Below are 215,700 nucleotides of genomic sequence, written 5' to 3' on the forward strand. Positions count from 1 at the left end.
GACGGCACCAGAAACCCACTTGAGCCCTGTGGGTCAACCCACTCAACCCAGGGACTTCCCTGGTGGTCCAGTGGTTAAGACTCCACGCATCCCTGGTGGGGGAACTAAGACCCCACATCCCACATACCGCGCAGCGCGGCCAAAAAAAAAAAAAAAGAACTCAACCCACCCTCCGGCCCACCATGTAATGTGCAAATGAGGTGAGCAACAGAGGAGCTCAAAAAATGTTGAAGGGTAACAGAAAGGGCGGGCTCGTATAAGAGGAGAATTCCCAGGCTTGTGGCCTTAAGTGGTGGCTTCTCTCAGCGCGCGCGCGTTGGAAACAGCAGCGGCCTAAACAGATAGATTAGGGGGTCCCCTGAGAAAGAGAACAAAGAATGACCTTCTTGAGAACCCATTTTGGCCTAACCCATTTTGTGATCTAAGCCTGGCTACAACGCTTGCCCTTTAACAGGTCTCAGTAATTAATGATCTTAAAGGAAGGAATGCAGAAACACGGGAGGAGCAGTCAAGAAACCGTAGTGCAGGGCTTCCCTGGTGGCGCAGTGGTTGAGAATCTGCCTGCCAATGCAGGGGACACGGGTTCGAGCCCTGGTCTGGGAAGATCCCACATGCCGCGGAGCAACTGGGCCCGTGAGCCACAACTACTGATCCTGAGCGTCTGGAGCCTCTGCTCTGCAACAAGAGAGGCCGCGATAGTGAGAGGCCCGCGCACCGCGATGAAGAGTGGCCCCCACTTGCCGCAACTGGAGAAAGCCCTCGCACAGAAACGAAGACCCAACACAGCCAAAAATAAAAATAATAAATAAATAATAAATTTTTTTTTAAATTAAAAAAAAAAAAAAAGAAACCATAGTGCAGCCTTGGGGCAGGGTCCTGGTTCCTCAAGGGATATACATAATAACATATCTTTGAGTTCTGCAGGAACTAAGGCCCCCCCACCCACCCAGGTGGAGGATGGAATTAAGATGTCAACCCTCCTGAGTTCAATCAACTAAAGCTTGGACTCTGTCAACCTTTGCCCCGATTCTGTGTTAAATTCTGCTCCCCTCAAGCCCCCCTCATGAATATGCATGAAATATGCATGTATCATTAGCTTAAACCTTCCCCAACTTTGCTGTTCAGGGTGACACTGCTTTGGGAAAGAGCTCTGGTGTTCTCCTTACTTGCTGCAAGTAATAATAAAGCCTTCCTTCTCCCGATCACAGTGGGCGGGAAGGAGTCAGCCCTCTCCGACAAGTCGTCGTCGCCCCCCGCAGCCCCACTCCCTTACTGATTGCTCCGCAGACGAAATGAGAGACACACAGCCCTCTGCGCAAAGTTCCGCCAACTTACGGACAGAGGGCGCCTCCGGACCAAGAACTGCCTGCGGCGCCAACCTAAAGACGCCTTTATGGAGGGGGCGGGGGCCGGAAGTACGTCACCGCCTTTCCGGTCCTCAGGCCCCCAAGGCCGCTCTAGCAGGCCCGGAGGTCGCCTATGCTTATCGTTGATCCTCCTCGACTGCCCCGCCCACCATGGTGACTCCGCCCCCACCCTCACCCGGAGGTGCGGCTGGAGCGGGGAAGGCTGAGACTAGCTGCAGGCTTGCGGTGCTTGCTCTGCACCGCTGGGCCCCGGCCACTCCGGAGGACTGGGAAGGCAGCCGCGTGGGCCGATTTCCCAGGGGCAGGCCAGCCTCCACCTGCTGGTCCATCTGGCCACCCTTCAGTGGCCCGGACCCAGACGAACGGGTGGCTGGACCTGCTGGCGTGGGAAGGGCTCAGTGCAGCGTGATGGGTCAAAGCCGGAGACTCTTCCCCCTCCTCTGAGCACTCCGGCCACATAGGCTCCCTTGGGACGACCCTGCCACATGCTTTAGAAGCACGTCCCCTACACCCTTACACACAGCACACATTGACCTGGCCTTGTCCTCCGGGTCTCCACTTAATTACCACCTGACCAGTGTGGCCTCCCTGACTCCCCACCCTCCTTCCCGCTCTGCCCTTTTTTTTTTTTTTTTAAATTTATTTATTTATTTTTGGCTGCGTTGGGTCTTTGTTGCTGTGCGCAGGCTTTCTCTAGTTGCCGCGAGCGGGGGCTACTCTTCATTGCGGTGCACAGGCTTCTCATTGCGGTGGCTTCTCTTGTTAAGAAGCACGGGCTCTAGGCGCCCGGGCTTCAGGAGTTGTGGTTCGCGGGCTCTGGAGCGCAGGCTCAGTAGTTGTGGTGCATGGGCTTGGTTGCTCCACGGCATGCGGGATCTTCCCGGACCAGGGCTCGAACCTGTGTGCCCTGCGTTGGCAGGCGGATTCTTAACCACTGCGCCACCAGGGAAGCCTCCTATTCTGCCCTTCTTTGCAGCACTTAACACAATTGTAATTATATGCTTCTTCAGTCAAGGCCATAAACTCCAAGAGGGCAGGGACAGGGTCTATCTCATTTAGGGTTGTAGCAAAATTTCTGGCAATTGAGTGCACATTAAATATCTGTTGAATAGATAGAAGGTGCTGTTCCAAGAAAGGGGGGAATGAATGGATGAGTGGGTGTGAGTGAATGAATGAATAAATGAAGGTGAGAATGAATGTAAGATGGTGCTGCCATCCATTAAAAACTGAGGGACAAAGTTCAGCTTTTTGGAGTTGACCCGCAGTTTCTGATCATATATATATATATATATATATATATATATATTTTTTTTTTTTTGGCCGCACATCTTGCAGAATCTTAGTTCCCTGACCAGGGATTGAACCCGGGACACCACAGTGAAAGCACCAAGTCCTAACAACTGTATCACCAAAGAATTCCCTTTCTTTTTTTATGTTTTTAAAAACTTATCTATTTATTTATTTTTATTTTTGGCTCTGTTGGGTCTTCGTTGCTGCACGCGGGCTTTCTCTAGTTGGAGCTACTCTTCGTTGCGGTGCGCGGGCTTCTCATTGAGGTGGCTTCTCTTGTTGCAGAGCACAGGCTCTAGGCGCGCGGGCTTCAGTAGTTGTGGCTCGCGGGCTCTAGAGTGCAGGCTCAGTAGTTGTGGTGCACGGGCTTATTTGCTCCGCAGCATGTGGGAATCTTCCCAGACCAGGGATAGAAGCCGTGTCCCCTGCATTGGCAGGCGGATTCTTAACCACTGCGCCAGCAGGGAAGTCCCGGGAATTCCCTTTCTGACTGTATTCTAAGGCTAAGGAGAGTTGGTGGAGCTGAGTACTTGCTGTGGTTGCCATGAGCAATCAGAGAGGACTTCGTGGAGGCAGAGTGTGGATGCTTTCAGCTCCCTGCTGGGAGGAGCTGCACAAGGCAAAGGGAGCTCCCTCAAGAGGGGGTGTAGGAATCTTATGGTCGTCTGAGGAGACAAAGTCCCTGTTTGCAGGTCATTTAGGAAGTTAAAGAGTAACTTGGGGGTTATCAGAACTGGTTGAATCGAGTCTGAACCTCATCACCTATTGCAACAATGAGCTAGGTTGCTTTACTAAACCCTGAGAGTCAACGGCACAGCTTTCTCCTTCTTGGGCCTGCTGGCAGGGACCTGGCCTAACATCTCACAGAAGGTCCCCGGTAAACTGTCAACTCACCTCACCCAAGCTAGAGCAGGTGTCAGAAAAAGTCTCCACTACACTCTGAACCTAGATCCTCATTGTAAAATAAAGCAGTTTGTTTGAAGTCCCTATCATCTCTGACATTTCATAATTCCAAGATTCCCAGTCTGTATTTCTTGCTAGAGAAGTATGCAAGCCAATTGGTGAGAGGCTTGGAGACTGAAGTCTGAGCCTGTGCTTGAAGGGTCCTCTGTCTGGGAGGTTCTGTGTGTCTTTTAAAGATAAGGAAGGGGTGGATGTGAAACTTAGTAAGTGCTCGGTGCATTTCTGCTAAATGAACTAGCAAATTAATGAATACATGAATTCATGAGTAAATAAAGGAGTGAATAATCAGTAAGTCACGGGAGTGAGGATGGAGTCAAGGAAGGCTTGGCAGAGAAGATGCTGGAGCTGGGTCTGAAAAGGTCAGAACAAAGCCTGAAGCTGGTGAGGGGGCTGTGACCATAGCTAGAGGTTTCCTTCCGGGCTTTTTCCTAGTCCCGCCTCCTCCTCCCACATGACAAGGTCCTAACAAAATCCAGGGTAACGTTTTGCTCCCAGGTACTGTCTCGCCAGGGTTATTTACTGTAACTTGCAGTAGTCACCAGGCAAGGTCCAGGTGGACAGATTTTTCTACCCTCAACTTGTCAAGACCTCCCAAACTCTCTGGCACCCAGAGAACAACGTGTCCAGAGCTCAACCTGGAAGAGCACAGCCATGGTGCTCTGGGGTCTGGTGCTGGGAGCTCTGATGGTGGCCACTGTGGGGTATCTGTGCCTGCAGGAGCTGCTCCGGCAACAAAGACCCAAGGAGCCCCCTCTGGATAAGGGCTCCGTGCCCTGGCTGGGCCATGCTATGGCTTTCCGGAAGAATATGTTTGAATTTCTGAAGCACATGCGGGCTAAACACGGGGAAATATTCACGGTGCAGCTAGGGGGCCAGTACTTCACCTTTGTCATGGACCCTCTCTCCTTTGGCCCCATCCTCAAGGATACGCAGAGAAAACTAGACTTTGTGGAGTATGCGGAAAACCTGGTGCTAAAGGTATTTGGATACCGCTCCGTACCGGGAGACTACCAGATGATACACTCAGCCAGCACCAAGCACCTCATGGGGGATGGCTTGGAGGAGCTCAACAAAGCCATGCTGGACAGCTTGTCCTTGGTTATGCTGGGACCCACAGGCCCCGGTCTGGATGCCAGTAGCTGGCGTGAGGATGGCCTCTTTCACTTCTGCTACAACATCTTGTTCAAGGCCGGCTACCTGAGCTTGTTCGGCTACACAAAGGACGAGGAGCAGGACCTGCTACAGGCAGAGGAATTATTCGTGCAGTTCCGCAAGTTCGACCGCCTGTTCCCCAGGTTTGTCTACTCCCTGCTGGGGCCCCGGGAGTGGCTGGAAGTGGGCCGGCTCCAGCGTCTCTTCCACAAGACGCTCTCTGTGGAACACAACATGGAGAAGTACGGCATAAGCAACTGGATCACCTATATGCTTCAGTATCTGAGGGAGCAGGGAGTCGCCCCAGCCATGCAGGACAAGTTCAACTTCATGATGCTCTGGGCCTCCCAGGGTAACACAGGGCCTACCTCCTTCTGGGCCCTCTTGTTCCTCCTGAAGCATCCAGAAGCCATGCGGGCTGTGAGGGAAGAGGCCACCCAGGTACTGGGAGAGGCCAGGCTGGAGGCCAAGCAGTCCTTTAACTTTAAGGTCGGTGCCCTGCACCGCATGCCGGTGCTGGACAGCGTGATGGAAGAGACACTGCGGCTGGGGGCCGCGCCGACCCTCCTCAGGGTGGTGAACGATGACCACAGCCTGAAGATGGCCAGTGGGCAGGAGTACCTGCTCCGCAGTGGAGACATCCTGGCCCTCTTCCCTTATCTCTCAGTGCACATGGACCCCGACATCCACTCCGAGCCCACCACCTTCAAGTACGATCGCTTCCTCACCCCCAGCGGCAGCCGAAAAGTGGACTTCTACAAGGCAGGCAAGAAGATCCACCACTACACCATGCCATGGGGCTCGGGTGTCTCCATCTGCCCTGGGAGGTTCTTGGCCCTCAGCGAGATGAAGCTCTTTGTCCTGCTCATGGTCACACACTTTGACCTGGAGCTGGTGGACCCTGACACACCTGTGCCACCCGTGGACCCCCAGCGCTGGGGCTTTGGCACCACACAGCCCAGCCACGACGTGCGATTCCGCTACCGCCTGCGCCTGTGGAGTGAGCTCTGCCCAGGTGGCCGCAAGCCTGGCTAGGGGGTTCCCTTGGGGTCTCCACCTCCTCTCACCCCTCTGAAGCCCCAGACCACCCCTTCCTCTGACCTGCTTGCCCTCTCTGCTCTTCGGCCTCCTTCTAGTCACCTCACAGGCTTATTCTTCTCTCTTTAAAACACTGTCTCTCACAGTGGATTCTGCAGAAACTGCGTCTCACAGGAAGTCCAGGGAAGGGGCAGTATCTGTGGGCAACTCAGTTTGGGGGCTAATACATGCCTTGACAAGTCCTGCAGTGTAGACACTGGTTACGGTGGGCAATGCAGCATCTTGCAAACGTTTAGTCTCCACCCTCCCACTCTGCTTTGTTTTTTTTCCCTCAACACTTATTCCACATCCTGTGGAATTCAGGGTTTAGGACAGTGTCATCCAATAGCAGTATGAGGCAAGCCACACGCATAATTCTTAATTTCCTAGTTGACACATTTTTTAAAAAGTAAAAAGAAAGAGGTGAAATTCATTTTTATATTATATTTTACTTGACCTGATATATCTAAAATATTAGCATTTCAACAGGGAGTCAATATAAAGGTATTAATGAAATACTTTTACATTTCTTTTTCCCTTCAAAATCTGGTATGTACTTTTTAACGCTTGATACTGAGCATATCTCAGTTCAGACTAGCCCCATCCTAAGTGCTCAATAGCCACGTGGGGCTAGTGGCTTCTGTATTGGATAGAGCAGCTCTAGAGAAGGGCTGCCTTTCATGTAGGAGTTGTTCAAGGTCCCTCCTCTGTGCCCTCCTCTCCCCTCTGCACGCCTACCTTGGGGTGATCTCAACCCCTCACTTGGTTTCCACAACCATCGCTGAGCTCAGAGCTCTCTGCTAACTCCAGACCCCCAATCTCCCCACAGGGGTCTCACAGCACCTCTGACTCAGTTCGGCCCATGCAGAACTCAGCATCTGTCCCCCAAACCTCTGCCCTGAACCACCTGCTTCTCCTGATTTCCCTGCCTCTCTTTACTTGGGACACCACCATCCACCCCCTCCCCCAAGGCAGATACAGAGGAGACACACTGGCTCCTCCCTTTCTCTCCCCCATAGGGAGAGAGTTCTGTCAGCCCGACCCCCTGTGGTGCCACTGAACCTTGTCCCCCCCCTTCCCCCCCCACCCCCCACTGCCTTTCTCATAGCTCAGAACTCGACATTTCTCTCCACGTGGGGCCTGTGGGCCCTCTGTTTACCCTGCTGCCAGAGACTTTTTTTTTCCAAAAGCACCTCTGGGTGTCCCCCTTTTACTTTTCTGGCTCCCCATCACCTCCACACACCTGACATTTAAGTTTTGCCACAGTTGGTCCCCAAATTTTCAATCCAGTGCAATTCAACTTTGGCAACTTTCTCCGGTGGCACTGTCTGTAAAGTACAGGGCTCGCTTTCACTGTTAACCCTGGTGCGAGCTACTCCCAGAAGCCTTCTTTTTTTTTTTTAAGTTGGGTGATTTTCTTTTTATTTTTTAAAAGTTGTATGAAATTGTTCCAGATACATTTTCTGGGAATGAGTTTTCCCGGAAGCCTTCTTGAACCTCGCCCATCCCATCCTCTGGCCAGAAATGGCCTCCATCCCCTGGATCTGATCTCCCCTACCACCGAGTGTATCACAGCACATCTGTTATGTCATTGCTTTCTGTGTCCTGGTTTCTGCCTCCTGCCCCCTGCTCCAGACTGGAGCCCATAGGGCTTGGTATCTTATCCCTTCATCTCTGACCCCAATTCCCTAAATGTAGATTAAATTACAGAAACATGACTTCCAGACTCGGCTAATTTACTTCATGTCCTCAAATAATTTCCTTCCCCTCCCACCTTCACTCAGCTTTCCGGCCTGTGAAATGGAGACAATCCCTGTTGCCAGGCGTGCTTACCGGGGCTGGGAGAGAGCGAGAGGGTGCTACTGCCAGAGCTGCAGCGGGCTGACGGCAGGGCCCTGGCTGGGGCTGGGATAGGAAGGGTAGTGACCGTGGAAGCTGATAGAGCGTCCTGGAGAAGGGAGGCCCAGGCAGCATGGATCCCTGTGGGAAGCATGCAGTCTTAGCTGGAGGTAACTCCTGGAGGAGACAGTATGTCTCTCACAAAAAGCAAAGCCCTTACCTTGGAACGCACTCTTTTTCCCAGGCCTGAGGAATGTAAAAGAGATTAACAAAGCTATCTCAAGCCAGGAGACCTCAGGGAACTGAGAGTCCTGGTTGTTCGTTATGGCTGGGGGCTGTGTGCGAGCCTGGTTAAGGGAAGATAATGTTCAAGGATAGTTGTTGTAAACTTGTTGACGTCCGTGGTGACGTCAGTGGTGGTGACTGAACTGAGATAAGCAATAAGCAATTCTATGGGTTCATTGTCTAATAATGAGTTCCTCTTCTGTCTATATAAGATTCAGTAAATTCTAAATAAAGTGCCTTGCAACCATCAGTTGTCTTGGTCCTTCTGACCCCATACTCACGGTGTTATTCAGTCCCTTACCCCTCTCCAGGACCTGGAAGACCCCCTGCGGTGGCTGGACCGTCGCAGATCCCCTGCAGGGACCACCCAGGGGGGCTTCTCTCTGCTACCCCAACCCTACACCTCTGACTGGCCTCTTCCTTTGTCTTAAGGTTGCCTGTTTTGCCCCGAGTTTGGCCAGGATAACAGGCTGTTAGACTGGGCAGGGGCCGGGCCGGGGACAGGAGTCTGTCCTCACTAGCTGTGTGACTCTGGGCTGGGGCCTGCCTCTTTCTGGGTCTAGCTGCCCCAAAATGGTGACATCTGCCCAGAGCCTGATAGGGTTCTGACTGGCTAGGAGAAGCCAGACATCTGACCCCCTTCCACAAGGGCCAGGGGCGCAAGGAGAAGAGCCCCGTGGGGAGCACAGGAGAGGGAGAAGGGGGCTTGGAGGCCAGGACGTGTCTCTGGGCAGCTTACCAGCAACCTCCTCCACACAGCCAGGCCCTGTGCCAGAGCAGGTGTGGGAACAGGGATAAAGACACAGGGCTTCCCCACACCTCCTTGGCCCTGCCCGGACATGGGTGCTGCATCCCTTCATTTTCCACACACCCAGAGGACTGTGGACCGGGAGCCGGGCCTGTGGACAGGCTGGGACGGGGCTGCGGGCCCGAGCCCACTAAGTCGGGACAAAGAGGCCTCAGCTGAGAGTGACCACGTGCAGATGTCCCAGGAACTGCATGGATCCTGTGATCGGTTTGAGGGTCTACCTGGGACCGAGGGAAGCCTCAGGGGAGTCAGGTGTGAGGTGAAGACGAGCGTACCATCCCACAGTCAGGGATGTCCACCATAACAACAGGCCCCCCCCTGCAAGAAAGTGGCGAGCAGCCAGGATTAGCCTGTGCACGTGGAGGCCCATGCCCACCTGCTGGCAGGAGAGGGGCCCGTGGCACCTGTAGTTGTATTCCCCCTGGCCTGGGGACTGCTGGACACACCCTCCACAAGGGCACCCTTCCTGCCCCGGCAGAGGCCTCGGGGCAGCGAAAAGACTGAGACCCACAAGGACGCATCTAGGCGCTGCCTGTCCTCACCCAGCAGTTCTGTCTGCGAACCCCTCATTTCTGCACCAAATTTTTTCTCCCTCTGTGTATCCTCTCTGAGGATAGCTTATAACAAAGCAAGATCAGGAATGATGTGCCTGTGGTGGAATTGCAGGCCTCTAGGAAAATAAAGAGATATGTTTCTATAGGCAGTAACTGCTGTGAACGCTCACACCACACTTCACAAGGTGGAGGGTGGGCAGCTCTGTTCCCAAGCAGAGCCATGCCCGCCCTTCTCCCTGGCTCAGCCGGGCGGGACAGTCTCCCTTGCCTCAGAGCCTGAGAGCCAAGAGAATCCTGGGGGATTTCCTCAGACCTCAGGTAGGAAATACAGGTATGTTAGGCAGTGCAGACGGGAAGCCAAGCCTCGGGGTGGGCAGAGAGTGGAAGGAGGAACCAAGGTCCAGGCTGGGAAGTCAGGTCAGGATGGAGAGGGCACTGTCCTGGCTCTCTCCATCCTGACCTGTGTATGAGAGCCAACCCCCAATTCACTCCCTGACCAGTGCCAGCGAACCTTCTCGCAAACTGTGCCACACTCAGAGCCCTCACTGTGGTCAGCTGTGGTGTATGGCAACTAGACAGTGAGAGGGACCAATGGGCCACCTGCAGCCAGGCCTTCTCCTCCCCTTTAGGCACAGGCTTCAGGGCATTACGTCTTATACACCTGTTATTTACAGAGAGCACACACCCACACTTAACACAGCCGGAGAAAGGCACATAGGAACACACGGAAAACCCACGGGCACATACTCAGACCCACATGGACACAGAGACACATTCATGCTAGATCCATATACACAGCCATATGTGCTCCACACAGCCCCAACAGCAACACAGACACACGCACACAGACCACCCCCCCGCACACACGCAAATCCACCAATGCTGGTGACAAGCCCTGCTGGGTGTCCCTTGCCTGGCATACCTTGTCCCATCCCATCTGTGTATCATGGGCACCAAGTCAGAGACTCTGGGAACCTAGATCCTACCAGGACGGCTCAGGCTGTAACTCACCAGTCAGGCTGCCATGCGGGCAGGACTGAGGTCCCCGGTTGGGCAAGATTTCAAGAGCTCTAAAATAGAACGTCACCACCACATCCTCAGACAAACCACCACCTTCACATCCAGAGGATCTTCATTTCCCAGGGGACTGAGTGGGCGCACAGTCCTTCCTGACAGCGGGGAATCTGGGGCCTTGGGGAGAGAGAACCAGAGGCACTAGAGCTGACACAGTGGGAAAAGTCAGCCAGGTCAACTCAGGTAACATCCAGGGACAGCCCTGCTCATGACACATGTGCTGTGACCAGACCATCCAAGCTCAGGGGAAGAGAAGAAAGAGTGGGCAGGATACCGACCACCTGCTCAATTCTCTATCCATCCAGCTATTCATTCAAAAAAAAAAAAAAAACGTAGTGAGCACCTACTACATTCCCAGCACTGACTGAAGCATGGGGGATGCAGATTTTACACCAGGCAGAGTCCCTACTCCCCTAGAGCTTACGTTCACCCAGCCACATGTCCTCCTGGTCTCCAGTCTATCCATCTAAAGGTTTCCTTCTGAGCACTACTGTCTGCCAGGCTCTGGGCTGGGTTTTGCAGGACAGACATGGCAGGACATGGCAGGTTGTGCCAGGTGGCTCTGGGGGGTAGGAGAAAGCAGTGATGCTTTAGAAGCTCAGGAAAGAGAGATGGCACTGTAGGCCAGGGGCTCCCCGGGGAAAGGCTTCTCAGTGGACGTGTCAGTGGGCAGGAAGGATGCCGACCGTGGGAGACATGAGGCACCCAGGCAGGGCATATCCGTCAGGAGTCCTTAGATCGCAAGTAACAAAACACCACCACCCCAAACTGGAAAGGAATTTATTGGTTCGTGTCACCGTCAAGTCCAGGCTTGGGATGAGCTTCAGCCGTGCCTTGATTCTAGGGCTCGAGCGCCGCCCCCAGGATCTGCTCACTCACTGCTGTCACCTCACCTTCTGAAGTTCGAACCAATGAAGGAGCAGCTCCAGACCTCACATCCCCTTGGCTTCAGTTTCATGCCTCTGTTCTAGCATGCTCTAGTCAAGTTACGTTTCACAAGCTCTGCCTGGGTCATGTGCCCATCCATAAATGAATCACTGTGCCAGGGAAACATAAGGTCGTCACTGGTCAAAGACCCATGCTCTACCCAACCTCTACCCAAAGCACAGGGCAGAGTGACCCCGGAGTGGTTTCCCAGAGCAAGTAGGATTCAGTTACACAACAAGGGTGAGGGGATACCTGGCTGGAAAATGATCCCTGTTCCATAAGGGAGCCGGAAAGCGTAAAAGCAAAGACGGGAACGTGCAGGAAAGAACAATGGGTGTGGCAACCAGGAAATGAAAAGGGAGGTGAAGGAGTACAAGGGTGAAATGGTGTATGGGATTCTAATTGTGAAAGCTCCAGCCTTAAATTGGACAAAGGTTCTGGACTTGGTAGTGCAGGGTCTAGGGAGCCCTGAAGGCTCCTGAGAGGGGGCGTGGGAGGCAGAGGGAGGCAGATGCTCCTGGACCACCAGGAACACGTGCTCACTCTGCCTCCCACCCGCAGACTCCCATGTGTGGAGCACCTCCAGCCCCTCCTGACTGCCAGACCCCGGAGCCACCATCAAGGCTGTGATAGTAAACAATCTTGCAATAATATCTCCCCAGCTGAGCCACAGGGAAGGCGGCAGTCTGGTGGGTGGCAGGCCTCGGGCTGCTCTGAGGGGGATGGGAGAGACGGCTGAGGGTGTTGTGGTTACTCTGGCTGCTGGTGTAGGTTAGATGACAGGAGAGCACGAGGATAGGAAGCCCAGGGGTCAGCTGGGAGCCATTCAGGCCAGCGAGTGTGGCGTCCTGGCAGGCAGTGGAGAAAGAGGAGGGAGAAGACAGGAGAGAGCGAACGCTGCTGATGGCTGAGGACCAAGAACTGACTGGTTACCAGCACCGTCACTGAGACCTCTGAAGGGAGGGCTTTGGTGGATGCGCAGCTGAGCTGGGTCCCATCTGCTCTCGTGGACGGCGGTGTGGCCACTCAGGCTGAATTCTTCCCCGCGTCCCCCTTGTCGGGGGAGCCCTCAGCCTGCCTCTCCCCGAGGTCATTCATGCCAGTTATATCTTCTTGGCCACTGAGCCTACTACTCTCAGAATAGCTGGACGGTGGGGCCTGGGCAAGGTAAGGAGCCTGGTGTCGTCGGAGCACAGTGGCCAGGAGAGCCTTGAGGTACTGGCGGAAGCGGCGGCTGGAAAACGCATAGAGGACGGGGGTGAAGCAGCAGTGGAGGAAGGCGATGCTCTCTGTCACCTGCAGCGCGTAGTCCAGGCGCTGGCTGACCGTGCAGTCCCCAAAGACTTGCAGGTCCAGCAGCGAGTGCAGAAACAAGGTGACGTTGTACGGGAACCACAGCACAAAGAAGGCCACCACCAGGCCTATGGCCATCCTCAGAGCCCGGCTCTGGCCTGGGGGCCTCAGCCTGGCCAGGACAGAGCCAATGCGGGAATAGAAGAAGATCATGGTAAGGAGGGGGAGGAGAAACCCCAGGAGGTTCTGCTGGAAGCGGAGGAAGAGCTTCCAGATGGTCCCATGCCCCCCAAAATCCGCAAAGCAGTCCCACACGCCTGGGGCGTTCTCATGCGTCCTCACAAAGACCATGTCGGGGACGGAGGCAGCCAGGGCCACAGCCCACACGGCAGCTGCGAGGAGCAGGCTCTTGGCCCGGGTCCTCAGCCGGTGGTGAGGCTGAGCGCAAGCAATCTCCAGGTACTTGTCCAGGCTCATGCAGCTGATGAAGAAGATGCCACTGTAGAAGTTAACGGTGTAGAGGGTGCTTACCACCTTGCACAAGAAGCTCCCAAAGACCCAATGCCAGGCCACAGAGATGCCCCAAAAGGGCAGCGTCACCACAAACAGGAGGTTGGAGATGGCCAGGTTCAGCAGATAGATCTCGGTCATCCGCCTTCGAGGCACATACCGGAGCAAGACCACTAGGAGAAGGAGGTTCCCGCCCAGGCCCAGCACAAAGATCAGGCCATAGAAGAGGGGCAGAAAGACTCTGCCGAACGACAGCACCTCGTCCTTCCTGCAGAGCATGAAGGCCACGTCGTGCAGGTAGTACTCATAGTCATAGAAGGAGCTGCTGTTCTCAGAACTGGCCACCTTGGCGGTGGGTGTCAGAGGAGAGGCGGTGGCGGCCATGGTGGGAGGACACATCCAGGGCTGGAGCTCTGTGGGCCAGAGAGCAGTGTGAACAACAGGAGACGAATCCACCCTCTCTCCAAACCCACTTTAGCCACTGCTCTGGGGTGTCCAATAGGCTCTTCGCATTTACGCCAGTAACCCATAGGCTAGCAAGCACGAGAACAAGCATGAGGAGCCCAAGGCTACCACTTAATAGTTATGTCACCTTGGGTAGCTGACTTAACCTCAGGTGTTCTCACAGTACTCACTTCTTTCATGATGGTTTCTCTTCTTTATTTTCCCCCTCATCATTTATAAAGACTGATAACGTCTTTCATGTTTTTCTTTATTATTTAGGGATACCAATTCACTTATTTATTGTGTACATACTCTTCCTCATGCGTGGCTTGGAATTATTCTTCTTTGTGTGGCTTATAATTTTTTTTTTTTTAATGAGAGCTTCTCTTCAGTGGGGCTTGTTTTTTCTATAAATACCTAGTGTGTCTACTCTGGCTTTGAGCTCTTTTTACTTCTCTCACTTGAGGATTTCCCTTCCTTTGGTTATTTTAAAAATATTTTATTTATACATTTAGTTTTATGTCAATATCTTCATTTATAAATATTTAATATTTTAAAAATATTTCATCCACTATTTCTAGGTTTTCAGCAGAAAGGTGTGAACCATCATGTCGATAGACTCAGAACTAAACCTAATCCCTCAGTTTCCCCATCTTTAATATGATATTAATTATAGTGCCTTTTCGTGGGGTTCTTGTGAGGCTTAAATGTTATAATGCAGGCAGAGCATTTCGAGCTCTATGAAGAATGCCCAGAACATAGGAGGCACTCAATAAACATTTGCTTAAATTATTGCTTTGCCCAGAGCTGAGTTCATCATCTTCCAAACCAGCCTCTTCTCCTCTCCTTTGTCTATCTAACTGAACAGCACCACCAGCTACTTGGTCACCTAAGACTGAAACGTGGGAGACATCACAGACCCCTTCCTCACACCCCTCACCATCACCCTGTGTGTCTCTACCTCTTTACTGCTATCTCCAGGTTCCATAAAAATACATACATGATAAAAATACTTACATGATACTCTTTTAATAAAATTAAGACAAGTGAAACATATATATATAACCACCACCACCTCAGGAAGGATATAAATATATGCTGTGAAGGAGCTCAAAGAGATGAAAGACAGGGGAAAGACAGGCACCAGACTGAAGATGGTGGCTGCCTGGGCAGGAGAAGCCAGAGACATGGGATGGGGCAGGTGACTGTCCATGGTCAAGTTCTCTCTGGGCAGCAGTTTCCCAGGTTTTAATTGTACTATTAAACATAATTTTAAAAAGAGAGCCTCACGTGAACCAGTGAAAAACGTGTCATGAACCAAGGATTATGCTCAATCCTGTTCTGTGTTCTAAAAGGAGAGAGACTTCATGTTCAGCACGTTAGATTGTTCACCAATGGGGAAGAGGGTTTGGGGAGGAGAGAGGAAGGAAATAAAAAAGAATCTGTGGCCCAAGCAGGCAATCATGCACAGGCACCAGAATAAGACCTGTAGGCCGGTGATGATAATGGGCCACAAACCCAGAAATACAAATCAACTCCACCTTGTACCTCTGTATTTTAGTTTTTATTCCTTGATTCAAATGAGGCTGAACGTTTAATACACCTAATGTATTATTTTGTATGTATGTCTTCTGTGCATGATTTATTGTTTTAATGGGTGGGATTCTCATTTTATAAGAGGTTTTATATAGTAAGGATTTTAGCTTTTTCCATATATATTGCAAACATTTTCCCCAGTCCTTCCCGGTAGAAGTTTTGCCTGGTTTTTTTTCCAGGTAGAATTTTGAAAGAAATGTTGACTCAGGTCCTCAGCTGACCCTTCTAGTATCCATGACACCGTGACCCTGTGATGGAAATATGCAATTCTGCTGAGGCAGAACCTCTCTCAGGAGAGCCCTGGAGTCCTCCTACTCCTTGAGCCTCTGCCCCACCCTTGGGCTCCTGTCAACTGGTTTCTGTGCCAGATGTTGGGGAAACACAGACGTCCTATCCCCACCCCAAGACCTCGGCCTGGGAGGCTTTAACTAGGGCTGGGCTCTGCTCCTGACTGGCCTCGAGAACTTGGCCCTGTGCCTTCCTTCCCCCGTCCTTCACTCCCTTCCTGTGCATCTGGGCTCTCCTGTCCCTGAGCCCCTCTTTCCTGGGCACCAGTATGGGCACCCCCCACCCCCAGCACATGGCTGGTTTGGGAGCCCGTGAGCTGCTGGCGTTGGGAGGAGGGAGTGCCCTTCTGCACTTGGGCCTGACTAGGGCTTATTAGTCAGGAGTTACCACTAATTAAATACCAGCTCTTCTAGTCTGTTAGCACTGACCTTGATCCTGACCTGGCTTCTGAAAGTCTCTGACTTTTGCTTTAACAAACAACCAAGTCTGATAATTGCTTTAATCAAAGCCAGAAGTCAGGGTCAGCAGGCCCCAGGCTGGACCAGGTCACCTTTACAAGGCTCCCTTCACCTGGAACACTCCGTTCTTCTCCCTCTCGGGGCCTCTGGCCTCCTGATCGTTCACCTTGGGAATCTTTCCACATTCTCTGGACCTCTGGGGCCACCAGCCCTCCCATCACTTTCATCAATAATACCAACAAGGATGACAACAGCAACCAGCATGTGTCATATGCACATGACAACTGGCCAGGCACCTTCATATCAACTCTGGTAGTCCTGGAAGGCAAACCAGGAAGGAACTGTCAGCCCCACTTAACCCAGGAGCAAAGTAACTTCTCCACAATCACGCAGGAAGTCACTGGCTGAGCTGCATCTGAGCCCCAGGTCTTCAGACTCAGAAACAGTGCCTTGTCCCTGGTCCCATCTCATTCTCGGCCTCTGTTCTGCCCTGTCTAGAAGTTATCAAAAGGGGCCACCTGAGAGAGGTGTGATTTGAGCTCAGGAAGTCTTGGTTGCCCAGGTGTCGCCCTCATTGGCTGGTCCAGCCTCGGTAGATTCCACCATTAATGCCCCCAAGGCTTTATGGAGCCTCCTTGAGAAACGTAGTCTCCCTACGGTCAACAGAGTAGCCTCCCAAAAACATCCACATCCTAACCCCTGAAGTCTGTGGATATGTTACCTTACATATCAAAAGGGACTTGACAGAAGTAATTAAGGACCCTGAGCTAGGGAGAGTACCCTGGATTATCCCGGTGGGGCCACTGTACTCACAAGGTCCTTTACAAGGGAGGCAGGAGTATCCGAATCAGAGAAGGAAATGTGACGATGGAAACAGAGGTCAGAGGGATGCGGTTACAAGACAATGGATGCAGGCAGCCTCTAAAGGCTAGAAGAGGCAAGGAACTAATCCTCCCCTGAGCCTCGGGAAGGAATGCAGCTGGGCTGACCCATTTTAGACTTTTGATCTCTAGAATTTTAAGATAATAAATTTGTGTTGCTTTAAGCCACTGAATTTGTGGTAATTTGACACAGTGGCAATAGGGTCACTTCCGGTGACCCTTTGTGCCCTCCGCATCTCACACTGAGGGAGTGAGAGTGCATGGTGTCCACCTCCTCCAGCTTACAGGTGGGGAAACAGAGACTCAAAGAGAGGGAACTACTTGTGCAAAGCATACAGTGAGTCATCTCCGTACGGCTGCACTGAGCCACAAACCCCATGTCTGACTGCCCTTCGGGTCTCTGTTACCCCACCCCTAACACTCCATCTAGCCCTGTTCTGTTTTCCCTTTTTTTGTTTTTTCACTTTTCCTTGTTACCTGAATTCATTTATTTGGCTTACCCAGAAACACCGTGAGAGGAATGAATTGCAGTGTCAGTTATTCACATCTTAGCAGATAGTAAGGCAACCCCGAATGAAGCTCTGGAGTAGAGCCTCTGGGGAATCCGGAGAACTAGATAGAGAGGAGGCCAAAAGGAGCAGGGACAGCAAGGGCAAGGTCAGCTGAGCTCCCCGTACAATGAAGCCAAGGGCACAAGGGCAAACTACAGCTTGTCTCTGGGGCAGTAACATCATCCTGAGGCTGCTGGCCTGGGCTGGCTCCAGCTTTAACTTAGCAAGAATCTGGCTGGAGATTAATGTCTTCTCCTGAGGATCCAGGCCTCCCCTCCCCAGGCCTCTCAGAGAAGTCAAAGTTGAGGCAATAAGAGAGAGGATACTGCTATGTCCATCTAGACAGGAAGGTAGCTATGTTAGTTGAGCTCCTTCTCATTTAATCTTCACCATAGTTCTGATAAGCAGTACCATTATGATCCCCATCTTCCAGATGAGGAAACTGAGGCTTGGAGAGGTGAAGCCCAATTGCCCACAGCTTAAGATCAGCAAATGATGGGCCCAGGATTGGATGGCCCTAACAATACAAGGTAGAACTGTAACAGAGAAGAACAAACCTGACTCCACATTGGCTCTGTTGCCTGGGCTTAGCCATGCAGGCTCTGCACCTTTGTCTCATCCAACAGGAAAAGAATGATGCTTACAGCCTGAAATATACATAATAACCCTTTCTCAAGGCTCTGCCTCCCAAGCTTGACCATTAAAGGCGTAACACTTTTCATTCATATAGAGATAAAAATTTGCAGAACAGAAAATAACATTTGTCTTGTGGAAGGTTTACAGGAACATCTGACCAGTCCCACGTGGTCAGCTGCAGGAACAAAGGATTATCACATCCCCACCGAGGTCTGGCTGGTACCAAGAGGTCTGCAACAACCAGCCACACCCCGCTTCCCTTTTAGTATAAAAGAAGCCTGAATTCTAATAACTCAGGTAAGATGATTCTTTGGGACACGGGTCCCCCATCTTCTCGGCCTGCTGGCTTTCTGAATAAACTCGCTATTCCTTGCCCAACACCTCGTCCCCTGTCGTGCAGGGGAGCAGTACAAGGTTGGACTCAGTAACAGAACTGGCCCTTTTCCCCCAGCTCCCCTTTTCAACATGAACCAAACTTGAGTTTGAAGGATGAGCCTCTGATAGTGGGACTTCTGGCCTCATCAATGGGCGGCAGAGAAGACTCAAAGTCAGCCATATGCTGAGGCTGGCGAGAGCCAGTAATGCAACATCTGGGAGGCATTCAACAACCAATCATGGAATTAACCAACTCCACATTCGGTGATAAGTCAGTAGCCTGAAATGGGTCATGGTGGGAATATTTACACCAAGGCAAATGCTGTAAACCGGAGCTTCCCTTCCCTCGCCCACCGCTGCTGAGAATCGGCTGTGGAACCTTCACCAGCATACCTCTGACCAGGACCCCATGGAGCATGACCAAACCTGCCCGTCTTGCTGTCACCCACCACCTTCCCTTTTACACCTTTCACGTCAACCCCATGGCTGCCCTCCTCCCCAGCCAAGAGGTCTTGAGGACAGGGTCACGTGCAGGTCCCCTCCCAGCTGACCACAGCACCCCCATGCTGAGTATGCTGCCCACAGTCGGCTGAGACCAGTGAATAAACAAGATCAAACGTGACCCTAAGAGGCCACACCGGCTTTCGTAATATAAAACAAAGAATAACATTTGAGATCACTTTCAGTGGATGATAATTTTGCTGGCTTCCTTGGAAAAAGATTTATATCCTTTAAAATGCAACCTCAATCCTCCCCTCCCAGGAGGCTACCTGGGCCACTGGCCTGGTGAACCCCCTGCCCCAGCCCCCCAAGCACTCACAGAAGGTCACTCCTCGGCCTCAAATCCACCTCCCAGAAACAGAGTCACCTTTTGAGGATCACTTGCCTCCTCTGCTAGACTGGGGATTCCCAGGCGCTGGAGCTCCCCGGCACAGGGCTGACATCTGAGAGGCATTCAACAAATGACCATGCAATTAATCGGCACAGTCACCCTCTCCCTCCCTTTTTCTCTCACCTCCTTTTTCCCTGGTCTGATTTTCTCCCTCCCACACTGGTGCCCGGCACACAGCTGAGCCAAGACCCTCCTTCCGTGAGTTATTCCCTCAGCTTGGGCAAGCTCTGCCTCAGCAGTCTTGGGAGCCTGTGACCACGGAATGTGACCGGCCCAGAGCCCCCACTGTTTCCACTTGAGCCAAGTTCAAGGCCGCTTCCAGCTGGCGCAAGCCTCCCTGTGGCCACACCCTGCTCCCTCCCTCAGAAGGCTCCCCTGACTGCTTTGGGAGGACTAGGGTGGAGATAAGAGTCCCAAGGCCTGGACTCCAACCTGGCTCAGCTGGTGATGGGCCCCCCTCTCTGCCTATAATTCTAGCATTCCCATCCCATCCCGGCCCAGCTGTGGCTGGAAAAGTTGAGGCAGGAGTTGTGAAGTGACTGACACTCCGACCACAGTGTCGGGCTGGGGAAAGTGCTCTGTTGGGGCACAGGTGGGGGACCTGGGAACAGCATTGGGATCTCTCTTTTCTTCCTCCTGGGTTTGGGAAAACACAAGATATTAAACTCTACTGTATGTATAACAATAACAACAATACCCACCACTTACATAGCACTTCCTATGGGCCAGGCTCTGTTCTCAGAACTTTACATGCATTAATTCATTTCATCCTTGCGATAACACTCTGAGGCGGATAGTTATTATCTCTATGTTACCTGTGAGGAAACTGAGTCACAGAGGGGCTAGGGAACATGCCCAAGGGCACACAGCTAGTAAGTAGCAGAGCTGGGATTTGAACCCAGGCCCAGAGTCTGGGCTAGCTCATTAAAAGACAGGGGTGAAGGTTGGGGACTAGAGACGGAGAGTGACAGGAGACCAGGCTGCCATCGCTCAGGATGCTTGAATGGAAGGCTGGTTGTGGGACTGATGGTACGTGAATAGAAAACAGGAAAAGGAACTGGGAGCCACACAAGGACAGGAGGAAAGAGGTCCAGGGCCATGGGAACGGCACGCAGGGAGAGAATTCAGGAATGACCAACTCAGGGGGCACAGCTTGGGTCTCTGCTCCACTGCTCAGTTTGGGATGCTCTTGGGCTTAAACCTTCGTGCAGTCCCAAGACAAAGGCAGGGCTTCCATCCTGAACCCTTGAATTCCACGAGGCTGTTTTCTCATCATAAAATAAATAACACTACAGCAAAGGATTTCGTGGGATTAAATGTGGTGCAGTTATTATAATGGCTAACACCATGCAGCCCTGACGGTGTGCTGGGTGCAGGGACAAGGAGCTTCACATATATTATTTAATCCTCATATTTACCTTATAGAAATTAAACACTATCATTAGTCCCATTTTGTAGCTGAGAACACTGAGGCACAGAGATTAGGGAACTGGCCCAAGAGCAAGTGAGTAGTAGACCAGGAACTAAAACCCAGAGTCCATGCCCTTTCTTCCACCGTGCAGCATGGCTTAGTTCCCTGACCAGGAGTTAAAACCATGCCCTCAGCAGTGAAAGCGCAGAGTCTTAACCACTGGACGGCCAGAGAATTCCCCAGAGTCCATGCTCTTAAACACTCAATTACATTGCCTCTCAAAGAAAATAACAAGTGAGTTGTGGTCCCTCCCCCCGCCGCTCCCCTACTTGCCCGCCAAGCTTTATATGTGTTAAGGTACTTACTGCTCTCACAACGACCTTTTGAGACAAGCACTATTGTTATTCCCATTTTACAAGTGAGGAACTGAGGCTCAGAGAGGGGGAGTAACATGCCCAAGGACACACAGCAAGTGTACTGCAGGATTAGAAATCAAGTCCCAGCAGTTGGCTCTAGATCTGGAGCCTTGAACCACACACTGCGAGCTGCTGTGAGCCCTCGAAGACTCACAGGACCAACAGCTGCCCCCTGCACGGTCCCCCTTGGGAAGCATGGCATTTGGATTCATTGTGATGTATAAAACACAATGAAAACAATATAAACCAGTCCTGACATTTACATGAGGCTCTTTTATACCCTGGTCCTTGCAAGTCTTCCTGGCTTCCCTGTGAGGAGGGGAGCAGGTATCCCCTCCCCAGTTTCACAGGAAGCCCAGGGCCTCACCACAAACCAGGCAGAGCTGACCCTACAGCGCTGATCACTGAGCCCTGGACCACTGCACACACTCTCCCTCTTTACGTTTTTAACATGCATTTTTCCTGATTACAAAAGTAATGTATGCTCAATGTAAAATGTGAAAATACAAGAAGAAAAATAGAAAAGAGGCTAAAAATCTCCCCATAATCCTACCTCCCTCCAAAATAACCCTTGGGAACATATTGGTGTATCTTTCCTTTTTCATGCCCAGAGCCCCCATCTCCTGCACTAACCTTCCCTAGGTTTGTGGAGTCACAGAGCCTGGCTGGAAGAGAGTGGCCTTGTCCGGTCCCCCCCAGGCAGGGGGCCCCTTGCAGCCTCCTGATAGACATGCTGCCTCCTACTCCCTGAGATCCGTGAGACCCACCCACTCCCCACTCCCTGGGATCCCACATTACTCCATGTTTCCTGGCTCTTACCAGGAAACAGAGATGCTTGTGACATTGATGAAATCATAAGAGCAACCCCTCCTCCCAAAGTTTGTTGCAATTAATAAAAACTAAGCAATTTTAGAGCCCGACTCTTCAAGGAGCTGCTGCTGAAGATTTTCACATCTTTCCTGAATTATTTTTGCCTTTTTTTGGGCCTCTCTTGTTGTCCAAAATTTCGCTACTCGAGCTCCTCGCGTTTGCATTTCAGCATTATGCTGGGGTCAAAATGAAATACCCACTCCACCGCCACCACCCCCAGGGAGGGTGGTACACTCAGCATGGTGCAGCATGGAAGAATAGACTATAGATTGGTCCAGTTCTTAATGGCTGAGTAACCCTGGGCAAATTACTTAACCTCTCTGAGCCTTAGGTTCCTCACCTATAAAATGCTTCCTGGTGGCATTTTTCTAATAATTAAATAAGTGCCTAGCACACATTGGTTCCCCTCCAGACCCTAAAATGACACTTGGCTCAAGCTGGGATGAATAAGAGGGGATCCTGGGACTGTTTGGGGCAGATGGAGGGGCTGAGAACTTGGCAGGAGTTGGGGGTAAAAAGAGAGGATGGAGAGAGTGTGGATGTGTGCTGGGAACCTCAGCCCTGGGAGGGGGACCCTTAAAGGCCATCTCATCTGTCCCCATCACAGTACAGCCCAGAGAGGAAAGGGAATGCCTGAGGTCACCCAGCCATGTCGGTACCAACTCTCAGGGATTTCCAGAATCCATGAAGCAGATTCTCAGAGCCGGAATCAAGGGGGCAAGGGGCCAGCAGACCACCTTACTCCCCAGCTGCTGGGGCAACTGCTCCAACAGCTGCCCTAGAGACAGAGCTCCACACTCACCCCGCTTAGCACCTGCCTCTCCCCACACTGTCCACACTCTCCGGGCCACTAGATCCAGTCTCAACCTGTGGCCCCTGTGTAGGGCCCACCCCATTCCGAGAGTTTCAGAAACCTACCAAGCCAGCCCCACTTGCCTAGGGATGTCCACCTCGCACCCAGGAGGAGAGCAGTAGCGCCTGGTCCTTCTTCCTCAGGGAAGTGCAGAGGGAGTGATTCTTCATAAGCTCTTCCCCTCCCTGGACAGCTTCCTGCACACATCCTGCCTTCCGGCTGGAACAAAGTACCTCTCTGTGCCTGCCCCAGACCCACCTCGGCTGCACAGCCACAAGCTGTTTCCCTCACTGAAAATGAGTCAGGCTCAAATGACTGTCCCCATGGAAGAACATCTCCCCCAAAGATAGTCTAATTACTTTGGAAAACATGTGTCCGCAACCACACTTCTCTGGAACGATTCCCCAGCAGCTGGGCCAAGGACAAGAACTGCCTCAGTCCAGACTTCCAGGCTTTCGCTTACCCTGTCCCCTATCTAGGTGGCCTTCCCAGCCTCCAGCTTCATTGGTCCTGGATACCTCCCCAGCAGGATTCTATCCACTCCCTCATTCACCCCCAACTCTCCTTCTCTGACCATAACTCCCTCCAAGCAGTGCTGTGTCTGTTCCACCCACAGTGTCAGCGATAGTCTTATCTCCTAGACCTTCTAGATCATCTTCCCTCTTTCCCCTTCCCTACTCCCCCTGCCACTCCCATCATGGCATGAATCTCCGCATAGCTAGCTGTCTGTTCACTTGTCTGCTCCCCTACTGGGTCACGAGCTCCCAGGGCAAGGACCATATCTGACCCACCAGCCTGAGTCCAGGGCCAGGCAAGAGCAGACTGAATGAACGAATATGTGTGTGTGACACACTGCCTGTCATATGCTTGGCAGTATGAGGGTACCTCTTCGCCAGGATGGCACCTGTGGTCCAGGGTCAATGTCTCAGCCACCTTCACCTCCAGCCCCACTGCCAGCCCGACACACAGTAGTTGCTTGGTGAATGCTCGTTGCCCCTACCTGAATTGAGCAGTAATAGAATAATGTCAGGTGGTTACAGGCACTGGCAATGGGGTCACACAGAGCTGGGCTTGAATCTGGCTATGTACCTGCTGTGTGACCTAGAGGTGGTGGCTTCACCTCTCTGAGCTGTGGTTTTCAGATCTTTTGGGGGTGTGGGGATGATGCCTCCCTCAGACAGGCCTGAGAACTGAATGTCCCCAGAGAGGTGGACAAAGGCAGACATTTGCCTTTCTCTGGCATCGACAGGCCACAGGAGGCCAAGCCTGTGATGGGTTCTCACTCCCACAGAGGGAAGCAGGGGACCTTCCTAGTGGGTGGGTCTCCAGGCCAAATGCTAGTTACCAATAGGGAGAATAAGGCCATAGAGTCCTGCTTCCACCTTGGGGAACAACTAAGTTCTAGAACCTGGGCTCCTTCCTCACCCCCTTTTTAAAATTTAATTTAAAAATAATTTTTAGACTTGGCAAAAATTGTGCACAGAATTCCTGTTAACATCTTACAGAACCACAATACAATGATCTGAACCATGACACAATACTATTAACTAATCTGCAGACCATATTCGAATGTCACCAATTGTCCCACTCATGTCCCTTCTCTGGTCCAGGATCTGAAGCAGAACCCCACCCTGCATTTTGTTGTTGCGTCTCCTTGGTCTCTCCATTCTGGGACAGTTCCTCAGTCTTGCTTTATCTTTCATGACCTGAAAGTTCTGAAGAGAACTGTAGAATGTCCCTAAATTTTGGTCTGATGCTTCTGCATCATTAGATTGAGGCTCTGCATTTTGGGCAGGAACACCAGAGAAGTGACGTGTCCCTCTCAGCGCATGATTACCAGATGCACCTGATTTTAATACGGCTCATTACTGGCAATGTTAACTTCGATCACTTGGTAAGGTAGTGTCTGCCAGGTTTTTCCACCATGAAATTACTATGTATTCCTTTGTAATAAGCATCTCGTGGGGAGGTACTTTGAAACTATGCAAATATCCTGCTTCTTATCATACTTTTACCACTAATTTTAGCATCTACCAATGATGCTTTCTGACAACGATTATTACTGTGGTGTTTGCCAAATGGTCACTTTCTATTTCCATCATTCTTTCTATATTTTGTAATTGGAATTTTACTGTAAGAAAGTTAGCCTTTCTTCCTATTTATTTATTTATATCAGTATAGACTCATGAGTATTAATTTTATTTCATTATTATCATTATTTCTTTTGCTGTTCAAACTGTCTCATCCTCTTTTGAAATATCTCAAACCGTCTGCTTCCTGCTGACTTGATTTCCCAGCCACAGCACATCAAACACCCCCTGATGGGCAGGGCAGGTCACGGGGGCAGCTCAGAGTCTTTGCATGAGTGGTCAGGTTTCCCTGGAACCCACTGAGGCATCTTTCCAGCAAGAGCTGGGCCTTTTCCTGGAACAGGCAGGTTCCAGTCAGGGGAAGTCAGTCATGGCTCCAATGCCAGGGAGTTCCAGGAAGGGCTGGCCAGGTAGGCCCAGGTCCTTCCACTCCTCCCCAGTCTGTCATCCTGCTCTCCACCCCAATCCTGACCCGGCCCATAGCTGCACCGGCCAACCTCATGTCCTGAGATTTTCATTCTCGACTCCCCCTTCTCTGCTCTGCTGCAGTGACAGTTGCTGAGAAGCCCAGGTGGCAGACAGTTGGGCAACACCTACTCAAATTCATACAGAGGAACTGCTCTCCACCTAAGAGAGAGCTACCAGCTGTCTTCCACTGGCTGCAAGGGCAGCCAAAACAGTGACTGTAGTGCACTGCGGCAAGAGAAACTAGTCAGGGGGCAGCGGGACTTTCCCATGTGGGCTGCAGGGAGAGGGCTCTGAACTCACCTTCTCTGCTCTCTTTAAGATGTGCAAAGATTATCTTCCCTGGGAAGGGAGTAGACCCAGCCTCTGAAGCCACTCAGCCAGGATACACAGGCCTCTCCCACAGGACACAATGCCCTAAACTATAGGGTAGTGACCTTAAAATCTTTACTATTCTGTCATACTCCTAACTCACAGGACACATTTACTAATTACAGTGAAAAGGGGCATCATGTTTTCAAAACACCTGCTTCTCTCTTCAGCCAAGGACTGACTGTGAATCTGTCAAGCTTTTGCCTGCAGTCTGTCCTCCACGAGCCAGCTCCAGGCCTGTCTCCCCCCAGAAGCCTCCCCAAGTCTCTCCGGGCCTCCCTGATGCCCTGCTCTGAGCTTCCCGAGTCTGTAAGGGAATTATTATTCAGGGGCAAATCTGTCTCTCCATCATTCTGCAAATTCTCCAAGGTCAAGGGCCTTGTTCCTCTGCACGCAGAGTATCCAGTGCTACCCACACAGAACAGGAGCTAGAGAGGCGGCCAGTTGATTTGCTGATGGAGCCCAGCCAGCACTTGACAAAGTGGCTTTTAGATGAAAGAGCCCCGGTTTGGCCCTGCCTCAGCCTCTGTCTCACTTGCTGTCTCTTTCTCTCTATTTCTCTGTATTCCTTGGGCAAAGTTCACCCCATTCTGGGCTGAGCCCACAAGAGGGTCAGTCTGGTCCATCTCCAGGGTCTTAAAGTTGGAATTCCTAAATCACAAACTTGCCCCACAGTTTAGAAGTTCTGTTAGCGCCTGTGTCTAGTCACTTTGATTAGACGTTGTGTCAAAATCTCAGACCAGTTTCTTCCTATTATTCTCCATTGACAGCACAGCAGGAAGGAAATGTTCATCTCACCTCTTCCATTACCTCTTTCTGCGCCGCCCCCGCCAGCTGGCCCCCTCCAGCCACCCCAGACATGTGTTGTCTCCCCTTTTGTACATCTGCCCAGGGTCTTGAGCTCAGGGCCTTGGGAGGGGACTGCTTTCAGCTAAGGTGGGAGGGGGTATGTAATCTTTTCGCCACTTACCAGTCCCTTGCTGTGGTAAAAACATATCTGTTTGAAATCAACATATTTATTCATTTATCAAAATACCTTCAACCATATATTACATGAGCTAATGTAGTGGTTCTCCAGATGCCTTCTCTGTGGGTTAGGCCAAGCTGAGGTTATCACATCCATTTTGTAGATAGGGTTGCCAAGGGTCAGAGAGGGAATGTCACTTGCCCAGAAACCCACAGTTGATAGGAGCCCCTGGACTTTCTGATTCCCATGCCAGTGCTCTCTCTCCCATAATGTATGTGAATATTCTGTTTAATTCTTTGCTCCTTCCTTCTCCCTTCCCTCCAACTCAGATCTAGTTAGCTGTTCTAGGACAGAAATTATTTCTTACTCATCTGCGAATCCCTCACAGAAAAGCCCAGCCAGGGCTTGACATGCAGCAGACATGCAATACAAGTGTACTGGGTGAACGTATGCTTCAACATTGAAAACTCCGCAGAATTACTTACTTTTACCTAAGACTGCTCCCAGCGCTGCTTGGACACAAAGACTCTACTCCCTGGGGCTTCTCTGGAGAGCGGTTGTAGAGGGTTGGACCCGATGATGTCCATACTCCATCAGCTGGCACACTCTGTTGTTGGCTCTGGGACTTTGCCCATGAGGACATGACTGAACCCAGGATGCCTGGCCGGCCCGAGGTCAGGGACGGCAAACAGCAGCAGCTTGTACGTACCCTCGGGTTCCAAGCAAAGACAACATCATGTAGGGCTTGGAAACTGGTGCTCATAACAGAGCCTGGAAGTAGGTGGGAGGCATGGACGAGCTGAGCCGCCAGCTTTCTGTGGCCAATTTCATTTCTGTGGAATTATTTTCTTTTAAACACTTTTAAGGTCTTGGAAACTGAGGAAGCTGACTGTTAAATCAACAGTTGAGAACTGAAAGGCTTGCCGACCACTCCTTCACCTTTTTACCCCATCTGCCCATCCAGGAGGCCCTCCCCACATGTATGTCCCAGGCCCAGGCAGCCTGACTACTGCACGCCCACTCTCGGCCCCCAGCCAGTTGGCTGATTGCACCTTCCTTCCAAATCCAGATGTTTTCTCCTCACCACATATGTTTTATAGTTTTATTAAGTTTTTTTATTATGGCAATTTTCAAACATACACTTCGAGAAAGTGCCAGAATAGTATAAAATAATTCCCATGTATCCATCACCCAGCTTCAACGATTATCAACTAGTGCTCAATCTTTTTACTTACACTCCCTCCCACTTACCCCTTCCTGTGTTATTTTGAAGCAGATACCAGACATCATATCATGTAAGCTGTAAATATTTGAGTATGTGTCCTTAAAAGATAAGGACTTTGACCACTGTCACACCTTAAAAAGTTAACACTAATTCCTTAATATCAAATATCCAGTCACTGGTCTCATAAATTTTTCCCTTCACCGTTTGTTTCTTCGATTCAGGATCCAAATAAGGTCCACGCACCGTTAGTGGTTGATATACATTTTAAGTATTTTTAGATCTGTAGGTTCCCTCTCCACCTCTATCGTCTTGCTTCTCCTTGCAACTTGGTTGTTCATCCTGTACGTAAAGTTCCCAGAGTCTGGGTTGTGCCGGTTGCATCCTCATGGTGCTCTTTAACACGCTTCTCTGCTCTCTGTATTTCCTGTGAATTGGAAGTGGGAGGTTTGATCAGATTCAGGTTTGCGACTTCACAGGTAGTTCTGTTCTTCCCTCAGGAGGCACGTACTGTGTGGTCCGCTGCCCTTCTTGCGAGGTGAGTGGCACTGGTGCTCAGTGCCCAGCCCCATTCATTCTTTAGCACTTGTATAATGGTGCTGGCGCACCTTTGACGACTTACAGTCTCCTCCTGCACTCCTGCGCACCCCTGACCTTGCTCAAGCATCTTCCTCCTGAATGGCTTCTTAGCTCCTGGCATTCCTTGGAACTTGGCCACCAGACTCCTGTCAAGGACACACAGTACCACACAGAGTTGGGCATAATAAGCAGGGGACAGCACAAATTCCACCTGAAACATCCCAGGTAGGGGGATGTTCTTGGGGGACGGGAGGCCGAGCTATCATCACAATGTGAACCCTGACTCCTCCAACTAAAAAAAGAAAATTCTCAGAGGGCAGACAGCAGAAGCAAGAAGAACGACAATCCTGCAGCCTGTGGAACAAAAACCACATTCACAGAAAGACAGACAAGATTAAAAGGTAGAGGGCTATGTACCAGATGAAGGAGCAAGATAAAACCCCAGAAAAACAACTAAATGAAGTGGAGACAGGCAACCTTCCAGAAAAAGAATTCAGAATAATGATAGTGAAGATGATCCAGGACTTTGGAAAAAGAATGGAGGCAAAGATTGAGAAGATGCAAGAAAGGTTTAACAAAGATCTAGAAGAATTAAAGAACAAACAAACAGGGGCTTCCCTGCTGGCGCAGTGGTTGAGAATCTGCCTGCCAATGCAGGGGACACAGGTTCGAGCCCTGGTCTGGGAAGATCCCACATGCCGCGGAGCAACTAGGCCCGTGAGCCACAATTACTGAGCCTGCATGCCTGGAGCCTGTGCTCCGCAAGAAGAGAGGCCGCGATAGTGAGAGGCCCGCGCACCGCAATGAGGAGTGGCCCCCACTTGCCGCAACTAGAGAAAGCCCTTGCACAGAGGCGAAGACCCAACACAGCCATAAATAAATAAAAATTAATTTTAAAAAAAAGAACAAACAAACAGAGATGAACAATACAATAACTGAAATGAAAAATACACTAGAAGGAATCAACAGCAGAATAACTGAGGCAGAAGAACGGATAAGTGACCTGGAAGACAGAATGGTGGCATTCACTGCTGCAGAACAGAGTAAAGAAAAAAGAATGAAAAGAAATGAAGACAGCCTAAGAGACCTCTGGGATAACATTAAACGCAACAACATTTACATTATAGGGGTCCCAGAAGGAGAAGAGAGAGAGAAAGGACCAGAGAAAATATTTGAAGAGATTATAGTCGAAAACTTCCCTAACATGGGAAAGAAAATAGCCACCCAAGTCCAGGAAGTGCAGAGAGTCCCATACAGGATAAACCCAAGGAGAAACACACTGAGACACATAGTAATCAAATTGGCAAAACTTAAAGACAAAGAAAAATTATTGAAAGCAGCAAGGGAAAAACGACAAATAACATACAAGGGAACTCGCATAAGGTTAACAGCTGATTTCTCAGCAGAAACTCTACAAGCCAGAAGGGAGTGGCATGATATACTTAAAGCGATGAAAGGGAAGAGCCTACAACCAAGATTACTCTACCCGGCAAGGATCTCATTCAGATTCAATGGAGAAATCAAAAGCTTTACAGACAAGCAAAAGCTAAGAGAATTCAGCACCACCAAACCAGCTCTACAACAAATGCTTAAGGAACTTCTCAAAGTAGGAAACACAAGAGAAGAAAAGCACCTACAAAAACAAACCCAAAACAATTAAGAAAATGGTCATAGGAACATACATATTGATAATTACCTTAAACGTGAATGGATTAAATGCTCCAACCAAAAGACACAGGCTTGATGAATGGGTACAAAAACACGACCCATATATATGCTGTCTACAAGAGACCCACTTCAGACCTAGAGACACATACAGACTGAAAGTGAGGGGATGGAAAAAGATATTCCATGCAAATGGAAATCAAAAGAAAGCTGGAGTAGCAACACTCATATCAGATAAAATAGACTTTAAAATAAAGAATGTTACAAGATACAAGGAAGGACACTACATAATGATCAAGGGATCAATCCAAGAAGAAGATATAACAATTATAAATATATATGCACCCAACATAGGAACACCTCAATACATAAGGCAACTGCTAACAGCTATAAAAGAGGAAATCGACAGTAACACAATAATAGTGGGGGACTTTAACGCCTCACTTTCACCAATGGACAGATCATCCAAAATGAAAATAAATAAGTAAACACAAGCTTTAAATGATACATTAAACAAGATGGACTTAATTGATATTCATAGGACATTCCATCCAAAAACAGCAGATTACACTTTCTACAATGAGGTATCACCTCACACCAGTTAGAATGGGCATCATCAGAAAATCTACAAACAACAAATGCTAGAGAGGGTGTGGAGAAAAGGGAACCCTCTTGCACTGTTGGTGGGAATGTAAACTGATACAGCCACTATAGAGAACAGTACGGACATTCCTTAAAAAACTAAAAATAGAATTACCATATGATCCAGCAATCCCACTACCGGGCATACACCCAGAGAAAACCACAATTCAAAAAGACACATGCACCCCAATGTTCATTGCAGCACTATTTACAATAGCCATGTCATGGAAGCAACCTAAATGCCCATTGACAGACGAATGGATAAAGAAGATGTGGTACATATATACAATGGAATATTACTCAGCCATAAAAAGGAACGAAATTGGGTCATCTGTAGAGACGTGGATGGATCTAGAGGCTGTCATACAGAGTGAAGTAAGTCAGAAAGAGAAAAACGAATATCGTATATTAACGCATATATGTGGAACCTAGAAAAGTGGTACAGATGAACCAGTTTGCAGGGCAGAAATTGAGACACAGATGTAGAGAACAAACGTATGGACACCAAGGGGGGAAAGCGGCAGGGGGTGGGGGTGGGGGTGTGATGAATTGGGCGATTGGGATTGACATGTATACACTGATGCGCATAAAATGGATGACTAACAAGAACCTGCTGTATAAAAAAAATTAAATTAAATTAAAAAGTTTTTTTAAAAGAGATTTAAAAAGCAGAGGAAAAAATAAATAAAATAAGAAAATTCTCAACAGGTGAGGTCAAGTGTAACTCAGAGTCAGCTGAGATCACACTGTCCTTTGAAACGGAATGAAATGGGCTTGCCTCCAGCAGGGAACTGCCCCTGCTAAAATTCCCAGGAGCTTATGTTGTCACGGTCACTTCGAGCTCTGAGTCTTTGTAACCTTGAACTCCCCAGCCCACTCACAGGTCACCTCCCACAGCTGTTCCCTGCCCCAGCAGATCCAGGAGTGGGACTCACCCTCGTCACTCGACTTTGTCTCCTCAAAATCATTCACATGACTCATTTGTGAGCATGACAGATATTCCTTAGGTTTGGGGCAATGGTTGGGTTTCAAGTTGCCATGTGCCTGGGCCACTCTTCATCCTCTGACTCCCCTCCCCACAGACACCCTCCCCTCATTAGTGAAGATCAGCCTCTGTAATGCCTCAGGTCTCACCCAACAGCACAGAAGACCTGGCAGAGGCTCTGAGATGCCACCCTACCCTGTCCCCATTCTCACCCAGTCCCTAGGGGTAGAAGAGAAAAGTGTGGTGATACATATTCCTCCCCCTTAGAACTTCATTTTTGTGACGACAGATTTCTGGGCAATGTGGCAAAGCCTTGGACTCCCTCTCAGAATAATATTTTTTAAAACACAAAACAAAATATGTTAAAAATGAATTATAGTCCAGAACTGGAAACAATCCTAATTGCCCTTCAGTGGGCAAATGGTTCAACTAACTGCGTATGTGTCTACCATGGAATACTTCTCAAGGACAGAAAGGAACAAACTATTATCTACACAATTTGGATACATCTCAAGGGAATTATACATAATGAAAACAAGGCAATCTCAAAAGGTTACACACTTCTACAACCTTCTGAAAATATGTAAACCTTAAAAGGGTAGAGACTTCATTATATAACATTCTTGAAATGACAAAACTGTAGAGATGGGGAACAGAATAGTGGATGCCAGGGCTTGGGAAGGGAGAGGGAGGCAAGAGTCTGCCTATGAAAGAACAGCATGAGGGGTCCTTGTGGTGATGGAGTTGTCTGGGGGCACACATATCTACACATGTGATAAACTGCATATAAAACTGGTGACATCTGAATAAGGTATGTGGGTGGATATAGCAATGTCAATTTGCTGGTTGTGACAATGTACAATAATTTTGCAACAGGTTACACTGGGAGAAACTAGGTGAAAGGTATACAGGATCTTTCTGTATTATTTTTTGCAAATGCAAGTCTACAATTATGCTAAGATAATTTTTTTTAAATGTAAAAAGTTATTCTGAAATGCAGTTCTTAAAGTATTTTAAAAACACATTTATGATATAGTAATATATGCATTTCATTATTGACACATTTAAAAAGATCTAGTGACAAATCTTACAACTACCATGACAGTGATGAATATAAATGATATTTTAAGATACCTGTGACAAGGTCCTGCTAATATTACTGTTTTGTTGCTTACATTCATAATCAAAGATGTTAATTTTGTCAGAGGTTAATGCAAATAAAAATGTAAATTTTCTTCCTATCCAAATTCAGGTTTCCCTGAGTCATATCATGCGCCCCCAAGTTAAGAACTCCTGCCTTGTTTAAAATGGCAACTTGCCTCCTCCGTTTTACAAGCTATAATGAACACAGAGGGCAAAGAGTAGTAGAGGGAGCGTCTCTGGAAGAGGCGGTGGTCACACTGCATTGGTCATGGCAGGGTGGGGCATTTTTGAAACGTTAATCGATGTTTCCCCCTATTGACTTTCCCTCCACTCAAATAGCCAGACCTTAGGAAAGATCTTTGAATTTTCCTTGTCCTTAGAGTACAGGAGTTTGAGGAAATTAAGGTTCTCTTTCTATCCTACATCAAACTAAAATAATATTCCCCAGGCTGGGGAGAGGACGAGAGGCCTGAGGGAAGCACGTCAATCTAGACGCTAGACTGACCCTGTGCTCTGCCTACCGGTCAGAGGCCTGGGGTTTGTGCAATCCAGGGGAAGAGAGACATGGCACACGGTGAGTCCAAGGTGAGTACGGCCACAGGCAGCCCCATCCCATTCCCTAGCTTGGCATAGAAGCAACAAAATGAACTGCCAGGCCTGAAGGTGCTGGCGGACCATACTGAGTGTGGATGTATAGGGCTGGTGACCAACAAGGAGGCAAGAAATGACGTCTAAGTGGAGGCCCATATGGACAGATTCTACCGAGAACCATGTGGCACGGTGCTTGGCATGGGCCTTGGCACTGACTGAATCTCTCAGACCTGATGCAATTCTGGGCAAAGGGTGACCCTCACACTGACTGATATTTATTTTCCATTATCCTGTGGATCGGAGTCTCAAAACAGAAAATAAGTTGTTCTAGAAAATATAATCCTATGTTCTTATATACTTGAGTTTGTGGTCAAGAGCTAGTGGCATAGCTCCTGCAGCAGGTGCTGTTGCTGGTGCTCCTATACTCTACCCTCACTTATACCTACTTAGTGTACACTGGCTGACTCCCTACTGAAAACACCCACGCTGCTTTGTCTGAGGGCTTGCTCTGTCTAACAAAGCCTGTTTCACCCCTGCCCACCAGTGCCGCACGCCGGAAGTTCCAGGGAAGTAATGCCTCTCGCCACCTCAAGAGCCCTCAACCAATGACTGGGCCAGAAGTTCCAGGGAACCAACGCTTCCCGCTCCCTCAAGAGCCCTCAACCAATGGCTGTGGTGAGTTGTTACACATATAGCCCACATCCCTTGCCCTTTGGGTGAAATAACTCTCAGGTGTATGGTCTATACTGTTTTCTTGAATTTCTCCAATGGGATTACACTCCAGTTACCCACAGGTGTAACTGGGTTGATAACACATCCTTTAGGTGACCTTCCCTCCCCTGCCTCACTTCCCTACTATCCTGCCTGTGTCTCCATCTCCCAAATAAACTACTACTTGAACCACATGACATTGCCAATGGCTGACCTTCTTTGCCTTATTAAAAAAAAAAAAAAAAAGGCAACTTTATATAGTTCAAACTAAAATTTAGCTCAAATCTCTGTCTCTGGGTCTGCTAAGACATTTATCTATATACTCCATCCAAGAATTGTCCCCTTGAGTTGCCACCCAGCCACCTCTGCGGTGGATCAGTGGGAGGAAACTGCTGAACCAAATCCAGGAGAATGAACCCCTGAGATATAGAGAGGACCAGTCTGCCTCCTCAGGTTCCACAGGACAGTGGGTCTCAGGAGAGGTGAGGCAAAACAACACAGAGGCTGCTTCAGGTTGGGGATATGCTCCACCCAGATATTACATATCACAGTGGGAAGTGTAGCCATAAAATGAGGAAACCATGAGATAATAAAATGCTGTAATTGGAAATGTGATGAAGTGTTTGGAAGCAGAAGCCCTGGGTGTGGGCTGAAAATCTGCAAAAAGGAACATTTGTATGATCTCAGGAATGTGACTGTGAAAAGCACCAGGGCCCTATTTGGCCTGATTCCAGGCCTGTCTCCTAGAGAACTCAGTCCCTTGGAGGTGGAGGGCCCTGGGCATATAAATGGTCTGGAGAACACTTTGGCTAAATCAGAACCCCGAACATAGGGACTTCCCTGGTGGCACAGTGGTTAAGAAACTAAGCCCGTGCGCCACAACTACTGAGCCTGAGAGCCACAACTACTGAAGCCTGCACGCCTAGAGCCCGTGCTCCACAACAAGAGGAGCCACCGCAATGAGAAGCCCGCGCACCACAACGAAGAGTAGCCCCAACTAGAGAAAGCCCGCGCGTAGCAACGAAGACCCAATGCAGCCAAAAATTAATAAACAAACAAATAAATAAGAGCCCCGAACATAACACAGCACGTTAACCACCCAGCAAAATTAATCTGCCTCCATGGCTCAGAGGGTGTGGGGACCACCCCACTAGGCAGCAGGGCAGGAGCAGAACTTGGACCAGAAGCCAGGCCTGTTTCCACCCGAGCAAATGCTTTTGCCTGTAACCCACAGGAGGAAAAGCATTAACCTAGCAGTCCACTGCACAAGTTACACAAAATAATAATTACCCCGACTACCCATAATGTGCTTTGATATTTTCAATTCTATTGTTTCACATTTCTTAAATGCTGGACATGACACATTAACTGATTTCACAACTCACTTCTGGGCGGTGACCCACAGTTTGAAATACTGCCCTTGAATGTATCCAGAAATGAAAGGATGTGGACAGTAATGCTAGGCTTCTCCTAAATACTGTGTATTTACCATCAGCCTCCATGTCCCATTCAAGGCTGCAGAGAATGTTGGGCTGGGCCACGAGAGCCTCTAAAATTCTGTAAAGTGGACATAGAGAACAGACTTATGGTTGCCAAGAGGGAAGGGGGGGGTTGGATTGGGAGTTTGGGATTAGCAGATGCAAACTACTATAGATAAACGAGGACCTACTGTATAGCACAGGGAACTATATTCAATACCCTGTGATAAACCATAATGGAAAAGAATAGGAAAAAGAATTGTATATATATATATATATACACATACATATATATGTGTATATATATGTATGTATATACAACTAATCACTTTGCTGTACAGCAGAAATTAACACAACATTGTAAATCAACTATACTTCAATAAATTAAAAAATAAAATAAAATAAAATTCCGTAAAGTGAAGGTGGTTCCTATTTCCTAATCCAGTGATTCAAACCAGGCATTGCCACTACTTTCACATTCTTTGCCACATCCCATACCACCTGTACTATGTATTATTGTGTGACTATTCTAAATCAACTCATCACTTTTTAAAACTTAAATACTCACACTAGCCTTGTCTTATGGAGTACTACTGGTAAAATCAAAGGTTTGGAGTTATTCCCTGATGCAAAGTAAAACAAAAACACAGTGATGAAAATAAAACATGCCTTCTGTGTTCCGCGTTAAATCATAGAGCTAGTGGCCCTCCCTCCCCTGCTCTTTTCACAAGAAAATAATCCAGCCTCTGTATAGTTCAAACTGTCCTTAACCCGTAGAAAGGCTTTGTCCTTCTGTCTGTCCACCTCTCCAATGATAATCAGCACTATTTTCATGGCTAACGACATTTAAACTCATTTAATCTTCACACCAGCCCTATGAATTTCTCGGGTCACTCCATTTTACAGATGAGGAAGCAGGTATGGAGAGATCAGGCAGACTTGCCCATAGCTAGGAAGTGATGGAGCCAGGTTTTGAACACAGGTCGTCTAACAGCAGAGCCTATGTGCCTAACTACTGTGTTGTACTGCCCCCCTCTGAAGGTGCCCATCCCTAATGTCAGCCCTAGTGTTGCCTCTTACAGGATAGCTTCCTGGACTACCCGTCCCATAATATTGTTCTTCCTCTATTCCCAAAGCACTCACTTCTTGCCTGTTTAATTCATTTGTAGGTTAATCATAAACTACTTGGAGACACTGCCTCTACCAGGCTGGGAGCCTTGAAAGGATGGCTACATGTTATTCTTCTGTGTATCTCTGCGTCCAACAGCCTGTCTGAGGCATTGGAGGCCTTCAGTGTCTCTTGGGCCCTGTGATCTCTCCTTGTTATTTAACAAACGCCCAGCACTCTCTGCAAGTCTCCAGCTCACAGGCTGGTTTCCAGTAAACCCTGGGAACAGTCAAAGGGTAGGGAAGATGAGTCAGAGACAATAGAATCAAGGGGTCTTAACCTGGGTCCACAGATTCCCAATGGACCCACGCCTAGTATGCAGGAGGTCTCTGAACTTAAATGGGAACAAGATTACATCCTTATTTTCACTGGCCTCTGATGGAAATTCAGCATTTCCTTCAAATGGAATTCGACCTGTGACTTTGTCACCAGTAAAGTCACTGATAGTTTCATTTCACATCACTATTATAGCAGACAATCTCAAAATATTTATACTCATCATTTCCTGGAAATTCTGGTCGTTTTCAGACTCACTGCTATATCTTGTATTTAAGACATCAGTAAAGAAACACATATATAGCATATACCATGCCACAGTAGGAAAAAATATCTTAGATCTGTATTTTAATAGGATTGGCATTTCTTGGCAATTTCAATAGGATCAGTAATCTTATGTGTTTTATTTTATACTTTTAAAAACATTATTTTGAGATGGGCCCATAGGCTTCACCAGACAGCCAGTGGAAGCCACGGTACAAAAAAAAGGTTAAGAGCTGGGTTTGGAGCAAGACAGATCTGAGTTCAAACCTTAATTCTGCCATTTACAAACCAAGTTACCTGGGCCTCAGTTCCCTCATCTGTATAATGGGGATTACTACTTACCTTACTGAGTTAGCATCTAGCATCTGAATAAAGGTGATATCCAAACCCAGCCTAGACTGCCTCGTGAAGCAGACAAAGCCTGGGGATAGTGGAGCCCTCAGCTTCCCACCTCTCCTGTCAGAGAAGTCATTTGTCCCCCTCAGTGTGGCTGAGACCAGCTCCCTGTGGCAGGACAGAAAGGCTAACTTCAGACCCTTCTTAGATACTCTATCCCATTTCTGAGCCCAGAATCTGCACCCCACTCCCCAAATTGGCTGACATTATGTGTCTCACAGGAGGGGCCCGTCACCCTCCTTTAAACACTGACATACATTTCCACACTTTTCCACTGGGTGGAGCTAGTTCACACTCTTAATCTGTCAGCAGGACCAGGAGCAGAGCCAGAACATTTCGGAGTTGGGACCATCCCCCAACCCAGCCCCTGCTTCCTGACGCTCCCCCCGCTCCCGCCCCCAACCACCCTAATTGAGCCTGACGTGCAGAAAAGTGCCCCCTCTGTGCTCCTTTCCAGTAACCCACTACTCTTAGAATGGTGGTGACTATCCTGACTTTTAATATCATAGATTAGTTTTGCCTGTTTTTAAACTTTATTTAAACATAGTCATATTGAACATATTCTTTTGTGTTCGATTTCTTTTGCTCAACATTATGTTTGTGAGAGTACATGCCACTGTAGTTCATTTATTCTCATTGCCCTGTAGGTTCCATTGGGTGAATATTCAATAATTTATTTGTCTGTTTATTGTTGAGTCGGCATTTGAATAGAGTCCAGTTTAGGGTTTGCTTTGTGGTTGCTCCCTGGAGGATGGTATCCATGCCTCCACCCATCCAAAATTGGTTTGGAGCTGGAGACTAATGATGCAATACACTCACAAGAGGATTTGAAAGATTAGTAACATAGCAAAGCTTTCTGGGGAGAGCAAGGCCCACATTCAAACCAGCCTGCTTGGCTTAAGCAGAAGGGGCAAGTGGCTCTAGTTTTTACAGTGGTTGGGGAGAAGACTCCCTCTCCCACTGACTGAAGTTTGAGTGGTCTTAATATCCCACTCATGTCAAGGAAGCAAGTACCCGGGTTTTCTTATTGGCATGTCCAGGAGTGGGGCAAAAAAAGGAAAAGGGGAGTGATGGGGCTTGCAGGCTATCATGATCAAACATCAAAAATAGAATCAGAGGGCTTCCCTGGTGGTGCAGTGGTTAAGAATCCACCTGCCAATGCAGGGGGACACGCGTTCGAGCCCTGGTCTGGGAAGATTCCACATGCCGCGGAGCAACTAAGCCCATGTGCCACAACTAACTGAGCCTGTGCTCTAGAGCCCGCGAGCCACAACTACTGAAGTCCATGAGCCACAACTACTGAAGCCCGCTCGCCTAGAGCCTGTGCTCTGCAACAAGCGAAGCCACCACAATGAGAAGCCCATGCACCGCAACAAAGAGTAGCCCCCGCTCGCCACAACTAGAGAAAGCCCGCGCACAGCAACGAAGACCCAACACAGACATAAATAAATAAATAAATAATAAAATAAAATAAGGTACTAAAAAAAATAGAATCAGATTCTTTATTACACCATTACTACAAGTAGTACTGCTATGAACATCCTTGTATAAGCCTTTTGGCAAATATTACTCATTTCTCATGGGTGTCTCTAGGAGTGCAGTTGCTGGGGAATATGTTTGTCTTGGGTAAATACTGCCAAATAGTTTTTCAAAGTGATTGTACCAAATTACATTCCATTCAACATGCCAGTTTGTCTATCCACTCTGCAGCTGAGGGACATTTGGTTTGTTCCCAGTTTTCTGTGATTACAAATAAAGCTGCTATAAACATTCATGTGCAGGTTTTGGGGTGAATATAGGTTTTCATTTCTCCTGGGTAAAAACTAGGAAAGAAACAGCTAGGTTGTATGGTAAGTATATGTTTAGCTGTGTAAGAAACCAGGCAAATCGTTTTCCAAGGTGGCTGTACCATTTTGCATCTCCACCAGCAAAATATGCGAGTTCTAATTGCTCCACAATCCCCTAAGTACTTGGATTGGTCAGTCTTTACTTTTAGTCATTCTACTAAGTGTGAAGTAGTATTTCATTGTGGTATTTATTTGCATTTCCTTAAGAACTAATGACATTGAACATATATGGATGCCAACTTGCCATCCATATATCTTCTTTCGTGAAGTGTCTTTTCAAATCTTTCGTCCATTAAAAAAAAAAAAAAAAGGCTGTTTTCTTACTACTGAGTATGGAGGGCTCTCTGTTTATCTTGGATATAAGTTCTTTATCAGGTATATGGTTTGCACATATTTTCTCCTAGTTTGTGACTTGTGTTTTCATTATTGTAACAGTGTCTTTTGAAGAGCAGTAGTTCTTTTTTTGTTTGTTTGTTTGTTTGTTGTTTGTTGTTTTTATTTATTTATTTATTTATTTTTGGCTGTGTTGGGTCTCCGTTTCTGTGCGAGGGCTTTCTCCAGTTGCGGCAAGCGGGGGCCACTCTTCATCACGGTGCGCGGGCCTCTCACTATCGCGGCCTCTCTTGCTGCGGAGCACAGGCTCCAGACGCGCAGGCTCAGTACTTGTGGCTCACGGGCCTAGTCACTCCGCGGCATGTGGGATCTTCCCAGACCAGGGCTCGAACCCGCGTCCCCTGCATTGGCAGGCAGACTCTCAACCACTGCACCACCAGGGAAGCCCCAGAGCAGTAGTTCTTAATTTTAGTGGAGTACAAACAATTTTTTTCTTTTATGGGTTGTGCTTTTCGTGTCTTATCTAAGAAATCTTTGCTTACCCTCAGGTCACAGAGATTTCCTCCTATGCTTTCTTCTAGAAATTTTATAATTTCAGGTTTTACATTTAGGCCTGTGATTAATGAACCTATATTACCAAAACTTCAGAAGGTATTACTTGAAAGGGGGTTCTGATATTGGACATATTGAAAGAGGTCAGAGTTTATGTCCAGTAAAACACTGAAGCTATATAAGGAGGGCCACAGTTTCTGTGCATAGAGTCAAAAGTTAAGGATTTCTGCTAATCCAGAGTTTATCTTTCAGAAGAAATGGCATGAAGTTCTAGGGATGATGGGGGCTGCTTTCCTCCCTGTATCCTCCCTTTGATAGATGTACCATCTACATACAGTACATATTTGGTAGCCTACAAATATGCCCTTTCAGGCTATAAATAATTTCACAGTCTTGGCTTTGTTTCTCTGCTCCTCAGAGAACCATTTGTTTGGCCTTTCAAAAAGTTAAGAGTTGGGAGGGAGACTTGTTTAATGTAACATGACAAGCAAACCCTAAGTAGCATAACAAATACATAGAGAGTTCATCTTGCAATCAGGATAATTAAATTTTTTTTTCAATTTTTGGCTGCGTTGGGTCTTCATTGCTGCACGTGGGCTTTCTCTAGTTACGGCAAGCGGGGGCTACTCTCCGTTGCGGTGCGCGGGCTTCTCATTGTGGTGGCTTCTCATTGCAGGGCACAGGCTCTAGGCACGTGAGCTTCAGTAGTTGCAGCACGCAGGCTCAGTAGTTGCGACACGCGGGCTCAGTAGTTGCGGCACGTGGGCCCTACAGCACGCGGGCTTCAGTAGTTGTGGCATGCAGGCTCAGTAGTTGTGGCGCACGGGCTTAGTTGCTCTGTGGCATGTGGGATCTTCCCAGACCAGGAATCCAACCCATGTCCCCTGCATTAGCAGGCAGATTCTTAACCACTGCGCCACCAGGAAAGTCCCAGGATAATTTGTAATGAATAACTTTTAACAATTGTCCACCAATGTCCAGGATCTACCTGAACCAATAGAAGGATTATTCCTCTTATGGAGTGAAGAACCTGGGATACTTCTTTAATTTTAGAGGTTATCTTTTTCTATCTACCTTGAGCCACAGTTAAAGTTCATGAGCTATTTTATTCTTCCTTTACAGAGGCAAAAGACAACTTGGTTTGTGAAGCCCCAGTGGCATTAGTTGCATTAGGCCTTGTTCTACAATTCCCACAGGTTTTACAATGGGCCTTGCAAGTTAAAAAACAAACAAACCAGTTCCAAGGATTAGCACTAGAAAAAGGACATGAAACCAAATGTTCCTATAGGTGAGTAGTTCTCTATATTACAAAGCAGCTAACCAGCAAACATGCTATGTCAGGGAGGATCCATGTCTTACTTAGGTAGCCTTTAAGTGAGGGAAATTTTTATAGCATTTAGCACACTGTGTCCCAAACGTGGAATAAGCAGCAATCAGAGAACTTTAGAGACAATGCTAAAGTCTGTTGTGCACCAACTGCCAGGTGGTCATGGGTCACCACTGAAAAAGACATTTGAAGGAGAAGCTATGATGGAAAGGGGCAGGGAAGAGGGACCCTCCTGATATGCAGCAGTAAACTATGCTGGTAAGCAAGGTGAGGACTTAAGAATCCTATAGTACTAGCCCGGCAGTCTTCTCTTTCACACACTGGACCTGAGGGTATTTATCTGGCATCTCCACACAGTCCCACACTTTGTGGTCTTCACTCAGTGCATCTTGAATGCCACAAAGTAACCCCCTTTTCTTTCTAGGCTAAAGCTTCCCAGGGCTTTGGTGGTCTCTATGAATTGTATCCAGATTTACCTTGTTTGCTATCAGTTTTGATGTAGTTGTGGCTGGTCACCCTTGCATCCTTGAGGATGGTCTACAGCCTCACAGAGCCATAGGGATGGCCAAGAGAACATCATAGGGCTCTTTCCATCTAGGTTCTTTATTGAAATTCCTTTTCATAGACGCTGTATCCTGCTAGAACATGCATGCTATATGGATTCTAGGGTAGCCTGGGCTGCAAAGGAACCCAGGACATAACTGAGTACTTGACAAAAAGAATGCAAAAGACAAGTAAGAAAGCTCTCAGGGTTGGAGTGACACTACTGGAAAACCAGCTAGATAACAGTGTTGATATGGCTTGAGTCTCGAGATCTGGTAGATTGAAGAATTGCAGCGTCAGAATTCATCTTGATCTTGGAAGGGTTTCAGGCCATGTAAAGCTCCCTTGTTGCTGTTTTATTTAGTTTTCCTTAGTGCCATAATTTTGCTTCTAGCTCAACAGAGCTTTGGAAGTTGGAAGGGATGTGTGGTTTGTAATGTATACACGTTTGAAAAGTTGTCCCATAAAATGAGAACATTAGTCTGAGTTTAGATACAAGTCTATCTTTTCCCAGACAGGAATGCATTTTTCGAGTTCTTCTGACTGTGGTAACATCTGCCTTCCACTAGGGGTCGCCTCACACTACCCAGAGAATAAGCCTAACAACTCAGATCCAGTGGACAACTCCTAACGATTGGATCATCTTTTTTGGGTGACAGATGAAAGGCAGTACACATAAGAAAAAAAACAATAAATTGGAAAACCCAGGTCAAGCCTAGCATTTTTTATTCTATCATGCTCCTTCATTTGATAGGCAGGGAGGAGAAGGAGGGACCTGCGACCACAGGTTGCCCATCTTGGTGGAGGCTATAAATAGGTAGCACAGGATAGGAACCTGCTAGTGTGCGGGCAGCCTTTTCTGTATCAGGGCCCCATTTTGTAGAGGCTCTTCGGTGGTTCTTACATTGGAAAGTGACAAGGGGCTAGAGACCAGAACAGGGAGCTTATAAATGTATTCACACAATGGCCTGCTTCATCTCAAGCACTTCCCTTTATGGACTTCAACTGCTTTAAATAATAAACAAAGCTTTCCTGGGGAGAAATTCATACTTATAAATCCCATACACTAAACTTTAAATGTTAGGAATCTAAAGGTCTCTTAAATGTCTCAATATTAAGAATAATTTAGTAAGATTTCACCTTAGAAAAATGTATATTGCTCAAACATTTCAAACCAGTTACAAAGCTGTCATTCTACCAGACCAAACCCACCCTTCCTGTGACAAATATATAAAGCATCAAATATGTAAAGCCACTTACTTACTTCACACACAAAAAATATTAATGCTAATGGGTCTCTTCCCTTAAATATTTCTATGCTTTATTCTGAAGCTTCCCAGATTAAAAGATGTTTACCCACCTAAGGAAGGACGTTACCATACCAGTGTCTGCTAGCAGACTGTTGGGCTGGGAGGCTGAGAATCTTATTGAGAACCCATGGGCAACACTAAACTCTATATATGATTATGTTAATGACTCCAAAATGTCAAAGTGGTAATAACTGGGTGAAATAATATAATATAATATAATATAATACAATATAATATAATATAATATAACATAACATAATATAAATATAATACACAATATCTTGGATTTTCTTTAAAATACTCTAGGAGAAAAAAGAAAACGTTGGGGCTTCCCTGGTGGCACAGTTGTTAAGAATCCGCCTGCCAATGCAGGGGACACAGGTTCGAGCCCTGGTCCGGGAAGATCTCACATGCCGCGGAGCAACTAAGCTCTTGCACCACAACTACTGAGCCTGCGCTCTAGAGCCTGCGAGCCACAACTACTGAGCCTGCGCACCACAATGAAGAGTAGCTCCCATGTGCCGCAACTAGAGAAAGCCCGCGCACAGCAACGAAGACCCAGTGCAGCCTAAAATTAATTAATTAATAAATAAAAGAAAAAGTTAATACATAAATATATACCTAAATACATAAATAGGGGAGTGATCATCTAGTCCACTTCCCTGGGTTCAAGTTTTATGTTACGCATTTTTCTCCCTAAAAGTCCACAGCTCTTAGCCATGTTGATTTTTTGACTCAGTGTCAAAATCTTAAGATACATAAATGTACATATGTTAAGATATGTAAATACCTTTACATAAATATCTCTAGAGACCCTTGAACTTGAAGACCTGATGGAACTGTGCATTCTTTCATATTCATAGGACTATGTAACTCTTGAGGATCTTTAAAATTAGATCCAATTGGATTTTGGATATTTTATATATATACATATATATATGTTTGGGGTTTTTTTTGGCCGTGCCACACGGCATGCAGGATCTTAGTTCCCCAACCAGGGATCGAACCTGTGGCCCCTGTAGTGGGAGCGTGGAGTCCTAACCATTGGACTGCCAGGGAAGTCCTGGATTTTGGATAGCTCACATGGTTTTCTTCTGACTCAAGGGCAGAACGTATAGGTTCATGCTACTAATATTCCCTTTGAGTCAGAAAATGTCTCTTAACTGCTATTTTTAACAGTTTCTGTATTCTTCATGACACCAATAAACGAGTTAATAACATGATTGAGTAGCAAACTCAACAGTAATGCTCAACAGTGTTTCTACTTAAATTCTTGATTCTGTGATTGTACTTCCTTTTCTTTTATACTGAAAATCTTGATTCCTAAAATAATACACACAATCATTAGTATGTTCATTCTAATACAATAAAATGGTTTAAAAATACCATATTAATATGATCAATAAAGCTACAGAATAAAGTCTAAGATTTTTTATGCAGTTTCTTTTTTAAACTGTCTCCGCAAGTGTCACTCCCATTAAGTATGTGTGGGCAAACCATGTTCTAGAGGTGTGCTGTCCAATACAGTAGCCACTGGCTATATGTGGCTATTGAGCACTTGAATGTCCGAATTGAGAAGTGGTGCAAGTATAAAGCACACACTAGATTTCAAAGACTTAGCACAATAAAAGAATGTAAATATCTCATTAATAATTTAATATTCATTATATCTTGACGATATTTTCAATATTTGGGCCTTAACTGGCAAGCAGGACTGCCCCACAACTGGAGTATTAGTAGGCAGAAGATAAAGAAACCACCCACTCATGCAGATGAAATTTGCCCTCCAGCACCCCCTACTGATAGACTTAACCCTGAGCCTGCTGACAGGAAGAAATGTTCTAATATCACAAGCAAAGCAATGAAGGGTGGATTTGGAATAAGGAGGCATTAAGTGACAACTGGGACACCTCTAAAGGTAGGAGGGCTTGATCTTTTGCTATCAGGAGCTTTTTACAGGTACGTAAAAGACTTCCCAGAAAAGAATTTCACCAATAGCCTTAATGAGGTTTTGCCACTTCTGCTGGGTGGAAATTTCCTTGTTTTCTCACAGATCTCTGACTCAGTCTGGCAATGATGAGAGTTTGTTTGTTTTGCCTTAAACATTTCGGGAAATGATGGTCCCAGGATCAGTCTTGGAACTTCTGGGCCATCTCTGGTATAACCAATTCCAAATTATACAAAACAGGGACCAAAATGTTTTAAATTAACTGACTGGAGAGATGCTGGAGTTTCCTTCCTGACCCAGACAGAAGCATCCATAGAACATTTATCTAACCTAAAGGGAAAGAGAGTACACCTGATTTAGAGGGGTCTGAGAGGAGAGGGTTACAACACAGGTCAAACAGATAGACCAACAGGTTTAATTTATGATGCTTGCCAGAAGAAACAAAACCTTTCTGAAAAGTAAACCAGCCCAGGGACAGACCTTAGGTACAGCATCACCAGGAGTGGAAGGTAAGGGAGGAGAACATAAAAGTAAGACATTCAGGGATCTCATGAGCTGGGCACCTGCTGCTTCATCCTACATCATACCTCTGTTCTTCTGCTGTGTTGCTCTATATCCCGCTGACTATGCCAAATCGTCAGGGGTGGCGGAGTCACAGACAAAATTTCAAAGCAAGATGTTGTTACTCGTAGGGACTACATTGCAGAAGAAAAGAAGGGAGAATAGGGTCATGGTAGATGGGCCTCTGCCCCAGACTCCTCCTGTCTCCCCTTATGTTCCCTGGGGCAACTTATAGTTGAGGGACACCACTTCAATTTCTGCCATGTCCTGTTCTGTATCCCTTTTGCCTCTCAGTTGACACAATGGAGAGATGACTCAAAGAGGAAAGCCACGTGGTGAAAGGACAAAGTGCAGGGGGCTGGTAGTCAAGAGGTCTTTCTAGTCCCAACTCTGAAATTGGTGTTTTGTAGGAATAAGGCCTCTCTGGGCTTCAGGGCCTTTATCTGTAAAGTTAGAACTGTTCCAACTCCAGGGCCCTATCAGAAAAGTCAAAGGATGAAAGAGCTGACAGAGCTAGGATTTGGGGAAAAGGTGAAGAGAAAAAACAGCAGAGACAAAAGTCCTTGGCCTGATCTTCTGGTATTAGCATTGGGGAAGGTGACTCACTCTGGCCCACCCAGAATTGCCCATTAGTCCTGGCCCACCACTCCCATTTTCTCCCCTGACCTCCTTGGGAAGAGAATTTCTGGTAAGTCATAGACAGACTGCCTTAGTCATCAACTCAATAGGTGCTATTGCCTAGAGCACAGTCACATGGATGACTTATGTGCACTTAGTAAGCTGATCTTGTTGAAAAGCTGTAAGACTCCTGACACACCTATGTGGACACGAAGACAGCAATTTTCCTGTGCCTTGCCTCTACCAAAGCCCAGGTTTACAGCCTCCTAGGTACTTTGCACTGGTCAAATAACATGTCTTATACATCGAGCCTCTGTGGCCCTCTCACCAACCCTCATCTCTTCTCTCGTTCTGTCCATCCAAAGCTTGCCCATTCTTCCACCCTGCTCAAGTCTGTTATCCCCCAGACAGGCTCTGTCCCTTCTCTAATTCTCCAATATCAGGTGGCTTGATGTTCCCCTCCCCCAGGAGTGTTCTGCCCAGTAGTGTTCTGACTAGCTGTCAATAAATGGGACCATGAAGACTGTAACAAAGATATTACTCATTTGGTCAAATATTACACACAACTATGGGCCAGCCCTTATATCATCCTCCTGTTTTATTTAGTGTGCACCACCAAAATTGTAGGTACTTCATAATATAATTTTATTTTCTAATATAATTCTATTTTCAGAGGTTTCTAGAGAAAACAGTTTACATTCTGGCTTGAAAACTGTCCTTACTACACTGTATTCCTGACAAGAAGCCTCCAGAAATACCCTAATTAGCCCCTGAAATCATTGGTCTTTAATCCTAAGTTAGACAGAATAAAATATCTAGCTGGTCTGTGGGATGAATTCACCTCTCCAAATCTCGTAGCCTCAGACCTTCCCAGAACATTAATATATAGGTGGGCTCTGGGAAAATAATAGGCCTCAGAAAATAATTTATTTTGGTTCCACCAGAAGTGACCCTTCTCAGGATGAACTTGATCTGACTTTCCGTACCCGACATCAAAATGTAATGTAAGTATCCTGTGACCTATCCCACTGAGATTAAAGCTTCTGACTAGAGCTCTTTCCCTTCCTTATTGACTTTACATATATTCTTTCAGGCTTATAGTTTCTTTTATGCGGAAGATTGAAGGGTGTTTGGTAGCTAAAAAACAATTCAATTTCCCCTTGCCACCCAAAATTGGCAAACAACCATCATCAAGTCCTTAGTGGGCCTTCTCCCTGTGGGTGAGAGTGTCCAAGCGGAAGCTGGGTGATCAGCTGCCAGAGGGTTCCACACTGATTGACAACTGGGAATCAGGAGTCCTGAGGGTTGTTCCAACCTCACAGCTCTGTAAGTCTCTTTCCCATGCACAGAGAGAGACAGAGACAAAGCGGACAAGCCCAACTCCTAGAGCCCTTGTATTGGCACTTGGTCAGATCCTGTGTTAAAGGTTTCTCGTGCAGATGTACTGTCTTCTTAACTAAGCTGTAGGTTCCCCAGAGGCAGAGTGCCCTGCCTTTCTTTTCCTGTTCTACTCTCTACAGTATACAGACTAGGGCTCAATGTTTAAAAGGTATTCAATAACCCCCAAATTCTCTCATCTTTTTAATGGCATGCTTTAAAGTCACTAATGAATACTGCATATTCAGGGATATGGAGATACACTTAAGACTTGGTCCTTGCACAAAAGAAACCCATAACATCAGCATGTAGAAAGACTGACTTGTAATAAAGGTTATATCACAGTTATGGGTGTTGGCATATCTGTATATCATAGTTATGGGTGACAAGTTCAAATGAAGAAATTGTACATTTTTGCTGGTGAGATGGATGAAGAAAGACTTGACAGATGAAATCCTTTGGACCTTTTACCAGGTGAAAGTGAATGCCTAAAAACTTGGATAGAACACTCCACTCAATGACAGCAGGGTACACATTCTTCTCAAGTGCACATGGAGCATTCTTCAGGATAGACCGTATGTTAGGCCGTAAAACAAGTCTCAATAAATTTAAAAGAACTGAAATCATACAAAGTATGTTCTCTGACCACAATGGAATTAAATTAAATCAACAACAGAAGGAAATTTAGGGGATTCACAATTATGTGGAAATTAAACAACATATTCCTAAGTAACCAATGAGTCAAAGAAGAAATCACAAGGGAAACTATAAAATACTTTGAGATGAAAGAAACCAAAAACAAAATACAAAAAACTTATAGGATACAGTGAAAGCAATGCTTAGAAGGAAATGTATAGCTGTAAATGCCTATGTTAAAAAAGAAAAAAGACCTCAAATCAATGAATTAACCTTCCACCTTAAGACCCTAGAAAAAGTAGAGCAAACTAAACACAAAGCAAGCAGAAGGAAAGACAAAACAAATATTAGAGCAGAAATAAATGAAAGAGAGAACAAAAATACAACAGAGAAAAAAAAAATTTAAGTTGTTCTTTGAAAAGATCAACAAAATTGACAAAATTGAAAAAAAAAAAAGGAAGAAGGAAAAAAAGGGAGAAGACTCAAATCACTAAAATCAGGAATAAAAGAGGGATTATAAAAAAGGAATAAAAAGGATTGTAAGGGAGTACTATGAACAATTGTACGCCAACAAATTAGATAATTTAGAAGAAATGCACAAATTTCTAGAAACATACAAACTACCAAAACCGTCTTAGAAGGAAACAAAAAATCTGAATAGGCCTATAATAAAGGGATTGAATTAGTAATCAAAAAACTTCCCATAAAGAAAAGCCCATGATCCGATGGCTTCACTGGTGACTTCTACCAAACATTTAAAGAACTACCACCAATCCTTTCAAAATCTATCAAAAAACAGAAGAGGAAGGAACACTTCCCAACTCATTCTATGAACCATTATTACTCTGATACCAAAATCCAACAAAGACATTACAAGAAAAGAAAACTGCAGACCAATATCCCTTGTGGATATAGTCACACACACACACACACACACACACACACACAAACAATTCAACAAAATACCAGCAAACCAAATCTAACAACATATACTACACACCATGATAAATTGGAATTTTTTTCCACGAATGCAAGGTTGGCCCAACATATTAAAATCAACCAATGTAATACACCATATTACTACAATAAAAGACATAAACCACATGATCATCTCAGTAGATGCAGAAAAAAGCATTTGACAATCTTCAACACCCTATGACATGATAAAAGCATGCAATAAACTGGATAGACACTTTTCCAAAGAAACATCAAGTGGTCAATGAGCACATAAAAACATACTCAACATTATTAGCGTCAGGGAAATGAAAATCAAAACCACAATGAGATACCTCTTTACACCCACTGGGATAGCTATAATCAAAAAGATGAACAATAATATGTGTGGATGAGGATGCGGAGAAATTGAAACCCTCATTCATTGCTGCTGGGAATGTAAAATGGTACTGCTCCTCTGGAAAACAATTTGGTAGTTCCTTAAAAAGTTAAACATGGGGGAATTCCCTGGTGGTCCAGTGGTTAGAACTCTGCGCTTTCACTGCCTAGGGCGTGGGTTCAATCCCTTGTCAGGGAACTAAGATCCCACAGCCAAGTGCCATGGCCAAAAAAAAAAAGTTAAACATAAAAGTTACCATATGATCCACCAAGGTATAGATATACACCCAAGAAAATTGAAATTATATATATGTCCACAGAAAAAACATGTATATGACTGTTCCCAATAATTTTATTCATAATAGCCAAAAAGTAGAAACAATCCAAATGTCCATCAATTGATGAATGTATAAACAAAATGTGGTTTGTGTGTACATATATATGTGTGTATACATACACACACACACACACACACACACACACACACACACATATATATATCTCTGTGCATTGGAATATTATTTAGCCATCAAAAAGGAATGAAACACCTATACATGCTACAACATGGATGAACCTTGAAAGCACTGTGCTAAGTGAAAGAAACAAGATACAAAAGTCCACATATTATATGATTCCATTTTTTTTTAACATCTTTATTGGAGTATAATTGCTTTACAATGGTGTGTTAGTTTCTGCTTTATAACAAAGTGAATCAGTTATACATATACATATGTTCCCATATCTCTTCCCGATTCCATTTTTATGACATATCCAGAATAGGCAAATCCATAGACAAAGAAAATAGATTAGTGATTGCTTGCCTGGGCCGGGGGGGAGGTTGGGGGGAGACAGAGGGCGACTGAGCGTGATAGTTAATGTGTATCATCACCCAGATTTGGCATGATAAAAATGCTGGTCTGGAATTAAAGCTGACGGTTATACAACTTTGTGAATATATTAAAAACCACTGAATTGTACACCCTAAAGGGGTGAATTTTATGGTATGTCAATTACATTTCAATGTTTTAAAACTCAGATAAGTGATATAATCGGAATCAGTGTGATATACTTAGCATAGAACAAAGTGGAACTAAACTTTAACTTTTATTTGATCATTTGTTGCAATAATGTTAAGGAAGAAAAGCAGAGCACGAGATTCAATGGATTGTAGTAATTCATTCTGCATAAGTTTAATGGAGTTCTTGCCATCCTATGTAACTATGCCAGTTGCTTCAGAGTGTACAAAGCTGAATGGTGCTCAGCTCCTCTCCAAGGGTCTTAGAAGCTAATGGAGAGGTTAGAAGAGGACACAGTGGACTGATAGCCCAAAGAGGGCTGGTTCTGCTTGTCTACTCAAGCATTGCGTATGTCAGAGCAGGCCACCAGGCTTCCATTTCTGGGAGCCCCAGATAGGCCTCCCTGGAAAGACAATGACTGGTGAGATGAAGGCTAACAGGCTGCCCCAAAGACACTTGATTAAGTTACAGAATGAAACCACACCTTGATCTCTCAGATGAGAGAGAGAGAGAGAGAGGGAGAATGGGAGGAGGGAGCACAAGAGCACAGCTGTGGGCCCTTCTGTCCGGGGCCCTTGACTGAGAACAGGGAAGGACTGGGTCAGATTACTCTGACCCCTGACTTAGCTTAGTACAAGTTCCTCTAGACAAGAGGGGAGGGGAGGGGTGCTGTAAGACAGAAAAACTCAAACATAAGAGTTGTCACACTACAGGTTTTATCAGAGATTAAGAAAACAAGGGGAAGGGGTAACTTGTACAAGGGTTGTACTTGAAAAAGCACAACCTGGGTGGGAAGAGATGTCCTTCCTCAACTTCAACAAAGTGAAAAAGAACAGAGGCTCAGCCTGGACTGTATGGGGCCTGATAGAATAATGGGGCGTAGCTTAGCACCAAGTGATAGGAGACGGGACAGCATCACGCATAAACACCAGAGTGAGCATGACAGTTGACATGTCATGGGAACAGCAATGTGGAGGAGACACAGCTACTACGATCACAGGGATGAAAAGAGATGTAAGACTGGCATATAGTGGATATAGCAGGAAGATCCTAGCTTTCTTGATGGGAGCAGATTGGAGTAATAACTCTTCTGTTACCATTTTTATCATTAGGTGTGCTTCCCTGACTCTTCATATCTGAGTGGGGCCCCGAGAAACTAAGGTTACACAGAATACAAAGCAAAATGCTAGAAATGACTCAACAAAATATAAAGTGCTGGGGAAAGGGGGTGTGTTTCAAAAGAAAAATGGGTAGCATCAGGGAATTCCCTGGTGGTCCAGTGATTAGGACTTGACACTTTCACTGCTGTGGCCCGGGTTCAGTCCTTGGTTGGGGAACTAAGATCTTGCAAGCCGCAAGGCGTGGGCAAAAAAAAAATAAAAGAAACAGAAAAAGGGGCAGCATCAGCTTGAAGATCAGGAAAGATTTTATTTACAAAGGTAGTGGCATATGAAGTTGAAAGGATACAAAAGACTTTAAAAAGTGTTTTCTGATCACGATAAATTTGGTTTGATAAATACAGAAAAGAAAAACACAGAGAAAAAAATGAAAATCACAAATCATTATTCTATATTCAGATAAAACCATCATTAACATTTGAGGGGGGACTTCCCTGGTGGTGCAATGGTTAAGAATCCACCTGCCAATGCAGGGGACACAGGTTCGATACCTGGTCTGGGAAAATTCCACAGGCCGCAGAGCAACTAAGCCCGTGTGCCACAACTACTGAGCCTGCGCTCTAGAGCCCATGAGCCACAAATACTGAGCCCATGTGCCACAACTACTGAAGCCTGCGCGCCTAGAGCCTGTGCTCTGCAACAAGAGAAGCCACCGCAATGAGAAGCCCGTGCACCGCAACGAAGAGTAGCCCCCGCTCGCCGCAACTAGAGAAAGCCTGCACGCAGCGACGAAGACCCAACACAGCCAAAAATAAATAAAATAAATTTTTTAAAAAAATAAATAAATTACATTCCCCTTTCAAAAAAAAACACATTTGAGGGGTATACCTTTCCTCATTTTATTTATTTATACCTCTATCTATTTATAAATATCTGTAATATCTATAAATATAGATATACAGATATGAAAGTGCATGTGTTTGTGAATATATATATACATATATATACCTACATCCACACACACACACACACACACACACACACACATATTTCAAAACAAAAGTTGTGATTGATAGGGATTCTAACAGGGGAAATGGAAGGTAAGAGAAAGACCAGGCACAGGCAAGGAAAAGAAAGCACAGAGGCAATGGAACCTTCCAGAAAGAGTATGAGCTAAACAGGACTGGATTCAAATCCTGCCTCTGCTTCTATGGAAACATAAGCAAGTTACTTAACCATGCTGAACCTCAGTTTCCTCATGTGTAAAATGGGGATAATAATATTTACTTGATTGAGCTGTTTTAATGATCACTTGAGTACATCAAGTACGTAGCAGTGTGCCCAGAGAATGGGAGGCGCTGAGCGTGTGCTGGTGTTGTACAGCAGGCTGTTTGGTGCATGTGGTGCTGCTTGTTTCTGATGTAAGATACTTGCAGGTAAGAGGCAGGCCAGGGACACTCTCACTATAGCTCACGGATCACAAGGATTCCAGATCCCAGCTAAAGGAAAGAGCGAACTGCCCTTAAGCAACAACTCACACAATTTCAGGAGAAATCACGATCTGCGCAGGACACCTAATGCTTAGCCATCTCATGGCCTGTCATTTCCCTCTAATCAGACATACTGTACTAGGCAACAGGCCAAGGTTATGAGGTCACTTTTTCTACAGTTATTTTAATACTCATCATTCTAGAAACTCTTCTGAATCTCATAAAACAAAGTAGCAGAAGGACTTTGATGGCTAGCACTTGTCTGCTGATTCACTGAGTGAACTTGGGTCAGGCACGTAATCTTTCTTTTCCGGTTTTTCCAGAAACAGGGTAGGCCGGTTCCTGTCCCTGAGCAAAAGCATCAGCACAGGGAGAGTAATTCAGGGCCACCAATTTGGGTGAAGTGTCTGTCTGCATAATCCATTTTTCTCTCAGAGTTATAGAAGTAATTGTCTGTCCATCCATCTCTGGCAAAGGAGACCATTATCCTGTCCTTATTGAGATATGGATCTAATTTAGATGTCGGCTACGTTTATGAGCCCTCAATTCATTAAGCCATCAAGACAAACAGATGGTGCCTCACAATCAGTGTCACGGCAAAATGACTTGGAGGGCCTGGAGATCAGTCAATAGAAACCAATTTGCAGTGCCATTGAGTATGGCAGTGCCTTCCATAAGAGGCACCTCATTCTCAGAGAATTAGCAGGCTGTAAAAATAGCCCTAGGGCTTCCCTGGTGGCGCAGTGGTTGAGAATCTGCCTGCCAATGCAGGGGACACGGGTTCGAGCCCTGGTCTGGGAGGATCCCACATGCCGCGGAGCAACTGGGCCCGTGAGCCACAACTACTGAGCCTGCACGTCTGGAGCCTGTGCTCCGCAACAAGAGAGGCCCGCGCACCGCGATGAAGAGTGGCCCCCGCTTGCCGCAACTAGAGGGGGCCCTCGCACAGAGACGAAGACCCTACACAGCAAAAATAAATTAATTAATTAATTTTTTAAAAAAAATACCCCTAAATCATTGTTGGGAGAGATAGAGTGGGGGGAAGCACAGAGGCCATCAGTATCCAAGGCAGTGGGGGAGAGGAGAGGAGGGTTCTGAAAGGGAGACTGTCAATGGTGGGTGATCAGGAGAATTAAGAAGCCACAGGAGCCCACAGTCCCTGCCCAGCTACTGCAGCCCCAGTAGCTGAAATGCAGCTAGAGTCCCTGAACTCAGGTACTCACCTCTGCAGAGAGATAGTCTTGAGTCAACAAGTATTTTCCACGTGCAGCACACCATCAGGTGCTGTGGGCGAAAATGTTTAACAGAGGTTCTGATGCCAGGGTGCTTGTAACCCAACGTTCATGCATAACCACGGTACTCTCCATCATACCAAGTACCAGGAGCCAGCTGGGGAGCCCAGGTGGAAAATCAGATTTATCCTTTGTGGTGGAAAGAGCTGTTCACCTGTGGTGAACAGAAAGCTTTTGCTTCCAGTGATCAATTCTTTCTTTGCGCAATCTAGTCAAATTACCTGTACAAATACAGATTATAAAAATAAGTCGATCTTTTCAGTTATATAGCTTATATAAGATGACAAATTTTCTAATTTTTAAAATCAGGATATAAACCACATAAAACTAAAAGACCAAATTCTGCTTACTCATTCTCTACTAAAAGACACATTTAATAAATTATATAGGATATAAAATTATATAAATTTTTTGGTCATTGTATGATTTGCATTACCGTTTTCTTTTTTTAAATTTTTATTGGAGTATAGTTGACTTACAGTGTTGTGTTAGTTTCAGGTGTACATAAAATTATATAAATTTTTAAGACGAGATGGTTGTGTTAATTCCAAATCCAATTATCTCCAAAGCAAGGGAATGAGGCAGGAAGGCTTCAGCTCAGTTAGAGAAGTTCCGTGCCCACCCCCCCCCCCACCACCAATTAACTAACAGGAAGAACAAAAAGGAATTCTGAGGAGCTTCAGTGAATCCAAGATCCATTTTTCAGTGACAACCACACAGCTTTTTGTTGGAAAATATTGTCAGTGAAAACAGTCTTGCATCAAGCGTAAAATGATGTAAATGTATTTCCTTATTTAATCTGTTTAAGTGCTTTCCTGTATAAATGATCCTCTCAACATCACTGGGCCAGTTTGGTCAGAGCACAGTACTATGAGAGTGAAGGCACAGTCTCACCTCTGCCACCGATCTTCAGAAGGCTGGCTCCTTGTCATTCAGTTATCTGCCCACATGTCACTGGCTACATGTGCACAAAAGTAGGAGTAGCATCAAGGATTTACCCAGGTTTCATGTTCGTTTAGTGGGATGGACAGCAGTTCTACCAACCAAGTCAGGGAATTTAAAGAGAAAGTACAGGATTATGAGGAAAGGGTGTCCAGAGCAGGGGGAAGGAGAAGAGAGAGATAATTATGTTCAGTTACGGACATGCTGTGGAGTCTGGAATTTTATGATGGCCTGGACCCTAGTCAATTCTCCCTGGAGACTGGTCTGTATGGACTATTGCTACTTTAAAGCAGCAGGCCTTGTCAAGGTGGTAGAGGAATGACACTACAGCATGTAGCAGCCTTCCCTATCCTTAAGACCCAGGATATGGCTTCAATATAAAGAATATAATGAGCTACATACTCAATAGCCTTGTTTCCTGGCAGAGGAATGTTGACAGTCCTTTTCTAATGCATTCAACTTCACTACCAAGTACCTCAAATTCACTCAGCTCTTGAAACATCCTGCTCCAAAACCTTCAAGGGCCACCTAATATAATATTGTCCAAGTTCTTTGATTAGCGTTTAAGGTCCTCCCCTGTGAGCTTAGGCCTACTTTCCATTACTCTGGCTCTGCTTTAGTCACAAATTTTTGCCTTTTCCCCACTCACTGTCCTCCATGCCAGAACTACAATCCCATAGTCTACCTCTATTCCTCTGCCCACTGTTTCCTTTTTCTGGAATACTCTTCCAACTTGTTTACATGCTAGTCATCCTTCAAAGCCCACTCATTCAAGCCCCTGTCCCAAGAAGCCTTCTTTGAAACCGCTCACTCACTATGATATCTGCCTGGATTTCCATTCAAAGCACTTATCACAGACTGTTTTTGATATTTTTCTATACCTGTTCCTTTGACCTAATCAGATGATAAATTATTTCAGGGAAGGAACTGAGTCTAATTTCTGAGTCCTGTACAGGGCACAATATACATGTCCAGTATTTGCTGACTGTGACTCTCAACTGTAGTTTGAAAATAGTCATAGATATTACCAATTTTCTCGAAAGTTTTAATATTTGTTTTAGACAAAATTCCACAAAGATCACACAGTATTTTTTTAAGGATGTCAAAAACCAGATAGTGTAGCTTTAAGCTGAGCCTTAGCCCAAATCTGAGTTTAGAAGCCCATTTCCCTTATAGTGCATATGATCATGTGTGGACAGCTACTTGGAGCATGAGAAGTTACAGAGGCTCTCTAAAGAGGGGAAATTAGCAAAGCTGTCAGAGACTTCCTGTGCTGCCTTCCTATAAATTACAGGTGGATTACTTTAATACATGAGAACCCAAATAATTTTTTAAAGTCTTCTGCATCAATATGATACTTTGAAATGACACAAAGTAAGAAGAATGGAATAATATATGTTGTACATTTGTCACCAATGTCTTATGAAAAATTTAATAGTTCAATCAGCTGTCACTGTTGTTTTCTTGTAACATGATACTGAATAAAGTACAGCAGAACAATCTTTAAAAAAAACTTCTGCATCATCTGATACGGATAGGCATCATCACCATTTACCAAGATTTTGGTTTCTACATATGATCAGAAAGAGATCATTTCTTACACAAATAGGGCAGGGTCTGCATCTTTCTGCACAATGCATAGCATAGGAATTTTTAAACTAATAGCTAACACTCCACATTTATTTCCCCATTAACCACCACTACTGTTATCCCCACTTTACAAAGGAAGAAAGTGAAGCCCAAGGTCATGGCTAGTATGTGGCTAAGCTGGGACCAGCACTGGTCTGCCTGACCCCAAATCTCATTCTCTGGAAATTAGCAAATTAGCTAACATTATTTTGATTCATATAAATCCTCTTCAGGAATGAACATGCTGTGGTCACTGCTGCAGTTAGCCTTTGTTTTTCCAGAATCAAGGGACTTGACTTCTGCTTTACTTTTTTTTTTTTAATTAATTAATTTATTTATTTTTGGCTGCGTTGGATCTTCGTTGCTGCGCACGGGCTTTCTCTAGCTGTGGCGAGCGGAGGCTACTCTTCCTTGTGGTGCACAGGCTTCTCATTGAGGTGGCTTCTCTTTGTTTTGGAGCACGGGCTCTAGGTGCTCGGGCTTCAGTAGCTGTGGCACGCGGGCTCAGTACTTGTGGCGCACGGGCTTAGTTGCTCTGTGGCATGTGGGATCTTCCCAGACCAGGGCTCAAATCCGTATCCCCTGCATTGGCAGGCAGATTCTTAACCACTGCGCCACCAGGGAAGCCCTTGCTTTACTTATGCATATAACTTTCATATTCAAATCTGTCCGGCTCTTTTATCGCTTTAATTAATCTAAATGAGTTCCTGATCTTCCTACTTATCTTTTTTTTTCCAATTTTTTTTTTTGGCCGCACTGCGCGGCATGCAGGATCTTAGTTCCCCCACCAGGGATCGACCCGTGCCCCCTGCAGTGGAAGCGTGGAGTCCTAACCACTGAACCGCCAAGGAATTGCCCCCTACTTATCTTTTAAGCTCTCCAGCTACTGCATCAGTTGTCACTTCTTTTAGCATTACTGAGGCCCTACTGAGCTCAAAGACAGTGTTCAAGGAGATGCCTGCACGAACCAGACAAATATACGTGCCCTCAAGCAGCTGAAAGCACTCCACATGACCAATGTAAAGGGTTTTTAATTTATCGTACTCAGCATGAATGTTTCCTACCAGTGTTTTAACTCAATTATGAGACAAAAGATTTTCAAAATCCTGAGCCTATGACACTGAGCTCCTACCTGTGGGATAAAGCACTTGGCAGTCTGCCTCGTTCCGTGGTTACATCCAGAGATTCTAGTTTAGTTAAAGAGTCCCCACGGTAGCGCTTGATGCTTTGCACTAATTCGCCAGGTAGTTACCGACTGCTCTACGAACAAATTAGGGGCTCTGTCCCGGGAAGTTCACTGCCACAAGGGGCCTCTGACACTTCTCTCCTCAGGTAAACCACCCCGATCTAGGTGGAGTCACCTGTGCTTGCAATGAGTGGCTTCCTCCCACTACAGTGTAAGCGCCAAGCCGGGAGGCCGACAGCGCACGTTCGTGGCGGATAACCGCCAGGGCTTGGAGTGGCTCCAGCGCCCCACCGCCGCCGGCGCCCCCGAAGGCAGGAACGTGCTCCCTCCTCACCCGCAACCCCCCAAGGACCGGCCGCGGTTGAACCCCCTGATCCCCGGCCCCGCCCGGCCGGCGCTCGGGACACCGCCTTCGCGATGCTCGCTGCCGCCGCCGCGTCCCGAGAGGAAAAGGGCGAGAGTAATCTCAAGTACCGCCGGGCCAAGGGCCAATACCCGGCCCGCGTCCTCCGCGCAATCCCGGTCACCGAGCTCTCACCTCTGACGCGATTCCTACGTGAGAGCCGGGGACGCGGAGTCACCGCCCGCGCACGTCGCCCCAGCCAATCCGGGGCTCGCGCCGGGCCGCCCCAGCCACCGCGTACAGGCCCGCACTCGCCCGGCGACCCCGACACCGGCGTCCCAGCCACTGGCTTCTGATTGGCTGAGGCCGGCTGTGGGCGGGACCGGGAAAAGCCGGGCCGACTGCTGATGTGCGAGGTGGGGCAGAAGCCGGTTGGAGCCTGCGACGTTGTGCCGTTGTCTGTAAGTGATGCATGCCGGGCTTTTGGGAGCGGGGGATGCCGGGCCTTGGGATGGGAAGAAGTGAGACCGCGCTGGGCCCGGCTGAGAGCACCTTGGGAGGGTTGGGGGTCGCAGGGCTGGGAGTGGGAGCGATGCCTGGGCTGAAAGAGGCGAAGTCTGGTTGGCGGGGCTCAGGCCCCACCTCGCGGTGCAGGGGAGGCGGGTGAGGGCGTACGGAGCCTATGAGGGGGGTGCAGCAAAGGCTTGAGGAGCGAAGCCTCGCGGATGGAGCTGGGGAGGGACGGGGCTGGGGCCGACTTCGGGGAACTCGTAGAGCGGGGTGGGTGAGGAGGGATTGAGAGGGCGGGCGCTCTGGCCATGGAGTCCTGACAAGGTCACAAGAAGAGAGAGGGGAGGAAAGTTGAAGGGTTGAGAGGAGGGCGTAAAACCAAACGACCTTCCTGCCATCGGCTTCATCTTCTCCCCGGGCCGCTATTCCCTTCCACCTTTGGCGACCCTCTTCGGCCCTAGGGAGGTAAAAAGGACTCGGGCATGTATCAAGCATCTCTGACGTAATTTACATTTCTCCCTAAAAAGTAAACCTGCCAGATTAGAAATTACAAAACAGCACGGGATTAGTATTGGGAGCAGCCGAAATGATTCGGCAGGTTTATTCGCCTCTTTTATTATACCGGTGCGGGAAGCAGTTATTTCCCTCTTCGGGGTAATCCCTATGGAAGGAATCTATGCTTTCGGAAGTACCCAGACCGGTTTGGATGAAAAGTTAGGATGGATTGAAGCGGTACCAGGCCCCAGCATGACAATCGTATTTGAGTTCTGTATACCAGGGGTTCTCTTCCTTCCCTATGCACCAGAATCTCTTGAAGGGGTCTTCTTAAGATACAGATTCCTTGGGCCCTGCCCCAGACCATCTGAATCAGAATCTTCCGGGGTGGGGCCTTTGCAGCCATTTTAAATAGGTTGACAGGTAACGGATGCAAAATCAAAATTTGAAACCATTGTTGTTAGATAGTAGTTCCAGTGACCAAAATGACGGGCTGTGAAGATCCTTAAATCTTTTACATCACGTGATGCTGGGCAGCTCCAGTTCCCTTATGCCTCTTCTAGGTTCCCATGCATTTGGAAAGGTCTTCAGTAGTATCTTACCAAGTTTACAGACTACTTCGTGTTTTCCAAACTGGCTTTGAGTATCTGATTATAGGTGCCTCTTTTTGTACCTGTTCAACTTTCCGACAGAGATCTGGGTCAGCTGCTGCGGGTGGATGAGAAAATGATAATAAAGGAAAATTCAGAAGTGGCGCTAGGGAAAAAAAAAATCTTCAAATCACACTTGAAATCGTTAGATGAATTAAGTCACTGGGAAAGAAGGTTCCATTTAATTTTAGGCATGACTGACATTTTTTACAATTCAAAGAAAGAGATGTGGGCTCCTGTTAAGGAGTGGATTTTAAATGTTTTTCAGATTAAATACATACCAGCATTATAAGACAGATGATTTGGCAATATATTGTCAATCAAAAGAAACCACAACTGTGTATCAGGAGAGCTGGGTTCTAATCCTACCCTGCCAGAGATGTATTCCTGTTGTTGAGCAGTTCATTTAACCCTTCATAACCTTTTTTTTTTTGCTTCTGTAAAATAAGCCTATTGGCATGGATTAATAATCTGGGTTTTTACTCTCAAGTTATATGATTTGTACTTACTGACCCTGCTATTTTAAAAGTTAACCATTTTTTATTTAGGTGGCTATAAATCATGAATACTTGGGAAACTTCTAGGTGGTCATTAGGAAGAGAATTATCAAAATCTTTTACTCAGGGAGTGTTACAGATATATATTATGCTAGATATATAATTTGAACCATAGAATAACAAATAACTTTGTGATACGTTGGACTTTTAATATTCCCCTTTATCCTGAAATGTGCACACAAGGTGTTCTGGATCAGAGACAGATTATCATTAGTCACTTGAGACTTAATGACCACATGGTTCCCTCACGCCCTGATTCTTTCCCCAGGGACTGCTTTCTGAAAGCCAGATCTAATGTCCTGTCCGAACAAACTGCTGAAAGGTGATCCTCCTCCCTCCTGAAAGGAAGGAGAAGAGAACTTTTGCTCCATTGACCTGTTGGACAGTTAAAGTTATCCAGATGTGAGAGATTAAAGGAAAAACTACCAACTTTCTTGCTTTTAAAGACAATTCCCAAATGACTTCTTAGTTGAGGAATAATTAAAGCAGAGGAAGAAAACATGCTTTTATATATGTAAAAGAAGGTGCTAGTTTTTAAAAGTGGATTGTGGTATATAATGGTTTTGTCTCTTGTGGTTGCAAGGATCCTAGACCTACTCAGGTTATCATGTGTTCTTTCATAGATACAATATAAGAATGAAAAGAAAAATAAGCACTTATGTACATACAGCTTGACATTTTTATTACTGACTCTACAAATGTGTATAATTGTTAGTTTTCACTAAATATTCCTAATTACCTGAGAATAATTTTAATTGTTGAAAATATTACTTTAAAATTTATTCAACAAACATTTTGTGGTATACTTTATGTAATAAGCATCATGCCAGGCTATGGTATAGACACAAGCAGGACAGGTGTAACCTCCTGACTTCAAGGATTCTAGTGAGAAAAACAGTTAAACTTGCATTTATAAGAAAGAGTTATTATAGAGAAGGCATCAGGTCCTATGGGACTGCGTAACCAAAGCACTTACCATAAACTTGGAGAGTCAGAGAAGACTTTCCAGAGGAGGTCAGTTAAGGCAAGAAACCGAAAAACGGGAGGACTTAGCCCAGAAACAGTATCTGAAGGAAATGAAAAGGGAAGAAACGTTTTAGGCAGAGGAATCAGCTTGTGCAAAGGCTTGGAGGTTTAGAGAGCATCTATAAGAAGTTTAATGTGATTAGAATGTGGGGTTGGGTGAGGGAGGTTGAAGGAGGATTTGTGATAAAACAGAAAAGTCTTTGAAACTTTTGCCTTTGGGAAGTTTAGATTGGTTATGAAGGAAACTAATAAACATACTGGCCTAAAATAAATACAGTATTTAATCTTACCATCTAGTACATTTATATAGTATCTTCTTGTTGCTGGTTGTTTTTTTTTTTTTTTTTGCCACACAGCGTGGAGGATCTTAGTTCCCTGACGGGGGACTGAACTCATGCCCCCTGCAGTGGAAGTGTAGAGACTTAACCACTGGACCGCCAGGGAAGTCACCATTTATGTAGTATCTTGAAAGCCAATCTCAAATATTTCTCTGAAACTTCCCAAACTTTGTTATCCAAAAGACATCACACTCCAAATTCTCATTGTCTCTGCTGGCAAAGTGATCACACTCTGGCATGTCTATTTTAAAGAATCTAATTTGTGAAACATTATTTCAGTGTTTTCATTCTATCTCTTCAAATATATAGTGAGCATCCTGAACCTTGAGCTTGTTGAACCTTGTATATAATAAAAGCTCAGAGAAAGGGTTTATTCAATTAGCAGGTAATGGAGCACAATAAAGAAGAGAAAGTCTAGTTCTAATTTCTTCTATCTAGCTGTGTGATACTGTACAGCTCATCTGGATTAAGGTTTTCTTCTCTGTCAGATGACAGAATTGGACTCTTCCCAATGAGGATGGGGGCTTGGAGGGACAATTTCACTTTTCAAACTAAGCACTAAGCCTCCCCTCTAGAGTTGGATTTTCTTTGAGGACCTTGACCACTACTAAACCCCTTGAATAGCAAAGTGTTGAATGAGAGCTGTTATTACTGAAGGGAGTATGATGCACACGAAAAACCCAGAAGCTAAGGTAAGACCATATGGGTAATGGCAGTTAACTTTTGAGTTTACTGTAATTGACGTCAATCAGAGACTTGTGCACTTACATACTATGTTTGACTCCCTTTTTTATCTACGCGTAAAGTTTATAGTCTGTTCAGCTCAGTCAGAAGGAAATATGTACATAGTTACCGTGACTAAGGTGAAATTGAATTTGTTATTACTTTATTGTGATGAAATGCCTACTAGCGTCCTGTGTAAGAAAATTGACCAAAAAGGGAGAATGGAGCCTTGGTCCCTTTGTGATAGAAATGAATCTTTTTTTCTGCCCTCTAATTCATATAATCAGGCTAGTATCTTGCCTTTTTTGGTACCACTTAAAGGAATAATCTTATAAAAGAAGTATGCTTTTAACTGCAGAACCTCATGGAAATTCTGTTTCAGGAAGATTCTTCAATCACTATGTCAAGTGACACAGATGTTTCTCTTTCTTCATATGACGAAGGTCAGGGATCTAAACTTATCCGAAAAGCTAGAGAGGCACCATTTGTCCCCATTGGTAAGTTTGACTTTGATGGTCTAATAAGCTATTGTAAGCTTTAACACAGTAGAAGTGTGGTAAACTTGTTTGGTTCATCAAGAATTTCCTGAAAGCATTTATTTTTGAATATATTTTCAGATCTTGAAATATGCTTAGATTGGTATGATGTAGCTCTCATTATAAAAATTCTTCTCTGTGTATTCAGACTTCTTGTTTTAGTGACTTATTTCAGTGAATGTGTTGGGACCTCAAGACTACCATCAGTCTCAATGATTTGCTGGAAGGACTCACTAAGAGTTGTTATACTGACAGTTGTGGTTTATTACAGTCTCTACTATATTAACTGATTGCCTTTGGGGATGGAAGTGAGACAGAGAAGAGTTCCCCTGGCACTCTTAAAGGAATTTATTTACTGGCTTCACAAGCCCACATTTTAAAGATGATCTTAACTTTCTGGATCTGCTACTGTTTGCTTCCAATTGTGGATTTTTAGTTCTGAGGGGGGAAAAATTAAAAATTCAATTTGTATGTTAGCTGGTTAATGGTCTCCTAAAGCATCCTTATAAAAAAAAAATAGAACGTTGATTGATGATAAAATCATCTTGATTCCCTGCCCCCATGCATCTGACATACTTGTGACTGTCTGTTTTACAGGATTGGCAGGTTTTGCAGCAGTCGTTGCATATGGATTATATAAATTGAAGAGCAGGGGCAATACTAAAATGTCTCTTCACCTGATCCACATGCGTGTGGCAGCCCAAGGCTTTGTTGTGGGAGCAATGACTCTTGGTAGGTTCCTACAGGACATTTCAAATTTGTGGTTCCCCGTTAATGGATTTCTTTGTATATAAAACAAGGTAGATGCTTTTAGCTGACTTTGAAGCAGTTTGCAAATATCACTTATATTCATTTTCACATAAAAACTGAATAAAAATAGTTCAAGTAGTGACATAGTTTTACTGTCTATGATATAATCTTACTAAGGTTTTAAAGAAAGAAAGAAAAGATAGTGCTGCCCATCACTGAGTTTATAATTTCGTTGAAGAGTCTAGATATGTAAATAGGGTTGGTAATAAGATCCATCGTCTGGGAGAGACATGATTGCTGTTTTATTGAGTTTTTGAAGGTGGAAAAGATATTACATGCTTTTATAGACTTTATAATTAATTGACTTTATCTGGTATTTTATAGCAAGAGTAACTCCTTTTAAAGTTGCCAGATAAATATTGATATTTTAACAGTCTGAGCTAGTCATACTGGCCTTGAGATACTTGGGAAATTGTGTAAAAAGAATTTTAGAAATTTGAATTGTTTAAGAAAGCAAGAATGTAAGCAGCCTAGTGCCTTGTTCCCCTTGTAAATATTGTATGCTAGCAAGGGTGCTACTTTTAGCTACTTTATGAACTGTTTTTAATTTTCTAATACTGAAGAAAATATTTAAATGCTTAACTAGCATTCTTTTTCTTTAGGTATGGGCTATTCCATGTATCAAGAATTCTGGGCAAAACCTAAACCTTAGAAGAGGAGATGCTGTCTTGGTCTTGGTGGTGCTTGCTTTAGTTAGACATCTCATATTGAGGTTATATGTTTATGTTGAAAATAAATTCTGTGGGTCGGACAATAACATGGTAATTTGAATATTGGCTTCCTTTCTTGCAGGCTTGATTTGCCTAGCGACTAGTTCACTAGCTAGGTCATTTAGGGGAGTCAGATTAGCACAAAAACATGTCACTTTTAAATGCACTTGATAGTGGTACAATGTCCACCTTCTTAAACTCTTCTGATAAAATTAGTTTTAAAGAGGACAACATGCCAAACCTGAAAATGCTCCCAGTTGCTGCAGAATATCATATGCTTTTGATGTAATGTAGGAATCCTATTTACCCCAGTTAATTTAACTCTTTCTGACTGCCTTGTGGACTGAGTACTGTTTTTAAGGTCTGGTTAGCTCCTGAAGAACCCTTTCAGAACAGTGCACAGAATACAACATTATAAACCTCCCAGCAACTATGTGTGTGTTTTGGTAACAGCTGCTTTGAAGTAGTATCTGTTTCAGAATCATAGTTGTAAACATGAGAATAACTTAACTGTAGATCCCCGTTTAGCTGTTTTGTAATTGCAGAATTATAGTTTGCTGCTGTTATATTAGAATAATTTTTAAATGGCATTTTGAAATAGAAGTGTGTATTTTAAGTGCTAATGCAAAGGTAAATGAAAAATACTTTTTAAATGTGTGCAGTCTATTTATTTTCTCTGAAAGAATCATAAATGTTAAATTAAATAAATTGCCTATAATGGAAGTGATTTATGAGCAAGCTGGTTTGGTCAGACATTATACAAACTTTGGTATACTACAGAATGCTTTGTTGTACTTGTGAAATTCTCTTGTCTAACCTGAATTTACATTCCATGGTGATAACGTGGTAAATATAGTGTTATTAAAGTAAGTGAACACATCAAATGTTTTGTATTTATTTCAATTTGGAAACAACTATCATTCTTCAAAGTAGCACAAGTAGTTCCAAGAAAAGAGGGAGAACATTTTATGCCTTTTGTAGGAGCCATAGTTAAAGAGTATTTAACAAACAGGAATAATAGCTAACGTTTATTGAGCATTTACTGTGTGCCACACACTGCTCTAAGCACTTTTCATGTATAATGTCATTTAAGTTTCCTAACAACCCTAAGAAGTAGGAGCTATGATCCTCCTTTCAGGGAGGAGGAGACTGAGGCATGAATAGTTTTAAGTAATTAACCCAAGGTCACATAAGCTAGAGAAGGTTGTAGGTTTGGGACTAGAACCTGGGCAGTCAAGCAGTAGATGCCAACAGAGACTTGAAATGTTGGTCTTTGTGAAGTTAATGCTGGGTGGCAGCGGTTATCATAAATTAGTACTGTTAGACAAGAGGGTACGGCATGGTCTTGGCTCACCGCTCCACTGACTATATAACCTGGACCAATCAAGGTTTTCTCAGTTTTCTGCTAGTTAGAAATGAGAGATTGGACTACATAATTTCTATAGTCCTATCTAGTTTATAGATCATTACATGGGTCTATGGGAAATGTGCTTTAAAAATATAAGCTATTACTAGGAACTCTTCTCAGCCTCCAGTAGGCATTATAGGAGTTGCTTGTAGGCAGTCCTAACAATTATTTGATGAAGGATAAGCCTCCTATAGAAGAACAAATTTGTGAACAAGTTTCAAAAACTCTTTCTGATGGATGAGTACATTATTGATTTTGTTAAATAAATACTAAGTTGAGAGAAATTGATCTAGACAAATGCCAGAGGACAGAAGAACAGGAGCAAAATGTTGAGACTGTAGTGAGCATATTAAGTGATCAGGAGACAATAAGTAAGGGTGCTTGCCTGAAGAAGAGAGTGGTAAATTAGGGTGGATGAATAGGCTGGCATCAGATTATGGAAGTTATTAAAAGTGGCTCAAGTGGATGTAACACTGCTTTTTATTGAGTCAGACCTGGGTTCATGGTTTTGCCATTTAGGAGCCAAGTAGCCATGGTTTCCTCATCTGTAAAGTGAGGACGATGTCAGTGGCCTAGGGTTGCTGGGAAGATAAAATGCAATGGTGAACATAAAAGGGCTTAGCATAGCACCTGATGCATTAGTAATCTCTGAATGGTTGCTGTTAACCACTGTTACTGTTAGGCTTGGGAATGTGGCATCACAGAAGGTGTGTGAGCCCTCCTCTCACAACTTACAGTCTAGCAGAGAAGGCTGGCATTAGATCAGTGATTTCGAAAAGCACGATAAATACTAGGTACAGGATGCGGCAGACTGGGGGACCTAACCCAGGGCTGGAGTCAGAGAAGGTATCCCCAAGGAAGTGATGTTCTAACTTAAGATGATTTTTCATCTTAAGTTAAAACATCATCTTAAGACACTGATGAAAGAAATTAAAGATGATACAAACAGATGGAGAGATATACCATGTTCTTGGATTGGAAGAATCAACACTGTGAAAATGACTATACCACCCAAAGCAATCCACAGATTCAGTGCAATGGCTATCAAATTACCAATGGCATTTTTTACAGAACTAGAACAAAAAAATCTTAAAATCTGTATGGAGACACAAAAGACCCCGAATAGCCAAAGCGGTCTTGAGGGAAACAAACGGAGCTGGAGGAATCAGACTCCCTGACTTCAGACTATACTACAAAGCTACAGTAATCAAGACAATATGGTACTGGCACAAAAACAGATATATAGATCAGTGGAACAGGATAGAAAGCCCAGAGGGAAACCCACGCACCTATGGTCAACTAATCTATGACAAAGGAGGCAAGGATATACAATGGAGAAAAGACAGCCTCTTTAATAAGTGGTGCTGGGAAAACTGGACAGCTACATGTAAAAGAATGAAATTAGAACACTCCCTAACACCATACACAAAAATAAACTCAAAATGGATTAGAGACCTAAATGTAAGACCGGACACTATAAAACTCTTAGAGGAAAACATAGGAAGAACACTCTTTGACATAAATCACAGCAAGATCTTTTTTGATCCACCTCCTAGAGTAATGGAAATAAAAACAAAAATAAACAAATGGGACCTAATGAAACTTAAAAGCTTTTGCAAAGCAAAGAAAACCATAAACAAGATGAAAAGACAACCCTCAGAATGGGAGAAAATATTTGCAAACGAATCAACGGACAAAGGATTAATCTCCAAAATATATAAACAGCTCATGCAGCTCAATATTAAAAAAACAAACAACCCAATCCAAAAATGGGCAGAAGACCTAAATAGACATTTCTCCAAAGAAGACATACAGATGGCCAAGAAGCCCATGAAAAGCTGCTCAACATCACTAATTATTAGAGAAATGCAAATCAAAACTACAATGAGGTATCCCCTCACACCAGTTAGAATGGGCATCATCAGACAAACAACAAATGCTGGAGAGGGTGTGGAGAAAAGGGAACCCTCTTGCACTGTTGGTGGGAATGTAAATTGATACAGCCACTATGGAGAACAGTATGGAGGTTCCTTAAAAAACTAAAAATAGAATTACCACATGACCCAGCAATCCCACTACTGGGCATATACCCTGAGAAAACCATAATTCAAAAAGACACATGCACCCCAATGTTCACTGCAGCACTATTTACAATAGCCAGGACATGGAAGCAACCTAAATGCCCGTCGACAGACGAATGGATAAAGAAGATGTGGTACATATATACAATGGAATATTACTCAGCCATAAAAAGGAATGAAATTGGGTCATCTGTAGAGATGTGGATGGATCTAGAGGCTGTCATACAGAGTGAAGTAAGTCAGAAAGAGAAAAACAAATATCGTATATTAACGCATATATGTGGAACCTAGAAAAATGGTACAGATGAACCGGTTTGCAGAGGAGAAATTGAGACACAGATGTAGAGAACAAACGTATGGACACCAAGGGGGGAAAGCAGCGGGGGTGGTGGTGGGATGAATTGGGAGATTGGGATTGACATATATACACTAATATGTATAAAATGGATAACTAATAAGAACCTGCTGTATAAAAAATTAAATAAAATAAAATTCAAAACTTCAAAAAAAAAAAAAAAGAATAAGTGGGTTTTTGTATTTTTATATTCAGGATCCTGCTATTCCCGGAAAAAAGTTATCAGCCTATTTCTAGTTAACGAGCAATAGTGACATCCGGTGGTGACAGCTGGAATTTGACTCCACACATAAATCCCCAAAGTACCCTCTGCTTCTGTACCACGGAGTCAGAACTTTGGAGTAGAGGACTGGTCATGCAGACCACGCCTCTTGCCTCACCGATGAGGAAACACTGCTCAGAGTTTCAGGAACTTGAAATTTAGGCTCTACCCCCATTAAATTTACAGCCCATCAAAACAAAGGCCAGAACAAAGCTGAATGAACATAAAGTATTTTAAAGTTCTCATGTGTCAAATAGTGGAACTGCCAATTATTTATATACTTAATCCTGTTTGAAAGCTCTTCAAATTGAACGGGAAATTGGAGAAAGGAAACCAAACATGCACCAACCGTGACTTGATTACCACTTTCTTAGTGAATGATTTACCTGCTATAAGTTCATGTAACAGCCACTACTACTCATGCATCCTGGCTTTATTCTTAGATAAAGAGAGCCTACTTTCCCCTTAGTCACTGAAATGGAGCAAAATAATTTGTTTTTAGCAAGACGAAAGTTAGGAAATTTTCTCCTAAATTCAGCAGTGATAAATAGTTCCAGAGTGGAGGCCAGCATCCAGTTGGTCCCCTCAGAGGAACCCAGGAACAGGTCCCCTCTGTAGTATCCTGAGCTTCTTATAACATTGGTTTTAGGTCTTTTTCCTGTCCCCAGTGTAACTCTGAAGTGTCACAGAGTGACTAAAAGTTTACAACATGAGGTAGAAATGCCATCATCATACCTTTCGGCTAGAGCCCTATGACCTAAACTCAGCTTATCTGCAGCTATACTTACCGTCTTCCCCACTGGTGCTCCTTCTGAGATCACCCGTTCCTGTCAGGGATCTCCATCTCACACATGTCACACCCTGGGCTCAAACTCAGAAGTGTCTTTCCTTCCTCCTGTTCATTTATCACTATAAAGCCAGTCACCAAGCTCTGCCATTTTTCATAAGCAGAGTCCTTCATCACTCAGATTTGCTCTTTTACTTGTTGCCTAGGCCCTTCACCTCCTGTCCTGCCACCTAGCTCCAGCAGAGCCACTGATGCAAAGGCCCTGTGCTCACCACTGCCCCTGACACCTCTGCTTGGACTCTAGTCCTTTCCTGAATGTTCCCTCTTCCTGACAATTCAGTGCACTCCTTAAAGACCCAACCCAATTCTACTTTTGGTGAACTCTGAACTCTCCCAGGCCATGGTGAACTTTACCTTTTTACAAATCTTGCTATATTTGAGTTTAAAACACAATGCGTGTTCCACTATGGTAACACTTTGTATAGTGCTTTGCTGTATACAAAGTGCTTTAATACTCTTTTAAGTCCCTCACAAAAAATTAAGTATGTATTATCCTGACTTTTTCAATGTGGAAAGCTGTAATTTACTCAAGTCCACACAACTGAACAGTGACAGAGCTGGGACCCAAATCCAGAACTTGAGACCCCTGGTCTCATGGAAAGACCGCATGATGGAACAGAAGGCAGGTACATAAAATCATGCCTGTCCAAGAAATACTTGTTCTCCCTTCCCTTCATTTCCACCTTCCACTGCACACACATGCACACGTACTCCCCACTTAGGTCCCAAATCCAATACTTTTTTCCAATATACTGTAGCTGCTTTATCCTCAGGTTTTTTCATATATAAAAATCCTCAGTCAGTATTTGTTTTGGTCTTTATATAAGAAGGAAGCTGAGTGGATGCAACTAGAGATTATCATACTAAGTAAAGTCAGAAAGAGAAAGACAAATACCATATGATATCACTTATGTGGAATCTAAAATATGACACAAATGAACCTATGAAACAGAAACAGACTCACAGACATAGAGAACAGACTGGTGGTTGCCAAGGAGAAGGGGGTTGAGGGAGGGATGGAGTGGGAGGTTGGGGTCAGCAGATGTAAACCTTTGTATACAGAATGGATAAACAACAAGGTCCTACTGTATAGCACAGAGAACTATATGCAATATCCTATGATAAACCATAATGGAAAAGAATATTTTAAAAAGGAATGTATATATGTATAAATGAGTCACTTTGCTGTACAGCAGTAATTAACAGAACATTGTAAATCAACTATACTTCAACTAAAAAAAAAAAAAAAGGAAGCTGCGGAGATTCCCACATAACCATGGTCTTACTGTGGAGGCAGTAAATTAAAACTAGTAAGTACACAAGGCATTGGAGACCTAATCACCAGGAGAGAAACCAGTTATCACTGAGACAAGGTGACTTTCATCCAAGTGTTTTGAAAGACCATGATGTGAGCCAAAAGTGAAACTGAGAAATTTGGGGGGAAAATAGAAAATATATTACCAATCCATTATGCTTGGAGGAGAGCCACGGTAGATCTCAGCCATCAGAGAGGTCCCTTGGAACTAAGGACTAATGAATCTTGGCAGAACATTGAGTCTTCTAATAAAGTCAACCATATGATGAATGAGATCACCATATATACAAACACGTCTTAGACAAAATTGCTCCATGGATAAAAGAGGACTTGACTATAGCCAAAATGGTGTTAAGTTAAAAGGCAGAGTGTGTGGGGAGCAGGGGAGTCTGAGAGGCTGGCGGCCAAAAAAGAAAGCCCAAATCCATGGGGAGATGAAGAGGCAGAACTGGCAGTGCATATCCAGCACCTTTTAGCGAGAGGGAACTTGAACCTGGAGACAACAGACAATTTTTATCTATGGGTGCTTCTGACTGTGAAGTAGAATGTTTAACAAGGCTTAACCCTGGGTCAAAAATATTTCAATGCAGTTTGCTTCTGTTTGCTCTGAATCGCTCACAATATCTTTCTGATGACTCTTTTGGCTTCATGGGTGTCTGATTCTGGGAAAGGAGGAGCTCTGGATATGGGTCACAATCCCCTAGTGTAAACTAGTGCCTTAGTGTTCTTGTTTACATGTTAATCACTTAATACCATGGCTGGCATAAGTCTGGTCCGAAGAGACACTCCCGGTTTAATGACCAAATTAGATTTTGGACCTGCAAAGCTGAGGTCCATTAAGAGGAGAGCCCTGAAATGGGGAGAGCCAAATGGGCCTTGGTTTTAAGCTGCAGCAAAGCTTACTTCCATTTTGAGGCAAAACAGCTAAGTCTGTATAATGCATGACAGCTGAAGAGCATTTCAGTTTACAAAGCACTTTCGTGACCTATTTGTTATCACGGGAATAAATTTACTATTGCTATTTTAAGAAGAAAGTTGGGATTTGTGACTTGACTAATGTCAGAGAGTTAAAGCCTAGGTATTCTTACTTCTGACAGACTTTAGTCAATTCAATTTTGCTTCTCATAGTAAGAGTAGAATCACTAACTGCTTATGTTATATTTACTTATTTGTGGGAGAGAGAATATTATTTCAGTGAAGGGAAATCTATTTGGTGATCTTATCATCTTAAAAAAGATAAAGGTCCCAGTTTAAAGTTGGAGCTACATTAAACTGTGGGAAGGGCGTAATTTAGCGATTAGAAAAAAGAGCAGTTAGACCCAAACAAATATGCTCAACTGATTAAAAAAAAATTTTTACTATAAAATATACATAGCGATTTACTATTTTAAGCATTTTTAAGTGTACAGTTCAGTGGCACTAAGTATATTTAAAATGCTATGCAGCGTCCGCCCTTGGGGCCCCGTGCTTATCTGAGCCGTGTGGATGACAGGCTCTTGGTGCTCCAGCCAGGCGTCAGGGCTGTGCCTCTGAGGTGGGAGAGCCAACTTCAGGACACTGGTCCACAAAAGACCTCCCAGCTCCACGTAATATCAAACGGTGAAAATCTCCCAGAGATCTCCATCTCAACACCAAGACCCAGCTCCACTCAACGACCAGCAAGCTACAGTGCTGGACACCCTATGCCAAACAACTAGCAAGACAGGAACACAACCCCACCCATTAGCAGAGAGACTGCCTAAAATCATAATAAGGCCATAGACACCCCAAAACACACCACCAGACGTGGTCCTGCCCACCAGAAAGACAAGATCCAGCCTCATCCACCAGAACACAGGCACTAGTCCCCTCCACCAGGAAGCCTACACAACCCACTGAACCAACCTTAGTCACTGGGGGCAGACACCAAAAACAACGGGAACTACGAACCTGCAGCCTGCGAAAAGGAGACCCCAAACACAGTAAGTTAAGCAAAATGAGAAGACAAAGACACTGCAGATGAAGGAGCAAGATAAAAACCCACCAGACCTAACAAATGAAGAGGAAATAGGCAGTCTACCTGAAAAAGAATTCAGAATAATGATAGTAAAGATGATCCAAAATCTTGGAAATAGAATGGAGAAAATACAAGAAACGTTTAACAAGGACCTAGAAGAACTAAAGAGCAAACAAACAATCATGAACAACCCAATAAATGAAATTTAAAATTCTCTAGAAGGGATCAATAGCAGAATAACTGAGGCAGAAGAACGGATAAGTGACCTGGAAGATAAAATAGTGGAAATAACTACTGCAGAGCAGAATAAAGAAAAAAGAATGAAAAGAATTGAGGACAGTCTCAGAGACCTCTGGGACAATAGTAAACGCACCAACATTCGAATTATAGGGGTCCCAGAAGAAGAAGAGAAAAAGAAAGGGACTGAGAAAATATTTGAAGAGACTATAGTTGAAAACTTCCCTAATATGGGTAAGGAAATAGTTAATCAAGTCCAGGAAGCACAGAGAGTCCCATACAGGATAAATTCAAAGAGAAACACGTCAAGACACATATTAATCAAACTATCAAAAATTAAATACAAAGAAAAAATATTAAAAGCAGCAAGGGAAAAACAACAAATAACATACAAGGGAATGCCCATAAGGTTAACAGCTGATCTTTCAGCAGAAACTCTGCAAGCCAGAAGGGAGGGGCAGGACATATTTAAAGTGATGAAAGGGAAAAACCTACAACCAATATTACTCTATCCAGGAAGGATCTCGTTCAGATTTGATGGAGAAATTGAAACCTTTGCAGACAAGCAAAAGCTAAGAGAATTCAGCACAACCAAACCAGCTTTACAACAAATGCTAAAGGAACTTCTCTAGGCAGGAAACACAAGAGAAGGAAATGACCTACAATAACAAACCCAAAACAATTAAGAAAATGGTAATAGGAACATACATATCGATAATTACCTTAAAAGTAAATGGATTAAATGCTCCAACCAAAAGACATAGACTGGCTGAATGGATAAAAAAACAAGACCCGTATATATGCTGTCTACAAGAGACCCACTTCAAACCTAGGGACACATACAGACTGAAAGTGAGGGGATGGAAAAAGATATTCCATGCAAATGGAAATCAAAAGAAAGCTGGAGTAGCAATCTCATATCAGACAAAATAGACTTTAAAACAAAGACTATTACAGGAGACAAAGAAGGACACTACATAATGATCAAGGGATCAATCCAAGAAGATATAACAATTGTAAATATTTATGCACCCAACATAGGAGCACCTCAATACGTAAGGCAAATACTAACAGCCATAAAAGGGGAAATCGACAGTAACACAATCATAGTAGGGGACTTTAACACCCCACTTTCACCAATGGACAGATCATCCACAATGAAAATAAATAAGGAAACACAAGCTTTAAATGATACATTAAACAAGATGGACTTAATTGATATTTATAGGACATTCCATCCAAAAACAACAGAATACACTTTCTTCTCAAGTGCTCAAGGAACATTCTCCAGGATAGATCATATCTTGGGTCACAAGGCAAGCCTTGGTAAATTTAAGAAAATTGAAATCGTATCAAGTATCTTTTCTGACCACAACGCTATGAAACTAGATATCAGTTACAGGAAAAAATCTGTAAAAAATACAAACACATGGAGGCTAAACAATACACTACTTAATAACCAAGAGATCACTGAAGAAATCAAAGAGGAAATAAAAAAATACCTAGAAACAAATGACAATGAAAACACGACCCAAAACCTATGGGATGCAGCAAAAGCAGTTCTAAGACGGAAGTTTATAGCAGTACAATCCTACCTTAAGAAACAAGAAACATCTCAAATAAACAACCTAACCTTACACCTAAAGCAATTAGAGAAAGAAGAACAAAAAAACCCCAAAGTTAGCAGAAGGAAAGAAATCATAAAGATCAGATCAGAAATAAATGAAAAAGAAATGAAGGAAACAATAGCAGAGATCAATAAAACTAAAAGCTGGTTCTTTGAGAAGATAAACAAAATTGATAAACCATTAGCCAGACTCAGCAAGAAAAAAAGGGAGAAGACTCAAGTCAATAGAATTAGAAATGAAAAAGGGGAAGTAACAACTGACACTGCAGAAATACAAAGGATCATGAGAGATTACTACAAGCAACTATATGCCAATAAAATGGACAACCTGGAAGAAATGGACAAATTCTTAAAAATGCACAACCTTCCGAGACTGAACCAGGAAGAAATAGAAAATATGAACAGACCAATCACAAGCACTGGAATTGAAACTGTGATTTAAAATCTTCCAACAAACAAAAGCCCAGGACCAGAGGGCGTCACAGGCGAATTCTATCAAACATTGAGAGAAGAGCTAACACCTATCCTTCTCAAACTCTTCCAAAATATAGCAGAGGGAGGAACACTTCCAAACTCATTCACCCTGATACCAAAACCAGACAAAGATGTCACAAAAAAAGAAAACTACAGACCAATATCACTGATGAACATAGATGCAAAACTCCTCAACAAAATACCAGCAAACAGAATCCAACAGCACATTAAAAGGATCATACACCATGATCAAGTGGGGTTTATCCCAGGAATGCAAGGATTCTTCAATATATGCAAATCAATCAATGTGATACACCATATTAACAAACTAAAGGATAAAAACCATATGATCATCTCAATAGATGCAGAGAAAGCTTTCAACAAAATTCAACACCCATTTATGATAAAACCCTCCAGAAGGTAGGCATAGAGGGAACTTACCTCAACATAATAAAGGCCATATATGACAAACCCACAGCCAACATCGTCCTCAATGGTGAAAAACTGAAACCATTTCCAGTAAGATCAGGAAGAAGACAAGGTTGCCCACTCTCACCACTATTATTCAACATAGTTTTGGAAGTTTTAGCCACAGCAATCAGAGAAGAAAAAGAAATAAAAGGAATCCAAATCGGAAAAGAAGAAGTAAAGCTGTCACTGTTTGCAGGTGACATGATACTATACATAGAGAATCCTAAAGATGCTACCAGAAAACTACCAGAGCTAATCAATGAATTTGGTAAAGTAGCAGGATACAAAATTAATGCACAGAAATCTCTTGCATTCCTATACACTAATGATGAAAAATCTGAAAGTGAAATTAAGAAAACACTCCCGTTTACCATTGCAACAAAAAGAATAAAATACCTAGGAATAAACCTACCTAAGGAGACAAAAGACCCGTATGCAGAAAATTATAAGACACTGATGAAAGAAATTAAAGATGATACAAATAGATGGAGAGATATACCATGTTCTTGGATTGGAAGAATCAACACTGTGAAAATGACTATACTACCCAAAGCAATCTACAGATTCAATGCAATCCCTATCAAACTACCACTGGGATTTTTCACAGAACTAGAACAAAGAATTTCACAATTTGTATGGAAACACAAAAGACCCCGAATAGCCAAAGCAATCTTGAGAAAGAAAAACGGAGCTGGAGGAATCAGGCTCCCAGACTTCAGACTATACTACAAAGCTACAGTAATCAAGACAGTATGGTACTGGCACAAAAACAGAAACATAGATCAGTGGAACAGTATAGAAAGCCCAGAGATAAACCCACGCACATATGGTCACCTTATCTTTTTTTTTTTTAATTTATTTATTATTTATTTATTTTTATTTTTAGCTGCGTTGGGTCTTCGTTGCTGCGCACGGGCTTTTCTCTAGTCGTGGCGAGCAGGAGCTTTTCTTGTTGCGGAGCACGGGCTCTAGGCACGCGGGCTTAGCAGTTGTGGCTCACGGGCTCCAGAACGCAGGCTCAGCAGTTGTGGCGCACAGGCTTAGTTGCTACGCGGCATGTGGGATCTTCCCGGACCAGGGCTCGAACCCATGTCCCCTGCATTGGCAGGCCGATTCTTAACCACTGCACCACCAGGGAAGTCCTGGTCACCTTATCTTTGATAAAGGAGGCAAGAATATACAATAGAGAAAAGACAGCCTCTTCAATAAGTGGTGCTGGGAAAACTGGACAGCTACATGTAAAAGAATGAAATTAGAACACTCCCTAACACTATACACAAAAATAAACTCAAAATGGATTAAAGACCTAAATGTAAGGCCAGACACTATCAAACTCTTAGAGGAAAACATAGACAGAACACTGTATGACATAAATCACAGCAAGATCCTTTTTGACCCACCTCCTAGAGAAATGGAAATAAAAACAAAAATAAACAAATGGGACCTAATGAAACTTAAAAGCATTTGCACAGCAAAGGAAACCATAAACAAGATGAAAAGACAACCCTCAGAATGGGAGAAAATATTTGCAAATGAAGCAACTGACAAAGGATTAATCTCCAAAATTTACAAGCAGCTCATGCAGCTCAATATCAAAAAAACAAACAACCCAATCCAAAAATGGGCAGAAGACCTAAACAGACATTTCTCCAAAGAAGATATACAGATTAACCACAGACACATGAAAGAATGCTCAACATCATTAATCATTAGAGAAATGCAAATCAAACTACAGTGCGATATCATCTCACACCAGTCAGAATGGCCATCATCAAAAAATCTACAAACAATAAATGCTGGAGAGGGTGTGGAGAAAAGGGAACCCTCCTACACTGTTGGTGGGAATGTAAACTGATACAGCCACTATGGAGGTTCCTTAAAAACTAAAAATAGAACTACCATACGACCCAGCAATCCCACTACTGGGCATATACCCTGAGAAAACCATAATTCAAAAAGAGTCATGTACCACAGTGTTCATTGCAGCTCTATTTACAATAGCCAGGACATGGAAGCAACCTAAGTGTCCATCGACAGATGAATGGCTAAAGAAGATGTGGCACATATATACAATGGAATATTACTCAGCCATAAAAAGAAACGAAATTGAGTTATTTGTAGTGATGTTGATGGACTTAGAGTCTGTCATACAGAGTGAAATAAGTCAGAAAAAGAAAAACAAATACCGTATGCTAACACATATATACGGAATCTAAAAAAAGGAAAAAAAAAAAAAAAAGGTCATGAAGAACCTAGGGGAAGAAGATGGGAATAAAGACACAGACCTACTAGAGAATGGACTTGAGGACACGGGGAGGGGGAAGGGTAAGCTGGGACGAAGTGAGAGAGTGGCATGGACATATATACAGTACCAAATGTAAAATACATAGCTAGTGGGAAGCAGTCGCGTAGCACAGGGAGATCAGCTAGGTGCTTTGTGACCAGCTAGAAGGGTGGGATAGGGAGGGTGGGAGGGATGGAGACATAAAAGGGAAGAGATATGGGGATATATGTATATGTATAACTGATTCACTTTGTTATAAAGCAGAAACTAACACACCATTGTAAAGAAATTATACTCCAATAAAAACATTAAAAAAAAATGCTATGCAACCATTACCATCATCTGCCTCCAGAACCTTTTCATCATTCCAAACAGAAACTTCAGAGTCTTTAATAATAACTCCCCATTTCCCTCTTCCCCTGTTCCCTGGCAATCTCTATTCTAGGAACCTAATATAAGTGGAATCATACAATAGTTGTCCTTTTGTGTCTGGCTTATTTCACTTAGCATAATGTTTTCAAGGTTCATCCATGTTGTAGCATGTATCGGTACTTCATTCCTTTTATGGCTGAATAATATTCCATTTAATGGATAATACCACATTTTGTTTATCCATTCATCTACAGATGGACATTTGGATTGTTTCCACCTTTTGGCTATTGTGAATAGTGCTACTATGGACATTGGTGTACAAGTATCTGTTTGCTTTCATATTTTGGGCATATACGCAGAAGTGAATTTCTGGATCGTACTCTATGTTTAAATTTTTGAGGAACTGCCAAACTTTTCTACAGCGGCTGCACCATTTTACACTCTCACCAGCAATGCATAAGGGTTCCAATTTTTCCACATCTTGGACAACACTTTTTATTTTCCATTTTTTTAATAACAGCCATCCTAATGGGTATGGAGTGGTATCCCACTGTAGCTTTGATTTGCATTTCCTTAATGGCTAGTAATGTTGAGCATCTTTACATGTGCTTATTAGCTATATGTATATCTTCTTTGGAGGAATCTCTTCAAGTCCTTTGCCCATTTTTGAATTGGGTTGTTTTTTGTTGCTGTTTCTGAATTTACACAACTGATTTTTGACAAAGGTTCAAAAGTAATTCAGTTGAGGAAGGATACCTTTCAATAAATACTGCTGAAGCAATTGGACAGCCATAGGTCAAAAAAAAAAAAAAGAATCTCAATCTAAACCTCACATCTTACATAAAAATTATGCCAAAATAAATCATGAACATAAAACTTTAATGCTTTTAGAATATCACAGGGGGAAGTTTTGGGATTGAGGGCTAGGCAAGGAGTTCTTACACTTGACACCGAAAGAAAGAAATTGGTAAATTGGACCTAGTCAAAATTTAAAATTTTTGTTCTGTGAAAACCCATGTGAAGAGAAAAGGCAAGCTACAGAACGGAAGAAAATATTTGCAAACTACAATCCAACAAACGATTAATATCTAGAATGTATAAAGAATTCTCAAAAGTCAACAGTTAGAAATTGGGCAAAAGACATAAATAGACACTGCACCAAAGAGCATATACAGATTGCAAATAAGCACCTGAAAAAAATATTCAATATCATTATCCATCACGCACATTATAACCACAATTAGAAGTCACTACACACCTATTAGAATGGCTAAAATAAAAAATAGTGACAACATCAAACACTGGCAAAGATACGGAGAAAGTGGATCACTCATACACTGCTGGTAGAAATGTAAAATCATACAGCCACTCTACAAAATAGGTTGACGGTTTCTTACAAAACTAAACATGTTATTATCATACAACTGGACTCCTGGGCATCTATCCCAGAAAAATGAGAAGTTAAGTTCCCACAAAAACCTATACATGAATGTTTATATCAGCTTTATCTGTAATAGCCCCAAACTAGAAACAGCCCTGATGTTCTTTGACCGGCAAATGGTTAAACAATTTGTGGTACATCCATACCATAGAAAACTACTCAGCAATAAAAAGGAACAAACTGACACATACAACAACTTGGATGAAGCTCTGGAAAATTATTCTGAGTAAAAAAGTCAGTCCCCAAAGGTTACGTATTATATGATTCCATTTATATAACATTTCTGAAATGACAAAATTTTAGAAATGGAGGACAGATTGGTGGTCACAAGGGATTAGGGCCTTTGGGGGTGGGGAGGGAGGGAAGCGGGTGTGGCTATAAAAGCCCAAGAAGAAGAATCCTTGTGGTGATTTAAGTGTTCAATATCTGAGGATGGTGGTGAATACGCAAGCCTAAGCATGATAAAACTGTATAGAACTAAACACACCCAAATGAATACAAGTAAAATTACCAACGTCAATATTCTGGTTGTGATATTGCATTAGAGTTCTGCAAAATGTGATCTGGTGCCCCACCTTCATGCATGTCTGTGGGTGAATGCTTTATGAGGAAAAGAAGAAAGAAAAACAACCGTGAGGTATCTGAAGACTTTCTAATTATAAAGACCTGGATATAGTAGTGACTTAAATTGGTAAGTGTCTTTTAAAAAAAACCAAACATACAAGTGTTTTCCACTTTGAAAATAAACCATGTTCACTATATTCTAAATCCTCTAAAGTGCAAAAATAAAAACACAGCACTGCAATTCTAGCACACGAATACAACCATTTTTAACTTTAATATTTCTATGCATTCTTCCGCAGTCTTGTTTCTGTTCCTAGGGGTTTTTAATTTTGTTTTTTGTTTGTTTTGGCTGCGCCATGCAGGGCATGCGGGATCTTAGTTCCCCGACTAGGGATCGAACCCGTGCCCTGCAGTGGAAGCGCGGAGCCTTAACCATTGGACCGCCAGGTAATTCCCTCCGTTCTTAGTTTTTAAAAATACAACTTCATTTACTTAGCAATTACTATTTCGTGTCCTGCCTTTTTCACTCACCGTCACAAAATAACCTTTTCCCCCGCCACTGTTCCACATTTTCCAAAGACATTCTGAATGGCTACGTTAAATTTCATGGTGGGATCATTCACCTTAATTCCCCCCAGCAGGACTGCGGGATGCGCATCTCTGCGCAGAACGTTTGGCCCACAAAACTTTTAAAATATGTTCCAGAAGCGGACCACTGGGCCAACTTTAAAGTCTCATACACAAGACGCCCTCATCCGTCAGCCCACCTCGCCTATGTACTTACAGCCTCAACCCGGACCATCTGCGCCTCTGTCCCTTTCCGAACTCCCGGCGCCCTCTTGGTTGCCGTAGACTCGTGAGTACGTCACGCAGCGGCGTGGCTGGTTTCCCTGGTGACGGTTGCCGGGGCAGCGCAATAAGGCGTCTAGAAGAGGTGCCCGAGCTGCTGCAGCCAAAGAAGGCAGCAGCGGCGTGACCACTGTAAGTGCAGGGAAAAGTACAGAAGGGCCCGGGCTGGAGCTGGGGGAGCCGGCAGCCACCGGGGCCCTAGCCGGAGCCAGGGCTGCATACCTGTGTAAAGATTTATTGAGTTGTACACTCAGGACTTACGCACTTTACTATGTGTAAATTATAATTCAACCTAAAATTATACCTTAGTTAAAAACAGTAATGATGTCTGAGCCCCATTCCTAGGGATTAAGATTTTAAATGGTCCAGGGATGTGCCCCAGCATTGCTATACTTTAGGGACTCCTAGGAGATTCTAATGGTCAGCCAGAGTTGAGAGCCACTGTTTTTAGGGACAGGAAGGAGTCAACTGTTGAATCTGAGTGATGGGGAGAGTATTCTGATGCCATTCGAGGTCTGGTGGCACATTCAGGCATGGGAGGGTGTGTAGAGAGCTGACGCTTAGCTTGGCTCAGCTTTGGCTTTCAGGGGACCTGAAGTGAGGGTGGGTCTTCCAAGCTTCCTCATGGACACATGCAAAGATAAGCAGCCAACTCCAGGTTTGGGTGTTGTGGACAGGGCTGACTATGTGCTGAGCACTCTTGGGAAAGGAGCAGTTTGTGGAATTTGCTTAGGCTCAGGTTTCTTTTCCTACTCCAAGGGCAAGATGGCAGAGGATGAAGGCTCACAGGACACCTTGAGGCTCCAGTTCAGGGCCATGCAGGAGATGCAGCACAGAAGGTTACAGAAGCAGATGGAGAAACGGAAGGAAAAAGAACTTAGCCTCCAAAGCAGAGTTGATGACCAAAAAGAGCCCCTGGAGATCTCTGATGGCCTCAGCGTCCTCCAAGCCGGGGAGCAGAACTCAAAAACCAGCTTTGAGCAGAGGTAAATGCAAGTTTGGACTCTCCGAGGAGCACTGCAGGGAGGTAGGGAAGGTGGGGGAGAATGATTGCAGACAGTTCGACAGGCAGGTTGACCAGATGTGTGTTTATCAGCTGAGACCCAGAAGTTTTGACACAGAGATTGTTATTGAAGACTCTTGCATTGGATAAAGGGACATAATTTGACATGAAGTGTGTTCAAAAACCACTTAAAGTCAAATGGAAAATTTGAAACTCATCAACGTGTAGTTTATTCACTTGAATTTTCTTACGTAGTCTCTCTTTCGTGAAAAATGTGTTTTGGTTTTTGAGGAGCTGGTTGGCTGGCCCTGATGATTCACAGGTGATCACTACTCCAAACCTCATCTGGGACTGTTCTCCTGTGTCAATTTCCCTTTCCTGACACATAAAGACACATAAACATACCTGTCCTGAAGAAGCAATTTATGGATTCCTTGCTTTTATATGGTTGGTGAAACAGTTGAAAGGAGTCCAGAATCTTCTCATTTTGTTTTAAATTTGCCAATGTCACACAGATGCATTGATTTATATTGGTTATTAGAAGCAGGAGTCTGGATTGAAACAAAATTCTTTGCTAGTCATTTTGCAAAAAAAAAAAAAAAAAATCACAGCAGTTGTTGAGCTATCTCTTTGCTTCTGGTTTCACCCAGAATCTATCTTCTCCATCTGCAAATTCTACTTTTCATGGTTTCTCGATTTTCACAATGTTCTACTGAAAAATGCTAATTAGGAAAAAATAAAGATTTCTCAATAATTGAAAAAATTCATACGGCTCCTAAATATTAGCTCTAAGTTAACCCCAGACCATTTGTCCCAAACGATCTTTCCCCAAGTCAGAGAAACTGGCATTTGTGGAGACTTGAGCTGTTGGTAGAATAACACCAACAATAATAATAGCTGTTAGTTAATAATTACTGTTATCTATAATTTCTGTAACTTATTTACTTCCTGAGCAACTGCCTCTATGGAGCTGGCTCCATGCCTAATGGTAGAAGTGATCACAGACCCACCAGTCACATGTTTCTCACGTATTAAAGTTCTAAAAAAATGACTTGCAAGACAATTGTAGTATACAAAACTAGCCACCTATTCTGATTTCCTATTGGGTTTACCTGAGACCCAGAGACCTGGTCTCAACTTAAGGCTTAGACAATTCCTCTTTCATCTTCTAATATACATACGCAATTAAGGCTAAAAATCTCCTTCTAAGTATCACTTTAGCTGCTGTTCGCAAGTTTTCATATATATTGCTTCTACAGTCAATCCATTCTAAATGCTTCATAATACACATTATGATTTCTTCTTAACCCATAAATAATTTAGGAGTGTGTGTATGTGTGTGGGTTTTTTTTTCCATTCCAAGCATATGATGGGTTTGGAGTTCTGTTTTTTATTTTACTTTTGTTCTCTTTTTAGTATTGATTTCTAATTTTAGTCAATTGCCATTAAAGAAAATGGTCTGTATGATGTCCATTATTTGGAATTTGCTAAGGTTGCCTTTGAAGCCTAAATTATAATACATCTTTATGCATGTTCCATGGATGCTGGAAAACAGTATGAATTCTCTGGGTGGGGTTTTATATACCTCTGTTGAATCCGTAGTAAACCACGTTATTGAAAACTTCTTTCTCCTTTCACTTGTGTGTGTATCCTTAATCGTTCAGTTTTGAGAACAGTGTGTTAAAAATCTGCTCACTGAGATTCCCTTAATTTCTCATTCCTATTTTGTACAGACCAGTTCTTATCTCCACCCAGTGCCCAACCAGGTACAACAAACCTGGGCTGTGGAGGCCTGACCCCTGCCCAACGGTTCCTGTGATTCTGCCTTTGCCTTGCAGGATGCTTGAAGACGAGATTGAACGGCTTCGGGATCAACTCAGGGAAACAGTGGATGAGAACGGGCGATTGTATAAGTTGCTGAAGGAGAGGGACTTTGAAATCAAACACCTCAAAAAGAAAATAGAAGAGGACAGATTTGCCTTCACAGGTAGCTCCACCGCTGTTGCGACAGTTTCTGCTCTGAAGTCCAGGTCGGCTGGCCCAGCTGCCATGGAGCCTACAGGGCAGGACAAACAGCAGGTTCCAGAGGGCAGGTGCTCAAGAGACAGTGCAAGGTTCAGCTGTGCTCAAGCTTGTCCAGATGACTCCTGGAAGTGAGGGAGAGGGGAGAGGAATGGAGCAGGCCAGGTAGGCCAGCTTGCTGGGAAACGGAAGCACGAGAACAGCAGGGGCAGAAGGCAGGCATTCCAGGCAGTGTGGGTGACCCCGCTGGGACTCATGACAAGAGTTCTCCGTGATGCTCGCTGCATGTTCGGTGGGCCAACGGCATCCATTCTATCTGGATGCTCTGGCTCAAACACCGTATCATGGACGTGAAAAAGCCCCAGTGGAAGTAGGCATTTGCTCTACACCACTTGCTGTTGCTGCTCCAGAAGGGTGGACAAGACAGGGGAGTTAGCTGTTCTGGGAGGATTTCCTGAGATCCAGCAGCATGTACAGTGGACCTTGGCCCTTCAGGTCGGAGTTAGACCTTGGTTCTGTTGCTGGAGACCTTGACCCTGTGGGTCTGTTAGGGACCTTGGCTTTGTGGGCCTGGAGATGACCTTAGCCCTGTGGGTGTGGGCTGGACATTGACCACTGACTCTGTGGTTATGAGCTAGACCTTGTTCTTACAGATCTGGTGGGGACCTTGGCCCTGATTGTCCTCTGCTCGATGTACGCCCGTTGAGCAATTCCCAGGTGGCTGAGTGAGAAAGCACAAAGTCAGTGTCAGCAATCACAGAGGGCATGATGCCTCACCTGGCATCTGCCAGAGCGTCTCTCTCTGCCTTTGCTAGTAAATGACTTTAAGAGTAGGTGCACCCAGAGGACCAGTGCTGAATTAAAAAACAAGGGGAATCTGGTATCTTAAAGGCCCTTGGTAGCCTGTTGTGCTTCCCTCCATTCTTTGGCCTCTTCTGTCTAAAACAAAACCACACTGAAGAGAAGACAACACCTAACCTGGCTCGGGGTTCAAATGCGAAGGGGCAGCTTCTGCAAGAGTGTCGAGAAGTTGATGGGCTCCAGGGAGGGCAGGAGGTGCCTCCTCACCCCAGGAGACCTGGGAGACAGGGCCTGCCCCCTCTTCTCCAGCCTGCCCCACATCCTGTCTTCTGCTGCTTCTGCTGGCGTGCTCACGGCCTCTCCTGAGTGCCAGCCCTGAGCCTCCCTCAAGACCTCTTAAATCCAGTCCTCGCTCAGAAGTCCCCATTTCTGATTTCCAACTTCATGTTTTGAAGAGAAAAATCTGACAGTCTCAGTTCATGTTTTTAAACCAGGCTAGAGTGACAGGCTGCTGACAGCTGATGAACTGGTTTTCCTTTGGTGGACTTTTAGTGTTTGCTTTAGTTTAGTTTTTCTATTTCTTTGTACAATTTTTTTAGTGATTGGGCTAGTGCTTACAACACACATAACTTTTCATGGTCTACTTAGAATTAATATTTTACCACTTCAAGTGGAATGAAGAAACTTTACCACCATATAAGTCCATTTACCCTCCCCCCTTATATTACAGCTTTTATATGTATTATGTCTGTATATGTTGAACATCCCATCAGACTATGCTATCATATTTGCTTTCAACCATTATACGTTTTAAAAAACTGAAGGATGCAAAATAGTCTATTATATTTACCCAGATATTTTAGCATTTCTGTGCTTGCCCATTCACTGATGCCCCCATTATAATGGGGTTGCAGCTTCAAGCGTGGGGCTTGTCTGGAGACAGAGTTGGGAGAGAGCCCTGGCTCGCTCTTAGCCCCACTTCCTGCCCTTTGGACTAGAGAGGGCTTCTCTTAGACTTCTTTCTGATATCTAGTTCCAGGATTTGTAATGCTTTTGGGTCCTGGGAGGAAAACATAACCAGAGAACTCACCACTGGACCATTTGTATTTCTAGGTTTGGTTTCCTTCCCCAGGTTCTTTCTCCTTTCTCCTGATGTGTCCTAATCCTCTTCAACAGACACGAGGTGGCCGAGGGCAGCTACTCATAGTTGCCCAAATGGCTGCTGGCCCAGGCCAGCAGCAGCAAGCCTGTTCGATGTGTGGGCCTGTGTTTTTAACTGACTTCACTGTTTTCCTTCATTTTAGGGACGGCTGGTGTGGCTGGGGACGTGACTGCCACCAAGATCGTTGAGCTGTCCAAAAAGAACCGGGTGCTGATGGCAGAGTCCGAGGGTGCGAAGACCAGAGTGAGGCAGCTGAGCAACCGCATCCAGGAGCTGGAGCAAGAGGTGAGGGGCCTCAGGCGCTCCTGCCCCGGGTTCCCTGTACCCCACGCCACTCCTCCAGAGAGGGAGCACGCTTAGATACTGTAGGTCCTTCCCAAGGACTGGTGGGTCAGTGTTTTCAAGGAGTCCCTCAGTCTCTGTCATATCCTGAGAGGGGAAAGTGTCGGGAAGCAAGGAGGACGCAGGCGGTGGAGAGATAGCCTGACACAGCAAGGAGGATGCAAGCTTGGAGCCTGACCACCTGGGTGTGAATCTCAGCTCCACTACTGACTTGTGTTGTGACTTTGAGCCAGGCATAAACTCTCCGTGCCTGTTTCCTCCATCTGTCACGTGGCAGTTATAACGGCACTCACCCCAAGGTTTTCTGAGGATTAAATGACTTAACACTGTAAAATGCTTAGAATAGTGCCTAGCAGGTAGTTAGCACGAGAAAGGCATTGTTGAATAAATTAACAGGGATCCTTGCTAATCTGAAGCTAGAGCCAGGAGCATTCCACCAGTTCGTCTCACTTTTGTCCACCTTCCTCTTTCTGCTGCCCCGACCTTCCCACAGCTAATGACAAACCCCTCCAGTGGAGAGAGGGCACAAGCCCCCAGCGGTTCATGGTCCCTCAGGAGCTAGAGTGAACCTACGCAGCTTCTCCTTATGTGGCTGGAGGAGCAGAGGCTGGCAGAGGTTAAGAGGCTTTCTCAAGTCACGCAGCATGTGGTGGTGCCGGATTTCAGATCCAGTTCTGTTGCCCTCCAAAATCCTCCACAGTCATTACACTTGGCATTGAATTAGACCTTCTTTCTTCTATAACGTATTTTTTGAGAACCATCGCAGGCTCTGGGCCAGGCCCTGGGGAGACCGTGGGGAGCAAAATAGGCCTGGTCCTTGCCCTCCTGGAGACAGACCAGCATCGAGGGCCCCTTAGAGGAGGGAGTATGCACAGTGGGTCCCTGGAGGATGAGAAGGGGCCAGACTCAGAGGGGTCGGGGAGAGGCCTTCATGCAGAGGACCCAGCAGGTACAAAGGCCCTGAATAGGAATAAAGGCCTGAAAGGGGACCAATGTGGCCGAGCTTGGAGCAAGATGAGGTCAGAGAGGTGGGAGGGTGGGTTGTGCCCAGCCTTGTCAGACAGGGATGGTCTTTGTGTGAAGGACAATTGGGAAACCCTTAAAGGGTTGGTTGGCTGTCTGTATACAGCAGTGGTCTTGGCCACCAGGCCATGAGCCTGAGTGGCAGGTTTCTCAGTGTCTCTGACCTTGTCTCCTCAACTGTAACGTGAAGTCCGTAGTTCCTTTTTTCTCCGCCTTCCAGGCTGTTGTTAGATGCAGACCACGGTTGCTGAATCATTATTTACTAAGCTGTTCGTGAATCCTAGCCTGCGACTGGGGAGTGGGGCAGACAATCAGTTAAACCCTCTCCCATCGCAGAGCGCCTTGTAAAGGAGAGTTCTTCCATTAATGGGCCTTAAAATGAGCTGAAGGGACGGACTGCTGAGATCCGTGACCACACATCCGACGGCAGCACCAGAGCCCTTCACTCAGGCGCCGCAACTGCTGAGCAGAATTAAATATTAAGTGCCGGGTTTGCTTTTTCAGCTGCAGATGGCCCTGGCCAGGCTGCCAGCCAAGGGGGCCACCGACGCAGGAGCCAAGCTGCCGAAGGCCCAGATGGGAGACAGAGCCTTGGTATGAATTCTCTTCTGTGCTGGCGAGTGTGTGAGGCAGCCATGGGCTTGGGCCTCCCCTCTTCCATGGGGGCGTAGGTGCCTCTGTCCGGCGTCCACCCCATTGCTGAGCCATTGCAGCATCCTCAGAGCCGTCAGGGGACAATGGCCAAGTCTACCGTCGGAGGCCAAGAATGCCCCGGTGAAGGCTGGTGAGGGGCTAACTCTGATTTAGTCCCCAGAGAGGGAGGTCAGGAGGGGCCTGAGGACCCTGGAATCCTAGAATTTCAGGACCAGGAGGGAAGACCTGATCCAATTAGCCTCCTGCTCTCAGCCCAGCTGTAAAGGATGTCCGTTACAGCATCCTTACTGGGGAGACATCCAGCCTCTCTACCTTACCCCAGGGACAGGGAGCTTACTCCTCCTCAATGGAACCCTGCTTTTTGCTGGGGCAATCCATATTGTAAGAAGTCTTCCCTTTGTGGAACTCCAAATCTACAGCGTAAAAGTGACTATTGGGAATGGGGCTGTTCCCAAGATTCCATTTTTTCTAAGCCAGTGAGCCTCCATCAAACTCAGGGTATGGGAATTGCAGCTCCATGAAAGGAAGGCAGTCTGACCCAGTGGGCTACCGGGGAGAAGCATGGAGCCCAAGCCAGACAATAAATAGCTAAGAGTCTCAAGAACATCCCAGGAGGCCTCCCCTTGGTTTTCTTTTTTCTGTTTTTTTTTTTGGCCACACCTCACGGCTTATGGGATTTTAGTTCCCCGACCAGGGGTTGAACCTGGGGCCTCGGCAGTGAGAGCGCCAAGTCCTAACCACTGGACCACCAAGGAATTCCCCCCATGGTTTTCTTAAGAAGCCAAATGAGTTGGTGAAACGGAATCCAAGCCTCAGGACTCCTAGTTCAGTGCCCCTTTTCCACCCAATCTTCCCTGTTGTCTACGACTCAATATTAAGCCGCCTCATGCCTGTCTTAAGAATACTGCCCTCAAGTGATGGGCCCCTCAGGTTCCAGGGATGAACATGTCTCCTGAAGGCTAGTCTTGTGTAGATCTGTCTCATTGCTGGGGAGGCAACAGAGGGGCTCTGCCCTCAGCAGACGCTAGACTGAGTGTCGTTCAGAGCCTTTCCCAGCTCTGAGGGACACTTCTAAGCTGCCCCTTGTTTATCCATATCTCTGACTGGGGCTGTCCTAAATGGGAAACTACTTGTTCAGTCACTTGTTGAGCCTGACAGAATGTTCTGAGCCCTGGAACACAGAGAATCAAAGACAGGCCCACTGTCCACAGGGGGTTCAAGAGGGGAGATGAGTAGGCAAACTAAAGGAAGGAGGGGGACAGGGCCTTCAGAGAAAGCCCCTAGGCTCTGAGTTCACAGAGGGAGCACACGTTCTACCTGAGGCAGCCAGGAGGTGGGATGGATGAGGGCTTCCTCAAGTGGCCTTGCTGGAGCAGGAAGATGGGGGTGGCCCTTCCAGCAGAAGCAGTGCAAGCTCAGAGCAGGAAAGCGTCAATATTCCTATTTTGTTTGTTAGCTGGGCATCAGCTGGATAACGTTTGGCTGCAGCCCAGGGCCCCTGAGGAGGAAAAGGGGAACACATCCAAACAAAGCTGGGCCGGGGTCACCTGTGGAGGGAGGCCTTGATGGTAGCTGGAATAGGAAGTCCAACTTCATTCTGTGGCTGCAGAGAGCCTGGGAGGTTTCTGACGGAAGAGTGCGTGGTGGGTTGCAGTCTCCATTCCTCGGGACACGTGTTTTCCCGGGCATCTTCTGATCAGAGAGAGGACAATAGCCATGTCCCCCTCGTTAGACTGTTCAGGGCGACCCAAGCCTGGGCCATACTCCAGGGCCTGCAGGTTCACTCCACATCCCAGCCCAGAGCTCCAAGCACATTCCAGAGTGGAGCTGAGCGCCCTCACTCCGCGTGGGGCCTCATGAAGCTGTGGTGTGAGTGGCCTTGGCGCTATCTGCTCCCATGGACACCATTTCCGGTATCGCCTCAGAGGAAACAGCCCCGGGGTGGGGAAAGGGCGTGCCCAGGCCCAAAACACCCACAAAGGCTGTGAAATCTCACTCTGGGCAGAAACAGCTCTGAAATGTCAGGCAGGTAGGGTTGGCTCAGCTTCCTGGGAGGGGAGGTCTGGGGCCTGGCAGAGCAGAGAGGGTGATGCCCTCACCAGAACACCATATGGCCCTCAGCCGCCTTTGCCAGCTGCCCACCCAAGCCAGGCTATGCCCCCCAGCATCGCCCCCCATCAGAATCTGCCCCAGAGGGCACCCTTTACGTGCGTTATCCCATCAATACTCACATGTACCCCGGAGGCTGGTATAACGTGTCCCCATTTCACAGAAGAGGAAACGAGGCTTGGAGATGGTTATTGCCGCCTGGGTCTCAGATCCGGATCCAATCGGTGTGCTCTTTCCGTGCCCTCAGGCTCCCAACTGCTCTCACGGCTCCTGTACCGCCACCCACCAGAGCCAGCAGGGGGCTCAGGGCACCGAAGATCTGACAGGCAGGGACTGTTGCTTCCCAACGCAGGGCAGATTCAAAGCAGCAGCTTAGCAGGGGAGCAGAGAGGCTCCCAACAGCAGTGGGGAGGGATGGCACACAGCCAGGCGGCGGAAGGACATACAGAAATATAGATTAAAGAAAGATGCACGTGTGTTTTATGTAAATTCCCAATTTGCAAATTCTGCTCACACTGGTTCCTCTGTTTGGCCTCCTGGGGGTGCTGTGAGGAAGCAGCCGTTTCCTAGATGAGAAGACCAGATGAGTCCAGGCCTTCTGGGCCCTGTGTGCAGGTCTAGTTTCCTTGACCAGTGGTTTTCAGCGGGGCTGCCCAGAGCCTCTGGGGTCCATGGAACTCCCCAGACCCAGTCTTCTGGGATCTGTCTTTCACGCTAGCGTTCACAGGCGGTTTTGTCTGTGGCTACTAAGGAAAGTTCAGAAAGCCGCTGCAGGACCCATCCTGTTTCCCAGAAGTCTAGTCCACCCGATCTGCTGGGACAGGAGCAGATGTTCTTAGTGTCATTGCCTGATGGGACACTCAACCCACCAACCGATGTTTCTGTCACCACGATGCCCTGGCATCAGCAAAAGCTTATATTGGGAGAATCAGCCAGTGCAAAGGAGGGACCAGGCCTCTACTCCCACTTCTGTCACCCCAACCAGCTGTGTGCCTGTGAGGCCATGTTATTTCCCTTCTCTGGACCTTATCTGCCTCACCTACGGAAAGGGTTTGAATGGGCTGACCTTGGAGTCCCTTTAATGTCAAAGTTCTGAGAGTTTCAGGAACTTCTATTTAAGTCATAAATGGGGAACACATTTGAGAAAAGTTTCATCCAAATAGTTTAAATGAAATATTTTTTTTTTAAAAAAGACTTTGCTAAGAGTTCCAGCAGGCAGAGTTTTCGTGGCTCCTGCAGTTCTTCAAGCCACAGAAATGGAGCATTTGGGGATTAAACTGGGTCCTTATTTCTATTCAGTGAGCTCACTGCCGGGAAAGGGAGCCCAAGGCCCAGTCTGACAATTCTAGGAGAGGAAGGCCCCAAGTTGGGATGGTTACGGCCCTCCTGCCAAGCTGGGGCTGCCTTCGCTAAAGGAGCCAGTTCCCTCTTCATCCTGAGGATGGATTTGCTATGATGCCAGTCTCTGAGCACAGCAGAGCCCACAGCCTGGGAGTGTCTGGGGGTTGGGAAGCAGTCCCCTCCAGATGCTCCCCGTCTGCGGCCACCACCCACGTCCCCCTGTGTGTGCCACACTCGGAGCACAGGGCTCAGCCCCCAAAGTTGGGCTGCCGGGATCCACATCCACGCTCCCCCTTACCTACCACGTCCCCCAAGCCGAGGGGTCACCCCCCTCCAGCCTCTGCTCTGCATCGGTAACGGAGCCTACCTCACAGGGGTTGTGAGGATGAAATGGGTTCCTCCTCGTCAAGCACTTCGTGTGGTACCTGCACATACCTGGATAAACGGGGGCTGTGATTATGGTTACTATCTAGGCCTCAAATGACTGCTCTCCCTCCTGTCTTTCCCAACTAGCAGGACAGCCCAGAGGTGAAGGTCTTGCAGGACAGGCTGGCGGCCACAAACCTGAAGATGAGTGACCTCCGCAACCAGATCCAGGCTGTGAAGCAGGAGCTCCGGGTGGCCCAGAAGGTATTTCCAGGCCAGGGTTCAGGTCGTCGTGGGTGGGCCTGGGCCTGGGAAGGCCATGGCTGGGACAATGGCTTCCATTCAGGAGCTTGGCCCCATGAGCATCATGCTGCTTGTTCTGGGTCAGGCTCAGATCCAGTAACTTCCTTCCACCAGCCCTTGAAACAGACCCAGCAGGTGAGGGGGGTTGCCGGCTGCCTGCGGGGCCCTGCATAGAAGCCCTTGTGGTGCCCCCCCAACCCTGGACGGGGGAACACAGTGCTGTCCACCCTGGAGGGGCCCTTAAACCTTCCCTGTGCTATGTGCACCCCAACAGATCCTGGGCATCTCCTTAATAAGCCACCTTGGACTTGGAAGCCTACCAAGACCCATCTCCTGCCCTCTGCTGTCTGTAATATTAGAAAATGTAAAGGTTGTTTGTGTGTTAAAGGCCCCTTTCAAAGGAAAATGCTCGGACTTGGGAGGCAGGCCCAGCTGGTTCATTATTTATTTTTATTTACATAGTGAATTCTCTGGCATTTGTACCACCAGCAGCGGTTCCTGCTGGAACCACTCAGGCCAGCCAAGATTTCCAAAACAGAGTTCTATTGTGGAAACAAGCACCAGAGACTTGGTACGCTAGATGGGTTTCCGTGACAGGCTGCAGAGCGGCCCAGGGCACAAGCTGGGGTGTACTGTTTCCACCTCAAAGCCTCGAAGTTGGGCCTGAACACCTCTCTGCAACAGCCCCAAAGCTGGACCCTTCTGGAACCAAACATCCCCAAGTGACATTCAGTAGCCCCCCGCTCTGTGCTGCACTCAGACATGGCCCCTTGTCAGTGGCTTTGCACGGAGGGCGAAGCCCTGTGGCCATGTCCTCCCTGGAGCCATCCAGAATGATCTCAGTTCTGGGTGACAGGTGAACAAATTTGGAGGTCTTGGTCAACTCTGTGGTTCACTCATCCCAGAATGTGTCAAGGGCAAGGGGCCCCACCTGGGCATTGTCAGCAGTTCCTTGTCTGCTCTAAGCATCACCAAGAAGTGCTGGGGATGATGGGTTCACTGCTTTCCCAGGGAGAGCTGCTCTTGGAGCGTGGTCAATTGGCCTTTGAGGCGGGGAGCGGGGGAAGGAGGAAGGTTGTGCAGGTGGAGGCTGGGCCTTCAGGGAGCCTCATGCACCCAGCACTGTTTGTGCACGTGCAGCAGCTTTAGGGCTCTGGCAGAGCCCTCTCTCCCGGCCATACTGAAGGCCTCACCTTTTTCAGGTGTTAACCAGTGAGGTTGGGGAAGATGTGAACATCCAGCAGCTCCTGTCCTCGCCTGGGACGTGGAGGGGTCGGGCTCAACAAATTCTCGTCTTGCAGAGCAAGGTGAGCGAGTCATCAGACATCTCCTGGCCCTGAACGTTAGGTTTTAAATGCCCCAGAAAGACCCACGCTGACCCACATTAGAGACACAGAACCCAAAAAAGGCCTTTAGGTTCTGCAGAGCGCACTTGCAGGGCTGTTGTTTTACATTCTCCCCAGCCAGCCTGGTTTTCATTTGTTATTAAGTGAACGAGCATTTATATAACACTACATACCAGGCACTGGCGCTCAACAAATGCCAGAGCCTTTGATTTATTTTACTCCAGGCAGATTTTTTTTCCCTAGTTCATGTAAATTTGCGTGACTGTTGTACTTGTAGGCTTTTTCCAGTTTCGTCCAGATGCCTGTAGGCTTTTGAAGGTTTTAATTACCACCCCCGCAAAAAAAACTTAGCCTGTCTCCCTCTTTACGCTCTAAATATTTTGGAGCATCTCTAGAGGCTAGGAACAGGGGCTCCACAGCCAGACTGCTTGGCTTCAAATCCCAGCCCACCACCCACCAACTGTGTGGCCTTGGGCAAGTTGCTTCGCCTCTCTGTGCCTCAGTTTCCTCCTCTGTGTACTGTGGATAATGACAGTGCCTACCCCACAGGGTTGTTGGGAGGACTGAATGAGTACAGATGTGTAAATTGCTTACCACAGTGCCTGGCGTGCAAGAGACACCATCCGAAGGTTAGCTGTACCAAGAAACCAAGAGTCACACAAAAAGGTGTGTCGTTTCCACTATTTGCCAAGTGCATCGCCTTCATCCCCAGGTTCCCAGGTGGCTTGTACCCTCAGGGTCTCCTGTGGGATCCCTGAAGCCAACATGAAGGGGGAGAGGTCTCTGAAAAACTGTGGTTAACGACCAGTGTGTGGCCTTGTGGTTCAAGAGACCTGAGTTTGAGTCTGGCCTCAGTCACTGGTCTATAAGTTTGGTGTCTTTGGGCAAACCTCTTCATCTCTCTGTGTCGCAGTCTCCTCACCTGTAAAATGGAAATAATAATGCCTTCCTTGTAGGGTTGTTGTGGGTTAAGTGAAATATCGTTTGGGAAGTGCCCAGCACAGTGCCTGGCCATAATAAACACTCAACACATTAGTTATTATTGTTAGTGTTGTTAAGCTGTGTAAACAAACGGTTAAAAGTAATAGTACTGTGTTCTTTAACGTTTAGATGGAATTACCACACAGTGCCACACGAGGGCACTGAAATGTGCTTTCAAAGCCATACTGAGGCCCTTTACCAGGGATCCTAGTAAATTTTGCCCCTGGCTCAGGTTTACCCAACTTTGTTCCATCATTTATGTTGTGTTGATATGGAAATCAGGGTTAGAAGGACCCTAGGAGTTATCCACTTTAAACCCAGTGTGATAAAGCCATCGTTCTGTCGGATGACATTCACCTCCCCTGTGCTGAGGGCTTCACCCAGGCCATTTTGGGGTTTCTCGAAGTTGCCTAATCCTAAAAATCACCTGTAGCACTTGTTTAAAATTCAGATCCCCGAGTTCTTCCCCTGGAGCTCTGACTTGTTGGTATGGAGTGGGCCCCAAGATTTGTCATCCCAAGAAGCGTCTTGGGGATTCCCAGGCTCAGACAAGTTCAGGATACTGAATTCTCATAACAACATTATGCAGCGTGTACTCACAGGCCTCTTCACAGATGAGGGACCTGAGATTCAGAGAAGTTAAGTAATCTGTGCACAGTGACACAGCCAGAGAGGCTTTGAGCTGGTCTCCCGGCTTCCAAACCCTGCCCGCCCTCTGCAGCATCTCCTCCAAGTGGCCAGGAGCCCGCAGCCTCCCAAGGAGCCCGCCCAGGCTGGGGTGGCCTGTCTGTTAGCTCTTCCTGGTACTGAGACCTGCTATCCTTTCCCTCCCAAGTTCCTGGGGCTACACATCTGCTTCTTGGCCTCAGAGATAGGGTGATTTTTCTCATTTACTTTGAAGTTTCTCTTTTCCAAGCTAAACCTCCCTAGTGTCTCCCCTTGTTTTGCTCAGGATGCCACCGCAGATCCCTCCCATCCCTCCCCCACCCCAGTCCCTCTCCTAGGGACCTCCACGTCCACCTGGAACCGTGTTGTCGTCTGTCTAGTGGGGTCTCCTGTCACATCACAGGGCAGCCCCCCTGAGGGTCGAGTCTGACTGTAGGCCTGTTGTGGAACCACCCTCAGGTTCGAGAGCTTGAGAAACAGCTGGGACAGACTCGGAGCCGGTCGGTAGAAACAGCCAGTGATGAGTTGTCTGTCTATCCCGATCCAAGGAAGCTGTCGGCACAGGAGAAAAATCTGCTGAGGATCCGTAACCTGGAGAGGGAAAAACAGGAAAGCTGGGAGGTAACGTGTGCCTGGAAGGAGGTCAGGGGCGCCTGGGGCCAGGAGACCACGACCACCCCTGTGAGGACTTGGAGGCTCTGGGGTTTGGGGTCACCTCTGTGCATGTTCCTCACGTCCTATCCATCCCCCTTGAGCTGCCTGACTGGTTCCTCACCCAGACCCCTTTTCATGAACATCGGGTGGCCCCATTCTGGCTGTTTTGGAGATGCTGGACCTGAAACTAGCTCTTGGTGGAATGACGCACTTCAGTTTGAACCCCAGGCTTGGCGCTGTCCACCGAAGCATGGCTTTTCTCTTTTTGCCTCTCAGGCAGGGATTGAGGGTCCTCGGGACGACACACCCAGCGTTGGCCAGTGGGTTTCCTCTCGTGTCCGAGTCTGGCCCCTGTGTTTTCGGGCTGTCATCCATCTGGGTCACGTCCATCATGTGCTTGGGCTGCCTGATACCCCGGGAGGCCGAGGCTGGGAGTCAGGGGCCCGGCTCCACTGACTTGCTCTGTGACCTCAACAAGTCCCCTCCCAGCTCTGGCCTCACCAGCCAGTGAGAGCGAGGGCTCAGCCGTGGGCCGAGTCCCACTCAGCCCTGCTGCCCGTGACCGCGCCCTCTGGTTACAGAAACTGGCAGCGGAGCGGGATGCCCTCCAGAGAGAGCTCGAAGAGCTGAAAAAGAAGTTTGAGGGCGTGAGGTCCCGGAACAAGGTGCTGTCGAGCGAAGTGAAGACCCTCAGGAGTCAGATGGGAACCCTCGTGGAGAAGGGCCGGCATGATGACGAGCTCATCGACGCCCTCATGGTACAGCCACCTCTGGGACCCCCGCCCCACCCAGAGACCTGTGACCCAGCCCCAGCCCCTCCGGAGCCCTCCCTTGCCCCAAAACGCCACCTGCATAACCCAGGAGCTCATTGCCTCCACCGGGCCCAGCCCCAAAGCTTGGCCGCAAGTACGGGAGCAGCTCAGAGGCTGCCCGAGGGCCAGTACAGGTCGTGTCATGTGAGGTTGATGCCGGGCACAAGCCACTGCACCTGTGGACCCCAAAGGAGAAAGAAGAGGATGAGGGGGCAGCAAATGGGATTACACCCTGGGATATTTCTCATGGAGGAACGGAAGGGACAACTGAGGGGGGCGCTGGTGCATATCCTTGTCTTTGTGACAGCATACAGCACCCCCGTTTCTGGGCACGTGCGGTGTGGTTTATAATGGTTAGTCACCAAGATAACCCTTAGGGACACATAATCCCATTTCACGGATGGGGAAACCAAGGCTCTAATTGGCTAGATAAGTCATCCAAGGCCACACAACTGAATTCAAACCAGATTTATCTGATCGTAAAACCTCCTTTGATTAACAAAGCCGCACTGCTTTCCTGACCCTAACCTGGCCTTTTCTCTCTGGGGCCTGAGCCACCCCAGGGTTTTGGCCTCTGAATTCCAAGTTGTGCCCACAGGCCCCTGGGGTGGTCATGGCTGGCTTGACAGTGGTGCAAGGGGGAACTGACGCTGGCTTAGGCATGCCTTGGTCCATAATAATTCACCAGGCAGGGTGGTGGGCAGGGCACAGAAGACCTGGAATCTGGGCCCCCTCTGTTCATACCTCACTGTGTGATTCTAGGCTAGTTGCATCCCCTCTCTGAGCCTCAGGTCCCAGTTTTTATTTTATTTTATTTTATTTTTATAAATTTATTTATTTTATTTATTTATTTTTGGCTGCGTTGGCACTTTGTTGCTGTGCGCGGGCTTTCTTTAGTTGAGGCGAGCGGGGGCTACTCTTCATTGCAGCGCGCGGGCTTCTCATTGCAGTGCCTTCTCTTGTTACAGAGCACGGGCTCTAGGCACACGGGCTTCAGTAGTTGTGGCACGTGGGCTCAGTAGTTGTAGCTCGCAGGCTCTAGAGCGCAGGCTCAGTAGTTGTGGCACACGGGCTTAGTTGCTCCGCAGCATGTGGGATCTTCCCGGACCAGGGCTCGAATCCGTGTCCCCTGCATTGGCAGGCGGATTCTTAACCACTGCACCACCAGGGAAGCCTCAGCTCCCAGTTTTTAAATAAGGTGTGGGCTGGATGTCCATTGAGGTCCCTGGAGCCACTATTCTTTGTCACTGAAGGTGCATGGTGAGAGCTGCAAACAAGCCCTAGCCCTGCCATTCACCAGCAGTGTGTCCTGGGCTCTCTGGGCCTCCATTTCCTCCACAATGAGGTGAAGACAACGCCCTCACCTGTTCCAGGTCGCCAATATGGTCCTTCTCAGCCCCCCAGGCAGGAAGCCTCCACCCCAGAGGTCTCCTTGGGAGCATCTCCAGGGATGGGGTCTCCATCAGGTGCTGAAGGATCCATGGTGAGGGGTCCAGGTACTACCTTCAAAGGTGGTCTTCCAGCACAGTGGGATAGGGCTTCTTTTTACCCACTGGCTGAGGGGCCACCACCTGAGCTGTTTTCTGTTGTCCCGAGAGCCCCGTGGATGTCCTTCTTAGCCCCGATCTCAGGGAGAAAGAAGTTGAGGACAGGAAAGCCTGGTTGAACCCCCCCTGAGGACAGGCAAGGTGTTCCTCCTGCTTCTCAGGGAAACACTAGCGTCCCACTGTTAGGTTCCCGAGGGAGCAGGGAAGGGGTGGGAGCTGGGGGTGGGAGGAGGCGGTCTTCTCTCGTGTCCTTCTTTACCCAGGGCCATGGCTGACCCTCGCCCACCCTCCCACTTGGCCCCGCAGGACCAGCTGAAGCAGCTACAGGAGATTCTGGGCAGCCTGAGCCTGCAGGAGGAGAAGACGCGAGTGTCCCGGCACCACCTGGACCAGCAGCTCAACAATGAGGCCCAGCAGAGCAGCAGCCTCGTGGCCCAGCTGCGGGCCACGGTGGCTGAGCGGGAGGCCAAGGTGCGGCAGCTGGAGGTGGAGATCAGGCAACTCAGTATGCAGGTGAGTAGGGCGCTGGCTCAGCCCAGCATCTATTCCCACGTCCTGGCAAGTCCATCCGGTATCCAGAGAAACCTCAGCCACCTCCACTTCTCCCCACCTGCCTTCACTTGGGCTGCGCCACATCCTACCTGGTCCCACTTTGGCTCCCTGCTTCCATCTGGCTCCCCGGCCCATTGTGCACACACCTTTCCTCTCAAAGGGACACACCAGATTGTCTCCCTGCTCCACATAAAACCTGTCTGTGGCTCCCCATCACCCTCCGCCTCACTCAAGCCTCAAGGGTTCGGGCTCCTGCCAGCTCACCCTCTCCCTCCCCAGCTGTGGCCTTCATCCTCATGGTCCAAGATGGTGGCCACAGTGCCAGCCTTTACATCCACATTCCAGGCAGTGGGATGGCAGAAGGGAAGCCACGCTCCTTCGTCCAGTTTTCCAGGGTGCCATGTGACTAGCTCCTGCTGCCCTCCCTCCTGCATCTTCTCTTCACTCCCCACTTTCCACAACTCTGGTCATGTGGATACCATTTAGCTCCTCCATGGCCTTGCTTTCTCCCCACTCTGGGCCTGTGCACATGCCTGAAGCACAAACCTTTCCTTTCCTCCCCCTCAGCCTTTAGATCTTATTAGTCAAGAGCTCCTCCAGGAAGTTCCAGGGCTCCCATTCTGGGTTACGTGCCCCTCCTGGGCACTCTCCTAACTCCCTGTACATTCCCAAGCCAAACTTTGGTCACGCTGTGTGATCAATTTCCTGTTTCCTCCCCCAACCTCTCCTTGAGGGGAAAAAGACCATGGTGCCTGGCCCAGGACTGAGCACACAGTAGTTGCTCAGTAAATGCTCGTCTAAGGAGTGAGCTCCTGAAGATATTTTGCCTTGGCAGAGGCCTGGAAGGAACAGCATCTTCACCTCACCGCTGTCCTGGCTCCAGGCACACAAAAGAAGGCTGATTCTCACCTCAGAGGCCACCGGACAGCTGGGGCCAAGCACTACCCACCAGACAAGCTGGCACACACTGCGAGTTTTCTCAGGATGGGCAGGGCTTGGGGGACATGCCAGGTTGTTTGGGGCTCACACCAACTGGCCCACCGTTGATGGCAGCCTGACCTCCTGCTGGGGGTCCTCCAGTGCTCCTCCTTCAGCCGGCCCCACCAGCCATCCGGAAGAGGGAGGCATGGGGGAAGGTCTGAGTGTCTCCAGCTGACAAAGGCCAGTGGCCTCAAGTCACACCTGGCATTCATCCGTGTGGGTGGGGCTACCTAGAGAGGTAGGCCTGTCCCCATACTTCCCCCTGGGACCTGAATGTGGAACAGCTTCCTGGCCTGGTCACCCTCCTTTGGCCATGAAGCTCCCTTTCTGAAGAGAGGCATTATTAGCTGTCATTATAATGCAAGGGGCGCCTTCACCAAACAGGCCTCGCTTTGCACTCCTGAAAAGAAGCCTCCTTTATTTCCCCTGAAAGCCCCAAAATCAAGCCAAGGCCCCCTCCTGCCTTCTCCAGGCCTCTGAGCCAAAGCCCTGAGAATGGAACCCACATCTGTTCCCTGCAGTATCTTCGGAATAAAGGAGTAGGCGAGGGGTCCAGTGGGCCCGAGGTCAACCCGGCCTCCACCAAGTTCCCCGAGGACCCGGGCCTGACCAAGTCCCCGGCCTCAGCAGGCGATCACGCTGGCAGGCTTGGATCTTCTCGGTAAGACAAAGTGGGATGGAGGGGTTGGAAAGTGAATATTAATTATTCAGAAGAAAGGATGGGAAGCCACGGGTGCAATTTTATGATGTCTGTGGTGTTGTCCTTCCAAAGTGGCGGGGGGGCTTCCGTCAGCCCTGCATCTGCGTGAAGGAGCCAGTTAGGTCCAGATACTATTACTTCAAGAGCGTTTGGTTGCGGCTCCCTGTAAAATCCTCTCCCAGCTGGCCTCGAATCTCACCTGCTTCTAGGATTCTCAAACACACCTGTGTTGGATTGTTCGAGGCTCTGATGTCCCCTGCTCCTGTCTTGTTTTGAGCAAGCGAGAGTTCTGGAAAGGAGGGCAGCAAATCCACAGGGCTGCTGCAAGGGCCGGTGCTGTCCCCCTCCTCTGGCTCCCCGGTTCCCTGCGGGCCCCTGCTCCCCGCGCAGCTGGGCCCAGCCTGCCTGCCCGTGGTGATGTGCCCATTCCGCCTTCGCACAGCTCCGTGACCAGCCTGGGCCACACACTGGTGGAATCTGCTCTCACATGGCCTTCCCTGCACGGTCCTCACGGGCCCTCACCCAGGTAGGAACCCAGGCCCCCCCCGGGCCCTCACAGGCCTTCCCATCCTTGACTGCTCAGTCAGTATTGCCATCCCATTACAAGGATGGGAAACCGAGGCCAGGCCAAGTCCAGGGACTCTTCCAAGGTTCCATAAGGACATGGAGGGTCAGGGAGGTCCAGTGCCTTATCCAAGGTGATAGGGCAAGTGGCTTCAGAACTACAGTCTTGGTCTAGTGTTCCTTCCTGCTACCACAGAGTTAACACGAGGAATCTTCCAGGGCCTGGAGCCCAGCACCTTCCTTGCCTCCTCTTGCGCATTGAGAGTCCATCTCTAGGGGGAGAATTGCACGTCATATGGGTTCCCACTTTAAGCCACTGATATCCCCTCAGCTCTCTGGCCCCCTATTGTTGATAGAATCAAGCCTTAGGGCTTCAATGGGCCCTTGTTCTTCCTGCCAGCTCACAGACAAAGGGTGGCTCTGTCCTGCCTCGGAGCCCCGTCCCGAGCCCTACCCACTGTCCACTGGAGCCATGCTCCTGCTGTCAGCTGCCGTTCCCACTCCTCGGGCAGGTCAGTTCAGGCTCCGGTCGAGCCTCTGAGGGGCCCTCGTCTCACGTTTGACTTGCTGTGTGGCTCCGGCAAATCGGTCCTCCTTGGGCTGCTATTCCCCAAGAAGTGCTTGGGATACTTCTGGCCTGACGTTTGGTAGCCCAGGTACCCGTGGGCCAAGGCCACCCCTGCAGATGCCCCATCCAGCAGCCTGGGGTCACAAGGGCACTGGGAGAGAGGGGCCCAACTCTGAGCCTCAAGGGCCCCTGCCACACTCTCCTCACACCACAAGGAAAACAGACAGGCTCTGTCACTCTGACGTGGTTGTCACAGTAGTAGAGGCAAGAAGATGGACAAGATGCCCCCAAGGTCCCTTCCAGGCTTATGTGGCCATGACCTTTGCACTCCACAGGGATACAGGAGCCGATGTGCCCTGGGCTGCCCAGACTGCTGGTTCTTAATCTTGTTTCTTCCACCACACACAAATATTTACTGAACCCGACCGTGTGCGGGCCCTGCCCTCATGGAACTTACAGTGCTCTCCCGCCAGTGACAGGACAGACGTTCACGGGGTGGGAGTGACCCCAGAGAGTGTGGGGTCACTGTCAGGGATGGCATGGCGGCTCTGACGGGGTGCCTGGGAGGCAGGCGGGGCGAGGGGATCAGCTCCTCCCCCAACACGTGAGATCACAGGGGTGACTGGCGTAGGGTTCCCCACTGCGCTGCGCACACGAATCAGCTGAGGATCTGCCAGGTTACATGCAGGTTCTGATTCTGCAGGTCAGATCCTCCAGGAAATGGGATCCTGCAGTTCCAACAAGCTCCCAGGTGATGCCACAGTCGCTGGTTCAAAGACCACACTGAGCGGCAGGGCCTTAGAGTATATTTAGCAGCCAGAAAATGGAGAAGCCTGTAGTCCTCAGAGCCCATCTCAACCAACCCCCGTTTAGAGGGAGGACTGGGGCCCCACCCTCCTATGATTCTGGAAGAGCAAGTCAGCATCACCGGGGTCTCCCTGGGAAGGGTGAGGGCAGAGCAGAAAGCAGCTTGGCACTCGCACATGGGCTCTGGGGGCTTGGGGTCGGGGACAGAGCTCACCTTGGATCCCAACCCCAGCCAGCAGGTAAGGCCCAGTGGTGAGGAGGGAACTGGTGATGGGCTGGATCAGGGCTGGAGAAAACTGAGCAAATTACAAAGCAAGTGTCCAGGGTCCAGGAAAGTGGACTGGGCTTGGGGCCATGCCAGGAGATACAGGAGGGCCAGGACAGGCTGACAGGGAGACAGAGGCTGGGCCTACCTGACACTGAGAAGGGCAGTCAGGTCCCAGGCCACACAGGTTCCCAGGGCACCCCCAGGTCCCCAAGAGCCAACTTCCATAGCAGCCAGACTAATTCCAGGCCCCTACAGGGATTGGATGGACAGAGGTGCTGATGAAACTATAGCCCTGCTGGGGTCTGGCTTTGGAGCCAGCTAAGTGAGGTCTAGAGACTTCAGCAGGGCTGGGAATAGTAAAGTGAGAAGAAGCCAGCGGAAGAGGCCAGGAGGCACTGGACTGGCTTCTCCTCTCTGGCTCTCTCTGAGGACCCCTGAATGTCCTTCCAGCCCCTCCCACCACCACAGGGATAAGCATCTCTTCAGGTAACCCTTAAGTGACCTCTGCCCGCACCTTGGTCCCCAGGTTCTCGGACTCCCCAGAACAAAAAGCCTGGCAGACACAGGTGACAGAGTTCAAAGCCCTGTGGCAGGCCGCTGAGGTGGAGCGTGACCGGCTCACCGAGTTTGTCACCGTTCTGCAGAAACGGTAACACCTGGCGCCAGGGATGCACTCTCACGGGCCTAGGTGGGCTGGGGGTGGGCAGCCTGGCCCAAGGGCATCCCTCTTGGACAGAGGCCAGGCCGCGTCCATGACTGGGTCCACCTCACTGGTGAGTCTGGCTCCCACAGTGTTGGCCCCGGGCATTCCCAGCCACATCTCACGTGACCCTCAAGTGCCCCTCAGTCTCGGGGCCCTGTTGTCATACTTGTGGTTTGCCCTGTCCTACATGCCCCCAGTAGGACAGCTGCATGCAGGTGGCTGTGAGGTGGGCATCTCAAGGGAGGGACTCTCTGGAGTAGGTAAATGAGTCAGATCAACTCACCAATAATGAAGATCTAGGATGAACATGGCACTGTACTCGGTGTCACTGGCGGCTTTGGTGGGAAGAAGTCCCAGGCTAGACCGAGGTCTGGAATTACAAAGAGGAAGAGAGCCACTGATAGATGGGGAGCTGAGACTTCCCTGGTTGGGGGAGGAAAGTATGTGACCCAAGGCAGTGCACCAGGGGGTTTGGTTTCCTCCAAGGGGTTGTTGACAGATTTCTATTCAGATAAATCAGCGTTCCTCGCTCAAGTGACCCTTTTGGCAAGAACTGTAGGTGCCCAGGCCAACACATGGCCCAACCATGTGACCTCCACACTGAAAAATATAAAGGACACCACTGAGTGTCTGCCTGAACAGGCCATGTCACATGTGAGTCAGGGCTCTTTGGTGACAGACAAAAGAAACCAGTTCTGGCTAAGTTAAGGGAAAGGAGAGTGTGGGAAGGTGCTGGCCGACTCCAAGGTACTGCCCTCCATTGCAGGGCAGAAGAGGAGCCCAAGAAGATCCAGGGACCTTGGTAGCAGGAACCCTTGAGTGGTCTCTCCTGGGCCACTGGAACGATGTAGGCCCAGTGGCTTTCAGTTCTTGTGCCAGTGGGTTCTAGGAGAGAAGGTCTAGCTGGCCTGGGTGGCTCACACGTCCAACCCTGGACACAGGCCAGGCACCCTGAGTGGAAGGACCTCCAGGTGCTGACATAATGGAGGAGGGGTGGGAATTCCCTGGCGGTCCAGTGGTTAAGGCTCCGCACTTCCACTGCAGGGGGTGTGGGTTCGATCCCTGGTCGGGGAACTAAGATCCTGCATGCCGCGCAGCGCGGCCAAAAAAAAAAAAAAAAAAATGACATGGAGGAGGGGCAGCTTGCCAAAGGGAAAGGTGGAGTACAGTCACCAAAGGAGCTGGGGTGCTGGGATGGCCACTCCCTAAGCAGTGAGGAGTGATCAGCTTTGTTTTCTTTTCAGTAGAAAAGAGAGGGTATGAATTTCAGACATGCTCAAGCAAATGAGAAAAAGTAACATTAATTCCTTTTCTGTCATTGAAATATACTGGAGGGCTTCCCTCCATTATATTATGTGGTGCAGTGGTTAAGAATCTGCCTGCTAATGCAGGGGACACGGGTTCGAGCCCTGGTCTGGGAAGATCCCACATGCCGCGGAGCAACTAAGCCCGTGCGCCGCAACTACTGAGCCCGCATGCCACAACTACTGAAGCCCGTGTGCCTAGAGCCCATGCTCCGCAACAAGAGAAGCCACCGCAATGAGAAGCCCGTGCACCGCAACAAAGAGTAGCCCCCGCTCGTCGCAGCTAGAGAAAGCCCATGCGCAGCAACGAAGACCCAACATAGCCAAAAATTAAAAATAAATAAATAAATCTATTTTTAAAAAAATAAATAAATAAAATAAATTTTAAAATATATATATAATGGATAGTACAAGCCTCTAGCCTATCCAATGGAAGAAACATACCCAATTATGACTTTCTCTCCCAATTCCTTTGAGTTTCTTTTTTTTTTTAATTTATTTATTTTATTTATTTATTTATTTTGGCTGCGCTGGGTCTTCGCTGTGGCGCGGGGGCTTCTCCAGTTGCGGTGCAGGCTTAGTTGCGGTATGTAGGATCTTAGTTCCCTGACCAGGTATCGAACCCCGGCCCCCTGCATTGGGAGCGCAGAGTCTTAACCACTGGATCACCAGGGAAGTCCCTGCTTTGAGTTACACCTGAGTTTGGGGGCAGTGGATTTGTGCATCAGGGTGACTTGGTTATCTACTGCTGCACCATCCCAAACCCAGTGGCCTCAAACACGATGGTTTATTCTTTCTTACCATTCTGTGGGTGGCCTAGGTAATTCTGCTTCACATCATGCCACCTGGATCACTCACATGCCCCGTTCAGCCAGCTCAGCAGGGGCACCTCCATTCTCCTGTATGTGGCCTCTCTCTCCATGTGGTGCCTCATCTTCCAGGGCCTCTGGGATGAGGGTGGGGCAAGCAAGGCACCTAGGGCACAAAATTAAAGAGACACTCACTCTCAGAGTCATGCGTGTGTGATTCTCTCTCAGCGGATACCCTAGAGCTTTGGGGGAACTGAATTTTACTTAATTTTCATTAGTTTTTATTTGAATAGCTACATGTGGACATGAGGCTGCAGCCACTGTGTTGAACAGCACTACTCCATCATATTCTACCATATTTCATGGTGTGAATATGTTACCATTCATTTGGTCTTTCCCCTGTTGATGGACCTTTAGGTTATTTTAGTCTTTTGCTTTTGCAAATGAGTTTCAAGGAACACGTTTGAACAGGTTGTGTTAGTAGCTGTATACTATGCTGGCATACAGTTTTGTGTTGGTAGTTGCATTCTTTTCAAAACTGTTACCATTCTGTTCCTTCTTGACTCTTCACCAAGGTGGGAAGAACACTTCCTCCAACTCTGCACGTACATATCCAGGCTTCCACTCTGATTTGCATGTGTGTATGTACGTATGTAATCCTTTGCTTGGGTGAGATCTCTTGGGACAGTCCTGGCCTTCTAGCTGAGCCTTCAGTATCACAGAAGTCTGAAATGCCATACCTAACCACAAGAAGGACCTTAGCCCCAGCCTCAGTGAAATTAATCAGATCCTTTAGTGAAATAACCAAATAACAAGTTCTTCAAGGCCCATGAATTCATGACAGGCATATAGAGAATAATAATAATAATAACAAACACAAAGCAATCACTAACTCCAGGAAAAGCAAGCAAATAAGAAAGAGAATGTAATCATGAGTATACTGCCTGTCTGAATAATCGTCCTAATGTAACCCCCTGTGGTAGACAGGATTTTGTCCTCCGTGCCCTTCACCCCACTCTTGTGCCTGTGAATACTTTATGTTATACGGTAAAAGAGACTCTGCAGATGTAATGATCGTTATGGACCCTGAAATAGGAAGATTATCCTGGATTACCACGTGGGCCCAATCTAATCACTTGAGCCCTTAAAAGCAGAGAAATTTCTCCACCCCGGGCCAAAGAGATGCTTCAGAAGAAGTTAGAGTCAAAGCATGAAAAGGGTATCTGGTTGGCTTTGAAGATGGAGGGGGCCAAGTAGCCTCTAAAAGATGAAAGTCATCCAGCTAACAACCAGCAGGAAACAGGGATTTCAGTCCTTCAGTTGGAACTGAATCCTTCCAACAACTTGGACGAGCCTGGAAGCAGATTCTCCCCTAGAAACTCCAGGTAAGAGCCCAGGTCAGCCAACACCTTGATTTTGGCTTGTGAAACCTGGAGCACAGAAACCAAGAGAGCCTGCTGAACTTCTGATTTACAGAACCATGGAGCGATAAATCTGTGTTGTTTTAAGCTAAGTTTGTGGTAATTTGTTACAGCAGCAATAGAAAACTAATACACCACCTAACATTAATTGAGCCAAAAAATGGTAATATAACTACACTGGGAGGTGGAGAGGCGATTCTGTTTGGCAAGGAGAGAGTACTAAAATAAAACTAAGTTCTCATGTTGCCTGACAGGAAGTCAAAAGATTATATTTAAGACTTAAAAAATAGCAGCCTAAGCATCTGTAGAAACAGCTAAAAGCGGTAGAAGTGGTTGCTTCTGGAGAGCAGGAATTGGGAGTGAGGAGGGGTGGGGAGAGGCTGTGTGTTTTTTTGTTTTTGTTTTTTTTTCATTTTAAGCCTTGGAGAGAACGATATGGTTTTAAATGCACATTCCTGTGTTACTGCAATAAAAATCAGGAAGAACGAGTCCCATGCCCGCTGGTGTAAGGTGGGCCCACCTCTCTGAGAGCCTGAGCAGGTGGGGTGCCAGGGATTATGGCAGCCCCTGCTCTCTCATCACCAGGGTGGAGGAGAGCAACAGCAAGCTTCTGGAGTCAGAGAGGAAGCTGCAGGAGGAGCGGCACCGCACCGTGGTGCTGGAGCAGCACCTGGAGAAGATGCGCCTGGAGCCTGGGAGGACGTCAGCTTCTCAGAGAGCAGCCCCCAGGAGCAAAACAGGTAGGGCTGAGGTGGGGCCGGCCCGGGGTCACATTGGGCCCACGGCGCTCTGGGGCTCCTGGTTCTGGCTCGGGGGCCAGGGGGGAGAAGACACACAGCAGTAGGGGCAGGCAAAGCTTCCCCCTGACGGAGGGGCTGACCGCTGCTGCTGACTAGCTCCTCCCTCTTTCCTGAGCTCCTTACCTTTCAAGGGCAGGACCCTAAGGTTGCTTGTGTCACTTATGCTTTCATCCCATTGGCCAGATCCTAATCACATGACCACACCAGCTCCAGAGGACAGTTTAGTTGTCCTAAATCAAAAGGTTAGTTCTACTGCTCTAACACAGTGGTTCTTAAGGTACGGTCTCCAGACCAGAAGTGGCAGCATCTTGTGGGGCTGGGGAAGTGAGGGTGTGGGATGCCAGAACCAGAAGCCACGTCTGGGGAGGAAGAACCTTCAGTGTGAAGAGGAGGAGCTTGCCTCTCTCCAACATCCCCATCCCAGCCCCTCCAGGCTCGGGAGTAGAGGTGTTGCCCCCCACTTCCCTGCCTCTCAACACCCCAGTACTCCCCCGCCCCCAGCCAAGGACACTCAGATTTTTTCCCAGCGCAGAGATCAGAACGTTTCAGGAGGACATTCCAGAAGTAGGGCACAGAGCGGGAGTGGTGCCATTCTCCCACCAGCAGGGCCAGGGCTCCAGGGGCCTTCCCGGAGCCGCTGAGTCCAGGCTGGGGAAGGTCCTGAGGGCTTAGCCCTGCTGGGCTTGCAAAAACAGGTCCCTTAGGAATGTAGTGTCTCCAGGCCATGGACCCACCTCCTGCCAAGTGGCCGGGCTCCCAACGAGGGACAGCTAAGCCACAGCAGGAAAAACCACTTTGGTCCTGCCAAAGGGCAGGGCAACTGCCTGGGGAGAAAGTGACCATGTGGCTTCTGTCCATGCTGGCCTGTGACATGGGAAGAGCACCGACCCTCTTGGGGGCATAGCACACCCCTCCACCTGTACAATAGGGAGCCTGATTGTGCAATGTGGTCCCTCGTGGCAGTTCCTTGCCAGTGGGGAAGAGAACAATAAACCAGTAAAAGATGGTAGGTCAGATGGAGGTGGGTGCTGTGGCTTACAGCTGAGTAAGGGGACAGGAGGTACAGAGAGCAGCTGTCTTCTACGGGGCGGCCACCCTAACTGATGAGCTGATGTCTGAGCAGGGATGGTGGAAGGGGGTGAGGATGTGGCATAGATACCAGAGGGAAGAAGAAGTGCAAGGGCCCTGAGGTGGGCGCACGGCTTGGAGGCTTGGAGGTAGTGAGACTGGATCATGGGGAGGGGAATAGGTGGTGAGGTAGGGAAGTCACGAGGTGCTGAGGAGGTGGTCCCATCACACAGGCCTTGAGGGCCAAATGTGTATTCACTGTGGCCTCACAGAGCTCTAGAGGCAAGAACTATTATCCTCATGTTACAGGTGAGGAAACCAGCTCAGAGAGGTTGATGCTTTACCTGGGGCCACACAGCAGGAAGTAAAAGCCAGGTCTGCTGATGCCAAGTGATTTTCCCTGCGCCATGCCGCCCCTGAGGGCCTGTTCAGCACAGAGGTTTTCTGATGCTGTGACAGTGCTCGAGTTCCCCACCAGGTGGGCTTTGATTTCTCTTTCTGAGCACTCTTTGTCCCCTGGCCCCAGCCACCGTGGATTCCCTGTGTGTGTGGATGGAGACTGGAGGTGGGGGACCCAGTGGTAAGAGGGCATCAGATGCGGTGACAGCCTAGACTCAGACTCAACCTGCAGGCCAGACCTCAGGCCCAGCTGCCTTCCAGAAACTTATAAAGTGCAAATATGGAGAGAGTAGTGAGAGGAACCACCTCGGTACAAAGCGGGCAGTCAGGGCCTGGAGGAAGGCAGCCCTTGTCCTGCACCTTGAAGGAGGTATAATGTTTCAACAAGTGGAGAAGCAGGTAGTGGACAGTTGGGGGTGGGAGAAGGAAGTGTTAACACAGGGCCATGGCCTCATCACAGAAAGTGGCTGCTGCTGCCCCACAGGTGTGCCCACCTCTAACACCAGGCACAACCCAAAGGAGAGTGAGAGGAAGGACCCATCTTCCGCCCAGATCTCCAATGTGCCCATGGAATCCCAGATGGAGGAGCTGACCACCAGGTGCTCCCTGCCCCGTCTTCCTGAAAGGGTGGTGTTGCCTGGGTGGAGGTGTTTTGATAGGCAGAGGGATCACGTCCCTCCCCCTTTGACTTCTATTTGCCCAGAAGGCTGGTCCTGCTGGGTCCTGGGTTCTAGGCCTGCAATTCAGTAACTGGCCATCAGAGGGCAGAGAAACCCAGCCATAACCCTAAAGAGCCCATGGTCCCAAGAGAAGTTTTATCAAGTGTGGGTTACTGAACCCACTTTTCTAATTCAATTAAACCTTTTAAGGTCAAATGCAGTGGTGGGAAAGGGGGAACCTCTATAAATTAGTACTCATGCCTGAGGCAGCCAACATTTGGGGGAACAACAGGGCACCAGGCCCAGTAGCTGTGGCTGGGCCCAGACAGGAATCCCACATGGTATTCCCCCAAGGGTCCCTGAGAGGAGGTCAGAGAGTACCCTGAGTCTGGAGAGCAGCCGAGCTGGCAGCCATCCCCAGGGCCCTCTACACGCATGCACACACACTCACGTGTGCCCACTCAGCCGCGCTGAGCCCTCTTCTCTGTGTGGTCTAGGCTGGCCATCCAGCTGGAGGAGAACGAAATGCTGAAGGCTGCCCTAGGCAGTGCCCTCCAGGGAAAGGAGGAGGACTTCCGAATGTACCATGAGACCCTGGGCCAGGTGAAAGGGGTCTTCCTGCAGGCCCTGCGGCAGCAGAAGGCGGACAAGCGCTAGGATGGCGGCCCACTGTCAGCCTGGCTGGACGGGGCAGCCTTAGGCCTTGAGAGGACGAGGCTCTATCTGAGGACTCCATCTGCTCCTGGAAGCCACCCTGGGGCAGCCAGCTGGGCCCCTTCTCCTAGAAGAGGCTCTCCAAGGTCAACAAGAGCCAACATCCCATGGCAGGAGGGCAAAGGAGAAGCCCTGGGCACGCTTAGTGATGGCAGGGGAGGAGGCCAGCAGCCCGTCGGCATCAGCAAGAGCTCTGGGATGAGAAGCTGGCTGTGAACGGACAGATGCAGTCCCTTGGGCAGGTGCTTATCCCAGAGCCTAGCGGGCGACCCTGCATGCCCACAGGGCTCCACATGTGCAGGAGAGCCCAGAGGGCTCCAGGCTGGGCGCATCCACCAGGCCACCCAGCCCCGCCCCACCTCCCTCACCAGCGCATCCTCACACCCCACTCCTACCTCCATTGCTCTATCTGTGGGCACCCCCACCCTCTACAGACTTGGGGGCACCACGCTCCTAGCCACCTTGTCGGCCCACCCCTTAGGGTTCTTCCTTAGGTGCAGACCCTCAGGCTTGTAATAATAATGATGATTTTCATGATCACCACAGCTCCCAGTGAGTGGGCACCTACTGTGGAAACCTGACCCCATCTAGACCTCTAGCAACCCAGGGGGTTGTCACCCTGTTCTACTGATGGAGAAACTGAGGCTCACAGAAAGACACGGAGCTAATATTTAACGCTGGCCTGCCTGCCTGCAAAAGCCAGGGTCCTCCAGTGGATCCGATTACCCAGGGTGGGCGTGCCTACCCACGGCTGGGCAGCTCTGTCCCCCTGCCAGCTGCTCCAAGAGGCACCTCTTTTTGCTTCCAAAAGGCTGTAGCTGGTGGGTGCTGGTGGCAGAGGGCAGAGGTGGGCCAGCTTGGAGCTCTGGGCAGGGGGATTTTGAGGCAGTGGGTCCAGGCGAAGGCATAGTGTACCTGCCTCACCACAGCACAGGGGTGAACTGGGAGGGCTGCTGCAGGAGAGCCCCCAGGCCCCTCTGTGACTGCCGCAGTGTCACCCTCTCAACTGCAGTTACTGCCATGCGGAGGGGTGGTTCCATGGAGGGTAGCCACACACCCCGACCCCAGACACCCGGGCCACACCTGTGCACACAGGGGCCCACACAAAGACACAGATGCACACAAATACCTAGGCTCAGGAGCATGAATCATATGTAGACACACATGTACCAGCAGACAGTGCTGACTCCACACTCACAGGCCCTGCCTGGCCATTTCCCTTCACATGGGATCAGAGAAAAACTTCCTTCACAGGAAAACAGGACCCTTTCATCCTGATGGCCTTCACTACACTTGCTGGGGGTCTCTAGACCTGTCACCCCATGCAGGGTCAGGGCTCCGAGTAGGGGGGCCAGCATGGAGTCCCTCCTCAGCCCCATCCCCGAGGAAGGGCTCAAGCAGACAGGGTCCCAGAAGCCCCAGGTAGCTTCCCCCATGGAGGGGGTTCACAGTATGTATGCCGCATATGTGAGTCACTGCACAAGTGACACAAGTGACCGGTCTTCACGAGCTGGAATGTGCATCTACATCCACACACACACACACACACACACATACACGTGTGTGTGAGGAGGAGCCAGCTTACAGCAGGTCTGCTCCATTCCCCCAGCAGAATCCCTCTTCAGGACTCACTGAGTTAAAAGGTGCCAAGTGCTAGTGCAGCGGCTGGCACACAGTAAGCGCTCAATAAACGTCAGCCCACAGTATTACCTCTATTAGTTCCACAAATACTTGTTGAGCAATTACTCTGCCCTAGGCAAGGGGGTGCCAGGTGAGGCAGACTCAGTCCCCGAGCTCCCGGAAGCCCCAGATCAGCTGGGGAGACAGATTCCCAGGCCACCATCTACCGAGCCAGCTGGCCATCAAGCAGTCATCGAGTGCCAACTGCATACCAGCCTCTCCAGGCCTGTGAGGGGCCCAGAGGCGAATCTGACTTGCTGCTGCGGCCTTCAGGGAGCTGCTTGTCCGGTCAGAGAGGCGTGGGAAATAGAGGGCCACGACGGGGCGGGATGGGTTGGGGGTATGCAGAGACAGAAAGCCGCATCTCAGAGCCTCCCACCTTTCCTGCTGGCTTCCGGGCTCAATGCCCAGGTCTGGGTGGGGTGAGGGCTGTCTTTCCAGTCTCCCTGCGGTGTGGGTGGGCAAGGGGGGGGAGGGGAAGGCCCAGGAGAAGAAAGGGTTGTCAGAAGGACCAAGGGCTGGGGCCCTGAAGGATCTAACTCAGGTGGGCCAGGCACGGAGCGCGGCAACCTGGTCTGTCCAGGTTAGTGCCTGCGGCCCCTCCTGAGCAGCACCGCCTGTCCCTGCGGCCCTGAGGAGGACCTCCCAGCCCTCAGGCAGGTGGGCAACAGGTGGGCTGGACCTGCCTTTCACAGATGGGAACACTGAGGTCCCTACCCGGAGCCACAAGGTGGTGGGAGCGGGAGACAGGTGCCTGGAGAGTGGAGGAACAGCAAGCAATGAGGCCGGGGGTGGAGGCACCTCACGTGAGGACTCTCCCTGGCCGCACCCCAGGCTGCAGGCCTGGGCGCTCAGGTTCCGACACTGACAGGTGAGACCCGGCTGAGCCATGGGTGTGGCTTGGCCACTGTTCCCTTGGGGGCCTTTGGGGCACCACAGCCGAATCGGACAAGGCTGCAGTCTGGCTCAGGCTGATTCAAGCCCCAAACACGTCCCCATGTCCCTGGGCCCTCCCCTGCTCTCAGGAGCCCAGGCCAGGGTGGCCTGCAGCAAGAGGACTCCTCTGGGCCCTCACATCCGGTGGCCAGAACTAGCCTCCCCATCCCCTCCTCCAGCGAGCTCACGGCCACCCCACAAGGAAGTCTCTGCCCACGCACCCCCTCTCCTGCACACATGCCGTATCTCCTGTAGTCCCTGAGCCTTACACACACACACACACACACACACACACAATGCCATAAACAACATACCACACACACACACTTTCCCCGACTTTTTACTTTGAGCAACAACAAGAAACAAATGAAAAGGACTTTGAGACTTGAGAGAATTGGCCCCCTGCCCATCTTTCCCAGTAGCCCTTGCTGGTCTTAGCCCAGTCACTTCCTGCCCCTCGTTTTGTGGGCACCAGGCGCCCTCCCCTCACCACCCCTCACTCGGGGGAAGCTGGCCTCAGGCTGTCCAGCCGCAGGTCCAAGGGGCCTCCCTAGCCCCCTACCCACCTGCCATCCCCACAAGCCAAGCTCGCTACAGACCCCACTGCACGCGGCCCGCCTGGTGGACCTCTCCTCCTGCTGTGTGTGAGTGCTGCCTGTCTTGGCCTCTGGAGTGAGGGGTCTCAGCCTCTCTAACAGCCTCTCTTTACGAGCAGTTCAGTGAGCCAGGCCCTGGCCACGGAGTGAGCCGTCGAATCCCCCCAAGGGCCCAGTGAGGTCAGGGCCGGCAGTGTGCCCATTTACAGATGAGTATCTGAGGCTCAGAGAAGTGGGTCGCCAGCAAGGCAGAGCTCAGGCTCAAGTCAGCTGGCTGCACCTGTGCTCTTAACGGTGAAGCCAGACCACCACGTCTGCCTCCCAGAGCCATTCTCTTAGAGCCTCACGAGGGCACCAGCTGGATGGCCGGCTCAGGCTGGTCTCAGCCAGCACCAGGTGTGGGTGAGCTGGGTTCTTGCCCCTGCAGGGCAATCAACTCCAGAAGCTCATGCGCTGACCCAGTGACTTAATCTAACCCACTCCTGTTCGTCAGTTTCCTCTTCTATCAACTGGGGAAAATGGTAACAACCACTTCCCTAGAGGTTGTGGTGACATTAAAAAGAGTTAATCCAGGTACAGCCTTAGAACTATGATTAACTTATTTCTCCTCTAACAACCATTGACTCTACCTCAGGACTCTACTCAGGTGCCCCACCTCCTCCAGGAAGCCCTCCGTAATGCCCACAGTCTGGCTCACGCACACCCCCTCCCCGACGCTGGCCTCCTCTAGCACCCAGGATCCATGACTGCAGCCCGCACGCAGCCCCTCCAGTGCAGTAATCACCGTTCATGCTTCTCAGAGTCAGGGACCCGCCGTGCAGGCCTCCGTGTCACTCTGTGGGGAGTGCGTGCTGAGAGGAAGCTCAGCGCCTCCCGGTATTGTGGGAAGGTAGGGCACTCTCCCTCCCAGGCCTTGCTCAGGCCCTGGAAGTGCCCCTGCTGAGGGTCGGGGTAGGAGAACACTTCTTCCTCCTCTAGTCTCCGCTGAGCCTATGACTGGGCTCAGATGGTCAGCACGGGCTCCAGGACCTGTCCTGTGACTCATTATAGTCACACAGCTCCTTCTACCCACCAGACCCCAGACCCTGCCCCCCGTGCACATGCATAAACAGGCCCTCACAGACTCTGAGATCCTCATCCTAAAGGACCCCAGAGTGGCTGGATCCCTGGGTGGCACTGGCCTTGGGGAGGTTGTGAGGGACCCTGGCACACTGCCCACCATGGAGCTCCGAGGTCCTGCATCCAACCATGCATCCGTCCAACCAGCTGGGCTCTGAGGCCACGGTGGGGTGGCCTTCAGGATACCCCTCTGCATCAGGTAGGCTGGGCTGAGGCCTCGGCTGCCCCTTCCCAGAGTGAGGGCCCTGTTCCCCCACTCCTCTCCCCCAGAGGAGTCCTGGTTGCTTAGGAACATTGCCGTCTGCCTCCACCCTGTCGTGGAGAGGATGCCAGCCACTCCAAGGACCCACTCAAGTGACCCTGCCAGCTCCCCTCCACCTGGTCAGCTCCCTATGGGACAGGGCTCGGGTATAGGGCCCACATGTCTCTTGCCAGTTACAATTCCACTAGGCAAGTCAGTCCTCCCCCAGGCACTGATGCCTGGCCAGCCAGGACTCTCTGCATGATGAAATGGACCAGGGCAGGGGGCTAGGTGGGTGTGCCATGGGACAGCCGTTGGGAATTCACATGTAAAGGTGTACGCTGGAATTCATGGAGCTGCACATGAAAGTGTGTGCATGGTATGAGTGTGTGTGTGTCTGCATGGCGGGGGCAGAGCTCACAAGTCTGGAGAGGCCAGCGGGGGCCACCTGGAAGGCTTCCTGGAAGAGGAGAGTCCTGGCCAGCAGTGAGAAGGAGACACAGGCTCTACGGACCAGGGGAGGCAGGTCGAAGTGAGGTCCAGGTGTCCCTGTCTGAGCCTATGCCAATGGCCACCCCTTCTGCCCCTCCCCAATCCTCCCTGCAGCTCCCTGTGGCCAGCAGCTCTGCAGCACTCAGCTCTGCTCCACTTCGCTCCGCTCCGCTCCAGGAAGGCCACCTCCTCCCTGCCCTCCTCCTCCCCCACCCCTCCTGCTGTCACCACTCACCGTTCACAGCCTCGAGGGGGTGGGGACCCCAGGGCTGGACACACCGCACCAGGGCCCCAGAGCCCAGCTGGTCGCACGGTCGCACGGTCGGACGCAGGACCCCAGAGCCCCGAGGTGGGCAGTGTGCCAGGGTCCCTCACAGCTTCCTCAAGGTCAGTGCCAGCCAGGGATGTAGCCACTACGGGGTCCTTGAGACCTGTAGAGCCCACCCCAGGCCCCTCATCGCAAACCTCAGGCCCCAAAGTGGGCTTTACTCCAGGTGTACCTCAGGCGGGCAGGTCAGTGGGCAGGGGGCACTCCTCTGTCCACAGGCTGGCCCAGGTCTGGGGGTCTATCAGGAGAGGTCCCAGGCTGGGGGCCAGCCCTGGCCTTGCTCACAGAGGCCTCACAGGGGACACCCGGCACCGGCCATGGGGAGCTAAAATTGGAAAGTGGCGAGTGGGAGGCAGCTGACAAAGCTATTTCGCAGGCTCTTCGCCGTGCTCCGGTTTCAAGCTTCTGCTCCCTTAACCCGATCCTCAGGGCCTCCCTACCCCCACCCGGCCCGTGGGAAGGTGCCTCAGCCCTCAGGCCAGCGGTGTAGAAGTCAGGTCCGGCAGGCCGCTGGTAGGGGCAGGGGCAGCGGACGGTCTTCTCTGATCAGAGACTGCAGGGGGGCTCACTGAGAACACTCAATCCTGTCCCTGGTCCGCTGTGTGACCTTGACAGGTCCCTGCCCCTCTCTGGTCCATGAGCCCTCCATCTGTGTAATGGGGAGAATGCCGACTGTGGCGGCCCAGGAGAGCTGGTTTCGGAATTGGTGAGGGAGATTTAGAGGATCTGGGGCAGGAGAGAGGGCCATGCCAGCCATCTCTTGCTCAGCCCAGCCTGAAAGGATGCCTAGACATGTCCTTCCCTTCAGTGTGGGCCCTGAGTCTGTCACCCATGCGGCCCTTGGGAAGGCCACGGGTCAGGCCGGAACAGGATAGAGAGGGCACAGGTGCTAGCTTAGGTCCCAGGGATGACCCAGAAGGACTCCTGGGGATGAGCTAGGCCCTGGCAGGAGGGAGTGGCCAGGCTCACCCTGAACCCAATACTGGTCAGCACCTTGGGTAGCGGCCAGCACACTCCCTGGTGTCTGCCTGGCCCAGCCTAGCCCCACACCCACTACCCCAGGGCACCTCTTCAAATAGCACAGCCTCCAGCCGGCATCCAGGGCCTGAATACACAGAGCACTGAGAGAGTGGGCAGGTGTGGCCACGGACACAGGCAGGAACCAGGGACGTGGCAGGCTGGGGCTCAGGGGCTGGTTGGGGTAATGGGGGTCAATGAGAAGCTATAGGCTGAATGAGAGGGATGGAGGTTTGGTGCTGGGGTAGGACCTGGGGAGGTCATGGGAAGTAAAGGCAGCTCAGGAGGGTATGGAATCAGAGAACGGGGCCCGGAGGAGGGGGGGTTTTGCCAGGAGTTGAGAGAGACTTACTGAGGGGGGTGGGAACCCTGGGGGCCAGAAATATGATTGAGGTGATGCAGAGGGAGTTTCTCCACAAGAAAGTCATCTGAGACCTTGGAGGAGCAGTTTGAGCAGAGGGTGGGGACCGGTCCATCTGAAAGGTATGGAGGAGTGAATGAAGGTGAAGAAGGCAGGCTGAGAGTGAAGACCATGCTTTCAAGAGCCTTCAGTGGGAAGGGCGGGAGCGAGAGTAGCAGCTAGGATGGGGCACCAAATGGCAGGGGGCCTGGGAGGAGTGGGAGATGGGCGGGGAGAATGATGGCATGAGATGCCCAAGGGGCTGTCTCTCTTCAGAATGGGGACCCCATCACCTCAGTGGGGACCATGAACTGGGCTAGGCAGGGCTGGGGGGCAGCAGTGCCCTCACCCAATCTGTCTCCCTCAGCCCCATCCAGGCTATGGGCATCAAGACAGCCTTGCCCGCGGCAGAGCTGGGCCTGTACTCCCTGGTGCTGAGCGGGGCCCTAGCCTATGCTGGCCGGGGCCTCCTTGAGGCTTCACAAGGTAACAGCTGGGCCCCGGGACAGAGGGGTGGGACCGTTCTTCTGCTGGGGGTCTCAGGGCTCCACCCAGCAAGGCCAGAAACTTAGAGGCTCCAGACTCAAGGGCAGTCCCTAGGCCTTGGGGCTGGGGGGTTGAGTCAGATGCAGCCACAGGGAGACTCAAATGCAGAAGCACTGACAGAGACCTGAACAGAGCCAGAGAAAGAGAGAGAGAGAGAGTGTGTCTCAGACACTCAGGGATGCAGAGACCTGGCCCCAGACACACAGTGAGACCCAGAGAGAAGCAGAGGCAGAGAGAGACCCAGACCCTCTCCCCTCCCCCCAGGGTGGCGTCAGCCTTGCTGCAGAGGCAGGTGTGGGTGTGAAGCGCCCTGAGACCAGACTCTGTTCTCAGGTGGGGCCCACAGGAGAGCCTTCCGGGAGTCTGTGCGACCCGGCTGGGAGTACATTGGCCGGAAGATGGTAGGTCCCCCGCACCCCAGGGTCCCTGACCGGGGTCTCTGATCCCTGGCCCATCTCTCCTGTCCCAAACCTTTCCCCGCTCTCCCCTGTTCCCAATGGTCCCACATAACAGAGGGCTCGCAATGGGGAAGGTCTCTGGCTTGAATTTTCAGCATCTTCAGTTTCTCCACTGGCCCCTCCTCTGTCCTCCTGGGGCCAAATCAAGCCTGCCTCAGACCCTGCTCATTTAGGAAACAAACCGAGACGGGCTTCCGCAGGGCCTCCAGCACCATCCTCCCCAGGAACAATGCAATAATGGTGGAATGTCAGGCAATGTGCTGGACAGAGAGGGAGCTTGGAGCAGCAGGGCAGCCCACGTGGTGCCCCTCATTCCTCTCTACCTACCTTCCCGGTACTTCCCTCAGAGGGGGAGGCAGGGACCTCAGCCATTGCTCTCCTCTAATGCACAAGAAGACTCTGGGGGCAGGGAAGGGGTTGAGACTCTGACCAGCCCAAGTGCCAGCCCACTCTGCCCCCGCCCCACCTTAACCTGCCTGGGCCTGCCCCAGGACGTGGCTGACTTCGAGTGGGTGATGTGGTTCACCTCCTTCCGCAACGCCATCATCTTCGCTCTCTCCGGACACGTGCTGTTTGCTAAACTCTGCACTATGGTTGCCCCCCAGGTGAGCTGGACCTGAGCCCCCCCTGCCTCCCCCTCCCCCTCAGCTACAAGGGTTGCGGGGAAGCCAAACTGGGCTCCCATCTCTGTTCACATGGAGAGGTAGACAAAGCTTTCTCCCCGTCCACAGCTCCGCTCCTGGATGTATGCTGCGTACGGGGCCCTGGCGGTGGTGGGCACGATGGGCCCTTGGTACCTGCTGCTGCTGCTTGGCCACTGCGTGGGCCTCTATGTTGTCTCACTCTTGCGCCAGCCCTGGCTCTGTCTCGGCCTCGGCCTGGCCAGCCTTGCCTCTTTCAAGCTGGACCCCCTCATCTCCTGGCAGGTGTGCGCTGGGGCGGGGCAGGGGTGGAGGGTGCAGGGATAGGACCCCAAACCTCTCACCCCATCCAAAACGTTTGCCTCCTAAGTCTCCCCAAGCATTTCCTTCACCTTCCCACCTGTCTTCAAGCCTTTGACCATGGAGCATGCCCTGCCCACAACGTGGTCGCCCTCCACCACAGCAGAGACATGTCCAGCTCCTTCCCTGCTCTGCCCCAGCACTTAACATGAAATTGGCCCTCGGTGGCCAGTGTTGACGGGCGCTGGCAGAGAGGGAGATGGCAGGACCAAGCTGGGCCCCTGCGGGAGGCTGGGTGAGCTTCCCAAAGGCAAGGGGCACCCTGGTGAGCTGGCGGCCTGTTCTCTCCCATCCAGAGTGGGTTTGTAACAGGGACTTCTGATCTTCAAGAGGTGCTGTTTCACGGGGGCAGCGGTTTCACGGTGCTGCGTTGTACCAGCTTTGCGCTGGAGAGCTGTGCCCACCCTGACCGCCGCTACTCCCTAGCTGACCTGCTCAAGTACAATTTCTACCTGCCCTTCTTCTTCTTCGGGCCCATTATGACCTTTGATCGCTTCCACGCTCAGGTGAGGGGACACCCTGTGGGCTCCCAAGACAGGCTTGCGTCCCCCCCTGGGCGGAAGTGAACCCCCCTCAGACCCCAGAGGGGCCCGTGTCTCCACTCTCAGGGTTGCCAGGATGAAGCCGCGTCTCCCCTCACCCTCGCATCCCCAGACAGCTAGTTCGTGACTCACCGCTCAGACAGGGCTCCTCGCGCAGGGCTTGCCTCCCCTCCTCAGACACTAGCCGTCCCTCAGGTGAGCCAGGTGGAGCCGGTGCGGCGAGAGGGCGAGCTGTGGCGCATCCGGGCCCAGGCGGGCCTCAGCGTGGTAGCCATCGTGGCCGTGGACATCTTTTTCCACTTCTTCTACATCCTCACCATCCCCAGTGACCTCAAGTTCGCCAGCCGCCTCCCGGACAGCGCCCTCGGTGGGTGCGCGCCGGGCCCAGGACAGGGACGGGGCCGGGGCCGCCACTTCAGAAGGACGGACCCTCTGTGCCCCAATGGCGGCGGAGTCACAGCTGGGGAAGCTGGCGCCCCGGGGGACAGCACCTATTGCAGGGTGGGGGAGCGGGGATTTAGCCTTTGAAACGCGTGGGACTTGGAGGTAGGTTTGTACCGTGAGGCCCGGAGTGGTACCCGACAGAGGCCGCCCACCTCGCCGGGGCCTGGGGCTGATTCCCCCAGTCAGATAAGGTCTCCCCGGGGCCAGCCCCTCCCACCAGGACGTGGGGGCGGGGCCTGCGTGGGGCGCGGGGCTTGCGTGGGGGCGGGGCCTCCGCGGGGGCGGCCGGGGCGCAAGGACCTTCCCCCCACCACCCCGGAGCTGGGGAGTTTCCGTAGGGGAGGGCGGGGCTCCGCGCCTCCCCTGGATTTAGGAAGGCCCGGGGCGGGGTGGGGGACGGGGGGAAGGTCGGTGTGACGCCCCCGGGCCGTGACGACCCCTTGTCCCCAGCTGGCCTAGCCTACTCAAACCTGGTGTACGACTGGGTGAAGGCGGCCGTCCTCTTCGGCGTTGTCAACACCGTGGCGCGCCTCGACCACTTGGACCCGCCCCGGCCTCCCAAGTGCATCACAGCGCTCTATGTCTTCGCGGAGACGTGAGTGCGAGGTCCGGGGACTCGCCTCCGGGATCCCCACCTCCCTTTCGCCTCTTGCCCCAAGCCCCGGAGCTCGTCTCCTGGCTGATTCCCGCCCGTCTGCTCTCCTCCCACAGGCACTTTGACCGTGGCATCAACGACTGGCTTTGCAGGTGAGTTGGGGTGGGGTGGGATGTCACAGCCATCCCCCAGGTGTCTGAGCAGGGCAGTGGCCAGGTGGGTCCACGTCTTCAAAGATCACCCCTGGGCCAGAGGAAGCAGGGAGGGAGGGAGGAGGTCATGGCAGAGGTCTAAGTGAAAGACAGAGGTTTGGACTTGGGTGGGGCCCCTGGAGGTAAGAGGAATGGAGTGGAGACACACAGCAGGCAGCCTGGACAGGACTTGGCCGTGGATTGAGGGCATCAGGAAGGAGAGGGCAATGACTCCCAGGAAGTCGTGTGCCCGGAAGGACTCTGGTTGAAGGGAGAAGGAGGAGCCGGCAGAAGGGCCTGAAAGGAGCGGTCAGAGGAGCAGGAGAAAAGTCAGGACCATGGGACACCCTGGAAGCTAAGGGAAGACCATCCTGGCATGGTAGGGGCAACTGGGTCAGATGCTGCTGGCGTCAAGGAAGCCAGAGACTGAGCGTGAGTGTGGGCGGCGTGGAGGTTCTCAGCCTTTCCCTGGAGAGGCAGGGGTGGGGAGGAGTCGGGGCTGGGGGCGTGGGGGACAGAGGAACCGCAGGGTAGTTCCTGTGTGGACAGCTCCTGGAAGAAGCCTGGTACTGAAGGGGGACACACAGAAGTGGCCGAAGGGAGAAGTGGGTGTTTTAAAGACAGGAAATAATGGGACATGCTTGGGTGCCGAGGGGAATTATTCAATAGAAAGGAGGAAGTTGGCAGTGCAGGATAGAGGGGTGATTGATGGCGTGAGCTCCCTGAGAAGGTGGGGAGGCGATGGAACCAGGCAGAGCTCTGGCTTCGGGACACGGAGGAGGAAGAAAGGCCAGTGTGGATGCAGAAGAATGGCAGGTGAGTGTGGAAAGGTGAGGGATTCCTCCTGAAAGCTTCGGTTTTCTCCATGAAGTAGGAGAAGGTCATCAGCTGAGAGATGCAGGGTTGGGGGTGGAGGGGGCCACACAGATGCTGCCTCTCTCCTCCTGCCTAGATCACCACACCCATTCACACTTGCAGGAGAGCTGAGGTGGAGTAGCCACTGCAGAGCCTCAGAGAAGATGCTGACCAGAGAAACCATGGCACTGACAGCTCAAGTGGGGTTGGGGGTAGTGGATTTATGGATTCTAATATGTGAAGGTGTAGGATTTTTCCCATCAGGGCTTCGCTTCTTGGGTGCAGGTGAGGAGAAAGTGGGTGATTGGGCTTTCCCAGATGGGTGAGAAGGAAGAAGTGAGGGAGAAGGGTTTTTAGGTTATTTGTAATGATGACTCATTGAATATAGTTAAGAAGGGTGGTAAAAATAGGAGGGGGTCACAAGATGAGGAAGGTGGGGGGGGGGTCAATGAGATTGAAGAAGTGGAGCTAGGGAGTCAGGTCAGGTGGGGCAGGGTGAAGGATGGGAATTAGGAAGGAGTCAAATAAGTGGTGAAAAAGTTGGGGTGTGGCCATGGGAGTGGGTGACTGAGGTGGAGTGGAAGGGAAACCATTGGTGAAACGAGGAGGTCAAGGAACAGAGAGGCTGGTTATGCAATGGGTCTTCTACTGAATTTATTTAACAGATATTTATTGAGTACCTACTATGTGCCAGGCACTGTTCTAGGCACTGGGGATACAGCAGTGAACATGGCAAAGACCATGAACTCATGGAACTTACAGCCTAGTGGGGAGAAACAGACCATAAACAGGTTTAAAAAAAATAATTTTAGAGAATGGTAAGTGTTATGAAGAAAATAAAAGAGTGTAATGGGGTAGAAGCTTCTTTAGTTGGGGTCCGGGTAGGCCTCTGTGAGATGAACTGAGACTTGAGTGATAACGAAATTTGGAGAAGAGAATTCCAGATAGAGGGAACAACAGGTACAAAGGCCTTAAGACAGGAACCGGCTGTGTGTGTCTGAGTATCAGAAAGACCAGTAAGGGGAGAGCATAGTGAATGAATGGTAGAATGGTGGGTGATAGGTAAGGGAGGGAGGCAGAAACCAGATGACGTGGGATCTTCTAGCCATAGGAAGGTGGTTGAGTTTATTCTAATTGTAATGAGGAGCTATTGCGGGAGGGTGTGATTGTGGAAGTGAGGTGATCTGGGTTACACTCTTAAAAGATGCCTCTAGCTGCTGTGTGGACAACGGACTGTAGGGGGCAGAGGCAGAAGCAGGGAGATGACTTCAGAGGCTCTTTCAATAATCTGTGTGACAGGAGATGATCGCCTCGACTAGGGTGGTGTTAGTGGAGGTGATAAGCAGTGCTCAGGACCAAGTGGAGCCCGTAGCATTTGCTGGTTTGGATGTGAGTGGAGAGGGGAATTGAGAATCCAAGATGGCACCAAGGCTCCTGGCCAGCAACTGAATGGATGGTGGTATCATTAGCTGAGATGGGAATGAAGTGGGTTTGGGCAGGGATGGGGGAGTTGGTCATTCATGTGAGATGTCTGGTAACAGTTGGATATATGAGTCAGGAGAGAGACTGGGCTAAAGAGACAGATTTGGGGCTTGTCTGCATAGAGACAGTATTCAGTCTTGGGTCTGGATGAGATCACTTGGAGAAATGAAGGTAGCTAGAGAAGACGGGAAGTTCAAGGCTGAGCCCTCCACATTTTGAAGTTGGGTAGAGGAGGGCAGCCACCTGAGGCCCAGAATGTTGAATGTGCCCAGGATGATAGCGTTGAGGAAGCTGCCCCCGTTGTGTACCCTTTGCCCGTCTCCCACCTGCCTTTCCCCACACTCCCACCGGCCCCTTTTCCCGCCTTTCCTGCAGGTATGTCTATGACCACGTTGGTGGGGAGCACTCTGCGGTGATCCCAGAGCTGGGGGCCACTGTGGCCACATTTGCCATCACCACTCTGTGGCTCGGACCTTGTGATACTGTCTACTTGTGGTCATGCCTTAACTGCTTTGGCCTCAACTTTGAGCTCTGGGTACAGAAGCTGGCAGAGTGGGGGCCCCTGGCACGAATTGAGGTGAGCAAGGAAGGTCTGGGGCTAGGTTGTCTGGGACACTGGAGGGGGTGGCACTACTGCTCTCTGGAGTCTTCCAGCCACACTTGGCTCCCAGTCCAGAACTTTCTCACCACCACCCCCCTCCGGGTCGTTGGGGCAATGGCTCTCTCTGTGGGTACCTGGCGCTCCCTTCCCTTCTGCAGGGTCGGGGGGCACCCGGGCCTGGCTGTGTTGTTCAGGCCCTGCCCTCTCTCCAGAGTTCAGTTTCCCATCTTTTAACAATGAGGGAGAGCTGAGCGGGGACTCTCAGGGACACAGGCATATCCCCAGGACCCAGGTGGCCACATAGGCAAGGCCTCTGACCCGCCACGTCCTCTTTCCCCTGGGCCTCTTGCCTCACTGCCTATGTTTTCCTGGACCCAGCAGGCCTCTCTGTCGGAGCAGATGTCCCGCAGGGTCCGAGCCATCTTTGGGGCCATGAACTTCTGGGCCATCATCATGTACAACCTTGTAAGCTTGAACAGCTTTGAGTTCACAGAGCTGGTCGCCCAGCGCCTGCTACTCACAGGTGAGGGACGGGGGATACGGAATATGCCAGGTATCGACCTCAAGGACTGTGACCTCCTGAAATGTCCCCACCCCACCGCAATTCTGCAGGGACTCAGCAGGGCGGGACAGTCAAGTGGGGAGAGAAGAGTCACTGGGGGAAAGGGAAGCTGCTTCCAGGTGCCCATGACCTCTTCCCCACACAGGGTTCCCCCAGACCACACTGGCCGTCCTGTTTGTCACCTACTGTGGTGTCCAGCTGGTGAAGGAGCGAGAGCGAACCCTGACGCTGGAGGAGCAGAAGCAGGACAAAGAGAAGCCCGAGTAGGGGAGAGGGGGAGAGGGGAGAGGGTTGGGCTCCGCTCAGCTATTCCTGGGAGGGGCCTGACTGATAGAATAAAAGACTTTTCTACCACGGTTTGGCTCTTCCCTGCCCCTTGCTCCAGCAGCCTCCTGGCTCCCTGTCCAGGCTGGATGAGGAGCTGGAGGTTCAGGGAGGGGGCTCAAGCTCTTGGCGCAAACAGAACGTGTAGGAGACACACGTGGAGGGCAGAGACCACCGACCTTGGCAGCCCAGCAGCTGAACACAAAAGCCCCAGTTCTTCAAAGCACCTGGTCGCTGACGCTTGGAGCACCTGATCCCAGACCCCGAGCTGCTTGCTCGGAAGGCACTTTATTCTTCTTACAGGAGACTTACCCAGGCTGCAAGGTGCACTCGATGGGGACCCTCCCCATCTGACAGGCGAGAAGACTGAATTCTGTGGGGAGTTTATGGGCACACACAGCCAGGCCGGGGCTGGGCCAGGATGCAGCCTGACACCCCCCGAGGTTCTGCCTCATGGACCAAGAACACGGGGGATATGGAGACACAGGAGAGGCCAAAAGTTTCTCGTCCCTGCCCGAAAGGCTAGCTCCAGGCAGCGATTTCCCTTTCCTGGCTGAAGTGGCCCCTCGGGCACTATGATGGGATGGGATACAGGTGGGCTTTGCCTCTCCCAGACTCCTCCTGGGAGCCCCCATCCCAGAAGGCCGGGCCTGTGTGGGCTGCAGCATGGGGGGCGCGCAGTCAGGTCCTCTGGGCGGGTCACAGCTTGGTCAGGCGCAGCACGTTGAGCCGTACAGGTAGGAAGGTGGCACCAGCGGCATAGGTGACCTCCCGCAGGACCCCCTCCCACTTCTTCTCATCCTCATTGTACCTGGGGTGGGAGGAGTGGAGACAGGGACGAGGAGCTCGGTCAGCCAAGTCCAGGGTGGGACCCAGCAGGGAGGGGTGGCTGGGTGCAGTAGGCGACCCTTGGGGAGTGCCGCCCCCCCAGCCTCAGGCTGATCTCCAGGAAGGTCAGCTCCTGGAGAGCACCCACGCTCTGGAAAAGGGGTCCCACCCCCAAAGAACACCTGCCCTACCTTCCAGGAAGAGCCCCCTCTCAGGAAGCCCACACTCCTTGAAGTCCACCTCCCTCCAGGAAGGTCTGCACCTCCCCAAACCCCTCCTCTTGAGAATTTCTGTACTCAGCCCTCCGAGAAGTCCCCCCGGGGCCTGCTCTCCCAGCAGCACTGGGCATCACTGAAGGTTCAGAAGCTGCCCCAGGCTGCCGAAACCTCTCCCCTCCACCCCCAGCTAGGACCAGCCATAGAAGCAATGGCTCTGAGAAGCTGGGATCCAGCTGCTTCTCAATCCCGACCCAGCTCTCCCCATCAGGAGGGAGGGGAGAGGAAAGACCCGGCTGCCTCTCAGGGCCTGCTCTGCTCCCTGGGGCCCGGTTCTGTGGCTCTGGGCCCTAACCTTGGCACCAGCTCCTGACTGACACTGTCGATGCTCCACAGGGGGGCGTGGTGCCTTGTGTGCAAACCCAGACTTTCCCAACAAACTGGAGAGACCCTGGGCTGAGCAAGGCTTGTCTGCTGCCCTGTCCCCACAGGATTCCCTGGAAGAGGGATCAGCTCTGCCCACAGATGAGCCTGCTGGGCGCTGCCTCGGTGCCCAGCTGGCCTTGCTCACGATTCCCCTCACCTCCCTAGGGCCAGGCTCACCTCCAGATGTCGTTGAGCTCTGTGGGAACCAGCTCCCCGGACTCAGTCTCCAGTGTGGCAAAGCCGCCGATGGCATAGAGGGTGCCTGCCAGGCTGACCAGGCTGAGTGAGCTGCGCTCTTGTGGGAAGGCCTCAAAGGGCGCCCACCTGGCAGGAAGGAGGGGGCGTGAGGAGGTGCCTCACCCGCCCCTGGGGGGCCGCAGCAAGCCCAGGGACTGTCCCCCACCAGCACTCACAGCTTCAGGTGCACCCTGCAAAATCTGACTCCCAGGCACCCGTGCTCCCAGCACAACCTGTTTCCTGACCTCTCAGGAATGCCCTCTGGTCTTCACTTCTTCCCCATTCTCTTGCCCCTCCCATTTCCCTCCATTGTCCCCTTGTCATTCCATCTAACCTGCCCCATGAAACCCACCAGGGCTCTCCCCAGTGTCCCGCCTTTGCTCCTGAACCAGCTCCAGCTTGCTACCTCAGTGACCATTGAGACCGTCCCTTGCACTCCTGCCTGGTCCCTTTTCTCCCCTTCACGGCCCAGTGAATCTCAAGGTGCCTTCACTCCCCTCCCCTTGCTCCCGAAGTTGGGTCTTCATCCCTCCAAAACTGCTCTCGGGTCCCCAGCCACCACAGGGCTCTGGAATCCAGGGTCCACAGTATGCACTTCTGCTGATGTGACTTTCTTCACATCCCACCTCCCAGCCTCACCTCTTGGGATTCCTTGCTGAATAATGCATCTGCCCCTGCTGCCCCCAGGGCTTGGGCCTCGGCTTCTCCCACTAACATCCTCTCTCCTGAGGGAGCTTGTCCCCTCCGAGTACTGTCCCCCCTCCCCAGATCTCACCCTCGAGCTCTCTCTTTGCCCTAGTGGGCTCCTCCTGGACACCCAGGCACCTCAAATCCACATGTTTTAACTCGACCCTCATTTTTCCTACCTAACTCCAACAGTTCTTCAATAAATGACCTCCTTGGGACTTCCCTGGTGGCGCAGTGGTTAAGAATCCATCTGCCAATGCAGGGGACACGGGTTCGAGCCCTGTTCTGGGAAGATCCCACATGCCGCGGAGCAACTAAGCCCGTGCGCCACAACTACTGAGCCTGCGCTCTAGAGCCTGCAAGCCACAACTACTGAACCTGCATGCCACAACTACTGAAGCCGCACGCCTAGAGCCCGTGCTCCTCAACAAGAGAAGGCACCACAATGAGAAGCCCGCGCACCACAACGAAGAGTAGCCCCCGCTTGCCGCAACTAGAGAAAGCCCACGATCAGCAACGAAGACCCAACGCAGCCAAAAATAAATGAATAAATTAATTAATTAAAAAAAAAATGAGGGCTTCCCTGGTGGCGCAGTGGTTGAGAGTCTGCCTGCCAATGCAGGGGACACGGATTCGAGCCCTGGTCTGGGAAAATCCCGCATGCCGTGGAGCGGCTGGGCCCGTGAGCCACAATTACTGAGCCTGCACGTCTGGAGCCTGTGCTCCGCAACAAGAGAGGCCGCGATAGTGAGAGGCCCGCGCACCGCGATGAAGAGTGGCCCCCACTTGCCGCAACTAGAGAAAGCCCTCGCACAGAAACGAAGACCCAACACAGCCATAAATAAATAAACAAATAAATTAAAAAATAAAAATGACCTCTCACCCTCACTCAAAAGCATTCAGCTCTCCCTCTCGCCCCCACCATCCAATCAGTTGCTACACCCTATTCTTCTGTCTGCTAAACTCTTGCTCCTGAGTATGGTCCCCGGACTGGCAGCATCAGCATCACCAGGGAGTTTATTAGAAATGTACTCTGAGGTCCCTCCCCATACCTGAGAATCAGAATCTGCATTCAGAGCATGATCCCCAGGGATTCACGGGCACGTGAAAAGCGCTGGCCTAAGTCTTTCTCCAGTGCATGCTCTCTGCCCCATCCCTGCTGTACCCCCAGCTCCAGACCACCATCACTTCTTGCTATACAGTTGTACCCCTGCCTCCTAGGAAATCCCTAATCTCTCCTCTACATGAGCTGCCATGAGGTATCTTAGGAAAACACAGAAGGGAGCTTAAAACCCATCAGAGGCATTTCATTACTCTCAGGATAAAGTCCCTCAGCCCAACTGCCCCCTCTCCAGCCCCAGTACCCACAATCCCCACCTCCCTTCACCCACCACACTCCATCCAACCTGACCAATGCCCTTTCCTCCAATGAGCCTGCCTTTTTTTCTCCTAAATGCCACGGCACCAGCCTTCCTTTGCCTTTGGGCATCCTTCTCCCACCACCCCTTTAGCTGGCTGAGTCCAACTGGTCTGCCAGCTCAGTTTTCTTCCTGATCTCCCAGGGCAGGGCAGCTTCTGTCTCAGTCACTGCTGTATCCCTAGCACCAGGCCAGTGTCTGGTATGAGTCTGTGAATGAGGAATCTGGCATCTCCTGGGAGCTCTCTCCTGCAGACCAGGCTGGCCACAACCCTTGCCCCACCTTGTGGGGGAAGCCCACCTCACTGCTGATCAGAGTAGAGGGGCTAGTTCTGTGCTGATGTCCAAGCTGCACAGTGGAGACTCAAGACAGAGGCTATGTTTCCTGCCAGGGCAGACACAGAGGGCTGACATAGGCCCAAAGCCACACAGCCAGGCTGGTACAGTGGGGCCCTTCGTCCCTGGCTGTCCAGTGGAACGGGGGCAGGGAGGGGGGAAGCAGCCATACTTGCTGTCCACGATGTTGTACACCTCAGCTGAACCGGTCAGCCCTGTGTCTGTGACCCCAGCAGCCACAAAAATGCGGCCGTCATGGATGGTGGCCCCGAAGAGTGAGCGGGCAGTCTTCATGGGGGCCAGCTCCCTCCACTCGAACTTCTTAGGGTCATAGACGCACATCTTGTTCAGGCATTTCCTGTAGGGTGGGGGGCAGTGAGTGAGAAAGAGGAGGCGGGAGCAGAGCCGCCTCTCCCTTGGCCCAGTCCCTCCAGCTGCCTCGCAAGGTAGTCAGGACAGACCCCTGACAGCCTCGGGGAGACTCTGCTTCCGTTCTACCCGCCGACCCGGCTGCTGCACTCCTTCCTGGCCCGCGCCTCACCTGTCGCTACCTTTGCCGCCAATGACGTAGACAAGGTCCATATGGGAGAGCACAGAGTGGCCGTACACGGCATAAGGCAGCGGGTCCGATTCGCCCCATTTGAACGACCTAGAGGGGAGGGGAGTAGGGCGCTCTCAGCCCCCGTCTCTGCATTCACCCACCACCCAACCCATATTGGGATGCCCCCGATTCGTTACCGGAACTCCCAGACCTCTTAGCTCCTCGCTCCCACCCCACCTGCCAACCCCGCCCAGCCCCTACCCAAGCCCGCCTCCGCCCCCAGCCCTGGGCTCTCGCTCCCCCGCCACGCCCCGCCGCCGTCCTGGACCAGCCCCCAGGCTCCTCGCCCGGATCCTCGGCCCCGCCCCCAGGCCGCGCTCACAGCCTGTCGTAGCACATGACCGAGTCCAGGCTGCGCTCGTCGTCCTTGAGCTCTCGGCCGCCGACCACGTAGATGGAGTTAAGAGCCTCTCCCAGGCCGAAGAGGCAGCGCGGCGAGGGCAGCGGCGGCATCCCCAGCCACTCTGAGTCCAGGTGGTCAAACTGCGGGCCGGGTGGCCAGTCAGCGACCGCCCCCCACGTCCTCCACCAACCCCCCGCCCCAGTCCCAGCCCGGCCCCACCGCAGCCCCGTCTGGCCACCCCCAGGTCACAGAGGAGTCCGGGTCTCCAGGTAGGGCCAGCGCAGACTGGAGGCGGTGCCTGGAGACAGTGCCTCTCCTCCTATCAGGCTGAGAACAGCCGACCGTCCCACCCACCGTAGGTGCCGGGAGACCACCGTTATAGCACCGTGATGGGGCACCCCATACAGAACTGAGAAGGGGCCTCTGAGAGGGAGGCCCAGCTGCCGTCCTGGCCTTCCGCAGTACAACTCCTGAACTGAGGCCTGCCTGCTCCCTGTTTTCCACTCCATCCCACTGCACAGGAAACATCCAAATACAGCCACTCACCCCTTAAAATCTACATTGTAAGTCTGCGACCCTGTGTACCCCAACAGGTTTTTTTTTTTCTTTTCTGGCGCACCCCTGCGGCTTGTGGGATCTTAAGTTTCCCCACCAGGGGTTGAACCTGGGCCCCCGGCAGTGAGAGTGGAGTTCTAACCACTGGACTGCCAGGAAATTTCCCCCAACAGTCTTTTAATAACCATACTAGGGGCTCATCTTTTGGGAGAGTTTTCTGAGGCCTGAGCACTGTGCTGATGAACACTTTCTAACCATCAATTAACCTTCAAACAACATTATCAAGCAAGGAAGAATAATATCCCCATTTACGAACAGAGGCCCAGAGAGAATAAACAATGTGCCCATGATGTGCCTTGGCTGGTGGAGATGCCCCCGCCTCCCACCCGCCCCAGCTTAACCCTGGCACCACACTGCCCCTCACGCCTCTCAAACCTGGTCAGGCCTCACTAAGCACACCACTCACTATAGGCTCCTTCCCATCTCCGTCCCCTGCTCACTGGTTCCCAGCCAGAAGCACTGCGCCCTCCCCTCCATGTCTCCAAATTCACCCAACTAGCAAGGCTCACACCTACATGGCCAGTCACCAGAAAACCATTCCTGCCCTCTGAGATCCCACTGTCACATTATAACTTGGACTGGGCACCCCACTCTCCTGGTCCTTCCCGGGCCTCAGTTTCCCCATCTATGCAATGGGAAAGCAAGGGAGGATGGTCCCTTTGTTTGAGACACTCCGTTCCACATTCCAGTGCTGGCCTCAGGCAAAGTTCTTGGCCAGGACCCCTACACTGACCTTGCTCTTCCTTCTCACTGTCCCTGACCCCACCCGCTGTGCAGAGCTAGGGCCTCCAACATATCAGACCGTCCTGAGGCTGACATCTCCCTGAAACTGAGACACCAAAGTTATGCATCTTATTGTCAACTGCCTATAACTATCTTCAGCCTTCAGGCAAGTGGCTGTCAGTCATCCTCCCCCGTCTACATCTCAGCCTAGACCCAATGACATTCCCCAACAAGGAGACACAGGCCTCTCCTGGGCCCCAAGGCTGGCCACGCCCCTCCCAAGGCTGGCCACGCCCCTCCCAAGGCTGGCCAGGCACCTGCAAGAAGTATGCACTCATGGGGTCCTCTTTGTTGTCCTCATTGTAGAAAAGGCCCCCAGCCACAAAGACCTGGTTCTCCTTGGTCACTAGACTGACGTGGTTCTTGGGGATCTGGGTGGAGAGGGAGGCACAGTAGCACTCGTTGGCTGCCGGGTCATAGGCCATGGCGCCCTCCTCACTGATCATGAAGATGAGGTCCTGTAGGAACATGCCAAAGCGCAGGGTGTCATTGAGGATCCCGGGTAGGATGCGCTCGGCCTCCTCTTCATCCTCCTCTGCCTTGGCTTCGGCTGTGCCCTTGTCAGTGGCCTTGGCCCCCGCTGCCTCCTTCCCCTTCTTCTTCTTGCGCAGCATGGTGATGCGGCCCTCGTGTGCATCCTTCACCATCTGCACCTTGCGCAGCAGCTCGGGCTGGGCACGCACGAGAGGGTGGCGCTCCACGCGGCTCTCTAGGAAGGCGCGCGGCAGCAGGCGGCAGCGCACGCTCTCGAAGACGGTGGGCAGCGAGCGCTGGCGCTCGGCCTGCCCCTCGGCGTCGCCGCTGCTCGCCCATCTCATCACCGCCTCGAACACGGCCTCCTCCTTCTCCACGTTGAGGCCATCGCTGGAGATGATGGCGATGAGCTCGTCAGCCGAGAGCCCGAGGAAGTCGGCGTCGCGGGACACCAGCGAGAAGCGCGCGCAGATGAAGTCGCGGGCGGCCACGGCAAGGCGCGCGCAGTCGAGCAGGAGGCCTAGGCGGAAGACCGCCAGGCAGTTGGCGAGGCACAGGCGCTTCTGCAGGAAGGACACGCAGATGGTGAAGATGGATGGGATCTGGAAGCGGTGCGCCGCGGCGAACAGGTCCTGCACGCTTGCCTCGTCCAGCGCGATCTCTGACGTGTACAGGTAGTGTAGCACCTGGGCCACCACGTCAGGGGACACCTCCTCCAGGCGCAGCTCGCCCGCGCGCTCGGGCTCGGCCAGGAAGCGCGCCCGGAAGTAGGAGCTGCAGGCAGCCAGCACCAGGCGGTGGCATGGGAACTCGCGCTCACCCACCCGCACCACGCAGTCGAGGAACTTGCCGTGGTCCAGCATGTCCTTGAGCCCGTCCTGCAGGAGCGTCTGCTGGTAGAGCCGCTGCTCCTCCGCCTGCTCCAAGCCCAACGCCATGGTGGGTGGCCTTCTCTCCGCACGCCCTGCCTTCCTGCTGGGTCGCGCACAGTCTACGCAGCTGTCCGAGCTGGACTATATATAGAGGCGGACTGGGCCCTGTAAGGCGAGCTGCCTGGCCTCCTGCACATGACGCAGAGGGGACAGCTGGGCTGAGGCCCCCTCCCAGAGCAGTCTTGACTCAGCCCAGGGGCTCATGGGATGGGGGTGGGGTGTCTCTGTCCTCCCTGAAAGATGGGGGCCTCGCTGTCTCATTTCTAAACGGAGCACAGAGAGGCTTTGACGGCTTTCCTTGGTTGGGTGATACCTCTCAGGGGAGGGGATGACCCAAGCTCTGCCCCTCAGTCCAAGGAGAGGGAAGCCTTTGAGTCCCTCTTCCAGGGTCTCCCTTCCTTCATGCCTTCTCGGCCTTTCTACCCAGGTGCCTCTATCCTCCTCCTTGGAGTGTATCTTGCTCCAGCCACCCCTGGACGCAGTGTGCTTGGGTTTCCTGCTCAGTGAACTTGGGCATGGGGACCCTGTTGCCTCAACTTTAAAGTGGGAAGGCTTTTCCTCTTTCTGCCCCAGCTCTGAGTGCCTCCTTGGACTGTGCAAGAAAGCAAGAAGGTACTTAAATAAACAAGGTCACCACTTTCCTGTGGGTCCTGGGAAAGCCAGATCACTCTGTTGAGCCTCAGTTTCCCTTCCTACACAGCGAAGAGATGGGCGAGTTCAATTTTAAGGGCCTCAGTTCTGCTGAGATTCGGAAGCACTGAGGTTCTGTGTCCCTGCGAGTACACTGGCACAGGGTTTAACCCTGTAAGTCGTCAGACATGCCAGAAGATTTAATTTCATAGGATTCAACTATTCTAGGTGTTTAAACCCCCAGGGATCAAAAAACAAACATAACACTCAGAGTTTAATATTCCAGGAAAGCTGTCTACGCTCCGTTCTTGGTCCACACTAAGCTTGGCCTGAGCCTGCGCAGCCTTGGGGCCCCTGCACCCTGTCTAGCATGTATGGAATCGGGGTTGAGGTCTGGGACAGCCGGTCCCGATGACCACCCTGCTCTGGACCTCTCACCACCCTCCCCCTACTCCACACATGCACACACACATCAGCCTCAGCCACCAAGATTAACTTGTTCCCAAAGTGCCAGAGGCTGCAGCTGTGGGTTAAATTTAGCCCCCGAGACACTGGTGTGAACTGTTATGGGGCATTCTCCCACCATTCTTCTGAGTCACTTGTTTATAACCTCAGGCTTGGGGGGCAGGGGGGATTGGCGAGGGGGCCTCAGGCTGGGCCAGGACTGAGTCACCTCCCCGTTTTGTGATCTCAGTGATGTCACTGCCTGTCCCTCTGATCAGTGCTTTCAACCTGCTTGCTCACCCCACCAGCAGGTCCCAGAGGGGCACAGCACCCAGGCAGTTCCTGGAGGTGGTCCTGTCTGTCTTTCAGAAAGGGCAAAGGCTCACCCAGGGGCCTCCAGCCGGCCCTGGACTGCAGGGCACTTCCAGTAAGAACCATCAGTGAGGAGACCAGGCTCTGAGAGGCTCAGCAACTTGGCCAAGTCACACAGCTGGCAAGTGGCTGAGCCAGGATTCGAAGCAGATCTGCCTACCTCCAAAGACTGTGGGAATCCCTTTCTACCTTGCTGCTTCCTGCAAATAACAAAAAATGTCTGTTAGTCTCATTTTCCAAAGACCAGGACAGAAGGTACTGACTGAACAATTAACTTATATTTATCAGATGACTCAGTGACGTATTTTTAGATTATGATGAATTCCATGGTGCTCATTTCCTACCAGGCATTCTACTAGAATGTTTACAAGTGGCTCATCCATTCATCGAGAACCTACTGGGCACTCTTCTAAATGCTGAGGATTCAGCAGTGAACACATCGGGCAAGAATTCCTGTCTTTATGGAGCTTACCGCCAGTTAAGGGAGGGGGCAACAAATAAATAAATAAATATATACAGGGTGTCAGATGAGAACTGCTATGGTGACAAGTAGCTGGGAAGGGGGCATGGGAAGTGACAGGTGGAGGTGGTCACAATTTTAAATGGAACAGTCAGGATGGACTCACTGAGAGGACTACACCTGAGCAGGTTCAAGCCAATGCAGAGGAGGTTTCCAAGCAGGGGAACAGCTTGAGCAAAGGCCCTGAGGCAGGAGTGCACCCCTCATGTTCCAGGAACAGCAAGGAGGCCAGTGAACAATGAACGAGGAGGTGAGTAGGAGAAAAGGGCAGAGAGGTTGTGGTGGGGTATCATGTCTGGCCAGTGTACAGACTTCAGTTTTTCCCCTCAGTGAAATGGGGAATCACTGTTTATTTTTAAATTATAATTATGGGAAATGCATGTATTTCCAGAGAGAGAATGATATACTAATCTCCCATGTACCCAGCATCCCATTTCAACAACTATCAAGTCATTAAGTCACGGCCAATCCTGTGTCATCTCTGCCCCACCCACTCTGTTCTCACCCAAGGACACGCCCAGGGATCGGATGTGGGAGCGAGGAAGCATGACTCCAGGGCTTGTAGTTGAATCAAAGGAAACTGTCATCTCACTTCATCCTTTTAAACGTTACGGCGCTAGGCTTCTCAACAGAAACGCGCCAGCATCTAAAATTCTGAGGGCAATGATTTCCAGCCTGAATTCTAGACCCAGGCAAACTCATTCCTGTGTCAGGGTGAAAGAAACAGTCAAGCTCTTTGGAATTTAATTCCCTGAAGTGGTCCTGAGGAGAAGGTAAATTTTAGGGTTAGGAAAAAGGAGTCCACCAAGACATAAACCTTCTAGAAGTTAAAGATCTCTGCAATGAACTGAAAGGGATACAGTCTCAGCAAAGTGGGACAGGGAACCACTGGCTGGGGGATGTTGTTAGGCAGTTTCTCAAGTCTCCTCATGGGAGCCGGTTGCAGTGTGTGCACCCCAGGGTCATCTTGCCGCACGGCTCCCTGGTTACAAGAGTGATGAAACTGATGGAACACCCGCCGCGTTTGCACATATTGGACGGAAAACTGAATTTATAGCAAAGGGTTTGGGAACGCAGCAGTGATAAGCACATAGAAACCGAAGCAAATCACGTTTAAGAGAGACACACGTAAAAAGCTGTGCAAGAAAGGAAATGGAATCGTATTCTATTATATGGCTTGGCTGAGATCAGTGTTTACACAGTCATAATAACGTACACACTAAATATTACTCTAACCCCAAATAATAATATAACCATGCTGGAAGGAAGGAGGAAGGGAAATTGTGTGCATAGTGTTTGTGCGTGTCATGGGAGTGATGAAGAAATACATCCATAGCTGATGCCTAAAACTGAAAAAAATCTGGAAAGTAGCGTTGGAGGTGTGCTTTTTGTGGGCATGAGAACACCAAAAATACCAACTGAATTGGAACTGCTCGCCTCCCGGGAGTTGGAGAGGAGCAGGTGCAGGGGACTGCAGGTTTTTGTTAAAAAACGAAAGTTCTAGAAATATCAATATTTGGCTTCTTCAACTATGCCCAAGTAAAACTTTCATTTTAAAAAATAGATATTTTCCCAGGGATTCTATAGAAAACAATGCTTGTGGCATCAGGCCGTTGCTCACAGCACGGTGGGGCTGAAGGGAGGAGGCCATGGGGAGAGGCAGCAGACGGACGGGTAGAAGAGGGGAAACAGAGAGAAGCTGAATCCCCACAAGACACTGCAGGAGCAGCCAGGCCCGCAGGCCTGACAGCAAGCTTCAGTTTTAGGGTGACTTGAGCGAGCCCCTGTTCCCTTCAGAGAAGTGGGACCGTATGGAAGGCAATGTCCCCATCCTGGGGATTTGTACCCCCTCTCTGGCTGGTTAGTGAACCCACCCACCAGCCTCCTCTCCTAGCCCTTCCCGGTTATCCCCCTCTCCAGGTATCTGGGACCAAGTGCCACATACATGGGGGCCTCATTCACCACGTGTCACCACAGCCTGGAGTTCTATCCCACACAGAGCCAGCGCTCCAGTGAAATAATTCATGGAGGTCCCCAGGGAGAGCTGCCTGCTCCCTCCTCGGAGTCCGCTACCTGTCTTCCATCTGAGATGTCCTCCGGGGTGCTGACATCTGGCTCCTTCAGACCTCAGCTCCTGACCCTGGATGTTCCCCAGGAGCCCAGCCCACCCTCAAGGGAGGGAGACGGGGTGTGCAGATGCTCGGGGCACGGGTGTCCATGTGGTCTTCGGCCAAGCTGTCAGGTTCCGTGCTACTCTTGCTCTGGTCCAAGTCTCTTCAGCCAGTAGTCAGGGCGGCAATGTGTAAAGAAGAGGCTGGGCCAAGGGACAGTTGTACTGCCTTTATTCCCCTTCACTCTTCTCCTCACCCTTCTGTTGTCCCCCACACGCTCTGGGGCTGTGGGGTGGCCACATAGGGCCAGACATCAAGGGTCCACATGCCTGGGTACAGCCGTTCTGCCACCGAGCCCCCCTGAGGGGTGCCATGTTGGCCGTGGTGGAACGCATCAGGATCGGAAGCTCAGGTTCTGCCCCCGGCCCGGGTTCCTAGGGCTTGAGGCCCACCTCATCTCTCTGGCCACTCACCTCCAGCTGGCCCAAGACCAGGGAGTACAAGGGGAGCCGGGGAAGGGGCAGGCCCAGGTTCTGGGCTTGAGGTCTTGGCCAATTGGGCTGAGAAGTCCAGCTGGACAGAGGGACGCCCTGGCAGATCTCCAGTGGGAGGTGATGATCCCAAGCCCCCTCCCCACCACCAGCCCTGGGAAGTGGGTATGGTGCCCAGTCCCCTCACTCCAATACCCAGGTGCTTGTTAATTTAACAATTAAAAAGGAAATGTAAAAGCTGGTAAAACAAGAACCCCTATCCATACTGGCACTGCTGAGGTACCATTATTGCTTCAGACCCTTGTGGTCTGGCCAGAAAGGAGCTCCCACCAACACTGGCCCAAGGGGAAGAGAGCATTTAGCACCGGGGACACAGGGTTCCTGTCCCCGCTGGGGTAGGGGCCTCCCAGGAGAGGGGTTGGCCGTGCCCACCTACAGCTACAATGACCATTTGACCAGTGCCCAGCCTGCTGTCTGGACCCCTCTTGTGCCCTGAGAGGGGAAGCGTACAAGGACAGGAGACCCAAGTCCTGGGACAGGGTCTTGCTACCAGCTCCCCACACCCGTCTCCAGCCTCTGCTTGTCAAAGTCTGGCCTCATGGACCAGAGGCGCAGCCCGGCCAGGGCCCCCTAGGCTCACTAAGGCTGCAGGGAGGGCAGCAGGTGACAGGGCCACCAGCCCCTATGGGAGACCCCAGCGTCAGCAACAGGGGGTGGGAAACTCATTGGAGTCCCAGCCCACAGCCCATTCGGGGAGATCAGACTTTTCTTAGGAAAATGTGGGCCAGCTCTGAAGCTGCCAGGCACTGGGACCAGAGGTTAGAAATAGCAAAGGGAAGGGGGGGAGCAGGGAGGGGAGGACCCTGAGGACGTCATGGAAGCCCAGAGATCAAGGGGTGCAGGAGAGGAAAAGAGCTACAGTAAAGCAGGAGCCTGAGAGGCGCAGCGCTGACCCCATAAGAGGCTGGAATTCCCAGCCTTGGCGTGGGCGGAGCCTCAGTCCTGGGAGCCAGGCAGGGAGCTTTCCCCTCTCGGGGAGGGGACCACTTTTTCTCCCCAGAGGACAGCAGGGGCGTCTGAGGGTGTGTACTTAGACTCTGGCTTGCACTGTTCCTGCTACAGCCCCAAACTCAACCGGGCCAGGGCACTGCCCCCTCTAAGCCCAGAGAACCATCTGGGCTGTGTGGCTTGGATTCTAAATCCTCAAATCACTCGGGCTCCTTGGGCTTGCCCACATCTGTACATAATAAAGTGCTTTGTTTATTGATGATTAAAATGTCCCCAGCCCCCTGCCCCAGTGCCATGGGCCTTACAAGGAGGTCAGAGGGGTCCTGACCCCCTCAGCCCTTGGGCTGGTGGGGCCAGTCCCCCCAACCCGCCCCCTGGGCTCAGGCCTCTTCCCACTCCAGCCATGCTGGGAAGGTGGTGATGCGGGGGCAGTCGAGGGGTTTAAGGTGCAAAGAGTATAACAGACAAAACTGTATAAACACAATAGGAAAGAGCTTAACTAGGAAACAGGTAGCTTATGGAACCTTCCTCCCCATTTCAAAGGCAGGAATAGAGACGTTAAATGACAACGAAAAAGGATGTCCTATTAGTGCTGGCCTCGTGAGGGCAAGCGTTGGGCACAGGCTGGGTGGGGCTCTCCCGGTACCCCCGACCCCGACCCCCAGGGCCTGATCATGCAGGCTCCTCGCCCCACCCATAAGCAGAGGCGCAGGAGGGACGAGGCCGCTGGACACCAGCCAGGGGCAGGCAGTGGCCAGGCCCAGGGAGTGGCTGAGGCCTGTGCTGCCTTCCAGGAGCAGAGACAGACGCAGACACAGACGTCTCTAGCGTGGGAGATTTGGCTGGGGCAGCTGCTGAGGGATGGGCTGCTCCGTGAACAGCTGCCCTGCCCCCTGCCCCACTGATAGCACCTTGAAACCTCAGAACATCTGCCCGAGCCTGCTCCTTAGGGCCCCGGCCCCTGGGGTCCACCCATGTGCAGGGGCTCCTGGGCTGCAGTACCTGGGGGCTGATGCTGTGGGAGCCAGCCCGTCTGCCCACCCAGGGCCCGGCCCACCACACCCTGAGGCCCGGCAGCTCCTGGGGACATCTTCCCCAGGACCCAGGGCCCTCGGTGCAGCCGGGAGCAGGTCGGGGATGCCATGGGGAAAGCAAATGCCTGGGGTCCAGCCCCCGCCCGCCCCCCTCCCCACGGTGCACAGCTGCAGTCGGTGCACCTCGCCACACACGCCCACCCCACACAACCCCCCCGGCGTCCGGGCCCAAGTCCCTGCCTCGGCATCCGCAGCCCTCACGGTGGGCCCACAAGTCCTCCAAAGGGGGACGGCACCCCAACTTTTCCCCAAACCCTCCGGGATGAGGGGCGAGTGAGGGGGCCCAGGAGGGGCGGGGATGAGCAGCTGAAGGTGACCTGGGCTGGGCCTGGCCACGCCCCTCTGGCTGAGGCCTCGGCGGAGTGACCAGTCACACCTGCTCCCCAGGTCCCTCCCCACCCGTACCTGCTGCCTCCAGCGCCCCCCTCACCTGGAGGGGGATGCTGTCAAGAGTTTCCTCTCTTTTCGTTTTCCTTCACTTCCAAAAAACAAACAAACAGACAAAAAGTAAAGGCTTCAAGGAGCCGCTGAAAGGGGGCACTTGGGAGTGAGGTGTCCTCCGCCAGCTCTGGGGGCTGCCAGCCTGCACAGCCCCCAGGGTCAGGGGCCCCGGGCAGAGCGTGTCCAGCCAACTCCGGAGGTGTTGCTCCCCCCGCCCCGCTCCACGATGACGAGTGGAGGGTCCTGGGCCCCGCGCAGCAGGCAGGCAGTTAGTTGTTGGTGTTCAGCCTCCCGCCGGGGCTGTCAGCGGTGGGGAAGAGCGGCGGCGGGGGAGGCAGGGTCTGGGGCAGCCCGGGCAGCAGGGGGAGGGCCTGGGGCGGGGCGGGGGGCAGGCCCGGGGCTGCGGGGGCGCTGTCGCCGCCGGCCAGGGGGTGGCTGACGCGGAAGCACTTCTCCTTGTGCGCCTTGAGCATGTTGGAGAAGCGGAAGCGCTGGCCGCACACGTCGCAGGGGTAGGGCTTCTCGCCGGTGTGCGTGCGCCGGTGCCGCTTCATGTTGGGCCGGCTGGTGAAGCTCTTGCCGCAGATCTCGCAGATGTACGGCTTCTCCCCTGCGGGGTGGGTGGTGATGGGCCGTGGGGAGTTGCTGGCGGGCTGCTACGCCCCCCAGCCCCCCGCCCCGGGCCAGCCTCTGGGCGTCCACGGATCCATCCCGGGCCCGGCCCTGGCACTGTCGGATCCTCGCCACCTTGGGCCAGCCTGTACCAGCCTCGCCCGACCTTGGGAGGCAGGGAGGCCGGCGCTGAGCCTCCTAGCGGAGAAGGGGGCCCGGCCCGGTGTGGAGTTCCTCACCGTGGGGCAGCCGTACCTGTGTGGGTCTTCATGTGCTCATCAAAGTACTGCTTCATGTTGAAGTCCTTGCCACACCACTGGCACATGAACTGCTTGTGGCCGATGTGGATGCTCATGTGTGACCGCAGCTGGTACTTGTACTGGAAACGCTCGTTGCAGTTCTGAGGGCGGGGTGGAGGGTGAGGGGGTGAGACCCAGCGCAGAGTGGGGAACAGCCTTCAGGGAGGGAAGTGCTGGCCCGAGACCACAGGGCTGTGGGAAGGACTCACATGGGGAGGGGCTCCTGGGCAAGGAGGTGTGGATGCAAAGGCCAGCCGAGGTGCTCCTGGGGTGGGGCAGTGCACGGGCACAGGTGGAGAGGCCATGGGCATGCAGGGCCCAGGCAGGAATGGGGCTCAGGAAGTGGGAAGAGGCCACAGAGTGGAGGGAGCCCTCATGCTTAAGGCCCTCCATCCTTCCTCCTGGTCCAAAGGCCCCCCTCATCCCCACCTGCAGCTCCATCTCTGATCTCTCTGCCTAAGATGCTCCTTTCTCCACCTCTCCAGAAAGCCTGCCCCATGGTTCCAGCCCATGCAGACTTCCCAACCTGAACCTTCGGAGGCTGGGTTAGGGTGGGGTGGCAGGGGTGTGGGGGGAGGTGCAGGTGGGCAACCAGGTAAGGATGGAGTGGGAGGCAGACATCAAGGGGGGGCCCCTCTCTTTCTGCATCCTATACTCCAGTACCCCAACCCCTGGTTTTTAAGCAGCTGCTGCCTCTGATCCCTGCCCCGTCCAGGATGGCTCCCGGGGCAGGAGGAGAAGGGAGCTCACCTCGCATCTGAACGGCTTCTCCCCGGAGTGCTGCAGTGAGTGCACCTTGAGAGACATGCTGCGTTTGAAGGACTTCCCACAGGTCTCGCAGGTGAAGGGCATGTCCTTGGTGTGGGCTACAGGGCAGGCACCATGGCCATGACATCTCGGGGGGACCCATCTGGCTCCTCCCAGGGGACCCCTGCCTGACCACCCCCCAGATCCAGCCCAGATCCCGCCTCCCAGGGCACCACCTACCCTGGGGCCTGCCCCATAGCCTCTGTCCCCCAGGCGAGGCCCCTTCCCTCCCAGCTAGGTCTCTCTGTTTGGTCAGACAGGCATGGAGGCCCTCTTGGTTCTTTAGCCTCTGGCCTCACTCCCAAAGCTTCGGGGAAAGATAGAAGGATTTCAAGTGGGACTGGCCTCGGCTCAAATCCTGGCTCAGCCACCGGCTCCCTGCATGGCCAATGTGTGCCTCAGCGAGCCTCAGCATCCTCTTCTATAAAAAGAGGGTAGAGTGGTCTTGGGCCTCCAGGGTGGCTGGGTCTTACAGAGGGTGGCACCTGTAAAGGCCTCAGCCTTGGGTCCCATGCCATCCAGAGGGAGTTAGTTACCTGCGCTCCTCCCAGAACAAACTCCAAGGAAGATCTGGGAGGAAGCAACTGGAGACACAGAGGGCCCCCCTCAGAGTTCAGAGCTGGGGAATCCAAGCCCAGGAAGGACCACCAATCCTGGGTTACCCAGCATGCTTCTGGCCGATACCTAGACCCCAGGGTCCCAGCTCCCAGTCAGTTCATGCTGGAGGCCTCTAGCACCGTCTGGTAGAGAACGGGGGTAAGGCCTGGCCAGGGCACACTGCCCCTCCTTGGCTAGCCCTCCCTAGAGCTCCAGGCCCCAAGCGGGTAAAGAAGGGAGGGCCACCTGGACACCAGACTCCACTAGACTCCCACCTAGAGGGGAGGGAGAGCCATGCCCAAGGCAGCGAAGTGGCCCAAAACACACTTGGGGGCCTCCTTACCGTGTCCAGGTATGACCCCTGGGGGACGGTTGCACTCAGAGAAGCCTGAAGCCCTATCAGAGGCACCGCTGTCCTCAGACTGAGACTGGGCCTGTGTCAGCCCATGTGGCACTTCGTGTAATTTAGAAAAAGGTGCTCTGGTGGACACAGCCCCATGTCAGGATGCACAGCCTGGTTGGCAGTGTGCTAGCTGGATTCTGGTCCCCACCTGCCATCTTGTCCAGGAGTCCTTGTGCCATGTGCAACCTGCCCAACTATGCGTGGCAGCCCTGGCCCCAGAGCCTGTCCAGGACACACCTGCCACTGCAACCAGCCCCCCACCCCCTACCTCCCAGCTACGAGGGGCCTTCTCACCCCTTCATATTGCCCTTGGATTGTGAAGTGTTTCCCAGAACACCCAGCAGCTGGCCCGCTTGGACCTCAGGCTCCATCCCTCACCAGCCTCGACTTACCGACCATGTGCTTGCGCACGTGAGCCATGGTGTAGAACTTCTTCTCACAAATCTCACAGGAGAACTTCTTTTCTGCGTAGCCGTGCACAATCTTATTGTGCTCGTGGAGGGACCAGAGCTTCTTAAAAGCTTTGCCACACGTCACACACTGCGGGGTGAGAAGACTTTAGGCCCTGGGTCAGGACCATGTGACCTAGGACTAGTCACTGCCCCTCTCTGGGCCTCAGTTTCCCCACCTGAACTGTGCTGGAGAGAGAGGCCTTGATGTCCAAGGACCAGCCAGATGTGATGTTCTGAGAGCTGGGGGTGGTAACTCCCTAAATACTTACCCACCTACCCACCCACCCAGGGTGGGTCCCTCATCCTGAACTCACTAGGGTCAGGGGCCACCTCTTCCAGGAAGTCCCTCCTCTGTGCTCATTTCAACAAGGCATCTTTCTACAAAGAAGAGACACAACTGGCTGAAGGACCACAGTGGGTGAGGAGGCTACTCGGTTCATGGAGAAGTCCCTCAGATAACAGGTCCTGGCAGAGCTGGGCCATTACCTCTGCTGCCTCCCCCTGCTGGGACCCATGCCCTGACACCATGGAGATCCCCAAGGAGACAGATTCCAAAGGACTGGGGACTGTAGGAGGTACAAGGGCCTATCAGGCAATAGACGGTGGCGGGAACCGTGAGGGCCACACTCCCCCCCTCCTCTTCTCCTGGGCCCTTGTCCTACCCATCCCTGCAGCAGGCCAGGGCTCGGGCAGAAATTGGGTCAGGGTGCCCAGGACAGAAGAGGTACAAGCGTCTTTCCCCTTCAGGAGGGAAGCTCAGGTGTGTGCGCACGGAGAGTCAAAGGGCAGCCCAGCAGGCAGGCAAGTGGGAGCGTGGGCAGGAGGGTGGGGCAGGAATCAGGTAACCCCCAGATAACACTTTCTCCACAGGGCACTGCAATTAGCAATTAGTTCAGGCAATTAGCACCTGCCTACCTACTGCCCCCCAACCTCACTCCCAGTCAGAAAAGGCAAAAACCAGCCTGGCTGGCCCTGTGCTGTCTGCACCCTGAAAGGCCGAGCTGGCCCAGACTCAGGCTGGCTCAAGGCTTGGCAGCCAGCCCAACTCCCCTGTTTGGCCCCGGCAGCCCCTGCGCTTCCCAAACTGCTCATCCAGTCCCTTTTCCCAGGCCCAGGCCAGCTGGTACCTCCGAAGAGCTGCATGCAGGGGTTTCTTCCTGCTCCGCTGCCCCTTGCTCCTTTCAGCCTTTGCAGGAAGTGGGAAATGGCGCCCCCTTCTGGGCAAACCCCTCCTCCCCTCATCTGTCCTTTTGCGCAGGGCACAGTCTGAGAAACTATACGTGGTGGCCCTGTTGGCCTTGCGGCAGCCCAGAGATCTACTAAAACACTGACTCATCCCTCCTCAGAGCTGGCTGTCCCCCAGCCTCACGTGCTCAGACAACTCTCATCCTCCCGAGTCCGGGCTCCCCTCTGCCCCTCTGGCCAAGGGTACTGTTTGTTCTACCCCTATCTGCACGTCTCTGCACGTGCTGAAGCCCAGCTCTATCCACCTCCTCCAGGAAGCTCTCCCTGACGTTATCCCTTGAGCTCTCACCACCTTGGGCTCACCCTTGGGCCTGGGCTGGTCCCACTGTCCAGGGGGCCAAGCCTGGTCTCTGCAGACTGTGTGGGCAATGCAGGCAGCAGGACACTGGGTGCCCAGGGCCCAGTTCCAGCCTGGCCCAGCCTGGCTGGCTGCCCCTGTGGGCCCCGTGAACCCACCCCGAGGCCCACCTGGATGTTGCGTTCGCAGTCTGTCTGCCGGTGCAGCAGCAGCTCGCTCTCTAGCAGGAAGCGCTTGCCGCACTGGTCGCAGATCTGCATGCGGCTGTGGGTCACGTTCATGTGCTTCTCCAGGTACCAGCGGTTGTTGAAAACACGCGGGCACTTCTGGCACGGATGGTGCTGCTTCTCCTCCAGCTTCACCTTGGCCCCCAGACCGTCAGCGGCCTGTGGCCCTCGGGCTGGGGCAGGAGCCACTCCTGCAGGTGGCTTTGGCCGCTTCCCACCCTGCCGCCCAGCCTCCTCAGGCTCAGGGAGGCCCCGGCGCCGGGCGGACCGCGTTGCCATGCGACTGTGGGGAGGGGGGTCTGCCCCACTACCGCAGCCCCCCGGCCCCTGCCTGCCCCCCGCCCCCCCGTCCTCCTCCTCCTCCTCCTCCTCCTCCGAGCTCTCCTGGTCTGGCTCGCTGTGCCCTTCCTCCTGCTCCTCCTCCTGGTCCGGCTCGCTGTGCCCCTCCTCCTCCTCCTCCTCCTCGTCCTCTTCTCCCTGACTGCCGCCCTCCTCCTCCTCCTCCTCCTCCTCCCCTCCACTGCCACCGCCCTCCTCTTCCTCCTCCTCTTCCTCCTCCTCCTCCTCGTCGGCCTCCTCCTCCTCCGAGTGTCTCTGCAGCCCGTCCTCCCCGCCCAGCACCATGGTGGCCGGGCCTGTGGCAGCGCCCGGCTTCCCCTCGGGCCCTGTGGACACGTGCAGCGTCTGGTTGTTGAGGTTCACCTCCACGATGATCTGGGACTGCTCCCGGTGACCGTAGGCGCCGGAACCCCCAAGATCCTCCTCCAGCTCCTCCCCACCCTCCAGCTTGCACAAGCTGGCCGGGGGCCGGCCGGCCTCCTCGACGCCACCCTCCTTCTCCTCCTCCTTAAAGAAGGGCTGAGCCGGCCCGATGGTGGCAGGCACCGTGCCACCTGTGGCCCCAGCCCCGTCCTCAACGCGCACCGAGTAGGGGTCAGGGCCCTCACGGGCGTAGATCTTGGGCAGGCCTGGGGCGTCGGCCTCCTGCTTGATGTCACAGTAGTAGGGCGGTGCGGCCGGGGTGCAGCTGGCGGCCGGCTGGGCAAGGGCCACGGTGCCGGGGCCTGGGGGGCCGAGGGAGCGGGCGTCCAGCAGCTCCTGGCAGGACGCGGCAATGTCGGCCATCTGCAGCAGCGAGGCGGCGCTGAGCACCTCGTGGACGTTGGCCGCGTTGACCAGCAGCTTGGACGTGTAGATGAAGTTGAGGATCTGCTGCAGGCCGCCGGGCGCCAGCGCCTCCAGGGACAGCTCCACGCGCTGCAGCTGCTTGTTCTGGGTGAAGAGCGAGTGGAAGAACTGGCTGTAGGCGGCCAGCACACCCTTGTGGGCCGGGAAGACGCTGCGCTGGGGCACCAGCACCAGGTCCACGTCGCACAGGTCAGGCTGGAAGAGGCGCTGCTCGTTCAGGCGGCCCATCAAGCAGGCGAAGTGCAGCGCCACGTCCTCCACCAGCGAGAACTCGGCCGCCGGTGAGTCCGTCGTCTTTTCAACCAGCAACTGTGGGGCAGAGGGCACAGGTCAGGTCAAGGCCATCTGGGAGGTGGCCACCCACCCATCACTCCTGGTTCCATGTTACAGGGAAGGTGCCGAAGCCCAAGCAAGGACGAGGGGGAACCAGGATTCAAGCCCGAGTTTGCTGTTCCTCAGAGCTCAAACTCTGGTCGTGACCTTCGGAGGCCGCATGTCAGCTCCTGGGTCAGTGGTTAACTTTCCCTGGCCTCCAGCTCTTCCACTGTGAAATGGGAGAAGTGGTCCCGGGAAGGGGAGGGGAAGAGGAAGAAAGGGGAAGGAAAAGGTTCGAGGGTGATCAACCGCCCAGGTGGGCCAGGAGCCTAGGGGTTTCCTGGGATGCGGGGCTTTTGATGCTAAAACCAGGGCTGAGCCCAGCAAACCAGGACTGGGTTGTCTCCCCAAAAGCGTCCCCAGAGGCATCCCTTCAGCATTTCTGGGCCCCATGGATTCTCTCCTCCACACTCACTCACATACAAATAAAGCCAAGCCTGCCTAAGCCCAGACAGCTGAAGAACAGGTCAGGCTCACTGGCTCACTGCTCTGCCTCTGGCCACTGCACCCCTGGGGCAGCACCTGAGGGGATCCCTCAGCTCACCCACAGCGGCCCTCAAGGTCTAGGCCTGAGGCCTTGCAGAGGCAGAAACTTTTGTGAAGAAATCCAGGCCCATGGTCCCGCTGCCCTGTTGGAGGAGGCTGGTGAGGTCCAGCCGTCCCCTCCTTCCTCAGCCAGAGCTTGGGCCAGGCTGCCGCCTGTGGCCTCAGGCCTGGTGGCAGCAGCTCCCCCCACAGAAAGGTTCTGTAGGGGCAAAGGACACAGCTGTGTTACCTGTCCACCATGCTTGAGGCAGGAGGCCCCTAAGGCTCGTCCCAAGCCCTGTTCCCTCTAGGCCCCCAGACCCCAGGTCAGGTGTGGTCCAGGCCCAGAGGTTCCGAGATGGCCTCATCTTGGAGGTCACACCACTGGGGGCTTCTGGAGCCTGAGGGAGGCCCTTGAATCTGATGGGTCAGATTCCTAGAACCTTGGACCACACCCAGTACCTGCGAATTGCCCAGAGTAATTATTCCTGGTCGCACCACAGCGGCTTCCCCAAAAGGTGGGCAGCACAGACAGGCAGGCTGCCCAGTCCCTTGCATGGGTCCAGCGCACAGCAGATGTTCAATTAACATCTGTCGGCTATCTGCCTGGCTGGACCAGCCCCGCAGGTTCCAGGTTCTGGCCCTCCTCAGGCCCTGACCAGCTAAGTCAGAGCCTCCTACATTTGAGGGTACCTTGCTGCACTGCAAAGACATCAGCTCCCTGACCCCGTGCACCTCTCTGGAAGCCCTGGGATGAAACCCCAGTCCTGTGCATCCACAGCCCTCCCCTTCATGCCAGTCCTTCCGGTCACCTGAATGAGAGGATCTGCCCTGGGCCTCGGGATGAGCCTCAGGGAGCCTCCAGGGGCCACCTGCTGACAGATCTGCCCTGGGTTTCACCCTTCACATCCAGCAGCCCAGGACAGCACCCATGCTCTCTCTTTCTCTCTCTCTCTCTCACCACCATCTCTCTTGAGTTCTCCCCCAACACCTCCTTCCCCCCAGCCAAGAAGCCACCCATCTGCTCCTCTGTCTCAGGGCTGCTGGCCTGTCCAGGCTTGACCAATCTAACGGGGATAAGGTGCCAACCCCCTCCCATCTCCATCCACTGACTCATTCTGATTCATCTTCTGGGACCAAGCCCTATTACATAGATGGGGAAACCGAGGCTCAGAATGGGAGGGTCCCACAGCAAGCAAGAGCAGAGGCCCTAGACTCTTAGCTCTGCTAAGGCCACCCAATCTGTGCTGGACTAGACACTATTCCACGTGGAAGTATTTCTTGGCCTTTAATGACTTAAAAAGCAGGATGAGGCATCTGGGGACCCTCCCACCCAGGGGACCAGCTGTGCTTCCCCAGACCCCATCACCACCTCCGGCGACCTGCACCCTCCTTCCCAGAGCTGCTGCCACCTGCGAGTCAGTGAGGGGTCAGGGTGCAACTTGGCTGTAACAGGGGTTCCTCAGGGCCTCCAGGGGCCAGGCAGTGGTGGGGAAGTGGCTTGGATAAAGACTTGCCAATGTCGGACCTGTTGTGGGGTACCCATCCTAGGGCACAGGGTTCTGGTCCATTGCTCCCCCTTCACAGAATGCCCTCCAGTGCCTGCCTGCCAGGGGGCAAGGGCAATGCCCGACACTTCCCTTGTGCAGATCTGGTCCCAGGATCCAGTGAGGACCCCTCTGGCCTCAGCAGGGGACGAAGGGTTAGTCTAGAGGGTAGTGCTGCCCCAAAGACTCCATTTCCAAGGCAATGCTCCCAGCTAAGCCAGCACCATCCTTGGCCCTTGAGGGGCCCAAGAACCTTACAACCAGGCAGCCTGACTGGACTTCCTTGACCGGGCACATAGATGCTGCCTAAGTCCATAACTGGCAGCCCCTCAGCAGGGCACGGCTACCCCCTAGCCTGGTACCTCCCACACAGGGCCACCAGCTGTGTCTGCCTCTCCAGCCAGATGTGCTAGTTCCCTGAAGCTGCAGATGCCCCTCCCCATCTGGCTGTGCCAGCTGCAGCCACACACCCCACCCCCAAGTCCAGGCCAGCCCAGCTAAGATACAAGACCAGGGGAGTGGTCAGGCACTTCCGTTGCCAGGGTGTTTCATGCCCTCAACCCTCCCCCCAAGCCAGGCTGGGGGAAGGCCAGGTGCCAGGGACACCTGCCGAGGCTGCCTTACCATGGTCAGAGCCTTCTGCTCCTAAGGGGTACCCTGCCTCACTGTCACGAAACCACCAGCTTCCTACCCTGCCCTGGCATCTCCCTGGAGGCCCTAGGATGAAACCTGGGCGTCCATCAGCACACCCTACTCCCATGTCAATCCTTCCATCGCTGGGCAGCAGTGGGTGGGCCCAGACTGAGCAAGGGGGCACAGGCTCATGACTTCCAGCCTCCTCCTTTTAGGGAGGAGGTGTCTATGCCAGCCTCCTCTCAACTCAGGCCATCCGTCCTTTCCGAGAAACAGGCCCAGAGAGGGCGGGAGACCGGCCCAAGGTCACACAGGAGTTTGGACCGGAGCTGCAGGCGTCCCCCACATTCCGCTCGGCCCAGGAGCCCCGAATCCCCAGGCAGGGCGTCTCCAGCGCCCACGTGGCCCAAGGCCCAGGCGGGAATCCGACCTCCTCCCTGCCCCCATCACCCAGTCCGAGGGCGGTGCCGTCCCGGGCTCAGAAAAGCGCCCCCCTCCGCCAGTGCCTAGCAGGACCTCAGCCTCTCGTGCCCGGCCACCAACCCCAGGAATTTAACCCCTTCCCCGCCGACGGCCGCGTCAGAGCGCCGCATTCCCAGCCCGCAAGGACCCAGAGAAGGGGTCGGGGAGACCCAGAGAGGGGTAAGATCCCTCACATCCCTCCACCCCGAGCCGGCCTGCCGTGCGCTCCAGAGGGCAGAGCGGGCAGGTGGGCGGATAAGCGGGGGGACAGGCAGGGCCTTGCGTACCATGGTGCCGTGGCGCTGGGGGCTCACAGGGCCCCGCGGGATCGCGCTGCCCCCGGCGGCCGGGCCGGGGCCGCTCCATGAAGCGCCGCGCTGGGGGCCGCCCCCGCGCAGGGCCCCGCGACCATGGCCCCCGGGGGCGCGGCCGGGCGGGCGGAGGCGCAGGGCCGCGGCGAGTCCAGCCGCCGAGCAGCTGCGGCCCCAGAGCCTCGGGCGCGGCGGGCGGGGGGCGCGGGGCGCCGATTGGAGCCCGCGCGTCAGCTGGGGCCGCCGTCTGGACGCTTAAAGGGCCAGGCCGCCCTGCGCGCCGGCGGGGGTCGCGGACACGCGTGGTGCGAGCCGTCCCGGTGCAGCCCGCCCCTCCTCGGGCCGCCGGGCCCCCTGGCCACGACCCGTCGCTCCTATCCTAGCGGACGGACCCCGGCCTCACTCTCCCGCGGCGAGCCCCCTTTCCTCCGGGAAGTTCGTCTGGGAGTCTAACCTCGGTGTCCTCCAGCTGCGCCACAGAGGCGGGGTCGGAGTAGTAGGCGGCCCTGAAATCGGGAAGCTGGGCCCTCCCGCCCCCCGCCCCCCCAGCCCCCCCCGCCTCCCCCCGCCGCAATCAGCTGCAGAAAAGGCTTACACCTGCTCCCCTGAGCGACCTCACACCGAGGGACCGAACCCCCGTATCCTAGCCGCGTCACCATCCCCACCCTCTGGCCTGGGCTGCTCAGACCTTAGGGTGAGTCTAGGATCTCCAACTAGCCTGGCCGCCCCCGCCCCCGCCCCACCCCAGGACAGCTCAGGGTTTGTTTGGTTCTGTGCCTCCAGGACTTGGTTCTGGTCGACCCCTACCTGGTGGCTGCCTCTGGCTGCCCAGGGCCGCCCAGAGCAGGAGATGCGAGAACCCGTACCGCAGCTGCACTGATGAAATCCTTTAATGTGACAGGCCCACAGGCCCAGGTCCCACTGTGTCCCCCAGCCGTGTGGCCTGATGGCTGCTGAGAGGCCGCCTTGCTCCGTCTCTGCTGGGGAGATGCAGCCAGGCCTGCGGAATGCTGCTCTGGCATGGACACCAGTGGGGGCTGGGGGCTGGCTGTGCTGGCAGGAGGCTGCAAAGGAACACTGCCAGGCTGAGCAGGCAGCAGGGTGGGGACCACAGGGTGCTGGGCCTGGCAGGGTCTAGGTGGTGGCTGGGCCGCCATTGTGGCGAGGGGGCCTCTCGTATGGCCCATGTCATCATTCAGATGCCTTTCTGTGCCCCCAACTCCAAGCTGATGGCTGCCCCATCTTTGGTCACTCTCACATTGCCCCCATCTGCAGTACCACAGAGCATCCCCCATCCCTCCGCTCACATGTGCACTTGTGCTTACACACCCGCCCATGCCTGGCTGTAGCAGTGTCCCCTGAGTACGCCACCTTACTCACGAGTGGGCAGGGACTCTGGGGCCTGTTCAGAGTGACTTGGTTCTGGGTGCCAGGGAAGGAAATGGAGCAGAGGCCAAGATCCCCGGCAGGCGCCATCCTGTAGTCTGATGTCTGTCCTGTGAAACTGCATGGGCCTCCCCTGAGGCCGGGATGGGTAGGCCCTTAAGACAGGGCCATCCCAGGGCCAGGGAGAAAACATCTCACGGGCCAAGATGGGGGTGACCGAAGAGCACCAAGAGAAAGAGGAGGAAAACACATGGCCAGATGGAGGGTGAGGAAAGACCGCGGTGGAAAAAGAGATGGGAAGAGAGGAAGGGGCACAGATGGGGACATGCCCCCAGAGAAGGCCACTGCAGACATCGCCGTGGTGGGCGCAGAGACAGCTGGCTCAGCTCCCAAAGACCTCAAGCTGAGGCCGGGCCAGAGCAGCCTGCATGCCTGACCAGCCCATCACCTCAGGGCTGCCTTCCACTTCTTCCTCCATCCCAACCCACTTCCTCTTCTGACTCAGTGGATCCTTGCACGGGCCTGGGAGGTGGTAAGAGAGGAACTGTGTACCCATTGGTGGGATAAGGACAGTGAAGGTACAGCAGGACAGATCACACAGCAAGACACCAGCGTCAGAAGCCAAGAAAAGGGAGGCTGGAGCAGTCTCCCCCGCAGGGTGGGAGGAGCCTGGCAGAGAGGGCTGCACAGGACACTCCCGGGCCCACTTCCCAGCCAAGGTTTGGCAGGGGGTGTGGCCACTGTGACCAAGGTAGGGCTGCTGGCCCTTTTGGGATTGGCCTTGGTTGCAGCAGTCAAGCCAAAGGAGGGGCTGGAGGTTGGGTGAGAAGGGAGGGAATGGGGGCTCAGTCTTCCTGAAGACCCCAGCTGTTCCCTTTGCTTCTCTGGCCTACAGCCCATCTACTGTGGGAACCCCAGGACAGAGCCAGCTCTGGGAGAGGCTACTGGCACTTGGGTCACATGAGACTTGGCAGGAAGGCACTGTGTGAAGAGCTCAATCTGGTGGGCTCAAATGGGGCTGCTCAGAGCTGAGGACTGAAAGTTGAGTAACACTAGGGCAAAAGGAGAGGAAGGGAACTCCAGGCAGAGGGAATAGCACCTGCACAGGCCGGAAGGGAGGGTATAGTTAAACATCTGCAGGGAACTAGAGGTGATTTGATGTAGCCGAATCCAGATTCTCGTCTGGTGGGAGCGGCCGGATGGAGATAGGCAGAATTGTTCTCTTGGCCTTGGAAAGGGTCATGCCACAGGATCTTCCCCTCAGGGTTGGTCAAGGCAGGCTTTCTGGAGGGTGTAGGGTGGGACCAGTTATCGGGGAGGGGGATCCCAGGCCAGAATCGCATGCCACAGGGGCAAGCCAGGAGTCAGTCTGTGGAGACAAGGGCAGGGCTGGAGGATCCTCAGACACTTGGGACTGGGTGCTGGCAAGGTCGGCAGAGCCACACCCCTGCCTCTAGAGGCCAGCTCATGGGTTTTCTCACAACTTCCCTAAGCTTCTAGACCAAACTTCTCTCCCAGTTCGGAGAGGAGGAAGAGACTCAAACCATGCTGTGGGGCAGCACACGTGTGCGTGTGCGCAGAGCAGGGCTCAGCCTCCCTAGGCGGGGCGTGGAGCTGGTTAACTGTGATGGGGGAGGGAGCAAAGAGTGGGCAGGGCCAGAAAACAGAAAGGGACATCGCAGCATGGGGCTGGTGGGGTGGCAGGGAAGTTCCACCTACCTACTAGGTGCTGACCCAGGGCTCTGCAGGGTCGGGCAGCACGGATCTCTGGGTGTGGGGTTGGAGGCGGGGGGTGGCTTGCTCCTGTCCTGAGCTCAGCACTAACAGGCTACAGCTGTAGGGGGGTGGGGACCTAGTTCAAACCAGCAGGTTGCCCAGTTCCCTCCCAGAGCATAAACGTCATGGCCTAGGCATTCAGGGCCTCCCTGGCATCTACCAGGATCCTCTCCCACCCTGCTGGGTCAAGGGGCCCTGGGCCTCTCACTAGTGACTGAGCCTGGCCCTCCCTGTGAAACTTGTGGGACAAGCACTCTGATCTTGGAGGCAAGCCCAGGGGCTAGTGTCCCTGAACAATGCGTGTTTAGTTCCAAGCATTTAATCCTCACCACTCCTAAGATAGAGGAGTCCTTAGTATGAGGAGTTGTATTATAAAGGTCAAGCAATTTACCTAGCTATCCGCCTAGAAGTGTCAGAGTGGAACTTGAACCCAGGCAGTCTGACTCAGGCCCCAAACCCTTAAGGACTGTGCCATAGAATAGTTGCTCATAGAGGTCTTTAATTTCTTCAAAATAAAATCAGATTGGGCCAGTGGGATCCTTCTTGGTCTTTCTCTGGGAATCTGGCCTGGTGGTAGAGGTTTTAGTTGCAGGAGACCCTGGGGGACCTGAGACTGGGAAGTTCCAGCCCAGAGCCCGATCCCGTGGGCTCTCTGGGAGGCTGATTCATCTCCAGACCGGCCCAGGAAGGGCCGAGCACCCCGGTTCTCATGTCTGGTTGCACCCTCTTTCGGGGTTTATGAGCTGAGAGACTGACAGTCTAAGGACCATTAGCCTCATGTTGCAGAGGAGGGTCAGGCCTCCAGATGCAGAACGCAGGTGTCCGTCCTGAGAGCTTGGGTCACATTTTCTACCCCAATGTCCTCAGGACTCTAGGCTGGCGGAAGAGACACAACCCCACCCAGGCTAGTCTGGGTCCTGCCGACTATGAAACTCTGCTCAGTCTCTGGAGCTGGAGTTCGATAGCTGTAGGTGGTGAACAGTGGGTCTGGGGTCTCCAAGAGGCAGAAGTGCTTGGCCCAAGCTTCGTGTAGCCCCACTGGAGGCCTTCTGATTCACGGGGAGCAGAGCAGGCAGAGGCGATGGAGCACTGCCTCTACCTTCTACTGAAATCTTTTTTTTTTTTTTTTAACATCTTGATTGGAGTATAATTGCTTTACAATGGTGTGTTAGTTTCTGCTTTATAACAAAGTGAATCAGTTATACATATACATATGTTCCCATATCTCTTCCCTCTTGCATCTTTAAAGAAAACCGTCCACGAGAGCCTCTTGCTCCTTTGTGTGTGTTGCCCGGGTGGGCTTTCCTTGCCTCACGCTCATCAGGTGCTGACTGGAGCTGCCTAGGGTCTGTCTGCAAGAGTGCACGCGGTCTTCTTCCAGGGTGCCAGCTCTTCTCCCTGACCTTTACAGCGTCAAAGAACTTCTCCCTGCTGAGCAGGAGTCCTCTTGGCACTCTGCCCAGTTCACTCTATCACCAGTGCCTCATGGGATTCACCTCTCCCTCTGGGCAGTGGCAAAGTGGATTCCCTCTCCCAAAGACCAGCCGTCTGAGCCCAGGCTCTTCCCACGTGAGCCATGGCTTCCAGCCCCTCACCTGGCCGCACAGTTTGTGTCACTCACTCTGCACCGGTGGAGCCTCCTTTCGCTTCCAAACAGTGATGCCTAGCCAGTGTTCATGGTCACTCGTGAGAGGGGCATTTCCCCTGAATTCTCTTGCCAGCTAATTCAGAATAGAAAAAACCAGTCTTTGACACATTTCCTCCCAATACTGCCCAGCTGATCAAGACGATCACTATCAGAATTTGATTAAAGATCCTTGTGTTCTCTAAAAAATAACACCCTAAAGGAACCCCACTTGGGGATTTCCCTACAGCAAACAGACTCTACAATTTTATTTAAATTTTAAGGCAACACATCCAGATTTGCCTGTTTTCAGGAACTGCCGGACTTGGGGGTTTAGTGTTAACTTTGAAAACTGAACCTCTGCCAATCTTACTGTGTGAGGTTATGTTGTATTCACTAAGAAAGTACAAATCCCTTTGAGTTCTGAGGAGAATAAAGTTAATTGTACTTGTCCTGCAAATTCTCATGTGGATGCTAAAAATATCACCATGAATGTTTTCTCCAGGAGAGAGTGCTATGTGCCTGCCTGGTGAACCACTGTTAGGGAGGGAAGGTGGAGGCTGCAGGTGGCGTAGCAGGTAAACATGCTGTCCCTAGGCAGCATCTCACAGATGGGCGGGGGGACGTATTCCCTCCTCAGCAAAGGCATCTGTTATATGCAGGTCACCTCAGCTGGATGACAACAGAGCCTGGAAGAAACGTGGAGTTGGCAGGGGAAGGAAGACCAAACACCATCAATGGTTCTCTGCGTAGGTGAACGTTTCTGCCTGAAGTTCTCTCTAGCTCCACCTCGTGCCCTACCACTAATACTCGGCCAGAAGACGAAAACAAGCCACAGACAGATGAGATGAAGTCTCTTCACTGGCTGGGTCAGCAAGGAGACTCAACGTCTCCTTTTCCATTTCAGAAAGACTATTTGAAGTCTGGATGAATAAAGAAGGATGAAACATGCACAGACTCAAACTTAGACTAAGTATATATTTTAATTTCTACAAGGCCCCCCTTTCCAGTTTTAGGGAAATTTAAATGAAGTGTATACAAATCAGACATTACCAATATGTACAAAAGTATTTTCTACAGTTTTTGAACAATACCAGCTATATCATATTTCATTTGCAGTAAACAGGACATTACAAAAACAGTCCAATAATGCATCGTCTATTAAGAAGCACAATACACATAATTCAAATTTTATTAAAAAATAATTTAAAATACAGAACAATCCCCTTTATGAAGAAAAGCTATTTCTGTAGTCCATTCAGTAAACACACAAGTTGAATGCTGCAGCTGAGGGCTGTTCTTTTCCATGGAGAAAACAAACGAGGCTTCTAGGGCCCACCTTTTCAGGGTAAAAGTCTACCCACAGCACAACAGGCGAAGTTATTGCCTGTGGGAGGCAGAATTCTAAAATGTCCCTCCCCCTATTTCATGTCCCAATCCCAGGAACCTGTAAATGTGATACCACTTCTGTGACTATGTTCTGTGGCACAGCTGACCTTAATATAGGGAGACTATCTCAGTGGGCTTGATCAAATCACACGAACCTCAAAACAGAGGAGGAAGGCAGAGAGACCTGAAGCATGAGAAGAAGGCCTCGATGGGCCATTGCTGGTTTGAAGACGGAGGGAAGCACACAAGAAGGAATGCGAGCAGCCTTAAGGAGCCGAGAAAGAGGACCCCGGCTGACGGCCAGCAAGGAACTGAATACTGCTAACAACCTGAATGAACTTGGAAGCAGATTCTTTCCCAGAGCCTCCATAAAGGAATGCTGCCCTGCTGACCCTTGATTTCAGCCTTGTGAGACCCTGAGCAGAGAATCCAGCCATACTGTGCTGGACTCAGGAGCTACAGAACTGTAAGCTAAGAAACGAGTGCTGCTTTAAGCTGCAAAGTTTGGGGTCATTTGTTACACAGCAATAGAAAACGAATACACTGACCAAAGGTAACTCTTCTTAACGTAATTAGATTTGGCAGTTTTTGTTTGGGTTCTAAATGCAGTTTCTTTCCACTGCGTATTATTAAAGCAATATTCTCCTCTGCAGGCAACCTTTGAAAACCCTTCATATGAGCGCACGTTGTTTTGTATTCACTATCAAGTATGTTTGTTTGACTTAGGTCCTATTTTCTAATGTATTCTCATCTATCAACTTGGCAAACAACTGGCCACTTAACCCTGTTTATGAACCTTTTATGGGTGATGGTTTTAATATATCCAAGGTCACCCCTCCATCCATCAGGGGTGGTCAGATCCCTCCAACCGAGGGCTCTTTCCCACTTCCCAAGTACACCAGGCAAGCCCTGGGGTAGGATCGCACAGAGTTCTGCATCAAACATCCAATATGAAATTCTTCTGCATAACTGGATTAAACTGGCACTAAGGTGATTAAGTACACTTGGGGAAAAAACTCAAACTAAAGGTTAAAAAAAATCTCACCAGTTTTTACAGGTCAAATCATTTCTGCAGGAACCACCCAAGACTGTGAAAGTGTGTAATCTATGCAGTACTGCACACCCCGATTCCCTGTCTGTTGTCATAGGTTTACCATCTCACACAAGGCTTCACTGAGTCAGTGCAGGCCACTGAAACAGGGAAACATGCTGGCGGGTGCGGAGAACAGTTCAACTGCTCTTGCATCTGCCTCTTACTTGAAAGACTTAAAAGTAAAGCCCTGCAACATGTGCCCAGGATGGTGGCAGGGAGATCTTGGTGTTACTTTTGAAGTCCACTCTCCAATCAACTCCTCCAGGGGCACACGCATCAGTTCTGTGCAGCAGACCCCAGTGGCCACACAACCCCATGCCAATCCTGCCCGCTCCATGGCCCCCAGCCCACACCTGTGCTTGAGAGAGGCCCTCCAAATATTTAAAGTGAATAGAGCTTAGAAGGACCCATGTTTGGTGCCAATGAATTTTAAAAAATTCATTTCTCTCTCTGACGGAATTCCAATGTACAGTATATAAGAATAATGCACCAAAAGGTACCAAACACCAAAGCATAAACTGGAATAGAATTGTTTTTTTACAAACCGAACTTCTGATAGTATTTATTAAAAAGCACATAAAACATTAGGGCTTTAGAGACAGTGCAGGTATTTATAGTTAAGGCTGATTTACTCTTCTTAACCTCACCCGCCAGCCTGAAATAATACAGTGGGCTGTATGGTGACTACTTTCCTGATCCTCTGAGACAACAAAGAAGTAAGGAATGAATTAAGAACCCCAGAGCCACTGCCTTATACTCCTGGCTACCATTAGTATCAATTCTGGGCAGTTTGTTTTTAAGAGCACACATGTATAAGGTTCTGTGTAATTGGTATATAAGTATTTGGTCACCTTTCACAGTTCTCCTTCACAGTTCTATGCTTGGCAGCATATATGCTAAGACCTTAAAAACGGGCAAAAAGAATCTGTATTCTAAGAAATACATGAGATGGAGAGAAATAATCTAGCTAAAATAATATTGCAAATCATATTTAAATTTCATGATTTCTTGATTCAAGAAAATGAAATTCATTTCCATAGTTGGCTACTGTAAAATGTGGCATACAAATATTTTTAGGAGACATATCTGTATTTTAAATTCTACGCACATGTAAATGAACAAATAACAATAAGTGTCTATTTTTCAACTTCATCTCTAATGTTGAAATAGAACAACAGACTGCCATTAAGTTTCGTAGACTTTTAAGTTACCAGATATTTACAAATAAGATATAATTTGTATCAAAAAAAGGGGACACTTTCAACTATATCTGCTGCTTTCACTGGGACTCCGGTGATGAGAGTAACTTCGGTCACTTTCACTGTCAGAGCCATAAGATCTACAACTCCTGTATAACAAAACAAAAACAGAAATACCTTTTAATTGTCAACCCTTTGAATTCCTCTTGTAGCTTCTTTTTTGATATGAGTGGCCTGAAAGCAAGTGGCTTGAAGAGGCACAGCAGTGGGTTGGCGAGTGGGGTACTGACTGTGGCAATACTGTGGACTTTTCAAAGATGTCAATGACAGATGGTGGTAATACCGAGGTTAAGATAAAATAAAGAAACTTCTTGGGGAATTACTTGAAATCCACTCATATATGTGAGAATAATTTTCCATGTTACCCAAAATGAACATCAATATTTAATCAGACTGAGGAAGTAAGGGAAAAAAGGCCCACAAAGAGAGTTTCATTAAAAGACAAGGAAATCAAAATCAAATCAAAATGGGAGCCCAATGAGGGGTGAGGCTGAGGTGGGGCAGGGACAGGACCACTGGGAGAGTGAGTCAAGAAGACTTGGTTATGGTCACCATTCAGTTATTTCGAAAAATATTCAGAGAGAGCCAGTCACTTTGCTAGATGCAAAGGGCACACACAGAGTAGACTATGTAGAGTTCCCTGGGGCTCAAGGATAGTATAGAATAGGGGGCAAGATAAATAAAGCACATGAGGCGGGAGGGCAACATATGTCAGAGTGAGCGGTCAGGAAGGGCTTCCCTGGGGCAGTGAGTGGGTTGCAGTGGAGACCTGCAGAGTAGGTGAGAACTGGCTATTTCAAGAGGCAGGAGGGGAGATGGTGAAGTGGGCATGTGACTCTCTAGGCAGAAAAAAAAAAGGTTCCAGAATGTTAGTGCAGGGAAGACAGAAAAGCCCGAGCTGGAGCTGGCAGGTGGAGAGGCCTCCATGCGATGCCAGGGAGCACGGACCTGCCCCTGAAGGCAGTGGGGCATCCTTGAAGAGTTTCAAACAAGGGAGTGTCCAGATCACACTGATATCCTACAAGCTCGACTGACTGTAGTTGTAAGGTACGGGGGAAGGGTAAGACCAGAAGCCACCAGGAAAGGGACATTACAAAAAGCAACCCACAAAGACTTCTGCAGTATGAGCCATATGTTACATAAAACGTATCTATAAATACATATAATATATAAACATTTTTAACCATATAAACTGCAATCCTAAGTGATTATTATATTTTATTATATGTTACATTTTAAAAAATATTACCTTTTTAAAATTTAAAACACTGACAAATTGGCTGTTAGTTCTAGCAAGCAACCCTATTTAAAGAATGGGCCATGGTTTGAGTGGCCTTCTCTCTTTATTCCTTCCAAAAGAAATGTCTGTCCAAGGATATGTGAATATTTAAAAATCCATTTTAGATTCAAACATTAACAACCACCAATAAATATTACCCAGCAACTCTTAATACAAAGGCCACTTTCAGTAACTGCCTTTGGGGTGATGAAGTTCAGGAAGAGAAAGAAGTATTTCTGTCCTCAGAAGATGGTGCTTTCTCTTCTACAGCAGTCTCTCACCCCACACCCCAAGTGCCCACAGTAACTTACAGTGCTTGAAAGAACAGAGACCCACCTGGACCGCCTATTGTAGCTTCTGCCTCGGTGATAACTGTCGCTCCTCTGGCTTCTACTTCGACTCCGACTCCTGCTATAGTAGCTATCGTAAGTGTAGGACCTGCTTTAACAGCAATAACAAACACTAAATCTTCCCATTCAAATACTCATATGTTCCCGTTTCTTTTTAGGTTCTTAACTGTCCTCTTAGAACATGGGCACTATGTGACAGTAGGAAGACACATCTGCAGAACAAGTACTGGAAACATTTAACAACTGCCCCAAATCAGACTTACCATATTAAACAGAAAAATGTTAGTTTCTTTTCTGCATTGAAAAATATCACAAAATTAACACTGAGTTAGTTCAATTGAATCTCATGGATCTTATTAGGCAATTATAGTCAATAAATCCCTGCCATTACAATTCGACATCAATTATCACTTTTGACACTAGAGCACAATGGACCAACAGATTAAAAACTGTTCAAAAAGACAAACGTATGTTTTTCAATAAAATACAACACCTTTTAAAAGGGAATTAAGGGCTTTATAAAACAAGGCCCTTTTAATTCTGCCCCCGCAGGTGGTTTCCCAATCCCTGTCCATACCTGGACCGACTGTGGGGATCGTACGAGCTGCTCCTGGATCTGCTCCTGCTGGACGTCCTAATAGTAATCACATGAGGGGCTATCAACTTGTGGATCAGGACAGGCTGTATCAAAAATCTAGACATTTATTTGCCCATCAAGGAGAAAACACAATGCAATCCGGCAGCTATATTTATTTCATTTTCATATCAAAAGTATATTGGAATTTTTTTAAAAAGCATGTTGGATTTCATAAGAAAGGTTATAAGTTTTACACAATTCTTCTATGAGGTGCACATCAAGAAAGTCACTGGGGAGGAACTGGGTGGGGAAGGGGGAAGACACAGGTGGGACACTTGTAAGTAAAATGAAGCTGCAGCAGTGGTAAATACCTGAGAGGCAAAAGAGGGCTGGAAGAAGCTGGGAAAACCAGAAACTTGGGGTCACCCACCATACGCACACTTCTTCCTTTGTCCTCTTTTAATAGTCCTCCTCTCCCAATATCTAACCCGAGTCAAGAGATGACTGCAGATGGAAACTTAGGTTAAAGAGGATGTACTGGGGGTTCAGGTAGCAGTCAGGGCCGCTTTTAAATATTTCTACTGCTTCTCTTGCCTCACTCTGATAAGATCCCATCTCGAGAATAGCCAGTAAGAATCCAATAGCCCTTTGAAAGAAAGAGCTAGGTGAGAAAGTAGGCCCGTCTGATATTCAGCGATGACAAGATCCTTTTCAACAGCTACCCCACTCTGCCTGTGCAGGGCAGGCCTTCAAAAGAAGACAGATGGAGACCACACAGTAGGACAGGATTCACAAGCTCACCTATGACTCTTGTAACTGCGGTAGGAACTGCTCCGGCTTCTTGTGCGGCCTCTGCTGTACCACCCTCTGCTCCGACTTCTGGAGTAGCTTCTTGATCTACAAGTAAGAGTGGGAAAAATATAAATCATGTTAACTCATTATGCTGTTAAAATTAATTACTAGTAGGGCAGGAGGGGGAAAACCCAACAAGAGGAAAGGTCTCTGGAAAGGTCTCTCACGAACTCCTCACAGCGGGTATCACAGAGACGGCTAATGAGGGTTTAAACTGAACAGAATGAAATAAAGAGAAAACAGAAAAGTCTGATACAGGTATGTTCATAGGAGCCCTATCTGTAATACCAGAAGAGGAAACAATACAAATCTCCATTAACAGTAGAATGGGTTAAAAAAAATTAACACAGATATATACTGAAATATTCTAAGGTAGGAAAATGAACTACAGCTGCATGTATCAACAGAGGTAACTCTTGGGAACATAATGTTGAGTGAAAAAGGCAAACGTAGAATATCTATACATATAAAAAAGGATTTTGTTTGAAAACAAGCAAAAGCAACATTATATATAGATAGAAACATTTATAGTAAAACTACAAAGAAAAACAACAAAATTATAATAGTTTAGAATAATGTTTAACTCTAGGAGAGAAGAGAGAAAGCAGGGTAGCATCGGGTAGGACTACATTAGGTATGTCAAAGCTCTATTTTTAAAGCTAGATACCATTTAAAATTATTTTTTATACCTTAATCATTAAAAAAATTTATACCTATTTAATATTTAATAAAACAAACAAGAAACTTAATGCAATTTTGCCCCCACCCTGCTTCCCCTAGTTTATGCCTGCCATTCAGGAACTGAACAATACCCCTGTGTATGTGCTACTCAGGTAATATCTTCATAGGTTTTATTCAGTATGTACTTATGTTCTGGAAGACAGATGCAGTTTATTTGCAAAGACACATTCTGTTCTCATAAGATCCTAGTCATTTACTCAACAAACAGTTATAAAGCGACTCTGTTAGGTGAATGAAAGATGAGTAGCAAACAGCCCCTGACTTCACTGAGTTTGCAGGCCAGAAGGGAAGTCAGGCCCACGTAAGTAACCGAAACAGGGAGGCAAAGTTTAGCTATCTCAGTCTACCACCTGTGAGCTGCCCAACTTAAGAGCAAATTTCTTAGCGTTTCTATGCCTCACTGTCTTCATTTATGAAATGAAATACCACCCACTCCAAAGGCAGGGGTAGGAAGGCAGATGAGAGTGGCCAGCATCACCAACAGCTCAGAGCTGTCGGAGCGTAAACGGTAAGTACACACCGAGCAGACAGGAGGCTGGAGTAGCTCAACAGGCACCTTCATCTAGAATATGAACCCGGAGAGAAAAGGCCAGGATTCACCAGCTCTCTGGGCCTTGCTGGGAGTCAGAGCAGGAGGAGGTAGAGACGCCAACAACTCAAGCATGGAATGGTCTGAGAGGGAATGAGGAGAGCTAGCAGAGGGCTTCTAGAAGGACTGAAGGGACTGAAAACCTGCCCTGGCACTGGCCATGCGGAAGTACCTGAAAATCTTAGTCAGCTGAGTGAGATGGGGGAGGGAAGGCACAGAATACAAACAGCAAGCAACTGAAAAGTAAATGGGAGATGGTTATTGTAGATGGTAAATGTTGGCTCCTATTTTTAAAGAAATCTGGGTAAGGGAAGAAAATGACTGATAGATAACTAGGAAGAAAAAAAGTTAAAGATTCTTACTGCATTTTAAGTTCAAGTGATGAAAGTCAAGCACAACGTAATTAAGGATATGAGTCAGAGGCAGTGAGGCAAAACCATGAAACATTTACAAGGAAAAGAAAAGAATACAAATTACTTATTAACTTCATACCACCATCACCAATTTTTTTTAGTTTTAAAAATGCTCATTCTCTGCATTAGCCAGTCTATGCTGATGACAAAAGTTAGACATAACCTGAACCCAAAATCAATCAATCAATCTTAAGATGATCATTTTTACCATTTCCGGCCCCTTGAATAAAGATCAACTAGATGCATGTCCTCGGCAGCTAACTTTGCCTCTCTGGCCCTCACCCTCCACTTGTATAAAATGGAGGGTTAGATTACTGATCTCTAAATCCTACATATTCTGTAAATGCAAGATTCCCTTCTAAGGCATCACTAACAGTAGAGAGAGCGGCCTCACTCCTTTAAAAATGGAGAACTTGCCACCTATCACGGCAACTCACTGCAATTGCCATGGAGCTTTAATTGACAGCAATAGTTATTTTACCCTGAGCCCAAATTTCTTCCCCTGAAATCTCCACTCCCTGTGTCTTCAGTCTGCTCTGTGAGTCACACAGCACAAGCTTTCTCCTTATTCCCTCCCAGATACTGGGAAATAGTGATCTTGTCCCTAACTCTGAGGTTCTTCCAAGCAAAACAATAAGAGACTCTCCTTGGGAGAAAAAAAGGAAAAGAGAATAATGCTCACCGATAAGATGAGGTGGAACTTCTCGATCGACTTCTTGAGTGACTGTAGGAGACAGACCTTGTTCTGTGCCTTGATTTGGTCTCAGATTTACTTCGAGATCTACTTGGACTCCTGGACTGGCTGTCACCATCCCGACTAGGTGTCTGCTCATCACTCGAACTCTCCTGATTTCTTGGCCTCCGGTTTAAGCGTGCTGTCTTTCTTACTTCATCAAAGAGAGACCCAGGCCGAACTTTATTTTTGCTTTTAATTTCTATTCTCAAGCCTTGTGCTTTCATTTCGGGCACAGCAGTCAGTGCCTTAACTTCCACAGCACTTGATGTCGTAGCAGATGGTGCTGCCAGGTTCCCCACACCTTGCAGGGGCTTCCACTTATTATCCATAAGGCTGGTCTGGCTTTTCTCAGCCACCTCTCTCTTCACAGTGCTTTCTACAGCAGTGGCCAAGCTGGCGGAGCTGCTGTCCTGTTTTCCCACCTCACCCACCGTTTTGCTTTCTGACATGCTGCTTTCCTGTTTTCCCAACTCTGCCTCAGGATGCTCTGTTGGCATATCCTGCTTTAGAACAATGCTTATATCCGGGGTGTCAAGCCTTGAATTTCCTAGAGGGGAAGCCCCCTCGGCCTTTGCTGGGGAACTCCTATCAGGAGTGCAAATCTCCATGTTGTCATCTGTTTGAAGCATATCCTCCACTCCGCTTGGGATGCTCTCTTCAATATGCTGAATGTTCGGGGGAGAACTGACTACATTTTCCTCAGTGTTTAAAGCTGCGGGAGACACACTGAGTTTACTATCATCTTTAGTAGGCTGATCAGTATCTGATGAAACCGTTATTGGATTATGTTTACCTGAAAGGTTGCCATCTTCACAGGGCTTCTCAGTTTGGGGAATACTTTCTTTTACGGCTTCACTGTTTTCAGAAAGTTGTTTTTTCTCTTTTGCTTCCTGAGTAACTTGTTTTTCATTAATCTCCTCCTCCTCCTCTTCACCAAATTCTAGTGGAGGCTGCCAGTGAAATGCCTGTTTTCGTTTTGGAGCCTTGTGTTTTTTATCTTTTTTCCCTTTCAATTTCTCTTTTGCTTTTTTGGTATGTTCCCTTTTAAGATGCTCCTTTGAGCTGTGTTTATGCTTGTGTGGTTTTCCTCTACTGTTTTCTGAATTGGAATAGAACCCCTCAGAATCAGAGGTTGATGACCGCTGTTTGCTTGATTTCCAGGCACTATTACCACCAGGCAGTAAAGTATTTGCTGAAGACTTAGCTGCTGGTTTGGCTTTGATGTGAATTTCACCCAACTCTGACTCCGAATCTGAAGTGGCTTCACCTTCCTCCTTATCAGAAGATGGCCGGGAATTATTTTTACTGTTTTTAGTTACATCTTGTTCAGAATTTGACTCAGAGTCCCATTTACTCCCAGCATAATTCTTCCTTTTGGGCTTACTGGCATTTCTAAAGTGATCGGAAGGACTTTCTTTCAAAGTTCTTTTTTTTGAATGAGAGCATTCCCGTTCAGGCTTAGATTTCTCTTCATCTCTGTTTTTCTCTTGTTTATTATTCATGTCCATTTGGACTTGCTTCTCTTTTTCCTGGGCTGACTGTGTAACCCGAACACTAGACTGTTCACTGTCTGAAGAATAATCTAAAGATGACCTGCTTTCACTGTACTTTCTATGACATGAAGACTTGTCTCTGCCTTTGACATATTTATTACGAAGTGTCTTTTCAGAGCTGCTGCTGTACCTTTTATTTGAGGTGTTATTTTTTTTCCCATTGGATCTAAATTTTCTCTTGGCTCGTCTTCCATCATCACTGCTAACAGAAGAGTATGAAAATGATCTACTGCACCGTGAGCGGTCACTGTATTTATTTCGTGAATGAGATCTAGATGAGGGAGACCTAGACCTTGAATGTGAACTAGCTAAACTTCGAGACCTTGTGTATGACCTGGAATAAGATCTACTCCTAGAAGATCTACTCCTTGACCTTGGTGAACTTTCTGAACTTCTATCACTGTATTTTGAATAAGCGCTCCGATCACTTTCTGAATTTTTTTCTCTTTTATGGTAGGATGATGAACTACCAGTCTCTTTAACATTTGCTAAACCATAAGTGCTTTGGATGGGCAGCAAATGGGTTGTTTTAGCTTTCATTTCCTGGATTCGTTCATAAGAGGGCTTCCAGGGCTTCTGTCCAGGCTTCCACCTTGAAGGAGGGGGGCTGTCACTCAGTGGTATTACAGGAATATTTTCCGCCACCACTGGTTGTACTAAAACATTTTCATTTTGTGTCACTGTTGCTCTTAAAGGTTCTGTTTTAACAGGTTTATTTTCACTTAACTGAGAGGCTGTTGCTCTTGGTGATTTTGATGCTGCTCTTTGGTGCCCTGACTTAGAACTAGATCTGGACTTTGATCTACTTCGAGAATGTGATGAGGATTTTGATGGAGTCCTTGATCTTGAGCTTCCTCTAGAATAAGACTGTGAGTGAGATTTTGATCTGTATGAGTCTCTGCTGGAATGGGTTGAAGAGCTCTGGTCATCCTTATCAGATTTAGACCAGTCCCTCTTGGACGAGTGATGAGATGACAATGAGGAAGAACGAGATCTCCTTTCTCTATCACATGAGGATTTCACTCTTCGGGCGGAAGATTTTAAGGATTCTATGTCAGATGGTACAATAATCCTTCTCTTCTTAGTCTGTTTGTGTCTTCTGCAATGTTTCTGCTTTTTAGCTTTCTTTTTATGCTTAACCTTTTTCTCTTTTCTGCGTTTTTTATGGTGACCATCAGAGTGTCTTGCTGTACTTAGATCTGAATAATATCCATTATAGGACCACGATCGGGATCTCTGGGACAAGCTTCTTTCATCCCATCGGCTTGAACAGGGGTCACTTAACCTATAGAAAAGGACATAATATGCATGCAATTATTTCCAAGCACGTTTTCTATGCTTTAAAATTAAAACACATTTGTTGTCAGTACAAATGCATCAGCAAAAGCTTAGTTAACAACCAAGTACTGACTCTGTCAACACTTTAAGCACACGTAGGAAGGATAAATCAACAGCTGATAGGCCTGGTCCCGACCTTGTAATTTCAAAGAGATCACTACTATCAGATCACTACTATCAGACTTACAAAAGGATTTTTTTCAGAGCCAAGCCAAGAATTTTCAAATTTGATAGGAAAATAGTTTTGAAAAGCAAACCAACTACAGCAATCACAAAAGCACTGCTGACCTACTGAATTCCTGGCTATCATCCATTCAATAACACTCTGCCTCCAGGAATAATTTCTGAGGGAGAATCAAATCAAGTTCCCAAACAATTCTGTTAATTCTCTGCAGATACAGGATAACTGCCTGAACTTTAGGCGAGGCTTCTTTTTCTTTTTTGGCTGCACGGCTTGTGGGATCTTAGTTCCCCGACCAGGGATCGAACCCGAGCACCAGCAGGGAAAACTCCCGAGTCCTAACCACTGGACCACCAGGGAATTCCCGAGAAGGAATTCCCGGGAATTCCTTAAAAACATGACTACTGTTTTTATCTCAGCCTCACAGAGGTAATCAACAATTTTCCCCTAAGGTTTTAGTTAAACTACTTAGTACAGAAATTAGGGGAAAAGTACATGAAAATAGATACAGACTTTACAATATCTCAGTGGTAATGTCAGGGCTCAAAACTGAGAGTTCTCAGTGCCACTGTGTCTACACCACTTCCACACAGCAGACGCACACCTTTTCCTCCCTCTTCTAACTTCGAACCATTCTGCTGGATGCCCACAGAGAAAAACAGAATTCTACCATGAACAATTACACACGGTCCCATTGGTATATTTTGCACTAGCTATTCTGGGGCCAGCCCCATTTCTAAAATAGATACTGCACTGTGGAGTGTCACTGAAGACAGGAGATGGATACACTTCTGAAGAAACAAAAGTCCCTGGGGTCAGAAATTAACACACACACTGGGTACAGATTTCCCTATCTACCCATTTATTCATTAGTGACTATGAGAACAGGCTAGGAAAGAATCTGCTATATAATTTTTTTTTAAAGTCCTGATTATTTCTAAAATTGAACAAGAAATCTTTAAGAAATTCAGGAGGGTTATAGTCTTGTGAGGGAAAACAGAATTTTGATTTAAGCACACCCAAAGTCAAGCAGCCCTCCTCCCATTTCACCAAGCATTCCCAAATGTATTCTCTTTGGTCACAGTCTAATTTTAAAGGTAAATATTTAGTGAAAAGTCCAGAAATATGTCTCTATCCCCTTAAGACTTAAAATATAGAGGACACAGGATTGTACTTACTTATCTCCTTTACTCCATTTTTCTCCACTAGGTGGTCTATATGCTCTTAATCTCTGCATTTCTTCTTTCCAGTGAGGAGGAGTTTCACTGCTATCATCATCATCTGATTCGGAACAGGATCTTGATCTTGGAGGTGTGTGATAGCGCTTTAAAAACAAAGTTAGGAATAACTATCTTCAAAATATCTCTTAATTGTAATCTGCTATAGGACAGAGGTAGGTATAAGACCCAATCTCTGACGCCATTCAAAGGCAATAACGACTGAAGTACCAAGAAGGTGGTATGAAGTTGTGTCAAACTAAAAAAAAATGGGAAAGCTGGAGATTCACCTGTAATCACACACAAAAATTTCCTCTTTGAAGTCCTAATGGTTATATTCATTAGCCTAGATTATTCAATATACTAACATTTCTCAGCATACTGATTATTTCACATTCACTTCATATTCAAACCCATTCCAACACTAATCTAACAGCAGTGCCTTCCCATAACTATATAGAATACAGCTAGCTCCTTGGACAGATTTTGGACTATACCTAAGATTAAAGCTAGGATTTTGCCTATAGGTAAAAACATTTTACTGCTTAAGATAAGTAATTTGAAAAAAAGTCCAGTTTTAACACACATACAATTGTGCCCCTTCCTTTAATCTTCCGTCCAGACTTTGATACAGATGGTTTCTGATCACTTACAATGGGTGTAATATCAGGAATCTTCCTGGAAAAGAAGATTGAAAATTAAAAAAAAGCAAATGCTAGGCAGTTTTCTCAGTGTTTAAATGCAGAATTTATGTTCCTATCCTACAAAAACACTTCATTTAGATTCAACACTTTTGTAGAATGAGGCACTCCACATAACCTAATTTTCTAAGCAAATCCTTTAAATACCAAAACTTAAAAAAAAAGTAACCCAACTGAGTAGAAATACACGATACTAGTATCTATCTTTTAAAGTACAGAACTACTTTCAAAAAAATCCTTTTTTAGATGTCTCTTGTCAAAACAGTAATGTTCTTAGGGAATCCTGAGGTATTGTTGACTCTAATGCTCAAGTGTTTTTTAACAGTTTTAAATTTTATTTTATATATATATTTTAAATTATTTATTTATTTATTTTATTTATCTCGGCTGTGCTGGGTATTAGTTGTGGCACGTGGATCTTTACTTGCGGCATGGGGGATCTTTTAGTTGCGGCATGCGGGCTCTTTACTTGTGGCATGCGGGCTTCCAGTTGCGGCATGCGTGTGGGATCTAGCTCCCTAACCAGGGATTGAACCCGGGTCCCCTGCACTGGGAGCACAGAGTCCTACCCACTGGACCACCAGGGAAGTTCCTTATTTTATATTTTTGATAGTTTGTTTGTCTACCCCACTTTACTATAAGCCGCCCCTCCTTCAATGCTCTGAATCTGCTACTTTATCTTATGGGTAATTCTAAGAGTACAGTTTTTATGGCAGCTACAGTCCTCCATGCCTTAGAAGTCTTTTCATACTTGAGTTTGTTTTGTATCTGTTATTATTAACATAATGGCTAGCTTTTATTGAGGACTTACTATGTGTCAGGCATTATATTAATAAGCATTTTAAACATACTTTTTTTATTGGGTAAAAATATGTAACATAAAATTGGCCATTTTAACCATTTTTAAATGTACAATTCAGTGGCATTAATTATACTCACAACGTTGTGCAACCATCACTACTATCTTTCCAAAACTTCTTCATCACCTCATCCCGAAACTCTACCTATTAAGCAATACCTCTCCATTTCCCTCATTCCCTTAGCCTCTGGTAACCTTTAATTTATGGCTGAATAACATTCCATTGTATATATATATATACACCACATTTTGTTTATCCATTCATCTGTTGGTGGACACGTGAGTTGTCTCCACGTTTTTGTTACTGTGAATAATGCTGCAATGAACCCTGGAGTACAAGTATCTGTTTGAATCTATTTTCAATTCTTTTGGATATGTACCTAGGAGTAGACATGCTGAGTTACATGGTAAATCCATGTTTAACTTTTTGAGGAACCACCAAACTGTTTTCCACAGCAGCTGCATCATTTTAGGCTCCTCCTAGCAATATATGAGGATTCCAATTTTCTCCACATCCTCACCAACACTAGTTTTTTGGGGTTTTGTTTTAAATTACAGCCGTCCTAGTAGGTGAGACACAGTATCTCACTGTGGGTCTGATTTGCATTTTCCTAATGACTAATGATATTAAGTATCTTTTCACATGTTTGTTCCCCATTTGTATATCTTCTTTGGAGAAATGTCTATTCAAGTGCTTTGCCCATTTTTAAACTGAGTTGTCTTTTTGTTGATATTGCTCATGCTTTTGGTGTCAAATATAAGAATCCACTGCTGAACCTAAGTTCATGAAGGTTTACCCCTATGTTTTCTTCTAAGAGTTTTATGGTTTTAGTTCTTATATTTAGGTCGTTGACCCATTCTGAGTTAATGTTTGCATATGATGTGAGGTAGGGTCCAACCTCATTCTTTTGCATGTGGAAATCCAGGTGTCTCAGCACCATTTATTGAAGAGACTATTCTTTCTCCATGGAATGGACTTTGCACCCTTATCTAAAATATAATGGCCATGCAAAGTTTGAATCTCAGCATCAAAAATTAGAATTTTTATCATCTTGGGCCAGTTATTTGCTCTTTGAGCTTCAGCTTTCACACTTGTAAAACAGAGATAACACTTCAATTTACCTCATAGGGTTTTATACGAATTAAAGAGATAATGTATGAAAAACTGTTAGTTCAGTGCTTTGCATATAGTAAGGGCTTCCCCCCAGAGCAGGGTTCTCAAACTCAAATGCTGACAGGCAGGTAATGTAAATCAGTGAAGTGGACACAATAGAATAGTTCACTTTCCACTTGATTATTCTTCCACTTGAAGAATAACAGTTCAAGCCCAGTGGTACACTTCAACTTCTCTTGGTCAGGAGACAGCAGAGATTGATATGAATAGGGACAGCACTCTGAGTAGCCACTAATTTTTGCCTTGCAGTGAAATAGAACCAATGTTTTAGAGGATTCTTCAATTTCTCAAGAGAAGACAAAAATCTGAATTTTTGTATGAGTCAACAATGTTTGAGCCAGTATTTGAGCCAATGGTGACTCCGGACACCTGGGAGCCAATTTTTAAAAATAAAACAATAATATGAAGGATAAATAACATAGGTCTATACTCCAATGTTTTCATGATCCACCACCAGTTTTCTCTTCTGCTACAGAGGCTCTTGGACCATGAGTAGGTCCCATATTTCAGGGTCTGAACCTCAATCATGGGGGACCAGATATTGGATGTTCTCAGTGTGTCCACTATGCCCATCCTCTCAGAGACTTACACTGCTCACCTAATCCACATGCCATTGAGGTACTAACCAGAGGTCAATATAATAAATGACACTGGGAAAAAAAAAAATCTAATGGCCATAGATGTATGGGTTTCTTTCTGGACTCTCAATTCTATTCCATTGGTCTCTGTGGTGTCTATCCTTATGCCAGCACCACACTATTTTTTTTTTTGAATTTTATTTTATTTTTTTACACAGCAGGTTCTTATTAGATACCACACTATTTTGATGACTGCAGCTTTGTAGTAAATTTTGAAATCAGGACATATGAGTCCTCCAACTTTGTCTTTCTCCCTCAAGATTGTTTTGGCTATTTGGGACACCTTGCAATTCTATACGAACTTGGACATTGACTTTTCCATTTCTGCAAAGTCTACTGGAATTTGACTGAACCCATAGCTCACTTTGAGTAGTACTGACATCTTAATATTAAGCCTTGCAATCCATGAACATAGAATGTCTTTCCACTTATTTAGGTTTTAATTTCTTTCAGCAGTATTTTAGATATATACCTATAGTTTTCATTGTACAAGTCTTTCACCTCCTTGATTTAATTTATTCCTAAGTATTTTATTCTTTTAGATGTTATTTTATGGAATTACTTTCTTAATTTCCTTTTCAGATTGTTCAGTGCTGGTTGTTAATAAGTGTTTTAGAGGCATTAGTTCATTTAATTCTCATAACGACACTATGAGGTATGTACTATTATCATCTCCATTTTAAAGACAAAGAATTTTAAGATTAAGAGGTTAAAAATGTTGCCCAAGGTCACGGAAAGAAATGAAACTTGACTCTTATAACCATTTTATAGGGTTTTCCCGATCAGGAATCTGGCTCCAGATAAACATACAATATTACTATAAGAAAACCCTGAGTAAAAAGTATATTATAGTCTCTTCAGTCATTTCATATTCATGACATCATCTGATTCTCACAATGAGAGATGTAATAGGGACTCTTGGCAGGCAATTGTTAACCTCGTTTTCCTCATGAAGAACAAAAGCACTGAACCAAATGACTTGCCTATTAAGTGTTCGGCACAAATTAATGTTCACCTGGGAACCTTTTAGATGCTGATCCAATGCTGCCACCCTCTATCTCCTCCCCACAACATTCTGATTTAATCTGCTGTATGGCCCAGAAACTGGTATTTTTAAAAGCTTGCCGAATTACTCTGAAGTGCAGCTGAAGATGAGAAAAAATGAATTAGAGCAAGTGTGGAACCCAGCTTTCGCTAAGTGAATTATAAGTGATAATGAGCTTAACTGCTGGTAAATTCAATAAGGTGGCAAGCTCACTAAGGTTGACAGCCCATTTCTTATCCTTGCATACCTTGCATTCTTAGCACACAATTCTAGCTCCCAAACAACTGATCAAATCTCAAACATTCTAATGAAATAGATCAACTTGCTATCTTTGTATGACAAAACTACCTGCCAATTATGATTTAAAATAATTCTGCAGAATATAACTTCCAAAGATGTTATGTAACCAAAGAAGAGTGATGACCAAATAAACTTACCAGCAATATTCAACCATAAATACAAGACACTGGTATAAACTACTTTAAAAATATCAGATAACAGGGGTCGGCAAACTTTTTCTTAAGAAAAGAGTCCAAGAGTAAATATTTTAGGATTTTTAGGCCAAGAAGAAAATTAAGATAACTATGTAACAAAAAGAAAACAAGTTTTCACAAATGTTTTATCAATGAAATTCGAAAGTATCATTTTTTGTGACACAGATCTACTAATGAGAGGAGTGGAATTCTTTTTTAGGGAGAATAACATTTCACTTCATTTAATTAGGGTTCAGTATCCCCTATCAAAGCAGATAATGTTAATACTGTTCTTCTGGTAATGCTGATCTGTAATGAGATTTTTACATACTCCATCTCTGAAAATATCTTTCCACACAGATGGATTTTATGTGTAGCACCTGAAATACTGGAGAGTTATAACTGCATCACTGTGATGTGTAGTGCACTGAATAGCATGTAAAGTGATGAGAGCACCACATACAAACTCTCTGCAACTCCTTGATTCTGCTGCTGTAACACAAAAACAGCCCAAGAAAAACAGTGAACAAATGGATGTGGCTGTGTCCCAGTAAAACTTTATTTATGGACACTGAAACTTGGATTTCATGTAATTTTCATATGTCACAAAATATTATTCTTTTGATTTTTTTCCACAAACATTTAAAAACATAAAAACCACATTTAGCTCATGGGCTGTACAAAACCAGGCAACAGGCCGAATTTAGCCGATGGATGACTATAGTTTGCCAACCCCCGCTAGATGACACTAAAACTGACCTTTCAAGTTTCCTACTTTCCGAAAACCAAATGGATTTGATCAATGAATGGTGTCTTATATTTTCGGAAAGAAGGATCCCACTAAAATTTGTTCACAATGAATGGTGTCTTATATTTTCAGAAAGAAGGATCCCACTAAAATTTGTTCACAATATATTATATTATATATAATAATAATATAATTAACAGCAAAACTACTGATACCTTACAAAGCTCACTAAAAAGGTTTACACAACTGTCATAAAGAGAACATTCAATTTTTAAAAATGAAAACATCAGTATGTTAAGCTATTAGTTCAAAGATACATCCCACTTCATAATAGCTTTTTAAAATGAGAAAATACAGAATTTAAAATATCTAATGAACGAAACAATAACCACATGTAGAGACTTGATCGTGAACAGGGACATGTGCATAACTTCTCAGGCTTCAGTATTAACTCTTCATAGGAAACTTGTCAATTACACCAACCACTTTATGGTATTTCTATTCATACATTTCCCTTAACAATTCTAAACTTGAGTCTAACACACAAAATACATTAATTACTATTTTTGGAGACCAAATCTAAAGCTACATGTTAGCTTTTCCAGTATAGAGGATTTATCACTGAGCAAGTTAACAACTGTAACATATGGGACTAAATTTTATCCCCAGTCATCACGCAATAATTTTGCACTATAAACTGGAGTATGTTTTATCACTCGATTGGATCCAAAGAGTTCAATTAACCCTCTGTTTTGACAACCAAAATCTCACCTCTAATGAAAGGCCAAATAAATGAGATTGGTAATGAAATCTTTCCAGATCTCCACTAAGAACTTCTCCCCGATCAACTTGCCAAACCCCCTCTTTCTACTAGCAGAATATGAATTTTGAAAGGTAGGGTACATGTCATTTACGAATCCAATATCTCCCCCAGTATATTTCAAAGTGCTCTATGGGTCACGCTCAATAAATGAGTGTGGACCTGCAATGAGCTGACAGAATCACCAGTCAGAGAAATGAAAACATGTAAGTTAATCATCCTTACGGTTCAGGTTCCACCGTGACAAGAGGCATATCTCTTCTTAGTAAAAACCGGTTCTCGGGCACTGGAGGAATCTCTTCTGGGCGCACCACAGGTTTTTCCCTTTTAGCATTTGAATCGATACACCTTTTTTCATTGGTATCACTCCTCTCAGAGTGACTTAGAGAGAACAAACCGAATCACCAATTAAGATGTGTAATGTCTGCATTTTATAATAATATTAAATAATATAATAATATAATTAACAGCAAAACTACTGATACCTTACAAAGCTCACTAAAAAGGTTTACACAACTGTCATAAAGAGAACATATAAAACATCAATGCAGTGAAAAAGCCACAGTACTAAAATTCTGGTAAGAATTGCCAAATGATCCTTTTTTCTTTCAGGGATTATTTTCACCTGCAAACGCATAACTCTTTGATATGAAACATCTGTGCTACCCTTGATTTGCTAGATTTCAATTTAAAGTCCACAAAATGCTATCCTTTTCAACAATAGGTAACAAAGCTAAGTTTACAGAATCACACATACTTTCCCCATTCCAGGTGTTTGTTTTTTAGGTAAGACTACCTTGCTGTTTCACACTTACCCTTTTGGGCTTATTATATGTTTATTCCTTGGCTCTTCTGAACTGCTTGCTTCCTTTCGTCTCTTTTTAGAATGTTTAACTTTTGGCCTCCTCTTATGTTTCCTTCTTCTGCTTCTCTCATGTTCAATTTCACTTTCTGAGGATGATTCTGAAGAGGAAGAGGAATTGGAAGAGGAATCCGAGACTTCTGAATGAGTTGGTTTCTTCCTTTTTTTCTCAAAAACTTTTAAGAAATATGAACAAAAATATTAGTACTGGACTTCAGTGCCTATGTTTCAGAGTAAAAAACATGATTACCAAGTATTGTAAAACATGTTTTGTATAAAGAAAACTAAAAACAAAATTTATTTATTCTTTTTTTAATTTTAATTTTTTTAAACATCTTTATTAGAGTATAATTGCTTTACAATGAATGGTGTGTCAGTTTCTGCTTTATAACGAAGTGAATCAGTTATACATATACATATGTCCCCATATCTCTTCCCTCTTGCATCTCCCTCCCTCCCACCCTCCCTATCCCACCCCTCTACGTGGTCACAAAGCACCGAACTGATCTCCCTGTGCTATGCGGCTGCTTCCCACTAGCTATCTATTTTACATAAAAACAAAATTTAAATAAACTTTTTTTTCAAGTTGATAATACAATTTGCTGGTGAGATTGTAAGGTAACAAAGCCTTCATGAAGTCTATATTCTAGTTGGGTCAGAGAAGAAAATAAGCAACTATATAATATGACAAATGATAAATGCTAAAAGAAGGGGGAAGTAAAGGCAGGGTAAAGGGAACAGGGAAAGTCGAGGTAATTTAAGATAACATTTGAGCAGAGACCTGAAGGAAGTGAGGGAGGGGGTCACGCAGGTATCTGAACGAAGAGTATTCCAGAGAGAAGGAACAGCCAGCACAAAGTCCCTGAGTGCTTGGCATGTCTGAATAAAGGTCAGCGTGGCTGGCAAGACAATGAATCACGGGAAAGAGAGATTAGAGAAACAGCAGAAAGCCAGAATCCCTTACAGACCATTGTAAAGACTTTAGCTTTGGCTGATGGAGAGGGGGCCCTTGGAGAAGATGGCTCTGGTTGCTGCTGAGGACTGTAGAGGGTCAAGAGTGTAAGCAAGGAGACCAGTCAGGAAGCTATCATTGCTGAGAAAAGATTACAGAGGAGCAAGGACAGAGGCAAAGTGAACAGTAATGAGGCTATTGCTATCTTGTAAAAGATACCTGGGTTTGGACCACGCTGACAGCAGGGTAAGTAAAAAGAAAAGGTCAGATTTGAAAAGATTCCCTGATGGGTTGGATACAGGGTATGATATAGAGGCATTAGGGCTATTGCTATACTACTCGTAGGAGTTTCTTCCGCTACTGAAATCTAGGAGGTATCTTTAAGTTACAGTCTTCAACATGTGTTACCTGTATCCTAGCTCCCTCTACCCCCAAAACACTCTTACCGTCTTTTGTCGACTTCGTGGCAAGCACCCCACAGTCAATAACTCGCACATCTGCATAAGGTCTACTTGCAGCATCAGTTTTCAGATTTTCAATTTGTTCGATTACTTCAAAACCGGAAATAACTAGTCCAAAGACAACATGTACCCTGTTACAATACAAATTGAAGAAAAAATTGTTTTGACGATAATTAAGCCATGAGCAGTAATCAAGACAACTGTTATCAATGACATAGCCACAGACCTGAAAATAAGAGCGAAGTGTTTGATGTATGAAGCAACTAGAAGGGAATGAGAACTTCTGCTTCATAAAAGGAAAAAAAAAAATCTCAAACTGGGCCTTAGTTTTCTGCCTTAAAAACAATGGTTCTTAACTATTTTAGAGTAAAGAGTCTGATAACAATCAGATTGCACTTGATACTCAGACACCATCCTTACAGGGCCACTCAAGAGCGCATGCCTGAGAAGTTCACCCATGAGCCCACGCAAAGACCCCTTCAGTGACATGAGAGGTCTCAAGACCACTGCACCCTGTGATCCTTAGGAAGAGCTCGGCTATGAGAGATTAACCCAGAGATCAAGAGCACCCCCTTGAGGGTTCACCCATGGTCTAATCTGTCTTGGATTGGCCACCCAAACACCTCTCCAAGATAAAAAGAACATAACTCTTACCCATCCAGGTGTGGAGCAGGCTTTGTGGTACTGTGTAACAAACATCAACATAAAGAAGATGGCAAAAACCAGGTGTTCAGGTGAACAGAGCAGAAGGGTTTAAATCACAGCATGTAGAGAACAAAGAGGTAAAGATAAAAAGATAGGGGAAAAAGTTAAACATGATACACACCTGAACTTAATAAGCTTTTAAAAACAGCAACAATAGTCATTTTACTGATTTAAAAAAAAACCCTCAAGATTATAATGAATTACAAACTCATATCTCTCTCCAACATGAAGACTATATATGTATACATATATGTGATATAGGTTTGAAATACACAGCATAAATATACATTAAAATTAAAGTTATTCTCAAATCCAAAACAACGACAACAAAAACAAAAACAAACTCAAAATTTATCAAGATAATTAAACAAGAATAAAAAACACCTAGCCATTTGTTTATGGAAAGAAGTGTGACCAACACTTAACACTTGCCCCACATACTTAAATGAATTTTTCTATTCATTATTTTTCATACTGAGTTAGTCTGCATCTTTTAGGCAGGCAGATGGAGGCAGGTCTCAGGAGTCCTGTTTTCAGAACTTCCTGCCCCTCTTCCTTCACCTAAGGTGACCCTCTGCCACTCACAGCAACTCTGAAAATGCAGTAGGGAGCAAACCTTCAATCTGCCAACACTCTGACAGCAAACTAAGTAATCATGGCATCATAGACACTTTAAATTTCCATGGCCCAGAAAACACCCAACCGGCTGCTTCTATAGTCACAAACTGGCAGTCATTCTTGGGAAGTCTATGGGGTATATTTGGTTAAGATGTTTTGAACCCAAGCTAGTTTTCCCATAACACTTTCACAGATCTTCAGATTACGTGAATTACAGTGGGAAAAAATTCAAAAGCAGATAACTAGACTCAGAAGTATCTATCACAAACATCTTAGTTTATAAGAAAGAGAAATAGTATTTGAGAGAAAGGTCACTGGATTATCAGGCCATGTTAAGGCAGTCAATTGTACTAGAAGCTCCCTTACCAATTTTTATACTCATTTTAAGGCAATTCTAAGAAACGTAAGTCAGTAAAACACAATTTTAACCTTCACAACAATGTTAAAAATCATTATTCTACCAGGAAATGTAACACTTATACTTACATTAAGAATATTCAGTTCTGTAAAAGCACTACAGAATTTAGTTTTAAAAAATTAAAATATCAACTCAAGAAGTGCCAGAATTTTAAAGGGAATCTTGAGTTTTAAAACCACTAGTCTCAAATTTTCCTTAGATGATTGAGAAGTGGTAGTTTAAGCCAATGTAACAATAAAAATGAATAAAAACAGGCAGAAGAAAGAAAGAAGAAAAAGAAAATCTCGCGAACTGGTGAGTCACTGATGCTTAAATCATGAAACTAGCATCCCAAAATTACCTTGGACAAGAACTTTAAGATAGAATTGTGCTTCCCATAATTAAAAAACTTTACCAAGCACAGTAAAGATAGTAAGAAATTAGTACATACGCTAGACAGTGATTCCACTGTATGAAAGATGGAAAGAGGTAAAAATTTTAAAGGTAAAAATGTTCTACAATATAAGGGATCAAGGGTCTCAAACATGCAGTAGTGAAAACAATGATTTATTGATTAGATATATTCCTCTTCCTTGGTCCTTTCTCTCACAATTCTCAGATATTCTGGTAACGGGGAAAAGCCTACAGATCGTCTTAAAACACAAACAACCCAATTCAATTTGCATCCTGGCTAACAGGAGTGCTATGAAAACCACCTCAGAGCAAACCTTTGGAGCAAACAGTGAGATTAAAACATCTGAGCTAACTGCAGTGATGGAGGAACATAATACTTGAAACTCAATTTGAGGATAGAACCTTTATGGACAGATTCAAGTTTTGTTTTTAATTCAAATGAAAACTGAAGACAAACTTGGTCCTTTAGTGCAGTAGTGAAGAAAACAAATGAAGACAAGAGCAATTCTTTCAAGGACAAATTTCACCTGGCCAACTGTGCCTAAACTGGTGGGAATAATTAAGTCCATTACTCACATCTGCAATTCAGGATGCAGAAGTACAAATTTATGCTTTAATAGGGTTAGACTACATAATAAGAATACTGAAAGTATCTTAACAAAAGCCCCCTGGGGTTCTCAGCCCACACTCTAAGAGTAGAAATTCCAATGTAAAGCAAGCTTGCTGGCACTGGGCTGATGGGCAGGGGGAAATGATATGCTCGGTCCAAGCCATTCAATTCTACTAAAATGGGCAAAGAGATCTCATCCCGCCAACTCTTAATTGTACTGATGTTTCAAAACTATACAGCTGTAAAGACCCAGGGAGTGGTAACATATGCTCGGTAAGTTAAGACCTTAAGGCCAGAGACTATCATAAATATGTAAGTTTATACATGCTTATGAAAACATACCTAAAGGAGAAACAACCACAAGAACATTTTAAATTAGAAAAGCTTTCAATATTTTCACATTTCCATTTTCTCCTGTCACTCAAACACTGATTTTCTAGTTTCCCTCACCTATGAATCTGCTTTAAAAATATATGCACAAGGGTTCATTTAAACCTTGTAAATCTTAGAAACTGAAAAGTATCACTGTTACTCCAAAAAACAATCTATATATTATTTTTTTACCATTATCAAAGCAGCTTTCGGCCTTATACAGAAATTAACAGTTCTGTACTGAAATGAGATCTAAACCATTATATACAATATAACCCACCCCCCAAGATGTGTGGAAACTTGGTGGTAACAAGCCACTGAAATTAAAATTATACTTCCCAGGATTAACCATGAACAATAAAACACACTTGTTTTACATGTACTGCTGCCACAGATCAAGCAGAAAGTTTTTTTTCTTAAAATGGTTCAATGCACATAACAATAGGATTAAAGAGATAAAGGCAAAGAAAGAAAAAGAGAGAGCCTTAGAGTAATGAGACATTACCTTTGGAGCGCACGGTGTAACACTCTTTCTGTAAATTTTACACAAAAATGGCAAGAAATAAATTGTAATACACTTTTAAGACAAGACTGAATCTATGTTTTAATATCAATATAACTTTGAAATTAAATACTTTCAAGTTTTATGCAAAGCAAGAAAGCTTTTAAAAAAGGAGGGCTCTAAATTTTCTTTCACATAGGATATGTATGTAGAGATGAATTATGTTTAAGAAAAGCATTGTGGTTGAAGTGGGAATCTGCTCAGGTCCCTAATATTGTAACACCAGAGTGTGAATAATAGCTAGAAACAAAACATTATATATTGCTTTACAAATCACAGAAACTGGCTAAGTCATCAACTAACATCCTTCTCAAAAAGAGAATAATGTATCCTGAATACATACATAAATAAAAAATCTGAATGCCCAGGAGCAGTTACTAGCAGGAGAAATCAAAAATTTCAATGGAAAGAACTGAGTTAAGAGACTTAAAACAAAATTTCAGGGAACTTTTTTTACTAATTCACTTCAAACAATTAAAGTACCTTTCATGTTTCTACATTTGAAAGCTTTTTTGGTCACACATCAAAACAGACTACCATCAGGAGTTAATGACCAAATGTTTAGACTGTAGTTTCTGTTCACTGCCATTACATACACTCTTATAGTTGTTAAGGAACTGAAAATAATAATAATAATAATAATAATAATAAAGCATACCTAGAATTTTAAGGATCTTCTCAAAGGATAAAAAGGCAAGAGAGGTATAAGAAAAAGTATGCTGTCAAATCTTGGCCACAGTACTTTCTTTTCCTGTCTAATCTCTGATTTTCTCCATTATGAAAATTTTTTAGTCAATGAATATACACTGTCTGACCAATTTTAATCCGATTAAACTTTAAACATATCTGTTACTATTCAGACCAAAACCTATATTACATACAGTGGACAAAATTCTTTATAGGGGTTTTGGATATATTAAATCTTGAAATATTTAAAAATAGCTTTAATTTCTTATAAAGGCATTGATACATGAATTACTGTCAAAAAAAATGTTTCAAATAATGTGGTGTTTCCAATGAATGTTGTTAAAAAAAAAAAAGTGACTCTAGTTGTAAAGTAGTATGAGAGAAGGAAACAAAGACAACCTATTTCTGTCTTAAGCAGGCTTTAACATGCAATTTTCCCCTTCAACTCCTGAAACTATCACCCCTGTAAGAGGCACCAAATTGTACAGAGTGACAAAGCTCATGTAAGGGCAATGGAAACTAACCAAGCCACGTTACAGTGCTCTACCTATCGTTCCATAAGTCACCAAAATAAAACAGCTTTAAAAAATTCAGCACTAACATTAACATAATACACAGCAAACACCATGAGATACAAAATTCCTTCCAGGTTGCTACCAGAAATGTCACACAAACACTAAGTAATATTAAGACTGGATGTTAGGGATGACACTTGATATCCAGAGACGATGGATTATGGTTAAGTGTCGTGAAATCTGTTCATGAAGAAATCCTGAAATTAACATATGAAGGTATTACCCCCAAAAAAGTAAGGAAAAAAGCCAGAACTTCTCAGGTTATTAACATTTACTAGCATTTCTTCTCACACAAATTCATGAATATGTGGAGGGAAAAAGATTTCTACCCCAAATCTACTTTTGCTACCCAAAAATATCAATATAGCTTTATAAAGCCCTTAAAACCAAACCACCCCTCAACTTCCCTTGCTCTGCTACTCTGAAACGATCAGCACTTCTCTCCCATTCAGGTAAGTAGCCATTCTTAATTGACATAGAATATATCCTAGAACTTATGTTTTCCTCCCACAGTCCTATTTATGACTGTTAAGATTTAACACACACTTTTTGTTTAAAGTTCAAAGTTTGACTTTTTGACATTATCTTATTTTCTTGTATTTTTATAATTATCATGACCACTGACAGTGGCCAACGACAAAGCCTGTTCTCCAAGGCTCTGTGGGTCTTTTCATTCCCTGGTTGCGATATGAGGCCTGCATAGACTAAGCCAAGGGAGACGAGAGCAACCGCCACTCCAACATGTTCTAACAGCAGCCGATGAAGAGACTGCAGCTGATTTAGGCAAGATGAGCCAGAGTTTCTTTGCAGCACCTTTCAGACTGATGAAAATTAAGCAATTACAACTATTTCCTTTAGGAGAGACAATATTTGCATATAAATCATGCCACATATTCAGAAACCTAGGATCAACCTACAAAACACTTTCTTCCTTTTATGTCTGCATTTTCACACCAAAATGTTTACTTTACATTTGAAAGTGGGGTAGATACTTTACAAACAGAAAAGGAAAAACAAAACTAACTCAAGGTATATACAAGACTAGATACAAGGCTTCCTGATAGCTAGGTTAGTGCTCTAACCAAGAGAATAGGTATTTAATACAAAGCTATAAATCACCTAACTAATCTTTTTAATGACTACTTTATGCAATATTTTCTTTATCCTTTTGATGAATGAAAATAAAGACAATGAAAATCAGAGTCAGAATTAATAGATTGTCATGACTGACAGCCAAAGGAAAAGAAAAATGCTTTCCTATGTGTCATATTATTCTCCAGCAATGCTTGAGGTGTCTAAAACTTACTAAAATTAAAATAAATTCAGGGGAATTCCCCGATGGTCCAGTGGTTAGGACTCTGCGCTCTCACTGCCGAGGACGCGGGTTCAATCCCTGGTCAGGGAGCTAAGATCCTACAAGCCGCGCGGCGAGGTAAATAAAATAAAATAAAATAAAATAAAAATAAAATAGAGTAGAATAAAGTAAAATAAAATAAATAAATAAATAAATAAATAAATTCAGAGCAGACTGGTCAATAAACCTATGTAGCTTACAGTGTGCAGCATTCTCTTTCTAGCTATCAGTTTCTTTAGGATTATGAGTAAAACTCCTACAACCTAGGCTGCGTATGTCTTTTCTTCCTTACTCACCATTATCTATAGAACAAAGGATCTTTAAATTCTTTTCTAGTCTAAGACTTTATAATCCTATAGCTTTTACTGTGGCTTCTTCCTAGTCTTTGGCCTAAAAAATAAATAATAATAAAAAGGACCCAGTTAACCTGGTTACTACTCTGGTCCCAGTGCTTTGAATTCCTTCAAAAATAGCTCAGCATGAACAAACCATTACTTCCTCAGTGATTCATGGGGATAGTGCCATATATCACTCCTTTCACGTTTCCTGAGAAGTACTATTCCAAAAACAATTAGTTTTCTTCTATTTAGGCCCCTAAAAGCAAAATCACTATGACTAATATACTAGTAGATATAAGTAGTTACTGCAAAAATTACAAATAGCTTTATAGAAGATTATCTGGTTTTTATCACACATATAATTTTTCCACCCAAAGAAAGCAATATATACAAAAATATGTTTAATAAGATGATGTATATGCCTTAGGTAGGGGAGGTTTTAAATGTTTTAAGTAATGAAGACAATAGTTATTCTTGAGCACAATAGTTATTGCTCAAGAATTCTTGAGGAACATTTTGTTCAAGTACCCACACTAACTGCATCAAATTTACTCCTTAGAATTACAAGGTAACAGATTTATAACATAAACTACAAATACAATTTTGCAAGGATATGTTAAAAGTCCTTATTAACCCTATAAAACTGGAACTATAAAGGCAGTTCTTGGCATTTTATGATCCATTCTCACACTATCCTTTCTTTTTCAGGCTGCAGAACTGCTGCTCAAGGTGCCACAGGAAGAGCTGTGGGAGGAGGATGAAACGCAGGAGCCACCCCTGGGGAGCCATCAGACAGCTCAGTGACCACCAACCCTCGGAACCTCAACTTGCAGAGCGATTGATTATCTGTGGTCATCTATACAATTTGAAGACAGTACATTATACTTTTTTACTACTTCCAATTCCAAAAGGATTTGGGCTTGTAAGACATAGACTTTCAAAGATATTTCTTTCATGGGCCACCATCTCCATTTTACCTATCCCTTCTATAAAAGCAAAGAAACATTTTGTTTAGCAAAGTGAACATTAGTTTTATTTTATCCTGCAACCCCTGAGGAATTGGTACTTTTAGCTCACATTAAAAAAAGCACACACATAAAAACTTCTTAAAAAAAGAGAGAGAGAAGGATTTTTTGTGAGTGCAAAAATGTTTACTTCCAAGATTGCTTTTAACTGAAAATTCATTTCCAGAAGTAAATTTCAAACTAAAAGTAGAAAATTTTCTTTCAATCACAAGTTCACAGTGATTTTAGTGCCATCTACAATCAGTTAATTATGAAAACAAGGTTAAAAAATTTAATACTAATTTACAGGTGTTAAAATTTTAATTTGGTATTCCGTGTCAAAAAATAGTCTAATGTAAAATTAAGCTACGTAGAAAACAGACATGGCTTTAATTTTATTTGATACTAAACATTTCTAGAAAAGACTTAAGCAAGTACTAAATAACAAAAAAACAAGATATTCTAAATTTTCTGAAGAGAGAATCTCATATACTGGATTTTAACTAATGTATGTAGGTGCACGGGTTTTAACTCTAACGTTTTCTAAATAAGCTAATTAGTATATAACAATGGGAAGAAGCTGCTGCTACCTGATAAATAAAAATTTAAATGTACTGATATAAAAAAGGAAATCTAAAAGAAACTTTAGAGCCCTCAGATGGTAGCTTTTTGACCAATGAATCATTAGTTTATCACGTACACAGTTCAGATAAGCTTAAAAATGGAAATGGGAAACCTCAATCAAAGAGTAAACAGCTTCTACAACAAGTTTTTCAAAATATTTCCCCCTACTTTTTTTTGGCCCTCAAGGAGGTTAAGAATTGAAAAATACTCTAGTAAAGTAGTGTAATAACTAATACTCTATGGGATCAAAACAAGACACAGGAATAACTGTTTTAGGCCTTCCTTTTTTCCTGCACAACTCCAAGCATTATCATCTTCTACCAGCTTTCCATTTTTAGGACATTCTTAGGAACAGAATGCCCCTTATCTGAACTTTATCAGATCATGTTGGAATCTGTTTTTCACACAAACTTAAAGTGTGAGATTTATTTTATATGAATAATTTACTCCTTTAAAAACAGGGAAGCGCCATTCATACTCATCCATTCAGAAAGATGACAAAATTTTTTTCTGGTAAACCATGGAAAAATATTTCTCCAATATACATAGCATAACTGCAGAGATTTACTTCCAATCAAAAGCATTAAACTCCGTGCTAGCCAATTATCTTTCATATCTTATATCATGGGATTATAATAAAAATAGGTTTTGGAGTAGCTTTAGATAAGAATATAACTAAAAGTATGCCAAAAGTCTTTCAGATGAGAAATAAGTAAGGTTTTGGTTGTGTATACACATACACGTAAAGGTGTTTGTTTTTTAAACATCAAATTCAGCATTCTGAAGTTTTCTAAGTGATAATATCATAAACTTTGGTGGAAATGATAGCAACATTGGGTTAACTCAATTACGCATAGAGATCTCACAAAGTTTAAGATTGTTAACAATGCTGGCTTAACACCAAATCATTTATCTCTATACAATGTCAGAAAACAATGGCACCTCTCTCAAACTGGTTCAAAGAACAACAGTTAGAGAAAAAGCAACCATACTATGGTTTACTCAAACCAACTGCTTTCCATGCCAAGGGCACATCCAGTCCTAGTCATGGACAAGTTTTAAATGTTCATCAAGGGTTTATGTTCCAATCCAGATTTGGTAATCTGAGCCCCCAAATTTGTTAAGAGTCAAAGCCAATTTCTTTTCTTAAGATGACAACACATTCTGAAAATAATTTACATCTTTTAAGTTACGCCTTTTAAGTACCATTCTTCAAATCCAGGATATATGCTTACCACTGTGGCTGTTAGAGCTTACTAATTACTATAACATAATAAAACCCAAGTTGACAGAATCTAGCATTAAACTTGGTTTAACGATACCATCTTTCTCATGAACAGCGCTTCTCTGTTTAGAAAAAGCTCATCTCTGAATTATGCCTACTCACATGAAAAACTGGGAACCATTGGTATGTTTCCCTCGATTTGCCATTGACAAAAGGAACGCTCTGTCATGTTTGAGAATAAAGTTTTCATCTGTTTGAAGAAAACACAAATTTGTCAGTCTACAATTATAAGTCACTTTTAAAGTGCAATGTTCAAAGTAATAAATAGAAAGCAAAGGATGAAATTCCTCTTCTGGTCAGTACAGATACTTGACTGAATACTTTGAAAAAAATTCTTTTAACTAATCAAATAACAAAAGCATAAAACAAAAACAAAAACTCTACTTATTTACTACTTAGCCTTGAGAAAAAGAACATATATTTAATACTTTTATACAAACAGCCTTAGAACAGTCACTTTTAGTAGTAACATATTTTGGCTAAATGATGTTTAAACTATTAACTTTCAGGGAAAACTAGCAAGAAAATTTTAGAAAAATCTTTACAGTAAAGCTCATTTCCTCCAAATTTCCAATTAACCTGCATAATGCACTATACATGGAAGTTTAATAATCCTCTTATGTGCTTAATTTCTATATGGTAAATTTATTACTCAATTCAATTGATGCTAGACTATGAAACCAAAAACCAAAATATTACAGTAAGTTAAGTTGTAGGGACATGCCGAAATTAAATTAAGTTATGTAGATTCTTTCTAATCAATAGGATCAAAAATTATCTAAGGAAGCAAGTCCTGTAAATACAAAAATTTAAATGGCAAAATACAATTTTTAGATATACAAATATCTGCCACAGGGAACAACCACATTACAGTGGCCTACAGCATTAGTTTCAAATTGTTACATGCTAATAGAACCAGCTAAAGAGCTGTTTCCTACTAGTTCAAAGGAAAAACTCTGTCATAAAGATCACTTAGAGATGGATTTAATTCCAGCAGAAATATCCTGAAAACTAATTTAAATTTCCTTTTAACACTCATACAAACAAATCTTTCTTTAAAACAAACAGAAACATAGAAAACTTTAAAAAAAAAGATTACCTTGGGAACAGGCTTCTGAAAAAGTAGTAATCCATTTTCCCCCAAAAGAAATATAAAAGACTATTATAACACTGAAGCTATCATGGCATTAAAACCTAGTAATATTGGATCCCATTATAAATTTCCGCAACTGACTTTTCTAAGGCTTTTTGGGGCAAGTGCAATAGTTAGATTTATGCAAATACTACTGTAGGAAAAAAACACAATCATATAGCTCTAGTATACAAAAGAAAACATACAAACCTTTGAGAAAGGAAGAAATACCAAATTTTATTCAAAGAAATTGCTTGGTTTAGAGAAAATAAACATTAACTAGATTCTTTTCCCTGATGTGGAAATAATAACCCATTGGGAAAAGAAAAGAAGATACAGAGGCATGTATGAAACAGTATACAGAATTTTCCAAGTCTTCAAGCAATATAAGAAATCCAGCCACAACCTGACCCAGACTGTCCATAAATTTATTAGGAAGGGTGCAAGGGAACAGAGTTGGAGTTTGTGTTACTGAGCTTCGTTCTCTTACCTTTTCATTTTGCAAAAGACCACATTCTCTATAAACAAAAGAATATGTTGACAGTTTTAGGCAGGAAGATAGGAGTTTTCATGTATATAGTTGCCTAACCTCCATGCTGAAAGTCATGTTTAACCATAAAGTTAGCCTTAATTAATCTTGTCAATTAAGTTATATATTACAATGTAATTTATCCCCAAGTTCATGCAAATAAAGTATTTTCATGCAGCATTAGTTTCATGCAAAAAGTGAACTATAAGTAAACCTCTTCTCATTAAAAGTACATGATCAAACTTGCTTTAATATCAGAACTGAGACAAAAGACCATAATATATTAAGCCTTACCTTTAAAATATCCACCATAAATTGATTCTCCACCTTTTCCATTACCTGAAAATAATGAGCTACATTAAACAATAATGAAAACTAAAAATATACTAATACACATAAATTACTTTTTATGGTTTCAATTTGCTGAAGGAGTAATTACTGCAGATGATAAAAATTCTAAGACTCCTCAATTAACCTCAGTTTTAAACTATAAATCCAATCCCGTTATAATAAAAACTATTTAAAAAATTCTCTCCATAACCCACTTATTTCAAACAGCAATCACACCAACAAAATTCTAAAAGAATAAAAACAATTGAACAGTACTTTGGCATTCACTGTAGGGTATTCACCAAGTAACTGTATTAAAACTGCATAAAAACAAACAAACAAAAGTCTTAGTATTTTGCTTTTTATACATTCTTGGCCTACAACATTCATTCATCCAACAACTATTCACTGACCACCTAATATTTACATCATACTGTGACACTATATTTACAATTAAAAGTAATAATGAGATGCTTTAGAAACTGATAGAGTTATTAAGAGCATAACTTTTAGCTCTACCTTCACTGAAGTCCCCACCCTGAATCATAAAGTTTTTAACCACACGATGGAATGTAGAACCTTTATAACATAACTTCTTCCCAGTTGTTTTCCCAAGGCCTTTCTCCCCTGGAAAAAAAAAGAAATGAAGTTTAGCTACAAACATATCCTTCCATGGAAAGCACCATCCAATTAATCTTTTGTCAAATCCCTCGTGCTGGGCACTGTAAGAGATAAGTAACATAAATGTTTTTCCTATTTTTTTCTACTTTTTAAAAATATAAATCCAATTACATGTAACAAAGAACAATCTCATTATGTTCTGCTTCTCTATTTTCTAATCTTAAATTTCTTGTGAAATCTGGAATGCTAAATTTGTTCAAAGTACTAAAATCTGTAAAATTCTACCAAAATAAGTCAGTTTTGAATATACTATTATTTTATAAACTACAATGGATAAAGATTTCATTACATATGGTGGTACTTCCTTTTTCATTTCTGAGACCATTTCTTTCTCCTCTCTTCCCTTTAAGAAATGCTTCCCTAACATCATATCAGTGAAAATAATATTTTTTATTTGCTAAACTCATTTCACAGATCATTACTTTTTAAGGAAAATATCTACTCTGTTAAGCAAGGTAAAACTGTAAGCCAGGACTTCTCATTGGGAATAATTTAATAATTCATTTACCTGAGCATAGGCAAAGGAAGTTTTTGCAAGTTTTTGGACATATATCTGAAAAGAGCTGAAACATAATGCGACCAACTGAAATAAAACACATGAAAAAAAGGTAAGCAAGTTGATTAAATATATCATATTTTATATGAGAGAAATAAATAGAATTAACAAATCAAAGGGCCCATTTTTGTAATTCATTTTAATTTTTTAAGAGATTCAACAGGAAAGAATTTAACTAGGCAATACCAACTAACAAGAACCCCACTCTATTAGCATTAGGATTCACATGCAACCAAACTGATTTCAGCCCTAAAACTGTAGGATTTTAAGTGTCTTTTAAAGGGACCTTATATTATTAGATTCCTTATAGTGTATCTCCTACCTGAACAATTAATCTTCTTTAAAAATACTCTCGAAGGACATCCCTGGTGGTCCAGTGGTAAAGAATCCGTCTTCCAATGCAAGCGACGCGGGTTCGATCCCTGGGAACTAAGATCCCACATGCTGTAGGGCAACTAAGCCCGCGCGCTACAACTACTGAGCTCGCGCACCTCAACCAGAGAGCCCGCGTGCCGCAAACTACAGAACCCATGGACTCTGGAGCCCGCACACCACAACTAGAGAGAAAAAACCCGCCCGCCGTAACTAGAGAGAAGCCCGAGAGCTGCAATGAAGACACTGTGCGCCGCAACGAAAGATCCCACATGCCTCAACGAAGATCCCGAGTGCCACAACTAAGACCCGACACAGCCAAGGAAAAAAAAATACTCTTGGTAATAGTTGTCTGATTTATGCTTGAACCCCTCCAGTGATGAGAACATCATATCATAAGATAGTCATTCCGGCCAGTACTGTTAGAAGAAAGTTCTGTCCTCTACATCAGCTTTTTACCTTTATGAAAAAACTGTTTACAGACAACTTCCTGAACTGCCACTCACAACTAAAACTCACATTCTATTCCTGAGAGAGTAGAAAGAGAATAGGTATGGTTCCTAAAAACTAACCAACAAACAACCCTACAATAAACAGGAAATGAGAAGGAGCAAGTCTGAAAATTCGATTTAACTATGCCAATAGAGAAGTGTTTCACAAACCTTTTGGTCTCAAGACTCCTTTATACTATTTTTTCTTTCTTTCTTTTTTAAAACTTTTAATTTTTTTAGTTTATTTAATTTTATTTTTTATTTTTCTTATTTTTATCTTTTTGGCTGCATTGGGTCTTCGTTGCTGCGCATGGGCTTTCTCTAGTTGCAGCGAGCAGGGGCTACGCTTCGTTGCGGCACACGGGCTTCTCACTGTGGTGGCTTCGCTTGTTGTGGAGCACAGGCTTTAGGCACATGGGTTTCAGTAGTTGCAGCACGCGGGCTCAGTAGTTGTGGCACACGGGTTTAGTTGCTCCGCGGCATGTGGGAATTTCCTGGACCAGGGATCGAACCTGTGCTCCCTGCATTGGCAGGCGGATTCTTAACCATTGTACCACCAGGGAAGTCCCTCCTTTAAACTCTTAAAAATGATTAAGCTTTTAAAATGTGGTTATATTTATTGCTATTCACTGTATTATAAATTAAAACTCAGAAACTTTCAAAAAACAAGAATACACAAGCACACATTCCATCAGCTGTCAGAATGGTGACATCATCACATATTGTGTAATCTCTGGAAAACTCGACTTGTGAATGAGAGTGCAAGAGGCAAATTACATTATTCTAAAAATGGTTTTGACTTTGCATACCTCCTGAAAGTGTCTCAATAAAATAAGAAATGGAATTTTGATTTATAATCACTTTCTTGAGTTCCCTTTCCCTTTATTCTACAAAATCTTTTCCATTATGAACATTTGTATATACTCAAGGAGACTTGTGAAATAAATCAAAATTAACTGTGGACCAAGCATAAGTCATTTGCAGTACAGACACAGAATGATCTACTGTGTATCACTATGATTTTAATTTATTCCTGGCCACGTCAGTCAGTTCCTCTGAGGACAAAACAAAGCTACTGCATAAGAGACAGCCTTAAAGGATAAAAAGTGGGAGATGGAATCATATAAGGAGACTTTCCCAAGTCAACAGTGCCAAATGGAGTGCTGGAACCAAATTTTAAAGCAATTTCAAAACCTTCTAGCTGATCTTGATATCTAAAGGAATGAAGAAAAAGGTAAGAAAAGAAAGTAAAAAGGAGGACAGCAATGTATCTAAAATCATTTCAGAATTTTAAAAATTGCATGTAATATCAGTAATATTAAATACTACTCTTTGTATTTACATGGAACTATTTTACCAGTGTGATAAAAGTATTTCCATCACTCTTCATAAATCCCTAAGATATGGCTGGCTAGGTGGGTGTCAAGTTCAAAATCATCTAGCTTTGCAAACTAGAACATACTTAGATCTTTGGAATCCCTTTAAGATAGTTAATTTTTAGAATAAAAGACATAATCAAAACTGAAACTTCGCCTTTTCTTTTAGGAAGTAACTTCAATATCAAGGGGTTTTTTTGCTTTTTTTAAAAAACTAATTTATTTATTATTTGGTTGCACCGGGTCTTAGTTGCAGCAGGCGGGCTCCTTAGTTGCAGCACGTGGGCTCCTTAATTGCAGCAGGCGGGCTCCTTAGTTGTGGCATGTGAACTCTTAGTTGCATGTGGGATCTAGTTCCCTGACCAGGGATTGATCCCGGGCCCCCCGCATTGGGAGCATGGAGTCTTATCCACTGCGCCACCAGGGAAGTCCCTCAAGGGTTTTTTAAAAAAATCTTTAATGCATCCAAGTGAAAACTGATGAAAGTTTCAAATATTTTTAGTTTCTCCTTTACAGATGATTAGTAGTTATGAACACTCTAGTGGTATAATACATATGAAAACAGTTAAATGTGATTATATTTCCAGGTCTAATATTCAGAGAGGGATATCTAACTACAATGATTTTTAAAAAAATGCTCACCTCTAATATCTTACCCTCTAACCTGATGAAGAAAAGAAATTTCTATTGACCTCTCATTCTCATGGGGCAGGGGTTAGAGCAGAGGTTTTGTCTTTTCCATGGCATTGTGTTTTTAAGAGCAAAAGAAAAAAACTGAACAAAACCAAACTGTTTTGGGCTCAATACCATGGTGCAAGGTTAAAAACACTGCTAAAGGCTCTAAAGTAAATGATGTACATATCAGAACTGTAAAATATCGTACTGGACAGCTAGTTCATCCACCAATGTCAGAATTTCCTTTGCAACAATACTGACAGATGAATACCGACAAAGGTAGAAAAATAACAGAAAAGCACAGGGACTCAAACAGGGGTAGGAGGTGAGAATTAGAAAAGGAACAGCCATCTTATGTTAAAGGTAGAAAAGGAAAAAATCTTTGTATATTTCACTTGGCATTTTGAGGCAAAGAAAGAAAAGGAAAAGGACAGTGCTAAGAAGTGAACTTTCTTCTCTCAAAGTCCCCATAAAAATCCATATGAATTTGCCTTCATGGCCTTTCAACCAGGCCTGGTGTTATTACTGGGATTCTCTGGGCCCTACTTCTAAAAAAATAAGGAGAAAAAGGGGTGGGGAGCACACTCTTGCTTACAGAAATGGAAACAAGACTTTTTCTTAAAATTGAACATGAGCTCAGTGCTCGAGCTCATGCTCACGCATGTGCACTAATTAAAGCAACTTTAAAAAAAAGTGTGTCAGATACTGTGCTAGGTTCTTTACAAATACAGGCAGCTCTGCAATAACGACAGAACTGAAAGAAACATTGCATTATCCAAAATATCACATATAAAGACAACTGTTTCCATGGGACAATAGGGGTTGGGGACAAGGGAATTTCAGGTCATAGTAAAAATGACTGTTTTCCTTAAGAGTATCAATAATAAAGGCATGTTTTTAGTTATAAGAACATGTTATAAAACTTAAACATCATTGAGGAAATCCTACAATTGATCACACCTCACTCTGGCCTTTCTCAGCACTGTCATTAGCATAACCCTTCTTGTGGTCTTTCAAATTACTATTAGGACAACAAGAATAACTCAGAATAGCAGTGCTGTTCACAGTTCTTCTCTTCCACGTCACTAGTTCCCCACCTTGTTATCTAATTGTGTCACAACACAAACAGTATTGCTCCTTAATTAATCTATCCATTAGAATAAATTCATTTTACAAAAACACAATCTGTAAGACAGGTGGTTGTATTATTTAATTACTTTCCAAGAACCTTATTATGCAGGCACTATTGCACTGAAGTCCTATTAATTTATGAGTGTATAAAAAGGGGAGAAATCATTTAAATAGTGCAGACCACTGCATCCAGTCACTGTATTCATGAGCTTATGACCCAGGGTGTGCTTGAGATGGGGGATTCATTTCTCCTGTTCCCTCAGCACAAATCAGATCTCATATGCTCGTTCTATCTCAAAGTATAAGCTATCTTGAGTGTGAGTCTAAAGTTTAAAGGGTAATTTTGAATACAAGCAAATTTCACTGTACTGCTATCTTTAGAACCACAATAACAAAACTCTATAGTATTTCCATTTACAAAGAGGTCAAGTGTCTTGCCCAAGGTCATAAGCAGTACTCAAACATTTGTCTTCCTCTTTACTTAAAACTTATTTCTCGGTGTCAGTTCCAAATACTTTACAATGTTTACTAAGAATACACTTTTTAAAAAAATAAATTTATTTATTTATTTTTGGCTGCGTTGGGTCTTTGTTGCTGCGTGTGGGCTTTCTCTAGTTGCAGCGAGCAGGGGTTACCCTTTGTTGCGGTGCGCGGGCTTCTCATTGCGGTGGCTTCTCTTGTTGCAGAGCATGGGCTCTAGGTGCGTGGGCTTCAGTAGTTGTGGCTCGCGGGCTCTAGAGCGCAGGCTCAGCAGTTGTGGCACACGGGCTTAGTTGCTCTGCGGCATGTGGGATCTTCCTGGACCAGGGTTTGAACCCATGTCCCCTGCATTGGCAGGCGGATTCTTAACCACTGCGCCACCAGGGAAGTCCTACTAAGAATACATTTTTTGTTCAGTTTCTTCAATTCACGTGAACCTTGAGCAGTAAAGTTAAAACACCCATTTCAATGATATCCCCATTTTATCTACTTTGATAACTTGCCAGGGTTTTATAATATTGCTCTGAGGCCCACATAAAGCAAAATTCTAAAGTGAAGCATTCCTTTAAAGAAACACTTTGGTTATCACTTTGGAAAACCAGCTTTAAGCCTCTGACAAATACAAAGTAAGTAATGTTCTACTTAAAAAGGGAAGCGGAGGGACTTCCCTGGTGGCACAGTGGTTAAGAATCCGCCTGCCAATGCAGGGAACACGGATTCAATCCCTGGTCCGGGAAGATCCCACCTGCCGCGGAGCAACTAAGCCCGTGCGCCACAACTACTGAGGCTGTGCTCTAGAGCCCGTGAGCCACAACTACTGAAGCCCGCACGCCCCAAGCCTGTGCTCCGCAACAAAAGAAGCCACCACAATGAGAAGCCCGCACACTGCAACGAAGAGTAGCCGTCGTTCGATGCAACTAGAGAAAGCCCGCCTGCAGCAACAAAGACCCAATGCAGCCAAAAGTAAATAAATAAATAAATTTTAAAAAATAAAAAGGGAAGGAGCTGTATTCCTCTAAAATGTCAATGTCATAGAGACCAAAAAAAAGGCTATGAAAAAGAAGGATAAAGAGACATGACAGCTGAATGTAATATCTGATGCCAGACTGGATTTTGTATTGGAGGGGAAAAAATGTTATAATTGACTTTTTAGGCTAACTGACAAAAATGGAATACAGAGACAGTAGATTAAAGTATTATATCAATGTAAATTTATGAAGTTGGTAACTGCATTGTAGTTATGTAGGAGAATATCCCTATTCTTTTCTTTCTTAAAAATTTTTTTAATGTTTCTTAAGACTCTTTTAATGAATATCCCTACTCTTAACAAATATACACAAGTATTTAGGAGTAAAGAGCCATGATGTGGGTGAACCGCAAATGGTTCAGAAAAAATTGTGTGTGTAGAGAGAGAGAAAGAGAGAGATTAATAAAGCAAATGGTATAAAATGTAAATAGGTGAATCTGGGTAAAGAATAGATGGGCATTCTTTTTCCTATTTTTATTTTTCAACTTCTTATAAATGTGAAATTATATCCAAACAAAAAGTTTAAAACATCTGCAGATAAAGCCCAATGCTTGAGTTCTATGAAAGCATGAGTCTATAAGAGCAGTTCTCAAACTTTTTGGTCTCAGAATCTCTCTATACTCTAAACAATTCCTGAGAACCTTAAAGACTTTTTAATATGGGTTATTTTAAATAATTTACATTTTCAAATATGAACAAAAAATTTAATGAGTGTCATTGTTTTACATTTTTGCAAATCTCATTAATGTCTAGTGTAACAGAAGATAGTTAGATTTTCCTATCTGCTTCTGCATTCAATCTGTTGTGTCATCATATGCCATGCAGCCTTTGGAAAACCCTACTGGATACAAACAGAATGGGAGTGAAAAAAATGGGGGTTTGACTCCTCCTGGCCTCATGACACCATCTCACGGTTTGAAAACAAAAGGTCTACACCATTATACTACTATAATGTAGTATATTACAACTATAATTAATTTTAAAATACCTTACATAGACATTCTCATATAAAGTAATCAGATGAGTTTTAAAACTATACCTTAGGCCTCTAAGAAAGAAACACCCTTCAGGGGTGATAAATCAAAGGCCATACTCCAGAGGTGGCTTCTAATATTGCTTTTGCTATCTTTATTTCTAATCAAACAGAGGCCTTGTAATTAGCAAGATGAATGTTAGAAACAGGTTCTTATTGGTAAATTAGTGATGTTTGGAACATACAGACTGAATAAAAACATTTGGAGATAATCCATACCCTTCCATTAACAGGACATATAAATCTGGAGTCACCCTTTGGAGTGGAACCTAAGGCTGGGTCCACCAAAAAGGTCCTGGGTCTAGTCAAGATTTTGGAGGATTCTGGTGCAGAACACTAAAAGATTCGTGTGACAATTTTCAAGACCAGAAATCTTTCACATAAAGAGTGTTTGGAGCACTGAAAAGGACAGAACTGGAATGTCATTCAACTTACAGAACTGGTTATATGACTTACTTGTGTGCATACTTGCTTGCCAACGTCTACATGTGGCAAATGAGACTTGCTTTCACTGTGCCCTGGTAGCAAGGTTGTGACAAAGGCAATCTATAGCCATCACCTAACTTATCGGAGACTCCCCGATATACTCTAAAAAGAACTTAATAACCATTCTTAACTAAACTGGCTTAAATCAGTTTGCAACAGATATCTAAAACCTGGTCCCCTGGGCTCCAGTACTCCATTTCTTGATACAAGATCTGAATAAGGCAAGTAAAAGGCAAGTTTCTGACACACCAAAGAAGGAAAAACAAGATTCCTATTTCATGTCTGCCCTGGAAGGTACTCAGTTTAACCAACCACTAACAGCCATAGAGAGAAGTAACATTTAACCAAAGAAGGGTGGGCCTACCTGTCAGAAAAATAAAGTTGTCAATGAGAATTTCGTATCTATACTTCCAAACTAGGTATCATATTTCACACAAAAAGCTAATACTTTCAGAAAACATGAATTTATTTGTAAAGACGATGAAAAAGGATTGGCTAATTTCTACTAGTTAGGACCTTTAAAAAATTTATAAGGAATTCTAGGTTCAGTCAAGATGGAGTAAATATACCCTGCCCTATCTTTCTTATTGAATGCACCTAAACAACCTTGGACAGAAAGCATGGAACAATTACCTAAGGACTGAAAAATAAATGGTAGTAGGCATTGGGGAAGGACATCAGAACACAAAAGCCCACCAAGTTGGCAATGAATTTTGTTTTTGTTTTTCCTACCATATCTCTTGGCCTGGAATCAAAAGCAATCTGAAACCTGGAACTGCCCACTGGGTACAGAGAGAAAGAGCTCTAAGAAAAGCCCTCTATTTCTAGAAAGGGGGCCCCAACAGATCAGAGTGAATAGGGGAAATGTCATTTTTTTGGTGTATTTTTTCCATACTCTCTTGTCCCAGCTCCTAAGGAATTCTGCAGTGGCAGCAGCAGTGAGAGCAGTGGTGACTGGGCAAGCATATAAAACTCCAAGGGAGGGGAACCCTTCTCTCTGACTAGAGGAACTGTGGTCCCAAGAGCTTAGGAAGAATTCCTGTTGCATTTTACTCCCTATCCTATTGCCACTTACCCTCAGAGACAGAGACAGACACAGTCATGGGAAGCACATGGCAGAACAGGGAAACTAAAACCCTTGCTTTCTAGCCAGATGACCAAAAAAGGGAGTCCCTAAGGGCCAGAATGTGTTGGGGAGATCTCAAAAAAGAGGGAGCTCAAAAAACAATCCCATTAAGTTGTACATGAATTCCTGGGCTTATCCATGAACTATGCATGGATCTGACACTAAAAAGCAGAAGGTGGGTGGGAACTTGCAGGCTGAACCTAACTGGGTTGACTGTTTGCTATAACATCATCATCATCAACAACACAAGTCCATATTCTCCCCAGGATTTAAACTAGATCCAGGGTCATATAACATAACATACAAAATGTCCAGGATACAATCCAGCATTTATGGACATTTAAAGAACCAAGAAAATCTCATATCTCATAAGGGAAAAGAAGACAATCAAAGACAGCAACTCCATGATGATACAGATGTTGAAATTATTAGACAAAGACTTTAAAGCAGCCATTACAACCATACTCCACTAAGTAAGGACAAACACTCTTAAAATGACTGGAAAAATAGAAAGCCACAAGCAAAACCAAAAGGAAATTTTAAAATGAAAAAGTATAATAACCAAAATTAAAGATTCACTGGGTGGGCTCAAAAGGAGGACAGAGATGACAGAGGAAAAAGTGAACTCGAAAAAAAAAAAAAAGTGAGCTCAAAGACCAGTTAATAGAAATTATCCAATCTGAAAAACAGAAAAAAGATGGAAAAAATAAATAAACAGAGCCTCAGGGACCTGTGGGGTAGTATCAAACCTCTGATATTTGTGTCATCAAAGTACCAGAAAGAGAGGAAATAGTGTTGGACAGAAAACATATTTGAAGAAATAACAGCTGAAAACTCCCTAAATTTGGCAAAGGACAGACACAGATTCAAGAAGATCAGCAAACCCCAAAGAAAATAAACACAAAGAAATTCACACTACAATAAAACTGCTGAATCTAAAGACAAGATAAATGTTGAAAGTAGCCAGACAAGAACAATACATTTACATTTGGGGGAGCAACAGTTTGAATCACTATAGATTTCTTATCAGAAACCATACAGACCAGAGGGGAGTGGAACATTTTTCAAGTGTTAAAAGAAAATAACTACTAACCCAAAATTCTATATATAGTGAAAATATTTTTCAAGAATAAAGGCAAAATAAAATTTGCAGTTGAAGGAAAACAAAGAGAATTTGTTGCCAGAAGTTCTGCTCTGAAGAAATACTTAAAGCAAATTCTTCATGTGGAAGCGAAATGCTACCAGAGGAACTTCAGACTTCAAAAAAGAACAAACAGTAACAGAAAGGGTAATGATAAGACTATTTTTTTTCTCCTCTTAAGTTCTTTAAAATATATCTGACAGGGCTTCCCTGGTGGCGCAGTGGTTGAGAATCTGCCTGCCAATGCAGGGGACACGGGTTCGAGCCCTGGTCTGGGAAGATCCCACATGCCACGGAGCAACTGGGCCCGTGAGCCACAATTACTGAGCCTGCGCGTCTGGAGCCTGTGCTCCGCAAGAAGAGAGGCCACGATAGTGAGAGGCCTGCGCACCGCGATGAAGAGTGGCCCCCGCTTGCCACAACTGGAGAAAGCCCTCGTACAGAAATGAAGACCCAACACAGCCATAAATAAATAAAAATTAAAAAAAAAAATGTGTGACATTTGAAAGCAAGTTTCCAGTGTTTGTAGATGTAATACATAGGACAAGTACAACATAAGGTGAGAGGTAAAGGATGCTATATGTGGGATGGTTTTAACAGTTCTCTTGAAGTGGTAAAATATTAATTCTAAGTAAACTGTAAAGAGCCAAGCATACATACTGTAATCTTTAGAGTAACCACTAAAAAAACTATACAGATAGCTCTAAAAATTCAATCGAAAATTTAAAAAATACTAATTCAAATAATCCAAAAGGCAAAAAAGAGAACAGAATAAAAACAGAGGAAGTAAAAACAATTATTAAAGAGACAAATCCAAACATAACAATTATATTAAGTGTAAATAGTCTAAATATACTGATTAAAAGACAAAGAATGTGAAAATGGATTAAAAACCAAGACCCAGTGATTTGCTATCTCCAAGAAACCCACTTTAAATTTAACGATATAAGTAGGTTAAAAGTAGAAAATGATGGCTTCCCTGGCAGCACAGCGGTTAAGAATCTGCCTGCCAATGCAGGGGACATGGGTTCAAGCCCTGGTCCAGGAAGATCCCACATGCCACGGAGCAACTAAGCCTGTGCGCCACAACTACTAGCCTGCGCTCTAGACCCCACGAGCCACAACTACTGAACCCGTGTGCCACAACCACTGAAGCCTACGCGCCTAGAGCCCATGCTCCACAACAAGAGAAGCCACCACAATGAGAAGCCCGCACACCGCAACGAAGAGTAGCCCCAACTCGCTGCAACTAGAGAAAGCCCGCGCCCAGCAACAAAGACCCAACTCAGCCATAAATAAATAAATAAATAAATAAATAAAAAGTAGAAAATGACATACCATGTAAACACTAATAAAAAGCTGCAGTAGCTGTATTCACATTGGACAAAGTAGACTGTGGAGCAAGGAAAATTACCAGGAATAAAAAGGGTCATTACATAACGATAAGCGAGTTAATACATTAAGAAGACATAACAATCCTGGGGGCTTCCCTGGTGGCGCAGCGGTTAAGAATCTGCCTGCCAATGCAGGGGACACAGGTTCGAGCCCTGGTCTGGGAAGATCCCACATGCCGCGGAGCAACTAAGCCCGTGAGCCACAACTACTGAGCCTGAGCTCTAGAGCCCATGAGCCTCAACTACTGAAGCCGATGTGCCTAGAGCCCGTGGTCTGCAACAAGAGAAGCCGCCTCAATGAGAAGCCCACGCACCGCAACGAAGAAGAGTAGCCCCCGCTCGCCGCAACTAGAGAAAGCCCGCGTGCAGCAACGAAGACACAACTCAGCCAAAAATAAATAAATAAATTTATTTAAAAAAAAAAAAAAAAAAAAAAAAAAACAATCCTGGGACTTCCCTGGTGGCCCAGTGGGTAAGACTCTGTGCTCCCAATGCAGGGGACCCAGGTTCAATCCCTGATCAGGGAACTAGATCCCGCAGGCATGCTGCAACTAAGAGTTTGCCTGCTGCAACAAGGATCCCATGTGCCACAACTAAGACCCAGCACAGCCAAAATAAATAAATAAATAAATATTAAATTAAAAAAAAAAAAAAAAAAAGACATAATCCTAAATGTGTAAGCATCCACCTAACAAATGAGCCTCAAAGTAAATGGAGCAAAACCTAACAGAACTGAAAGGAGAAATAAACTCACGATTATAACTAGAGATTTCAACACTCCTCTCTTGGTAATCAATAAAAGAAGAAGACAGGAAATCAGCCAGGATATAGACGAACTGAACAACACTATTAGCCAACTGGATCTAAATGACATTTACAGAACACTCTACACAAAAACAGCACAATATACATTCTTTTCAAGTGTACCTGGGAAATTCACCAAAATAGAACATATCAAACCTTAGTAAATTTTAAAAAGCTGAGATCCTACAAAGTATGTTCCCTGACCATAATGCAATTAAACTAGAAATCATTATTAGAAAGACAACTGCAAAATATCCAAGTATTTAGAAACTAAAACACTTCTAAATAATTCATGAGTCAAAGACTAAGCTGCAAGGGAAATTAGAAAATATTTTGAACTGAAAGAGGATAAGCAATATATCAAAATTTGTGCGGTACACAAAATTTGTGGGGTCCTTCACAGAGGTAAATTTATAGCATTAAATACTAATACTTGTCAAGAAAGGTCACAAGTCAACAATCCAAGTTTCTGCTTTAAGAAACTAGAAAAAGAGCAAAATAAAGCCAAAGCAAGCATCAGAAAAAAAGAGCAGAAATCAATGAAATTGAAAACAGAAAACAAAGCAAACAAAAAAATCAATGAAACGAAAATCTGGTTCTTTGAAATGACAGTAAAATTGATAAACATCTAGCCAAACTGGCCAAAGAAAAAAAGACAACAGGCACAAATTATCAATATGAGGAATAAAGGCAATACCACTATAGATCCCACAGACAAAAAATTAAGGAACGATGTTGTTTGACAACTAAGATTAAATGGACCAATTGCTTAAAAGCTACCAACTACCAAAACTCACTCAAGGAGAAATAACAACATGAAGAGTTCTATAACTATACTCAAATAATTTAAAGACATTTCCTCTTCTAATATATACTTGCATTCATTTGGTGGCTTTACTATTCAAAAGTCTAATTCACATGTTTGCTAAAAAAATACACAAATTTCCACTGATAGTAATGCAAAAGAATACACACTGTGTTGTATTCAACTCAATTTTTATCAGTACTGCTTGATATCTCATTAATGTGGATAGTATGTCCACTCTTAAAGGATCTCTGTTTATCAAAGTAAATCAAAGATATTACTTTATATTGATATTTATATCAAGTGAATTATTAACTATAGGAGAAGAGTATTACTTGAATAAGTACTCAATGACATACATACTAATGTTTAAATCCTGCAAAGCAGGACACCTCATTTCAAACAACTGAAGTGATCCTTAAAAAAAGTTGTGTAAAAATCAAGTATCTACTACTTACATAATATACTGAAAAGTACTGAAAAGTGCTAGAGAAGTATTTTATATAAGACTGAACCATATGAAATTGCCAATTATCAACTGGTTCAACCGAGAACAATGTAAGCATTCCTTGTTTTCTATATGATTCAGTGTTCTCAAGAGTTCTAGTCACTTCTACCAGAACGGTATTACAGTGTTGGGGACCGAAGTTCATTTTACATTTACCAAACGTATTCTGGAGATGTTTCATGACGAAAGTCATTTTCAAAACTAGGATATGAACGCATATGAGGAAAGGAGTACTGTACTTTTACGTGGCTAGAGAACCTTTGTTTGACCTCCACTTTCCAGGAGTCTCCTATTTTTAACTCTTAAAAAAAAATAAGCCCTGTTATTCAAAACGTGGATTCACTATAGAGTAAGGATTAAGATCCACAAGCCTCAAAGTATGAAAAAGAGAGAATGCAACAAAATTACTAAGACCACATCATTCCTTTGCTCAAAACCCTTCAATATCTTATCTCACTGAGTCAAAGTTCTTACTATGGCCTTTACCCATTTCCTGCTTCTCACCTGCCTCCTTTACTCCAGCCCCCGTGGGCTTTTCTTGCTGTTCCTCAAACTTGCAGGTACACTCTCTCCTCAGGGCCTTTGTATTAACTACTCCCTCCAGCAGGAATGCTCTTCTCAAAGATATCCACACGACTCACCTCCTCATCTCCTTCGGGTCTGCTTAAATGTCATCTTCTCAAAATGGCCTTTTCTGACCAACCTATTAAAACAGTATCCCTAGGGACTTCCCTGGTGGCGCTCCCAATGCAGGGGGCCGGGGTTCAATCCCTGGTCCGGGAACTAGATCCCACATGCATGCCACAACTAAGGAGCCCGCCAGCTGCAACTAAGATCCGACACAACCAAATAAATAAGTAAGTAAAATAAATAAATAAAATAAAATAGTATCCCTCCTACAAGACAAAAAAAATTTTTTTTGGTTTATTGTCTGCCTTTCTCCAATAGAATATAAACTACAAGGAAGAGAGACCTTTGTTTAATGCATTGCTATATCCTCAGAGTCTAGAACAGCAGCACGTAGAATCTGCTGAACAAGATTGGCACAAAAGACTGTATATATGCCTCCAATTAAAACTTCCCTCACAGATACTAAAAAAGAGGTAAGAAAACAGTTTGGAACCCCGCGCGCTTTGTAACTTAGAATGAAACAACTACCCTCTAGAAGAAAATATTTTATTTTCAACAAAATATACTAACGAATGGCTGGATTCCCTAAAAACAAAACATTAATGCTAAGCGCACACATGCTGCAAGTCTGTTGGTACTGAATGCTTTGGTTTATCACCCAAGACTTGTGCTAAGTCATTTTCCTACGAACCAAGAAATTCTGGCTAAAGATACTTAAGGAAAAATAAAAGCGGAGTTAACCTATTAATGCTGTACAAGGATTAGGAAATACAGAATATACGAGTCCAAAACTCACAGTACAGAGTGAGAGACCAGAAATCGAAATTGGGAGTGTTTGCCCCCTAGAGACACTGAGAGAGACAAAATCCACAAAGGATTGCACCCCTTTTCTTGGCGCTAGGCACGGCATGAACACTCATTCCGGGGATGCAGGGGGGCATGGAGTTTGGGACTGTGAGGCCTGGATTCCGATTAGGATTGGAGTCGTGTATCCGGGCCGCCCTCCTCTGCACAGACTTTCGCTCGGGAGAAAAAAGAGTGGCGACTGCGCCTACCAGCTCCCAAAAAGGCTTGGGGGAGGGGTGATGAAGGTAGACCCCTCCCCTTCCCCCAGGCAAGCCCAGGGCCCGCAGGGCTCCCCAGTGTCCCGGCTCACCCGGCTCCCGGTTGATCTCGATGTCGAAGTGACACTGCGGCCGGTCCTGCGCCCCCATCGCGACCGAGGCGGCGGCAAGAGCTGGGAGAGACGGGGAGCAAAGCGGTCAGGGCGCGGGGTTAGGGCGGAGCCCGCGCCTCAGTCACCTCCCGCTGGCCTGGTGCGACAGCGCCCGAGGCCGAGACCAGCTCCTTCTCACCCCAGGCCTCCCGGCCCCCATGGAGCGCGCACACACATGCAGGCTAGCTCTTCACCTGGCTGGCCTCCAGCCTGAGATGCTCCCCGTGAGCTGAGGAGAAACCGCTGCCACCACGGCCGAAGCCCAACGCCACTAACAGACCACCACCCCCGCCCCCCTGGCCCGGCCTTCCAGTGCCACGCTAAACCCCGCGAGAGTCGGGACAAATACCGCGAGAGTACGGTCTTGAAGGCGGTGGGTAACCGAAGGGGGTGCGCTTACGTGGGCGTGCCTTGGAGCTCGAAGAGCCTCCAGCCCCGGCGCTCCTATTCCTGAGCTGGCCCTGTTTTGCCCCGCCCCTTTCCCCCCTTGTACGTTGGAATCAGTCGCCCAATCTGGGAGCCCCGGACGCGCCTGTGCTCTCTACTTTCTGTGGTCCTTTCTCCAGGGCCGTGTCTATGTATTTGCAGATACCGCGAGGCTTTGCTGTTTCCGAAGCTGCGAAACAGTTGGGAGAATGAGGTTGTTGACGTGTAGTAAAGCGACAGAGCTTTGGTTTTCTTTTTCTCAAGGGGTAGTTATGACACTATCCCGTTAGACCATTTGTCTCACTTCAAAGGCCTTTAGGCTGAATTGTGCGTTCGTCCCCGCTTTGGGGCCAGCGTCACTGGTATAGTTGTGTTCAAGGCCATTCTTCCTCTTTTGTGAAGTGTCAGTTCAAGACCTTTGCCCTTATTTGAATCGCGTTCTTCGTCTTATAGAATGCAAGGGTTCTGGATACTAACGTGTTGTTAGATGATATATGTATGTTTTGAATACAACTCTCTTGTTAGGTTTATGTAAGTGCGAATATTTTCTCCCAATCTGCGTCTTGTCTTTTCATTGTTTTGAAAGTGGCTTGTGCAAAGCAGTTTTTAATTTTTGATTCAATCACTTGATCAATTTTTTCTTTTATGGGTTGTGCTTCTTTGTGTAGGAAATCTCTGCCTACCCCAAGCTCGAGAAGATTTTCTCCTATGTTTTCTTTTAGAAGTTTTGTAGCCCAACCTTACACCATAGGTGTAAGCCTATGATCTATTAGAATTTGTGGATGTGGGGTCAGGTAGAAGTTGAGGTTCATTCTTTTCCCCGTAGGGCTATACAGTAGTTCCACCACCATTTGTTGAAAAGACTTTTATCCATTGAATTACCATGGCTTTGTGACCACACATGTGCGATTCTATTTCTGGACTCTATTTGTTACACTGATGTATCTTTAGGCTGGGACCACACTGTTGGGTTGTAATTGTTTTCCATTATTTTCTTAAAATTGTAAAATATACTTTACATAAAATTATCTTTTAACTGTTTTTAAGCTTACAGTTCAGAGGCTGTTAACTACATTCACATTGTTGTGCAACCATCACCACCATCTATCCATAAGACAATTTTCATCTTGTAAAACTAAAACTTTGGGGACTTCCCTGGTGGTGTGGTGGTTAAGAATCCGCCTGCCAATGCAGGGGACACAGGTTCGATCCCTGGTCCGGGAAGATCCCACATGCCGCGGAGCAACTAAGCCCGTGCACCACACCTACTGAGCCTGTGCTCTAGAGCCTGCGAGCCACAACTACTGAGCCTGCATGCCACAACTAGTGAAGCCCGTGTGCCACAATTACTGGAGCCTGAGCACCTAGAGTCCGTGCTCCGCAACAAGGGAAGCCACCGCAATGAGAAGCCGGCACACCGCAACGAAGAGTAGCCCCCGCTCGCTGCAACTAGAGAAAGCCTGCGCGCAGCAATGAAGACCCAAAGCAGCCAAAAATAAATAAATAAAAATTTTAAAAAAACTAAACTAAAACTTGGTACCAATTAAACAATAACTCCTCATTCTCCCCTCTACCCAGGATCTGGTAACCACTCTCTACTTTTTTTGTTTGTTTTTGTTTTACTTTATTGTGGTAAGAACACAACATGAGATCCACCCTCTTTAAAAATTTTTTGGCCATGTCATGCAGCATGTGGGATCTTAGTTCCCCAACCAGGGATCGAACCCACACCCCCTGCAGTAGACGTGCAGAGTCTTAACCACTAGATGGCCGGGTAAGTCCCGAGATCCACCCTCTTAACAGATTTTTAAGTGTTCAAGCTGTCTAATAAAGGGGGGCAGCTGCCATCCCACTCCAGCTGATGGTTGCCACATGGATCTGTAACCCAGCATTGCTAGAAAGCCAGGCTTTCCTAGGAAATCCTCTTGTTTTTTAAATATTAGCAACTAATTCAAAACTAAATACATTGCACAGCACCCACCATATCTGCTGATCAGATTAGGCCCATGAGCAGCCTACTTGGCATGGAGTATGAGCACGAACCACATGAATAGTAGAGGAGGGAGGAGACGAAGGATGGGTTAGAACCCTACAGATGGCAGAATGGGTGGGGGAGCAGGCTCCCTTCCAGACTTGAGAAGGCCTAGAAAGGGCCAGAGCCTTCAGCTAACACACAAAGCTAACACACTTGGATGTTTACCATGTGCCCAGCTCTCAACTGCATTATCTCCATCTCACAACGTGAGGAGGCGGATACTACTTTCATTATCCCCATTTTAGAGCTGAGGAAACAGAACTTTCAGAGGTTGTGTTAGATCTGGGACTCAAAATGAGGTCCCTCTTCACTGTTTACATGTTACAGCCTCCCTGGGTTGCAACCCTTGACTCCAACAAAAGGAGCTTTTAATTTTGGGTTCACAAGAATCTCTTTGCCTCATTTAACAGATAAGTCTCAAAGAGGGAAGGTTCTTTATAGAACAAAGCTAATAGAGGCAAAAAGAACAATAAAATAGAAAATCACCATTATGTAATCCCTGAGGAAGTAACAGATCAAAGCTGGGTAGATCATAATTTAAGTGAAAGGCTATCAGGAACTTGATAATAAATCAAAGTAGGTTATTTCCTGATGTGATGCGAAAGCAAGCACCTATCACTTCCTATGATGTATTCTTGCCAAAAATATTAGAACCTGAGTCTGAATGAGCCTCTACCAGTTTATAGGAAAAGTGGGCGATTAGTGGGACAGATATAATGACACCACAGGGATACAACAGAAATGTGAAAAATTTTAGAGCAAATGACCTAGTTTTTCCAACAAATGGCAAAGAAAAGAAAAGGGAACTGTGAAGTATTTTTAGAGACTTAAGGGACATCAACAAAATGCAGGGTGTAAATCTTGTTTGGATCCTGATTCAGACACATCAACAAAAACACGTTTTGTGGGAACAAAAGAAAACTGAACATCGTGGAATTCAGGGCATGCTACTCCAAAATATGGCACCTTGGCATATTGAATATTTTAAGCTGAAGGAATTTGAGAAATGGCAGATGCTGGAAGGACTCTCAGACCTTCTCCCATGAAACAGGTCATGAGACCCTCATATTAGAAGTGTCCTCCCTACATCCAGAGGGACACAGATTTTTAACAAAAAGGCCTTACTAAGTTCCCTCCAGTTTACTACACTTAGCTCATACCCTTATGTCCTCTAAGGACATAACTTTCTACTTTTCATCAAACTTACTATAAAAACGCTCAGGTTTAACTGCTTCTTTGGGTCTTCATTTCCTTATGAAGGCTCCCATGTCATATAAAACTTATATTAAATAAATTTGTATGCTTTTCTTTTATTAATCTGTCTTTCGTTACAGAGGCCTAGCCAAGAACCTTAAAAGGATAGAAAGAAAAAGATACTCTTCCTCCCCTATCACATCTTCTATTAGTAGATGTTAGATAATAATTAAGAATTACTATTAATTGTGTTAGCAATGATAATGGTGTTGTAACATATATTTTTAAGTCTTCACACTTTTTCTCAAAAACCAAATGGAAAACTTATTACATGAAAATTCCTATACCTCAATATCAGTGTTTTGTGGAAAGGCAAGCTTTATTTCAAAGCAACCTGAAAAGAGCAGTCAGGGGGTCCACAACCGCAAACTGGTAGGAGGGAACACACAGTTACATGTCCATTGGCAGGGTCTCAGTCGGGAGTCTCGCCCAATACCTGCTCAGTTTCCTCTTCAGGTTGAAACTGAAAAGGTAGACTCGAAGATGCCCCTGATGTCCAAACACACTTATTTCAGGAAGGAGGACACCTGGAGTCAACTTAATTGAGCGAATCCGCTTAATTATTAAAATAAATATTTATTCTCTCTGAGAATATGGTTAATTTAGCAGCTTTCTTTGCATTTTCGAGCCACAGAGGTTCCATTCACCTTCTAAGCAGTTGAGTTGGTAAGGATCCTGCCTCCATTTCCTAGGAAATAGATTACATTTGATTACTCCTCACAACAGCCAACTGGAAGATTATTCCATTGCTTTTGAGGCACTGGTTGGGTTGGCGTCTGCGATGGTGGCCAAATAAATGAGATTTCTGTGTAACACATGCTGGTACCTATGGGTAAAAAACAGGTAAAATTTAGACGTTTGCTTTTACTGAACATGAACAAAAAACTGGAAAAGAATTTATCCACCCTAGTGAATGGCTCATCCACTGATTGGATCACTCAGTGTTGTCAACCTTCTTATTTAACATATTAAAGGAAAATATATCCAGAATCTTACCTGTTCTCACTTCTCACTTCCATAGCTACCTCTCTAGGCCAAGCCACTATCACTTCTTGCTTGGACTACTGGAGCAGTCTCCTAATCTGTCTCCCTGCTCTACCTTTGCACCCCTACTCTAATTATCCACATAGCAGCCTGAGTGATCACTGTACAATTTAGGTCAAGATCATGTCATACCTCTGTTCAAAACCCTCCAAAGGCTCCCATCTCATTATGAGTAAAGCTAAGCCCTCATGGCCTATAAGGCCCTACATGATCAGGGCCTCTAGTTACCCTCTCTGATCTCATCTCCTACCACTTGCCCTTTACTCACCGAGTTCTGGCCAGAGTGGCCTCCTTGCTATGACTTGAAGATATCCAGCACGCTCTAGCCTAGGGGCTTTTCCACCTGATACTCTCTCTGATTCACGTATCTGCATAGCTGCTCCCCCACCTAAGGCGTCTACTCAAATGTCACATCAAAGATACCGGGTATAAACTAGCACTCTTCCCCCCACTTACCCTGCTTTATTCTTATTCGAAGTGCTTATTAGTATGTGCCTAATTATATGATTCTACAGTCTAGAAGGTAAGTTCCATGAAAGCAGAGCTGGTATCTGTTTTGGTACTGATTCCCCAGTGGCTGAAACAGTGCCTGGTACTCAGTATTACTTATAAAATATCTTGAACAGGGAATTCCCTGGCGGTCCACTGGTTAGGACTTGATGCTTCCGATGCAGGGGGCACGGTTTTGATCCCTGGTCGGGGAACTGAGATCCCGCATGCCACACAGCAACCCCCCCAAAAAAAATCTTGAACAAACTTAAAGAAGGGACAAGACACTTCCATGATCAATGCACACTTACTATAATAGCGATTCTCAATCAGGGGGTAGAGCTCTCCACCTAGGAAGACAAATCAGGCTAGGGGGCAGGAAGCGTGGACTGTGCAGTGTGAAAAGGTCCATTAGGAGATTTTGATAACTTTCTTGCCCCATAGTTTGAGAATCACTGCACCAAATAGAGTGTTTTGCAACTATTTTCCATATAGAAAAATGAGAGTATTTACTATAAACTGTACAAAAGCAAATTACCAAATGCCAGTGTCCAATGTAAAGACTTACCCAAAGATGGATATCTCTACTATTCCACTGAGCTGTTCAGTGAGGGATTGCAGGTTACTTTTTTAGGGGGTGGGAAAAGCATGGCTTCAGTAACAATGAAATAAATTTTTTTTTCTGTAATAAATGGGGCATAATTCCTGGAACGACATTTAGAAAAGAGGCTGTTTTCTCTCATTTTGGCATATGGCTAGACAGCACATTAAATTACTGTGCCAAATTTACCTCTGTCTTAACCTGGAAATCTTTTATTGGTCTTTGCAGGTGTTACAAGAAAAGTATGAGCCAGGGTTCCACGACCAGAAAGCAGCCACTGCTCTCATCATCTCCTGACACTAGTTTTCCGAGTGCTTTCCTCCCCATCCCTGCTGTCATCGGCTGACATGACTTCACGTGAAGCAGTCTTTGCAATGAGCACAATTCAAGTTTTGAAGAGGGAGCCACGTCTGACTCCAAGCTTCACAGTGCACTGTCCGTATGGTCTTGGGCAGGTAAGTAACCTCTCTGAGCCTCATCTGCGATCAATCACTCAAGACTCCTAGTTCAGGTCAGCTGCTGTATTCCTACACTGGCTTCCCCGCCAAACTCATTAGTCAGGGGAATAGGGAGGGGACTTACTGGACGCATTCATTCGCCCGGCCTTTGTTCTGATATTCCACAATACAGCGGATCAACTGATCGTTCTCCTCCAGGAGCTGAAAGATCAAAGGGTCAGTGCAGCACGACATCAGGACGGCGGGGACAACTGCCTCCTTCCCCCACCCCCGCCCCAATGCCGGGATTTCCAGCCCCAGCGCCTCTGCTGACTTCATTCCCAGCTGACGGCAAGTCACCCTAGGCACACCAGTCTCAGCTGCTCACTCCAGGAAGCTTCCAGCACCCGTAGCACTTCGGGATCTCTGCTAAGATCGCTCTGCCCGCATTAGAGCTCACCCGCTGGATCGTCTCCTGATTGACTTCCGCCTTGCCTCTCAGCCAGTCCGGCACGAAGGCCACCGACATCCCGGGAAGCCAGGTTGGAAAGCGGCCTCACGCCTTGCAGACCCCCGCGCGTCTAGACCAGAGCTGACCAGCAGCCCTAGACGCCCTACAGCCGCAGCAAGGACCCACGGTAAGTGGGCCTACGCTCTCGACGTTGATTGGGTCCTCCCACCTAGGGGGCGGGGAACAGGCGGAACGTCATTTGTGATTGGGCGCGCAAGAGCGATTCTCAGCGTCCTCCTCCGACCCCGCCCCTGGGGCTTCGGTGCTGTTTGTGGTTCTTTTGTGTTTGCGCAAGCTAGCCTCAGGGGTGGGGTCCGGCGTCGGCTCCTCGCCTTTTAGGCTTTGGGAGCTCTTTGCGGCAGCACCTTCCCCAGGGTCACACAGTAATCGAGGCTGGAACCTGGATATCTGGCTCCAAATCCATACCTCTTTCAACACCACTCTGGTGCCTCCGGGCCTGCGTCTGGAGCCTGAACCCTGGGCATTGCCTCCTGCCAAGCCAAACCCTGCAGGGCCAAGGAAAACACCGGTGTCAGCTTTACCCTTTGCTGAGGGAGAAACTCGCCTATAGGCCTCTTTGTCCTTTGGGCCCTTCTTTTTTTTTTTTTTAAATCAGATTTACAACCCTAAAAAGCACTATTATTTTCCCCAATTTACAGATGAGAAAACAGAGGTTAAGTAACTTGCCCAAGATCTCATAGCTACTAAGGGCAAAGTCAGTATCTGAACAGAAGCAGTCTGGCTTTAAAAATTTTGATCTCAACCACTGCCCTGCACAGCCTATGCACCATACTGCGGAGGTGGTTTGCTGCAAGATAAAGGGAGGAAGCTGGGCCAACCTCTTGGGCCACAGTGTTACTGCTGGCAACCACTAAAACTCTGAACTGGTTGTCTTCTCTTTTGTCTAGTCCATCCATGGTGAACATGGGAGCAAGGCTGGTTTTCTCTGTAGCAGAGAGTGAGAAGCAGCCACTTAATTTAGGAGGCAGATCTTGGAAGACTTTACTCCTCAAAAGGGGTATCAGGGCAATTCTGCCTTCTAGATCTTCATTTCCCTGAGTGGTGGGCCTGATCCAGAGCAGGCTCATCTGCTTTGCTGGGCTCTCCCTCCACAATTCCCTTACTCATCCCTCGGAGGAGGTTTCATCCCATTTAACAGAGGGCTAAGTGCGAGTGATAAATTAGCTATGGATGTGTACAGTTTGAGGTGATGTCTAATGGAGATGTTGAAGTTTGTGGCTGGCTGTTTGGCTGGAACTCAGGGCCAAGGACTGGGCTGGTGATGTAAACTTTGAGAAGAATCACTTGTGGAAACTGGCATCATCCTTGAAGCTACTCTGTCACCCTTTCACATCCAATTCATCACCAAGTCCTGTTGATCTTGCTCCTATATTTCTCTGCAGCCTGCCCAGTTCTTTTCCTCTTTACCACCCTTCCTGCCTAAGCTCCAGCTTCATCCTCTCTTGCCCAGTCAACTGCACTGGCATCCCAGCTGATCCTACCACAGTTTCCATGAGCCTTCTCCACTTTGATCTTAACATCAGCAGCCAAAGTGAATTTTACAAAATGCAAATCCAATCAGTTTTCCCCTGTCCCAAACTCTACCATGGCCTCCAAGAGCCTATATGGTCTTACCTCTTCTTTTCTCTCTAGTAGCTCTCACTCTACTCCTTTACTCTCTAAACTCTGCATTTCAGCCAAAGCAGTCTTGAGGAAAAAAGCAGAGCTGGAGGAATCAGACTCCCTGACTTCAGACTATATTACAAAGCTAATCAAGACAATATGGTACTGGCACAAAAACAGAAATATAGGTCAATGGAACAGGATAGAAAGCCCAGAGATAAACCCACACACCTCTGGTCAACTAATCTATGACAAAGGAGGCAAGGGTATACAATGGAGAAAAGACAGTCTCTTCAATAAGTGGTGCTGGGAAAACTGGACAGCTACATGTAGAAGAATGAAATTAGAACACTCCCTGACACCATACACAAAAGTAAACTCAAAATGTATTAGAGACCTAAATGTAAGACCGGACACTATAAAACTCTTAGAGGAAAACATAGGAAGAACACTCTTTGACATAAATCACAGCAAGACCTTTTTTGATCCACCTCCTAGAGTAATGGAAATAAAAACAAAAATAAACAAATGGGACCTAATGAAACTTAAAAGCTTTTGCAAAGCAAAGGAAACTACAAACAAAACGAAAAGACAACCCTCAGAATGGGAGAAAATATTTGCAAATGAATCAACGGACAAAGGATTAATCTCCAAAATATATAAACAGCTCATGCAGCTCAATATTAAAAAAACAAACAACCCTTAAAAAAAAAACAAAAAAGAAACAAAAAAACAACCCAATCCAAAAATGGGCAGAAGACCTAAATAGACATTTCTCCAAAGAAGACATACAGATGGCCAAGAAGCACATGAAAAGCTGCTCAACATCACTAATTATTAGAGAAATGCAAATCAAAATTACAATGAGGTATCACCTCACACCAGTTAGAATGGGCATCATCAGAAAATCTACAAACAACAAATGCTGGAGAGGGTGTGGAGAAAAGGGAACCCTCTTGCACTGTTGGTGGGAATGTAAACTGATACAGCCACTATGGAGAACAGTATGGAGGTTCCTTAAAAAACTAAAAATAGAATTACCACATGACCCAGCAATCCCACTACTGGGCATATACCCAGAGAAAACCACAATTCAAAAAGACACATGCACCCCAATGTTCATTGCAGCACTATTTACAATAGCCAGGACATGGAAGCAACCTAAATGCCCGTCGACAGACGAATGGATAAAGAAGATGTGGTACATATATACAATGGAATATTACTCAGCCATAAAAGGGAACGAAACTGGCTCATTTGTAGAGACGTGGATGGATCTAGAGACTGTCATACACAGTGAAGTAAGTCAGAAAGAGAAAAACAAATATCGTATGTTAACGCATATATGTGGAACCTAGAAAAATGGTACAGATGAACCGGTTTGCAGGGCAGAAATAGAGACACATGTAGAGAACAAACGTATGGACACCAAAGGGGGAAAGTGGCGGGGGTGGGGTGGGGTGGTGTGATGAATTGGGAGATTGGGATTGACATGTATACACTAATATGTATAAAATTGATAACTAATAAGCACCTGCTGTATAAAAAAATAACTAAAATAAAATTTAAATGATAAAAAATAAAAAATAAAAAAAATAAAAATAAACTCTGAGTTTCTTCTCTCTTTCCTTTTTTTTTTTGGTGGGAAAATATACATAACACAAAACTTACCATTTTAACCATTTGTAAATGTACAGTTCTGTGACATTTAGTACATTA

General features: G+C 47.3%; 9 protein-coding genes and 1 non-coding gene across 59 annotated transcripts; 4 read left to right on the forward strand and 6 right to left on the reverse strand.

The window, feature by feature from the left end:
- The first annotated feature begins 4,271 nt into the window (after positions 1–4,271).
- Positions 4,272–5,807, forward strand: LOC132374887 (5-beta-cholestane-3-alpha,7-alpha-diol 12-alpha-hydroxylase). Its single transcript, XM_059939278.1, has one exon. It carries the CDS (start codon positions 4,272–4,274, stop codon positions 5,805–5,807), a length of 1,536 nt encoding a protein of 511 aa, XP_059795261.1.
- Positions 5,808–11,175: 5,368 nt separating this feature from the next.
- Positions 11,176–121,616, reverse strand: ACKR2 (atypical chemokine receptor 2). Of its 41 annotated transcripts, none has more exons than XM_059939288.1 (15): positions 121,100–121,616; positions 106,543–106,716; positions 104,721–104,807; positions 96,636–96,872; positions 96,043–96,238; positions 95,229–95,556; positions 93,184–93,404; positions 91,401–92,089; positions 90,487–90,861; positions 85,839–85,908; positions 84,943–85,112; positions 83,571–83,887; positions 82,098–83,179; positions 55,056–55,345; positions 11,176–13,552 (listed from the first exon to the last, which is right to left on the reverse strand). In XM_059939288.1, the coding sequence occupies exons 14-15, from the start codon at positions 55,108–55,110 to the stop codon at positions 12,363–12,365; spliced, it is 1,245 nt and encodes a 414-aa protein (XP_059795271.1). In that variant the 5' UTR covers positions 55,111–55,345; positions 82,098–83,179; positions 83,571–83,887; positions 84,943–85,112; positions 85,839–85,908; positions 90,487–90,861; positions 91,401–92,089; positions 93,184–93,404; positions 95,229–95,556; positions 96,043–96,238; positions 96,636–96,872; positions 104,721–104,807; positions 106,543–106,716; positions 121,100–121,616; the 3' UTR covers positions 11,176–12,362. The 41 variants fall into 41 exon arrangements, 34 of the variants coding, with proteins under 34 accessions (XP_059795271.1, XP_059795276.1, XP_059795269.1 ...); XM_059939293.1 differs by having other exon boundaries at positions 82,098–82,292; positions 82,950–83,179; positions 84,943–85,908; XM_059939286.1 differs by having other exon boundaries at positions 82,098–82,384; positions 82,950–83,179; positions 84,943–85,908.
- Positions 59,570–66,463, forward strand: HIGD1A (HIG1 hypoxia inducible domain family member 1A). Of its 2 annotated transcripts, none has more exons than XM_059939318.1 (4): positions 59,570–59,685; positions 63,906–64,020; positions 64,657–64,791; positions 65,472–66,463. In XM_059939318.1, exons 1-4 carry the CDS (start codon positions 59,632–59,634, stop codon positions 65,519–65,521), a joined length of 354 nt encoding a protein of 117 aa, XP_059795301.1. In that variant the 5' UTR covers positions 59,570–59,631; the 3' UTR covers positions 65,522–66,463. The 2 variants fall into 2 exon arrangements, with proteins under 2 accessions (XP_059795301.1, XP_059795302.1); XM_059939319.1 differs by having other exon boundaries at positions 59,609–59,685; positions 63,910–64,020.
- CCDC13 (coiled-coil domain containing 13) lies at positions 82,928–111,599 on the forward strand. The gene is made up of 15 exons (XM_059939276.1): positions 82,928–83,148; positions 85,004–85,152; positions 87,293–87,435; positions 89,020–89,109; positions 93,133–93,249; positions 94,491–94,595; positions 96,741–96,902; positions 97,517–97,693; positions 99,601–99,807; positions 101,349–101,488; positions 101,970–102,053; positions 104,261–104,383; positions 108,557–108,711; positions 110,723–110,837; positions 111,395–111,599. The coding sequence occupies exons 1-15, from the start codon at positions 82,928–82,930 to the stop codon at positions 111,552–111,554; spliced, it is 2,148 nt and encodes a 715-aa protein (XP_059795259.1). The 3' UTR covers positions 111,555–111,599.
- On the reverse strand, positions 89,852–89,924 carry TRNAE-CUC (transfer RNA glutamic acid (anticodon CUC)). The gene has a single exon. It is a non-coding gene; the product is annotated as a tRNA-Glu (tRNA).
- On the forward strand, positions 116,978–126,290 carry HHATL (hedgehog acyltransferase like). 2 transcript variants are annotated; one of them, XM_059939275.1, is made up of 12 exons: positions 116,978–117,062; positions 118,788–118,906; positions 119,300–119,367; positions 119,916–120,029; positions 120,156–120,350; positions 120,722–120,931; positions 121,163–121,334; positions 121,862–122,006; positions 122,123–122,158; positions 124,910–125,111; positions 125,517–125,658; positions 125,843–126,044. In XM_059939275.1, the coding sequence occupies exons 2-12, from the start codon at positions 118,801–118,803 to the stop codon at positions 125,962–125,964; spliced, it is 1,512 nt and encodes a 503-aa protein (XP_059795258.1). In that variant the 5' UTR covers positions 116,978–117,062; positions 118,788–118,800; the 3' UTR covers positions 125,965–126,044. The 2 variants fall into 2 exon arrangements, with proteins under 2 accessions (XP_059795258.1, XP_059795257.1); XM_059939274.1 differs by having other exon boundaries at positions 121,172–121,334; positions 125,514–126,290.
- On the reverse strand, positions 123,682–133,992 carry KLHL40 (kelch like family member 40). Its single transcript, XM_059939277.1, has 6 exons — positions 132,767–133,992; positions 131,091–131,251; positions 130,709–130,816; positions 130,340–130,525; positions 127,668–127,814; positions 123,682–126,832 (listed from the first exon to the last, which is right to left on the reverse strand). Exons 1-6 carry the CDS (start codon positions 133,919–133,921, stop codon positions 126,721–126,723), a joined length of 1,869 nt encoding a protein of 622 aa, XP_059795260.1. The 5' UTR covers positions 133,922–133,992; the 3' UTR covers positions 123,682–126,720.
- A 4,214-nt stretch (positions 133,993–138,206) lies between these two features.
- ZBTB47 (zinc finger and BTB domain containing 47) lies at positions 138,207–151,097 on the reverse strand. Of its 2 annotated transcripts, none has more exons than XM_059939328.1 (6): positions 150,984–151,096; positions 145,910–147,463; positions 144,137–144,284; positions 142,688–142,803; positions 141,894–142,038; positions 138,207–141,636 (listed from the first exon to the last, which is right to left on the reverse strand). In XM_059939328.1, exons 1-6 carry the CDS (start codon positions 150,984–150,986, stop codon positions 141,296–141,298), a joined length of 2,307 nt encoding a protein of 768 aa, XP_059795311.1. In that variant the 5' UTR covers positions 150,987–151,096; the 3' UTR covers positions 138,207–141,295. The 2 variants fall into 2 exon arrangements, with proteins under 2 accessions (XP_059795311.1, XP_059795312.1); XM_059939329.1 differs by having other exon boundaries at positions 141,550–141,636; positions 142,688–142,732; positions 150,984–151,097.
- Positions 151,098–156,757: 5,660 nt separating this feature from the next.
- Positions 156,758–205,853, reverse strand: NKTR (natural killer cell triggering receptor). Of its 7 annotated transcripts, none has more exons than XM_059939324.1 (17): positions 205,756–205,853; positions 205,502–205,582; positions 190,819–190,893; positions 190,149–190,256; positions 189,594–189,638; positions 187,741–187,828; positions 178,748–178,777; positions 178,079–178,224; positions 176,634–176,856; positions 176,044–176,199; positions 169,951–170,038; positions 169,322–169,467; positions 165,018–167,909; positions 162,542–162,637; positions 161,741–161,797; positions 161,150–161,251; positions 156,758–159,623 (listed from the first exon to the last, which is right to left on the reverse strand). In XM_059939324.1, the coding sequence occupies exons 2-17, from the start codon at positions 205,557–205,559 to the stop codon at positions 159,536–159,538; spliced, it is 4,398 nt and encodes a 1,465-aa protein (XP_059795307.1). In that variant the 5' UTR covers positions 205,560–205,582; positions 205,756–205,853; the 3' UTR covers positions 156,758–159,535. The 7 variants fall into 7 exon arrangements, with proteins under 7 accessions (XP_059795307.1, XP_059795305.1, XP_059795303.1 ...); XM_059939322.1 differs by having other exon boundaries at positions 161,150–161,254; XM_059939320.1 differs by having other exon boundaries at positions 161,150–161,254; positions 205,737–205,792.
- A 3,723-nt stretch (positions 205,854–209,576) lies between these two features.
- SS18L2 (SS18 like 2) lies at positions 209,577–212,472 on the reverse strand. The gene is made up of 3 exons (XM_059939344.1): positions 212,308–212,472; positions 211,993–212,069; positions 209,577–210,102 (listed from the first exon to the last, which is right to left on the reverse strand). Exons 1-3 carry the CDS (start codon positions 212,374–212,376, stop codon positions 210,015–210,017), a joined length of 234 nt encoding a protein of 77 aa, XP_059795327.1. The 5' UTR covers positions 212,377–212,472; the 3' UTR covers positions 209,577–210,014.
- Between the last annotated feature and the right edge of the window lie 3,228 nt (positions 212,473–215,700).

Source organism: Balaenoptera ricei, chromosome 11 (genome assembly GCF_028023285.1).
Source record: "Balaenoptera ricei isolate mBalRic1 chromosome 11, mBalRic1.hap2, whole genome shotgun sequence".
Lineage (NCBI taxonomy): Eukaryota > Metazoa > Chordata > Mammalia > Artiodactyla > Balaenopteridae > Balaenoptera > Balaenoptera ricei.

What these genes read in the sequence shown, in the direction of transcription:
- HIGD1A (XM_059939318.1), top strand. Translation starts at nt 59,632, where the DNA reads ATGTGCGAGGTGGGGCAGAAGCCGGTTGGAGCCTGCGACGTTGTGCCG. An exon ending in GCGACGTTGTGCCGTTGTCT is followed by an intron (nt 59,686 to 63,905) that starts GTAAGTGATGCA and finishes ATTCTGTTTCAG; the next exon opens with GAAGATTCTTCAATCACTAT. An exon ending in GGCACCATTTGTCCCCATTG is followed by an intron (nt 64,021 to 64,656) that starts GTAAGTTTGACT and finishes TCTGTTTTACAG; the next exon opens with GATTGGCAGGTTTTGCAGCA.
- KLHL40 (XM_059939277.1), bottom strand. Translation starts at nt 133,921, where the DNA reads ATGGCGTTGGGCTTGGAGCAGGCGGAGGAGCAGCGGCTCTACCAGCAG. An exon ending in TACAACATCGTGGACAGCAA is followed by an intron (nt 127,815 to 130,339) that starts GTATGGCTGCTT and finishes CCTTCCTGCCAG; the next exon opens with GTGGGCGCCCTTTGAGGCCT. An exon ending in GAGCTCAACGACATCTGGAG is followed by an intron (nt 126,833 to 127,667) that starts GTGAGCCTGGCC and finishes CTCCCACCCCAG; the next exon opens with GTACAATGAGGATGAGAAGA.
- NKTR (XM_059939322.1), bottom strand. Translation starts at nt 205,559, where the DNA reads ATGGGGGCGCAGGACCGGCCGCAGTGTCACTTCGACATCGAGATCAAC. An exon ending in CACGAAGTCGACAAAAGACG is followed by an intron (nt 176,857 to 178,078) that starts GTAAGAGTGTTT and finishes ATTTCTTAAAAG; the next exon opens with TTTTTGAGAAAAAAAGGAAG. An exon ending in GTCACGGTGGAACCTGAACC is followed by an intron (nt 170,039 to 176,043) that starts GTAAGGATGATT and finishes CTTCTTTTCCAG; the next exon opens with GAAGATTCCTGATATTACAC.
- SS18L2 (XM_059939344.1), bottom strand. Translation starts at nt 212,376, where the DNA reads ATGTCGGTGGCCTTCGTGCCGGACTGGCTGAGAGGCAAGGCGGAAGTC. An exon ending in ATCAGGAGACGATCCAGCGG is followed by an intron (nt 212,070 to 212,307) that starts GTGAGCTCTAAT and finishes TTGATCTTTCAG; the next exon opens with CTCCTGGAGGAGAACGATCA. An exon ending in CGGGCGAATGAATGCGTCCA is followed by an intron (nt 210,103 to 211,992) that starts GTAAGTCCCCTC and finishes TTTTACCCATAG; the next exon opens with GTACCAGCATGTGTTACACA.
- LOC132374887 (XM_059939278.1), top strand. Translation starts at nt 4,272, where the DNA reads ATGGTGCTCTGGGGTCTGGTGCTGGGAGCTCTGATGGTGGCCACTGTG.
- CCDC13 (XM_059939276.1), top strand. Translation starts at nt 82,928, where the DNA reads ATGGCAGAGGATGAAGGCTCACAGGACACCTTGAGGCTCCAGTTCAGG. An exon ending in AGATGGGAGACAGAGCCTTG is followed by an intron (nt 89,110 to 93,132) that starts GTATGAATTCTC and finishes TTTCCCAACTAG; the next exon opens with CAGGACAGCCCAGAGGTGAA. An exon ending in ATGGAGGAGCTGACCACCAG is followed by an intron (nt 110,838 to 111,394) that starts GTGCTCCCTGCC and finishes TGTGTGGTCTAG; the next exon opens with GCTGGCCATCCAGCTGGAGG.
- ZBTB47 (XM_059939328.1), bottom strand. An exon ending in CGTGCGCAAGCACATGGTCG is followed by an intron (nt 142,804 to 144,136) that starts GTAAGTCGAGGC and finishes CCTGCCCTGTAG; the next exon opens with CCCACACCAAGGACATGCCC. An exon ending in GCACATGAAGACCCACACAG is followed by an intron (nt 141,637 to 141,893) that starts GTACGGCTGCCC and finishes CCCACCCCGCAG; the next exon opens with GGGAGAAGCCGTACATCTGC.
- ACKR2 (XM_059939301.1), bottom strand. Translation starts at nt 55,110, where the DNA reads ATGGTGTGCTGCACGTGGAAAATACTTGTTGACTCAAGACTATCTCTC. An exon ending in AAGACTATCTCTCTGCAGAG is followed by an intron (nt 13,553 to 55,055) that starts GTGAGTACCTGA and finishes TCTGGCCCACAG; the next exon opens with AGCTCCAGCCCTGGATGTGT.
- HHATL (XM_059939274.1), top strand. Translation starts at nt 118,801, where the DNA reads ATGGGCATCAAGACAGCCTTGCCCGCGGCAGAGCTGGGCCTGTACTCC. An exon ending in AGTACATTGGCCGGAAGATG is followed by an intron (nt 119,368 to 119,915) that starts GTAGGTCCCCCG and finishes GGCCTGCCCCAG; the next exon opens with GACGTGGCTGACTTCGAGTG. An exon ending in CCTCCCGGACAGCGCCCTCG is followed by an intron (nt 121,335 to 121,861) that starts GTGGGTGCGCGC and finishes CCTTGTCCCCAG; the next exon opens with CTGGCCTAGCCTACTCAAAC.